The 245,548-nt window shown below is 39.1% G+C and overlaps 8 protein-coding genes and 3 non-coding genes across 14 annotated transcripts; 7 read left to right on the top strand and 4 right to left on the bottom strand.

Moving 5' to 3' along the window:
* Positions 1–10,374: 10,374 nt before the first annotated feature.
* Sall2 (spalt like transcription factor 2) lies at positions 10,375–26,356 on the top strand. 4 transcript variants are annotated; one of them, XM_047542443.1, is made up of 3 exons: positions 21,164–21,421; positions 21,779–24,597; positions 25,282–26,356. In XM_047542443.1, exons 1-3 carry the CDS (start codon positions 21,328–21,330, stop codon positions 25,294–25,296), a joined length of 2,928 nt encoding a protein of 975 aa, XP_047398399.1. In that variant the 5' UTR covers positions 21,164–21,327; the 3' UTR covers positions 25,297–26,356. The 4 variants fall into 4 exon arrangements, with proteins under 4 accessions (XP_047398397.1, XP_047398399.1, XP_047398398.1 ...); XM_047542441.1 differs by lacking the exon at positions 21,164–21,421 and adding an exon at positions 10,375–10,643 and having other exon boundaries at positions 21,779–26,356; XM_047542442.1 differs by having other exon boundaries at positions 21,165–21,394; positions 21,779–26,356.
* An 8,250-nt stretch (positions 26,357–34,606) lies between these two features.
* Positions 34,607–48,662, top strand: Mettl3 (methyltransferase 3, N6-adenosine-methyltransferase complex catalytic subunit). The gene is made up of 11 exons (XM_047541391.1): positions 34,607–34,835; positions 43,117–43,334; positions 43,421–43,825; positions 44,749–44,924; positions 45,625–45,841; positions 46,043–46,230; positions 46,880–46,918; positions 47,101–47,209; positions 47,315–47,380; positions 47,541–47,653; positions 48,431–48,662. Exons 1-11 carry the CDS (start codon positions 34,736–34,738, stop codon positions 48,540–48,542), a joined length of 1,743 nt encoding a protein of 580 aa, XP_047397347.1. The 5' UTR covers positions 34,607–34,735; the 3' UTR covers positions 48,543–48,662.
* On the bottom strand, positions 48,344–66,845 carry Tox4 (TOX high mobility group box family member 4). Its single transcript, XM_047541390.1, has 9 exons — positions 66,756–66,845; positions 66,480–66,548; positions 59,814–60,056; positions 58,322–58,582; positions 57,746–57,976; positions 53,666–53,746; positions 52,594–53,337; positions 51,175–51,338; positions 48,344–49,968 (listed from the first exon to the last, which is right to left on the bottom strand). The coding sequence occupies exons 1-9, from the start codon at positions 66,759–66,761 to the stop codon at positions 49,908–49,910; spliced, it is 1,860 nt and encodes a 619-aa protein (XP_047397346.1). The 5' UTR covers positions 66,762–66,845; the 3' UTR covers positions 48,344–49,907.
* Positions 66,846–67,044: 199 nt separating this feature from the next.
* Positions 67,045–84,724, top strand: Rab2b (RAB2B, member RAS oncogene family). Its single transcript, XM_047541394.1, has 8 exons — positions 67,045–67,206; positions 67,442–67,513; positions 71,088–71,155; positions 75,931–76,013; positions 76,331–76,423; positions 81,044–81,155; positions 81,729–81,797; positions 83,078–84,724. Exons 1-8 carry the CDS (start codon positions 67,161–67,163, stop codon positions 83,183–83,185), a joined length of 651 nt encoding a protein of 216 aa, XP_047397350.1. The 5' UTR covers positions 67,045–67,160; the 3' UTR covers positions 83,186–84,724.
* LOC124973805 (60S ribosomal protein L36a-like) lies at positions 77,777–78,202 on the bottom strand. The gene is made up of 2 exons (XM_047537537.1): positions 78,198–78,202; positions 77,777–78,110 (listed from the first exon to the last, which is right to left on the bottom strand). Exons 1-2 carry the CDS (start codon positions 78,200–78,202, stop codon positions 77,777–77,779), a joined length of 339 nt encoding a protein of 112 aa, XP_047393493.1.
* On the bottom strand, positions 80,020–80,092 carry Trnap-cgg (transfer RNA proline (anticodon CGG)). Its single transcript has one exon. It is a non-coding gene; the product is annotated as a tRNA-Pro (tRNA).
* A 15,769-nt stretch (positions 84,725–100,493) lies between the features above and the next one.
* Chd8 (chromodomain helicase DNA binding protein 8) lies at positions 100,494–150,770 on the top strand. Its single transcript, XM_047539446.1, is given in 39 exon segments — positions 100,494–100,551; positions 106,167–107,224; positions 108,337–108,708; positions 109,751–110,081; positions 110,084–110,135; positions 111,676–111,790; positions 120,902–121,084; positions 121,167–121,235; positions 121,601–121,656; positions 122,170–122,287; positions 123,247–123,330; positions 126,155–126,292; positions 128,033–128,154; positions 128,527–128,770; positions 129,926–130,102; positions 131,181–131,324; positions 131,511–131,766; positions 133,697–133,907; positions 134,256–134,451; positions 134,935–135,102; positions 135,335–135,514; positions 135,666–135,776; positions 136,266–136,462; positions 136,723–136,922; positions 137,027–137,183; positions 137,420–137,509; positions 137,782–137,885; positions 139,379–139,508; positions 141,075–141,150; positions 141,932–141,986; positions 142,201–142,408; positions 142,804–143,012; positions 143,098–143,817; positions 144,039–144,190; positions 144,477–144,779; positions 145,826–145,939; positions 146,133–146,312; positions 146,884–147,000; positions 149,793–150,770. Coding segments are annotated over 38 exon segments (7,749 nt in total). The 5' UTR covers positions 100,494–100,551; positions 106,167–106,381; the 3' UTR covers positions 150,360–150,770.
* Positions 139,954–140,062, top strand: LOC124978513 (small nucleolar RNA U6-53/MBII-28). The gene has a single exon (XR_007107493.1). It is a non-coding gene; the product is annotated as a small nucleolar RNA U6-53/MBII-28 (small nucleolar RNA).
* On the top strand, positions 145,510–145,618 carry LOC124978514 (small nucleolar RNA U6-53/MBII-28). Its single transcript, XR_007107494.1, has one exon. It is a non-coding gene; the product is annotated as a small nucleolar RNA U6-53/MBII-28 (small nucleolar RNA).
* Positions 150,771–151,869: 1,099 nt separating the features above from the next.
* On the top strand, positions 151,870–185,354 carry Supt16h (SPT16 homolog, facilitates chromatin remodeling subunit). Its single transcript, XM_047541389.1, has 26 exons — positions 151,870–152,030; positions 163,998–164,090; positions 164,363–164,533; positions 165,406–165,558; positions 166,256–166,402; positions 166,861–167,012; positions 167,682–167,854; positions 169,257–169,347; positions 170,177–170,250; positions 170,384–170,496; positions 172,014–172,079; positions 172,201–172,296; positions 172,378–172,493; positions 172,590–172,743; positions 173,206–173,333; positions 174,039–174,174; positions 174,279–174,405; positions 174,815–174,933; positions 175,832–175,957; positions 176,249–176,361; positions 176,685–176,760; positions 177,425–177,594; positions 181,946–182,075; positions 182,709–182,838; positions 183,314–183,391; positions 184,045–185,354. Exons 1-26 carry the CDS (start codon positions 151,965–151,967, stop codon positions 184,188–184,190), a joined length of 3,144 nt encoding a protein of 1,047 aa, XP_047397345.1. The 5' UTR covers positions 151,870–151,964; the 3' UTR covers positions 184,191–185,354.
* A 240-nt stretch (positions 185,355–185,594) lies between these two features.
* On the bottom strand, positions 185,595–243,040 carry Rpgrip1 (RPGR interacting protein 1). Its single transcript, XM_053743353.1, is given in 37 exon segments — positions 185,595–185,734; positions 188,618–188,748; positions 191,310–191,394; positions 192,655–192,847; positions 201,517–201,617; positions 210,657–210,701; positions 210,704–210,794; positions 211,149–211,324; positions 211,327–211,351; positions 212,061–212,245; positions 213,497–213,551; positions 213,553–213,729; positions 213,731–213,757; positions 213,759–213,825; positions 214,240–214,300; positions 214,303–214,407; positions 214,570–214,746; positions 214,749–214,908; positions 214,911–215,002; positions 215,005–215,016; positions 217,216–217,273; positions 217,275–217,348; positions 217,351–217,366; positions 217,827–217,967; positions 218,591–218,760; positions 219,664–219,733; positions 219,735–219,810; positions 223,478–223,551; positions 224,020–224,166; positions 225,708–225,731; positions 230,048–230,153; positions 232,772–232,903; positions 233,391–233,490; positions 234,745–234,866; positions 234,921–235,079; positions 239,452–239,584; positions 242,968–243,040. Coding segments are annotated over 37 exon segments (3,753 nt in total). The 3' UTR covers positions 185,595–185,621.
* Between the last annotated feature and the right edge of the window lie 2,508 nt (positions 243,041–245,548).

The raw sequence follows: 245,548 nt of genomic DNA, 5'->3' as shown, positions 1-245,548 counted from the left end.
TATAGCTCAGTTGATAGAGTGCTTGCCTTGCAAGCACAAGGCCCTGGGTTCGATCCCCAGCACCACAGAAAAAATAAATAAATAAAAATAAAATAAAATAAAATAAAATTAGGGACTGGGGATATAGCTCAGTTGATAGAGTGCTTGCCTTGCAAGCACGAAGGCCCTGGGTTCAATCCCCAGCACCACAAAAGTAAGTAAGTAAATAAATAAATAAAATTAAAAACGTGGACTGGAAGTGTTCAGTGGTAGAGTGCTTGCCTGGTATGCAGGAGGCCTTGGGTTCAATCCCCAGCACAAAAAAAAAAAAAAAAAAAAAAAAATCTTTAATATCAAATGTTTTAAAAAGGGGGCTGGGTATGTAGCTTTGAGAGGAAGGAAGAAAGGAAGAAGGGAAGAAAGGAAGGGAAGGGAGGGGGGGAGGGAGGGGAGAAACAATGCAAAGAATGCAGGAAGTCTTGCTTTTGCATTTAATCAATGAACCCAGAGCATGTCTCTCTTTTCTCTTGTATCTCTCTAATACAAGCATGAATGTGAATCTATATTAAGAAATGCATATTTTTTTATTTTACCTGTCTCCTAAATGCAGATCACCTACATTATCTGATATTTAGGCAAAGAAATGACAATCTATTCCAATACCAGAGCAAAATTTGTCACTGTGTATTACTTCCTTAGAGATTTTGACCTTGACTCTAGGTGAGTTTGGTCCTAAGAGACACACTAAACACTGACTCCCAGGGAACAGGCACAATGATGCACATGGCTGTGGTCTCAGCTACTTGGGAGGAGGATGAGGCAGGAGGATTAACTTGAGCCCAAGAATTTGGTACCAGCCTAGGTTATGTTGCAAGACCTCCTTGGAAAGAAAGGGGGAGAAAAAAGGGAAGGAGGGCAGGCAGGAAGAAAACAAGGAAGGCAGAAAGAAAAGAAGGGATAGGCAGAGAAGGGAAGGAGGAAACAGTTCAGGTTGACTATGTGAAGAAGAGCAGCTTAGAAATGGTGAATGTGGAAGGATGCAGACATTTGGAGGTAGAGATGGGTGCAGATGATGATAAAATAGCGTCTTTAGTTTTTTTATTTAATTTTTTATGTTCTTTTTACATAACAGTAGAATGTTTTTGACGTATCATACATACATGGAGTATAACTTCCAATTTTTGTGTTTGTACATGATGTGGAGTTATACTAATCATATGTATGGACATAGGAAAGTTATTCCGATTCATTCTACTGTTTTTCCTATTCCCATCCCCCCCTTTCCCCAACTACCCGCTGTCGGATCAGGTGAACCTCCATCCCCACCCTCCCCACCCACCCTCCCCACCCCCATTCCCGCCCCTGCCTATTGTGAGTCTGAGAGAACACTGGCCTTTGGTTTTTTCGGATTGGCTTAGAATAGCTTCTTTTGAATAACAGACTTATTTCTCCTACGTCCCTGCCACCCCTTTATCCTTCCTTTTCATTCAGACTGCCATCCAAATTTTTAGAAATGTATGGGCACACACACACTGTAACATTTATCCCCTGCCAAAAAGATGGGAGCAATCATTGAACCAGATAAGGAAAAGAAATGACTAAACTTTACAGACACAATTCAGTCACTAAGTTCCTCCCTACTGTGCCTAATTTCTGTTCCAAATCCTCTGATCCCCCTCTTCCTTACCTGTGTCTACTCCCAATGACCCAGCAACCCCACACACAATTGCTATCCAGTTACTCCTTCCTATCTACTTCCAATAGAACTTTCTGCCACCAGAATTTCACTGCCTCCAGAATTTCTGTCACCTGCTGCCTTCCTGGATTGCCTGTTGGGATTCCCTAAAAACTTATCACATTCCTGTTTACAGGGAGGGCACAACTTGTTTTTCACATGATGATACAGGGAAGTACCAAATGCCTATGGAGAGATATGTATATAATTCTTTTTTGATATGTGTAATTTGGAAAGGGCTAGTGGTCATGAAAAACACACACTGAGAAAATATCGGCTTTCATTTATTGAATGCTTATTATTTGCCCTAGATCCAGCACTTGATTTCATTTAATTATTTTTTTTCGGTGCCAGAAATTTAACCCAGGACCTTGCACATACAAAGCACATGCTGTACTCCTAGCCCTTTTTCTTCACTTGATATTAGCCAAAAAGCTGAGAAGTGATCCAACCCCTTTTCTGATTTTTTTTTTTTTTTTTTTTTTTTGTACCCAGGAACCCAGGGGCACCTAACTACTAAATTATATCCCCCAACACTTTTGGTATTTTATTTTGTGAAAAGGTGTCTCTCCCTATGTTGCTTAGGGTCTTGCTAAATTAATGAGGCTGGCTTTGAACTTGTGTTCCACCTGCCTCAGCCTCCAGAGTTGCTGGGATAACAGCTGTGTGCCACCACACCTGGCTTCTTTTTTTTAGGGGAGTACCAGGGATGGATTCAGCGGCATGTGACCACTGAGCCACATCCCCAGCCCTATTTTGTTTTTTATTTAGAGACAGGATCTCACTGAGTTGCTTAGCACCTCGATTTTGCTGAGGCTGGCTTTGAACTCTCCAGCCTCCCACCTTGGCCTCCAAAGCCTCCGGGATTATAGGTGTGCACCATCTCACCTTTTTTTTTTTTTTTTTTTTTTCTTTCTTTTTTTGTATTGAGGATTTAACCCAGGGGCATTTTACCACTGAGCTACATCCCAGCCCTTTTTTATTTTTATTTTATTTTGAGACTGGGTTTTGCTGAGACAGGCCTTGAACTTGTGATCCTCCTATTTAGGCCTACTGAGTTGCTGGAATTACAGGTGTGCACCACAGCACCAAAGGGAAAAGCATTTTTAAATTTTGTATTATTATTATTATTATCATTATTATTGGTACTAGGAATTCAACCCAGAGGTGATTTACCAGGTAGCCATACTGAGTTGCTGGAATTACAGGTGTGCACCACAGCACCAAAGGGAAAAGCATTTTTAAATTTTGTATTATTATTATTATTATCATTATTATTGGTACTAGGAATTCAACCCAGAGGTGATTTACCAGGTAGCCACATTCCCAATCCCTTTGGGTTTTTTGTTTGTTTGTTTGTTTGTTTTGTGGTGCTGGGGATCAAACCCAGGGCTTTGTGCTTGCAAGGCAAGCACTCTACCGACTGAGCTATATCCCCAACCCCCAATCCCTTTCATTTTGAGGCAAGGTCTTGCTAAGTTGCTTAGGACCTTGCTCAATTGCTGAGGCTGGTCTTGAATTTGTGATCCTACTGCCTCAGCTTCTAAATCTCTGGGATTACAAGTGTGTGCCACTGTGCCCAGTCTAATTCTTAAAACAAACATAAATGTTTCAGTTTCTTATAAAAGGGGTATTAAAATAATGTTTATTTTATAAGATCATGCCAATATAAAAATAACAAAGATATACTACCAAACTATTGAATCCAATCAATTACAAAATAAATGCATAGAACTTGAGGTATAGCTCAGGGAAAGAGTACTTGCCCAGCATATGTGAGTCCCTGGGTTCCATTCCCAGCACTACTACAACAACAATTTAATTTTAAAACCACATAACAATCAATGGGACAAAATCATTTTATATCCTTTTGTGTGTGCACTAGGTACTTAGTACACAGGCAGTGCTCAAAAACATTTGTTTAACTAGTGCTATGAATAAATAAACTCTACCACAGATATATTAAAAGAATTTGCGCTTAAAATATAATTAGGAACTAATTAGACTTAGTCAAGAATATTCTCGGGGTCTGAGGTATACCTCATGGAATAACCTGTGCCCAGCATGCACTAAGGCCCAGGTGCAGGGTGGTTCTCAGTACTTAAATTACTCACCAAGGGACCCCATTCTGGGAATAATCTCTAAAATGGGGAAGAGAATATTATCTAAAGGAAATAGTTTAAGGTATGAAGTTAACAGAATGGAAATATCTGGCAAGATCACAGTATGCCACACAAGTAAAAAGGTTAATAAATTCTAAAGAGGATTGAGAAATTAAGATCTAGCTTTTAAAATTTCACTTATGCCTGGCTTCCTATTCATCCCTGCCCTGTGTCTTTTCCAGTTCCATGGTATAGTGGGAAAAACAATTCCCTGAGATAAAGATATGGTTCCAGAGAGCCTTTTAAAAACTCAACCTCTCAGGGTCTTAGTTTCCTTATCTGAAAAGCGAGATTTGGAGATGATCCCTAAGGCCTCTTTCAGCTGCAAGGTCCTGGGTGCCCACCTGTTCTTCTTGTTTTTCCGGAAGTCTGCTTCTTTTAAATTACCAGTTATTCATATTTTCTAACATTCTTCAATCTGTATACACCAGTCCCTCCAAAGACTTGTTTCTGCCACTTATCTCTCAAATTGCTCTGATTTATTTTCTTTTCTGATGGCTTTGTTTATTTATTTTGCTTTTCTCATTGTCCTCTCCTTTCTTCCTACAGTTTCTACCTGGTCCCTAACCTCTGATTATTTTCTTTATAATGGCCAACCTTAGGATTCCCAGAACTTTGACAAATTGTCCTCATAATTTCTCCCTTGAAACACACACACACACACACACACACACACACACACACACATATGCACGCACTCCTCCCTACCCCCACCCTAGCCGTCTCTCTTGGCCTCTAGGCTCTTAGCCCTTCCCCCACAACCTCCCCTTCCTGTTCCACTACCTTGTCCTCTTTACTAACTGCTGTTTTCCCTTGTATTTAACATGAGCAATGAGAAATGAAGGAAAGCAAAAAGAATAAGTTCTTTCCTTCCTCTTATGAATGTTTAAATTTCTGCCATCCTTAACAGAAGGAACTCTGAAAAGAAACACCAGAGGAGATTCATCTGAATGACCCTCCTTGATCTTTACTCCCTCCCTCTTCCCCTAAAACACCATGGCAACTGCCACCTGAAAGAGGCTAGGCGGAAATCATCTAATAAGAGCAGGGATTGTTTGCCAAGGCTTTCTTATTTAGTAAAGTTTTGCAAAGGGCACTTTCCCTAACTCTTTATTGCCTTACTCCCCTAATGCCGGCAAGACAAAAAAAAGCATGTGACAGTATATGTTATAGGAACCACAATTTGCTATTTGTAGGTCTTCAGATTCTCTTTGGAATTTGAAAGTTTAAGTCATCCTCCAGACCAGAAAGGGAAACCCATTAAAAAAAAAAAAAAAAAAAAAAGGCAGAAATTGGCAGGATGGCAATAAAGTGCCACAATGTATGAAAAAATAGACTGTCCAATCAATCATTGTTCAGGCAAATTTCAAACTTGCCTCTTACCAACTGCCACCTTGAACAAGAAAGCTACTTTGCCTAAGTCTCAGCTTTTTCATTTGTAAATTGGGGTGTTCTGCATGTGTAATATGTGGATTATATAGTACTTATTTTGCAAAGATTTTTTAGTTTTATTTGTTTGTTTGCCTCTCTCATGTTAGGCAAGGGCCCTACCACTGAGCTATAACCCTAGCCCACAAAGTTATTTTAAGAATAAAATGAGGAGCTGGGGAGATAGCTCAATTGGTAGAGTGCTTGCCTTGCAAGCACAAGGCCTTGGGTTCGATCCCCAGCACCGCAAAATAAATAAATAAATAAAATAAATGAGACCAGTATTCAAAGGGCCTGGTGCACAAAATGCACCATAACTAAGATTATTGTTACCAATAGAAATGCTACCTGGGGGGGCTGGGGAGATAGCTCAGTCGGTAGAGTGCTTGCCTTGCAAGCACAAGGCCCTAGGTTCGATCCCAAGCACAAAAAAAAAAAAAAGAAAAGAAAAAAAAGAAATGCTACCTGGGTTTCCAGGTTCCTAATTCAGTTCTCTTGCAATTAAACCAAGTCATAGGATCATAGGATTTTAACTCTTTGAAAGGTAGAGGAAATGGCTCCATAATGCCTGCACTTCTATAAACAAACAGAAAAAGAAGAATGTAAGAGCAGAGTTCAGTCCTGAGAAAAGAGGCATTGGCTGAGCGGATGTCACATGCCTTTAATTCCAGCTACTCAGGACGTTGAGGCAGGAAGATCACAAGCTGGGCAATTTAGAAAGAACTTCTCCAAGATAAAAATTTCAGAAAGCTAGGTATGTAGCTCAGAGGTAGGGTACCAGAAACTCTACGTTCAGTCCCCAATCTCTCTCTCTCTCTCTCTCTCTCTCTCACATACACACACATACACACACATACAGAAAGAAAGAGAAAGGAGGCATCACATCAAATGAAATGCCAAGATGTTTCCTAGAATCCCTCATGACCATATTTTTAGGATGAAACACAATATGAGTTTAGAAACAGTTTTAAATAACTAAAAGTGCATTAAAAACATCAATAAATATTTTGGCCAACAGTAGTACATATATTTGTTATTTATTCAGCCAACAGGTAGGGCTGGGTTTACGTGTACCTGATTCCTTTGCAACAACACTGCAGTCCCCTGAGAACCATAAAGCCCATGGTTTAGAAACCCCCAGTCAAGCTCAATTGTCTCAAATTTGTTTCTGCAAAAGAATCATATAAGAGATTGTTTAGGGGCTGGGGTTGTGGTTCAGTGGTAGAGAGCTTGCCTAGCAAGTTTGAGGCACTGGGTTTGATCCTCAACACCACACAATAAATAAAGGTATTATGTCCATCTACATCTAAAAAATATTTAAAAAAACAAAAAAATACTGTTTAAAAGTTTTAGGCCATAGCCAAGTTAGCCAGGTACAGCGGCACAAGCCTATGTGTAATCCCAGCTCCTCAGGAGGTTGAGGCGGTAGGATCACAAGTTCAAGATCAACTTGGACAAGTTGAGGAGAGTAAAATAAAAATGAAAAGAGCTGAGAATATAGTTCTGTGGTAGGAAGCCCCTGGGTTCAATTCTCAGTACCACAAAAATAAATAAATATAATAAAAATCTTAGGTCTTAGGCGGGTGCAGTGGCAATGCCTGTAATCCCAGTGATTTGGGAGGCTGCTGCAGGAGGATCCTGAGTTCAAAGCCAGCCTCAGCAATTTAATGAGGCACTTAGCAACTCAGTGAGACCCTGTCTCTAAAAAAATACAAAAAAGGGCTGAGGATGTGGTCCAGTAGATAAATGTCCTTGGGTTCAATCCCCCATACCAAAAAAAAAAATAGGTCTTACTTCCAAAGATTCTGATTCAGTAGATCTGGGGTGGAGCCAGGACTGTAAGTTCTTTATAAATTCTTCATGTGATTATAGTATTTAGGAATCACTAGTTTGGAGGAGAGTATAGAGCTCTGTGAAATAGCATTCCTGACTATCTCCTCATTTTTCTCTACCTGGAATCTCATTTCAGTTACCTCCTATCCCTCACAGTTTCTGACTGATAGTCAAACAAAATTATCCACTTGGCTGAGTCTGGTGGTGTACACCTGTAATCTCAGAGGCTCTGGAGGCTGAGGCAGGAGGATCTCAAGTTCAAAGACAGCCTCAGCAACTCAGCAAGACCCCCATCTCTAAATAAAATATAAAAAAGGACTGGGGATGTGGCTCTAATTGAGTACCCCTGGGTTCAATCCCCAGTACCTCAAAAAAAAAAAAAAAAAAAAAATCCACTTGCTTGAAAAAGCAACATCTTTGCTTCTAAAGGGTTTTATTTTGACGTCAAAATGCCTTAACATCCATCTCAATTAACCCAGAAACAACCTATACACACAAATGGTTTGAGGGTTGGATCCATGATCTAAACGCTTCAACGGGACAGTAGACTATTCCTGAAGAGAAAGAAATTATTAGACCAAAGTCCAATAGGGCAACTAAAACAGTAAATACTGATAAAATTAGAAATATCGTAAAAAAGAACCACATAGCCAGAAGAAAGAGTTTATCTTCACCACCAGCTCTCTTCCCATAAAGAATATTTCCCCCAGAGCCTCTCAGGCTGCCACATGAGAAGGATAGCCATTTTTCCTATCCTTTATTATCTCCAATGCCCTTGAGTGCCTCTTCAGTTTATTTATTTATTTATTTATTTTTTAATTAAGCCTTTAGTTTACAAGGTCAAAAGACCAGGAACATTTTCCCAAAATCAGATCACAACTTAAAGAAAGAAATTTGTTATTCTAATATGTTATTCTAATATTTTCTTCTGGAATTGAGTATCTCCCTCTTTCATTTCTCTCTCCTTTTTTCATTCTCTTGCTCTTTTTCTTCCTCCCTTCTTCTCTGCTTCTCCCTCCCTCTCTCTCCTTCCCCTCCCCTCTCCACTTCACCACACACAGAAAACCCCTTTTCAAAGGGGCTTTTTTCCAACTCAGTGAAGTAAAGTCTTTGCCCCTTTGTGGGGAAGGCTCATTAACATTCCCACAGCAGCATCTCTTCAAGGATTCTACTTTTGTAACTCTGTGGGGAGGTCAAGAGGCCACAGAGGAGAGGTAAAAGGGAAAAATGGTAAACGGGGGAGGGCGGAAGAAAGAAGAGAAGGGGAAAGAGTCCTTCCTTTCACAATAAGGCCAGCAAGAAGGAGAGAGGAAAAAAATAGGAAAAGATGAAGACAGCCAAGATTCAGGAATGAGACAAACACAGAACCCCCAAGTCTGTCCCTTTGGAGAATTCATAGACTCCTGAGAAAAGCAGAAAATTATGTTCCTTCTCTCCCTTCTTTCCTCACAAAGAAAATCAATGATGGAAACAGTGGGATGAGAGGGTGACAGGACACATCTATTTCATTGAAGAATTAGAGGTTTTCTTGGCCTCAGTGTCCCCATTTCTCCTACACTAGTCTAGTAGTAATGGCACCTGTGGAGCACAAGAAAGTAAGCCTAATGAATTAGACAATGTCAGCAAAAGAGTTCCAAGGATGGAGGGTGAGGGAGCCATCTAGGGTTCTAACACCAAAAGTCTGGAAAAATAATGGAAATTCTGTGAACTCCACAGACCAGAGTACTTCCCAAATATCTTCAAAAGTGGGTACCTGCCTCCACTGTTAGCAGCATCCCTCTTATCTTCCTCTCCCTTTCTTAGTATTTGCCAAACTAGTCTTCCGAAGAGGAAGGAATGCAGGAAACTTGAATTTGTACCCTAGGCTATGAGCAGCTTTGCTTTGCTTTGCTTTTCACTGAGGATTCAGTCATCAGAGAGTATATCACTAAACTTAAAAGGGGGAAATAATCCCCACTTTTCCAACTGATGGTGTTTCAGATGGTCTCTCACCTCAGCCGGAAGAGCAAAAAATACAAAAGGGTGAAAGAAGGAGACTCAGGCATTACAGCTGAAAGAGAGGGCATGTTTGGCATAGTCTCTGCCTAGTATTACTCAAATTTAGATAGGAACAGCATAATCAGAACAATAAAATTACCCTTAGTGTGCAGGCTGAGCTGAAGTTACCTGACTGTTTGCCAAATGTATTATAGAGATGGAGGATATCTTAAAGATCCAATTTCCTATCAACAAGAAAATCCTTCACACAGAATCACTGACAAATTATTTTCAGCCTCCGTGTGAACATATTACAGAGAGCTCACAAACCCACCAAAGAGTCCACCATGCTGTTAGAAAATTCCTTTAATGTTGATCCAAAAGTGTCTCTGTGTAGTTTTACTGTGGAGCACCAAGGAACTCATCTGCCACATTCTTGGTGGCATCACTTTGACTATGAGGACTGGACTGGATTGGGGCACAGAAAGACATTGTTCCTTTGCTATTTTAAGTGAAACTTCTTAAGATCAACCACCTTTTTTTTTTTCATGCTAGCAGTCTGGTGTCATATTGTATCTTTACCAATACAGAGAATGCACCTGGGTTCCTGGTCTATCTCTGTGTTCTCTGGTCTCTCTTACCTTATAGCTGTACAACCGAGGATAGGTTACCTGACATCGCTGAACCTTTTCACTTATCTATAAAGGGGATTCCCACAAATAGGAACAGCCGAACCTGCTGTGCTACTCAGAATTGTAATATTCAAACTACATGACATAAATGAAAATATCATGTAAATTATCAAAAGCTATATATACACTGGTATTAATACCCGTCTATCTTTACTCATTCTTTCTGCCAACCTTTCCTATCCCATTTTCTCCTGGAAGCAGCTGACTTCTTGGCCTTGTAAGCAGAATATACCAGACAGTTCTTAGTTCAGTTTATACCCCCAGAAGCAGTCACATTATCCAACAGAGGGGTACAAAATTATGAGAGAATCAAAAAGCATCGAGAAGATCTTAGAGAAGAGTTAGAAAAACAAGTGAGGGGCAGTCTCTAAACATACAGCACAGGGAGAGGCCAGAACCCTCGCAGGGAGGAGAGGGTTAAATCCTTTCCTCTGCAGTACAAAAGAAAAGAGTGTGCGGAAAGATTAGGATTTTTGCTTTTACAATGGGAGCTGCAGAAGCGTAGGGAAGAAGCAGAGGGAAAAAAGGGGGCGTCTCCCCTTTAAAGACTTGCAGAGATTGAGAGAGAAAGAGAGAGAGAGTCGGGAACCGGGAATCAGAGAGAGTCAGTCTGTCTCTGGGAAGGGGGAACATCTCTGCTTCACACTGATTTGCACTGGGGGAGAGGCATCCGTTGGCTTCAGACCCGGGGAGGAGATCGGACCAGGTCACCCCGGTTGAGACTAAGTGCGTTGCCCCTCCCTCTCCCACCTCTCTACCCGGGAATGTCTCGGCGAAAGCAGCGGAAACCCCAACAGTTAATCTCGGACTGCGAAGGTCCCAGTGCGTCTGAGAACGGTGGGTGCCGGGGAGCGGTGGGGGGCCCCCGAGTCCCACCCTGCGTGGGTCAGGCCAGGGCAAAGGGAGGGCACCTGGGCCATGGGCGAAACTGGGGCAGGGAGGACTCGGTCGTTGGGGGTGTGAAAGAGTTGAGATACAGGGAGTAAGGAGCTGACCTAGGCTGGGGAAAAGCCCCCCTTGGCTTTTCTCGGGATTCATTCTGTTTGTGTTTGCCTTGTTTTTCTCTGGATGAAATGGAGTTTTCAAACTGGCTCTGTCTCCCCACCCAAGAGTTCTCTCCCCAGGTCCCCCTTTGCTCACTGGTCTTTGTGCCGTTGCTAAGTAACGTCCTCAGACCTGAAGACCCGTCTCTTAGGGGTGGGATTTCCCCCCCTCTTTTTTTCTGAGAGTTGGGTTGCAAGGGAATGAATTGGATAAACGTGAAGGTTCCCCTGAGGGACAAGAGAAAAAAGTTTCTCATTGTTGGGCTGAGCCGAGAGCAGATCAGTGCTCCCAGAGGGAGAGAGCTAATGTCGGTCAGAATGCAGCCTGGTTTGGGGCGTGTTATCCGTGTCATCTGGAGGGGAAGCTGGAGAACAGGTTTGCATGAGATTTGTGTTAGAAGGGTGGTCAATCTTAAAAACAAACCAAAAAACACCCAAGTTACAAACCTGCTAATATATGCGATCATTTTACAAGGACATCACTGTATGTTTTTTGAGCAACAGAATTCCTGGAGGGGCAAAATTGTATGTATTCTTATAACATTCCAGAAAGTGAGAAGCAGATAATAGAGTGAGGAAGGTTTCAAGGACTGACATTTTTTTAAAGCCTGAGAGACAGTGAAAGGCTTCATCAGAAGGAAAACTTAGGTTCCAGATGCTCAGGGCAGGTATGCTCACTCAAGTAAATCAGGATTTTCCAAACTGGTTTGATTGTGAATAGATCTGATCAAGGGTCACTTTTGCAAATGTGCAGGTAATTCTTAGGATCAGGCAAGTTTTGGACATATTTGTCAGGCTACATGTGTGCACATTGTGAAAGTCTAAAAGTCCTGGCTCAGGGATCAACTATTTACTTAGCAAATAGTTGATAAACTCAATAAAGTATAGGATTAGGCACAAAGGTGCTGAAACCAGGTTTTCGGGATTGTTTTTTTGCCCAATCCTGACTCCACCACTGGTTAGCTGATTTGCTTTACCTCTCTATACCTCAGGTTCCCTCCCCATCTGTAAAGATGAGTATCCTAGCTAGCTACCTCATTAGATTGTGAGAATTAAAATGATTTAGTATGTGTAAAGTTTTTTGGGGAAAATACCCAGCATAAATAAGTGCTTAATACATGTAGTAAAGTACCTAACATAATTAAGCACTTAATGTTTGTGAGTATTGTTGTTATCACTTTGAGTGCAGTGATACTTTTGACTGAAACATGACCAAGAACTTATTGGCAAACTTCAGCGTTTCTTTGAGACATGTGACATGAAAAGCTCTAAGATAGTGTATTTGTAGTGATTAAAACTAATCACGTATTAAACTTGCTTTTCCACCCCTTGTGGAAAAGAAAAAAAAATGACTTCAGGTCAAATCAGTGCTCCAAGTACAATGAAACAACCTTGACAGACATGTTAAGTTCGGGGTAGGACACATCTTCCCAAGTCATTGCTTTGCTGGAATCCCACTGTGCCCATATTTAGAGGTTCTATGGTGGTGGCATCCTTTCCTCCTGGGACACATTAGCCCTCCTTAATACTGCTATAGGCCGGATGTTTCCTCCTCGTGCTCTACAGGAGACTTCCCCTAGAGCCTCAGAGCTGCCTCACAGTCCTGCTCCCCTGCTGGTTCAATTGTAGAACTATGCTGAACACCCACCCCCAACCCCTAAGAGGCATCCTCTCTCCTTCCTCCCATCTGCTCACCCATTCCCCATACCACAGCTGAGGAAGAGTCTCCTGTGAGCGAGTCAAAAGGTATCTTGAGCAACTGTCTTGAATGGGTTCTCAAGCCCCTTGAAATATATCCCCACTTGGGGCTATGGACACCCTGGGGCATGAGGATGCTGTTAGAGTGCCATTCCCATAGGAAGAATAAAGGCTTGAACCCAATGGAAGCAACAAATTTCATTTAAAATTTTGCCTTTGAGCTCTGAAAGGCAAAAAAACACTAGTAACTTCTGTTAAGTTTAGCCTTGATAACTTCTAAGGGTTTTCTCATCTGAGTTCCTCTGAGAGCAAAAGATCCTACCTAGGTAACTTTCATGACCTGGCAATCTGATGTGGCTCACTAAAATTCCTTCTTGCTCACATAAGCTTATAATACATAAATTCCTCTTTCCCTCATTTTTATAGACAGGATCTACAAAGAATCCTTGACAATTATGTGCTTTTCTGACCCAAAGCATGACCCAAAATTAGAAAGGAAGGGACTGGGAGCAAAGCTCAGTGGTACAGCACTTGCCTAGCATGCAGGAGTCCTGGACTTAATTCCCAGCACCCCCCCCAAAAAAAAAAAAATTGGTGGGGGAAGGATCTTAAGCACTTATTTTAGGACTTAATCCAGGGCACACTATATCCTTTGGCATACATGTTAAATTATGGTCATCATCATGAGCATCAGCTGACACTTATTTAGTAACCTTGAGAGGGTCACTAATGTTCTCTGGAGTCTTTTTTCCTCCTTTTCTTTCTTATTTTTTGGGGGTGGAGTGGGGTACTAGGAATTTAACTCAGGGACATACTACTGAACTATAAATATCCCCAGCCTTTTAAAATTTTAATGTGATACAGGGTCTCACTAAGTTGCTGAGAGTCTCACTAAATTACTGAGGCTGGCCTCGACCTCCCCCGCCACCTGATCCCCTGCTGTGCCATACTGGGGATTGAATTGAACTCAGGCACATGCCAGGCAAAAACACTCTATGGCCTTGAACTTTCCATCCTCCTGTCTCAGCCTCAGTTTTAGAGATGTGCCACCCCACTGGCTTTTTACCCACTTTTAAGCAAAGTTTACCACATATGACAAGCAAATGCTGAGCTTTTGTTGCATATTTTTAAAGACTCATGTTTGCAGTGACCTACAACAGCACCAAGAAACAGTCTGAAAAACCTGTTTTTCAACCTTATGTTTGCTCAGCTTCCTGACCAGAACACCAAAACTTAATAGTTATTGCATTTAAGTGATGAGCAGGAAATAGTCAATTTACTAAAAACTCTGGAGAGGGGGGAAAAACAACCTCTCCTACAGAGTCTAGAAATCTGAATTAGAGAACATAAGGGATGTAACTGGGGAAACTGCAAACTAGTACATCTGGGAAATAAAGAAAGCTATCAGAAACCCAGATATTTAGTGAGAAGGAGAAACCAGGACAACAGCCAAAGAGACCTAGAGGGAGAGAAAGGAATACTTGAGATGGAAGTTGGCAGACAGCAAGAACAGCAAAAGGGGAAAGAAGGCAAAAATAGAGTTTTGAGGTCTCTGTTCTCTTTATCTTTACATCTAGAAGTAGAGTTTCATCTCTCAGGCTTTGAGCCCCTCCCTTGGGATGTTCAGCTGCAGGTACACACACACACACACACACACACACACACGCCCCACAGTAGGGATCAGAAAGAAAATATTTCTCAGTAGACTGAAAGCAACTCAGGCCAGCAGGGTGAGGCACTTAGGAGGCTGAGGCAGGAGGAGTTCAAAGCCAGCCTCAGCAATTTAGCAAGGGCCTAAGTAACTTAGTGAGACCCTCTCTCTAAATATATAATATAAATGTATTTTATATAATTTTATAAAAATATAAAAAGGGCTGAGGAATGTAGCTCAGTGTTTAAGCACCCCTGGGTTCAATCCTTGATACCAAAAAGGTGAAAAAAAAAAAAAGCAACTCAGGCCTGGAAAGAGTACTAAATAAGGAAGAAGAAAAACCTGGTTTTCAATCCAGTCTGTACTCAGGCTGTGTGATCTTGGGCAAGTCTTCTTTCCCCAGAAAAATGTTTTCTAGTAACATTTATGGCTAATATTTATGGAGCTTTCAGGCACTATGCTAGGCCATTTTTGCTTTTTTTTTTTTGTGGTGCTGGGGATTTGAACCCAGGGCCTTGTGCTTGTGGGGCAAGCACCCTACCAACTGAGCTACATCCCCAGCCCCTGCATTTCTTTTCCTTTATTTCTTCCCAACTCTTCTACCAATATACTTTTTTTTTTTTTTTTCCAGTACTGGGCATTGATCCCAGGGCTTATGCTTGCTAGCTAGAAAAGTGCTCTACCACTGAGCTACATCCCTAACCCAACCCCCCAGTTAAAAAAAAAAAAAAAGTTTTATTGTTTTTAAATATACATAAAGTTTACCATTTTAACCATTAACCATTTTTTTTTTTTTTTTTTTTTTTTTTTTTGGTACCAGGGATTGAACCCAGGGGCACTTAACTGAGCCACATCCCCTGCCTTGGCCTTGTTCCTTTTTAAAATTTTGAGATAGGGTCTTGTTGAGTTGCGTAGGGCCTCACTAAGTTGCTGAGGCTGGCTTTAAACTTGTGATCCTCCTGACTCAGCCTCCCAAGTCACTGGGATCATAGGCACATGACTCTGTGCATAGCCATTTTAACCATTTCTAAGTATATAATTCAGGGACATTAAGTATATTCTCCATGTTATGTAACCATTACCATCTATTTCCAGAATTTTTTTTTTTTTTTTTTTTTTTTTTTGCGGTGCTGGGGATCGAACTCAGGGTCTTGTGCTTGCAAGGCAAGCACTCTACCAACTGAGCTATCTCCTCAGCCCTATTTCCAGAATTTTTCATCATCAAATAGAAACTCTGGGGCTGGGGATGTAGCTCAGTTGGTAGAGTGCTTGCCTCGAATGCACAAGGCCCTGGGTCAATCCCCAGCACCGCAAAAAAAAAAAAAAAAAAAAAAAAAAAATAGAAACTCTGTACTCAATAAACAACAGATCACTATTCTCCCCTCCTGCAATTCCTGGTAGCCTCTATTCTATTTTTCTGTCTCTACGAATTTACTAATTCTAGGTACCTTATATAAATGGAATCACATACTATTTGTCCACACACTGGTTTATTTCATTTAGCATAATGTTTTCAAAGTTCATCCACCTTACAGCATGTATCATAATTTCATTTCTTTTTATAGCACCCCACCTCCAGATTTAAAGAGGAGTAATCCAAACCTTAGAGAGATTAGGACATTTTCCCAATACCACAAAGATGAGAAAGGTTTAAAGCTGGAACTTTTTTGTGTGTGTGGTGCTGGGGATTTAAATCAGGGTCTTGTGCACATGAGGCAAGCACTCTACCAACTGAGCTATATCCCCAGCCCTTAAAGTTGGAACTTTAACTGAGCTCCGAATCATTGTGCTCAATGAAAGGTTCAGATCCCTTCCAGCTCCAAAAATGGTATGAATTCTCTATGTTGATTTGATTTCAGAAAAATGTCCAGTGAGACCCTTTTTAACACTTAAACTACTATATTTCTAATCTGGAAACTAGTATATTTTCCTCACTTAACTCAAATCATTGTGCTGCTTTGTCTACTGTGTTGCACAAGCCGCAGGTGCATTAGGAGGTTTGGGTGCACTAATTTGGTTTGGCAAAGGTCTATGTGTATACATTTAGGGAAGAGAAGTGAGGAAGAGAAGATGGGACATTCCCTCTAAGATGTAATTTTGGCAACAGTTGCAAAAATCAGTGTATAATTATGGAAGCTACCAATTAGCATTGGTTCAATGTTCAACACAAGTAAGCTTAGGCAGGTGCTTACATAGTATGCTTTGTTTCTTTTGTGGCTGAATGATGCTCCAACTCTGTAGAATAAAACTTTTCATTTACAATTAGAAATATGGCTTAGCTGAGCATGGAGGAGCTCACCTGTAACCCTAGGGGCTCGGGAAGCTGAGGCAGGAGGATGGCAAGTTCAAAGCCCCTAAGCAATATAGTGAGACCCTGTCTCAAAATTAAAAGCAAAACAAAACAAAAAAATGGCTGGAGATGGAGATGTGGCTAAGTGGTTAGGTTCCTCTGTGTTCAATTCCTGATACCAAAAATAAAATAAATAAATAAACGAAAAGGCCTGGGGATGTAGCTCAGTGGCAAAGTGTCCTTGGTTGAATCCCCAGTACCAAAAGAAAAGAAAAGAAATGAAAAGAAAAGAAAAAAGACTCAATTGTCAACTAAAGTTTTAAAAGAAAAAAGAAAAGAAATATCAAAGATGCACATACCCTGGGAACAGCAATACAGTAGTGTAGCTTAAAATCACTGTCAGATGTAAATTATATCAAATTCTATTGTTTTCAAATAGAATTAAAATTTTATCAGATACAGATTTTTTTTCACCAGGAAAGGACACAAAAAAGCTTACATATGATTGTGGGCAGAGTAGAAAGGGAACCTGAGGGGAAAATTTAGCACAGGCAGCTCCTTTTGCCTCTGTTCCAATTTTGACCAGGTTTAGTTTGTGAGGAACAAGGTGGAAGGTTTGATGGGAAGGACAGTCCTCTAATATTGTAGTTCTCATCCTTGGCTGTACATTATTTTGCTTGTTTGCTTCCATCTTTGTTTTTGTTTCTTTGCTGGGGATTGAACCCAGGGCCTTCCTCATGCTAAGCAAGCACTGTACCACTGAGCTATACACCTCCAGCCCCTTACTTGTACACTGGAATCCTGAGGAGCTTTCCAAAAATACTAATGCCTGGATCCTACCCTTAGGAATTCTGACTTAATTTGGTCTAGGGCAAGGCCTGAACATCAAAATTCTTAAAAGCTCAGGGTAATACTAATGGGCTGCAAAAGTGTGAGAACCACTGTTCACTTATGCTACACTGCCACCCACAACCCACCTATTTTCATCTTTGTTCTCCCTAACCATTCTCTTCCAAGCCTAAAGCAGCAGTGTGATGGGGCACCAAGGTTAGAGGGGGAAGCCACCTGGTTTCCTTTTTCCTTTGTCATTTCTGCTCTTTGTAAATTTAAACAAGCATGTCTAGGTCTTAATTCTATATCTTCCCTAGACTCTGCAGGTGACCTCACTTTATCTGCTATCTTGGGACACCATAACCAGTTTAGTTTGTTCCTGTGTTTGTGACTTTATTCATGTCTGCATAAGAATCCTGCCCCCCTTTTCAGGATCTACAGTGAGTGTAAAGTGCTGAGAAGTGGAGGGTTCCTCTTACAGGTGGCTGTTGATCCGTCACCTTTCACCAGGGGCTAAATTTACCTTAAAGAAGAGTGCAGATCAAATTACGCATCAGAAAGCACGTTTCATTAAAGAGTAAAAAAGGGGACAGTGTTTCCCAGGAGAAGATGAAAAGAAAAGGATTTCTTTTCTTGTCAGAAGACTTGACAAAACAGCAACTGGATATCAAATGTCTGATGCTAATTAACAAATGCTCAGTAGAAAGTCTCCATCTGATTCTCCCTTACTTAGGCCAGAGAGCAAATGACAGGTAGGAGCCACACAGGGCCCTTTCTCTAGCCACACAATGTGTTGTGCTTGAGAAAGCACTGGACAGGAGTCAAAATTATGAATGCTTGCTTCAGTGAATTACTGTGTGAACTTAGAAAAGTCACTTAACCTCTCGGACGGAGCTTCAATTTCCTCATCTGTAAAAATAAACCACATTGTATTAAACTGTGACTTGCTGTAATTAAAACAGACCCCTTCTTCCTCATTTGGAAGGGCAGTAGAAAGCCCATCTGTTTCAGAGCTGTGATTCAAAATGCTAAGATCCTTAAGGTTACCTGAAGTTTCAAAACATATTGTAAGATGGTTTCAATTTGTTAAGATAGGCAAAATTTATGTTGAAAATACAGTGGCTATTTTAATTAGGTTGTATCAGCTCTCCCCCCTAATGACTCCTTATCCTTGACATATGCCAATATTAACCAATATCTTAACTCAGAAATTTATAAGATTGGGGGTGTGAATGTAGTTCAGTAGTCGAGTGTTTGCCAAGCATGCATGAGGTCCTGGGTTCAATCTCCAGTACAGAGAAAAAAATTAATTAGCAATATGAAAAAAATCTCATTTTAGTATATGTGTGTTTTAGGTTAATTTGATTATTTTACTATTGACAATGTCAGTTCTCTATTTGATAATATTTGGACTCTCCAAACTCAATAATGCCCATATAAGGGCTGGGGTGTAACTCAGCCATTCCTAGAGTGCTTCCTAGCATTCTCAAGGTACTGGGTTCAATCCCCAGACCACCAAAAAAAAAAAAAAAAAAAAAAATTGTCAAAAGTTTTTCGGACTAGGGATATAGGGATATAGTTCAGTGGTAGAGTGCTTGGTGCAAGGCCTTGGTTCATTCAGCACCAGGAAAGAAAAAAAAAAAAGATAGTGAGTGAAGCTGCTACACTATTATCACTTTATGAAAAGGGAAATGGTGAATAGTTTAGGGAAAAGAAGTCAAGTAGAGAAAGAAGAATGGGAGAGGGGAAGGAGGACAGGAGGGGAAAGAGAGTATCTTGAACTGAAATGGATTTCCATGAATGTAAGAGTTTGTCAGGATGAACTACTATGTATAACTATAAAACTCTAATAAAAATAGATAAGGGAAATGGTGGCATAGCATGGTGACAGATCACCAGGCCTCAGTTTACCAGCCAGGCAAGAACTGGGATTAAGAATAAGGTGATGCCAGGCGTGGTGGCGCCCGCCTGTAATCCCAGCCAGTAATCCCAGCCACTCAGGAGGCTGACGCAGGGTTCAAAGTCAGCCTCAGCAACAGAGAGGTGCTAAACAACTCAGTAAGACCCTGTCTCTAAATAAAATACAAAACAACAACAATAAAAAAGGCTGCCTGTAGCTCCTATTGCATTTTCTCCATTTTCTCCATTGTGGCTCAGTGGTTGAGTGTCCCTGAGTTCCCCAGCACCCCCCAAAAAAATAAAAAGGTGAGTTTACTGATGCGCCAGCAAACCACAAAACCAAGGGCCTGTGGTTACTTCGTGTGTGTGTAACTGGTGATTGACCCCATGGGCGCTCTACTACCACTGAGCTACATTTATTTTTTGAGAGACTGGATCTTGCTGAATTGCTGAGACTGGCCTGGAATTTGTAATCATCCTGCCTGAGCACCTCCACCCCCGCTGGGATTACAAGAAGTAGCTGGGATTATGTCATTACTTCTCAATGTAAAACAGAGGCCGGATGTGGTGACTCAAGCCTGTAATTCCAGCTGCTCTGGAGGCTGAGGCAGGAGGACCTCAAGTTCTAAACCAGTCTCAGCAATTTAGCGAGTTCCTATGCAAATCAGCAGGACCCTGTCTCTAAATAAAAAAAAGGGCTGGGGATGTGGCTCCATGATTAAGCACCCCTAGTTCAATCCCCAGTACCAAAAGCAAGAAAAAAAAAAAAAAAATCAAATGAAAATTTGTGTTTTTAGGAATTGGAAAACCCTTTCGGATTCATTTTAAGGCAGAAAGGGAATGGGAATGCAGACTACCTGGCCCAAGATGCATCTTATTTAGCCCTACCTATATTCTCTCCCTAAATGGGAAGCAACCTCTGAGCAGGTGTCAGTCAGTCTAGGCATTCTAACCAGGTTAGGGGTAAATGGGGTTTGGACGCTGAGAGGCTGCCTGTAGCTCCTATTGCATTTTCTCCATTGTTTCAGAAGTTCCCCTCCCCCCAGGTTAGAGCTGGGTGGGCCTCGGTAGGCCTCTGCAGGCATCCTCCCAAACCCATTGTCGATTACAAGGACAGTGTGCAAGTGTTGAAAGAGGATAACAGGGGAGTAAGAGGGTAGAGATGAAGGTACTAAATAGAAAACTGGATTCTTAAATAAGCATGAATTCTATACATTAGGTGTTGGCCCGGTGGTCTGTGCAGTAGTTTGCATTCAGCTATTATTCTGGGGGAGAAGGGGCGGGGAGAAAAGGGGCTTCGTGTTCCGCAGATAGGAGACCTGAAATGACTTCCTTGGAAATTCTACCTTGCAGCCTCTCATCCTGAGAAACTTATTTTGTGGAGAGAGATGGGGGTAGTGTGGGAATGGAAGTGAAGAAGACCGGACAAAACTTGGGAGTACGTGGGTGGAGGGGTTGCTGGTGAGGGAGGACGTTTGGGGCTCCTCCTCCCCCTTTGGTCCTCAGATCCTTAAGATGAGACCACCCCCTCTCTGGAAGCCACGTTTTCCAGGCTCAGCGGATCCTTTATCCAAAGAAAAATAAGAGAAGCCTATCGCCTTGCTCTGTTGAGCAGGGCTACAGTTTCCCACTGTGCCCCTTAAGCTTAGGCGGGTGGGGGGGCAGGTCTGGGCAAAGACATCTGGGAACAGGGGGAGCTGGCAGAGGGCAAGGAAAGGTGGATCCCCACCGTGCCTCACAGCACCTGTCACTGAGCCTCGAGAAACCCTCGGAGGCTCAGGGCTCCCGCCCCCACAACCCCTTTAGCGCTGTGGCTCTTGCCTCCAGCTCTTGCTTCCCTCTCCAGAGCTCCTCCCCACAAACTCTCCTCCCCCATCTCCCCTCTCCCAGCTTTCTCGCTCCAGCTCCTCCCCTCCTCCGCGCCTCCTCGCTCCCCTCCCCCTCCGCCGCTGCGCCGCTGCTCCCTGCCCCCGCCGCCGCCGATCTCCATCTCCGCAGTCTGGGCCGCTGGGTGCAGAACCTGCCGCAGCCCCGGCGGCCACGGTCGCTTCCCCAATCGTGATATCCATTGTCTCCTACCCCATCGGGCCCTCCGCTTCCCCCGCAACCATGGCGCACGAAGCCGGGAGGAGCTCTCGTCTCGGGGGCCCTTGCGGGGAGCCCGCGGAGCTCGGAGGTGCGGTAGGGCCAGGCTCCTGCAGAGGTGAGGAGGGAGGGGACTTGAGGGGGTAAGGACTTGTGATGGGCGGGATAAAATGCATAATTTTGTGCATAGGCTGCAGTCCTCACATCCATTCCCACTCCCCTGGCCCAAAGAAGGGGGGGGCGGTGAGGTGATGGGAGAGGGAGTGGATTGTGCATGACCCCCCCACACACACACACTTCCCCTTACTGGGGTGAATCTCTTCACGAGGTTCAAGACTGAGCTCTAGCCTTTTGCATGGCTTAAGGGTGAGCTCATCTTCCCCAACTAGCGGTTACTGGGTTCGTTGTTAATTAGAGCCTCTGTATAGCCAACCCAACGCACCACCCACACGCTCTCTCCTTGTCTTCTTCCCAGGTGATGCTAGCGAGGAGGACCACCCCCAAGTCTGTGCCAAATGCTGCGCACAATTCACAGACCCAGCTGAATTCCTCACCCACCAGAATGCATGTTCTACTGAACCTCCTGTAATGGTGATAATTGGGGGCCAAGAGAACCCCAACAACTCTAATGCCTCCTCTGAACCCCGGCCTGAAGGTCACAGCAGTCCCCAAGTCATGGACACAGAGAACAGCAACCCTCCAGAATCCGGGTCCTCTGGACCAAATGATCCCACCTGGGGCCCAGAGCGGAGAGGAGAGGAGTCTTCAGGGCATTTCCTGGTCGCTGCCACAGGTACAGCGGCTGGGGGAGGTGGGGGCCTGATCTTGGCCAGTCCCAAGCTGGGAGCAACCCCATTACCTCCAGAGTCCACTCCTGCACCACCCCCTCCACCTCCTCCCCCTCCACCCCCAGGTGTAGGCAGCGGCCACTTGAACATTCCTCTGATCTTGGAAGAACTGCGTGTGCTGCAGCAGAGGCAAATCCATCAGATGCAGATGACTGAGCAAATCTGCCGGCAGGTGCTGCTGCTTGGCTCCTTAGGCCAGTCAGTAGGTGCCCCTGCCAGTCCCTCAGAGCTACCTGGGACAGGGACTGCCTCTTCCACCAAACCCCTACTACCCCTCTTCAGCCCCATCAAGCCTGTTCAAACTGGCAAGACACTGGCACCTTCCTCCTCTTCCTCCTCCTCCTCAGGGGCAGAAACACCCAAGCAGGCTTTCTTCCACCTTTACCACCCACTGGGGGCACAACATCCCTTCTCTGCTGGAGGGGTTGGGCGAAACCACAAGCCTACCCCTGCCCCCTCCCCTGCCCTTCCAGGCAGCACAGATCAGCTGATTGCCTCACCTCATCTGGCATTCCCAGGCACCACAGGACTACTGGCAGCACAGTGTCTTGGGGCAGCCCGGGGCCTTGAGGCCACTGCCTCCCCAGGGCTCTTGAAGCCAAAGAATGGAAGTGGTGAGCTGAGCTATGGGGAAGTGATGGGTCCCTTGGAGAAACCAGGCGGAAGACACAAATGCCGCTTCTGCGCCAAAGTATTTGGCAGTGACAGTGCCCTGCAGATCCACCTCCGCTCCCACACTGGTGAGAGGCCCTATAAGTGCAATGTCTGTGGCAACCGATTTACCACCCGTGGGAACCTTAAGGTGCATTTCCACCGGCATCGTGAGAAGTATCCACATGTGCAGATGAACCCACATCCAGTGCCAGAGCACCTCGATTATGTCATCACCAGCAGCGGCCTGCCCTATGGTATGTCTGTACCACCAGAGAAGGCTGAGGAGGAGGCAGCCGCACCAGGTGGAGGTATGGAACGCAAGCCTCTGGTGGCCTCCACCACAGCACTCAGTGCCACAGAGAGCCTCACACTGCTCTCCACCGGGGCAGGGACAGCCACAGCTCCCGGGCTCCCTGCTTTCAATAAGTTTGTGCTCATGAAGGCAGTGGAACCCAAGAGTAAAGTTGATGAAAACACTCCCCCAGGGAGTGAGGGCTCAGCCATCAGTGGAGTGTCAGAAAGTGGCACAGCAACCCGCATGCAGCTAAGTAAGCTGGTAACTTCACTACCAAGCTGGGCACTACTTACCAACCATTTCAAATCCACTGGCAGCTTCCCCTTCCCCTATGTGCTAGAGCCCCTGGGGGCCTCACCCTCTGAGACATCAAAACTGCAGCAGCTGGTAGAAAAGATTGACCGACAAGGAGCTGTGGCAGTAGCCTCTACTCCATCAGCAGCCCCTACCACCTCTACCCCTGCGCCTTCATCCTCATCCTCTTCTGGACCTAACCAGTGTGTCATCTGTCTCCGGGTGCTGAGTTGTCCCCGGGCTCTACGCCTGCATTATGGCCAACATGGAGGTGAGCGGCCCTTTAAATGCAAAGTGTGTGGCAGAGCCTTCTCCACCCGGGGAAATCTGCGTGCACATTTCGTGGGCCATAAGGCCAGTCCGGCTGCCAGGGCCCAGAACTCCTGCCCCATCTGCCAGAAGAAGTTCACTAATGCTGTCACTCTGCAGCAGCATGTTCGAATGCACCTGGGGGGCCAGATCCCCAATGGTGGTGCCACACTCCCAGAGGGTGGAGGAGCTGCCCAGGAAAATGGCTCTGAGCAATCTGCAGTCTCTGCGGTGGGAAGCTTCCCCCAGCAGCAGTCCCAGCAGCCATCACTGGAAGAAGAAATGTCTGAGGAAGAGGATGAGGATGATGAAGAAGAGGAAGATGTGACTGATGAAGATTCTTTAGCAGGAAGAGGCTCAGAGAGTGGAGGTGAGAAGGCAATATCAGTTCGAGGTGACTCAGAAGAGGCATCTGGGGCAGAGGAGGAGGTGGGGTCAATGGCAGCAGCAGCCACAGCTGGGAAGGAAATAGACAGTAATGAGAAAGCAAATCAACAGTCTTCTCTGCCTCCACCTCCGCCTCCACCTGATTGCCTGGATCAACCCCAGCCCATGGAGCAGGGCAGCAGTGATATTTCAGGAGGCATGGAAGAGGGGGGTAAACTGGAGAGGAGCTCAAGCCCAGTAACAGCACTCACTTCAGAAAGGGAAGGCACCGGCACCCCCTTGGTGGAGGAGCTGAGCTTGCAAGAAGTCGTGAGAAAGGAGCCAGGAGAGAGCAGTGGCAGAAAGACCTGTGACGTGTGTGGCCAGACCTTTCCAACCCAGGCAGCTCTGGAGGAGCATCAGAAGACACACCCCAAGGAGGGGCCGCTCTTCACTTGCATTTTCTGCAGGCAGGGCTTCCTTGAGCGAGCTACCCTCAAGAAGCATATGCTGCTGGCTCACCACCAGGTACAGCCCTTTGCCCCCCATGGCCCTCAGAATATTGCTGCTCTTTCCTTGGTCCCTGGCTGTTCACCTTCCATCACTTCTCCAGGGCTCTCCCCATTCCCTCGAAAGGATGACCCCACAATCCCATGAGCCTGTTTTCTATACCTGCTTCCCTTTGACCTAGGGAGCAGAAACTGAGAGCTCCATAGAAGGACCTCCAAGATTTATGAACCCTTATTTTGTCTTTTTTCTCTGAGTTCCTACATCAGTGTCTCTAGTGGCTTTTTTTCTAGTCCCTGAGCTTGGAAATTATTGTGCTTACCAGGGGATGGTTCCCTAAAGAATTTTTCTCCCCTCTTCATTCTTTTACCTGAGGAAAATAGGTTATCTATGGCTTTCACATTCTCAAGGGGAGCTCTCCTTTTCCCTCTTCCCTTTTCCTTTGGCAGGTGCACCTAAGCATAATGTTTGGAATTACAGCCCAGCCCAAAGGGGCTCATAACTGTCTCTGGAGGGCTCATTGCCACTCCTCACTGGTGACCAGGTTGCTCTGCAGGATTTCTTGTCCCAGGACCTTCTGCCTAGCTGTTGTGTTGGGGGGGTGTTGGGTTCCATACCTTCTGCAACCAGTGCATAGCTTTCCAGTCATGTGGCCTGCCCACAAAGCCCTGGAGTTCCAGCTCCACACCTCTATTACCACTTTAGGCCTGGCACCACTAGTGCTGTTTGGTTCAGGAACTGTGGTGGAGAAGGTGGCCCCAACAATGGAATCCAGAGAAGCCAAGAAGACAGCCTCCTTTCCTTAGGCAGTGCGTGCCTAAGAAGCCCATCAGAAAAAAAAGAAGCAACAAACTGCATGTTCCTTCTCCTTCCTCCTGCTTGAGAAGGTTTTGTCAATGAAGATGTTCCAGTAATTGGTGGTTTGACCCTAGGAGGTAGGGAGAGATGAAGGGCATAGTATATTCTTCCCAGTAAAGCCCTTGAGAGGCACATTAAGGCAAAGGTGTTGTCGGGTTAGTATAATGGCACATCCCCAGCTTCTCAATCATCATGGATTCTTAAAGTTGGGAAACAAGCAGATTTCTTGCCAAGTGACTCTTATGGGGTACTTTGGGAAACACAAAGTTAGTTTGTATCTTAATGAGCATTATTGGTAAGGGTGATTGTGAAGTAGTGGAGAGTTGAGGAATGTTGCTGAAGTATAGGGCTTGCTGGGAATTTAGGTGATTAAGAAAGGGATGTGATATGAAGGAGGGAACCTTGAATTCTTGTGAATGTGAACATTTTCATGAATGTTCTTTTTGGGCTACTAGTGATATAGTTTGCAGCAGTGCACCAGGGATCAGGGATCATGGGGGATTTCCTAGCACTAGTGTGCTTCTAGTTTTAGATAAGTCCCTCCTTTATTACCTGGCCCCTTGTATTTTCCTCATTCTCCCCTCTCAAAACCCATTTCCTTCCCAGTTTGCCTGATCATGGACCAGGGCTTATGTCTTTGCCACTGTCTGGTTCTTAGAGCCCCAGACTTTGGGAGACAAGCTCCAGGTGATTCCTTCCTGCCTCTGTCTTGTAATGAGATGTAGTGCTTACTCTTAACATAGGATTTTTGGGAACAGGAGTTCTAAGGAGGAGAGAGTGAGGGCTCTGCTGTTAAGTGATAGCTTCTCCTCTGAAGTAGTGGGCTCCAATGCTTCCTAACATAGTGAAAGCAGACAGGGGAGATGCTAGTGTCTTCCCCTCCATCATTAAAGTGTTTTGACCAAATATTTGTGTGTTTCTCCTTATTTCATGACTAGCCAGCTGGGGTGTGATATGGGCAATCCCTAGTATGGAGATTCCCTTCCCACCTACATCTCCTGCCAAAACTGAACATATGGTGTTGAAATATTTACTCAGCCTTGTCCTAAAACAACCTCCCATCAATGTAATTTCCCCGTGGAAAATTATTTTTCCTGTGGAGTTCATGTCCTCTAAAGGTAGAAATTTGCCCACTGTGTCCAGTTGTTGAGTAGGGTTTCTAGGTCCAGCAGGCTTTTATTTATTTATTTATTTTTATTTTTTATTTTATTTTTTTGTGGTGTTGGGCATTGAACCCAGGGCCTTGTGCGTGCTAAGCAAGCACTCAACCAACTGAGCTATATCCCCAGTCCCAGGCTTTTATATTTTAATTTGTTTTATTTCGTTTGGAGGTTGGAAGGCATTCCCAAACTCCAGGCCAGCATGTCTGTATCATTTACTCTGTAGAACCAAGATGACTTAATTTTTATGATCTTTGAGATCTGATGTAACCAGAAAGGGGACAATAATTAAACTCTAATAACATACCAATTAAAAGAGAATTAATTTTTTTTTTGTTTTTTGGTATATGAACACAATGCCTTTGTTTTGTTTATTTTTAATGCGGTATTGAAGATGGAACCCAAGTGCCAGGCAAGCACTCTACCACTGAGCCACAACCCCAGCCCCTAAAAAAGAATTCTTAACATTAGGCATTCAGAGGATGGGATGTTAGAGGAAGAGTGCTCGCCCAGCCTGCACAAAGGCCTGGGGGAGGGGTTTACAGCTGAGTAGAACAGTATGCTTAAAGCCCTGGGTTCAATCCATAATACAAAAAAAAAAAAAAAGTAGAGGTGGGATGAAATGAACTTTCTTTTTTTCTTTAGTGAAGTTCAGATTTGTCTTTAAGACCTTACTTTCCTAAAGAATTGCATTTCCTGGGCTGAAGGTGTAGCTCAGTGGTAGAGAACATGCTTATCGTGTTGAAACTCTAGATTCAATCCCCAGGACGCCCCTCCCCCCGAAATTAAGTTTCCTGAATTCTCCAGAATTTATTTTCCTTAGTTAAGTGATCACTGAATCTTGGTGCTGAAGAAATTAATAAAATGATTTGCCCAAAGTCATTTGGTCAACTGGTGGGAAAACTGGATTAAGAGCCCAGGTGGGCAGAATGAAATCTTGGTGCTACCTCCAGTGATCAGCGATAGTGCTTGCTTCCTGCTACATCAAGGATCCTTACATGGGGCTGGCTGAAAGATGGAAAGAGGTGAGTAAACCTTTTCTTCAATTCAAGGTAAAGAACTGATATTTGATTCTAGTTGCCCCCACGAGAGCAAAACGGGTCCCTTTTAACACACACCATGAATAGGGACACATGGGGATCTTGGAAAATATATTGAGGAAGAAACTGCTCCTTTTCTCTTTAATTCCTGGCAAAACTTTTTTCTTTCAGCTTGTGAAAGGAGGTAGGTTACCAATCCTTCCATTTTTTTTCCCCCACCCCCACTGGACATAGATAATGCTATTTAACTAATTAAACCAGACTCGTCCCCTCTTTAGGTGCCAGTTCCCATTATGGTAACAGCTGTCAGTGAGCTTCCATTGATGGATACTTCCTTGGGCAGCACTGCAGCTCCAACCCTGCCTCCCTGCTCCCTTTCTACTTTATTTTCATTTCTGTCTGCTATTCATTCTTTTCCCTCTCATATCCTGCTCTTTCTTCTCTCATTAATTTACCTGACAGTTTTTCTTTCTCCCCTACCCCTTCACCTCTAATTTATTCCTCTTAGAGCCTTTAGTTTTTATCTAAGGCCCTGTCCCCACCCCCAGACTTACCATTTCTCCCTGTCAGTTACTTTTCACCAGATCATCTTTTTGGAAGCTGAATTAACTCTTAAGTTGCTGGAATGAGTATGTAAATAAACATAGTTTGTAAACATTTACTTTACCTGAAATAACAGGACTTATAAAAAGCAAGTGTTAGCTTCATTTATTTGTTTTTATTAGTGCTATATGTTTTACATAATTGGGTTCATTTTGACCTATTTATAAATGCATATAGCATAATTTGCCCTATTTCAGCTCCCAGTATGCCCCCGTCCATCCCCTTCTCCCTTCCCCTGATCACCTTCCTTTACTCTATTGGTCTTCCTTCTAGTTTTTAAATTAGTGCTTTATAGTTAGGCATAAAAATGGAATTCATTGTGATATATTCATACATACATATCATAATTCTGTAGTTCCTTTCCTTTCCCAAGAGATAGCTTCTTTTCTCACTAATTCATTTATTTTTGAGTATTTACCCTATTTCATAGACCAAGTATCTGTTAGGTACAAAGGTACAAACACTTCTGCCCTTAGGGTTCTGTGTGGGAGGAGAGAGAATATAAGCAGATATTTTAATATGGTGGTAATAAGCACTATGACAGATATGAACAATGTTCTGTGAGATCCCAGCAAGGAAAATAATTAATTTATAATCCAATGTTGGAGAAGGGGGAGGGGATGTACAATTTTCTTGAATTTGGCTTTCATAATAACCACTCCAAAAGTAACTGACTTCATTCATACAACCACCTGTGGACTGATGTATTAACCACTTCAGGCCCTACATAAGATCCACTAACTCTTCTTTGGCAGACACAGATACTTCTTTCAAGATGCCCCTTCAAGAAAACTGACTAGCTACAATTTTGGTCATACCATTTTTCAAAATGCCCATTAGGACTAGTTAACTTGTTTACTGCCACTCCCACCGGAACCCCACCTCTGTACTGGGGATTGAACCCAGGAGTTACATACCTGTAATTCCAGTGGATCGGGGGCTGGGACAGGAGCTTGGTGAATTCAAAGCCAACCTCAGCAGCTTAATGAGACCCTAAGCAACTCGGTGAGACCCTGTCTGTTACTGCGTTCAACACTGGTACCACAAAAAAAAATAAATAAAAATAAAAATTGAGCAAGGTTCAAGAAACAAAGAGTTTAGCATTTCCATGGGATATCCCCACTCTGAGAAATCTGTTCTGGAACTCCCCACTGGATATTGAGTTCTTAGAGATCTCATTTCCCAATTCCACTTTATCCTGCCTTTCATTTTATAGGGGTTGCTCTCCAATAAAACTTGGATCTCTAACTCATGTCTCAACATTTTCTGCTCAGAATTTATCTGAATTTATCTGTCACCCCTGAAAAAGACCCAGATTATTTTCTTTTTGGTACTGGGTATTGAACCCAAGGGCACTTTACCACTAAGCTCATCCTGACTCCTTTTTATTTTTAAATTTTGAGATCGTCTTGCTAAATTGCTGAAGCTGGTCTTGAATTTGAGATCCTCCGGAGTTTCTGGGATTACAGGCATTTACCATTCCACCTGACTTATCAGATTCTATTGGTGCATTTTTGTCTTGCTTAAACTCCTGCACCTGGCATTCTGATTACCATCCTTGGAATTTAGTCAAACAACAAACAGTATCTTCTGATCCCCAATCAGATTTCACTAGTTTTATTCTCAGACCCCACTTTGACTTCCCTTTACATTTCCTTTTCTAGCCTTTATTTAGTAACTGTAGATTAGCTGAGTGCAGTGGTGCAGGCCTATAATACCAACTACTCAGGAGACTGAGGTGGGAGAATCACAATCTGGCAAGACCAACTTGTTCAATACCTGAGCGAGACCCTGTCTCAAAATCAAATAATAGGCTGGAATTGTGGCTCAGTGGTAGAGCCATGTATGAGGCACTGGGTTCGATCCTCAGCACTACATAAAATGAGTGAATAAAATAAAGGTATTTTGTTCATCTACAGTTTAAAAAAATAATGAAAAGTTCTGGGGATGTAACCCAGTAGTTAAGTGCCCTTGGGTTTAATCCCCAGTATGGAGGGGTATGAACAGATTGACTAATCCAAATGGGCATTTTGTTTTAGTCATAAAGTTAAAAAATGGATATGTCCAAGATTTAAGAAAAAAAAATATTGTGCCAGAGAACCAAATAAGGTGTGCATTATTTGGTCTGTGAGTGTTCCAATAATTCATTGCTATGCGACAAACCAATCCAGAATCCAGTGCCTTAAATAATGTATTTACTTATGATTCAATGGACCGCCTGGGTAGGCCCAGCTAGAATGGCTGGTTATGCTCCATGTGATGAGGAATGAACTTTGATTCTTTGAGGCAGCTTTGATTTGGGTTGGAGGATCTGTGACCTCACTCCCAGCTCCTCAGTTGGAGGGCTATCACGTTGCAATCTCTCTCCTTAGTCTTTTTATATGAGTGTGGTAAGGTGGATTAAACCCAAGGGCATTCTATCTCTGAGTTACATCCTTAGTCCTCTATTTCTTATTTTGAGACTAGGTCTTGTTAAGTGTGCCCATATTGACGGCAATCTTGCAATCTTCTTGCCTCCTTCCGAGCATCTGGGATTATGCCCGGTTTCCTTGTAGTCTTTTAACATCTAGGGTCTACCCTCTTTTCAAGTGGTCCATCAGGGTAACTTAACTCCCATGAAGACTCAACTCCAAAAAAGGCAAAAACAAGCCACAAAACCTCTGTGGACCCAGGTTTGGGGAGTATCACTTCTGCCACATTGTGTCTAGTCAGAAGGCCAACTCAGATTCAAGAATAAGGGAAGTAAGCTTCTCAACAAGAAGTGGCAAAATCATACCGCATGAAAGAATGAAGAATAGAAGGCATTACTGTGGCCAAATCTAAACCAAGTTTCCACAGCACACAGGAGAAATAGTTAAAAAATGTAATGTATGCAGCACTTTATCTGCTCACAATTAGGCTTACACTCTTTTGAGTAGAGGTCTGTTTCCCTCCTTCACCACACTGTTTAGGGTTGTAAGTGTTGACTGACCAACTATGGGCAGACAGTGGTTTTCTTTTGAGCAGCAAACTTGTCACAATGAGTCCAGGAAAAAATCCTTTAAGCAGACAGAACATGCTAAGTGACCCTCTTGTGCTTCTAAAAATTGTCCAAAGTTGATGTGAAAGCAAAGATTTTGGGGAGCTGCTCTTGATTTGGTTGACTTTCAAGAGTTCCTACCTACACTATTTTCTTAAAACTATGATTATTTTTTAGTTGTAGATGGACACAATACCTTTATTTATTTTTATGTGGTGCTGAGGATCGAACCTAGGGCCTCACCTGTGCTAGGGGAGGGCTCTACCACTGAGCCACAAACCCAGACCTGTGCTACCTTTTGGTTATCTTTATATGTGAGGGGTGACAGACCAGACCTTATATATCTCAAATTCTATGAGTCTGATACTCTGCCACTAGAGAACCTTTAATTTCCTAGACAACAATGTATAATGTTTAAGGGTCAACCTTGAAATTCTGTCTTTAAGATGAAATCACCGCCCCCCCCAATTTTTTTTTTTTTTTTTTTTTTTTTTTTTTTGTAATGCTGGGATGGAACCACTGAGCTGCATTCCCAGCCCTTTCTTATTTTTTTGTTTTGAGACAGGGTCTCACAAAATTGCCAAGTTTGGCCTTGAACTTGTGATCCTCCTCCCTCAGGCTCCTAAGTAGCTAGGTTAAGAGGCAACCCTCTTCATCTTCTATAAGGCTATATTCAGTACTCTGATTCTCCATCAAGATTATTTGATCTTACTAGTACATACTTTTTATATATTTCATTTCTTTGTGTTAAGGATCTTGAAAGAACAGTAATCTGTGGGTTGGGGATGTGGCTCAGTAGTAATGCACCTGCTTAGCATGCATGATATCCTGGGTTCAATCCCTAGCACCACACCACACACACACAAAATGATCTTATCAAGTGAAGAACCAAGTTTGTGAACAAGTAATTCTAACAGTGCTGTAATACAACAATAATGGAATGCTCTCACCTCAGTGATAATACATATGCTTAAACAAAGGGTCACTCAGGATATAGCCCAAATGAAAGGACAAAAGTGAAGAGTTACCTGTCAACTTTTCCTGAGGATAACTGTTAGATCCATGTTATTAAAGGGGGGGAAAAAAACTCTTAGGTAGAACTGTTGGAGTAATCTTCCATGACCTCTTCTTAGCTAACTCAATAGTTTTTCAACAAAGGAAGACAGTGCATTGCTTTCAGTTAAGTGTAATCCTGATGATTAAATGTCCAGAGGAGTCCATGTGAGCCCATATTCACTTCTGTGTCCTCTAAAATTCTCAAAGTTGCACATCTCAAAAGATAGTGTAAATTTCCTACTAAGTTCAGAATATGAGATGAAAATGAACATTTTGATCACTACTAAGTCTCCACAGTACTTAGCATGTAGTGGTTAGTCACTGAATAAATACTTGCTGAATAAATTGATGAAACTGTCACATTCCAGGATACATGTATCTTACTTCTAAATAGCACCCCCTTCATATTCATCCTTCCTTTCATTACTTCTGAAAACAGCCTTGAGTTAAAGTCCTTATCATCAGTCAAAATAGACTACTAACTTTTCCTCCTGCCTCCAAATTCTTCTTTCCCACCTCAATCTATCAAGAACACCAGCTTAATCTTAAAACATTCCCATTCGCAAACACTAAATGTTCACTGTTGTCTTCTGAATAAATTCAGGATTTTTATTTTTATGCAGAATAAATTTACTCAGGTAAGATGTGCCTTCTGCAATCTGGTATCAGATCTGGAAAGCTAAATTTTCTCCTAATATTCTCAAGTACAAATATTAATGTCTCAACTAATCTGGATTGGCAGAACACATTCCATGCTTTCCTTATTCTAGACCTTTGCTTTCATCATGTCCTTGACCTGTAATTCCCTCCTGTAGCTTCACCTACTGAAGCCCTAGCTGTCATTTTAAGCCTGAGTCTTTCCAGAGACTTCCTGGATAATCTGGACTTGGAGTCCTCCTGTTTTGCAATCATATATATAATTTTTATTCTTTTAAAATTAATTAAGCCAGGCGTGGTGTCACACATCTACAATACCAGAGGCTCAGGAGGCTGTGGCAGGAGGATCGCAAGCTCAAGGCCAGCCTCAGCAATTTAGACCCTAAGCAACTTGGTGAGATCCTGTTTCAATAAAAAGTTAAAAGGGCTGGTAAAGTACTCCTGGGTTCAATCACCAGTCCCCAAAATAAATAAGTAAATAAATATTTTTTGTGTGGTATTGGGGGATTGCACCCAGAGGCTGTCTACTGTACTGAGCTATATCCCCAGCTCTTTTTAATTAATTTATTTGATACTGAGGATGTACCCAGGGGTGCTCTACCACTGAGCTATATCTTAAAGGTCTTTATTTTTTATTCAAGACAGGTTGTCTCTAAGTTGCTAATGCTGGGCTTGAATTTGAGATCCTCCTGCCTCAGCCTAAGGAGTTGCTGGGATTACAGGTGTGGGTCACTGCACCCAGTTTACATTTACTTTTAAAAGTCTATACTGTTGTTGCTTCATGCTGTAAAGACGGTTCTTTACTAATAAGTTGGGTCCTAGTCCTTAACCAGACTAGAAACTCTTTGAAAACAGAAACTATGACTGTTCTTTTTCTTCTGATGGTGTTTGGCATTATGTAGACATTAAATCAGTGATTTTCACTGTTTCCATTCAAAATATCCAATTAAAACACACATACAACTTCTGCAAAGTTTATTACAAAGAAATGCACATACCATAATGTTTGACTCACAACTGAATACGCTCACGCAAGTAGCTCCCATAAGATACAATGCAACCAGAACCTCAGAAGCCCTCCTAATACACCCCTAATGAAGACCCCATTTTAATCATTTACATCCAATAATTATGTGTAAAAAAGTAAGAATGTGTTTCTAGACCTTTTATGTCTCCTTCATCAGCCGCCCCCACGACTTCCTACCATATGCACACATCCTCACCTGCCACCTCTGATTGGGAACCACTACCATAAGGGTGTTTTTTTGTGTGTGTTTTTGATGGGGGGGAGTAAGTGAATGTATGGAAATATAAAACTACAACACCTCCCGTGATGTTAGTACTAAACTGTCAAAGGAGCTAGTAGTGATCGTTTTAAAAAGACGTACTATAGGTGCAGCACTAGCAGTGTTACCTTAGCATATTCACCACCTAATATTCAACATGGCCGCATGCGCGTCTATAAGCAACATGGCCGCTCTGCCAGGCACCAACATGGCAGCCACAGCCTCATGGCGCCCGGAAACACGAGAGAGCCCTTACGAGGAATTTATCTCCTATTCTGCCAACACCTAAAGTGGATCTCATTACAACTTCCCCAACTGACCGCGAAACCGGAAGTGGCCTTTCGTCTTGCGCATCTCTAGGGATCTGTTTCCGGTTAGTCTTAGGGTGTCCGCGTGAGAATTGAATGTAAGCTCGAGCAAGGGCTGGGAGGTGCTAGTCCGCCGCGCCTGATTCGAGTGAGTCCGGGGTGCGAGAGCAGGATGTCGGACACGTGGAGTTCTATCCAGGCCCACAAGAAGCAGTTGGACTCGCTTCGGGAGAGGCTGCAGCGGAGGCGGAAGCAGGACTCGGGGCACTTGGGTGAGGCGCGGGGCAGTCGGGGGCCAGTTTGACCTGGGAGGAAGGGAGAGATCCGGGAGAAGCAGCTCCGGAGTCAGCGTTCTTCCCCAGCAGCCGTCTCTCTGATGCCTCGTACGTTGGCACCCTCTTCCACCCCTCAACCACACAGACCGTCATCCTCCTGCAGGCAGTTAGCAATTTCTCTACACACGGGCCTTGCTTCTCCAGCTAACTCCGAAACTACGCGGGAGCCCCTCCCCCGTCCAACTTCCCACTCCTCTTCGGTCTTTGAGAACATTGCCTGTGCGAGGTCTCTCAGCCTGTTCCGCGAAGCAGCAAGTCCCCCTTTTTGTTGCTGCTATGGTGCTTTGTTTTTCCGTCGGTTATAGTGACTGCATGAAAGCGGTCATTTCTTTTTGACTGTAAGCACAGTGAGCAGGACTGCTCAACTTTTATCCACCGTGTCCTGTTAAGTGGCCCGCACACAGTTGTCTCACTAGGTGTTGCTAAGTGAGTAGGGAAACTGGCATTTACACACCGAGCAAGAATCTGAAAACATTTAGTTTTTGGTTTTCAAAATTTATCCTCTCTTGCTTATGCTAGTCATAAAACTTGAACTCGAAGATTATCAGGTTCAACCCTAACTTCTCTCCCTCCCCAGCGCAGACCCTAAATTACTTAAGGCAAATCAATTGCAGAGTTCTGTAAGGACAGTGAATTCATACCACATTGTGGCAACTTGTTATATTTTTTAATCAGTATTATCAACTCCATCTTTAAATCTTGCTTTGGTCATATTAGTTTCATGTGCTTATATTCTCTCTAGAATCAGAAGATGTACTGGCAGGATTTTCACACCATGATTTAATTAATATTGCTTACCTGTAGTATTCATGAGTCTAGTTAGATAAAAATAGGATGTTGCCCTAAAGGAGTTTAAAATTTAGTTGAGAATCAAGGATAGATACTTATAAAAAGTCAGAAGCAGACATGTAATCCCAGCAAATTGGGAGGCAGAAGTAGGAGAATCAAAAATTTAGGGGCTGGGGAGATAGCTCAGTTGGTAGAGTGCTTGTCTTGTAAGCACAAGGCCCTGAGTTCGATCCCCAGCACCCAAAAAAAAAAAAAAAAAAAAAAAAAATTTAAGGCCTGCATGGACAATTTAGGGAGACCCTGACCCAAAAAATTAAAAGGGCTGGAGATGTAGCTTAGTAGTAGAGTACTCCTGGGTTCTGTCCCCAGTACTGAAAACGTAAGAAGCACAATATCATGTAAGATTCAAATGAATGAGTCCCACAATCAATATAGTGAATAAAGAACAAAAACCAGTGTAGTCAGTGAAGCCATTATAGCGGAGTTGGCACTTCATTTTGGTCTTGGGCTATGTAGGACTTAACAGGACACTATAGTAAAGGAAGAAGTGCAAGATACAGGATCAGGGAATAAGTAGTAGTCAAGCCCTAGAGTAGTTACTGAATTACCATGTTGATGTATAAACCTCAACTCCTCTGACTTGTAAATCCAGTTTACTCTGTGTTTTGTTTTTTTCTTGGTTTTCCCTTTTCTCTCTCTCTCTCTCTCTCTCTCTCTCTCTTTTTTTTTTTTTTTTTTTTTGTGGTACTGGGGATTGTACTCAGGAGCATTCAAACTCTGAACTATACGAGCCCTTTTTATTTATATTTTGAGATAGGGTGTTGCTAAGTTGCCTAAGCTGGCCTCATAACTGGCCGTTCTTCTGCCTCAGCCTCCGGAGTAGCTGGGATTACAAGTGTTCACCACTGCTCAGGCTCCCCACTTTCTTTTATCCATATCATAGTTTTAGGTAGAATATTATTACACCTTAATACACCTTTATCATTGACAATTCAGTTGCTTTTTTAAAAAATAATTTAAAAAATATTTTTCATTATAGATAGACACAATAACTTTATTTTATTTGTTATGTGGTGCTGAGGATCGAACCACTGCCTCATGAGTGCGAGGCAAGCTCTTCACTGCTGAGCCCCAGCCCCAGCCCAGCAATTCAGTTGCTTTTTAATTAATCAATTATAGACTCCAGTTACTATACTTCAGTTTCATCAACTTTATCAAAAACAGCATTCAAGAAGGATAGACGTATTTCTGTTATATGTGTGTTCTTTAAAAACCTTGCTTTATGCAAAAGCATGCTTGAGAAAAAATAGCAGGTTTTGACTGAGGATGTAGTTCATTGGTATATAGTACTTGGCTAGCAATGGCTAGTCTTTGCTAGTCTCTTGGCTCGCAAATGCTAGTCACCATAAATTAAAAAACGAACAAAGGTCTTACAGAAGAAACAGATTTAGAAATGACTTACTTAAAACCTATGTAACTTTGGTGCATCAGCTCTCACAATAACGTTTCTACTCAAAATACTAGCATAGTTAATTCTCCACTGGTATAGCTTCCTACAAGGAAAGTCATACCTCCTTGGTATCCTGTGCATCCTGTGCTCTTACTTCTTGTTCTCATAACCCAAGTCTTTTTTTGTTTATAATTAACCAAGAGAAATGTCTTTGCACATTCTTCATCTGCTGTTGCATCTTCACAGGTAGTGTATTGCAAAGTGTAGCAGTTCTTAAAGCCACTGTATCAGTTTTTTTCCCCCCTGCTGTACTGGGGACTGAACTCAGTAGTGTTCTACTACTGAGCTACACCCCCAGCCCTTTTTTTTTGTTTGTTATTTTTGGATACCAGGGATTGAATTCAGGGGCACGCATCCACTGAGCCACGTCCCCAACCCTGTTTTGTATTTTATTTAGAGACAGGGTCTCATTGAGTTGCTTAGTGCCTTGCCATTGCTGAGGCTGGCTTTGAACTCCTGCCTCAGCATCCCGAGCCGCTGGGATTTACAGGCATGCACCACCATGACAGCCCTTTTTATTTTTTGAGACAGGGTCTTGCTGAGTTGCTTAGGGCCTCACTGAGTTGCTGAGGCTGGCCTCAAACTTGTGATCATTTTGTCTCAACCTCCCAAGCCACTGGTGTTACAGGTGTGTGCCACCATGTCTGGCCCTGCCCTGTTTTAAACTTTGAGATAGGCCTTGAACTTGTGATACTCTTGCCTGAGCTTCCCAAGTAAATGGGATTGTAGGCATGTACCACTATACCCAGCTAATATTTTCTGTGAGAAAATTTTCCCCATGATGAGAAAAATCATGTGTGAGCCAACAGGGTTTCCATTAATCTGACATTCACTTACTAGTTGCATGTGAACTCACTTGCATTGAAGAAAATACTTGGTATGGAAACAGATTGTATTTAGGTGATATATTAAAGAAGTCAGAGAAATGCCTGTTTTGTAAAGGGTCATTGTGCCTGCCAAAGATCTTCAAGTATTCATCAGGTATGCAGCAGTGGAAAGTAGGCTATCTAGGTGAGTTGCTTTATTAGCAGAAAAGAAGGGCTAATATTTCATTCTTGTTATAACTAGAAACTCAACAATTACCATATTACATTTGGTCACTGTCTATTACTAACTTTTCAATTTAGGCATTTCTGTAAGAGGTAATATAGCCTTGTTTTGTCACCTCTCCATATTTTCCACATAGAGAACCCATCACTATTTTAGTCCCCTGAGCCTCTTTTGCAGCATAGAAGAATGTGACAGCCTTGGGTAAGTACATTTCTTCTATGGATATTTACTAACTTTAGTATGAAATAATTTTTTTTCATTCAGCAGTAGTAGTTGGGAAAAGGTACCTGAGAATTCTGGTTGTCATTTCAACAAAGTGACCTACAATGTTAATTTTTTTTTTTTTTTTTTTTTTGTGGTGCTGGGTATTGAACCCAGGGCCTTGTGCATGAGAGGCAAGCACTCTGCCAACTGAGCTATATCCCGAGCCCCGATGTTAATTTTTTTTATAAACTATTAAATCAGTGTGCAATATCAGTATATTTGTGTATAGGTCTGTCTCTTTCATTTGTTTGTGACAAGTCATCCTCTGTGGTTTCTTTTTTGGTTATAATTGTTCTTCACCACACCTTTTTATGCTTTTCTATTTCTAAATTCATACTCTTTTTTTTTTTTTTTTTTTGCAGTACTGGGGATCGAACTCAGGGCCTTGTGCTTTCGAGGCAAGCTGAGCTATCTCCCCAGCCCTAAATTCATACTCTTTAGATGATTTTCTTTTTTTTTTTTTTGCAATGCTGGGGATCAATCCCAGGTCTTGAGCATGCCAGATAAATGCTCTACCACAGAGCTATATCCCCAGACCTAGATGGATGATTCTAATTGCTCTTAGTTATTTTTAATTCTTTTATTTTTCTTTTGTATTAATCACACTTTGGTATTTACCAAACTTGATGAAATATATGCAAACCTATAGAGTTTATTACTAGAGCCTTTGTGCTTTCATCCAGTGCTAAACTGTTTAATCATTTTGACAAGACTATTCTCCCTTGAATGTAAATACTCTTTTTCAGAGGTAAACATATCTTGACTTGTATATTCACCTAGTAATATGATTAAGATTTCAAAAGTATTTTTTAGGTTGAAATTAAACACATATTATTTCCTGACCCAGAACTTTGACCATTATTTTTGGTTCTGCTTGGCATTTGTATTAGTATGTTTTTGTAACTATAAATAAATATTGGAGACAGACTACTTTTTTTTATTTTTTTTTTTTTGGGGTGTTGGGGATTGAACCCAGGGCCTTGTGCTTGCGAGGCAAGCACTCTACCAACTGAGCTATCTCCCCAGCCCTGGAGACAGACTACTTTTTATTTCCAGAAGCCCAGAGTGCTGGGGATTCGAACCTGGGCCTCCAGCATGAGAGGCTGGCCCTCTACGAAATGTGCTATATGGCCTGCTCAGACTACTTTTTAAAGAAAAAAGATGAGACTGGGCATGGTGGCACATGCCTGTAATTGACATATTCTCAGATTTGAAAACTTGGAACTAATGGGTTAAGATACAGATGCACAGGCGGGGATGTAGCTCAGAGGCAAAGGGTTTGCCTTACATTTGCAAAGCTCTGGGTTCGATTCCTAGTTCCAAAACAAACCCGAAAAATAAAATGCAGATACACAGATATTCCTGCTGTGGTGTGATACAGCCAATGGGAATCCTCTCTATAACCCGTGCTTTGCTGTTTGATTTTCCAGTCTCCAAAATCATGAGCAATAAACCTCTTTCCCTCCATCCCTCTCTCCCTCCCTCCCTTCCTACTTTCCTCCAAAACTGTGAGCTAAATAATTTTTCCATTTTTCTTCAGTACTAGAGATTGAACACAGGCATTCTGCCGCTGAGCTACATGCTCCTAGGCCTTTTAATTTTTTGAGAGTGTCTAAGTTGCTCAGGTTGGCCTCAAAAGTAGCAATCCTCCTGCCTCAGCCTCCCAAGTCACCTGGATTAAAGGCATGTGCTACCATGCTTGGCTATCATTTCTTACTTTTTGGAGGAGGGGTTACTAGGAATTGAACCCAGATGTGCTTTACCACCTATCTATATCTTGAGGTCTTTTTATTATTTTATTCTTCCTTTTCTTCCCCCATTTTGTAGTCACCTTCTTCCCAAACCCTCTGAGTTATCCTGGTGCTTCAGCCTCACATAATTCCCTAAAACTTGGGACCTTTCAGGCCCTATCTACCAGTCCTCTATTATCTGCCTCCCACCACCCAGTGGGTGAGCCACTGGCAGGATTCAAGGGCCTATATATGGCTCTCTGTAGAGTGCTGTAGGCTGCTCCTCGTCTTCCCAGAAATCGCCTAATTGCAACTGAACCTCTCAGGCACCTTTGGTCCCCATGCTGTCAAAACCACAGTGGATCTAATTTGGAGCAAGTGATCAGATCTATTAAAACCATTTGATGGCACTTACCCACTCCCACGGCCTTTGCTTGCTTCCTTGGGGCAGTCTCCATACTAGCAGTGATGCATTTGTCCTTGGGATTTCTGATGTCTGCTCCCGGTTTTGCTATCCTGTAGTCCCTGGCTCTCAGGCCCAACAAACAGTGACTCAGCGAAAGAAAGTGGGCATAATCCCAGCAATTTGGGAGGCTGAGGCAGGAGAATTACAAGTTTGAGGTCAGCCTCAGCAACTTAATGAGGCCCTTAGTGAGACGCTATCTCAAAAATTAAAAAGGGCTGGGGATATGGCTCAGTGGCAAAGTTCAATCCCCCTACTGAAAAAGGAAAAAAGAAACTGGGGTCTGGGAGCCAGGGTCACTTAGAACAGTGAAGAATGAGTCAGCCGTAGGCTGCTGCCCTGGCTGTCAGAAGCCAGCATGTCCTGCTATTCTTTATTTTTTATTTTGAGACAGATTCTCACTAAATTGCTGGGGGTGTCCAGCTACTAGCTACCATTTCTTTATAATGAACACTTTAAAATCCTTTTTTTTTTTTTTTTTTTTTTTTTCTAGCTTTTATAAACCATATTTTGTTCATTCAACTGTGGATGTTTTGGCTATGGTAAACAATGCTACTTTGAACCAGGGCATATGAAGAAATATTCACAATATTCAGAATATTTCTTCACATGCCCTGGTTCAAAGTTTCTGCTTTAATTTTCAAGTTCCTGCTTTAATTTTGTGTAGATATCCAGAAGAAGTAGAATTGCTGAATCCATTGGTAATTCCATTTTTAATATTTTGAGGAATCACTATGCTGTTTTCCATAGCAACTATACCATTTTATATTCCCACTAATAGTGCACAAGAGCCAGGTGTTGTGGTGCATATTATCTGTAATCCCAGTGACTTGGGAGGCTGAGGCAGGAGGATTGCAAGTTTGAGGCCAGCCTGGGCAACTTAGCTAGACCATGTCTCAAAATAAAAAAATTTTTAAATAGGACTAGGATGTACCTCAGTGGTAAAGTACCCCTGGGTTCAATCTCTGGCACCAAATAAAGAATGAAAGAAAAAAAGTATATTTGTACACACATACACACACACGTAAAATCTCGAGAGAAGAAATCTAAAGCCCAGGCACAGCTGTGCACACCTATAATCCCTTGACTCAGGGGATCAAGGCTGGAGGATCATGAGTTCAAGAGCCTCGTACCACCAAAAAAAAAAAAAAAAAAGAGGGGGGCAAGCTCAGAGTTTGATGCTAATATAACTATTTTACTATACTTCTACCATAGGAGTATTTTAATTCAAATTTATTAGACTTGTAGGATTTCTGAATTACAAGAGACTAATAATCACCAGTATAATTCTGTCCAGTACAGGAATTTTGTTTATACTCTGTTAAGTATGCTAAATAGTAATTGTCACTTACATTTCTTACATATATTTTTAGCTTAGGTCAGTTACTCTGAAACTCTTTTCTCATCCAGACCTTCAAAGCGCTTCTGTGACCCTTCCTCTTTGACAAAACAAACAAGGAATTTAGTTCTGTTTGCAAAAGTTCCAGTCAGCAGAACATAAAGGAATCATAAGCAAGGTGAAGAAAGTTCTATCAATTACTTGACAGTTGGCAGCTGATACTGAATTGTGATGTCTTGTTTTTGAAATAGGGTACAACTTTTCTTTTAACCTTATTTTTTATAAAATGTAACTGTTCTAGAAAAGTGTTTTGTTGTAGTTCAGCTCCAATTTTTGGAACCTGTGAGTTAAATTTTACCAAATTCAGTTAAATCCATAAAAAAATTTAAAAATTAAGAATCCCTACCTGAAAAAAATAATCTGATAGCAGTTTATATTGCTGAAAGTATTTCTGACTTTTAAAATTTAGGTTATGGAGCTGGGTATGGTGGCACATGCCTCTAATCCCAGTGACTCAGGAGGTTGAGGTAAGAGGATCACAAGTTCAAGGTCAACTTGGACAATTTAGAAGACCCTAAGCAATTTAGTAAGACCTGTCTCAGAAAAGAAAAAAAAAAATTAGATTGTGGAACTTGGCACAGTAGAGCATACCTGTAATCCCAATGACTCAGGAGGCTGTCAGGAAGATTGCAAGTTCAAGTTTAGCCTGGGAAAGCTGGTGAGACCCTTTCTCAAAATAAAAAATACAAAGGACTAGGAATGTAGCTCAGTGCCCTCCAGCACTCAATTATTAGTAACTCCAGTTATTTCCCTAGAAGAATAGCAAGGGCAAAGAATTAGGAAAACAGTTCTTATTCAACAGAGAAAGTGTAGGGGATTCCCAGAAAAATCCAGTATTATTTTGACAAAGTAGTGAATGATTGAATATGAAAGGTAATCTAGTACTAAGACTGGTCTGAGAATTTTCTTCATGAAAGATGTGTATGCTGGGAATGGTAGAGAATTTGACTCCTGAAGAATGCATAGACTGGCAATGATAATTCTTTTTCATTTTTACTTTTCTTCACACTTAGATCTACGGAATCCAGAGGCAGCATTATCCCCAACCTTCCGTAGTGATAGTCCAGTGCCTACTGCACCCACCGCTGGTGGCCCTAAGCCAAGCACAACTTCAGCAGTTCCTGAATTAGCTACAGACCCTGAGTTGGAGAAGAAGTTGCTTCATCACCTCTCTGATCTGACCTTAACATTGCCCACTGATGCTGTATCCATTCGTCTTGCTATCTCCACGGTAATGACTTGATTCAACTGGAATATACCACTTATTTTCTGTTCATGGTCAGTGTGTTATTGCCCTCTTTTCCATTCCTTATCTAGCCAGATGCCCCTGCCACTCAAGATGGGGTGGAAAGCCTCCTACAAAAGTTTGCAGCTCAGGAGTTAATCGAGGTAAAGCGTGGGCTCCTACAAGATGATGCACATCCCACTCTTGTAACCTATGCTGACCATTCCAAGCTCTCTGCCATGATGGTTGCAGTGGCAGAAAAGAAAGGTCCTGGGGAGGTAGCTGGGACTATTGCAGGACAGAAGCGGCGTGCAGAACAGGACTCAACTACAGTAGCTGCCTTTGCCAGCTCTTTAGCCTCTGGCCTGACTTCTTCAGCATCAGAACCAGCCAAGGAGTCAGCCAAGAAATCAAGGAAACATGCTGCCTCAGATGTTGATCTGGAAATAGAAAGCCTTTTGAACCAACAGTCTACTAAGGAACAACAGAGCAAAAAGGTAGGAGTCTTGTCAAAGTGCTTTCACAGTATGTTCTGAATTATAGCTTTGAGTGAGCAGAATTTACTCCTACAGAAAGTTTCGTTCTTAGAATTGAGGGTTTAGAGTAGTGGTTTTCAACTAAGGATGATTTTACTCCATCCTCACCCCTACCAAAGATAATTGACAATGTTTGGAGACATTGTAGTAATCACAACATGAGATTGTGCTACTGGCTTCTGGTAGTTTGAGGCCAGTGATATTGCTAAACATGCCGCAGTGCGTAGTAGGACAACTCTCTACAACAAAGAACTGCTTGGCACAAAATGTCAGTAATGCCAATGTTAAACCCTGATTTAGAAAATCTATCATTGAATCTGAATCATCAGTTCAAGAGACAAGGAATCCAAATATATGAATATTGGATGATATTCATTTGTCCAGCAATTATGGAAATTGATTAAACAATGCAAATTAGCAGTGTAGCAATTTTGAGTTCACATCTGTTTACTACATCTAGTTGTATGAGTTTGAACAGGTTAGCTTCTCTTGAACCTTAATCCTCTTATCTGTAACATGAGGATAACCACAGTGTCCTCCTTTATAGCACTGTTGAATAGATTGAATAAACAGTACGGTATTTAGCACTTCACTCAGTACCCAATAAGTAGAAGTGTTTTTTTGAGAAGTTTTTGTTTCCTTGAGGAAGCAAGTTTAGCTTAATGCCTTGCAGTAGGAATCAGGCTTTTTGTAGTTTCATTCTATCCTAAATGCAGGTTTGAGGAAGGAATGAACCCATGACAGATCTCTTATTCCAGAGTTCAACTTTTCCCAGATAATTAGCTCATTCATCCTTTATATGACATCAGTGTCAAATAGAATTTATGGATGTGTTTTAAGAGCTGATTTGACCTCTTTTAAGACTAAGGCTGCTTCTGTCATAGGTCAGTCAGGAGATCCTAGAACTATTAAATACTACAACAGCAAAGGAACAATCCATTGTTGAAAAGTTTCGTTCACGAGGTCGGGCCCAAGTACAAGAATTTTGTGACTATGGGACCAAGGAAGAGTGCATGAAAGCCAGTGATGCTGATCGACCTTGTCGCAAGCTGCATTTCAGGTCTCTTGGGAGGGAATGAGGTGGGATGGGTTTCCTACAAGGAGTCATTCCTTTTTAGCATATTCCTTGTCTTTGGGTTTGTCAGTAATCCTATCATGGTTTAAGTTCAGATTCTGAAGTTATTACTTTCAGAAGTGGCATGGTGTGGAAATACAGACTGTACTCCCAAATAGATGGGAGATTCTTTCAGTGCTCCTTTTTAGCAAGACATCTGTCTCTGAGCCACAGAATTAGTTTCTGAAAGGAGAATGGTCATAGGAGAAACAGGAAACTAGGTTCTTAAGCAAGTGTTTTATTCTGCTCTATAACAAGCCACATCCTTCCTGGACTGTATTCCTTCATGTAGAAGGAAAAGGAAGAAAAGGAAGCCATGTTTTTGCTCAGAGAGGAATTATAATTATTCTTTAGTATGAATTGTGGATTTTTTTCTTTTTTCTTTTTTTTTGCGGTGCTGGAGATTGAACCCAGGGCCTTGTGCTTGCAAGGCAAGCACTCCACCAACTGAGCTATATCTCCAGCCCTGAATTGTGGATTTCTATGTCACCTGCCTCTCCTCTATTGGAGGAATCTCTAATAATAGAGAAAATTAGGGAAGGGTTTAAAAAAAAAAAAAGGAAGATTTGGTACAATTTGGAACTTCAACTGTGGTTCTACTTCTGGAGTACCATTCTTGATTATTTCCCCTTTTTTATTTCCCCAGACGAATTATCAATAAACACACTGATGAATCTTTAGGTGATTGCTCTTTCCTTAACACATGTTTCCACATGGATACCTGTAAATATGTTCACTATGAAATTGATGCTTGTGTGGATCCAGAGGGTCCTGGCAGCAAGGACCATACACCAAGCCAGGAGCTTGCTCTTACACAGAGTGTTGGAGGTGACTCCAGTGCAGATCGACTCTTTCCACCTCAGGTATTTGCATGCTTCTAACTCATTTCAACTTAATGGACTTATGTCTGAGTAAGTCATACATGTAGGAAAGAGGGCATAATTCATCAACTTGTTGATTGGGGATGAAGTGGGATAGATATAAGGGAGTAAAAGATCAAATGGAAAAGGGACAGGGCCTTGAATATAAAGAAATGGAAGATGACCAAATGCCACTTCATGCAGTGGATCTGTTGTGATATCCGTTACCTGGACGTGAGCATCTTGGGCAAGTTTGCAGTTGTGATGGCTGACCCACCCTGGGATATTCACATGGAGCTGCCCTATGGGACCCTGACAGATGATGAGATGCGCAGGCTCAACATACCAGTACTGCAGGATGATGGCTTTCTTTTCCTCTGGGTCACAGGCAGGTAATACAGCTCAAAGATATGTAGTTATGGGCAGATGTAGTATGGCGAGTACTGGGTAGGTGATAAAATCTTGTGATTTTCCTAACCCTGCTATTAAATATGACTAATTTTAATGACTTGTTTATAACAAACGATACACTTTGAATCATATTTAACTTTGCATTTGTACCTTGAGAAAGGTAATGTCAATGAGAAGTTTTACTTTTTCATTCTTACATCCACACCCTGTTGCCCAGATGGTGTCTTGCACGTAGTGGTTCACTGAACATCTATTGGGGAAAAGTTTTTTGTTTTTTTTTTCCTCCCTCAGAACAGGTTGTTTTACCTGTGTAAAGGTGTTGCATTCCCAGCCCTTTTATTTATTATCCAAGACAGGATCTTGCTAAGTTGTGGTCCTTCTGCCTCAGCCTTGCAAGTTGCTGACATAGGCATGCCCCACCATGCCCAGCGGGGGAAAAACATTTCTGTTTTTTTTTCTTTTTTGGGTGCTGGGGATCGAACCCAGAGCCTTGTGCTTACAAGGCAAGCACTCTACCGACTGAGCTATCTCCCCAGCCCCAGAAAAACATTTCTAATGTTAACGCATCAGGTATTTTGAAGGGAGAGAAAAATCAGGGCATACAAGTGATTAACCATTATTTCTTTTTAGGGCTATGGAGTTGGGCAGAGAATGTCTTAACCTCTGGGGGTAAGTAGCAATTGTGTTGCCTTTTTGTTTTTTTGAGAGAAATTAATACTTAATTGCTATGTTGTGAGATACTGTGTTCCCTTCTTCCCAGAATATTGCTTTGATTTCTTGCCTCTGTAGATGATACTGTCCCCAAAACTATGAAAGTCTGGTTAAAGCTCTAGTTCTTTTATGCCCTACAGTTATGAACGGGTAGATGAAATTATCTGGGTGAAGACAAATCAACTGCAGCGCATCATTCGAACTGGTCGTACAGGCCACTGGTTGAACCATGGGAAGGAACACTGCTTGGTAAGCAGCAGTAGGGCCCTATTTAATAAGAGAAATTGATATTTTTTTTTTAATAGAGAAAAATTTCAAAGATGTGATTTCATAAGGTAATCCTGTTTTGAGCAGGTTGGTGTCAAAGGAAATCCTCAAGGCTTCAACCAGGGTCTGGATTGTGATGTGATTGTAGCTGAGGTATGTGCTTCCTGAGGTATCCACATCTTTCACATTTACATTATTCACGTCAGGTGTACTCTCATCCTAAAGTTTTTCTCTTTGGGATCATAAACAAATGGGGCTAGAATTGCAATCTTGGGTAACTTAAGAAGTAGCTATTGGTGTCTTTACTTTTTAGGTTCGTTCCACTAGTCATAAACCAGATGAAATTTATGGCATGATTGAGAGACTGTCCCCTGGCACTCGCAAGATTGAGTTATTTGGACGACCACACAATGTGCAACCCAACTGGTAAGGTGACTGGAGAAGCTAGTCCCCAAGGGCATACTGTTTATAAAGAAGGACAGAAGTTAATTTGAGCTTCATTTCATATTCTGCTAGCCTGTAAATGGGCTTTAAAGGATTTAAGTGGCTTAAGCTTGTATTTAAGCTGTTGTATGGGATTCTACAATACTAACTGGAAACCCAACAGGTTCTAGGGCCCAAAGCACTATTCTCAAGGGTCTCCACTTATGTGCTGTATTAAACCTGCCCCCTGGTGGTTACTAAGTATCTATTCACTCTGTCAACAGTATTAATATCTTCTACCCCTTTAAAAAACATGCTGTTCGCATTTTATTTACCTAAAGGAATACTCTGGCAATAGCAACTTTGTGAAGCAGGCTTGACTAGGCATCAGTTAGTAACTTTTTTTTGGTACCCGCGCTGAGCTACATCCCTGGCCCTACTTTGTATTTTATTTAGAGACAGGGTCTCACTGAGTTGTCAGCACTTCACTTTTTGCTGAGGCTGGCTTTGATCCTCCTGCCACAGTCCCCTGAACCAGGATTATGTGTGTGTGCCACAGCGCCTGGCTAGTAACCCTTTGATAATACACATCCAGCCTGTTTTAATATCAGCATCTGTGCTAATACCTAACCATACTACCATATGCTATTCTGATGTTATGGTCTTTTAAAATAAACTGACATGAAAATTAGATGGGATGAAAGGCAGTCTTAATAAAACATCTGCATCTTTTAACAATAAAGCCCTTTAATTCCAGGATTTTTCTTTGACATGTTTCAGGATCACCCTTGGAAACCAGCTGGATGGGATCCACCTACTAGACCCAGATGTGGTTGCACGGTTCAAACAAAGGTATCCAGATGGTATTATCTCTAAACCTAAGAATTTATAGAAGCATTTGCTTACAGAGTTAAGCACCCAGAGCCATGACTTTGCAGGCTACACCTGAAGAATGGTATTTGTACAATAGCTTTTCCCCTTATTTAAATAAAGGTTTGTATTGTAATTAGGATTTTTGAGGTGAAATTGTGGCTTCGTCACTTAACAGTGTGTGTTCTTGTACAACTCATCTCAAGTATAATTTCTTCTAAGTAAAATAGGAATGTTATCTATTTCATTAGGTGATTGTAAGGGTTCAAACTGAATGCATGGAAAGCATGGACATGTTGATCATTACAAAACAAGGTCTGTATAGGATCAAAGTGATTAGTAATTATAGTACTAACCATGACCATGGTTGAATAAGAAGGGAGTTCTCTAGGAAAGCACTTTTCAAGGTAATAAATTTGAGTTTACTTAAGACCATTCCCACTAGGACTATTAATGCTCTAAACTTTTGTTTATTCTGTTATAACTGCGTAGTTTTGCTCATCTATTATTCTGCAGGTTATTTCCAAGAAAAATCAAGTAAGCTCATCTTAGGTTAAATAAGTGTCCAGAGTTTACAGAGAATTGGCCTATAGTATTTAAGTGAAAACACTGCTGCTGTTCTAACATTTAAAAGATATTTCATCCAATAATAGAACTTTTAAAAAAGACTTCGGTGAAGCTTCTTACAATAATTTAAGGGTATAGAGTTCTCCCTATTATATTCAAACTTATGAGTCAGAAGGCTGTTGACTGCAGAAAAGTTATTTGTAAAGAGAAATAAACTCCTGGGTGATGCCATTTTCCCTACAGCCCAGTGTGCCTACTGTGATGAAAACCTTTGTTGTCAAAGCAGTGTAATGATATAGTATTAATGCCGTCTCTTACTCATCTCCCCTTTTTTGGGGGGTGCTGAGGACTGAACCTCTCTACCACTGAGCTATTCCCCTAATCCCTCAATCTTTTAAAAACGGATGTACACAGTGGTGTTTTCTCCTAGCATCAAGACTGAGTAACTCTCCCATCATTTTAATTATATTTTAGGCAAGTCCTATGACAATTACATCAAATTTCCTCTAAGGACCCATACCACCACCCCTACCATCCCTATGATTTGCTTATCCATACTCCTTTTGCCCTTTGCTCTGCTATTATCCTGATATTTCTGCTTATAGTTAAAAGAAAGAAACAATTCCAGATTACAGCAAACTCAGTGGCCCTGCTCCATAACTTGGTCTCTGCTAAAGGAAGAAAAGGGGAAAAAAGCATGAAGGACCATCAAAGCTTGAGATCAGGCACTACCAGAAGCCCAGCTTGTGTTTCAAAAAGAGACTCTTGGAGTTGTTCCCAGCAGATAGATCTTCACTGGCTTGGAGAAGAACAGGAAAGACTATTTCACAAACACCACAGTGTTTGAATTTCTGGAGGCTACCCAGGCTAAGAACACATCCCTAAAAGAGAAAAAGATACCACAAACTTAGAATTACAGTTTAGATAGGTTCATTTTAACATTTTTTTTGGGTGCTGGGGATCGAACCCAGGGCCTTGTGCTTGCAAGGCAAGCACTCTACCGACTGAGCTATCTCCCCAGCCCCCCATTTTAACATTCTTAAACAGGTTCCCAGGTAATTTCCTGCAGCATTGAGGTGAGATAGTACACTTTTTAAAGTCAGGTAGAAGCAATGCTAATCTACTGTAGAGAACTTGAGATACAAATGCTTTGTTTTGTGGCTACAGGTAATTGGGATAGACAAAATCTTCACAACTTCTTATTCCCCACACTGAGCACCTTGTTGTGCTACTTTCCACTTACCATTCCTAATTTTCAATTCCCTAAGTGGGTGATTTGCAATAAGGATTGTGGATATTAATTCACAATTACTAACAGCTTAATGTCTCATCTTTCTTCATTTTATTTATTTTTAAGCCCCTCCCCCACTAGTACTGATAATTGAATCCAGGGGTGCTTAACCACTGGGCCACATCCCCAGCCCTTTTTATTTTTTATTTTGAGACAGTCTTGCTAAGGTGCTGATGCTGGCTCTAACCTGTGATCCTCCTGCCTTAGCCTCTTGAGTTGCTAGGATTATAGGCATGTGCCACTGTGCACCCAGCTGCATCCTCTTATTTTGCAGGAAGGTACTAGGGACTGAACTCAGGGGCACTTTACTGAGTCACATCCCCAGCCCGGTTTTGTATTTTATTTAGAGACAGGGCCTCACTGAGTTGCTTAGCACCTTGCTTTTGCTAAGGCTGGCTTACTTTGAACTTGAAATCCTCTTGCCTCATTCTCCCAAGCTGCTGAGATTATAGGTGTGCGCCACCGCACCTGGCTGCATCATCTATTTTTAATGAGCATACGTACATGAATGTGATAATTACAAGGTGCAAATTGCTAATTATGTTTTCTTGGGCTGTGTGGGAAATGGCAAATTTTTTGGGGTGCTGGGGATTGAATCTAGGGCCTCTTACATGGTAGGTAAATACTTTACAACTGAGCAACATCATCAGCCCTAAATTTTAAACTCTTCTAAAGCAAGGACACTTTTTTAGTAGCCTCTCATCAGATACAGCAACCTACTGTCTTATTAGGTAGGATAATACTGATAATATGCTCAATATTACCATGTTTCCCACCACAGGAACTGTAAACTCACCTGCAGTGTTTCACCACACACTCATTGCTGCAGTATTCATTGTCCCAGTCCTTACTCACAACGGGAGGGTTCTCACAACCAGACCTTACACAGCGAGGTTGGGGTGAGAGTGTCACAGGAGATCCACTCACCAACTCAACATCCATCTGAGAAGGAGATTCAACCTATGACCAGAATATAGCAACAAGATGAATCAGATTCCTACTTGCCTACCAGCTAGTTAGTCAAATTATCCCTAGGATCCAATGGGATCCAATGGGAAACATATGTTCTTCACATAGGGGTAAAGTTCCAGAAAAAGGTGAGTTTGTGGTCTCCCCATTTATAGCCCAGCTTTAGAACTTTGCAAAGAATCACATGAAGATTCTCCTTAATATGGGAAGGCTGGGCATATGCTAGTGCTCTTTAATTTTACTCTTAACTCATCACTGAATTTGTTTTACACTTGGATAATATTCCTCTGAAAGTATAAAAGTGAATATGTGAGTACAGGTTCAGTCAGCCTCAACTCAATGGGGAGGACTAAGAGAAGACAAAATATAGTGCTATTAGAAAAAGGGAATTTGGAGATCCAGAGTTTCTTGTTGGCAGGATGTGACTTAAAAAAAAAAAAAAAAAAGATTGTTTAATTGTAGAACCAGAGCAGAGTCTCAAACCAGACCTTCCCCCCAACCCCTAACTTTTTTTTATACCCAGGGCCTCAAGCTGGGCTATATCTCAGTGGTACAGCACTTGCCTTGCTGGGTTCAATCCTCAGCACCACATAAAAAAATAAATGGAGATATTGTGTCCATCCACAACTGGGAAAAAAAATATTAAAACAAAACACCCAGGGCCTCACATGTTAGGCAAGTGCTCTACTATCAAACTACATCTCCAGCCCTTTTAGAGACTTTATGGAACCCAGGGCCTTGCTCTTGCAAGGCAAGCACTCTACCACAGAGTTATATCTTCAGCCTACTCCCCCCGCCCCCACATATTTAAAACATTAAGCTAAGCAGTTAAGACCTAGTAGAAATGTAAGGATTTATAACTCCAAAATTTAGGATCCTTGGGGGGAGACACCTCTGAAAAATAACTATAGGTTAAACTTTTTTCTTTCTAATGGAATCACAGTGTTATCTTTGCTTAAATTATGGCGTGATCTAGAACAGAAAGACTTAATGTTTTTTACCAAAAAGAAGATTTTGGGGTGGGATAACTCACTGCTACAGGGAACTGACATCTGTCTGCAGGATGTTTCTTCCTCTTTTTTTGTTTTACATTTTATTTTATTGATCCTTCTTATACATGACTAATTCTGCAGAATGTTTCATACTACAGGTTGTCAGGAATTAAATGCTAGCAGCAGTGCCCACTTTTGTAAATGCTCTTACACATTTCCACTAGTCTAGAGTAAACGATCAGAAACAGGCTTACCTCAGGAACTACATCTGTAATCATCTCACAGATGGTCTCAGGGGAGGTTGCCTCTACTGTATGGGCCTCAGGACTGCTGTTTATAGGCCGCTCAGGACTGCTTTCCACAGCTGGTGGGACTAAGGTAGTCTGCATTTTCAGAGTGGGTGGAGGCACAATCTTGCTTTGCAGAGGAGGTGGCTGCTGTTGTAAATTGATTCGAACTTTCTGAGGTGGAGGCTGTTGCATGGCCTGAAGTGGAGGAGGTTGCTGCAGAATGGTAACTTGCTGCTGAGTTGGGGGCTGAGGCATCTGTTGTAATGGAGGGGGCTGTAGACGGGGTGGAGGCAGTTGCATAGAAGCAGCAGCTGCTGCTGCTGCCTGCAACACTGACCGAGTGACAATCTGGGCTTGTTGGCTGGGTTGGATAGTAGCTGTACTAGTTTGACCTAATTGAAGCCCCCGGGAGGTCACCACTGTGGCTGGGATTACAGTAACCATCCCTCCTTGAGACATGGTAATAGAAGAGGGCAACATCTGTTTGGTAATAATCAACTTGGTGATATTGGGCTGACCCCCAGCCCCAGAAGATGCCTGGTTTGCCACATAGGATGAAAGAGTGGAGTTAACAACAATGCAAGGCGACAGGGCAGGGGTCTCTGTTGAAGCTGGTGCTGGAGATGATGGGTCAACAGTAGCCACAGGAGGTGGTGAAGGAGTCTGTGATGGTGGCACTGGATCCAATTCTACTGTTTCTACAGTGGCCTAAAAGAAGACCAAAACAGAAAAAGAGAAAAGTCATTGAGAGATATATATGTTTTACTGCAGGACACATCCATTCTAATAACCTTTCGAGAAAAGATACATTTTTTTTTTTTAAAGGAGCTGCTGTCAGTACTGCATTTGCTAATTTAAGTGCTAGAAATAACAAACTCAAAAACTATCAAGGTTTCTAGATATGAAATAATAGGAAAGCTATTAAATATTTTTGAAGCTCTTAGTATTGGCATTTACTTATAATCACTAACAGCTAAAAACAAATGAACAAACAAAACTTTCTGGTTTAAATATCCATCTATCTTAACTCTCTTACCTGACACTCTTGGTTGTCTTTATAAGCAGCCAGAGCCTTCAGATACTCTTTCTTGGCAGCTTCAGTTTTCCTCTTGTATACCTGCAAAAGAGAAATTGTTTATAAAATTCCCATCCTCTTAGAAATGACTGATGATTCGAAATTATTCATCAGTGAATGAATGACAGTTCATTTGTCTGATCACAACTCCTTTCAGTGAAAACACTTCTGAGAACTACGGAGACAGCCTCCATGATAAGACTCACTCCATTGAGCATGCCTCTGAAAGTCAAGCATCAACAAGAGTCTTGCCACAATAACCTCTCAAGTGAACATTAATGCATGCTCACTTCTGTAACAACAAAAAACTCACCCTGGGGCTGGGATTGTAGTTCAGTGGTAGAGTGCTTGCCTAGCATGTGTGAGGCACTGGGTTCGATTCTCAGCACCACATATAAACAAATAAAGTAAAGGTCCATTGACAACTAAAAAAAAATATATTAAAAAAAAAAAAAAAAAAAAAACTCACCCTGGCCCCCAAACTCTAAGATCAGTAGTACTTTACTTAGCCTGAGTCTGTCCCTAACCTTTCAGAATGTGGTAAATTGCTTGGCAAGATGGCCATAAGAATTCCTCCCAATCAGCATTGCCTTTCTCAAAAGCTAGCTAAAGCATAGCTGGGCATAGTGGTGCATGACTGTAATGCTAGTGATTCCAGAGGCTGAGGCAGGAGGATTCCAAGTTCAAAGCTAGCCTTGGCAACTTAGTGAGCCCTTAGGCTGTTTCGAAGTAAAACAAAAAAAGCTGGGGACGTGGCTCAGTAGTTGAGTGCTCCTGGGTTCAATCCCTGGTACCAAAACAAAAAACCAAAACAATGACAACAAAAAAACCCCCAAAACTAAAGCATGTTTCCCCTTCCTTTAAATCTGGACTAGCTCTGTGACTGATCATTACAATGTCTCTGAAGTGACACTGAGATTTAAGAGACTCTGAGGCACCTGTTTTCCCATTCTTGGAATGTTAACTCTTTAGTCTGCTGTACTGTAAATAAGCTAGGCTAGCCTACTGGGAGAAAGGCCACAGGAAAGAGAACCAACATCCTAGCCAATAGGTAGCACTAACTATGTCAGTTATGGGACAAAGTCATCCTGGGCAGCCATACCAGCTTCCCCCCTGCCATTCCTGGTACTGGGGTTTGAACTCAGCCTCATGCAGGCTAAATTAGCATTCAACTGTTAAGCTACATCCCCAGTCCTCAACTATCATTTGATTACAATCAGTGATGAGCCAGGCACAGTGGCACATGCCTGTAATCCCAGTTACTTGGAGGCTGCGCAGGAGGACAAGTTGGGCAACTCAGTGAGACACTCTCAAAATAAAAAGAACTGAGAATGTAGCTAAGTTGTAAAGTACCCTGGGTTCAATCTCCAATACTGGGGAGGGGAAGAAACCACAGCATTGAGCTCAGGCAATAATAGCAGAAAAACGGATCAATCCAAAGAACCATAAGAAATAAATGGCTGCTGTCTTAAGCCATTAAATTTGTGGTGATTCGTTGAGCAGCAACAGACAACTAATAGAAATTATCTGCAATAAATTTAGCTTTTTGTTTCAAATATTAAGTAGAAAGACTTGCTTTGATATAAGACCTATGAGTCTAGGGACAACTAAAATTATAATCATCTTTATAGTATAAATTTTCTTTTTGAAGAGATGGGGGTCTTACCAAAAAAAAAAAACACCTAAATTCAAGGAATCCTGTACAGGTGCACACCACTGCACCAGGCTGCTGCTGCTTCATTTTCTGTTTTTTTTTTGTTTGTTTGTTTTTTAATCCAGATTAAATTTAGGGAGATTAACTACAGTTTTCAAGTTTATACTAGGCCAATGAGAAAACCCTAAGTGAGATTCTATATACAAACTTTTAGATTCAGGATCAGCATGCAACTTTTTAAGAAATAACATAATTTCAAAAACTGGAAAAAAAGAAATAAAGGCTTAGAAATGTTAAATACCTAAATATCACTGTTAAGAGATATGAGGAATTATGAGAAATTATTAATAGAAAGCACATATGATTTTGAGTTAAAAGAATCTAGATTGTGTCTCAACTGTACCACTTAATAGCTTTATGAGTCTCCACTCAGTAAAAAAGGGGAGGGGGAAATGGGTGTGATGGTGTGCATGCCTATAATTCCAGCAACTCGGGGAAGTGAAGGCAGGAGGATCACAAGTTCAAAGCCAGCCTCAGCAACTTAGTGACCCCTGAACAAAATTTTAAAAGGGCTGGGAATGTTACAGGGTGGATAAGTACCCCTGGGTTCAATCCCCACTACTGGGGGGTGGGGGGGTGAGGTCGGGAGTGGAGTGGGGGGAGGAATGGTAGTTATTTTACAGTTATAGAAAGATAGCTGCCCCCCCGGCCCCATTTTGAGTGAAACCAGGGGCTCTTTACCACTAAGCTGTATCCCTAGTCCTTTTAAAAATTTTTTTATTTTAAGCCAGGTGCAGTGGTATACACCTGTGATCCTAGTGACTCAGGAGGCTGAGGCAGGAGGATTGCAAGTTTGGGGCCAAACTCAGCAACTCAGTGAGGCCCTATATAATTTAGGGAGTCCCTGTCTCAAAAAAATAAATAAAAAGGGTTGGGGATATAGCTCAGTGATAAAGAGCCCCTGGGCTCAATCCCCACTATCCCCCCAACTAAAAAATCAATTCTGTTTTGAGACAGGGTGTTGCTAAGTTGCTAAGGTTAGCCTCGAACTTGCAATTCTCCTGCCTTAAGTAGCTGGGATCACACCTATGTGCCACCATGCCCAGTCTAGATAAAATATTTTTTCTCTATGTGCGTACTATAAAGTTTATTGGTGTGAGCATTCAGACACTTCAAGGTGGGAAAGATGATATGCAGATTCCACTATGAAATGCAAAAGATAATTGTGTGGCATGGACAGTACATCCGGTGCAGATCAGCAGTAGTATGATTTCAAAGGCTGGATGAAAGTTCTTCATCAGGGAAACTCAGATAATAATTTAAAGCTTCACAAAGCAAGATTATGTTCCAATTTAAAACACTAAGAAAGGGCCAGGGGGACAGCTCAGTCAGTAGAGTGCTTGCTTTGCAAGCATAAGGCCCTGGGTTCAATCCGTGGCACTGCAAAAATATAAATAAATAAAAACAATAAGAAGAATGAATCAGACACAATGGTCCTATATTCATATATGAATACATGACCAGTGTACCTGCACATCATGCTCAACCACAAGAATGGGATCCTAATTAGAATAAGTTATACTCCATGTATGTACAGTGTCAAAATACACTATACTGTCATGTATATCTAAAAAGAACAACGAAAAAACACTAAGAAACAGTACCATTGATGAAAAAGGAAACCAACTTCTAAGTATATTGAAAGGGTGAAGAGAAATTGAAAGGAAATTTGCATTTTTGAGGTACAAATGAGTGATCTATAGAGGGGCATTATATGACAAACCCTGTAGATAAAAAATAAAGACCAAATCAGTGGTCACATAACTTGAAATTTACATGTAATAAAGGCAAAACAATAGGTGCAAGTTATGGCCTTTCAAATATTTATATCATAGACATTTAGATGGAATATTTTTATATTACTTGTTACTGATAATTTTAAAATGGGTTTTAGGGGTTAGGGATGTATCTCAGTGGTAGAGTATGGCTTAACAAGTACAAATTCCTGGGTTTCATCCCCAGCACCACAAAGTACATACATAAATCATTTAGATACAATGGGGTTTTCTGGATTCAGTGTACAGCTATAACTTCTCATAAGATGATATGTGAATGCCATTAACAAAGAGCTGACAGATAAAGACATATAAGAAAGATGAAAATGCCACAGTGGCACATTTCTATAATCCCAGTGACTCAGAAGGCTGAGAGAAGTATTGCAAGTTCTAGGCCAGCCTCAGCAACTTAGTAAGACTTTTTCTCCCCTTAACACACACACCCACCACACCAAAAAAAAAAAGGAAAAAAGAAAAAAGTTGGAAGAAAACCTTTGTTTTATCTTAACTTAAAACCTTCTGGAACATTCACTATATTTCTTTTTTTCTCACCTGTTTTTGCTCCTCTCCAAGACTGTCCCACATGGAAGCCACAATTTTTGAAACCTCTCCAAAGGTGGCATTAGGATTCTGTCCCTTGATGGCAGCCTGTGTATCACGAAAGAATAAAGCATATGCTGAAACTGGTTTCTGAGGTTCATTAGGATCTTTCTTTTTTCTCTTCTTTGGGGCCTTCTGCTTTTTCCCTGCTTCCACTACCACTGTCTTCTGACTGGGAAGTTGCTGTAGGAGAGAAAAGAGAAAATTGTTAAGATGGAAGAAATCAAATACTATTGTCTGAGAACTGTAAGAAAAGGATTTTTATGTGAGGGAAACTAGCTACTGTATGCAATTTATGCTAAAAGTAGAAGCAATATGTTTAAAAGTCATGAGTAAAATATATGAGAACTAATAAAAATAGGGATTGAGAGAAGCATTATAAACTGGAAATTAAGAGGTGGGACCCAATAACCCAGAAGAGAACAGAGATGGCAGACTAGGAGCAAAGAATACTGATTAGGATCTTTATGCCATGAGTTTTGTCCTAGAATATCATGTCAAAATTAATTTTGGCAGGGAATGCCTCACCCTCCGGAAATCCTCAACACCATCCTCATGAAGTGAACTAGTAGGTGAAGGGGTGGTTGAAAGACGATCCTCAGGTGACTGGGCAGGTGGCAAGATGGTGCCCCCCCCCAAGCTCAAACCAAGTTGAGAACTCAGTTCTGACTGATCAATGGTGGTCAACTGGCTATGCCCCATCAAGCCAGAGGTCATGTCTGTCATTGGTACATCAATTGTAACAGGTGGGTTGGCACTATACTGAGTTCCTATAGAATGGTCCAAGTCCTGAGAGAAGCAAAAGGACTAATTAAATATTAAATATAAAAAACACCACTTCCCCTCTGAATGCAGGACAGTTTATACCCTGCTTACCCAGACTGTATCATCATTTAAACTCTACAAAACATCAAATAATCTGTCTACCTAAAAAAAAAATTAACCATTTAAAAATGTACAGAGATTAGCAAATCCATTCAATGCATTCAAAGGCCTATTCTAAAATAACTAAAAATAATCAGAGAAGTCTTAATCTTGAACAAGTTACCTTAAAGAACAAGTATTTATTCTGTAATCTGTGGGTAGTGACGACACATAGGATCAAGAAAACTTTTTTTTAAATTTATTTTTTGGTACTCGGTATTGAACTTAGCGGTATTGTACCACTAGTTACATCCCCAGCCTTTTTTTTTTTTTTTTTTTTTTTAGTTTGAGACAAGGTCTTCCTTGTTTACTTGGGTCTCACTAAATTGCTGAGGCCAGCCTTGAACTTGTGATCCTCCTTCCTCAGCGTCCCAAGTCACTGGGATTACAGGCATGTACCACCATGTCCAGCTAAAATAATGGCATTTAAAGTTGCAAAGCACAGGCAATTAGAGTACATAAGGCCAATATTAAGAGCTGTTTGGAACTGGGTGTGGTGGCACATGCCAGTAATCCCAGTGGCTCAGAAGGCTGAGGCAGGAGGATTGCAGGTTCAAAGCCAGCCTCAGCAACAGCAATGGTGAGGTGCTAAGCAACTCAGTGAGACCCTGTCTCTAAAAAAAAATTCAAAATAGGGCTGGGGTTGTGGCTCAGTGGTTGAGTACCCCTAAGTTCAGTCCCCAGTACCAAAAAAAAAAAGGGCTGTGTAGATGGACTGTTGAAATGTGCTGGAAACCCAACACTTATAATACATACTAATCCACAATTAACATTACATTAAGTTCAGATCATTTTTTACTAAATCTGTCAATGTGCCAACAACCATACATTTTAATAATAAAGGCCAACATAACATATCATTTTCATTTAAAGGTTGATATCAGACATTTTATAATCTAAAATCATTTTTCAAGTAAAATTGACCCAGATAGTAAATCTCTTTTATTCAGGTGATATGAAGTCTTTGTTGTTGAGCCTTTAGCGACAAGAGTAAAACCAAGTAATACCCAACTATAGCAGAGAATAGAGTAACTTTTGTCTTCCTTAACATCATGCCCATGAGCTTGAGTGAGCCTGATGATGTTTTGCCCCTTACCATGGTCAAGCCCCCACTCAGGAGCCCCCCGCCCTGCTCCATCAAGCCATGGGTCATGCCCACAGGCATGTCCAATGTCTGGACCCCATACTGGGCTGAAAAACTGCCATCCTGTGAGGAGGAAGGGTCTGCCAGGTCATCAAAGTGGCCAACCACATCTGAGACAGCCAGCGAGGGATCAGAATCCAAGGAGATAGGTGGGATTTCAAATTCCTCATCACCCAGACTTGGTGTATGGAATGTCTGTAGGGGGGAAAAAGGGAAAAAGAATTAGAAGGAAGAGGAAAAATTGCATATTGCTATCCGAAGAACATGGTAAGGTTCTGGAGATTTTCAGTATACCTCTTTTTAGCTGTCATCATATTTTCATTATCTATGTTTACACATACCTTTCTTCTTTCTCATGCCTTTGATCATATGACACATATGAGCCATGAGCCTGCCAACATCAATCACAGTTTACTCTTTTTTTTTTTTTTTTTTTTGTGGTGTTGGGGATTTAACCCAGGGCCTTGTGCATGGTAGGCAAGTGCTCTACCATTGAGCTACATCCACAGCCCACAATTTCCAATTCTTTTATCTATTATTGACCTTTACCATCTTGGTTGTTCTGAATTATTTTCTATTGTTCTCATGAATAATTCTGTTTTTTTTGGGGGGGGTATTGGGGAATGAACCCAGGGGCACTTAACCACTGAGTCACTTCCCTAGGTCTTTTAAAAATATTTATTAGAGGCAGGATCTTGCTGAATTGCTTAGTTGCCTCAGCTAAGTTGCTAAGGCTGGGTTTGAACTCGTGATCTTCCTGTCTCAGGTTCCCAAATCACTAGGATTACAGGTGCGCACCACCACGCCTGGCTCCAGTGAATAATTCTTTCAGCCCCATTAGTTAGGAACCAGCCTTTATATATAACCTGTTTAACTGTGATGCTTGAAATCTTTCTAAAGATTTAATTAATTAGTTATTTCACAATTATTTCACTTAATTGTCAAACCACAGAAATTGTTGACCTACCAATTATACTTTGTTGTTTTAGGTTCTTTTGATGCAAATCTTGATATTATCATGGGAAACTTATTTTGCATGTAAAATCTACCTCTCCTCCATTTTAGAAATTATAATTTCTTTTCAGCACTGGGGACTGAACCCAGGGCCTTGCACATGCTAGGCAAGTACTCTACCATGGAGTTACATCCTCAGCTAGAAATTATAATGTTAAAAAAAAATAATGTTCCCATTTGTACAGGATTTTGGGGAAAACCCAACGATGCTAAGATATGGATGAATAATATTAAGAAGAAAAAGCTTGCTACAGCCAAAAGGCAAACTGGTTCTTTTAGCAGTTCTAGAACACATTTCTAGTCTTGGTCTGATCAAAACTTTCTGAAGGGGTGGGGGGGAACTTCCACTGGCTAAAGACCCAATCCCTTCCTCTTGGACCAAATGGATCAATAATTTACCCTTTTTATTCTGAATAGGGCCACCCCACACAGAACTAACAGCAATGTCTTACTTAAGATATACTGCCTGATTCTTTTTTGGCATTAAAAAATAGAAGGATATGTAGCAAGAGATTATTATAAGTAATAACAAAAGACTGGTGTCAGAAAGACCTTATAAGGTTGAAAAAAATGGGATTTAGTGCATAAAAGCTCATCACATTGCCCGACACATACTTACATACTTAACACTAACCACTGTTTTTTTTTTTTGTTGTTTGTTTTTGTAGTTGTAGATGGACAGCATGACTTGATTTTATTTGCTCATCTTTTTATGTGGTGCTAAGGATTGAACCCAGTGCCTCACACATACCAGGCAAGCACTGTACCACTGGGCCCCAGCCCCAGCCCACCATTTTAATGATAATATCCTAATAGTTAATTTGCCACCTGCCCCAATCAATTAACATAGGTAACTAGAGGAGACTGGGGATATAGCTCAGTTGTTAAGAGTGCTTGCCTTGCATGCACAAGGCCCTGGGTTCAATCCTCAGCACTGCAAAAAAAAAAAAAAAAAAAAAAAGGTAACTAGAATTTTAGAAACTTGCTTGGCAAGTGCTATCCCGCTGAGCTATATCCTCAGTCCAAACAATGAATTCTTTAAGGAATTCCATTCTTTCTAGAAACAGAAAGGGTCTCACTATTATCATTTTTGTTTAATATTGCTAGGAAGAATACTTCCAGTTAGTAGAAATTAGTAAGGAAAAAGTATGCCTGTAAAATATCCAATTTCTCTAAGTCATATTGGCAAAAAGAATAAAAAGTTTTCTAGAAGACAAAAAAAATGGTTTCAGGCTTTGTTTCTACATTTTCTCATTATTTTACTTTGTCCGATAAACATTTGGTATTTGTGTGGGATACAATGAGACTAGCATACAGCATTTAGGGGCAAGCATGTTGTTATTTGGTACGGGGGAATGAAGCCAGGGGTGCTTTACCCCTGAACTACATCCCCAGTCCTTTTTATTTTGAGACAGGGTCTCACTAAGTTGCTAAGGCTGTCCTTGAACTAGTGATCCTCCTGCCTCAGCTGGGATTACAGGTATGTGCCACTGCTCCAGATTAAGCAGGCAGTTCTTCATGGAAAAAACGAAACATTTCCAAAGGAACTGAGTTTTTCCTCAGTACACAATTCATAATTCCTGTTATTGTGGGAAAGTTCTTAAAGATTTTTTTTCTGAAATTTCAGTTTAGATTCACGTGAGCATTTTTCAGGAAGAAGCAAAGATTTTTTTTATCCTATTCTCACGAACAAATAAAAAAACTTAAGAGGGACAGGAAAAAGAATCAAGGGAAATTTTTACTGTATAAGATTAATAAATGAATCATTTTCAGTTTTGTTGAGACACAGACTTCTCTGGTAAAGCAAAAGATGCCTATCCTTTTCTGCTTACCACAGCAAATAAAAAGGCATCTCGGGGCTGGGAATATAGCTCAGTTGGTAGAGTGCCTGCCTCACATGCACAAGGCCCTGAGTTCAATCCCCAGCAACATAAACATAAACATACACACACACACACACACACACACACACAAGAATCTCTGCCAAGATATGAATCAATGATACTATTTGCTAATGAAAACTCCAGAAGGATCAAGATTCATATTCAAAACAAGGAACTAGTGTTCTATAAGTGACTACTAGTACTCATAAACTGTCAAGCCTGACTTCTTGGATTACACCAGACATGGAAAAATTGCATTGCATCAGATCAACAAGACATTCTTTCCAAGCACCATCCCTTGGCATATGGAAACAGCCTTGTTATATGTATCCCTGGCTTTTATAGTGGCTTTTTATTGTTTTTGTTTTCTTCCATTAATTATAATAGTAAGATAATTGCAAATATCAAGAACACAGAAAGGTAACTACATTACACAAAACAAAGGTTTATTAATCTTTTACTGTAACATCTGTAAAATTAGGGGTAGAATCCATGATTTATTTCAATGAATCTATTCAATGAATGAATAATAGATTCACTGGGAATAATAAACCAAGTTAGAACTGTAGCAAATATTTAAGTGAAGATAAACTGCTTGGACAATATAGGAGAAAACAGGAAAGAGATACAGCTACCTTCTCATTCAGCTTTCCTTTCATCTGTTAAATTCCTGGATCCTTCTGGAGAGGGATCAGTTTTGGAATTACAGATTATAAGGAAGATTATAAAGTTGAAAAGTACCATTTCCCTCCCTTTTCTCATTATGCCATACCAAAACACATAATCCATCATTTCCTCCTTTTTAAATTTAAAAAAAATTTTATTTTTAGGGGCTGGGATTGTGGCTCAATGGTAGAGCACTTGCCCAAGCATGTATGAGGCACTTGGTTTGAAACTCAACATCATGTAAAAATAAATAAATAAATACATAAGATAAAGGTATGTGTCCATCTACAACTAAAAAAAAATTCATTTTTGTTTTAGGGCTAGGGATTGAACCCTGCCACAGTGAAGACTCCCAAATGCAAAGCACAAGCTCTGCCATTGAGTTTCACCTTCATCTATGCATTACTTCTTTTTTTTTTTTTTTTGGGGGGGGTGCGGGGGATCGAACCCAGGGCCTTGTGCTTACAAAGCAAGCACTCTACCGACTGAGCTATCTCCCCAGCCCCTATGCATTACTTCTTTTTAAATTTTTTTTTAGTTGTAGATGGATACAATACCTTTATTTTATTTATTTATTTTTATGTAGTTCTGAGGATGAAACCCAGTGCCTTACTCATGGTAAGCAAGCACTCTATCACTGAGCTATAACCCCAGCCCTGACATTACTTCTTTAAATAGCTTTTTTGTATATATTCATTTTAGAGAAATTTTAATCTAAATGCTATTTATTCGGCACCACACTGGTAATCCTGGGTCATTAAAAGAATTGTTCTGCCAGGCCTGGTGGCACACAAGTGTAATTCCAGTGACTCAGGAGGTTGATGCAGAAAGGACTTCAAGTTCAAGGGCAGCCTCAACAATTTGGGGAGACCCTTAACAATTTGGCAAGATCCTATCTCAAAAATCTTAACAAAAGGGGAGGGGCTTGTACATGTAGCTCAGTAGTAAAGCGCCCCTCAGTTGAATCCCCAGCACAACCCCCTAAAAAAAAAAATTCTTTTAAAATTTGATACAGCCCAGTGTGGTAGTACATGCCTGTAATCCCAGAGATTTGGGAGCTGAGACAAGAGGATTTCAAGTTTGAGGCCAGCCTCAGCAACTCAGCAAGGCCCTGTCTCAAAATAATAAATAAATAAAAAGGACTGGGATGTAGTTTAGAAGTAAAGAGCCACTGGGTTGGGTCTCCACCCCTTCAAAACGTGTGCGCGCGCGCACACACACACACACACACACACACACACACACCCCAAAACCAAAAATCCTGATACAATAGTGAAAATGTCACCAATTCAGCCTGAAATAATTGTTTTAACATTATAAATTCTTCTTCTTCTTCTTCTCTTTTTTCCCCTCTTTTTGGTACCAGAAATTGAACCCAGGGGTACTCAACCACTAAGCCACACCCCAGAACCACCCCCACCACTTTAATTTTGAGACAGGGGTCTTACTAAGTTGTTGAGGCTGGCTTTGAACTCCGCTGGGATTATAGGCATATACCACTGCACCCTACAACATTATAAATTATTTTCTTAATTAAGGAGAGTATCTTCATGAATCTTTCTGCCCCCTCTGCCTTACTGGAATTGAATCCAGGGGTGCTCGACCACTGAAGTACACTCCCAGTCTTTTTTACGTCTTATTTTGGTAGGGTCTCACTAAGTTGCCCTGGCTGGTCTCAGTCCTCCTGCCTCAGTCTCCAGAGTTGCTGGGATTACAGGCATGTGCCATAATGGCTAGCGTCTTTATAACTTATTTCCTCCAAAGTGCTCACAGCACAAATCATATAAGAGTCAACCTAATTAAACAAAGACTAAATTTCCTTCAGATTAGAAAACTTTCCTATATTAAGCATTCTGTAACAATTGGTATACCTTCTTTGCTAACACCTGCTCTTTTAAAATTATTACTTATTTCATTGAGATGTAACTACTGTAGGATACATAAGTTAATGTATAGCTCATTGAATTTCTACATATATAGACAGTCAAACATACCTGTTATACAAAGATGCAGAACATTTCTGTCACTCTAAAAGGTATCTTTATAACCATTCCTCTCCACAACAGGTAGCACTATTTTTGCATTTAGTTTTGCCTAGTCTTTCTTGATTCTCATAAATTTAAATCTCATAGTGGCTAATCTACTTCTCCTTTCTTTCACTCAAATATACATACATATATATCTATATACAATATATGTATAATAAGTGACACATATTATAGTATGACAATATTTCAAACAAATCTTTTCCAGAAACACTTAAGAGCCTTACCATAGCCCTTACTTCTACTTCACAACATCAGAAGAAACTATTTATTACAGCCATTTGACAGCTAGGGAAACTGTGACATGAAGGTAAAGTAATCTGCCCAAAGTTTTCACTGGCAAACACATGTTCTGCTAAACTCCTTTTATGTCCTCTGGCAGCTATTTTCCTTTCCTGTTGTCTTTTAGCAAGACAAGCTGGCACCATGTAAGTAAAAGAACTACTTTTATAATAGAAAATTGAGAGGAAGAAATTACTCCTTCAACAGAGTTTAAGAATGAACACATGTTCAAAGTTAGTCCGTGTTAGGTAAACTCCTCCCCTTACCCCAATTTCTTTGTTTTGTTTTGTTTTTGTGGTGCTGGGGATTTGAACCCAGGGCCTTGTGCTTGTGAGGCAAGCACTCTACCAACTGAGCTATATCCCCAGCCCATTACCCCAATTTCTTTAGCTACTGAAAAAAAAAATTTCCCCCCGTCATCCCTCAAGATTACTGCAGTTATTTCTTCCTAATTTCACTAAGTCTTCTAACTCAGAATTACTCTCCTCCTCAAATAGATTATCTCTTTTCAACATCCTGGTTTGCTGATGCCAGCAGTTTCCCAGGACTTCCGCAGGTCTTCCTTCCCTCTTAGAGTCCTCATAGGCTCTAGAAGCAGCTACCACTTTTCTCCAAGCACCAATCACAGTCCCCAGTCCCTGGCCTTCGCGCTCTCCTCCCCACCACCCTATCCCACCACTGCCTCAGAGTCCCCCCACCCTCCTTAAGTGTCAGCAGCTCTTGCTCACCTCGGCCCCTGACAGGAAAGGGTGCGAGGGCCCTGTGATCGTCAGGTAATTGTCATTTCCTCCGGGAAACTGGAAACCAAAAGAGATCCGCGGGGATAAGTTAGGGGGAGCAGGAAGTTAGCTTGAAGCGACGGATTCTGACTCCGACATTTTGACAACACTCTCCAAACCCCGCTTTCCGCTACCGTCAGCCGCCTCTCCGCCCGGCTTCCCGCCTCTGCTTCAACCCAGTCGACCATGCTCTCTTGCCAGCCTTCTTAGCACCCGGATTCCTACCTCCATCTTCACACAACCGCTACCACCGTCTCAAATTCCCTCATCGCTCCCACCGCCCCCACTAGACTCGGAATGCGTCACTTCCTCAAGGACGTGCGTCGCACTCCGCTGATTGGAAGGAGACTGCAGCGAGTCAGGCGCCAATCGTGCGGAAAGGCTAGCTATCGCCCCCTAGAGCTTGGTGGGATAATAGCATGTAGAAAGGGCTAGAGGAGTCCCTAGAGGCGGTGTCGGGTATTCCGGATCGAGTAAGGATTTCTGGGGAGAGCCATAGAGACGTGGTCCGGGCTAGAGGGGCCGGGGAGGGGAAAAAAATAAGGAGATTGGTAGATTGAGTGGCTAGAGAAGTCGGAGGTAAGTGGCTGTAGAAATCGGGCGTACCCGGAATACTGCGGAATCGGGACCATGACTTATGCTTATCTCTTCAAGTACATCATCATCGGGGACACAGGTAACCCGCGGGTGGACCGCCTTCAAGGCCTGGGCGAGGATCCGAAGCTCCCAAATCGGGTGCGGGGGCGGGGCTCACTTAGTGGGCTGGGCGTTTCGAGACCGGCGGGCGGGGGGCGGGGCGGGCGACCGGGGGCGGGGCTCCGGCCTCCCCTTCCTCAGCCCCATATGCCCAGAGTTTAGCGGCTGTAAAGTTCTCCAGCCGCGTGCTTGCTGGAATGTACATCTTCTTTCAGGTGTGGGGAAGTCATGTCTCCTCCTGCAGTTTACAGACAAGCGGTTCCAGCCTGTCCACGACCTCACAATAGGTATGTGTATCTACTTGTTCCAGAACAGATAAGCCAGACTAGCTAAACTGCTCAAATAGGTTAGCAGCCTTAAATGTTCAAAGTAAAAAGTTAATATCACTACTTTAAACTAGTCCGAAATTATGTTAAATGAAGAGTAACTAATTAAACGCTGATAAATGGGGAGTAAGTTAAAAGGTAATTTTTGAACATGAATGTGATTTAAGGACTAGTCGCTGTAGGATTTTTTCCTTCAAATGCAGTTTGTATGTTTATGGAAAATCCCGTGAAAACATAACTGCCTTATCAGAAACTCAAACGCAGTAAATTAATAACCTCAGATGTTTTTCGAAGAAAACACAGATGTACGGACCTTTGTATGCTGGAGAGTGTAAAGCAAATTAAAGAATCGTCTCAGCCTTAGAATGAAAAGGCAGCTGAAACTGATAGCGTTCCTCTTTTTAAAAAATTTTGATAGCGTTTTGAAAACATACAGTGTTAACATCTTCCACACAGTTGGGATGAGGCATGACTTGGAGGTGCTTTAATCTCTGGTAAGGCCAGCCCAAATAAACATATGTAGAACTAGCCTTCTTGCCATGCAAATGAAAATTTAAATAAAATCCCAAGATCCCCATTCTTAATCTGTTTCTACTTCCAAGTCCTATCTGTGTGGAAACCTAAAGCTACCACTCGTCTTCACGGATTTATTCAGAGCCACATGATTGGTGAGGTTAAAATGGATTTGGAGGATAGCATCAATCAGAAAATATTTTGTTAAACCAGTATTAAGTGAATACACACACTATGATAGGGACTAAAAACAAGTGCTTAACTAGGAAACATGCCTTCCTGTCAATTATTTGTAGCCTTCCAGTGAAGGAGGTAGGACTGGGGGCAGATAATAACAAAAAAAAATTTGCAAAATTTCTATTTCAAACGAAAGGAGAGGCTTCCATTTGTCTCAGGAAAGGCTGAAAATGACCAATGAGCAGGAGTTAGCTAGGCAGAGGGGTTGTAGAGATGAGAGGGAAATGACTAGGGCAAGAGGGAATAACATTTGCAAAGATCATGCAGACCTTTTTTTTTTTGAAAAACAGTAATTTAATATGGCTGGATCTTGAAGTTTCAAATGGAGAGTGGCAAGAAATACAATTAGAGCCAGGTGTGGTGACACACCCTTGTTATCCCAGCCTCAGGGAGGCTAAGGCAGAAGAATTGCAAGCTCAAGGTCAGTCTCAGGATTTAGCAGGGCCCTGAGCAATCTAGTTAGGCCCTGTCTCAAAATAAAAGGGGATGTGATTCAGTGGTTAAGGGCCCTTGGGTTTAAACTCTTGTATTTAAAAAAAATTTTTTTAGCCAGGCACAGTGGCATACGCCCGTAATCCCATCGGCTCGGGAGGATGAGGCAGGAGGATTGAGTTCAAAGCCAGCCTCAGCAAAAGCAAGGTGCTAAGTAACTCAGTGAGACCCTGTCTCTAAATAAAATACAAAATAGGGCTGGGGATGTGACTCAGTGGTCAGGTGCCCCTGAGTTCAATCCCCAGCACACCCCCCGCCCAAAAAAAAAAAAAAAAAAAAAAAAAACAATTTAGAGAAAATTAGGTACCAAGTTTTCAAGTAAAGAAATGAAGTGGTCAATGAACTTTTACCCCAAAGTCCAACACAACCTGTGTTTCTTTCTGAGTTTGGTTCTCTCTACCATGATTTACAGGACAGATGGATAGAAAATATATATGCAAGATGTCTCTGAGTGTACAACTAGAGGAACTTGCATGAAAAGAGACAAAAGATTTACTTTTTATTTCTTACCCATTGAAATTCCGTTTCTGTTGTCCAGAAAGAACTGGTGAGTTTTTTTCCAGTGGCCCCAGCGGTGCTGGGGATTGAACCCAGGGCCTTGTGCTTGCGAGGGGAGCATTCTACCAACTGAGCTATCTCCCAGCCCAGCATGTGATTCTTGATAAAGCTGTTGGGGTAGTAAAAAAACAATTCTTATATCTTTCCTGCTAAATGCAGCATCTTAAAATTGAGATATTTCAGATATATTGTGCATGTTTGCATAGGGCCACTGAATAGGTGTATATCAACCCTTGGGCAAGCTAGACTAGTCATCAGTCCTACTTTAAAATTAGAATATGGTGGCAGGGTGGGGTAAGAGAAGAATGGAGGAACTTTGGATTGTGTAGAGGGAAATGGGGCAGGAGGGGATGAGGAAAGGAAAGATAGTGGACTGAGACAGACATTATTACCCTACATACATGTATGATTATAGGAATGGTGTGAATCTACATTGTGCACAACCATAGAAATGAAAAGTTGTATCCCATTTGTGTACAAGGAATCAAAATGCAGTAAAAATAAAACAAAATAAAAAAATAAAACAAAATAAAATTAGAATCTCATGTGTGAAGTACTGTGTGAAATAGAAAATAGGACAAATTATCTGACTTGTAAATTCTTTTTATTTTTGTTTTTTGTTATTGTGGATTTAACCCAGGAGTGTTTAATCATTGAACTACCCCCTCAGACTTCTTGATTTTTTTATTCTGAGACATGGTCTCACCGAGTTGCCTAGGCTGGTCTCATATTTGTGATTCTCTTGCCCCAGCCTCCTGAGTCACTGATTACAGGTGTGCGCTTGCACACTCAGCTTTAATTCATTGGTTTTAATATCAGTGACCATCTTTTTTAAATTTTGACCTGATGGTACCTGAAGAATTTTGACCTGAAGAAGAATGCCAGGTAAACCAGAAACTTCCTCAGATTTCCAGTTTCCATGCTCCCATAGGGGTGCTATTTTCCAGTGAACTCCGGGAATTATTGGTGATAGGAAATTTATCATTCTTGAGTATCTACTTTTTAGGTTGACTCTATTCTTAAATAAAGCTGTAGAATTTCAAAAAGAACTGTTTCATACGGAGACTGGAGAATATTCTGAAGGTCAGGAAATTATTTTTAGAATTTTACAAGTTTTCGAAGAAATTACAAAACAGTACCTCATCAAATTTAAGTGCTGGGCTGGGGATACAGCTCAGTTGGTAGAGTGCTTGCCTCACAAGCACAAGTTCCTGGGTTCAATCCCCAGCACTGCCAAAAAAAAAAAAAAAAATTAAGTGTTAACTAATATTGCTAAGAATTTATTCACCTTTTTGCAGGGCATAGTGGTGCATGTCTGTAATCCCAGCAGCTCAGGAGGCTGAGGCAGGAGGATTGCAAGTTCAAAGCCATTCTCAGCATCTTAGTGAGACCCTGTCTTAAAATTAAAAAAACAAAAAGAGGCTGGAGGTGTAAGCTCAGTGGTTGAATACAACTGGGTTCAATCCTGGTACAAAAAAGAAAAAGAATTTATTCACCCTTTTAATTTGATCTATTAGTTTTATTCCCATATCTGCCTTTTGGTTACATATCACCTAGAGTATAATTTAATTCTAAAAAAGAAACAAATTAACATAAAATTAATTGCAGCAAATAAGCAGCAGTAATGGGCTTAGTGGCATTGAGTACAAAGGATAAGTTATAACACATTGAGGAAATGTATCAACATATCTTTTCTTCACAAGAATCACATTCTTTCTCTTGGTCTTCTCTGAAGGTGTGGAGTTTGGGGCCCGCATGGTCAACATTGATGGAAAACAAATCAAACTGCAAATCTGGGATACGGTAAGAGAGGACAAAATAATTTAATCCCCGACCAAGATCCAAATATAACAATAGAAGGTGACGCAGGGGAAAGGGATAATGAGGGGTGTATCTATTGGTAGTGATGAAATCGGGGAAGAGAGAAATCAGTGAGATGGGAAAGCTTTCCTTTTCATCTTTTACAGTTACAAATACTGGCCTCTGCCCTCAGGACTGGGCATTTAACCCAGGGGCCACTAAGCTACATTGCCAGCCCTTTATATTCTTTATTTTTAGACAGGGTCTTTCTACGTCACCCAGACTGACCTCAGCCTCCTGAGTCACTGGGATTACAGGTGTGTACCACCGTGCCCAGATCTGATTAGATTTTTCATCTCAACATGTTGAGTTGCCCTAATTATAGAAACATAGAATCACTTTACATCTTTAACAGTGATTAACTCCAGCCAGATACTTCTGTAACTTCCAAACTTGCTTTATTTAAATGGCCAGTTTTTGGTTTTAGCCCTTTTTTCCTCCATTAAAACCTAAGAAATACTACTCTGTATCTGCTGTCTTTTTATATATATAACTGCATAAACGGCTGCTATGTATTTATTCCCTTCTTTCATTGTTGGGGTCCAGTGGTTCTTTGTCACTATCCTAATTAAGCAATGCAACCCTGATTTTGAGTATCCCAAAAAGGGAGATTTGGCACAATATAAATTCTGAGGAAATAGCAAAGAATAAAGCCTGAGGGCATCAAGATTGATATCAGTTAGATTCTACCTCTTTAACTTAAACCTCTACCATTTTCAAAAATGGATGTTTTGTTGCTAGGATAAAAACCCAGTAGGTGTGAGTTAGTGGTATGTCATAGCCATGTACTGGTTGCTGACTTTTTCTTTTTCTCCTTAAGTGCTTATATGAAATATGATTGAATCATGAAGTAAAGTTGAGCGCCACTGCTGTGTAGGCAGGGTCCTTAAGAACTACTGGCCATCCAAATGGGCCTAGTTCATTTCTGTTCCCTTTTAAAAATTGTTCTGAGAGTAACATTTGCTGAATCATAAAAAGCAGGTTTCATAAACTGTAGCTATTTGTTTTGAATAAGAGGTTCATATTTATGATGTAGTGGCTGTCTTGTCTACCATTTTCTGAGTAAGACTAATCATTTCCTCTTTGTCATCCCTGATTTCCTGGCCATTGCTTACCATCCTTGACTTCCTACTTTCCTGATCCATCCCTCACTTACTTTAAGCCTATCCTATATGAAAACATTTTATGTAGCTGGGTACACCTGTAATCTCAGCAACTTTGGAGGCTCAGGCAGGAGGATCACAAATTTGAGGCCAGCCTCAGCAATTTAGTGAGACCCAATCTCAAAATAAGAAATAAAAGGACTGGGTATGTAGCTTAGTGATTAAAAAAAACACCCTGGGTTCAATCCCTAGTATCAAAAAAAAAAAAAAAAAAAAAAAAAGAGAGAGAAAAAGAAATGTTTAGGGATTAAAATACAATGGGTATTTTATTTTATGTTTTGGTGCTACAGATTGAACCCAGGACCTTATGTCCCAGTACTCTTTCTACCACTGAGCTTTACCTTTAGCCCCATGGTGTATATTTTATTTTTCAAAATAAAAATTTTTATTTTGAGGCAGGATCTCACTAAGTTGCTGAGTCTGGCCTTAAACTTGAGATCCTCCTGTGTCAGCCTCTCAAATTTCTGGGATTATAGGTGTGTGCCACCATATCCTGCTCATGATGCATATTTTAAACATATCAGGTTATCCAGAGTTTTTGTTGTCACCATTCTGGTATTAATAAAAATTTAGAGAAGCATACTGGTTTTTTTTTTGTTTTTTTTTTTTTAATTTTGCGCGCGCGCGCGCGCGCGTGTGTGTGTGATTGTCAAATACACAGGCTAATGAAGAGGCATTGTACTGTAGCTCATATAAACGATTGACTAATCCCAAATTAATTTGTATTTTACGTTGGGATGCATTTTGATTCATAGAAATAGAGTGTATCCAACTTTCTAAAAGTTGATACGTAAAACTTTATGCCTTAAAAGTATAGTAGGAAGTGGGAACAATGACACATCTGTATTCCCAGCAATTTGGGAGGCTGAGGCTGGAGGATCACAAGTTTGATGCCAGTCTTTGCAACTTAGTGAGATCCTGACTCAAAAGGGTTAGGGATATGGCTTATTGGTAAAGTGCCCCAGGGTTCAATCTCTAGTACTGTCACTGCCCCCTGCAAAAAAAAAAAAAAAAATTGTAATAGAATGCTCCCATCTGGGAGAAATAGAAAGCTATGCATTCTCTTTATCAGAACTCCCTCTTAGTTATTTGCTACTTTAGATTTCTTAATGGGGATGGACAAGGATACCTGAAATTGATGTAGACCAGCCTAAGTGGAATCACTTACTCATTCTCGATTACTGGGTCACAAGCTGGTTCATGAACTGGACAGAGATGAAGAAGTAAGTAGAGTGATAAAATTTTAAAAGGTTTTTTTATGACCCACCGGAAGTATTTTCAGCTGTGAAGTGAAATGCTACCATGTGATTCAACCATCATGAGGGCTTCCCTCACTTTGCCTTTTAGTTCCTAGTAGGCCTTGGGGGCAGTGGAAGAGGACTTTGGATAGTAGCAGAAGAGGAGAAAAAGTAAGAGCTAAAAGCAAAACAGGACCCAAATAATGTAAGATATGAAATTATTAGGGAATAAATACATAACTTTATGTGAGCTCTTGGAGGCAAAAGTATTGTTTAAATCTTAAAAGTATTGTATTACCATAGGAGAACTTTAGAATTTATTTATTTATTTATTTATTTATTGGATTTTGATATTCTAGTAATTGTAAAATTCACTAAATGTTTTTATGATTCTTATGTAGAGAGATTTCTTGCATTTTTGGAAATGTAGCCTTAGGGTTAATGCTTGGTTTCTTTCCCCACATTCAAACACTGATTGAGATTATATGATATAATGGTTAAAAGAAAAAAACTTTCGTGCTAGAAAGTATTAAGATCTTAAGTTTAAATTATAGCTCTAGCACTGCTTTATGATTTTTGGTCAGTTGGATTTTATTTTTCCTATTTTTAAAAGGGGAATTATAATAGTAATATCTGTTTCAGGACTGTTAAAAGAATTGAGATAATATATGTAATTGTAGCTTATGGTTCCTGACACATAGTGTATGTCAAAAAATAATTTTTTTTTTTTTTTTTTTAAAAACAATGCTGGGGATTGAACCCAGGGCCTTGTGCTTATGAGGCGAGCACTCTACCAACTGAACTATCTCCCCAGCCCCCCCCAAAATAATTTAAAATATTATAACATAAGTATCATCATACTAATATTATACAATGAGAGGACCTTTTTTTTTTTGTCTTCATAGTTTTCCTGTCTGTAAAACATGAACAGTAGTGTTACTTCCCAACCTTTGTGTAAGGATATGAAGATAAATTATCTCCAAAATGTGAAAACTAGCCAGGTGGGGTGGTGCTTGCGTATAACACCAGCTGCTTGAGAAGCTGAGGCAGAAGGATCACAAATTCAAGGCCAGTGTCTGCAACTTAGTGAGACTCTATCTCAAAATGAAAAATAAAAGTGCTGTAGTTCAATGATAGAGTGCCCATGGCACAAACCCCAATACTGCACACACACACACACACACAAACACACACACACACACACACACAAAACAAAAAACCTTTCTTAATAGAATCAATTCAATGCACAGGGTGTTCATATTATTATTTGAAAGACACTTATGCACTGGGCACCATGGTACATGCCTATAATCCCAGTGACTCTATAGGTTGAGGCTGGAAGATCACCAAAAGTTTTTTGATGCCAAAAAGCAAGACCCTGCCTGAAAATAAAAATAAAAAAGGGGATGGGGCTCAGTAGTACAACTCCCTGGAGGACAAATATAGAGAGACAGAGATAAGACATAATTTTGCTTCCCATCCAAAAAAAAAAAAAAAAAATATGAAAAGAAAGCAAAATTATGCAGCATGTGGGGGAATTAATTGCTTGGTTATAAATAAAACTTAATATTTTGGCCCAATTAGAAATGTGAACCAGCTGGATTTTTGTTTGTTTGTTTGTTTTTTGTTTTTTAAAGGAAAACACTATCCTAGCTCCTGGGCATCTTTTCCTGTTCCTTATTCCTATTTTCCATGTCAGGATTTTCAGCAAGGCACATCTAAGTCCTGCTATTATCCATGGATCACTAAAGATCATCTAGCAAATGCTTGATTTAATTGTTTTATATTTAATTTTCTACATTGATCCATTGGAATGAAACTTCCATTTGACAGGGCATTGGCATTCTAAGATAATTTTTCTCATTATAGATAGAAGCAGAAAAATTAATATGTATTCATCATTTTTGGGTTTGAAATATAGCATACCCTGAGTTTCCAGTTCCCTTTTCAGTTGTTCTCTTTTGGGGGCTTTTGAGAAGTGTGTGCAAAGGACTTTGATATCATGCTGATTCTGGGGTGCTACTGGCATTTAGTGACTAGGGCTAGGGATGTTAAACATCAAGCAGTTTGGTAGACAGTCTCATAAGAAGAGTAATCCAGCCACCCAAAATAGCCATTGCATTCTCATTGCAGAATATTAACTCCCTACCTGATTTTTCTCTGGGCAGGCATGTTTCCTTTTCCTAATTCTCTTAATCTAATAGAAATTCTTTCTTAGGTCCTTTGTTTTTGACTGACATGTGATTAAGTCAGTTCTCTGGAATTAACCTAGTTTTATTGGGATTTTTTTGTTGTTGTTGCCATGTTGATGGGAAAGGCTGGGCAAGAATCCTTCCGTTCTATCACCCGTTCCTACTACAGGGGAGCAGCTGGAGCACTGCTGGTGTATGACATTACAAGGTGAGCCAGATTTGGTGTGTGGGAGGGAAACTCTTAAGTTCTTCAAAGCTTTTCTATCAACTTGTTCCACTAAGGACAACCTCTTTAATATTTTTCTATACACAATATAGCTTTCTCCCTTTTCCTATGTACTTGAAGTTGGTTTGGGCTTGGAATTCATTCATTTGATTTTACAGTGCTGGGGATCAAACCTAGGGCCTTGCACATGCAGAGAACTCACTCTGCTGCTGAGCTACATCCCTAGCCCTGCTTTGGTCTTTTGAAATAGGCTTCTGACCCACATCCTGAACTTTTTTTTTTAACTTTTTCTGTTGTAGGCGTGAAACCTTCAACCACCTGACCTCATGGTTAGAGGATGCCCGCCAGCACTCTAGCTCCAATATGGTTATCATGCTGATTGGGAATAAAAGGTAAAATTTTATCTTTATGAATAATAGCTACCAAGAGTCATCTAGGTACTCTGTGGGCATTGAATTTCTTGGTCTCCAGGCTTTCTCAGTTTACGGTGCTCTTAATGTCTCAGTAAAAATGGATGAACAATTGAATAAATAAATGTGGTAAAATAAATAGAACTTAAAATTTGCCACTTTTTTTTTCTTTTTTCTTTTCCCCCTCCAATACTGGGGATTGAACACAGGGGCATTCTACCACTGAGCTACCCATCAGCCCTTTTTATTTTGAGATAGGGTCTTGCTTAGTTGCCAAGGCTGGCCTCGAACTTGTGATCCTGCCTCCACCTCCAGAGTCGCTGGGATTACAGGCATGTCCATTTAACCATTTTTAAGTGTACAGTTCTGTGGCATTATGCATATACAGTGTTATGCGTCCATCACCACCATCCATCTCCAGAACTTTTCATCTTCTCAAATTCTGTAACCATTCAATACTCATGCCTATCTCCCCACCTGTGCTTACTCAGTCTGTGAAAACTGTTCTGCTTTCTTTATCTATGAATTTAACTAATGTAGGTTTCTCATATAAGTGGAATCATGAAACATTTATGCTTTTGTGACTAGCTTATTTTACTTTGCATACTATCTTTTTTTTTTTTTTTTTTTTTTTTTTTTTTTTTTTTTTTGGGTGCTGGGGATCGAACCCAGGGCCTTGTGCTTGCAAGGCAAGCACTCTACCGACTGAGCTATCTCCCCAGCCCCTGCATACTATCTTTGAGGTTTATCCACATTGTAGCATGTATCAGAATTTTCCTTTTTAAGGATGTGTAATTAATTGTATGCATATGCCACATTTTGTTTATCCATCTATCTGTAGACAATGCCACCTTTTGGCTATTGTGAATAATGCTGTCAACATGGGTACAGGGATCTGTACTGGTCCCTGCTTTCAGTTCTTTTGGATATGCACCCAAAAGCAGATTTGCTGGATCATATGATAATTCTGTTTAATCTTTTTGAAGAATCACCATACTGTTTTACATAGCAACTGTACTATTTTATATTTTACCAGCAATACACAGGGATTCCAATTTTTCCACATCTTTGCAAAACTTATTATTTTCAGTAAAACATTTTATCCGAAGGTCAAAAGAACTAAATAGTTGATAGTTAGATCTAAACAATATAAATATAATTTTTTTTTTTTTTTTTTTTTTTTTTTTTTTTTGCAGTACTGGGGGTCGAACTCAGGGCCTTATGCTTGCGAGGCAAGCACTCTACCAGCTGAGCTATCTCCCCAGCCCAAATATAATTTTTTTTAAGTGAAGATAACCTGAACATTTTATTATCTTCATAACCAAACAATGAAATTTAGAACTGGCTCAGTTGGCCCTTTTTCTTCTTATCTCCTCCTAGTTCAAAATGCTTGCATCTCTTAATAGCTAGCATTCTCTTAGATCTGCAGTTAGGCTCAACACAGTCAAGCCTCAGCACAATTTTCTTTGTAGTTTTAGTCTTTTTCCTGAAAATTGGCTTAGTCTGCCCACCACAGTCACTGTTTCCATTGCCACGCCACTTTCCCTGTGCATACAGAAAATCCTTGCCCTTCTTGTACTGTGTCATTTTATGGAGTTGGCGTTTGCCATACTTCTTACAGAATGTCTGGTGGGTCTTAGGAACATTGACTATATTTGCAGGAGTGTTACTGGCAAAGAATTTAAGTATAAGTATTTTTTTATGAAAAGTAAATTAAAAGAAAAATATTTTATTTCATTCTTAAATAGTTACTTACTGCATCTCTGTCAGGCACAGCAGAGCATCTCAAAACTTGGAGTCAATTTTGGACACTGCTACTTTGATTTCTTGTTGAGTTTTTGGTATTGCTTTTTATCACAGCAACTGCCAAAAACTTAGTTTCACAAAGATTTTGAATCTGTTGTGATCGGATGTTGACACGGAACTGTCTTAATTTTGTAATTTATATGGTGTTCTAACATTGAATGTTGATGTATTTTCCTCAAAAATAAAAAGCAAGAAGATTGCAAGATTGGGACCACCCTCAGCAACTGAGCGGGACCTTGTCTCAGAATAAAAATAGAGTTTCAGATGTGGCATGGTGGTAGAGTGTTCTTAGGTTCAATCCCTAATCTCACCAAATATGTATATATGTGTGTGTGTTTGTGTGTGTGTATACACACTTTATATATGTGTGTATATATTATATATGTGCTTATATAAATAATTTCATAGTATCCTTTTGAGTTTGTAGTGGTGTGCATTTGATAATTGCAGACACAAGATAATTACATTAATTTTTTAGTTCTATTGATTTCTTGAAAAAACCTACATGTTAGACTCCACTAGATTCTGAGTTTGCCAGGTGAAAAGTAGTCATTCCCCTCTTCTCATGAACCTTATAGTCAAGTGGAGACATAAAATGATTTGTATCATCTTAAATATGAAATGATTTATACAAGTGATTATAAATGCAGTGAAGGAAAAAGGGTGCTATGCCAAAGAGTAATAAGATACCTATTTTTGATTAGGAGGGAAATTTAGCTGGAAATGGAAGGATAGGCAAGAGTTTGCTAAGCAAAGGTTAAAAATAGGTATCACATAGAGGTAGCTTCTTGTATGAAAGTCTTGAACTGGGAAGAAGAAACTTGGCAAATTTATGGTATTGAAAGAAACCCAGTATTGTTGGATATAATCAAAGGGAATGTTGCAAGATGAGGTTGGAAAAGAAGGAAGGAACCAAATCTCACAGCACCACATAGTCCTAAGTGACAAGTTTGGATTTTATTCTAAACACAGTGAAAATATTTGAAATTTGTTTTGTGATGGTGGGGATCTTATCGAGGGTCTCATACATCATGCATGCCTTTTTTTACTAAACCTCATTTGTAGCTCTGCATTAAAGAGTTTTAAGCAGAAAAAAATGGCTATCTTAAACAGATTTTATTTATTTATTTATTTATTTTGCAGTACTGTGGATAGTACCCAAAGGCACTTTACCACAGAGCTACATTCCCAGATTTTTTTTTGTTGTTGTTTTTAATTTTGAGGCAGGGTTTTACTGGCTCAAACTTGTGAGTCTCCAGCCTCAACCTCCCAGTTTGTTGGAACTATAGGAATGCACCACAACTGGCTGCTTCATCAGATTTTTAAAATCACTCTGGAGGGAAGCAAAAGTTGAAATAGGATAGTCATCCAGGCCAAAGAGTATAGGGACTTAGAATAGTGTAGTGACCTGGAAGGAGAAAAGGATGATTTTAAGGTACATTCTAGAAGAGCTTACTTGGGGATAAGTTAGATATTTGGAGTTAGGGAGGAAAAGGGGTCATATTAGTACCTTGGTTTTTGTTCTGTGCCATTTACTAAGTAAGTTCTGGAAGCCTGGGGTAGTCACAGGTTGGAAGTTCAATTTTTGATGTGTCCCTTTTATATCATTGTGGAAATGAATACATAAATGGACAAACAAATCTGGAGCTTAGAGGAGTGTCTGGGTACAGCTGCAAATTTGGGAGTATTGGCATTTAGATAATTCCTCCTTGGTTTTCACATAGCACATGTATAATAAATAGAAACTTTGTAGATTTCTTATTCTTTTTTTTGGGGGGTGCTGGGGATTGAACCCAGGGCCTTGTGCTTCCGAGGCAGGCACTCTACCAACTGAGCTATACCCCCAGCCCTGTAGATTTCTTATTCTTTAATGAACTTAGTACTTGATTTTTTTTTTTTCATGATTGAAAAATTGGAAACCTTCCCAGTGAAAATTTCCAACTTGAAAAATAAAAACAAATAATCTGACCTTACTATTTTTTTGTTAGACTTTTATTCTTTCATAATCTTTCCACACCACTTCATTTCTTTTCTTAGCACTTGCTCTTTTTCTTCCTTATCACCTAATTTTAACCACATCATTTAATTTCCTGGGGCCAAGCCATTTTTATACACACTAGAAATAAGACTAGTGAGAGTTAATGCAACTGTGTTCCCATCATTCCTTGCTCTCCCTCTTGAGGATTAATTCTAGTAAAAACGAAGGCACTTAGTGCTACAGAATGAGAAATCCTAACTTTCCTACTCTCTAGTAACTAGAGTTTCCCTTTCATCATATCTACTTTGTTCTTCTGGATCTCATTTGAAAAAGAAGAATTTGGTGGAGCTTTGAATGATTTATCAGGCTTGCCTTTATAAGCCTTTTCTTTGTAATAGAGTAAGGTATTATGCAGTGACTGCCTTGAATCTGAAGATTTTTTTTTTTTTTTTTTTTTTTGGTGGCACTTGGGATTGAACAAGGGGCACTTTTCCACTGAACTCTCTCCACAGCCCTTTTTCTTTTTGTATTTTGAGACAGGGTCTCATTAAGTTGCCAAGACTGGTCTCATATCTGTGATCCTTTCGCCTAATCCTGCCAAGTAGCTGGAGTTACAGGCGAGTGCCACTGCTTCCAGTTGAAGTATGTTTCTAAGAGGCTACAGAAATTAGTAATCCTATACAAGAGAACATAATATAGGACCTACATACTTTATGGATTAACTGGCAGTTGAAACTGTTATGGGATTCTCTTAGATCTAGAGTTTCCTCTTTCACTTGGATCTTTTTTTAGTTTCCTCTCCAATTAATCTTTTGCAGTGACCTAGAGTCCCGCAGGGATGTGAAGAGAGAGGAAGGAGAGGCCTTTGCTCGGGAGCATGGACTTATATTCATGGAAACTTCAGCCAAAACAGCCTGCAATGTTGAAGAGGTACTATTTTGGAAGAAGTGGTGAAAGCTCTCCAGAGATTTGCATCACCATCTTTGTCCTTTTATTCAGAGTTCTCTTTATAAGATCAAAGAAGGGACATCTTGTAGTCATAATGACTCAATGTCTCATTTTAAGGGTACTGTCCCATTTTCTTTTACCCTGATTCCTAAGGTTGTACTTTTGTTTAGGTAACATTAATTGGTTAGTGTGGATTGGATACCACTCTTTAGTTGGGGTGGGAGTTACCTAATCGGTTCCACTGTAGTCGTTCCTAAGCTTGGTGTTTGACTATACCTTCAGTAACTAATTGAAAAGAGACCATGTTTATCTGAAGAGGGTACCAAGCTCAGAATCCTAGGAACAGCTTTGATTAGTACCAGAATACATAAAATCCCCTTTTACTTTTTGAAACTACTCTCATTGGCTCTTAACAGGGGACTCTTCTATATTTTTACTCCCTTCTGATGGTTCCTACTTCACCTTAGAAATGCAAATAAGAATGATATTTGTATTCTCTTTCCCTTATTTCTCTACCTAAACTTAAGACTGATAAATGATTTATGTCTCTTTCAGGCCTTCATTAACACAGCCAAAGAAATATATAGGAAGATCCAGCAGGGTTTATTTGATGTCCACAATGAGGTGAGAAAGGGTGTGGGTGAGATGTTGACAGTGATTTATTTTTGTTCAGAAAAGGAGTAGAAGATCCCTACAATGTAAACATTCCTTGCCTGATACATGAATTATAACTCTGCCATTTTAAGCTTTTTTTCTAATGTAGGCACATGGAAACCTGTCATCATTTCTGTTTTTTCTCAAGTCTGAGACCTCGAATGCTTGAAGAAATTGTTAGGTGGTATCTAAAAGATTTACACAGTATGGAAGTTTTTCTTCTTAATCTCTATTTTAATATTTTAGGGCTTGAGAGATTTAATACTTTAAAAAAAATTTTTTTTATTCTTTTAATTTAGGTTTAATACTTAATTGCTCAAGAGAGCCATTTCTTTTTTCTTTTTTCTTTCTTTTTTTTTTCCCCGGTACTGGGGATTTAACCCCAGGTCACGTTTCCAGTGAAGTATATTCCCAGACCTTTTATTTCTGTTTTGTTTGTTTGTTCTATTGTCTTTCCCCAGACCTTTTTAATATTATTATTATTGTTAAAGTTTGAGACAGGGTTTTAAGTTGGTGAGGGACTTACTAAGTTATTAAGGCAGACCTTGAACTTGAAATCCTCCTGCTTCAGCCTCCCAATTCAGTGGGATTACAGGCATGTGCCACGGAGCCCAGTTTAGGAGGGTCATTTCTATAAAGCAAATTGAGACAAAATAAAAAAGAATCATATACTACTTCTATATATCTGCCTCCTCTATTCTTACCTAGCTAATTGCATCTTAATTTCGCACATAACTGTGGAACAAGTTAACAGTGCACCTTAAAAGTGAGAATAGAGGGGTGGGGTTGTGGCTCAGTGGTAGAGCACTTTGTCTACCATGTGTGAGGCACTGGGTTTGATCCTCAGCACCACATATAAATTAATAAAATAAAGGTCCATTGACAACTAAAAAATACTTTAAAAAAAGAAATGGGAACAGAGGGTGGTTTGAGTGTAGTGGTGTTTACAACTAATTGATCACAACCAGTTATAGATTTCTTTGTTCCTTCTCTACTCCCACTGCTTCACTTGACTAGCCTTTTAAAAAAACCACTTTTAGGCAGCTAAGATTCTTATGCTCCAGCTAGTCATCTTGTCCTTAACCATCAGAGATTATTGTATCACAGTGGTTTAGCTATGGCACGTTGTTACCTGCCAAGGTCATCCCTGTTTTTAGATATAATTAATGATATCTCCTTTCTCTCCTTCCTTTTTCTCATTCACTTTAGCACCGAGGTGGGAACTTGTGCCTTTTTTTTTTCTTTTACAGGCAAATGGCATCAAGATTGGGCCCCAACAGTCAATTTCAACATCACTGGGACCCAGCGCTTCCCAGCAGAACTGTCGTGACATAGGGTCGGACTCTGGCTGCTGCTGAACATCTGACCTGAACTCTTTGGGTTTTTTTTCCTTTTCTTCCTGGAACAGCTTCAGATCAATAGGCTTAAAGCAAGAGGTCTTACTTGCTTTGGCTGAGAGCAGCCTCTTTTCAAGGTGTGATATTTTGCTTTTCCACTTAAAGAACAGGGGAGAATTTGGCCCTTACTGACCTGTCCTTCTTTAGGGACATGAACATTCCCTATAGATTGGGGCTCTTTTCATCCTTGTTGTAATGTGTAAAATGTTAGGATCAAAGTTGATTGTCATTGTAGTTCAAAAATAAAACCATTTTATAAGCATATATAATATGCTTCCCACCAAGAATTAGTAGCAAGGGCCAAATATATTCTGCTTGAACACTTGAGATGACCAGGATCTAGCTGGCTTTAGGATATTAGATCTGCTACATAGGAATTTCATTGTTTTTTAACTTCTTTGCTTGGGGGGTTCACTTGCCACTTTGAACAAGTCCTTGCAGAAGGCAGTTCCTTGTACTTCTCAAAGGAAGCTGAGTGCTTCTCTACTATTCCATTGCTGGTTTCTGTCTCTTACCAAACTTGAGAGAAGTGGATTTGGTCCTGGACCCGTGGCCACTTATCCTTACCTAAAGAAAACATTCATTCTCTATTCATTTTGTTTATGGACCAGATCTAACATTGCAGGGTCTTTCACTGAATGGACCTCTACTGTTTCATCACACTCACTTCTTAACTAGATGTATTTGGACTCTATAATCAAGCTTATTTGCTTACTGAACATGGTATATTTATTCCTATTTCTGTACCTTTGCACATGCCCTACTTTCTACTAACACTATACTTTAAACAAGTCCAACATTTTTTCCTTTAGGAAGCCTTCAGTGACTCTCCTAGGGACTTCTTAGCAATTATTGACATAGTACCCCTTAGCCTTCTTATGTTGGATATTCATATGTATATTTATATGTATGTATGTTATTTTGTAAATATATTTTATAGTAGTTTTATGTGTAGAATTTGTCTCCTCATGTAGGTTGTAAGCTCTGTAGAGCAGGATCCATGTCACTCCTTTACTTTTATAAACCACTTCCCTCACCACTTCTTCACAGGTGCCTAGTGCTACTCATGATGTGATTGTAGAATTTGACTGACATACTTAAAAACTTAAGGCTTATTTTAGACTTTAGAGGAAACAAAAGGCCTTAGAGTCATCTCTCTGTAATTCCTACTCTCTTCCATCTATTTACCCTGGGTTATATATTCTTTTCCTTTCCTGACTTTCTCTGGCTCATAGCCTCCATTCTGTGCAGCATTCAGTGAGGCTGCTTGCTACCAAGCATTCAGATAACTGGTTGCTTCTCCAGCCCTTCTCCTTTTCAGATCATATAATACTATCCTAGTGATATTTGCCTTTGCTTTTGCTCATCATATTTCCTTCTGGTTCAGTTGCTTTTTTCCTTGATATCTCACCTTCTTCCACAGCACTGAGGTCTCATGAATTTTTATAATTTTTTGTTGTTAATGAATTGTTTCATTATTAAATATATGCATGTATCCAAGCTGCTCATATTCCATGTGTCATTTCTGATTATATCTTAAGCAGAAGTAGATACTCTTCCTCCTAGAGTATGGTATCAAAAATATGGAAGAAGCCTCCTTCTTGAGATTTGTTTTATACTGGATTCTGCCCCTAGTGGTTAGTAGTAGTAATCAATGCTGTATCAGAGGAAGTTGGAAGAAGTTTCTGGATTCCCCCCGCCCCCAGTACTGAGGATTGAATCCAGTGGCTCTCCACTGAGCTCTCTACTGAGCTCTAGCCCCCATCCTTTCTAATTTTTGAGAGAGTCTCACTAAGTCACCCAGGCTGGTCTCAGATTTGTGATTTTCTCCTGCCTCATCCTCTCAAGTAGCTGGGATTATAGTTGTGTCCCACCATGCCCAGCTTGTTTTGTTTTTTCAAATTTTACGAATAGAGAGTACTCTGGATGTAGTTCAGTGGCAGAGTGCTTACCAAAAAGTAATTGAGGTTATTGAATTTGAATTTGAAGTTAGCCTGCCTGCTCCCTGAACCCAGGGACAGAACTAAATTAACATTGTAGCTTTAGCAACTGGGAAGCATTAAAGCCTTGGTCAAAGATAGCATTCTGCCTAAGACTTTCTGCTTATCCAGAATCATGGATACCATTTTGATAACTGGCAGCATATTTTTAAATCCTAACTAACTACATTCAGTTCTGTTATTCAATTTATAAACTTCTGTATTTGGGTATTTCACCAAATGTAAGGAAAAGGGAAACAAAAGTATCTGCACATTTTTGATCTGTTCATGTTCTGAATCAGTTGGTCCTGAAGAATTGTAGAAAATGGATATTCCACCTCCGTGTGCAGAATTTGATTAGATAATCTGGGTGTTGACTGGTTTTCCAGGATCACTGGAAAGCAAATCTGTAGTAAAAGATCAGTGTAGATTTCAGAAGTTTTTGAATCAGAAACTTTTTTCACCTTTCTGTAATGCTATCCTTTGATGGCAGGTCTCTTCTACACCAAATAATAACCAGAAGGATATCAGACTCATTCTGGAAACCATTGGTAATTAAGATCCTATCTGTATATGTATTTACAGATAAACACATTTTTTTGATAAATCCTAATACCTCAAATCCTCAAATTTGATAAAATGGTAGTAGACAGGAGGTTTTTGTTTTGTTTTGTTTTGTTTTGGTGCTGGGGATGGAATCCAAGGGTGCTCTGCTACTGCGCTCCATCATCAACCCTTTTTTTATTATTTGAGTCAGGGTCTTGCTAAGTTGCCTGAGCTGACCTGAAACTTGGAGTCTCCCTGCCTCAGCCTCCATAGTTGCTAGGATTAGAGGCCTATGCCTCAGTGACTGCCCTCAGATGACTTCTCAACATGTATGAACGGTGCAACTATGTTACTACTTGAGAAATCCCTCTAATCTGGAAGGAATCCCTTCAAAACATCCTGTAGCAAAGTGTAAATAGCAATAGAGAATAAGGTTGGGAAATACATAACATCTTTCTCATTGAGTGCAATTTCACCTACAATGAAATTATTCCTTTTTTCAACATTTATACAGGTATTTAAGAGACTATGTTGGGTTAGGGCTGTGGCTCAGTGGTAGGGCACTTGATGCCTAGCATGTGAGAGGCTCTGGGTTCCATTCTCAGCACTGCATATAAATAAAGATCCATCAACAACTGAAAAAATATGAAAAAAAAATTTTAAAAAGTGGCAGTGTTTCTAAGGCTGTCTCCTAATGGACCTTCCTCCTTACATAGAAGTCTCACAAGTTCATGGTTTGCACCAAATGTATTCATGAATAGTTTTGATCTATTGACCAATTTTAAGTCTCTTTTAAATCAAACTATTCCTTGAAAATTAGTATTTCTGAGTACTGTTTTCAGAGTCAGAACATGGAAAACTTGTAAGTAAAGCCAACATCGAGGGGCGCCCCTGTAATACCAGCAACTCTGGAGGCTGAGGCCAGAGGATCTCAAATATGAGACCAGCCTCAGTAATTTAGCGAGACCCTATCTTGACACCTATCTTAAAAATAAAAAGGTTAAATCCCCAGTGCCAAAAAAAAAGGTGAAGTATAAAAATTGGAAGTTATCCGTGTTAGTGATGTGCTGATATCTTCAAGAATGAGGTGATTATAAAGAATTGCCCTAAGAAGTGGTAACGCCGGCTCTAATTTCAAGAACTGATTTTTGTTTTTCTGATTTGGTAGACCTCATCGATCCTGTAGTTAGGTGAGAGGGTGGTGGTAGTTGCTTTTAATCACATTCAGTATTGCAAAGTTCCTCTCTATGACTGAGGACAGCCTCTCTGTAGGAGGGTATGTTGGGGCTGGACAGACAGTCGGACAGAAAGCCGAAAATTCTCCAGGCACCCCCTCCCCTCCCCGCCCGCCTGGCGCCGGCCCGATCCAAGATGGCTTCCCTGAAACAGGTAACTAAATGTGTAAGTTTAGAGCGCCCCCAACGGAGAGGGTCAAAAAGATGCCGAGGAGCCCGTTCACCTGCGAACTGAGCCGTGAGGGCCGAGCTGCCGCCAGATTTTATTTTCAATCAGGCATATCTGTGGTTGCCTACGTACCCTCCTCAGCCTTTTAGGACCTCCCACCTCAAGAGACTTCCTGGATGGCGTTCACACAACCCCACTGGAAGAGGCCAGGCTTCGGCCCCGCCATTGGTGGGAGGGAGCGAAGGTAGGCGGACCCCAGGGAGAATGGACTACTAGCAAGCTAGATTGAGGCGAGGGCTGGCCATGCTCCGCCGGAAGGCGCCTTGTTCTCCGAGACGGTGAGTTGAAACGCTGACTGGAAGGAAGCACCAGGACTTTTCAGGTAGGCTTCCCGCTCACGCCTGCTCTTCAGTGCTGGCCAAGAGTCTTTCCAAAAGCTCTGGCTTTCAGAATGGCTTCAGTAACTCATCGTGCCTCCCCTCTCTCGCGGCCCCTGCCCGTCCCCCAGTTGTGAGGGATCAGGTGCTGGATGATGGTCCGGACTGAACCATTCTCCTTTGTGAGAGGCCGGGGGAGAGGGCGGCTGCCGGGCCGCGGGGTCCGAGCGGGGCCACGCTTCGAGGGGGCTGCTTGGGCCACCATGGAGTTTTTAGTGCTTGTCATTGCAATACTGGGCGTGGTGTAGATTTGAGGCAGCGCCTTGTTGTTCTTCCCCCATCAGAGTAGAAAAAACTCCCCGGCTCCGCTTGGTTACTTCATACTTTGGACTCAAGTGGGAGATTAAGGCTTTTACCTACCTACCTACCTACCTACCTTCCTTCCTTCTTCTCTCTTTTATTTAATAATAAAAGTGGATAGGAAAGCATAGGGAGCGTATGCAGATTGTTGTTCACTTTTAGGTGTAATTTCCGTGTGTCTTCTGGCAATGAAGAGTAGGCTGTTGGAGAGTATGTAGAGATGGTGGGAAAGGAGAGCTCAAGTCTTGCATCTCCTTTGACAGGTCTGCAGAGCTCACTGGATTTCTGTTGCATTATGTAAACTCTTCACTGGCACGGGACCTCTCCCCCTACCTCATAGCGAACGCAATCTCTTTATTTACCTGTCTCTAGTGTCGCAGGGAATTTCTCTGCCATTGCAGCAGCTGTGCAAATGCAGCCGCCTCCTTTTAAGAGGCAGTTGTGAAGTAATTAAGGTCTTCATAGAAGAGGTATGTAGTGGATTAGTCGCTTTTTGATGAACGTGCAAAGTGAGCTAGAAGTCAAAAATTTACAACTCTATGGCGTTCTCTCTTGAAGAATGGACACTGGAAAGTCTCAGAAACCATGGGAACTGCATTATCAATGTCTGCTGCATCCCACCATCACAGCATCCACAGATCACGTATCTCTGTTTTCTGAGTTTATCAACTCAGTCAAGGATTCCCTTTTTGCGTTGAGGTCCCAACTGGTATGGAGCATATTCGGTACTAGAAAGTGAGTTTGGATTTGAATAACGTCTTAAGTAATGTCTTTCTTTTGTATAGTCACCCCAGTAGGTTCCTGAACAAGTTGTAGTCAACTTCATGGTGCCAAATGCAGGAAACTATTTTGGAATTGTTTCAACACCTAAAAAAAAGAGTGATAAGAAAAACAACATTTTCTGTTTAAGAAGATCTTCTGTTGCAAGAGTAGCATTCCAGTGGGTCTGCAAGGCAAGGCAAAGGACATTGGCCAAAGAGAGAGTAGACATCTGCCTTGAAGAGACAGGCTGTGGGGGGAACTGGAGTGTAGCTAGTGGTAGAGCATGTGTTTAGCATGTGTGAATCCCTGGAGTCAATCCTAGAACCCCCAACCACTCCGCCAAATGAGGCAGGCTCAGGAGGTTTGAAATGGAAATAGCAAGGAGTGATGGATTGGGATAAGTGATTTCATGGAGGTACTTGTATAGGTACTTGCACAGGTCATACCTTCTTTTTGCTTGATCTGTCTTGTGAATCTGGCCTGTTATTTTGTCTGTTATCAAATTAACAAATTTCCTTTTTTGTGGGGGAGAGGGTGCTGGGGTTCAAATCCAGGGCCCAGTGCTTTCTAGGCAAGTGCTCTACCACCAAGCTGCATCCCCAGCCCAACAAAATTCATTTAGATATGGATAGAAAATGTGTCCATTGAGGTGGTTGTGAATCACTAGAAAACACAGACCTGGTATTTCCCAGGAACACCTTTGCTCTATCACCCCTGGATGATGAGGTAGAGGAATCTTGTAATTGTAGGACTCACTATTCCAGAAGTTTGATTATAACCAGAAAAAAATGATATTTTATATGGATGGTGTTTCTGATAGGTAGCAGAACATAATGAAGGCAGTGTTTAAAATAAACCATTGAATACCTCTGAATGGGTGGTTTTTTTTTTAATGCAATACTACCATTTAATATTAATTTGTAGATGCTAAAACTATGCTTGCTTACTGAAAGAATGAAATTGAATGTTCTCATCTATGAAGGGACTGTAACATTAAGATGAGGCTAAATGCTTTAGTAATATTGTTTGTCAATAGTCCTGGAAGAGTTAAGCTGTCTTCTGAGGTTACATTGAACCTAATATTTGGGAGAAAAACAGAAGATAGACATTTCTCTCAATCCTAAAAGTCACTGTGTCCTTTTGTACTTGCATTTAAGCAAGTTCCTTATCTGCAGGTCTTTTTGTGATCTGTTCTTGCACTATTGTGACCACCCTGGTATTTACTATTTTACTTATAGCATTTGATTCATTGATAGATTATCATGTTTCCTGGCACTCAATTTGAAATTTTTGTATTTCCTCTTTAACAAATTTTTTATTCTTTTTGCATCACAAAGTTGATGATCATTATCATCTTGAAAGGAATGTAGAGACTCCAATTTTCAAGATGTATTTCCTTTGGTTCCTACTCCCTAACTGTTGTATTTATATGCAACAACAGTTTCCTATTACCTAAAAGTTTATTTAACCACGTACTGCATTCTAAACTTTGTGCTGGATAACCTTTTCCCCTTTAATCTCTCAGTTTTGTTTTATATGTGTTTTATTTAATATGTGTTTTGTTTTATATGTCACAATTTAGCTCTTTTGTGTGTGTGTGTTTTCTAATTCTATTTCATACTGCCTTTAAATTTTTCTTTGTAGTTGTGTGGTGAACCAAGTTCACCTTTTTGTAGTTATTGAAGTTTAAACTTTTTATTTCCCCCCTTTGGTACTGGGAATTGAACACAGGGGCATTTTACCACTGATCTACATCACTAGTTCTTTTTATTTTTATGTATGTATGTATGTATTTTTTGTACTGGGGATTGAACCTAGGGTGCTTTACCACTGAGCTACATCTCCAGTCATTTTTTAGTTTTTGAGACAAAGTCTTTCTAAGTTGCTGAGGTTCTTGCCAGGTTGTCCAGGCTGTCCTGAAGCTTGGGATTCTCCTGCCTCAGCCACCTCAATGGCTAAGTGATGTTTAAAAATTTAGGCTACGAAGTTACTGACATTTAAAATTTAAGCTACAAAGTATGTTAATCTCTGAAGTTTCTCATTAAGCTGTTGTATAGGTAACATTTGTTTTTGTTTGTTTGCCTTTTCATTATCCATTATTTTCTGTCCTTCACTAGGGTTTTTGGGTTCATAATGTCACATATGAAGCAAAATGGTCAACTTTATATCTTGCAACTTGGCAAGATTTCGACAGGAAACTTTTTTTTTTTTTTTAGTTGTAGATGGACACAATACCTTTGTTTTTTTAATTATTTTTATGTGGTGCTGAGGATTGAACCTAGTACCTCATATGTGCTAGGCAAGCGCTCTACCACTGAGCCACAACTCCATTCTATAGGAAACCTTTTAAAATGAAACAATTTCTATCTATTAACTGTTATTATAATAATAAAAAATCCAGTAGGCATAGATAGAAATTAGCCTGGCCTAGATAATTGCTTTACATTTGTCTTCAGCAGGAATGGGTCCAGGAGTATAGTCAAGCCATGTAAATGTGTAAGGAGCCTAGACAAAGTTCTAGTTTCTTCAAGTCCGGATTATCAGTGTACTGTTCTCATTAATTTGAAGAGTTCCCAGAAAAATTATTTATTGATGTTCATAATTGCTAATCAAGGATTGACTTTGTTGTTGAAAGACTCATTATTTGCCCTACAACACCAGAGAAATTTACAGTGTCACTTCATTTTATGTTATTTTCAGATTTTATTTCATTAAGAAAAGATAATTAAATGGCATGCTACTGAAATTGTTAGGTAATAGTATTCAGAACTGTGCTTCTTTTCTCCTTGTATATTGGCACCTTAAATGTGATAGTGCTAACCCTTTTTTTGATAAGTCCCAGTATTCTAGTAATTAGTAATTCCATAATAACACCTTTTTCTTTTGAGAGTCTATAACTTCAAAGACTATATCAGTAACTTTCTGAGAAGGGTTATATATTCGCTGAATGCTTTTTTCCTTCTTTTTCTTTCCTTCTTTCTTTCTTTGTGTGTGTGTGTGTATGTGTGTGTGTGTGTACTCTCTCATTCTGGGGTTTGAGCCCAGAAGATGCTTAGCACATGCTCTAGCACTGAGCTATACCCACAGCCCCTTAACTGAATTCTTTATTTTATTTGACAGGAAAGTTATTAATGAGTTGTTAAGTCTTTAGGGTTTCTCCAGTTGCTTTTTGTGCTCATTATTTGGAATTTTCTGCTTTCTTTATTTCTACATCTTTTGAGGATGCAGTGCAGACATCTTTAGGGCTTATTCCTTTGAGGCATCAGTATTCAGAAGTGTATTGTCCCATTAGTGATATGAGAAGTTCTTTTGGTTGGTTGTAGAAGTTTCTTTACTTTGGTTGCCTATTTAGAACTCAAATCAACAGAGATTTTTTCATGTGGAACATGATTTTATCAGGTATACATTTACCTAGGTAAACTGAATGTAAGATTTTTCATGAAAACTGAACTCAGTGTTTTATTCTTAAATGCTTCTCCTCAGAATTCAAGTTATTTATTTTATTTGTTTATTTTTCTAAATTTTACCCCTTCCTGGGGGGAGGTGGGGCACATCCGCCATCTCTTCCTTTATTTGCATATGAATTCTCTTATAAAATGCAGTGCTTTGCCTGCTCTTCAGTTATATCTCCAATTAAGTCCTGTTTCTCTCTTTCTTTCTTTTTTTTTTTTTTTTTTTTTTTTTTGTAATGAGGTCTCATATATGAGAACACTTCCTTTCATTTCTTTCCTGAAAATCATGAGAGTCCAAAGCTAAGGTAGTAAACTTTAGGTAGGCCTGAGAACTACCTAGGGATAGCCTGAAGTTGGAGAAATCTGTTACTACAAGAAGATCCACACTGTTCCTCCCTTTATTAGGGACTGAACCCAGGAGCCCTTTAACACTGAGCTACACCCTCAGCATTTTTTTTATTTATTTATTTATTTTTTTTTGAGATAGGGTATCATTAAATTGCTTAGGGCCTTGCCAAGTTGCTGAGGCTGGCCTTGAACTAGCAATCCTCCTGCCTCAACCTCCCAGGTGGCTGGGATTGCAGGCAATGTGCCATTGTGCTCAGCCTCACAAGCAGGTTTTATGAAGTAAATGGAGTACTTATGAAATAGTGGCATATTCCTACAAACATGAAAATGATTAGTTGAATTACCTGGGAAGTTGCCTTAGATATCAGTGCTGGTTGAAGTCTATTCCATGGTTAGGAGGTTAAAGGGTTGTACTGCTTTCTCAGCATGGTAGTACTAGAGTCCTTTCATCATGCCCAGCAGTCCTGCTATTCTAATTGTGAAACTTCCATATATATTTCAGTATCCCACCTGATTCTGCTTAGTACATCAGCTGTGTTGAGTCTACAAGTAATAATTTTGCTTTGAGATAAGCCTTTATTGGTGCTGTTTTAAAATACTGGATGAGGGCTAATAATACATTTCTTTATTTGCCTACTATGTGCCAAGCATTATGTATTCATATCTTTTAATCTTTAGGATTACTCTGAAATAAATGGGATGTTACAGAAGAGAAAAAAAATAAGACTTAGGTAGATAACAACCAAGAGTAGGACTCTGGTCTGTCTGACTTCAAAACCCTATTTGTTATCCAGTCTCCCCCCATTTAAAAGTTCAGTGCTGACTCCTGTAGGATAACTGTCTTTGACCACAGTATGAGACAGGTAGGCATTTAGTAACTTGTTAAAGCTGTACCTTTAACAGTTGTAGAACACTGAGCATATGAAATTTCCTTTTACTTTTGTATCTCTCTCTCTTTTTAGTATTGGGGATTGAACCCAGGGGTGCTTTACCACTGAGTCATGTCCCCCTTTTTATTTTTTTATTTTGACACAGGGCCTCACTAACTTGCTGAGACTGGCTTTGAACTTGGGATCCTCCTACCTCAGCCTTCCCAGCCACCAGCATTACAGACATGTTCAGCCAGATTGTCTTAAATTGACCTAAGAGCAGTCATCCTTAAATATTAGGCTCTTATTTTCTGTCTTCACACTTAGGCTAAAACACTAGGGTTTTATTGGGGAGAAAAAATCTACAATGAGGTTGACTTAAAAAATGATCCATGCCATATTTTTGAGTCATAAATGTATAGTGTCATCCATTTACTTCTTGCCATAGCTGTAAACTGGTTACCACTAAGGCATTATGATCCTAAACCTACAGAGGATAACTAAAATTTCATTATTTTCAACAGTGGTTATTACACTTACAGAAAAGTTGTATGTTGGGGGGGCTACTGGGGATCAAACCCATGTTTTCATGCATGCTGAGCAAGCACTCTACCACTGATCTACATTCCCAGCTCCCTAAAAAAGCCTTTGATGTGTATTGTGTATAGCTCCTTTTGCTATATGTAAAAGCTGTGTCTGCTTTGGGTACTAAAACATGATGATGAGCTTATGTTATGGTGTCTCTTCTAAATGTTTCTGATGGGAAAGTTGTGTCACTGACCTTTTTTTTGTCACTGCTGTGAGTGAATCCATTGCCTTTGCTCAGAAACCTCCACATTACCCTTCTGTAGTTTGACGCCTACATAACTTTCGCTGGAAGTTCATTGCATTCCTTCAGCAAAAGTACATTGAATATCTATTACCACCTGAACAAGTAACACACAGTCCTTGCCCTTGAGGAACTTGCATTCTAATAGGGCAGGGAAGGACATCAAATAACTAATGATATACTCAGTTATTCAATCTCTACTACAAAGGGGAAGTATTGAATATTAAGAGGAATTTATAATAGGAGCGTATAACAACATATTGGAAGTTAAGAATGTGGTTTCTGGGGCTGGGGTTGTGGCTCAGTGCTTGAGTACTTGCCTAGCATGTGTGAGGCACTGGGTTTGATTCTCAGCACCTCATATAAATAAGTGAATAAAGTAAAGGTTAAAAAAATATTTCTGAAGCTGCACTGTCTAAATTTGAATCTGTCACCACTTTTCACTCATTATAGGATATTGGGCAACTTACATACCTCTGTACCTCATTCAGTTCCTCATCTGAGAAATAAAGGTAGTTATTTCAGACTTGTTAAGAACGTCTGGGCCAGGCATGGTGGTGCACACCTATAATCCCAGCAACTCAGAAGACTGAGGCAGGAGGATTGCAAGTTGAAGGCCAGCCTCAGCAATGTAGTGAGGTCCTAAGTAACTTAGTGAGACTGTCTCAAAATGAAAAAGAGCTGGGGGTGTGACTCAGTGGTTAAGTGCTCTAGGCTTCAATCCTCAGAACCAAGAAAATAGAAAAGAAAAGCTAATTGAGCTGAAGGTGTAGTTCAGTGGTAGAGCCAACATATGTAAGGCCCTGGATTCAAATCTCCAGCACTGCAAAAAAAAAAAAAAAAAAAATGCAGAATGGAAAAGAAAAGAACCAGTTAGAAGGCAATACAATAGTCTAGGGATGTGAAGATGATAAATTAAGTCAGTAGATGAATTTGAGGGATATTTAGGGACTATCCAGGGGCACTTTACCTCTGAACTAAGTCCCTACTCCTATCTATCTATCTGTCTGTCTGTCTATCTGTCTATCTATCTATTTATTTATTTATTTATTTATTTATTTATTTAGTGTTTTGAGATAGGATCTCACCAATTTGCTGAGGCTGGCCTCTGATTTGCAATCCACCTCCTGCCTCAGCCTCCAGAGTTGCTGGGATTATAGCTATGCACCACCCTGCCCAGTTGTCATCACTCAAAGTTGGATACTGAATGAAGCCAGTTATTTGAACATTAACTTTGGACTTTAGAGAACCTAAAACATAGCTATTTCTGTGTGCCTTTTATTAGGCTGATTAGGCAGGGTGTGATGGTACAAGCCTGTAATCTCATCTACTTGGGAAACTGAGGCAGGAAGATTGCAAATTTGAGGTCAGCCTGGGCCATTTAGGGAGATTCTGTCTCAAAATAAAAATAAAAGGGACAGGGGATGAATCTTAGAGGTAGAGTGTTTCTGGGTTCAATTGTCAGTACTACAAAAAAAGCGGGAATGAATTGTGGGGTGGCAGGGCTAGGGATGTAGCTCTTAGCTTAGTGGTGGAGTGTTTCCTTAGCATGCATGAGGCCTTGGGTTCAGTCACCTGTTCCATAACCATAACAGCAAAATTAGGTTTACTAGAGAGGTAACAGAAGCTAGAGTGCATGTTCAAGCTTACAGATATTGGCCTGCCGAAATTAAATATTTTGGAAGCCATTAATCTGGATACTGATGTCCTCTAAGACTGATTAACATCTCTTGGGCAGATACAGATGTTGGTAAGAGCAGATTTTTTTCCCCCAATTGTCTATCCAGACACATTTGTTCAATATCTCCTAGGACATAATAGTTATGTTTCAAGTACTGTGTTAGGTGTTTTCTTTAATCCTTATAAATAGCCCTGTATCTTGATACTTTTATCTTCTTCATATGGAGAAATGAACTAGACTCAGAAAGACTAATTTACTAGGTAGGACCAAAATTTGAACCCAAGTCCCTCCATGTACAAATATAAGTAAAATACAAGAGGACTAAACAAAATGCTACAATAGCTTGTAGCTATTGTAGTTTACTTCTGACTTGACAGTGAAATGTAGACATCATAAATCCAGTGGACATTTTAATGCTTATATTATTCGACATTTTTGCTTCGTTTGCTATATCACTCTTCCCGCAGGAAATTTCTTCTCTCTTTGCTTCTGTGACACTGAACTCTCCTACTTCTCTAGTTCTTCCTTTTCTACCTGCTTCAGTTGGCATACCTTATTCTGTTCAGGCTGTTCCTTAACTATTCTCCAACAAAAATCACACATAATTAGGGCTTCAGCTAAGTGTTTTGTTTAACCTGCATGTTTATAGTATTTTAAAAATTAATCGTCTACATTTAAAATCTAGAAGATTTTTCATAAAACTTTTTTTTTTTTTTTTTGGCACTGGGGATTTAACCCAGGGGTGCTTAGCCACTGAGCCACATCCCCACCCCTTTTTTTTATAAGACAGAGTCTGTCTTAAAACAGACTTAAAGACCCTGTCTTAAAACAGGGTCTGTCTGAGTTGCTTAGGACCTTGCTAAATTGCTGAGACTGGTTTTGAACTCAATCTTCCTGCCTCAGCCTCCTGAGCTGCTGGGATTACAGGTGTGTGCTACGGTGCCAGCTTCATAAAACTCTTTGTTTCTATCATTTTTGAAAAATGTGAAGTTCTGTCAACCGTAGATGTGTATTTCATATGACAAAACTTGGAGATAAATAGCAACTACTTTGTTCGAAATGGACATGGGTTCTCCAGTACTTTAGATGCTACTATTTTCTATTGTCTCCCAATAATATTTGGGTAGTTTATCTTACACGTGGTGTGTTCTTCACATTCCCTAGATAATCTTCATGCTTATACCTACCACTTAGATGTTGACAGACATCTAAATCTATCACCAAGCCAGACTTTTAGACTTATACAACCAACCTTCTTTGAATGTCACCAGCGTGCTGTAAGAAACTCAAATTCAATATGACTGAACTCATCTATCCCTCTAAACTCTAGGTTCTATTGATTTTTATTCCCCTAAGTATATTTAGCCCCATGTCCTTTCCTTTCCATCATTTTCTTTTGAACCATATTGCTCTAATTCAGTTTTTATGCATCTCATTAGGATTCTTGGTTGCAAACAACTGAGATCATCTTTGAACTGACTTAAGCAGAAAGAGAATTTATTGGAAGATGATTGTATGGCTTAAAAAATTAATGGGAATGTTAGAGAACTTGGTTTAGAAAATGGGCAGAAATCGAGACCTGACCACAGAGATCAGGAATCAGGGTCACAACACTGAACAGTCTGTAGAGGATGCTGCAGTAGAACCCTATTGTATCCCATTGCCAGATACTATCTGACTAGTTGATCTGGGCCTTTTTTTTTTTTTTTTAAATGGTCTCACTAAGTTGCTTTCGACATTGCTAAATTATTGAGGCTGATATTCTTAAACTTGTGATATTCATGTCTCGCCTCCCAAGTCACTTGCATTACAGGTGTGCACCACCACATCCAGCTTGTTCTTGAGTCTTTGCATTATTGCTTCTAAGTCATAGTTCACTAGTAGGAGTGTCCATTTGAATCAGCCTAGGTCATGTTCATATTTCTGTGTCAGGAGGGGGAGGAAGGGACCTAACCGCTCCTCCCTGGCTTTATAGATAGATGAGATCTAGTTTCCCACTGAAGATTCCTCCCTATTCCCACAATATAGGAAGGGACCTTTTGGTCATTGAGCAGGGAGAAAAAATCAGCAAATATCCACAGTGCAACTCTTTCATGGTCTCTCAAAGCAGCCTCTTGATTCTGTATCCTCTAACACCCCTGCCCCCGCCCCAGCCAGTTACCTAACCAAAATGTAGTTCTGTTCATGTCATTCCATTTTTCTCAGGCGTCTTAATCTGCCTGTAAAAAAAATGCCTTAATGTCATATTCAGTGTCCTCTATTGTTTGACCCTTACCTATCCCTTCATCCTCATCTCCCTCCAGTTTCTTTGTGATTTACATTTTGACAAGACTGAACTACTGAAGGAAAAACAGTTTCTTCCCCTTGTCTATCATTGTCTTTCCTTTTACTGTCTCTGCTGCCTGAGTATCCCATTCTTATGGCCTACCTTACCTCCCCACCTTCCTTAGCTCTTCCTTAACTTTTAAGAAACTATTTCTTTTGTATCTTTTTCTCCTTAATTTCTTTTTCTCTGTGTTACTGTAATAACCCTGCTGATTTCATTATCACCTTGTATTATATCACCTCATATTATAATCGGTTATTATCAATTTGTCACTGTTATCAGAGTCCCAACCATTCTTTCCCCACATGTATACAAATACTCTGAATTGAGGGTAAGAAATGTATCTTATATTTATCTTTGGATCCCAATACTAGCAAATTAGTTGGTACATCAATGTTGATATACTCAATAAGTGTAGAGCTAATGAGTGAAGAGGCATTTGATGTAGATCTTAGAAAATAAGTAAGATCTTAGCAATGAAATGAATTAATGATGGTGTATAATTTGAAGGCAGCAGTATTAGGTAGACCCAGATGAAAAAAAAGTATGGCAATAATAAGTTGTCTTTTTTTTGACTAGCTCACAAATGTATATAGATAATAATAGTGGAAGTAAGTCTAAAAGGCAAGATGTGGTCTTAAAATTTATGTCTTAAGTAACAGAATCCTTTAAGAATTTAGCATGAGGTTGATTTGGTCATATTGTGTTTTAGGAAATTAATTTGGTAGCAGAATGGATTAGTAGGAAGAGAGATCATGCATAAAAAAAAGGAAGATGGTGGTAGAAATAGGAGTCAGATGTATGAATGCTGACTTTGCCACTTAGGTTTGTAGTCAAATCATTAAACACTTAGTGTGTCTCTCATTGCACCCCTTTTTTTCTTGTGGTATTAGAGATTGAACCCAAGGACACTACCACTGAACTGCACCCCCAGCCCTTTTTTTTTTATTTTGAAACAGTCTCATGCTAAGTTGCTTAGGCCTAGGTTGCTAAGACTGGTCTCACTCAGACTTGCAGTCCTTTTGCCTCAGTCCTCCTGGGTTGCTGGGATTACAGGTGTGCACCACTATGTGCACCCAGCTCAGTTTTCTCATCTGTATGTCAAGCCGGTTGACTTGTTACGATAACCAAAGTCTTTGCTAGCCACAAAATCTGTCTTTTAAATTTTGTAAGAATGTCAGTGGGACTTGGTAAATGATTGAATGGTAGATACAGAAGGAGGTTTCAGAGATACCTTCTGAGGTTTTGAGCCAGAATGAATGGGAAATAGTATTGCTACCCACAGAGTACTAATTGGATATTTCTAGCATACCTCGGGGTAAAACTAGACCCTTTAAAAATAAGAAATCTAAGACCAAATTGATCTTCCTAGTTTGTATTGTATTTGTCCTAGGTTATAGAAATTAGAATTTCAGTGTTGAGGATAGTTATTTTTCAGGGGAACTAGTGATCAGGAGGGAAGCAACTGCTTTTTTGTTTGTTTTTTTAAATAACAGTTTCCTTTGGGGGATTTAACCTTGCTTACCATCACGCTGGGGTTTTAGGGGAATTATTAAGAGTGGTATCAAGTGGCATTGCAAAGTGGGCACTCACCGATATGTCAAACAGGCTATTTCAAGAGACGTAAGGGTGGGAGACCTCTTTTGAGAGTAGGGAATGGATATGTGTTTTGGGGAGGTAGAGGGCCGGGATGTTTGTTAGAGGGCATCCAAGATAACTTTCTAGAAAGCACTGCTGCTGCTGAAGGGTTAAAATGTCAAGAATGCAAGCCAGCTCTATGGGTTGTGGTAGAGTGCTTTATCTTTTAAGAGTAAAAGGCTCCATATTCCAGCCACTGTATTGACTCCTACTGTGGAGGGAGGATTTGGCACCTTGCGCTGTGTAGTGGGATAAGGTATAGTCACTATAGGAAAGGTGTTGACAGGATTGCTGGAAGGCCAGGGTTCCAGAGGGAGGCGGAGCTGGCCTAGTGCGGAACCCTCCCTCCGGAGTTTTACACTCTTAGGAGTGCAGAATACTGTGTAGGTACATAGTAGGGAATTTAATCCCCAGGACTGATTTCCTACACCATAAAACTGTTCTTTGGGCCAGGCCCCCAACCTTTCCACTTTTTTTTTTTTTAATCAAGCTGCAGGCTTCGCCTGGGCCCTAGAAACCGGATAGGCCTCTCCGTGCGCTCTCAACCTAACATGCGGAGGAGGGGGAGGGGGAGTTCTTTCTAGTCCCACCCTTTGCGCTGTTTTGCGTCTCTGCGCCTGTGTTGAGTGGCAGGGGCCTTCAGCCAGTGAGAACACGGGGCGGGCAGGAGCATCAAGTTAGGTTGCGCAGGAGGAGGGGGAACTGGTGCTGGAGAGACAGCGAGAGGGGCGAACCGGCCCCCCACGGCCGCTGCAGGTAAAGCCATCTCTCTCTACCACTGGGTGAGGCACAGCTCATTTTCTCCCTCAGGGATTGTTGGGCCCCTCAGCCTGTACTTCCGTCCTAACGTTGCTTCTACCCAAGGCATCCACACCCCCACCCCCCCGCATCTTTTCGTCTTGGCCATCCCCACCCTGGAGGGCACCCCCCGCTAGCTTTCTCCCTCAAGTGCATGTACCTCATCTCCATTTTGGGGGTGCCAGTGGCCTGAAATCTCCCGCCTATGCTGCGGGCCTTACTGACACGAACCCTGGCAATATAAGCAGGTAATGTACCCGGGTCCCCCCCACCCCCACCCCCAGTCGCGTTTTCCTCTCCATCAACCTCTTAACTTCCTTACCTGACTCCTTCTTTTTCCCCATATAAGTGCATAATTTCTGTAGTTTCTCCTTTACCTCCTTTAAATACATGGTTTTAGCTTTCACAGTTGCCTATTTGGCTTTCCCTATTTATAAAGAAGAGCATACTTTACCAGCCATATTTGCCCCAAATGTCCATAACCCTCACTGAGGTGTAGTACCTTCTCCTTCAGTAATTGGAAAATGAAAACAGTAGACATACATTTGGTAGTAAGGATGGTGAAGGTAGAGAAAATGACCTAGAATCTTGGTCTTTTTGAGGCAATTTGAGTAGCTCCAAGTTAATAGTTCCATTTTTTTATGGTCTTGTGTCCTTCCATCCTGATACCTTCTTGACCCTAACTTGTTATTACATTTGCTTTGGGTATTTATTTGCCATTTCTGAATAAGATTTGAGACTTTGTGGGTCTCACAAATATCTCCATGGTATAGTTTTTAACTGCTTCCCCTCTAAAATTACATTGGCGATTTTTATTTTAACCCTCCTGATTATTTTACTTTCAAGAGATTTCTCATTTAAATTAAGCTGCTTCTACCCATCTTGTGATTCAATAACCTGTGTTTATGTCTATCTGCAGCTGATCCTCTTGAAAAGGATACAGTTTCCAACAACAAGATTTACACTTTGAAGTAAAATAGTTTATTCTTTTCTGAATCTTTGGGCAGCTAGAAGTTAAGTGGGCATGAGTGGTACTTTCTAAAAGTGCATTTTACAGAAAAAGGTCAGTATTGCTCAAAATGCCATTTGTTTGTTATTGTTTAAGAGGATGGGCAAAGAAATCTGTAAATGGAGAATGAATATCTGTGGTTCAGTTTGTATAATTTTATCTATTAGACAATGGAATAATCTCTGTTGCAGTGTTTCTCATCATCATAAACAGTGAACTATGATAAACTCCTTTTTGAGAAACCATGAAAACTTATCCAGTGATGTTCATAACCTTTCCAAGCCAGGCATGCTGCTTTCTCTGCTTCAACCTCTCTTAATCCCCATCTTAGGTTTTTACAGATTCTCACAGGTTCAGAAGATTTTGCCCAGTTTTACCAAATAAGAGTAACTTAAACAAGGAGGGTAAAGCTACAAATATAAAACTATAATATTGAACATACATTTTAAAACTACATTTACCTCTACCTGCCACCCCAACCCCCAGTTCCCATTAACTTTTCCAAAGGGATGTGTCCTCCATTCCATAGTTGAGGATCACTGCTATGTTGAAAAGGTATGGAAAAATTTAGAATAGAATTAAAGTAAAAATCCCCCAGACAAGTTGTTATAGAAATGGGACAGGATGAGACAAAATATAAACCAGTGATAAGAAGCTAGGCATGGTGGTGTACCCTTGTAATCCAAGGGACACAGGCAAGTTGGGATACTAAGGCAGGAGGATCAAAAGTTTAAAGCCAGCCTGGGCAACTAAGTGAGACCCTGTCTCAAACATAAAGGGTTGGTGATGTAGCTCAGTGGCAGTCCCCAGTATTTGGTGGGTGTGGGTGTGTGTAAGGCATTGAAACAAGAACCATATTAAATGTGCTAAAGCTGCAGAAGAACATCAGTTTATATTTACTTTGAGGGGAAAGAGTAGTTCCTCTTGAAGGAGCTGAGATGAAGGGCTATTTACGTAAAATATATATAATAAAATATATATATAAATGAATATTTTTCTAGCAGTAACTGATTTATTTGGGGAGTATAGATTTGTAGACTTCAATTTCAACCTTAACAGACCTGTTTGTTCCTTTTCTGTACTCTCATCCCCCAAGATTTCTTCATTTTGTCATGAATGTGGACATTAATTTAGAATTATGGAAAGTTACTTAAGTACAATTACTAAATTCTTACCTCCTTTTGGGTACATGCATGTTTCTGTTTTGGGCAATGGTAGGACAAAGCTGTCTTTTTTTTTTTTTTCTTTTTTTTTTTTCTTTTTTGGTACTAGGGGTTGAACCCAGGGATGCTGAGCCACATCCCCAGCACCTCCCCTTTAAAAAAAAAATTTTTTTTGTTTTATTCTGAGACAGAGTCTTGCTACATTGCTTAAGACCTTAATAAATTGCTGAGGCTGGCCTTGAACTTGTGATCGTCTAGCCTCAGCCTCCCGAGTCACTGGGATTACAGGTGTGCATCAGTGTGTCCTATGACTTTGTTCTTAATATGATAAAGTGTGGTAAGACTTCATCATCTGGGCAGTTGTTTTGCCTTGAAAACTGCTTAACATCTATTTATTTGTATTACCAGGATTTGAATCATGGAAAGAGAATTCATGACATAGATAATCTTGGTAGAATAGGCCAGACATGGATGCAGCCAAGATGACCCACAAGAAGTAAAAGAAGGAGGGGGTGAAGAAAGTTAAATTTTTTGGAGTCAAAGGTTTAATCTTGTAAAAATCAAGGACAGTTGAAAATGAGAACTGGAAAAGAAATAGAAGACTAGGATAAAAAAATGCATATGAATTAATTAGGTCAGTGGAAGTAAGTTGGGATTATGAAGTAGTGGTACTTGATATTATGACATTAAGTCACTGAAAATGTTTTGTTTTGTTTTTTAATTATTGGCCTAGATTGAACCAGTAGAAGCAGACGTTTGGCCCAAAAATTGGGCAAGGAGAGGTAAATGATAATGCATTGACCTTTAAAAACTTATGCTCCTCCCTCCCATGGGGGTAAGGAAATATTTCAGAAACTGAACTGTTAACCTTGTTTCTGCCATTAAAAAGTGAGATCTCTGCATGAGATTGAGCCATTATGGGGAAAAGGAAGAGCATGGATGAATAAATAACAAGGATTTGTGAAAGGGACAAAATACCCCATGGAAGAAAGCACAGATTATAAACTGTTATGATTTAAACTTACAGTTGGTGGAAACTTGTGCAGTAGATTTGAATGACATCTACCAGTACATTTTTAGTGTAACTTTTATCAATTTGAATAGGAGATGAAAGATAAGTGGCAGAGTAAGACATTATTTAGTAAAAAAAGTCAATGATGGTTTTAAGGAAACATATAAAATTATTGAATAGATTTTCATTAAATTAAGAAACATAACTTTTCCCATCACCATTTGAGTAATTTGGGGGCCAATATTAAAAGAGGCTGAAATAGCTCTGGAATAGGTTAACCAGCAGTGAGAAGTAATATGGATCTTGAAATGTGAAAAGCTTATAGTTACTGAATCTAGGAAGATCTTGTTAACATTAGTGGAGATACCTTTTATGCTTTGTAATTTGACTGATGTGTCAACAGCTGACATAGAACTACTGATGAGTCTGTTCTCTCTATGTCAAAGCTTCTGGAATATTGACTCACATTGTATTGTTTTATGAGGAGAACTGAGATGGTCTGGGGAAAGGAAAAAGTACAGCTTAGGAGTTGTGTGGAAAAGTCTTCAGTCAAGTCTGTCCTATCTCTTTACAAATTTCTTGTTTGTCTTCCAAAAGTTAGGAGAAGTAGTCTTATCAAGTAAAACTGTCCTGAATGTCAAACACTGACATCATAGACAAAGAACAGATACTCCTTTTTCATGTATTTGGTTACATGATGATATAATTTCTTGTATTTTGCCAGATGTGGTGGCTCACACCTATAATTCAAGCAACTCTGGAGACTGAGACCAAGTTCAAGACCAGCCAGGGCAACTTAGCAAGACCCTTTCTTAAAATAAAATAAAAGGGCTGGGGATGTAGTTCTGTGGTAGAGTGCTCCTGGATTCAATTTCTAGTACCATCCTCCATCCCCTACCCCACCCTACCCCCCAAAAAAAGAAAGAAAAGGGAAGGAAGAACTCCTTGTCTTTTGTAGTTTTCTTTGTTCCATTATTTTCATGAATTTAAAACCTTAGATACAGATTTTATAAACATAATTTCAGCCATTTATAGGACAGTTTCAAAACGAGATTTATTGTCTCATCTTAGAGCTAATAAGTACCATTTAGTTTCTGTGAGGACTGAATGGTTTATTCCAAATAATATTTACCTTGTCTCATTATTATTTCAGTTTCTCACAAGCTAAACCATGTTGGAGGGTTATACAGGGAATACATTGCACACATTCATAATCATCATTAATTTTTATGTATTTATGGCATGGTCCAGCAAATAACAGACAAGCATCTTGAGAAGCAGACAGGTTTTAATAATTTGCACGAAGAGATTATTTGGGTCTTTAGAGGATATGGACAAGACACTCAAATCATTTTAGTAAAATGTTAATATAAGTGCTTTTAATAAGGTGTAAACCCAGAAAACAAAATAATTTTTTAAAAATGTAAATAATAAAAAAAATGTAAATAATAGTATGGGCGTTTAAAGGAGGTGAAGGGATCAAATCATCACATATTTGGTTATTAAAGGGGCAGAGTTTCAGGGCTCACTTTATGGAGTAAAAGAGCTTTGAGGGTGGATAATGTTTCAGCTTTCAGAGATGTTTGGGGTAAGGATGAAGAGGTAAAGGACGTGTTCTACACAAACGCTACAGCATAATAGACAAAGTCATGCAGGTCGGAATCACGTTAAGGGAACTTCATAGACTAGTTGGACTGGAATGTAGAATATGTGTAGGAAATGGCAAGAGAAAAGTAGGAATATAAATTTGAATTAAAATGTTGAATCATTTGCAAAGGAAGTTTTTGGTCTTATGAGAAAGGTTTCTGGAGGTGACATCAGAACAAAATGCTATGTATATGTTAATTGATATGTTAACTAGGATAAAATTTGCAAAACTTCCTGGGTAAAATTGTACTACAAGCTTGGTAAAAGGTGACTGTTTTTGCCAATAGTAAAGTATCTAAATTCAAGAAAAATTTATAAAATATATCCAGAATTATTTATCTACCTTCGTGGGAATGCTAGTGGTATATATTTGAATTCTGCCAATTTAAGAACTGAAAACAAAGGTGAATGATTACTGAATTTCCTGATCTCTACCTAAGAAAGATAATTGTACAAGAAAGTAAGCAGATAGAGCTGAATACTCTTTGACAGATAGCAGCCTCAAAGCGTGTAGATGTAAAAGCCCCAAAAGGGGATGGTTTATTTCTTTTTTAGTTTTCATTTTGAAGCAGAAATGTGGATATTCTTTCTACTATATGTCTGTCTTCCTATTTCCTCATGTTCACCTCTTCTCATTATTATTTAATGCTATTCGATAGTAAGGATGGTACCTAAGGAGAAATTTTCTCTTGAGGTCATCAACTTTGCTTATTTTTCATTTGTATTTGTATTCCCACAACAGGAGTTCCATCATCTTCCTCAGAAGACCTAGCCATCTTGCTCCATGAAGGTCAGGACAATCTGACATGCACTTGTTTCTTGCCTCTTTACTTGAAGAGTAGTAGTCTCTTCCATTGTGTACGTTTTTTTCTTAATAGGGGAGGGGAGGGGAGAACCAATACCCCCCCTCCCCTTCCCTCCCTAGCCTGTGAGGAAATACCCTCCATCTTTCCCAAGATGGCAGACCCCATCATGGATCTGTTTGATGACCCAAATTTATTTGGCCTGGACTCTCTGACTGATGACAGCTTTAACCAGGTCACCCAAGACCCCATTGAAGAAGCCCTTGGACTGCCAAGCTCTTTGGACTCCTTGGATCAGATGAACCAGGATGGTGGAGGTGGTGATGTGGGGAGTTCATCATCAAGTGACCTGGTCCCCCCACCAGAGGAAACAGCCCCCACAGAACTTCCCAAAGAATCCACAGTTCCAGCTCCAGAATCCTTAACCTTGCATGATTATACCACTCAGCCTACCAGCCAGGAGCAGCCAGCCCAACCTGTCTTACAGACATCGACGCCAACATCTGGACTCTTGCAGGTCTCCAAGAGCCAGGAGATCCTGAGCCAAGGGAATCCTTTCATGGGTGTCTCTGCCACAGCTGTCTCCTCTAGTAGCGCTGGAGGACAACCACCTCAGTCAGCCCCTAAGATTGTTATCCTTAAGGCCCCACCAAGTTCCTCAGTCACTGGTGCCCATGTGGCACAAATTCAGGCCCAAGGTATCACCAGCACAGCTCAACCACTCGTGGCTGGCACAGCCAATGGTGGAAAAGTCACTTTTACCAAAGTGCTAACCGGCACGCCCCTTCGACCAGGTGTTTCCATTGTCTCTGGTAATACAGTGTTGGCCGCCAAGGTCCCTGGGAACCAGGCTGCTGTTCAGCGCATTGTCCAGCCCAGCAGACCAGTAAAACAACTGGTCCTCCAGCCAGTTAAGGGTTCAGCTCCTGCTGGAAACCCTGGGGCCACAGGGCCCCCACTGAAGCCTGCAGTTACACTGACCTCTACACCTACCCAGGTGACTTGAGTGAAAGGGGGAGGTGAATTTTGGTTTCATAGAGGGCCCAGCAACTGTGTGAGAGAGAGCACGCATGAGAGCTATCTCTGGGAAAGTCTGTTTAAATTCCATCTTTGCTTTTTATCAGCACTGACAGGCACATACATACTTATTTTGTAGGTGGAAGCAGTTAATGTTAACATATATTTTAAGGTCTTATATGTTTATCCTGTGCCTAGTTGGTGTTAATAAGACAGTCAGTCCCTGTCCTTAAAGATCTTGCAGTCTCTTTAAGGACAGCAGTATAATCTCTTTAAGGACAGCACTCCCTTACTGCTGGGAAAGACAGACTTGAAGCAAGAATTTACAATAACTTATGATACATTGTTTTATGAAAAATATAGGATGCTATGGAAACAAAGAAACATCTTTGAAAAATCGTTTATTTGCAAAACTTGTAAAAACTATATATATCTTTCTCCTATTCTTATTCCAAAGATTGTCTCCCTTCTATTTTATCCAGTGAAAAGGTTGCTTTTCACTATAAGAAAGCAGATGCTCTAGCTGGGCATGTAATCCCAGTAGTGTGGGAGGCTGAAGCAGGAGAATCATAAGTTTAAAACCAGCCTCAGCAGTTTAGTGAGGTCTTAAGAAGCAAGACCCTATCTCAAAATATAAAAAGGACTAGGGGTGTGACTCAGTGATTAAGCTCCCCTGGGTTCAATTCCTGGTACCAAACCAAAAAAAAAAAAAAACAAGAACAAAAGAAAGAAAGCAGATGCTCTGTTGCCTCTGAATAAAAAGCCAAAAGAATTGGGTGGATGGTAGTCATATAAATAGAACCTATAAGGGGCAGATTTCAGTTCAATATAAGGACTTTTGTTTTAACAGATTCCTAAAATGAAGTGACTGCCTTAGAAGATAGCCTCCCATCAGAAGTTTTTTTAAAATGGCTTGATATCCATTGGGCAGAAGTGTTATAGAAAAAATTCTATCAGGACAGATAGGAAGATGAACAAATGTCTTCTGCTCCTCATTTATGAATCTAGGATGAAGAAAACTGGTGAAAACATTTCAGGGTATACCATTCTTTAATTTTGTACCTCTCTTGCAATTTCCTTCCCTCACTTTAGGGTGAATCGAAACGCATCACCCTGGTCCTCCAGCAGCCACAGTCTGGAGGTCCCCAAGGACATCGGCATGTCGTACTAGGGAGTCTACCAGGCAAGATAGTGTTACAGGGCAATCAGCTGGCAGCCCTGACTCAAGCCAAGAACGCCCAGGGGCAACCTGCCAAAGTAGTCACTATCCAGCTGCAGGTACAGCAGCCACAGCAGAAAATCCAGATTGTACCACAACCTCCATCATCGCAGCCCCAGCCCCAGCAGCCATCCTCAACCCAGCCATTGACTCTTTCCTCTGTGCAGCAGGCTCAGATAATGGGACCAGGACAAAGCCCAGGACAGAGACTTTCAGTACCACTCAAGATGGTGCTACAGCCGCAGGTAAGAAAGTTACATAGCAAGGAAAAGAAAGAACACTTCTTTTAGTCCTTTGCTAGTACCCTCAGCAGTTGTTGATCAAAGATATTCTAGATTTATGGCTCTGAACTGAGATGCTGACTTTCATTTCTTTCACGCAGGGAAAGCATTTTAATATCATTTAAAGATTAGAGAGTTGAGTGCAAACCTGTAATCCCAGCAGCTCGGAAAGCTAGGGCAGGAGGACCACAAGTTTGAGGCTAGCCTTAAACATAATGAGGCCGTAAGCAATTTAGTGAGACCCTGTCTCAAAATAAAAAGGATTGGGACTATGTCTCAGTGGTTAAGCACCTCTTGAGTTAAATCCCAGTACCAAAAATAAATAAATAAGATTAGAGAGTGGATTTGAGATAAAAGATGATTTATTCAGAGTATTTATCTTTGAACTGTTTAATTTACAATCTTGTACTAATATTGTAAAATAAACTGAGCATAGTAGCACGCATATGTGATCCCAGCACTTGGGAGACTGAGGCAAGAGAATTGTAGGTTCATGGTCAGCCTTGGCAACCTAGTGAGACCCTATCTTAAGAAAGTATTGGGGTACAACACACCTAGGTTCTATCCCCACTATATGCCCAGATACACACACACAATGTGGAGTAAAAACAATTCGAAATTGCCTTTTGCTTGAAAGATAAAGAAATAGTCAAATGATTATCACTCCTCCCATACTCAAGGATGAAAAAGGTGGACCAAGAGTCTAATTTGAATTTTTTTTTACATTTAGATCAAAGACCAATATTGTTTATGTTGGTTGGAATTTTTCTAAAATAATGAATATGAGAGTATGGCAAAAGGATATTAAAGTTTAATTTGGCAGAATTCTTGCCTTTTCTTACTTCTTCACCATCAAAAAACACGTTTTTTTAGATATGTCTAGGTTCGTTGACTTACTCTAAGTCTCATTTTTACAGAAATAGAGAACTAGTTTCTGGCCTACCTGGTTTTATTTAAACCATTTAACTACAAACATGTTGAATATTTAGTGTCTTTATTCCTACAGGCTGGCTCTTCCCAAGGGGCCTCCTCTGGGCTCTCTGTAGTTAAAGTTCTAAGTGCCAGTGAAGTGGCAGCTCTGTCATCACCAGCAAGCTCTGCTCCTCATGCTGGGGGAAAGACAGGAATGGAGGAAAACCGCAGGCTGGAGCACCAGAAGAAGCAAGAGAAAGCAAATCGAATTGTAGCAGAGGCCATTGCTAGGGCCCGTGCCCGAGGTGAGCAGAACATACCTAGAGTCCTGAATGAGGATGAGTTGCCCAGTGTTCGGCCAGAAGAGGAAGGTGAGAAGAAACGCAGGAAGAAGAGCAGTGGAGAGAGATTGAAGGAGGAAAAGCCAAGAAGAGCAAAGCATCTGGTACCTCCAAAACTAAGGGCAAGAGTAAGCTAAAGTGAGTAACCCTGCTGTTTTGATGGCACTTTTGAGGCAGCATACTCATTTTTAAATGGTATTAAGAGGAACTTGTATTTAACAGCTACCTAGTTCAGGGTGATTGGAATATAATAAGACTTTTCTCACCTGTGTCTTCATGCTTATATGATTAAACAGAAATTTGCAAATTAGCATATTTTAAAAGGAAACACAAAAGCACAGGAAAAATAGATGGTCATTATCTTAGGGATTATATTTAAAAGTTGTGACTATATGTATTTACATATTCTTAATTTTATATCATTATAATTGAAAGAGATTTCTCACTACTCCTTAAACCATCTACTGGAGACATAGCTGTCCTTTTCTTGTATTTCATCTGTGAATTAGAAATACTGTCAACCTTGAGCAGTTGACAGTATTTGACAGAGCCATGGCTTGCAATAATTCTTATCACAATTGAATGTTCTGTTTCTCTTCCACATGTCCTTTCTCTCTCACTAACTTCTGCTACCTGAAATTCTTCAGGCTTTATCTGTGCAGGATTTTTCAGGTTTTTAAAAATTTTTTTTCTGGGATTTGACCCCATGGCCTCATATGTCCTAGGCAAGCTTTCTATTACTGAGCAGATTTTACAGCTTTTGTGTATTTTTTATTATTTTATTTTAAAAATTTTATTTATTTGTTCATTTATTGGTACTGGGGATTGATCCCAGGAGCGCTTAACCACTGAGACAAATCCCCAGCCTCTTTTTTTGTTTTTCATTTTGAGACAGAGTCTCACTAGTTGCTTAGGGCCTCACTAAGTTGCAGAGGCTGGCCTTGAACTTGCAGTCCTCCTGCCTCAGCCTTCCGGGTCTCTGGGATTACAGGTGTGCACCACCGTGCCTGACTGAATTTTTCAGCTTTTTGAATGCAAGTTTCATATCTAATTTGATGCATAACAGTTGTCAGAACAGGTATTACCCCCAGTACTTATTAAAAATAAGGAAAACTAATGTTCAAATAATGTCAGAACTGGAACTAAAACAAGGCTTCTTTTTTGTTGTTATTGTTGTGGGGAGTATCAGGGATTGAACTGAACCTAGGGGCACTGAGCCACTTCCCCATTCCCTTTTTTTTACTTTTTATTTTGGGACAGAGTCTCACTAAGTTGCTTAGGGCCTGGTTAAGTTGCTGGGGCCGACTTTGAACTTGCGATCCTCCTGCCTCAGCTTCCCTAGTCACTGGGATTACAGGCGTGCACCACCACACCCAGCAAGATCTTCTAATTCTTAGTCCAGTTTTCATTCTATTGTCTTATGCTACCTTCTATTATATATTTGTGAACAAATTGGTAGCAAGAATTTGTCAAATCTAGTATAAGGTCAGTCTGTTTACAAACCACAATATTTTCTTTTTTCAAATATTATACTCAATAGCTGTGTGTCCCATAGATTGAAGATCCAAACACTTATTCTGTCTGGAGCCTTAGTATGTGATGCTTTGGATTGATTTTGTCTTCTTACCCTAAATTTTTCTTGCCCACACTGAAAATGAGATTGTTTTTTCCTTTTTAGCACCATCACTCCTGTAGTGGGTAAGAAGAGAAAACGTAATACCTCATCTGATAATTCAGATGTGGAAGTCATGCCTGCACAATCACCCCGGGAAGATGAAGAAAGCAGCATTCAGGTAAAAAGATCCCTGAAGAACTTAGTATAGGTTAAACATCCCTGATTAAAAAATCTGAAATCCAAAATACTGCAAGTTCAAAATTTTGAGTGCCAACATGATACCAGAAGTAGAAAAAATAATTCCATACTTACCTCATAAAAATAATTGTATAAAATTAATTTCAGGCTAAGTGTATAAGGTATATATGAAATGTAAATTAATTTTATGTTTAGTCTTGGATTCTATCCCCTAGATATCTCATTTTATATATAAGTATTCTAACATCAAAAGATCTTTAGTATTCAAAACACTTCTTCTAGTCCTAAGCATTTTGGATAAGGAATATTCAATATTAGAAAAATCATGTTTAATTTTGGCTGACAAACCAGGACCAGAGAAGTAGACCTAATAGGTGGATGGACCTGGTTATTATCTTCTATATCTTTTCAGGCAGAAAGCACATTACTGTAAGAGCAATACTCATTTTTCCAAATTGCAGTGTTTTTTGTTTTTGTTTTCCAAATTGCAGTGTTTTAAAAACAGTAAATCATAGGAAATTATGATGCATGATTGTGGTGATGGCTGTGCCAGTACTTTACTTTCTCTTAGAACCGTCCAGCTGTCCCTTTTGCCTTACCTTTTCTATACTTCTGGGTTCTGACTGAATTTTGGTGTGCTGAGACCCAAAGTTTTTTTTCTGCCTTTTGAGTTTGAGCCAGACCAGAAGAACTTCATTCTTTTAATTCTCTGTCTGATTTGTTGCCTTATGGTACCATCTTGTCTCTAGTTTCTGACTGTAGAAAAAACCTGGTATTAAGATTCAAGGGATTAGCCAGGTGTAGCGACCCAAGCCTGTAATCCTAGCAATTTAGGAGGCTGAGGCAGGAGGATCGCAAGTTTGAGACGAGCGTCAGCAACTTAGCAAGGCCCTAAGCAACTTAGTGAGACCCTATGTCAAAATTAAAAATAAAAAGGGCTGGGGATGTGACTCAGTGGTAAAGTAACCATGGGTTAACCCCCAGTACCACCCCCACCCTCCCAAAAAACAAAAGATTCAGGAAACCCTATAGTATTTCAGAATAGTTCTGTGAGCCTTGCCAATTTACTTAACCTAGGTTGTTTGAATTCTTCATCAGTAAATGAAGTTTTGGACTAAATGAACCTTGAGTGCCTCTCGTACTATTAATACTTATAAATTCCTCCCATGCTTATGTTTTGTTGATGCTAGGGATTAAACCCAAGGTTTCGTGCATACTAGGTAGGCCCCTACCATTGAACTCTATCTCCAGCTTTCATTTCTTTCTTAATATACATTCAGTACAGTGACAATCTGATACTTGGCTTTTTATTTGGGAAATAAATACATGAGAATAACCAAGACGTTTTTGAAAAGGAAAATGAGGCACAAGACCCTCGTCATTATAGTACAATATGAAAGAATAATTACTAAGACTTCAGAATTGGAGAACAAATAACTGATTAATAAAATATAATAAAGCCTAGAAATAGACTCAGCTAACAATGGGAGTTTAGTATAGATGATTAAAATACCATTTTCAATCAGTGTAAAAAAAAGATTATGCAATAAATTATGTTAGGACAGCTAATTCCCCATTTGTGAGGATGAGTACTGGATTTTTTTTCTCTACTTATACAAAAATGTAATTAAAGGTCTAAATTGAAAAACTGAAATCAAACTTTCTATAAAATATAGATAATTTTTAAAATAATGATCAAGTGGAGTAGAACTTTGTAAGAAAGATATTAAAAATTAGAAGTCATGGCCAGATGTAGTTGTACATAACTATAATCCCAGTTACTCAAGAGACTGAGGCAGGAGGAAATCAAATTGGAACTAGCCTGAGCAATTTAGCAAGACCTTTTCTCAAAACAAAAAATAAAAAGGACCAGCAAATATAGCTCAGTGTAAAGTACCCCTGGGTCAATCCCCAGTATCAAAAAACAAGTATATAAATAAATAAATAAAATGAAAGCTTAGTATACTTGATGTACAAAAGTTATGTATGACACAATAAAAAAAATTCATGAACAGTATAATGGTTAAGAGAATAAACTCTAGAGCCAGATTTCTTGGTATTCAACTAAATCTACTATTTACTAGCATTGACATTTTCAGCAAATTACTCAACCTCTTGGTGCCTTGGTTTCCTCTCTAGTAAAATGCATTCCTCTACTAGTAGGGTGATGATGACAGTTAAAGGCAACCATTTAAAAAGTACGCAGAGCAGTGCTTAGCTCATGGTAAAAACATATTAAGAATAATGTACGTATTTATTAAATAACTGAAGTGTTAATGCATTTGCTAAATGAAAACAAACTAAAGGCAACTTTTTATACTACAAGGACTAAAATGATTTGTTAAATATAAAAAGCTGTAAACTAGTTTGCTAAAGGCCTCCATAACAAAATACCATGGACTAGGTTCTTTAAACTACAGACGTTTATATTCTCAGAGTTTTGAAGATTAGCAAGGGTCATCTTCAGGCTTGTTTCTCCTGAGACCTGTTTGAATTGCAGATGGCCACCTTCTTGCTGCGTCTTTGCATGGTCTTTCCTCAGTTGGCACACAGCTCTGTTGTCTTTCTGTTTCCCTTACTTCCTTTTGTTTTGGTACCTGGGAGTTGAACCCAGGGGTGCTTAACCACCACTGAGCCACATTCCTAACCCTTCTTACTTTTCATTTTGACACAGGACCTCAATGAAGTTGCTTAGGGCCTTAATGAATTGCTGAGGCTGGCATTGAACTCAGACTCCTGCCTGAGACTCTAGAGCCACTGCGATTATAGGTGTGTGCCACTGCCCTTGGCCCCTCTTTCCAGGAATACCAAGCCAGGTGTGAAGGCACATGCCTTTAGTCCTGTTTACTTGGGAGACTGAGGCAGGACACTTGAGCCCAGGAGTTCAGGGCCAGCCTGGGCAACATAACAAGACAAAAGAACACCAGTTATATTAGAATAGAGGCCCCCTCAGTGACCTCATTTTAACTTACTTTAAAGGCTTTGTCTTCAGATACAGTCCCATTCTGAGATACTGGGCTTAGGGTTTTAGCATATAAATTTGGGAAGCAAGAACGGCATAGTTCAGCTTGTGACCAGTGGTAATGCCAATATTGACAACTAAGTTTAAAAAAAGGCACTTTACATACAGTTGATGAAAATATTAATTGAGTCTTTTTAGCAAGTCGAATTTTCAATACATAGCAGAATTTAAAATGTTAATACACTTTGACTCAGTGATTCTATATGTAGGAAATTACCTTATGGAGATAGTCTCAAAAGTATTAAGTAATACACGTAGAGTAACAATATTTGCAAAAGCAAAAATGTCCAAAAAATTAAATGTCCATTTGTGGAAAGATTAAAAAAAAAATCTGTACAGTAGAATATTTCATGCTGTTTTAAAAAGTAGTGAAGTAGATTGGGTAAGCTAACGTGGAATATTAAATGAAAAATACAAGGTATATAATAGTATGTACAATAGTTATAGCTTTTAAAGTATGTGTGTGTATACATATGTACATGAACCAATTTTTTTTCTGGAAGTTGATAAGAATATTTATCTTTGAGTAGAGAAGTTAAAGTCTAAGCAGATCATGATTATTATAATTGGATTTTTTTTAATCCTTTGGAACTTTGAAAATTTTTTCAACTCTGAACATTTGGCATTTTACTTTTTAAATCTACAACAGAACAAAAATGTAAACACTACAAAAATCTTCCGTTCTAAATCCCAGCTTGTAGTCTCCCAGTTCTCCTCAGAGACAGCATGTTACCATTTTTTTGTATATCCTTCCAGAAATATTCTTTACTTCATGAGCATTCTACTTCCACTTAATACTAATATTTTATACCTATTCTTCCGTACAACTTTTTTTTTTAAACTCAAGGATACATTTGGTATTTTTTCTCTATCTAAAGAAAATGGATCTAGCCCACCTTTCCCCACCCTTCTTTTTCTTATGAAAATTTTCAAACATACACAAAAGTGGGGATTATTTAAAGTCCCATGTTCCCCTTCTTTCACTTCGTTACTTATCAACAGATGATCATTAATCCTTTCTCTCATTCCCAGTTCTGCCCTGCTTCTGGATTATTTTTAAGCAAATCCAAATAACTTTTTAAATTGTCTCTTAAGTTTAAAAAAAAATTTTTTTAAATACAACATGATAAATGTAATAAAAATCAAATAATGGGGCTAGGGATATAGCTCAGTTATTAAAGTGCTTGCCTCACAAGCACAAAGCCCTGGGTTCAGTCGCCAGCACTGAAAAAAAATTTAAAAATTAAAAATCAAACAATGCTGAAGTGTATAAGGTAAAAAGTAGATTGTCTATTTTAATTCTACTCTTCAGAATAATTATCTGTAGTTTATGTGTCCTACCAGTCTTTTTTTTTTTTAATGAGATAGAATGTATTAGTCAGTTTTCTATTGTTAATAGCCCAGTTTTAGCAAAATGAGATTTATTTTTGTTCATGGTTCTGGAGGGCCAAAGTGGAGGTGATGACATTTTTTGCTGGCAGTTTCTAGGCAATGCAGGGCATCATATAGCAAGGGGCAGCCAGCTCATGTGTCTCTCTCCCATCTGGTCTTTCCTTTTTTTTTTTCCCCCCTTCTTTTTTTTTTTTTTTTTTTTTTTTTGACAGTGCTGTGAATTGAACCCAGGACATCACACATGCTAGGTAAGCAGTCTATCACTGAGCTGCACCTCAGGTCTCTTTCCCTCTCTTATAAATCTACCAATATTCAATTGTGGGGGCTCCATCCTGATGACTTTATTGAATTCTAATCCCTCCTAATGACTGCACCTGTAAAACCATGGTTGGATTAAGGTTCATTTCTCTCTCTCTCTCTCTCTCTCTCTCTCTCTCTCTCTCTCTCTCTCTCTCTCTCTCTCTCTTTCCAGGGAGGGGGCGCTATACGGGGAATAGAACTCAGGGAGTAGACAATGGGAATGAACACTTGCTAGGCAAATGATCTTCTGTTGAGCCGTGTCCTTCACTGGTCCTGCCCCACCATTTTTTCTTTTTTTAGTGGAATGCTGGGGATGGAACTAAGGGCCTCATACATGCTAGGCAAATGTTTAACCACTGAGCTATGTCCCCAGCCCCAATTCTTTTTAAATTTTATTTTGAGACATTGTCTCACTAAGTTACCCAGATTGACTTTGAATTTGTAATCCTCCTGCCTCGGCCTCTTGATGAACTATGTCTTGCAAGTTTCCTCCTCCTTTATACCTCACAATGGGAATTAAATCTCAACATATGAATTCTTTGGGACACTCAAACCATAGCATACCTACAGTGAAATATACATAGATATTTATTTGTATAATTTGGTGAGTTATGACAAATGTATACATCTAAGTAAACACCCAAATCTTGATAAAGATTTCCAAAATGTTCCCTTTTATTATCTTCCAACTGGTCTATCCCTCTTTCCCCAGGCAACCCTTGTTTTGATTTTCTCCTTTTTATTTGAGGTACTTTCTTCCTTTCACCATTCTGATCTCTGTCACAAGAAGTTAACTTCACTTGTTCTTTAACTTTTCATGTAAATGAAATCATGCAGTCTATATTCCTAGGTGTCAATTCTTTCAGTGTTTTTTTGAGATTGATCCATGTTGAATTTATCAATACGTGTTCTTTTTTTCTTGAGCAATATTTAATATTATGAATTTAACATAATTTTATGTCCATTCTCCTGTTGATGGATATTTGGTTGTTTCAAATTAGGGTCTCTTATGAATCAAAAGTTGGAATAAATATTGTTAGTGTAAGTATTTTGTGGGCATAGGTTTTAATTTCACATTACTAGATTCCTAGGAATGAAATTAATAGACCAGAGTAAACATTGTAAGAATATGCCAGTTTTCTAAAGTGTTATTTTACACTTGCAGCAGTAATGAATTTCAGTTGTTAAACATCTTCACTGTTTTGTATTGTCAATTCCATTCTTTTTAGTAATCCTTTCTCTAGAAACCTATTTTTATCCTGTAACATAATTTGTTTAACCAGTAGTCTTTTTTATGGTCACTTAGGTTTTTTTATGGTGTTTTACAATTAGTGCTACAGAAATTTTTACACACGTGCAAATTTATCTGTAGGATGGTATCTTTGAAGTGAAATTGCTTTGTCAAAGAATATTTTCAGAGTTTCCTCCATTAGGGCCGGGGATATAGCTCAGTTGGTAGAGTACTTGCCTGGCAAGCACAAGGCCTGGGTTCAATCCCTAGCACTGCAAAAAAAAAAAAAGGAAAAAGAAAATTTTCCTCCATTGAGATTATGCCTGTTTGCATACCCATTAATGGTGTTTGAGTTCCTTTTTGTTATACAGTTTGTTTTTTGTTTCTTTGTGGAGCGGATGGAGCCCAGGGTCTCATACATGCTAAGGCAAGCTCTCTACCTACATCCACAGCCCTTGTTTCAAATGTTTTGATCAGAACATTCCAATTTTTGCCAGTCTATTAGGTGAAAAAAGAAAAACCTGTTTAGTATTTTAAGTATAAGCATTTTTTAATGTTTAAAAATGAATTTTTTTTTCTAGAAATTGTCTTTTCATGCTAGTTGCCCTTTTTGTGTTATTAACCTTTGTTATTCAAAAGAACTCTTCCTTTAGTAAATGTATCAGATGCTGTCTTTCCTTAGGTTATTGTTTGTCTTAATTTTGCTTACAATGGATTGTATTATGCGAGTAATGTTAAATTTCTTCATATTGTCAAGTTGATCAACATATTATAAGACCCTTCCTAACCCAGGATTATAAAAAAAAATTTTCCATATTTTCTTCTTAGAAATTTCATGTCTTTTGCACTTTTCTTTGATCCTTTTAGAATTTTCTTTCATTCTCTACGTGGATAGCTATCCATTTCCAATCCCAATTATAGAGGAATCTACCTCTTCACTTATTAGAAGTATTATTTTTATGATTTTTCTAAAGCCATATAAGTGTTCTTCTAGTCTATAGTTGAGGACTATTTCTTTGACCTTTTTATCTCTTAGAATATATCAAACTTTGTTACATAGTATAACTTTATATTGTTTTTTCTGGTAAGGTCCACTATACTTTTTCCTTTTATTCCTGGTTATTATTAGATGTTTATATGTGTTTGTATTTTAGAATCTGTTTATCTAATTAAAAATGTTCTCAATTTTTTTTTTTGTCCAATTCATGAAGTTAGAAAGAATTTACTTCTTTTTATTTAATTTTTTAATTCTTTTTAGTTATGCATGACAGTAGGATGTATCTTGACATGTTATGCATACATGGAATATAACTTCCCAATCTTGTGATTGTACATTATACGTTTTCATTTATGAACATAGGAAAGCAATGTCTGATTCATTCTATTGCCTTTCCTATTCCTGTCCCACCTCCCCGCCTTCTGGTCATTCCCCTTTGTCTAACCCAAAGTACTTCTGTTCTTCCTTCTCCCCTCCTTATTGTGTGTTAGCATCTGCATATCAGAGAGAACATTTGGCCTTTGGTTTTTTGGGCTTGGCTTATTTGAATTTACTCTTCTTGGAGCTGAGGATATAGCTTAGGTGTAGAGGTGCTTGCCTCACAAACACAAGGTCCTGGGTTTAATTCCCAGCACTGTGAAAAAAAGGAAGTTAAGCTGATCTGAATTTACTCTTCTTAAGACTTAAAAACAGGTATTTTACCATTTTTTCAGTTTATCTTTTATGTCCTAATACTGTTTTCAAGCTTATTTCACATAAATTTTATATATGCCTTATTAAATCTAATCATTTAGATAATTAATCTTTGTGTTTTCATAAATAGGATATTTTATTATATTCTCTAATCACCTTTATATAGAAATGCTTTTTTTTTTTTTTTTTTTTTTTTTTTTTTTTTTTTTTGTACTAGGGATTGAACCCAGGGACATTATTTAACCACCAAGCTACATCCCCAACTCTTTTTAACTTTGAGATAAGGCCTTGCTAAGTTGCTGGAGCTGGCTTTGAACTGCAGTCCTTCTTCCTGCCTCAGCCTCATGAGTGGCTGGGATTACAGGTGTGCACTACCACACCCAGCACTGACTATTGATTTTCTAAAGCTAATTTTTTTTGGCGGGGGGGTGGGGGGGTGTGCTGGGGATTGAACCAGGGCCTTGTGCTTATGCATTCTACCAACTGAACTATATCTCCAGTCCCTAAACCTGATTTTATATCAGGAAAATGTTTTCAATTTCAGTAGTTATATCATTTGATTCTTTTGGATTTTTCCAGGGCTATATCATGATTGAAATATAAATAGTTTTATCTCCCCTTCCTCCCTTATTTATTAACATGGGCTACAAATATTAAAAGTGTCTTACTGAAACACTGTAAAGAATAAAGTGACTTGGGAAGCCGAGGCAGGAGGATCCCAAGTTCAAGGCCTGCCTCTAATTTAGTGAGACTGTCAAAATGAAAAATGCTAGGGATGTAACTTGGTGGATTCACCTCTGTTTGGTCCCCAGTACCTCCCACCCAAAAAAAAAAGGGTAGCAGTAAAATGAATTAATAAGGAAAACATCTCTCTAAGAAATAATTTAAAAAGTAAACAGCTAAATAATACAAAAATTTTATTCTGTGAATCTTAAGGAGTATCACAAAAAAGAAAATATGGAAACACAATATTCTTGTACCTTTGCATTTAAGGGTTGTTTGTATTTTGAAGTATATTGCACCCTGTGGCTTAAAAGTCCTGTTTGATGCGGGCAGTGTGGCACATGCCTGTAGTCTCAGTGATTCATGAGACTGAGGGAGGAGGATTGTGTTTTTGAGACCAGCCTCAAAATAAAAAATAACAAAGGGGATGTGACTTAGTGATTAAATACCCTAGAGTTCAATTCCCAGTCCAAACAAATGTCCTGTTTGAATTTTCTAAAGCTTCTCATGTGTAGGGCATACGTTTCTCTCTGGGTTTTGGGCCTTTGATAAAGCAGTTCAGCAAATTGATAAAGAATATCATAGTGTGACAAATAAGTTGTTTTCTTTTGGTTTGATTTTTCATAGGAATTTTGTATTAAAAGCTAAGGAAATGAGCAAAGGCAAATGCTTTTTTGCCTTTTCTCTCTTTGAAGACCTAAGCAGTTATTTTAACTATTCTTTTTCTCTACAGAAGAGACGCTCAAACCGCCAAGTGAAACGAAAAAAATATACAGAAGACCTTGACATAAAGATCACAGATGATGAAGAAGAAGAAGAGGTGGATGTAACTGGTCCAATAAAACCTGAACCTATCCTCCCTGAACCTGTGCAAGAACCAGATGGCGAGACTTTGCCTTCGATGCAGTTTTTTGTGGTAAGCTGAAAATGTAAGCTATTTGAGGAAGTTTGTCCTCCTCTGTCAGTCATTCGTTGACTGTTTACATCTTTTACTGCAGGAGAATCCCAGTGAAGAAGATGCAGCCATTGTAGACAAAGTGCTTTCTATGCGAGTTGTAAAGAAGGAGGTAAGGCTTCTATCTTTAATGTCAGCCCATGTTGCTGCACTTGCAGGTTTTATTTAATGAGCATCTTTGGATGACGGAGTATATTGCTAGAGTCTAGTTATGAGAGATATGATGGGGGAATGTTGAATATAAGATAGGAACTGTCTTATTGTCTTTGCTGTCACTGATTCTTGTATAACGGGTACACACATTTTTTCCTAACTAGCAAACCTCTCTTTGGAGTATCAGAATAGTTCCTGAATCCCTGAGTCAATAATATATTTAGGGAACATTAGGATAAAAGTTTGCCATGTGTGGGTAATATTAAAGGTTCTTTCTTTGACAAACAAGGTATTAGTGATTATAATTTCTTTTTTTCTTCTCAGCTTCCCTCTGGACAATATACAGAAGCAGAAGAATTCTTTGTCAAGTACAAGAACTAGTATGTTATCTTTATAAAAATCTTATCAGTTCAAACTCCACAGGGTCCTGGAAAAAGGTCCCTTGTGTAGATTTTCATGGGTGGGAACATGTCTCTTTTTTGTAAAAGTATCTTAGCCCAAATTGCCATTTTTAATGGGGAAATGACTATTGAGTAAGAAATTTGGGAATTTAAATGATTGTGCTTATTTGCAGGAAGGTGAGGAAAGAGTAGTTTCTGATAAAATCCTTTATAATCCTCTCTACCTTAGCCTAATCCTAAGGCTTGCTCTGCAGAGTATGCCCCCTGGACCAACAGAATTAGCATGATTTTGGATGCTAATTTTTGCACACCCTAGACCAGATAGATGACTTATTTGCAAATTAAAGTTTTAGAAGCACTGCCTTAAGATACCCCGCCCCCCTTTAAGCATACATTTGTCAATTCCAGTGTTGGTTAATCCCCAAATCTCTAAGACTTAGACTGCACTTTTCCCTTTCTTGAGCCATGACTCACTATTTCTGTTTTCTTTAGCTCCTATCTACACTGTGAATGGGCTACTATCTCGCAACTAGAAAAGGATAAGAGGATCCATCAAAAACTAAAGCGCTTCAAAACCAAAATGGCTCAGATGAGACACTTCTTCCATGAGGTAATTAGGAATTGGTATTACCTCTCATTTCTTTCATAAAAGCACAAATTACTAGTGTTATCACTCTTGTCTAATCCATTAAATAATTTATAGTTGGTTTATATATATTGGTATAAAGTTTTAACTTTGATCACTTATTTTCCTTACTTAATCACCCCATGCTTTGTACTTTTAGGTTTAAAATGGTCTATTTATTTGTCCTAGGGTACAATATTATGAGATTGATTGACTTACTCAATACATGGAACGTGTTTTCAAAAGGGATGATAAAATAATCTCTGCTCTACTCTCCCTCTAATATCAATCTGTAGCTATTGATGGTCTCTTTAGATTTAAGAATCTGTATCATTTAGAGAAAGTTTGTTTTTCAACTTTCTGATTTCTATGGTATCAGAGAGCAATAAGCTTTTAATTTCCCAGAGCCAGGGTTACTACTGATTAAGCACTGGAATAAGAGAAGTAAAGAAGTGTGTCCTTTATATTTGAAAATTTGGAGGTTATTCATGGCTTTGACTTTTAATTGTATGATGTAAATGGAAGGAATAGTGGAATGGATAGACAAGCAAAGGAAATGAAGGAATGGAGATGGGCTGTGTTTAAAACTCTTGGGAACATTTAAGTATGAAGCAGAGCACAAAAGAGTTGAAGATGTGAAATAGTAGAGCACATTTGTATGAATGATTTGATAGAGAAAGATTCCTAAGAAGGAAGTAAGTCCAGAGCATATATGGAAAGAGTAGCCCTTGTTAGGTAAAAGAAATACTTTCTCTGATAGCAGGTGAGAAGATAGGTACAGATCCAGGTAAGGAAATACTTTGTAGGATTTGATATTGTGAAAAGAGGGAACTCCTATTGAATTACAGATTTTTAAAGTTGGATTGTCTGCTACAGGTGTAGGAAGTGGGTTTACTGTCCAGTGATTTCTTGGGTCTTATAGTTTCATTTCATAACTCATCTAGGATGAAGAACCTTTCAATCCAGACTATGTAGAAGTGGATAGGATATTGGATGAGTCTCACAGTATTGACAAGGATAATGGTGAGGTAAGTTGGGGCGTGGAGGAACATGAAGGCCTCTTATAGATGTCCGCTGGTGTGCTTGTCAATCCTTTATCTTTCAGATGTGGATGAAAATCCCTTAGACTGAAAAGGTATTTCTCAGATTTTCTGTGGGATCCTTAAAAAGATAATGGGAAGGTAAAGGAGTAGTCTTTCTAAAAGGAAAGAGTCTCACAGAGTCAGATATCTGGGAGATATAAGTGCTGAAGAGACATTCACTTTGGTCTCATTTCCCCTCAGATTTTATATGGAAGACTTGGGATGCTCAGTTGGAGATGGGGTCCCAAGGGATACTTTGCAAATTCCTAAGTTTAGGAATATAAAAATATTTACAGGGGCTCCTGGCTTTCTCCTAATCTTGTTTTTGAGAATTAACTTTTTCCTGAACTATTAAATGTTTTCATTAGTTGTTAAAACAGATCTGCTGCATTTGTATCAGTATTTTAAGACAGATTTTAGGATTCCACTCCCACAAGTTCAGATTAAGTGAATCAAGGGTGGAACTCCAATATATTTAAATTGCATCTCAGAGGGTTTCATGCGTAGTTTGATTGGAAAATCATTGCAATAATAGTGTCATAGATTGAGGAACATATCTTACATATGATTAAAAACTTGCTGATACAGATTCACGAATCACCTATTTTGTATTCCAAATAGAGTTATATGGATCTAAACCACCAATGAATTCAACATTCTTTTAAATTTACTAAAACACATATATTTAGGCTCCAAATCACCATTTTCTTAGGACTCTTCACTTGCTTTTTACTTCAAGCCATAGTTTAGCTTTGCAGGCCCATATTTTATAAGCAAAATTTTTACTTCCTGTTACAGGGACTACTAGAGAAAAAAAGAACCTTGTTATAATATTGATGCTGGGTGATGAGCAGAGCTGACTCTTAAGTAACTTGTATCCATTTATTATTCTAAAACACCCTCTGAGTCATATTCTTCCCTCCATAAAGTTTACCCTATTTTCTAAGATTTCAGGATCACTTAGTCATTATCTTAGAAGTCCAGGGCCTGTTACATTTTAGTGTCTTTAAATCCTAATAAGTATGCTTCAGGTAACATATATTATTATTTTGGGTTGGGGTGGGAGTTATTGTGTTTCATTTCTGGGAGGTGATTGGAGAATGGGCTAGTCAGTAGGTTAGCTACTCTTAAATTCTTCTCATTATTTTCAGGATCTCAGCCTTCCCAGCTCTGAAAGTCTTTCGCTCTCTACCAGCATACTTACCCTTCCAAAAGCCTTTGGTCTGGCCCCTTTGAAATGTGTTGCAACTGGCATGACAGATGAAAATGTTTTGATACCCTGATAATATAATTTATGCTCCCAATGTTGGAAAATAACATTCTGTGTATCCATTTTCCCTTTTTCTAAAGTGAGTTTAACTTGTCATCCATTTTACATTACCTAATAGTGGGAATAATAAGTATTACGTACTTAGGAACTTAAGTTATAATGCTATAAATATGTTATCTGTGCAAATGGCTTTACATAGAGAGTGACCCAAGTCATTACAGTAAAGAAAAAGGTGAAAGAGCAGCTGGATTAATTCTAGAGTATTCTTTCATCTGTGGCTATATGGAGGCATTTTCACACTTTTTTTCCCTCTGTATTGGGATTGAACCCAGGATCGCTCTACCACTTAGCTACACCCCCAGCCCTGTCTAGTTTTTATTTTGATACAGGATCTTGCTAAGTTGCTGAGGGTCTAGCTAAGTTGCTCAGGCTGACTTCTACCTTCAGCCTTCCAAGTTTGCCAGGATTACAAGCATGTGCCACCATGCCTAGCTATTGCTGGTTCTTTTAAGGAATTGGTAGAGATTCCTGTTGATTACACTAGGCCTAATCTGATCCTTCTTGCTTTATATAGGCCAAAAAATGGAAGAACTTTTAAAAGCAGTGATCATCTTAAATAGTGGAAATAAGAGCTATTTTGCTCTTAGCAATGGAACGCCAACGGAATAGTGCCATAGTTGGAGCTTCAGCATTTTCTCTTTCTCTTCACTCGTGTTACCTTTCTTCAATGATACCTGTTGTAGTTAACTCCTAACTTCCTGGGTTCATAGGTAAATTGCTTTATGACCGTAATGTGCTCTTGAAGTGCATTGGTACTCAGAGGTTTAGGGGTTCCAAAACTGTATGATATTATGCCTCCTACAGGTTTATCCTGTTCCTGATTCTAAAAGTAGCTATTTTATCAAATTCAATGCCATGGCCAGACGCGGTGACGCACGCCTGTAATCCCAGCAGCTCGGGAGGCTGAGGCAGGAGGATTGAGAGTTCAAAGCGAGCTTCAGCAAAATCGAGGCAGTAAGCAACTCGTGAGACTGTCTCTAAATAAAATGCAAAATAGGGCTGGGAATGTGGCTCAGTGATCAAGTGCTTCTGAGTTCAATCCCTGGTAAAAAAAAAAAAAAAAAAAAAAAATGGAGCGAGGAAAATAGTATAGAATTGAACCCTATCTTTTTAGTTTCAACACAGTATAGGAAAATAATAGTCCTTTTTACCCTCTTTTGGTTGGCTATAAACATAACATTTTAGTGCTTAGTGTTGTAGAAAATGTTCCTAGAAATTTGCTTTTATGAACAGATTTTGTAGAATTGCCTGGAAGAATGATCAAAGGCATGAATAGTACATCAGCAGGAAACCCTAGGGTTGATTTGTTTAGTCTGATATTTTTCAGCACCTTTTAGGTGTCAACACTTTGATCTAATTTTATAGTCAAATTCTTATCCTTTAACCACAACAGAAAATACAGAATCAGGTTTATTACAGTTTTGGCTTCTTCCCTCCTAGCCTGTAATTTACTACCTGGTGAAGTGGTGCTCTCTGCCCTATGAGGATAGTACATGGGAGTTAAAAGAAGACGTTGATGAAGGCAAGATTCGAGAATTTAAACGGATCCAGTCAAGGCATCCAGAACTCAAAAGGGTGGTAAGTACATTTGAAATTAGAAGGTAAATATATCTATAAAGGTCTATTATGTACAACAAGGATTTAATTTTTTCCTACAGAAGTTTTTGTTTTTTGAGTTTTCTATTATGGCACTAATAGTACCTACCCTTCACTCAATTAACAGTTACTAGTACATGGCCAGCCTTGGGTCATGCCTTTCCCTACACATTCATTTCCTGGTTTCCCTGGTTATTTTAAACCAAATTGCAGATTCCTTCAATTCATTTTAAATTATTTTAGTGTTTATTTCAAAAAGATAAATAATACCATTATTTCACCCCCAAATTAATCATTTCTTAATTTCAGTCAAATTATATACATTTCCCTGATTGTCTTAATTTTTGTTAAAGCCTTTGAATTGAATTGTAAGATCTGTATGTTGCACTGGGGATGTAGTTCAGTGGTAGAGCAATTGTCAAGCATTCATGAGACCCTAGCATTCCCCAACCCATGAGGAAAAAAAGAAAGTAAAGATCTATATTGCTATCACTTAATATATCTCAAGTTGCTTATAGTTCCCCCTTAGAACTTTTCTCCCTTCTTCACAAGTTTTTCTTGAAGAAACTAGGTGATTTGTTCAGTAGGGCTTTTCACAGTCTGAAGATTGCTGATTTTATTCCCCTTGGTATCTCTCAATATGTTCTCTGTCCCTAATAGTTCTCTCTCCTTTTTTTTTTTTTTTCCTGGTGCTGGGAATCTAACTTTCCCTGATATCTCACATGAATAGTTAGATTTAGAGCTGTATTCTCCAAAATGGCAGCCACTAGCCCCATTTTTTAACACTGTGGACAGTTCTGTTAGATATCAGTGTTCTAGAGGTTTGATCAGATAGAGAAGGGAGCCCACTGAATCTCCTTCATAGACAGTTGTGTTTACTTCTATCAGGTTGAATTTTGTGATGTTATCAGCCATTTATGGTCATTTCATAGAATCCACCCTTTAAGCATTTTTTAGTAATGATATTTTAATTCTCTATTTTATTCATTTATTTACCAGAATCTTCTATTAAAGAAGTTGGTTTCATCTACTGTTAGTTTCCTTGAGATAGAGATTGTATAGAAAAAACAAATACTTTATATTCTTTCCCTTTATTTCCCAATTTCTAAAATAATGAAGTAGTTCCCTAGCATCTTTCAAAAGTGACCAGTTGGGAACTGGGGCTGTAGCTTAGTAGTAGAATACTTGCCTCGCATATGTGAGGCACTAGGTTTGATCCTTAGCACCACATAAAAATAAATAAATAAAATAAATAAAGGCATTGTGTCCATTTACAACTATACAAATTTTTAAAAATTTTTTAAAAAAGTGTCCAGTGGGTCATGTGCAGTTGCACACACCTGTAATCCTAGCAGCTCAGGAGACTTAGTCAAGAGGATCTCTAGTTCAAAGCGAGTGCCAACAATTTAGTGAGGCACTTAGCAACTCAGCAAGACCTGTCTGTAATAAAATATAAAAAAGGGCAGGGGATGTGGCTCAGTTGTTAAGCACTCTGGGTTCAATCCCTAGTACCAAAAAAAAAGTAAACAGTGAGTTTTTTCTTTTTTCTTTCCATTTGTCTTCTTTTTTAACTAACATTAAGAATCCATGATTTTAAATATAGTCAGGTTTGAATCCAAGCAATAATGTTTTTGAGTTTACTTAAACTACTGGAGTTATATATTATGTTTTGCCTAATTTTGTTAGTGTCTCCATTCTATTTATTCAAATTTTCTATTTTAGAATCGTCCACAGGCAAATGCTTGGAAGAAATTGGAACTGTCACATGAATATAAAAACAGAAACCAGTTACGGGAATATCAGTTGGAAGGGGTCAATTGGCTGCTCTTTAATTGGTATAACAGGTAAAGGAAAGAGTGGATTCATAAAATACAGGTTTAGTCTGGGGATTTTTTTTTTTTTAAAATTCATTTTCCATTGAAACAGTTTCTTTCCAAAAAAAAAAGAAACAGTTGCTTCCTAGAAATGTTTTTCTAAAGAATGGTATTTTTTAACTGGGCATGGTAGCACATGCCTATAATCTCAATGACTCAGGAGGCTGAAGCAGGAGGATTGCAAGTTTGAAGCTAACCTCGGCAACTTAGTGAGCCTTGTTTCAGTACACCTGGGGGTGATAGAGGTGCCCTGGGTTCAATCCCCAATGCCATAAAAAATTACATAGACCCACACATACACAGTATTTTGACATGCTGCTTTCCCCCCTGGTAAATCTCCAGGCAAAACTGCATCCTGGCTGATGAAATGGGATTAGGCAAAACTATTCAGTCCATAGCCTTCTTGCAAGAGGTATATAATGTTGGCATCCATGGCCCATTCTTGGTCATTGCTCCATTATCAACAATTACTAACTGGGAGCGAGAATTCAATACATGGACTGAGATGAACACTATTGTATACCATGGCAGCCTGGCAAGCCGGCAGATGATTCAGCAATATGAAATGTACTGCAAAGATTCACGGGTGAGTTGTGTGTCTTGGGAATGCCAAGGTAGAGAGAGTCAGCCACCGTAGCTAGTGTTTTAGGGCTTTCATTCATTGAGGCTCTCTGTGATTTAAGGTATTTTTGTGCAGCAGTATGTAGGACATTGTTTTGACTGCCATTTCTGCCCAGTCGACATTTTGATTGAGTGAAAGTTCTGACTCTTTTATGAATTTATAAATTTTAAATAGAATTTTAGCTAGGATGATGGCACATGCCTTATAATCCCAGCAGTTTGGGAGGCTGAGGTGGGAGGATCACAAGTTTAAGACCAGCCTGAGCAACTTACTGAGTCCCTGATAAGCAACATTGCAAAACTTTATCTCAAAATAAAATATTGAAAGGGCAAAGGATGTAGCATGGTAGTAGAAGTATCCCTGGGTTCAATCCCCAACACAATTTTTTTTTTTTTTTTTACCAGCATTGCTGAGTTTAAAGTATTTTTCAGAGTGAAATTCATGTAGGCACTTAAATTCCTTGATCTCTATGATGATTAAATTAAACATTTTTTTTTCTTTCTTTTTTTAGTCTACCGAAATTTTCACCCAAATCAGTTCTTTTTCTATGTAAATTTGAAAACAAAAATTTGAGCCATCCATCTTTTCAATGTCAAATTTATTGTGCTACTAAGTTATCTTTTGTGACTTATTTCTACCAAACCAAATTTTCTCAAGTCACATTTTGTAACTCTCTATTTTTTTAGGACAATTTGATACTTCTACCAAATTTTAGACAGTAACCATTATTAACAGGTTCTATATTACCTATTTCCATTTTTATTTTTGTCCTATATATTTTAGTATTGCCTAATGTTTGTAGATTTCATTTTTAACCAACAAAGATCTAGGGCAAAGATACATGAGCTAGTCACTCTTGGATTTATTCTTTATTGAATAAAGAAAAATTTCCAGCTTTATTCAGTGAGATCTGTCATTTTCCCAAGAAACTGAATATGTTCAGGAATAAGTATATTTTACATTCAGTGATTTGGCACTGTTATCAGATATAATCAGTGATTTAAGTGGGAGGTGGTAAGGTTTGTATTTTGTTAAACCTGCCTGAATATAAAAAGTAATTCAGAGGAACTCCTTAGGTATGTTTTAGACCTTTTCTGACTTCATTACCTTCATGCTTAGGGGCGCCTCATCCCAGGTGCATACAAGTTTGATGCCCTGATCACTACTTTTGAGATGATTTTGTCAGACTGTCCTGAACTTCGTGAAATTGAATGGCGTTGTGTCATCATTGATGAGGCCCATCGGCTGAAGAACCGTAATTGCAAGCTGCTTGATAGCCTCAAGCACATGGATTTGGTGAGTTCTCTATACTGACTTGTGGGCACAAACTGGAATTAACTCTATCTGTGGAATGGCAATAATCCTAAATTGGCAAAGAATAAAAAAGAATCCGAATCTTGGATTAAATGGTGGGTATGGCCTTTGGAATTGGTAACCTGAAAGTCATGTAAAAGTTGTACATTTTAGAATTGGAAATGGTTTACAACCAGGAGGACTGGTAGGTAACTATACTAGTTACCTATTCCTACATAACAAAATGCTGTGAAACTTACTAACTTAAAACAGTCTATATTTTTCCTTATTCTCTAGCTCAGCTACTTAGGCTGGATTTAGCTAAGCTGTTCTTCTGATGGTATTACTTGCAGTCATTAATGCAATAGGCAATTAATACTCGTTGTTGAGTGGGGTATCTGGCCTTTCATTCTTCAGTAGACCAGATGGGGCTTCTTTACAAGTTAGTCTCAGGACAGTGTTCCAAAAGGACAAAAGCAGAAGCTGCAAGGCTTTTGAGGTAGGCTCTGAAACTCAGAAAGTATCACTTCTGCTGTGTTTTTCTGTTAAAGCCAGTCACAAGGCAAGCCTAGATTCAAGGGGTAGTTAGGAAGAACTGCAAAGGATTAATGGCCATACTTAATCTAGCATATAGGGGGGCAATTTAGAATGAATGGGAGGGTTGAACGTTGAGGCATTTGAAATTGGAAAACAGTCTGAGTTACTGTTTATTTGCTTATCATTTTAACCTTTATGTTGTTGTTTTATTATGTTAAATAGTGCCAGATAATTCCTTTTTTTTTTTTTTTTTTTTTTTTGGCAGTGCTGGGGATCGAACCCAGGGCCTTGTGCTTGCAAGGCAAGCACTCTACCGACTGAGCTATCTCCCCAGCCCTTAGATAATTTCTTAAATACTTTTGTGTTATCAAAAGAGGAAAGAAGTGAAAGAAAAATTAACACAGTAATTGGTCCATTGCCATTGTTTTATAGATAAAGAACTTAAGCTACAGATTATATAGGTGGAAAACACTGTAAGTCCCCTGTGGGGATTTTTTGGTTTTTGTTTTAATTTTTATTTTACCACTATTTTCTCCAATTCTAGGAACACAAAGTGCTGCTTACAGGAACACCATTGCAAAATACTGTGGAGGAACTGTTCAGCTTACTTCATTTCTTGGAACCTTCACAATTTCCTTCAGAATCAGAGTTCCTCAAGGACTTTGGGGATCTCAAGACAGAGGAGCAGGTAGGAAATCTGTCTGATGAAGAACCCAGGACCTAAAAAGTGTCTTTCTGAATTCTTTCCCACATCATTTATGACATTGTTCAAAATTGACTTTCCTTAGAGTGTGGAAAACATTTTATTTTTGCATGTTTCTACATGAGAATCTACTCATCTCATTCATTCTTTTCTTTTTGTAACGAACCACAGGTTCAAAAGCTACAGGCCATTCTTAAGCCAATGATGCTGAGAAGACTCAAAGAGGATGTAGAAAAAAACTTGGCTCCTAAACAGGAAACTATTATTGAAGTAGAGCTCACTAACATTCAGAAGAAATACTATCGGGCTATTCTGGAGAAGAATTTCTCCTTTCTTTCCAAAGGGGCAGGTCATACCAACATGCCTAATCTACTCAATACAATGATGGAGTTGCGCAAGTGCTGCAATCACCCCTATCTCATCAATGGTAAGGGAATTGCTGTTTCCTTTCTTGATGATATTCCTCAGGGGGAATGGATGCATTGACTGCATTAACTGATCCAGCCAAATTTAGGGGTTGGTACTGAGTGGTAGGGAAAGGTTCTCCTTTTATTATTAATTTATGTGTATGATTTTTTTTTTTTTTTTTTTTTTTTTTTTTTTTTTGTAATTTGTTTTGTTTTATTTTGTTGGTATTGGGGATTGAGCTCAGGGGTGCTTTGCCATGAGCTATGTCCCCAGTTCTTTTTATTTTGAGACAGGGTCTCACAAAGTTGTTCTTTAAGTTGCTGAGGTTGGCCTCAGACTTGCAATCCTCTTGCCTAAGTCTCCTGAGTCTCTGGGATTATAGAAGAGCCACTATACTCAGCAAGGGTTGACCTTTTAAAAATGGATTGTCATGTGGAACTTCTTTCTCTGTTTTTTTTCCATCCTCTTGGTCCTGGGTAATCTTCAAAATTTAAATAGTATTTATTGTTTAGAATTTAATGAATAATGTATTCACCATGATGGTATCACACAGAATAGTATTAGCCCTAACCCCTGTGCTCTACATATTCCTTCCTCCTTTTTTCCCCTCTTCCCCCCACCTTGGAAAAAAGTTTATTTTCGATACTTATATTTTGCAGTACTGGGATTCCAGAGTGCTCTTCCACTGAGCTACATCCCAATTGTTTTTATTTTGAGGCAGGATCTCATTAAGTTGCTGAGGCTTTTCTTGAACTTCTGTCCTCAAGCCTCATCCTCCTTGACCTCAGGCAACCACTAATCTTTCTGTGTCTATAGTTTTGTTTTTTTCAGAATGCCATATACAGTAGTTGAAATCATACAATATTATGCCTTTTTAGATTGACTTCTTTAATTAAGCAATGTGCATTTAAGGTTCTTCTGTGTCTTTTTTGCTTGAAAACTCTTCTTTCTTCCTTCCTTCCTCTTTTTTGACAGCATTGGGGATTGAACTCTGGGCCTTCCTCTTGCTGGGCAAGTGTCCTTCCACTAAGCTACATCCCCAACCTGGATAGGTCATTTCTTTTAATCACTGAACAATATTCCATTATATGAGTATACCACAATTTAACCTTTCATCTAATAAAGCACATGTTAGTTAGAAGAAAAAAAAATTCTTGAATAAGAACAGGTTGTTCTATTTTCTGAAGAAATGTCCTTACTAGTACCCATTTTTCTGTGGGTTTTTTGGGTGCCTGTTTGGTGGCAATAGTTGTTTGCATGTTCCCTCTTAGTCCTTGGGTATATTTTTTACCCAGTTTACTCAAATAAGGTCTGCCTTATTTGGAATGTTTTATATAACACAATGGAAGATGATTTAGGAATTTTTGGTGCTGAACTTCCATGTGTAACAAATATTGATCTCAAGTCAGATTATTATTATTTTTTTTAATTAAGTGTAACTTTATTTTAATTTAATTTTATATTTTCTTTTTTGGTACCAGGGTTTACATCCAGGGTCACCTAATGAATGAGCCATATCCCCAGCCCTTTTATATATTTTATTTAGGGTCTTGTTGAGTTGTTTAGGGTCTTGCTGAGTTGCTGAGGCTGGCTTCGAACTCACAATCCTGCCTTGGCCTCCCGAGTTGCTGGGATTACAGGCATTCATCTTTGTATCTGGCCAGATTATTTTTCTTTTTACTTTGCTTTCTTTTGTTTGTTTTTGAAATTTTTTAGTTGTTCATGGACCTTTATGTATTTATATGCAACTCTGAGAATTGAACCCAGTGCCTCACACATGCTAGCCAAGCCCTCTACCACTGAGCTGCAACCCCAACCCTTATTTTGCATTCTTATCCCAACTAAATAAACCATCAAATTAAATAAGCCTTAAGCCTTAATGTGTTTTCCTGAGTCTTGATATCAGGTTTGATCTTTTTTTTTTTTTTTCCCCCCCCATCTTTTGGCAGGTGCAGAAGAAAAAATCCTAACAGAATTTCGGGAAGCTTGCCATATTATACCTCATGACTTCCACCTGCAGGCCATGGTTCGTTCAGCTGGCAAATTAGTTCTTATTGACAAGTTACTTCCAAAGCTTAAAGCTGGTGGCCATAAAGTTCTGATCTTCTCCCAGATGGTACGCTGCCTAGATATTCTAGAGGATTATCTAATCCAGAGGAGGTGAGAAAAGAGTCATTCCACCTTTGTGGTTACTGTTTCTTCATAAAACTGCAAAGAGGGATGGGGGTATAGCTCAGTAGTAGAATGCTTATCCAACATGCATGAATCCCTGGGTTCCATCCCCAGCACTGCCCCCTCTCCCCTCCAAAAAAAGACTAAGCTTCAAGAATAAGAGAGCCTGACTTTAGAGTTAACCATTTGTAATATGAGAAATATTTAGAGCTTTCACTCTCAACTTACATGGTTTTAGGCCAGCTAGCAATATGGAAAGGTTGCTGTTGATTCTTGCTTGTTATTTGTTTTTTTCTGCTTAGCCACTTAATTTTTTTTTCCTGTGGCCTTTATAAGGTATTTATATGAACGTATAGATGGACGAGTTAGAGGCAACCTCCGACAAGCTGCTATTGACCGCTTTAGCAAGCCTGACTCAGACCGCTTTGTCTTCTTGCTGTGTACTCGGGCAGGTGGACTTGGTATTAATCTTACAGCTGCAGATACCTGTATCATCTTTGATTCAGATTGGAATCCCCAAAATGACCTACAGGTAAAGAAAGTTATTTTCTTAGGAACTAACTGTATAAGAGTTTTTCAGTAAGATCAGTGTCTCATAGACCTTTCAGAAATTATAGGTTTGTTTACTTAGTGGCAGTTAGGTCAGGGGTAAGCAAATTTCCTATAAAGGGAACTATAGTAAATCTAGACTTCATGGACTATATGGTCTCACTTGCAACTACTCACCTCTACCTCTGCATCAAAAATGCAGCCATAGACTGTTAAACAGATAGGACTCTTTTCTAATAAAACTTTATTTACAGAAGCAAATATTTTTGCTGACCCCTGGCTTTAATGATGAGACAGTAGTTTCATCTTGAAGTTGACAATTGGTTTGGGGTTGATCTTTATAAATATGCTTTGTAAATGTGCTTTATAAATGTGAACGAATTATGAGTTGATATTATGTGTCTTTTATACCTCCCCCCAATTTTATATTACCTTTTTGCTTTCCTTTCATTTTTTAAAAAACCAGGCCCAGGCACGATGTCATCGAATTGGGCAAAGCAAAGCTGTGAAGGTGTACCGTCTCATCACTCGTAATTCTTATGAAAGGGAGATGTTTGATAAGGCTAGCCTCAAGTTGGGATTGGATAAGGCTGTACTGCAGTCCATGAGTGGTCGGGATGGCAACATTACTGGAGTAAGTCATAGTCTGTAGCTAAATATGTAGTGAATCATAGCGATGGAGATAAAAGCTGTTTTGCATAGAAATTGACTCCCTTGTTGGCATTTTCAGTTTTTCACAAGTTTTTATTATAATTGATAAATAGTTGTATAAAATATTATTTTTTAATTACAACATAATAAAATATTATGGTGTGTTTATATAATATTCTCTTGGTAGACTTTCATCTTTCTCTTGGTTTTTGCAGATCCAGCAATTCTCCAAGAAGGAGATTGAAGATCTCTTAAGAAAAGGAGCATATGCAGCCATAATGGAGGAAGATGATGAGGGCTCCAAGTTTTGTGAAGAGGATATAGACCAGATCTTATTAAGACGAACGACAACCATCACCATTGAATCTGAAGGAAAAGGTTCTACCTTTGCCAAGGCATGTTTTTGTCTGTGTCAGATAGTAGAAAAGTGGAGATAGAGAAAGGAATTGTCAGAATTTAAATATGTTGTTTTAAATGCTGTTGCTGATTTCTCATTGCTCAAAAACACATTATATTTAATTTGACTCTGCCTTTGTTTCTCTCTAGGCAAGCTTTGTTGCTTCTGAAAATAGAACAGATATTTCTCTGGATGACCCCAACTTTTGGCAAAAGTGGGCCAAAAAAGCTGACTTAGATATGGATGTGCTCAATAGCAAGGTGAGCTTATTCTTCCTTTAGGGTGGAAGTGGTGCAGAAGACTCACAACTTTCAATCTTGGTAGTTGCTCTGTTTCTTCAATGCTAATCATTTTATGAATGGTATATTGTTTATACAAGGGCTGACTGGGGAGATAACTCAGTTGGTAGAGTGCTTACCTTGTAAGCACAAGGCCCTGGGTTCAATCCCCAGCACCCTCCCCCCGCCAAAAAAAGAAAATTGACCCTGTTATATACAAGGGCTGTTATGAAAACTTTCTACCTTGAAGAACTTCAAAAAATACTTATATCTACCACTTAATTCTGCTTCTTGAGTCCCTGCAGATTATTTAACATGTACAAAAAGTAAAACAAAATCTGACCATTCTCATTTGCTTTATCCAAAACTATTCAATCCATAATCATCTTAATTCTTTGATCATGAATGTATCATGGAGAGTGATCATGAGCATACCATAAAGAGTTATTTGTCCCTTTGTTTTCTGCATAGAATAACTTGGTGATTGACACACCTAGAGTACGGAAACAGACCCGCCACTTCAGCACTCTGAAAGATGATGACTTGGTAGAATTCTCTGATTTGGAAAGTGAGGATGATGAGCGACCACGCTCCCGTAGACATGACCGTCATCATGCCTATGGGCGCACTGACTGCTTTCGGGTAGAAAAACACCTTCTGGTATATGGGTAAGCACCCATCTTGTCATGAGATGTAGAACATTTACATCCTGATTTGGCACCCTGTTGCCTCTCAAATTGGAGGTATGGCCAAAGAGGAGATCATGTGAAAATTTTGTGTCTTGGAGGGATTCATTTTGTTTTATCCCTGTGCTTTTCAAGAATTTGTCTTCTATATTTTGAGAGTTGTGATTCTGGAAGTTGAGGGGAATATCATTGAATTAGAATTTTCCCAAAAATATTAAATGTTTTCTTTTCTGTTTTGTTAGTTGGGGTCGGTGGCGAGATATTTTATCTCATGGACGCTTTAAACGACGTATGACTGAACGAGATGTGGAGACAATATGTCGTGCCATCCTCGTGTACTGCCTTCTACACTACCGTGGGGATGAAAATATCAAAGGCTTCATTTGGGACTTGATTAGCCCTGCTGAAAATGGCAAGACAAAAGAATTGCAGAATCACTCAGGTAATTATCAACCCTTTACTTTTCATCTTTTTGTAGGTTATCTAGTCCTTTTCAACTCTAAGGGTTTTTCTCAATCCAAGTCTTAAATGTCTACCCTATCTCAGGTCTATCTATCCCTGTACCCCGTGGACGCAAGGGGAAAAAAGTAAAGTCACAAAGTACTTTTGATATACATAAGGCAGATTGGATCCGGAAGTACAACCCTGATACTCTGTTCCAGGATGAGAGTTATAAGAAGCACTTGAAACATCAGTGTAACAAGTAAGGATGAAATTTAGAAAGATATATCCCACCTTGGGATAGGGTTGTGACTCAGTGATAGAGTGCTTTCCTAGTATGCGTGAGGCACTGGGTCTGATTCTCAGCACCACGTATAAATACATGAGTAAAATAAAGGTCTATCAATATCTTAAAAAAAATATTTAAAAAAAAAGTTATTTCCCATCTCACACTTTGTGCACTGTTACTAAGCCACCTTTTTCCTCCCACCCTTCTAGGGTACTTTTGCGAGTACGAATGTTATACTACCTAAGACAGGAAGTTATTGGAGATCAGGCAGAGAAGGTGTTAGGGGGTGCCATTGCCAGGTAAAGTGCTTCTGTGGTTTTTTGTTTGTTTTTTATGCCCCGCCTTATTCTAGGCTTACTTACTCTCTCTGTACTGTCTTGGATATATCTGACTGTTCACATGTTAGATTTTTAATCCAATACTTTGAAACTAGTGCAAGGAAATAAGGCAGATGCGTGAGCATTTAAATTGATGGATAAAGGAATATGCCTGTAGTAATCTTTCCAAGGATTATCACTTTAATTTCCAACATTGATTTCTTTGCTGACTGTGCCCTCTTATATACCTTTAGTGAGATTGACATATGGTTCCCAGTAGTGGATCAGTTGGAAGTTCCAACAACATGGTGGGACAGTGAAGCTGACAAATCCCTACTTATTGGAGTCTTTAAGCATGGTAGGTACCATCTTTTAGTCTGTTTCCTTTTGACAGTTTATGTCCACAGCTGAATATTTAGCAGAATGCTAATAAATAATCAGATTTTCTCATTGACCTTGAACTCTTTTTTTTTTTTTCTACTTTTTTGGAATTGAGGAGCTTTAGGTATGCAAGGCAAGTGCTTTGCCACTGAGCTACACCCCAGCCATCTCATTGATCTTCAGTAAATTTATATTTGAGATGGAAACTTGTTCCTAAATATCCAGAGCAGAGCAGTTAATTCCTATGAATAGATGTTATTGAAGGAAGATCAGAAAGTAGGGAGCCTCCCATCTGTTCTTTAATCACTTTTACCAGAATATTACCCCACTGTATATTGTGGAGTCTAAGTAAAGGTTCTACAAGTCAGGAGATAATATATGCCCACTCTTGTTTAGTGATAAACAGAGTTATTTTGATGACTTCCCTGTGGATTGCTGAAAATATCACATTTATCTAAATGTCCCATTTGTCTAACTGTTCAACAGCAATGGTCTTTACATATGAGCAATACAAAAACACTACTTGGTAATTTTGCCTATTAACAAATCCTAGGCATTAAAAACACTAAGTGTGAACTGCCAACACTTTCGTGTATTGGAATATTTTTTCTTTTTTTTTTTTTAAAGTACTTTTCAGGGGCTGGGGATATAGCTCAGTTGGTAGAGTGCTTGCCTTGCAAGCACAAGGCCCTGGGTTCAATCCTCAGTACCCAAAAAAAAAAAAAAAAGTACTTTTCAAGGGAACTCTTGCCCCTCCAAAGCATGGTGCACAGGGAACTCTGAATCTTTTCCTCAGTTTCCCTTTTAATAAAATTTCTGCTCACTCTCTCAAAAAAAAAAGTACATTTTAAGCTCTTGCCTAACACACATTAAACCCTGGGTAATATCCCCAGCAATGCCAAAAAAGAAAAACAAATGCTCAAAATATCTATTTACTTTTATGAAATAACAGTAATGTCATTTAACCTACATATTTTTGAGAAGTTTAATGGAACAAGAAAAACTGAGCATTTATAGTCTTAGATTTACTGTGAGACAGAGTCCAAAAGTCCTAAAATGTGTTCATTCATTGGTTTAGTATACATCAAATATTCACTTAGTACTTCTTTACTTCCAGGCACAAATTTCTTCTTCTTCATATGAAAATGTGTTATCTTAATTATTTGACTTCAGTTTCTTCATCTATGCAATAAGTGTAATGCTAGAAAGATTACTAATAAATGGCTACGTACACCTATCACCATAATGTAAATTTCTCGATTAAATATTTGCAATCACTAGGTTAAACTCTTCATGACTCTCAATTGGTTTAAAAAAGTTTATGACCCAGCAGCTATCCAAGTTAATGTTAATTATATTCTGCATTATGAGCAAAGTAGTTCATGTATTCTAATTTTTCCAGTATTCAAAGTAAGCATAATGGCAAAACAAATCTCTAATTTTCTTCAATTTATATCCCTTTTCTTCTAGGCTATGAAAAATATAATACTATGAGGGCAGACCCAGCCTTATGCTTTCTGGAAAAGGCTGGTCGGCCAGATGACAAAGCCATTGCAGCAGAACATCGAGTGCTGGATAATTTCTCTGACATAGTTGAAGGGTAAGCATTGTTGTTTAATTCTTTTAAATTTTTGCATCCACTGTAGGAAGATCATTAGTTGCTTGTGCTAAAAGGTAACATAGTTCTAACTCTGACTAAACCCATTGGGATTCTTAGTGACGCTTATACACATATAAGACCAGGAGGTAGGACTGTATAAACTGGTACATTCTACACATTAACATAAGATACAACTAAGGGAGGAAAGCACTATCACTCCCAAATGGCTTACTTAATTTTCTGTTTAATTTGTTTAATAATACTTTTCTACACAGCTGCAGTAGCTTAGAAATAAAAGTAATGGCATTTAATCTGGTTCTCTTGAAAGGTAATAGCTAGGCAAACACGTGGCTTATGTGGTAGAGCCTCAGGCAGTTTTAGCCCTAGTTTGTCATCTGCCAGTAGTGCCTAACACATAAAAGTATTTATTCTGCTTGAATACATGTCCCAGTGATGAGTTGCCATGCTAATACTGAGCTACCAGGCAGGGCAGCCTTGCCCTGGTTTGGGTGCCAATGAGTTTAACAAAACTTCTCCATGAACACCTGAGGGACATGTGAAATTGTTAACTTAGTTAATAAATACCTGTCCATCTACATGACTGAGAGATTTCTCTTAGAGGAATATATAATTTCAGTTTGCATTGTGTAGGACCCTCAAAGGAAATTGGGTCATTTATTCACTGCAAATCATTTATTATGTCACCGTTCTGCTCAATAGAAGAAAATAGTGAAAACAAACAAAATATGGACTATTAAAATGAAGTAATAGGTGAATAGTTCTGGAGCAGAGAGAGAAGAATGAAAAGGGGCTATCAAAAGAAAGAGTTGTATGATTACACAAATGGTGCGACTCTACTTCATGTACAGCTAGAGAAACAACAGTTGTACCCCATTTGTGTACAATGAATCAAAATAAATAAATTAAAAAATAAAAAGTGTTCTGCTGGGTGTGGTGGCACATGCCTATAATCCCAAAAGCAAAAGCAAGGTGCTAAGCAAATCAGTGAGACCCTTTCTCTAAATAAAATGCAGAATAAAATAAAATGGGAATGTGACTGAGTAGTCAAGGACCCCCCTGACTTCAATCCTGGTACCCACCCCCCCAAAAAAAAATACTTCTCATAGAAGTATTTTAAACAAGGCCTGGTGTTGTATGCTTTTAGTCCTACCTATTCTAGAGGCTGATGCAGGATGATCATTTGAGCCCACAGTTTTGAGACTGATCTGGACAACATAGTAATAACTTGTCTTTAACCAATATATATATATATATATATATATATATATATATATATATATATATATATATATTTATATATATATATATTTATATATATATTTCAAATTCATGCAGTTATGAATGGCACTTTGTCATTTTTCTCATAAATGATCTGTTGGAGGCTGTACTTTTAGTTAATCTAAAGCTTAGCACCTGCCCAGTCATTCTTCATGTATCAAATTAAAAACTGTTCCATAGTGGATTATGTGTTTGACTAGGTCTTTATCCTAGGTTTTTCTTATTGCTTTGTTATTAACATTTTCTTTTGCCTCTTAATAATTTTAGGGTTGACTTTGATAAGGATTGTGAAGATCCTGAATATAAACCACTCCAGGGTCCCCCAAAGGACCAAGATGATGAGGTAAGGAATTTTAATTTTCTCTTTTGCTAAATAGTTGCCTTCTCACGTTCTCTAATCTTGCAGCTTTTTCATTAATTTATAATAGAAAATAGAAGATGAATATTACTTGATATTGTAAAGAATGAATAGAAAAAAACATTATAAAGTGCCAGTGGGGGAAGATCTGAGATAGCTTTGTGGAGGAGGTGGGCTCAAACTGCATGTTAAAGGATATTATTCTCATAAATTCCTAAATCTCATTATCTTCATACCATTAATAAAAACTGATCTTTCAAGTTTTACTTTCTTGTTCTTTTTTAGTTTGTTGCTTCTAAATTTTTGTGAGGGCTTCTTTCATTAGAAATTTTTCTTGAGGGAACCAGGTGTGGTGGCACACACCTGTAATCCCAGAGACTCAAGAGGCTGAGGCAGGAGGATTACAAGTTCATAGCCAACCTCAGTGACTTTAGCAAGGCTCTGAGCAACTTAACAAATTTTTTATTTCTCAAAATAAAAAATTACAAGGGCTGGGACGTTGCTCAGTGGTTAACCACCCTTGGGTTTAATCTCTGGTACCAAAGAAAAAGAAAATTTTTCTTGAGGCAATTTAGCTTAGTTATAGAGCCTTTGCCTAGCATATATGAGGTCCTGGGTTCAATCCCAAACAACACAAAAAAAGAAAAAAAAAGTTTTTTTGATCCCTTGGTACCTTAGAAGGATATCCATAAGAAAGTGATTTCAGAGTTCCAATTTTCCCTTTCTTTCTCCCACTCCATCCTGTGGGATGCATCTCCTTTTCTAGGGTGATCCCTTGATGATGATGGATGAGGAGATCTCAGTGATCGATGGAGATGAAGGTAAACTCCTAAGTAAACTAGTACAGTTTTGAGTGGGGTTGGAGATGGGGAATTATTGACTGAATTGTATCCTGTCCCGGGATTTCTAAGAACATTGCCTTTGAGTAGGTTAACATACAAACATTATCTCTAATATCTTTTCTATTCTTCCTACTCATTGTTCTGATTTTGGTTTTTTTTGTTTTTTGTTTTTTGTTTTGTTTTTTTACCACAGCCCAGGTGACTCAACAGCCAGGACATCTGTTTTGGCCGCCAGGCTCTGCCCTAACAGCTAGGCTTCGGCGCCTAGTAACAGCATATCAGCGCAGTTATAAGAGAGAACAAATGAAAATTGAGGCTGCAGAACGTGGGGACCGGCGACGGAGGCGTTGTGAAGCAGCCTTTAAGTTAAAAGAAATTGCACGGCGAGAGAAACAACAACGGTAAACCACAGCTGAAAATTTGAGCTGAGCTATAAGTTTGTCTTTGGAAGAATTTTTTTTTTTTTTTAAGTACAGAAGAATCATCTTTGCCTTGAATTGTTACATCTCTGGCTCTTAAGAGTCTTGCTTATGTGGAAAATTATAACCCTAGAAGGATCTCCTGTGTAGACATTCTCACTAAGTTAGTTGCCTACGTTGTTTTCCCCCTTCGTTTGGTATTTTCTACATGTTATGTAATACCTCCTCATTGCCTCTTCTGTATCTTCTTTTTTGTTTGGTTGGTATTTTTGTTAGCCTGTATATTTTCAGGTGTTGTAAACCATTCTAAGTACATTCTAATAACCAGTTTTCACTTCTTCTAAATCACTGTTGTCTTTATACTGTTCCCTTTATAGCTGGACAAGGCGTGAACAAACTGATTTCTATCGAGTAGTTTCTACTTTTGGTGTGGAATACGACCCTGATGCCATGCAGTTCCATTGGGATCGTTTCCGTACTTTTGCTCGACTGGACAAAAAAACAGATGAAAGCCTTACCAAGTATTTCCATGGTTTTGTGGCCATGTGCCGTCAGGTGTGCCGCCTTCCTCCAGCAGCTGGAGATGGTAAGATTAGAGAATCTAGGGTGGGTGGTAGTGGATGGCCACAGAACAACTCTGGTTCACTTCTCTTTCTACTCCTATCTTACAGAACCCCCAGACCCAAATCTGTTCATTGAGCCCATCACTGAGGAGAGGGCCTCTCGGACTCTGTACCGAATTGAGTTGCTTCGGCGCTTACGGGAACAAGTTTTATGCCATCCCCTTTTGGAAGATCGGCTAGCATTGTGTCAGCCTCCAGGTCCTGAACTGCCCAAATGGTGGGAGCCTATTCGTCATGATGGAGAGCTTCTACGAGGGGCAGCCCGCCATGGGGTGAGCCAAACAGACTGCAACATCATGCAGGACCCAGACTTCTCTTTTCTGGCTGCCCGTATGAATTATATGCAGAACCATCAGGCAGGAGCACCAACTGCATCCCTATCACGCTGCTCTACTCCACTGCTACACCAACAATATACCTCTCGCACTGCCTCACCATTGCCTCTGCGCCCAGATGCTCCTGTTGAAAAGTCACCAGAGGAGACAGCTGCCCAGGTCCCCAGTCTGGAGAGTCTGACTTTAAAACTAGAGCATGAGGTGGTGGCCAGGAGCCGACCAACCCCACCAGACTATGAGATGCGAGTAGCCCCCTCTGATACTTCCCCTCTGGTGTCCCGGAGTGTTCCACCAGTCAAACTGGAGGACGAGGATGATTCAGACTCTGAATTGGACTTGAGCAAGCTGTCACCATCATCCTCTTCTTCCTCATCCTCATCCAGCTCCAGCTCCAGCACTGATGAGAGTGAGGACGAGAAGGAAGAGAAGCTAAGTGAGTGCATGTGACAGGCTGTCGGAACTCTTCCCTATTTCCCCCTCTGCTCTTTTCTTTCTTTTCTAAATGCATCCTCTTGAGAGAGATTCAAATTTTGAGTTGATAAAATGTCCAAAGAGATCTGTTATTCATTGGGCCTTTATTCAAAGCTCACACAATACCATTCGCATTTAACATTATTCTACCATATTTGCTCACATGTTCTATGTGATCTCTAGCTGCTGACCGGTCCCACCCCAAACTCTATGATGAAGAGAGTCTCCTGTCCCTCACTATGTCCCAAGATGGATTCCCAAATGAAGATGGAGAACAAATGACCCCTGAGCTTCTGCTACTGCAGGAAAGGCAAAGAGCTTCTGAGTGGCCCAAGGTAACTTCAGCTTAATTTCTAGACATGCTAGAGACAGAAGTAAAATGTAACATTATATACAAGAACTGATGGTTCTGGATTTTGAGTAGTTGTTATTTTTACTACATTTAATGCTATGTGGTTTTTCATGAAACTCCTTAGTTGCTTTAGGGATCTGATATTATTACCTCCCTCCTTTCTGCCTTATGATTTTACCCATCATAGTAATGACGGCATTGTTGTATGTCAAAAATTGCATAGGGCTCAAACCCTTAAAATGGTGTTTATTTCTTTTTTCCCCACTCAGGATCGTGTCTTGATAAACAGAATTGACCTCGTCTGCCAGGCTATACTCTCAGGGAAATGGCCTTCTAGCCGCAGGACCCAAGAAATGATAACAGGAGGAATTTTGGGGCCAGGCAACCACTTACTAGACAGTCCCTCATTGACTCCAGGAGAATATGGTGACTCTCCTGTCCCCACACCACGAAGCAGTAGTGCAGCTTCCATGGCAGAGGAAGAAGCATCTGCAGTCACCACCGCAGCAGCTCAGTTCACCAAACTTCGTCGAGGCATGGATGAGAAGGAGTTTACAGTTCAGATCAAAGATGTAAGATCAGCATTTAGGTAGTGGGAATTGAAGAAGGAAGCTGTCATCCTTATTAACTAGTTTCACTAGTAGGATACTAAACATGTTTGGTTAACTAACTATAAAAAGGAAAGGAGAAAAAAATATTAGAGTTCTTAAAGATACATTCAGGGAAAGTCATTGAATAAGGGAAGGGATCTCCTGAGAACTAGATTAAAAGAATGTTTAGTTTGGTTTGTTTTTGCAGTACTGGGGATAGAACCCAGGACTTTTTGCATGTTAGGCAAGTGCTCTACCACTGAACCACATCCTCATCCCAAAAGAAATAGTTTTTAAGGAAACATGCAGCACTATGCTTTTAGGAGGCTAAGCTTGATTTTAAAAAAGATAAAATCCAGAAATCCAGTTTAAGGGAAGGTTTTGTTTTGTTTTAGTTATGGACAAACCTTTATTTATTCACATGCAGTGCTGAGAATTGAACCCAGTGCCTCACACGTTCTAGGCAAGCACTCTGCCACTGAGCCATAACTCCAACCCCTGAGGGAACCTTTTTAATTACCTGAGTATTGTGAGCCTCTCATTAAGAAAGAAATCATTCCTGCTGAAATTAAGCCAGTGTTATTTTGTTTTATATATGAAAATTTTTATTTTCCTGATTCCCTTTCCTTTTGAACCTTACTAGCCAATCATTAAGTACTGAAAGAAGAAAAAGTTTTATAAATTAGTATGTGACAGGATGGTGGGATTTTTGCCCCTGTGATGATGCATTGCTGTGCTTATACTGACATACCAGGTAGGAGGCTGTAAAACTGTATTGAGTGTTACAATGAATTCTGCTTCTCAGAAATTTATCTAGAGGCACTAATTAGGTCAAGAAATGAAATCTTTCTAAAGGAAAGATTTTATTACATATATGATTTCTACCCATTAGTCAGCTGGCCTTCCTTCCCTTTCACCATCACTGAACCAAAGGATGATGCTTAGCCCAAGTCATCTCCCCAAGCTTAATCTTTACCTTTAAAAATATGTGCCATATGATGTTTTGGCTCGGTGGGTTGTTTTCCTAGGAGGAAGGATTGAAGTTAACATTCCAGAAGCACAAATTGATGGCTAATGGAGTAATGGGAGATGGACATCCACTGTTTCATAAGAAGAAGGGAAACAGAAAGAAGCTAGTAGAGGTAAGTGATAGGAAAAAAATCTTTAACCTCATGATTAGACAAGGTCTTTTTATTATGTTAAGTAATTGGTGAAGGTAGTTGGGATTGAGGGACTAAATGATGATTGAGTTGTGACTACCATTGGCTCTGTTACCCCTCCCTCCCTGCCCCAAAGAAGAGTATGTGCTCATGGGGGTGGATTCTGGGTTTGCAGCTGGAGGTGGAATGCATGGAAGAACCTAATCACCTTGATGTGGACCTGGAGACCCGGATCCCTGTCATCAATAAGGTGGATGGTACTTTGCTGGTGGGTGAGGATGCCCCTCGCCGGGCTGAACTGGAGATGTGGTTACAGGGTCATCCAGAATTTGCTGTTGATCCCCGATTTCTAGCGGTGAGTGACAGTTCCATCTAGCCAGATTTTAAGACATTCTCTTGGTGTTTAAGCTTTATGTGAGAGAAAGCATGTGTCATATTTTTTCTGCATCTGCAAGGTAAGGATGATAATACCTAATCATGGGCATGTTAGCGCAGGCCTGTAATCCCAGTGACTTGGGAGGCTGAGGCAGGAGGATCACAAGTTCAAGGCCAGCTTCTACAACTTAGAGAGAACCTGTCTCAAAGTAGAAAGGACCAGGGATGTAGCTCTTTGGCAAAGTATTCGTGGGTTCAGTCGCCAGTACCAAAAATAATAACCAGTCTTTCTTCCTCATAGAATGGTTGTGGGGATCAAAATAAAATAGTGTTAAAGCACTTATTAAACTAAATGCTAGCCAGTTATTTACTATTAAACTACTACATAAACCACCTAATTTTGGAGGAGAGATCCACTTGATGGCAGTTTTCCACTAGGACTAGTCCTTTATTTATGCAAGAAGCATTTATTGCCAAATACATTAGTACCTTGCAATTATTCCAGAGGTGATTTCCATTCCTCTAGTGTAACTAATACTTTTCTATTACAGTATATGGAGGAGCGCAGAAAACAGAAATGGCAGAGGTGTAAAAAAAATAACAAGGCAGAATTGAACTGTTTGAATATGGAATCAGTACAAACAGCTAACTCTCGGAATGGAAAAAAGGTAAGACTAAAGCACTACCACTTTAGACTCACTCTAGTTGTCAAGGGCTTTTAATGATTATTATAACTGTTTATCTTTTCTTCAATGGATGTTTCTGAGTGAAATTACCTTTGATTTACCAGTAAAAAAATCTGGAATATATTTATTGGTCTTCTTGCAGTTCTGTGTATCTTCAGCTCTAATTGAGTATAAGTACTAAACATTTAACTTTAGTATTTTAAACATATGAAAATATAAGAATTAGTAAGATGTTAGAACCTTCAGGGCTTATTCTGCTCTTCTCAAAAACTAAGATTTTTGGCAAATCCTTTGACCTTTGAATTTCTACATCCTCAAAAGTTGTGGGGGGGGGGTGTCTTTTTCTTTGTGCAGTGCTAGGGATTGAACCCAAGGCCTCACACATGCTAGGCAAGTGCTCTACCATTGACCTACATCCCAAGCTAATTTTTAAAATTCTTTTATAATCCTATATATTTTAGATGTGATTTGTGGGACCTACTTAGGAAAATAGTCATGGGGTTTCCCAATATGAAGTTGAGAATTACCAACAATAATGTCAGTAATAGAAAATTAATTTTGGTTAGTAGGTTATACCATATTTCCAAATGTACTTACCCTTGTATCTTCATTGTAGAACATTTGGTAGATTAAGTACTTATTTTTCCTTCTTTCCATCAAAAGATAACTGCAAAAGTTTCTCTGGTTATATTTTTTTAAACATATATAAATTATGGTAGCACGTTGGGCATGGTAGTACACACAAGTAGTCCCAGCAACTTGGGATGGTAAGGCAAGAAGATAACAGGTTCAAGGCCAGCCTCTGCGTCTTATTTTTGGGGTGGGGTATGAGAGATTGAACCCAGGGGCTCTTTACCACTGAGCTACACCCCCTTTTTTCTTTTTTTTTAACTTGCTTAGGGCTTCACTAAGTTGCTGAGGCTGGCCTTGAATTTGCAATCCTCTTATCTCAGCGCCCCAAGCTGCTAGGGTTACAAGTATATGCCACCACACCTGGCCAGCCTCAGTATCTTTTATATAGTCTTTATAAACACACACACATGTGCAATAAGGACCTTTACCCCAATATAATCTATTCTTGCCTCAAATACATTTTTCCCCAATCTCTATGGTCATAGAAAATCATAATATGACTTGGACATTTTTATAGAGACAAGGTTTCACATCAGGCATGGTGGTGCATGCCTATAATCCTAGCAACTCAGGAGGCTGAGGTAAGCCAGCCTGTGCAATTTAGCAAAACCCTGTCTCAAAATAAAAAGGACTGGGAATACATAGAGCTAAGTGGTAGAGTGCCCTAGGTTAAAACCCCAGTCCTGCAAAAAGAGAGAGAGAGAGAGAGAAATAAGACAGATTGAGACCAATGTAGGGGCTGGCTATGTTGCCCAGGCTGGCTCCAGACTTCTAGGCTTGGTGATCCTGTTGCCTCAGCCTCCCCAGTAACTGGGAGTGTAGCTATCTGCCACCTTGGCCAGCACAACTTTTTTTTTTTTTTTTCCTTTTGGTATAAGGGATTGAACCCAGGGGCACTGAACCACTGAGCCACATTCCTAGCCCGCCCCCTTTTTTATTTTTTTATTTTTTTTTTTTTGCGGTGCTGGGGATTGAACCCAGGGCCTGGTGCATGTGAGGCAGGCACTCTACCAACTGAGCTATATCTCCAGCCCCCTAGCCCTTTTTTGTATTTTGAGATAGGGTCTCGATGAGTTGCTTAGGGCCTCACTAAATTACTAAAACTGGCTTCGAATTTGCAATCTTCCTGCCTAAGCCTCCCAAGCCACTGGGATTATTACAGGCATGCACCTGACAAAAAATTCTTAATGTAGAATTAATAGTGAATGTAGTACTATACTCTGGAACCTGCAGGATTTTAGACATTATTACAATTATATTTTTAAAGCGGTTCTCTTTTTTTGGAGTCAAAAATATATGTTCCCATGTCAAATGTTAGGCTTAGATTGGAAATAAAGCCTAGAGACATATTTACCAATATCAAGAGTTTAAGCTAGTATACCAAGTATTATGCTTAGGCCTATTGCAAAACAGAAGCAGTAAAAGTAATAACTTCCAGTCTCAACATAATCAAAGTTTATAGTCAGAACATCTAGAAGAAACCATTTACAATTCAGATAAGTAAAGGTTTTTCTTTTTTAATATGTATTTTTAGTTGTTGATGAATCTTTGTTTTATTCATTTATGTTTATGTAGTGCTAAGAATCGAATCCAGTGCTTCACCCATGCCAGGCAAGCTATCTACCACTGAGCCTCAACCCCAGCCCCAAGGTTTTTTGTAATATGAAAAATTATTTTAATTTGGTGAGGAGATACCCACAATTCTTTTGGTGTTCTCAACATCCAGCAGTCTTAACATGATCCTGCTCCGATGTGGAAATAGATAAGGTTATAAATATCAGCATAGTTATGCCACACTTCACATGATGAGATCATATGAACACCCTGCTTTCAGTAAACATTTAATTTTTTTCTATACACGTAAGGAATCATTCACTATCTTACCCAGATCCCTTAGCAAAGGTAAGCATTTGTGAAATGGTGGGATGGAATGTAGGTACAGTGCAGTCAGGGAAAAAGAAAAAATTCCTGGTTCACATGATTAAATTATCCATTTTCAGCATCAGACTGCATCAACCAGCTAAGTCTGCCATTTCCTTTTCCCTACTGCCATCAGTCAAGCCTAGTCTGACTTCCTATTTTGCCTTTCCTAATCCTTGCCCCGTTCTTTCTTTTTACTATCTTCTGTTCCCTCTTCCCAGGGTCACCACACTGAAACAGTGTTCAACCGGGTTTTGCCAGGGCCTATCGCACCAGAGAACAGCAAGAAGCGGGCCCGTAGGACACGACCAGACCTTTCTAAGATGATGGCCCTGATGCAGGGTGGAGGCACTGGTTCCCTATCTCTGCATAATACCTTCCAACACAGCAGTAGTGGCCTACAGTCTGTGTCATCTCTGGGTCACAGCAGTGCCACTTCTGCATCTTTGCCTTTTATGCCATTTGTGATGGGTGGTGCAGCATCATCCCCTCATGTAGACTCCAGCACCATACTTCATCACCACCACCACCACCACCCCCACCCCCACCAACACCACCATCACCATCCAGGCTTGAGAGCCACTGGCTATCCCTCTTCACCAGCGACAACCACCTCTGGTACTGCCTTGAGGTTGCCACCACTGCAACCTGAGGATGACGAAGATGATGAGGATGAAGATGATGATGATTTATCTCAGGGCTATGATAGCTCAGAAAGGGACTTTTCACTCATTGATGATCCTATGATGCCAGCCAACTCAGACTCCAGCGAAGATGCTGACGACTGAAGTCCCAGCATTGTCCCCATGGCTTGGGTGGCTGCTGTACTTTCATTTACTCTGGCCCTTGGACTCTGGAAAAGTGGGAGGGGCAGGGGAGATGTGGGGAAACCCAGGACTCCAGGAGGTGAAAAGGAAAAAGAAAACTTGTACCTGATTGCTCCCAGTTTTGAGAGGATTGGGTGGGCAGGGGAACTCCTTAAATACGTGACCACTTCCTCATTTCTGGGGAAGGAAAGGAGACTAGAGCAGCTGGTGCGCTCACCCCTCCCTAAGACACCTCCATTAACCACAGACTATGTAGCGCTGGCCCTAGCCTCTGGCAGAGCCTGTTCCTGACCGAACTGTGGATATACAGCTGGAGGGTCAGGAACTGTTACCTTCCATCCCCTTGGCATTAATAAATTTAAGTTAATCCTTTTTCACTCTTCCTCGTTCTATATTTGCTCAAATCCAGTGTAAGTATTAATTTTAACACGGTGGATAATTTTCAACACCTAAAATTCAATGTTGTTTGTACTGTCACCTTGGATAGAGCAGACAAGTTACAGGCACTCATCTAAAGGGTATACATAAATATGAAGTGTCTAGTTAGCTAAAGGCAAGGGAATGATCTGAGATAAATAGGCAGAATGTTCCAAACTTCAAACTTAGAAAATCAAGAACGAATTTCATTAAACACGTATATTTTGTTTCTAATTAACTGAAATAATGGGGCTTTTTGGAAAGCCATAGAATGGTTATCACTTCATGAAGTGCAGCAAGGAGAATGGCTGAAAGAAAAGATGCTGTCACAACTTTGGCCCAAGGACGGGGTTTGGAATAGGAACTTAAGGTTTTTGGCGGCAAGCCAGTTCATCTCAGCTCAAACTGAACACTAAGCGTTTTATTTTCCTTTATACTACCAAGTCTCTCTCCTTAGCATAAGTCCTAGTTTGTCGCGAGGGTGGGCTCCACCTCCCTGGCCTGAGCTCTACGTCCGCTCGGAGCACTGGACCTAGCACCAAGGATTCAGTCCTGGAGCAGTAGAGACTTCGCTTCCCCACCATTTCTAGGAGGAGCTCACAGCCAGTTCCACTGTAGTCCTCCCTTTCCTATCCCACGCCAGATTCCGCTCTTTCCGCTTCCCTTTCTTTCCCGGTGGGTGGGGCCCTTACATCAGCGCGCGGCAGCTCCGGTAGGGCAGGGCCTGCCCTTCAGGCCTCCCATCTTCGCTTTACCCAGCAGCTATAGCCTTGGCAAAAACTGAGCTCCTGGAAACCGCGGCCAGGCGGAGAGTAAGGGTGGGGGCAAAGCGTCACGTGACAATTAGACTCGCTTGTGGCGGTGGTGAAGTTGACAAGAAACCCCGCGAAAATCGATTCTTTTTCTTAGCTGCACATTTTGTTCATTTCCTCCACTTTTCCCTTTTTCTATGCCCACCCTCTCCACGGAGACAGAATTTAAAAAAACAAAACACCTAAACTCTATGGGGACCCGGAAGCGGAAAGGGCATCTTTGAGGTTGATACTTCCGGGTCACTGAGAGAGTGCGGGATTCCGGGGCCGAAAGCGGGTGGCTGAGCTGGGACCTCGCGTGATTCTCGGATTCCGAGGAGAAGCGGTGTCCTGGGCGATGGCTGTGACTTTAGACAAAGACGCTTATTATCGGCGAGTTAAGAGACTGTACAGCAATTGGCGGGTAAGGAAGATCCCGTAATTTTCCCCAGGGAGCCCCCCTCAGCCATCCCATAATAACCCTGTTCCTCGGCGCCCTTTTTTCTCTTTCGGTAAGAAATTCCCGGGTTTAGTGTCGCGCCCTTTTCGTTGCTTTCGCATCACTCACCGCAGGGGGCAACCAGTGCCACTGGTAATAGGGAATCCCCCGTAATTGCCCTGTGATCACCATCTTCCCCGCGTGCCAGCCCGGGTCATGCATAACAGCCACCTCTCGCCGTCTCTTCCCGCCCTAGCAGAGGCAACATCTTTCCTTCCCACTCAAATCACGCATTGCTCCCCCTCCTGCGGTGTTCACACACCCCCACGCACTCTCTGCCCGTCCAGAACCACAATATTCCACGCCAGGTCCCGCCAGAATTACAACCATCTTTGTAAAGAAGTGATGGAGGGGCAAGGAGAATGTGGGTCGAGCCCTTTGCTTTTATCGTTTGCGGGCCTTTGCTGGAGTTAAAAGAAATAATGCTCACACGCAACTGCTTCGTGTTTTAGGCCCTGCTGAGGGTAACAACAGACCAAACGCCGAAAACCCTTAGGCATTAGTAATACAAAACCAAAACAAAACAAAAAAACAATGTGATGCCTAAAACCTTATTAGTTTCCCGTGCTGTAGGTATCCGGGGCACGTGTTCAGAAAAACCGTGGCAGTTCCTAGTCTTTTATTGGGCAGTTTTGCTGCTTTTAAAACGTACATAGTTAAAACGATAGTAATTTATTAACTGAACAAACGTTTGATTGCATGCTGTGGTGCAGCCTGAGCTGTATAACCTGTCTGGTCTCAAACCCTGCTGTAAAGACTTTTTTAGAAACCTGAAAATGTTCTGACAAAAATTAACTGTGATTTCAACGTTGCAAATTATCCTTCAAATTGATTCTCTGCTGAAGGAAAGCTATAAAAATTGGTTATTTTCCTGCCATTCATAAAAAACATATTTGTGCATGTTTTATCTTTTGAGGCTAAATGCATTAGATAATTGAAGATAAAATGGATTCTCTGTTGCATTTTATTAAAAGCAAAAATAAGAACTCCATGCTCTATGAATGCAGATCCTAAATTTTGTTTTGAATATTTTCCCTGCCTGGTACTGGTCACTGAACCTAGGTGGACCTTACCACTGAGCTACACCCCCAGCTCTTTTTATTTTTGAGACACAGGGTCTTACTAAGTTGCTAGGACCTGCCTCCAACTTGTGATCCTCTGCCTCAGCCTCCCAAGTTACTGGGATTATAGGCCTGTGTCATCACAGCTCTTTTGAAAATTCTTTTAATTTCTACCAAGTGACTTTACAGCCTCTCTATTTCATATTTATATTTGAGCATGACATATGTGAGGGAAAACTTTTTTCACATATTTTCCAATGATAAACATATCCTTATGTGTTGGTAATAATAAGAATCCCTCTCTTCCATCCATAAACCCTGAAATTAAACACCTTTGATGTTGTTTCTAGTCCCAGTGATTCAGATTTTATCAAGTTGTTTCACTTTAAAGTTAATGTAAACAAAAGACTATTATTTTTTTATTACAGTTTTCATAACTTATAGCCCATTAAAAAAAAAAAAAAAAGGTATCACACTTTATCTGAGTAGAAAGTTCTAAAACATTAAGCCTTGTGTTTCAAATACAGTCATCCCTAGGTATTGGTGTCTTGGGGGATTGGTTCCAGGCCCCTGCCCTCCATAAGTATACCAGATCTTCAGGTGCTCAAGTTTTCTATATGAAATGGTTAAGTATTTGCATATAACCTGTGCATATCCTACACTTTAAATCATCTCTAAATTATAATACCTATAGTTTAAATGCTCTATAAATGGTTGTCTCACTGTTAGGGAATATTGCTAAGGAAAAAAGAGTTTGCATGTCCAAAATACATGTATCTGTCATCTTTTCCCCCACCTGCAAAATATTTTTAATCCATGGTAGATTGATTTCACAGATAAGACGCTCATACGTGGAGGGTTGGATATAGTGTCATGTTAGAGTCTGTCGTGTCATTCAGTTAGAAATCAAACAACAGGGAACTGGGGGTATAGTTCAGTGGTAGAGTGTGCTTGCCTACTGGCAGAGACCCTGGGTTAGATCACCACTCCCAAAAGAAAATTAAACAGGAGCCCTCCATTGTGACTAGAATTTGCTAATATTTTGATTCTTCTCGGACATTTGAGTCTGGTCCATTCTCAGCAGCAGTCTGATTCTGCTTTAAAAAAAAATCCCAGTGGAGCCAGGCAGAGTGGCGTACTCCTGTATCGCCAGCTAATTGGTAAGCTAAGACAGGAGGATCTCAAGTTTGAGGCCAACTGAGCAACTTAGCGAGACCCTGTTTCAAAATAAAAAGGGCTAGGACGGGACACGGTGGTGCTCGCCTGTAATCCCAGTGGCTCGGTAAGCTGAGGCAGGAGGATTGCGAGTTCACAGCCAACCTCAGCAACTTAGCAAGGCCCTAAGCAACTCATTGAGACCCTGTCTCTAAATAAAATATTTTTTTAAAGGGGTGGGGAGGTGGTTCAGTGCCCCTGGGTTCAATCCCTGGTACCAAAAAAATAAAAAGGGCTGGGGATGTAGCCTACTTGTAGAGGACCCCTAGGTTCAGTCCCCAGTACCATCATAAAAAAATCCCAGATGGTTGTGGTGAATTATGAAAGTGGGCTGTGGATTTCTCTGCTCTGTCCTTTTCTTTCTGGGTCCTTAATCAGGGATGTTCAACCTGTTCATGATTATGACTATTTTAAATCATGTAATATGTTTTTGTACTGTTCAGTGGGTTGGGGGGAACAAAAGAGGTTAATCATTCTGGGGTTCCAACTGCTTTGAGGGCGTGAGTGTTAATGTTCAGATATATCTTAATTATTTGAGATCTACTGACTAGGACATCCTGCTGTGAAGGATCCTTGACTACACTCCTCTGCTTTTATTTATTTATTTATCTATTTATTTATTTATTTTTTGTGGAGGTGAGGGGGTACCAGGGATTAAACTCAGGGGCACTCCACCACTGTGCCACATCCCCAGCCCTATTTTTGTATTTTATTTAGAGACAGGGTCTCGCTAAGTTGCTTAGCACCTCACTTTTGCTTGGGCTGGCTTTGAACTGGGGATCCTCCTGCCTCAACCTCAAGAGTGGCTGTGATTACAGGCATATACCACCTCACCTGGCTTCCATCTGCCTTTTATCTTAAAGGAGTCAACAAAGTGTTAGAATAACAGCTGTTGGCAAAAGAAATACTGATTCAATGCATTCACTCATGCAGTTCTTTGCCAGCTGACAGAATTGTAGGGTGAATGACTGCAACCCCAGAAAGGATGTTTGCACCAGTGAAGAAAACTAATAAACTAATAAAAAACTAATAAACTTATTTATTTATTTATTTGGGGTACTGGGAATTGAACTCAGGAGTGCTTAAGCAATGAACCACATCCTCATCCAGTTTTTATCTTAAGACAGGTTCTCGCTGAGTTGCTTAGGCCCTTGCCAAGTTGCTGAGGCTGGCCTTGAACTTGCAGTCCTTCTGCCTCAACCTCTCAAGCTACTGGGATTATAGGTGTGCTCCTCATCATTGACTTGAGACCTTCTTGTTGACTGCTGCTTTCTGGCTCTTTTGATTTATATGATGACTTGGTTTCTTGTTCTGGGTTGTTATGTAAGACCAGGCAGCTGTACTCTGTGGCTTAGGAAGGTTTGTTTGTTTGTTTGTTTGTTTGTTTGTTTAGTTATCAATAGACATTTATTGTTTATATGTGGTACTGAGAATCAAACCCAGTGCCTCACACATCCTAGGCAAGCACTCTACCACTGAACCACAACCCCAGTCCTGGAAGGTTTTTTGAAATATAAACTATTCTCATATTACTTTCAGCAAAGCAGTGGATTACTCTCCTCCATCTTAGTTTTATTTTGTTTTTCAACGTGGGGGTCTAATTATGTTACCCGGGCCCAGGCTGTCCTCAAAGCCCCTGGGCTCAAGCAATCCACCTGACTCAGTCTTCTGAGCATCTGGGGCTATAGGTGTGCACCACTGTACCCAGCTTCATCTCAGCTATTTATGGTTCTTATGTTTTTGGAGCAAGATAGAGAAACATTTAAATAATGCTATGGTCTTTGAATGAAAAAGAGAGTTAGATGGAAGTAAATGCCCAGATAGGTTAATTTTTGTTGTTGTGGCTTACTCAACTTTAATAGTCTAGTTGTCTACATTTTATATTATTCTTGTGACTGTTATTAACTGTAGTGCCTGACATATAGTGATCACTCAGTAAATGGTAGTGACTGATTCCTAAGTTTTCATTTATCTGTTTGTTGGTTTAAAAAGAGATTCCTGTCCAGGCTTTACTTATAGAGACCGTATGTCCTGCCTTTCCCAGAACTGTTCATCTGTTGTCTCTATGTAATTATTATTGGCATACCCTTTCACAATTTTCCCAGTTTGAATGATAAATTGTTTGGATAGATAGCTAGGGTAATGTTTGTATGGCAGTGTCCACTTGGTTCAAAGGAAGATACCTGTTCCTCTACTGCAGTATTTCCTTTACTTTTAATATTCAGATTCCATCTTTACAATTTTAGAATCCTTACCAACTGTTATAATATTTTCTTAAACTCTCACTTGAAAAATTGTTTTTCACTTAGTACATGCACATAGAATTTTTAAAAATATAGTTCTAAGAAAACTTTAAAACAAGTCAGAGGCAACCACTGAGTTTTTCTGTTTCTTTCATATTTCTAAATAATATCTGTAGGGCTGGAGATATAGCTCAGTTGGTAGAGTGTTTGCCTCTCAAGCACAAGGCCCTGGCCCCAGCACTGCAAAAGAAAAAGAAAAAAAAAAGAAAAAGCTAAATAATATCTGTATAATGCTATTTCTTGATTTCTGAATTGTGGATATTAACTCTAGGGTAAATTAGGATTCAACTTAATTTTTTTATACTATCACTCATCTAAGTCTCTACCTCCTGATACTTTTAAAACTTTTTTGTAACACATTGTTATGAAAAAGTTTCCAACAGGAAAACTGAATTTTATAGTGAACCCATATACCCACCACCTAGGTGATACAATTAACATTTTATTGTACTTGCTTTGTCATATATCCATTCTTTTTCAGTTTTGAATGGACATTAATTTATTTATATGTGGTGCTGAGAATTGAACCCAGGGCCTCACACATGCTAGCAAGTTCTGTACCACTGAGCCACAACCCCAACCCCTGTATCCTCCTTAATTTTTCTTCCTCAATTTTAGTAAAATCAGTTGTCCATATTTATATTATTGTTTGCATGTAAATACTTTCACCGTTGGGTGAAGTAATGGATTAATGAATACCTTTCCTTTTTTCTACAGGGTGTTTGATTTGGTTTGGTTTGGTTTGGTTTTTTCCTTTCCCATGTTGGGGATGAAACCCAGGTTCTTACCTTCAATAAGCAATCCCCTTTTCCACATATTAATTTTTCTTGGATTAAAGATTGCCTCCGTTTTTCTCCTTTAAAAAACAAGCAAACAAACAAAAAAACTCCTTACCCTTAATTTTTTTAAAGTCCTTCTATTGTCTTGCTTTCTCTGTGTGGATTACTCTCCAGGCCTTTTGAACCTTAGGCCTTTCTATTGTTGGATCCCCTGTGTCTTAGAACCCCAGATTGGGTTTTATCTTTGTTTTATTAAAGCATTTCCTCTAAGATCTTTTTAAGAAAGAATGCATAGAGTTGGGGATGTGGCTCGGTGCTAGAGTGCTTGCCTAGCATGCTCAAAGCCCTGGATTTAATCCCTAGTACTGCAAAAAATAAAGGATGAATAGAATACAAATTTCTTGAACCTTTTTGTGTCTTCAAAAATAAAAAGTGTTATTATGGGGCTGGGGAGATAGCTCAGTTGGTAGAGTGCTCGCCTCACGAGCACAAGGCCCTGGGTTCGATCCCCAGCACCACAAAAAAAAAAAAAAAAAAAGTGTTATTATGCAGTATGAGCTTTTAATCACAGCAATAAAATACTTGAGATTAACAACTCATAAAGAGAAAAAGTTTTTTTTTTAATTTCTTTTTTTATTCTTATTGGTTCTTACTGTTATTCTTACTGGTTCTTACTGTTATTCTTATTGTTCTTACTGTTATACATGACAGTAGAATGCATTTTTACACATCGTACACAATGGAGCATAACTTCTCATTCCTCTGACTATACATGATGCAGAGTCACACCAGTAGTGTAATCATACATGCATATAGGGTAATAATGTCTGTCTCATTCTACCATCCTTCCCATCCCCACTGCCTCACTCCTCCCCTCACTCCTCTCTGCACAATCCAAAGTTCATTCTTCCCTCTCCCGCCCCCCACCACTGTGGATCAGCATCCACTTATCAAAGAAAACATTCAGCCTTTGATTTTTTGGGATTGGTTTATTTCACTTAGCATGATATTCTTTAGTTCCATCCATTTACCTGCAAGTGCCATAATTTCATTCTTTTTTTTAAGACCAAGTAATATTCCATTGTGTATATATACCACATTTTCTTTATCCATTCATCTGTTGAAGGGATTCTAGGTTGGTTCCATAGTTTAGCTCTTGTGAATTGAGCTGCTATAAACATTGATGTGACCGCATCACTGTAGTATGCTGATTTTGATTTTATGTCCTTTGGGTATAAACCAAGGAGTGGGATAACTGGGTCAAATGGTGGTTCCATTCCAAGTTTTCTGAGAAATCTCTATACTGCTCTCCATAGTGGTTGCACCAATCCGCAGTCCCACCAGCAATGTATGAGTGTAGAAAAGGTTTATTTTTTGGTTCACAGTTTCACAGGTCCCAGTCAATGGGCAGTTGACCCCTTTGCCTTTGGTCCTGTGATGAGGCAATATATATCATGGCAGGAGTGCATGGCAGAAGAGGCTGCTCATCTTGTGGTACCCAAGAAGCAAAAAGAGTGGGGAAGGGGCTGGGTTCCGATAATTCTCTTCAAGAACATGTTCCCAATGACATGACTTCCTTACACTATACCCTACTTCCTAATATTCCCACCACTTCACAGTAATTCCACAGGCTGGAGTTCAAACCTACAATATATGGGCTTTTGGGGAACATTCAAGATTTAAACTATAGCCTCCATCATTTTTGTTTAAAAATATATAACTCAATAAATATAAAATTCTGGGTTTAAAATAATCTCAGAATTTTGCTGAGTGTGGGAGCACACACCTGCAGTCCCAATGGCTTGGGAGGTTGAGGCAGGAGTATTGCGAGTTCAAAGCCAACCTCAGCAACTTAGTGGAGTTCTGAGCAACTAACAGAGACCCAATTCCAAAATAAAAAGGGATGAGGATGTGGCTCAATGATTTAGCACCCCTGGGTTTAGTCCCCCGTACCAAATAATAATATCAGAATTTTGAAGCCACAGTTTGTCACTTCCAAGCTTTCAGTATGTTGAGATGGCCGATGTGATTTTATACCATACTTCATTTGTGTGTGTGTGTGAAATTTCACAGTGTGTGTCTTGGCATGTCTTTTTTTTGTTCTTGTTTTGTTTTTTTAACTTGAGAACTGCAAGACTTTTGCAATCTAAACTCACGTCCTTCAGTGGTAGAATCTTGTAATCCTTGTTCATTTTCTCCCCTCCATTTACAAAAAAAGTAATTACAAAATACTGAAAGCTATAGTATATCCATGATATGAGAACTGAGGATAAAAACTAGAAATTAAAAATAACAAATGAAATTTAAAAATTCAATAAAAGATGAGAAAATAAACAGTTCCTGATAGAAGACAAAGTAACAAAATAAAATATAAGACTAAACCCCAGGGACTGGGATTGTGGCTCAATGGTAGGACGCTTGCCTAGCATGTGTGAAGCACTGGGTTCGCTTCTTGGCACTGCATACAAATAAAGTTTCATCAACAACTATCAAAATATTTTTTTTTAAAAAGATAAACCACAGATTTAACCCAAGAGGTCTAAAATTACTGAATAGGAATTTCTAGGGGTTGGGGGTCATTGAAGGGCCTGGTGTGGTGGTGCATGCCTATATTCCCAGTCATTTGAGAGGCTGATGCAGGAGGATCACAAATTCAAGGCCAACCTCAGTAACTTAGCAAAACCCTAAGCAACTTAGTGTGACCTTTTGTCAAAATAAAAAATAAAAAGGGCTGGAGTTGTTAAGTGCCCTGCATTCAAACCCTGGTACCTAAAAAGAAAAGAGAGCGTGAGAAAGAAGTGCACTTCTACAATGTAATGTTAATGAAGAATCTTCCCCAAGTAAACATGTTTCCTTTAGGTTTGTTTTCTTTCTCTCCTATGTATTGGACAGCTAGAAAATCAAAATGAGGCTTAGCTACCTGTGTGTGTGTGTGTGTGTGTGTGTGTGTGTGTGTGTGTGTACATACGTACGTATGTACGTATGAACGTACCAGGAATTGAACCCAGGGACTCTGAACAATTGAGCCACATTCCCGGCTCTTTTTTTAAATATTTTATTTAGAGACAGGGTTTCACTGAGTTGTTTAGAGCCTTGCTAAGTTGCTAAGGCTGGCTTTAAACTTGAGATCCTCCTGTTTCAGCCTCCCTAGCTGCTGGGATTACAGGTGTGTGCTGCCACACCCCACTAATAGTGCTTATTGGTACTTAGGATATTATAACTCCAACTCTCCTTAGTCAGTTTACCACTCTCCATTCTCTTTTCATCTTCCAAAAAGAAAAAAAAAAAAAAAAAAACTATTGAGGTCTTTAAACCTAAATACATTTTAAAATTATACTTTATATCACTACAAATGGAAAATTGTGTCACTTGTCAAAAAGTAGCTATTAAAAAATAAAGGCAATGTAAGCACAACTGTTATTAAATCATAAATCATAGCAGATATTAAGGACTAGCACCAAGCAGATATATTCTTTAGATTAAAAGGACGTAACTTTTGCTGTGATTGAATATTTGAAGCCACATTTGGGTACCACCTAAAATCATTTTTTAATTGTACACTTTTTGAAAGCCTGTTGTACTCTTTGTGTTCTATCCTGATTGTGTATTAGTGGTGTAATATTAGTTACAGTAGTATGATATACAGTAAATTTTTGTAAGTAGCCATTTTAGTCTTTAATAATAATGACAGGGCTGGTGTTGTGGCTCAGTGGTAGAGTGCTTGCTTAGCATGCATGAGGTCCTGGATTCGAACTCAGCACTACATAAAAATAAAATAAAGGTATTATGTCCACCTACAACTAAACAAAAATAGTTTAAAATAATAATAATAATGGCAAATACATAGTAGTTTGTTCCTTTGCAGTAATTGCCATTCTGAGCACTTTATACAAAAATTTTTTGTTTAATATTTTTAGCTATAGATGAACACAGTATCTTTATTCATTTTTTTATGTGATGCTGAGAATCAAACCCAGTGCCTCACACATGCTAAGCGAGTGCTCTACCACTGAGCCACAACCCCAGCCCAGTACAGATTTACTCGTATATTTCTCACAGCAATGCATGAAGATCAAGGAAACTAGAGTGCAGAAAGGTTAAGTGACAGTAGGTACTAGAGTCAAAAATTAAAACCCAGGAGATGGCTTCAGAATAAGCCCTTACCCAGGCATACTATTTACCTAAATACAAAAGACAAATCAACAACTTGACACTTATTGCTTATATTCATTGAACTAAAAATTTTCAGTAAATTTAATAAGTCATCAGTATTTAATGTCCTACCTGAAAAGATAATCAAGTGACCTAACTCTCTTTATAATTACAAATCAGAAACCTTCCAAAGAAATCCAGTTTTATCTTTAGAATTCTAATAAAAAGTATTCTCCTTTGTTAGCTGAAAAAAATGCAGATGGTAGAAAAAGAATAATTTTACCTGCTTTTGTTTATATTAATATGTATATTTCAGTTAGATTATATTTTCAGAACTTTTTTTTTTTTTTTTTTTTTTTTTTTTTTTTTTTTTTGCCAGTAATTCTCCTAGCCATCAGGGAAAATCAAAACTATAATGAAATACTATCTTACCCCAGTTAGGCAAAAACAATAACAAATGCTGACCATAGGGTCTAATGGTGAAAGTTGTTCCCATTCTAAAGGTAAAGAACATTTCTGAGTGGAAATGAACAGTGGACTACATATAGTTCATTTCTTTTGTTGTAAAATTTAATTTGTAGAGAACAGAACCATCAGTTTATTATTATCGGTAACCAGAAGACTTAAAATATGGAAGAATCTTACATAGGTGATTTTGGTTTTGGTTTTTGGTTTTATTTTGTTTTTTGCTTCATTGGGGAAACAAGAATTATGTCTTTTGGTATTATAGAGCTTTTCAAGAGTAGCAAATGGGAGGAGGATTTATGTGTCTCAATTTCAAAACCTATTACAAAGCTGTGGTAATCAAGAGTGTGGCACTGGCATACAGATACACATGTAGCTCGATTAAATAGAATTGAAAATCTGGAAATAAACCTTCATGTTTATGGTAATTTGATTTTTGACAGGAGTGTTGCAACAGTTTGGTGAAGAAAAAGGTATTTTCTGACAATTCATATTGGAACAACTATTTCCATGGGAAAAAAATGAAGTTGAACTGTTCCTCATAACATACACAAAAATAAATTCAGGGGCTAGGATTATAGTTCAGTGTTATGAATAACATCTTAATGAAAGAATTAAAGCTGGTCTCTAGAACTCCTGTAGGAGTATAAGTAAATCCTTATGGCTTTTGGATTTGAGAAAACACTAAAGGCACAAGAAAACAGAAAAATTGAATTTTTTCAAAATTAGAAACGTTTGTGCTTCAGATTGTTCCTTCAAGAAAATGAGTAGACAGCCTACAAAATAAGAAATAATACTTGAAAATAATATGTTAGAGGATTTTTATCTAGAATATATAAGAACTTGCAACTCAGTAAAAAAACAGTTACAGATTGAACAAATGATCTGAATGGGCATTTCTCCAAAGAGATATACAAATTATCAACCATCATATCAACCGTCTCTTGAAATGGTACTGATTTCTACCCATTGGGTGGCTGTAATAAAAAAAGATAACAAGTGTTGGCTCATGGAAAAATTGGAATCTCATATATTCTTGTTAGGAAACAAAATGGAGCTGTCACTGGAAAATAATTGGTAGTTCTTCAAAAAATTTAGACATAAGACCCAGCATTTCCTCTCCTACTATAGTATAGTATAGTATAGTATAGTATAGTATAGTATAAAAAAGCTTTTACACAAGGTGGGAAGAACAAAAGTACAAGGCTAGCCTCAACAATTTAGCTCAGTTAGTAGAGTGCCCCTGGATTTAGTCCTTAATGCTAGGACAGGGCAGGGAGAAAGGTGCACAGATGTTCATGGCAGAATTGTTCAGAATGACCCAAAATTGGAAACAGCCCAAATTTCTAGCATCTGGTGATTGGATAAATCAGATGTATATCCTCATAATGAAATTAGGTTCTAAAAAGAAGTGAACTATTTGTATATGCTACAACACAGAAGAACCTTGAAAACATATTAAGTGAAAGAAGCCAGACACAAAGGCACATATTATTCAATTCCATTTACATGAAATGTCCAAAATAGACAAATCCATAGAGACAAAGTAGGTTAGTGGTTGCCTAAGTCTGGAGAGGAAGCAGAAGAAGATAAAGAATGATTGCTAATGACACAATGTTACTTTTGGGGAAGATGAAAATTTCTAAAATTAGATTATAGTGATGATTATATAATTGAATATATTAAACATTATATACTTTAAATGGGTGAATTTTATTATATGTGATTTCTATCAAGGTGTTTAACAAGTAGAATGTAAGTAAGAGCTATGAGGTTATTAAGCAGGCATGTACCTGAAATTTGGAATTTCTTTTAGGAAAAAAATTATACCTGAAATAGATACTCAATCTGTATTATTTGCAAGGTTTGAAAAGATAGTAACAAAGTAACTTTTTTTTTTTTTTTTTTTTTTTTAAGAAAGGAGAAGATGAGTATGCCAACGTTGATGCCATTGTTGTATCAGTGGGTGTTGATGAAGAAATTGTTTATGCCAAATCAACTGCCTTACAGGTGAGAGGTTTATAGCACTTTTCAGCTCTCATTGTCACTGAATCATCTACTGCACTGTTCAATATTTTAGCCACATTAAAAATTAAATTCCTGGGTTAGGGTGTGTAGCTCAGTGGTAAAACATGCTTAGCATTCAAGAGGCACTAGGTTCAATCCCCAGCACCAAAAAAGAGTAAAAGTAAAAACTGTCCAAATGATTTGATGGTTTTTAGTATAGAATATTTCAAGCATATATCTTTAAGTACTGTTGTTACTATTATCTTCTCCAATAGACTTGGCTCTTTGGTTATGAACTTACTGATACAATCATGGTCTTCTGTGAGGACAAAATCATCTTTATGGCCAGCAAGAAAAAAGTGGAATTCTTGAAACAGATTGCCAACACTAAGGGCAACGAGAATGCAAATGGAGCCCCTGCCATAACACTGCTAATACGAGAAAAGGTCAGAACTAATAAATAATGTGTCATAAATGTGTAAAAGTTTTTAGAAGTGATGAACGGAAATGCCTTGTAGGAATCCAAAAGAATTCAAGGGGAAAGTTATACCTGGCTATGGTAATTTTGAAGTTTTGTCATATCTTCATTGTTGGTTAGGAAGAAAAGAGTTTAGTAACCCATAAGTTCTGCAGTAAAACAAATGGACTGTGGAATTCTGGTGAACATTAACTTTATTGTTCTCCAGTACACTGTTTCCATTTGTGTACCTTAAGAAAGCAAATATCCTTAAATATCCTTAAGGTAACTTAGATAAACCTCCTTTCCAGTTTTTATCAAATGTGATTTTTTTGTTGTTGTTTTTGTTGTTGTCACACTACTCACCTAACATAAGAATTTTCCTTCAGACTTTTGTCTATGTGTTTAAGTATGTAAAAATACCCAAAGAAATTTTGTGTTAACCTTTGGTGTGTTATAATCTGCCCTTAAAAAGTAGGTGGAGGGGGCTGGGGATATAGCTCAGTTGACAGAGTGTTTGCCTCGCAAGCACAAGACCCTGGGTTCAAATCCCCAGCACCACAAAAAAAAAAAAAAAAAAAAAAGTAGGTGGAGGGGCTGGGGTTGTAGCTCAGTGGTAGAATGCTTGCCTAGCATGTGTGATGGACTAGATTTGATTCTCAGCGCCACATATAAATTAATAAAATGAAGGAACATTGACAACTAAAAAAGTATTAAAAAAAAAAAAGAAGTAGGTGGAGATCAGGGGAGAATTTATTCCTTCCATGGTTTAGAATATTTCTTTCTGCTTATTACTAGTTATAACATAAATGTCTAATTCTGAAACTAACAAGCCCTTTTTCTTCCCTGTGGCACTGATAGAATGAAAGTAATAAGAGCAGCTTTGATAAAATGATTGAAGCCATTAAAGAAAGCAAAAATGGCAAGAAAATTGGTGTGTTCAGCAAAGACAAATTCCCTGGAGAGTTCATGAAGAGCTGGAATGACTGCCTCAACAAAGAGGGCTTTGACAAAGTAAGACTAATACTGGGAAGCAACAAATTCAAAGTTGAGAAGACAGAAGAATATTGGACTTCCGTACAAGATAGAGCAGGACATTTGTTTTGGGAAAACTGTATATTCATTTGCATTTCTGTCTTTCATCCCCTTTGACTGAACAGTATATTAATTACACCTTTCAGTCAGAAAATGGGGTATTCAAGAGGTTGTCCAGCCACTTCTGTGTTGGAAACTGAGAAAAATCTTCTGACCAAGAAACAGATTTATGTTCTTTTTTCCCCTCCCTTCCTGCTTATTTTCCTTCTTCAGACTTGACAAAAACCTGTAGAGAGGTGAATTTACATTTTAAGAGGTACATTAACCTAATGCCTCTTAGAACACACAATGACCTGGCACAGAGCTATTTTAAATGTTTAATCCATTCAAGAAGAGAGACTATTTGAACTTTCTGCAAACTTTTGAAGGAGATTGCTAAGTAGCCAAGCATGGTGGTGCACACCTATAATCCCAGCGACTCAGAAAGCTGAGGCAAGAGAATTGCAAGTTTGAGGCCAGCCTCAGCCTCAAGATTGCTAAGTAGCAAGACCCTAAGCTACTAAAAACTAAAAAATAGCTAAGTAACCAAGTAGAGTAACTGAAAATGTTCAAAATAGGAGAAATACATTTCTTCAGCAATTCTGTATTTGCATGTTTACTATCACTTTGACTATAGATTGATATCAGCGCAGTTGTGGCATATACCATTGCGGTAAAGGAGGATGGGGAGCTCAACCTAATGAAGAAAGCAGCCAGCATTACTTCTGAAGTCTTCAACAAATTCTTCAAAGAAAGAGTCATGGAAATAGTTGATGCAGATGAGGTAAATAAAGAGAGGAAGAGCTTTATAGTGTTTTAAGGAAATAGTACTATTTCTCTACTCTGCAAGTTTTTGGATGCATATTCAGCTGCCTTTGAAATTAAGACCTTAACACTGGGCTGGGAAGATAGCTCAGTCAGTAGAGTGTAAGCAAAAGCCCTGGGTTTGATCCCCAGCACGGGGGGGGGGGGGCTTAACACTAAGTTGGTAATAATTTTGCCATCTGTCTTTCAAGATAATTAAACCTGCATTATGGTTTAATAAGGTTACCCATTATTTTATATACATATCCTCAGAGCAGCTGTGAATTCCACATATTGTTCTATGTATACCAATATATTGTCTGATGTGTAAACCATAAATTGTATCAGGATATATGATGTCTTGAAACGATAGCGTCCTAGCACTCCACATCACTATTTACCACACTGTAATTACTTTATTTCTGGGTACCCTTACAGAAAGTTCGACATAGCAAACTGGCCGAGTCTGTGGAAAAGGCTATTGAAGAGAAAAAATACCTAGCTGGGGCAGACCCTTCCACTGTGGAAATGTGTTACCCTCCTATCATTCAGAGTGGTGGCAACTATAATCTCAAATTCAGTGTGGTGAGGTAAATATGAGAACTTTCTAATGTAACAACAAACAGAGCATTTTGACTTTTAGCCTACTTTTACTTTGACACATTTAAAAAATTCAGAGAAGTAGGAGATTGAATAACCAATAGTCTCCTTCTGTACGTTTATTTTATTTCACATAATTCTTAAGCACTTTTCTAAATTATTTAAAATGCAGAATATGCTGAAAATTTTTAAATGGTATTAGTTATACCATAAAGTAATTCCTCTCCTTATTTTAAGAACACTTTAAAGAAAGTGTTTCTCCACCTTTAGATGGTGGTACATGCCTGTGAAAATAAAAAAAGGTGTTCCTCTGGCGAGTCTGAAGAGACTGTAACCCACAATTCATAGGGGTCTTGTAGATAAATGACTCCTCATAACCATATTGTTATTAAATCAAAGTGGATACAATTCAGTATATCCTTTTCATCTTTGAATACAGTACTCACCTTCTCCTTGAATTTTTATAATAAAAATTTTCTTGCTAATTTTTACTCTATTGCCTTTAAGTGTGATTATTAAAAACAAGGAAACAAAAAAGTTTTAAGTATATTGAACTACAACTTTGAGGTATAGAAAGTAATGACTTTTAGAATTTTGTGCGGGTGATACAGGACTTTGCTGCTTTTGGTAATTAAATGCTTTTTTTCTTTGGTCTCTAGTGATAAGAATCATATGCATTTTGGGGCCATCACTTGTGCCATGGGTATTCGCTTCAAGTCCTACTGCTCCAACCTTGTTCGCACTTTGATGGTTGACCCTTCTCAGGAAGTTCAAGAAAATTACAACTTTTTGCTCCAACTTCAAGAGGAGCTGCTAAAGGAATTAAGACATGGTGAGTTGCCATAGGAAAGATGATTTAAAATTACATGGCAAAAAAGCCACTAGTAGCCCTGTGTAGTGGTGCCTGCCTATAATCCCAGCTACTCTATAGGCTGAGGTGAGAGAACTGCAAATTCAAGGCCAACCTGTGCAACCTAGCAAGAAGCTATCTTAAAATTTTAAAAGCTCAATGGTAGAGTGCTTGCCTACCATGCATAAGCGTCTGGGTTCATTCTCCAGTACCACCTGTAAAAAGACATAAAACCCCTGAGGCTCTCACACTAAAAATACAGTAAGATTTTACTGACCTTGACCTTGAATTATCTGAGTATTTAACTCTTGGATTACTTCTTCAGATGTGAGTGATTATTGTGGCTTACACTGATGCTGACAGAAATCTGATTTGCTAGACCTCTATCCAAATCTTCATAACACACTTTGGCCTGTTACTCTTTAATTTAAAAAAGTCTGAAAACTAGCTGTCTCTGCTGATAGAATGTATAATGTTAATCCTACATTGAATGAATACCAAGGATACAAAGAACAGAATAACTAACAACACTGCTAAGCAAGTTACTTCCACAGAAGAAAGCAAAATTAATTGACTTCCCTTTTTCCTTGGTTTCTGCACTTCCAGTTGGTTAAATGTAGCTTCATGCTTACCCACTTTAAACCATTTTGTAAGCCTACCATTCCTCCATGATCTCTCTAAATTGGTCTTAATCCTGTTTAATCATAGTCATAAATACTTTAATGAGAATAAAGATCCTTTGAGGCCACCATGTTTGGTATACTCTGGCTTGATATATCTATTCAAAGACTGGAGTTCTTCTAATACTAACTTGCACAATTAGCAATAAATGAAATGGGCCCACTGTCATGGTCTGTTCTTCAAAATGTGTAGTAAGTTTTTAATGTAAGACTTTGGCAGCTCTCAAATATGTCCCTGAGACAACTGATGTTCCAGTCTCCTTGGATAGATGATTCTCAAATAGTCTAATAAAGAATGACTGGGTGTACTTTCTGTAAGAATGCAAATTTATACTTGGAACAGTGGCTCACACCTGTAATCCCAGTGACTCAGAAGACTGACACAGGAAGATTGCAAATCTGAGGCCAGACTCAGCAATTTAGTGAGGTCCTATGCAACTTATTAATACCCTGTTTCAAAATTAAAAAATAGTGACTGGGAATGTAGCTTAGCGGTTAAGCACCCTGCGTTCAATATCAAGTATCAAAAAAAACCAAACAAACAAAAAACCCAATTTCTAGTCCTAGTCATCCCTGACACTGTGCATTCCTTAGTTCACACTTTGAGAAACATTGCTTTTTAGGGGACTTAATAGGTGAAAAAATGTTTGGGGGTTTTTCCCTCTGAAAGATACTTTAATGTCTTCCTTTTGTCTTGTTATTAGGTGTAAAGATTTGTGATGTGTATAATGCTGTCATGGACGTGGTTAAAAAGCAGAAGCCAGAGCTGCTGAACAAAATCACCAAAAATTTAGGGTATGCCATAATGTGTATTGTCTCTTTGAGCAAGTTTTCATGACCCAGCAGTAGTCAGTCTCTAGTCTAAGATGAGTTTGTCAATTTCATCAATATTTATAGACAATACTTAACTGTATGCCAAGCACACGGTAATGTCCGAGAAATAAGAAAAATTTAAGTTCTCCTCCCAGGTGTAGGTATTTTTGTAGACAATTGTAGTGTTCTAGCCAATATTCCAGTATTAAATTAACTCCCATTTACATATTGAATATTCTGAAATGCCCTAATGTTTTATTTATTTACTTTGATTTTTACTTAATGTAGCGTTTGCAAGTGTATTTGACCAATGAACATTTAAACCTAATAATGTATTAAAGAGCAAAGGATACTTTGGGAAACAGCTCTGGGTAATCATTAGATGAAAACTAGTCTCGGGTGTATGGTGTCTTTCTGGACTTGTCTGGTGATACCAAGTCTTAAGAATCTGTGATTATCAGTGTTCCACTAAAAACTACACCTCTTAATTGACTATTTAGGTAAAGTACCCCATAAGAGTCTCTGCTAAACTGTATATAGGAAAACTATTTCATCATAAATTAAAACTTAAACCTTATAAGCTAAAGAAAGCTTTATATGATAAATACTACATGAGATACTTAAAGATTATTTTCAACATGGAATTATTTAAAGTCTAAAGACTATCTTGGAATCTTCTCCCTTCACTTACTAATCAGCCGAAATAAACTTACCTGCATTATTTTGAAAATTGAAATCAGTATATTATAATTGATTCATGTTACAAGTCTTTTAGCCTATTGCTGATGTATTTCTCTTTGTTTCTTTTCAGATTTGGTATGGGAATTGAATTCCGTGAAGGCTCTCTAGTAATCAATAGTAAAAATCAGTACAAACTAAAAAAAGGTAAGTTTTATATCTTGCAATAGGAAAGTACATTTTTGAGTAATTCTTTTACCTTCATCTCCCTTTCTGTATAAATCTTAACTTCTGTTCATCCTTTCACAGCCACAGACTAATCTCTCTTTTGCTGTTTTAGGGATGGTTTTCAGCATCAATTTGGGATTCTCAGACCTGACTAACAAGGAGGGGAAAAAACCAGAAGAGAAAACCTATGCCCTGTTCATTGGTGACACAGTACTTGTGGATGAGGTTTGTATTGCCTTTTAAGCTTCTGGTTTATGAACTCACTTTTGAAGCATATTTTGGACCCTGTGGGTATTTTCTTGTTAAATGCTAGTTAAGGGGAGAGGTCCCTGAAATAACCTGACACAGTACAACTAGGAATAGGATTTTAGCCCACGAATAGGGAATGAATGATAATATCAGGAATTCAGTCTAATAATGCAACTTTTGTTTTTTTTTTAAATGACAATTCATCAAGCTACAGTTCACATGCCAATTTATGTACTTTCTCTTCTTTTTGGTACTGGGAATTGAACCCTAGGGCATTTACTGCTGAACTATATCCCCAGCCTTTCCATCCTTCCTTCCTTCCTCCCTTCCTCCCTTTCTCCCTCCCTTCTTCCCTCCCTCCCTCCCTTACTTCTTCTCCTTTCCTTCCTTCCTCCATTTATTTATTATTTAATTTTGAGTTAGGGTTTTGCTAAGTCCCTGAGACTGGCTTCAAATTTGTGATCTTCTTATCCTGGCCTCTCAAGTCAGTGGGATTATAGGCCTGTTCCCCTATACCTAGCAAGATATATTTTCTTGAAATTTCATGATTTTTTAGTATATTTGTAGCTATGCAGCCATCACCACAATCTAATTTTAGAAACTTTTATCACCTCAGAAAGAAACCTTGAACCCACTTGAAGTCCCTCATTCCTGTATCTCCCACACCTAGGCAACAACTTAATTGCTTTCTGTCTCTAAAGATTTGCTTATTTTGGACATTTCATATGAATTCATTCAATACAGTATGTGACTGTTGTGACTGACTTCTTTTACTTAGGAGGAATTAATTTTTAATTTTTTAAATTAATTAAATTAATTAAATTAATTTTTAATAATAATAGTAAATATTTCATTGTTCTTATTAGAGAAGCAAAGCACTTTTATGTATTAACTCATGGAATCTTCACAATTACTCTGTGAAATAGACATTCTTATTATCCCCCTATACATATAAATGGAAGGCACTGAGAAGTTTAAACTTCCTTGTGTCCCAGAGATAGAAAGTAACTGAGCCAAGCTTAAAATGAACCCTGTATTCTTAATCATTGCCCCAATATTGCTTCCCAAATTGTAGGGATTTTGTTTTTGTTTTTGTTTTTGTTTTTATTTTCGTTTATTTTTTGGTTTTGGTTTTGGTTTTTGTTGTTTGGTTTTGGTACCAGGGATTGAACCCAGGGGTGCTTCACCACTGAGCTACATCCCCAGTCCTTTTTTATTGTTTATTTTGTGACCAGGTATTGCTAAATTGCTGAGGTCAGCTTTCAACTTGCAATCTTCCTGCCTCAGCCTCCCAAATCACTGGGATTATAGGCATGTGTGACCATGCGCAGCTCCTAATTATAGTTTCTCATGAAAGATTAGGAGGATAAAAGCTATATTTATTCATTGTCAAGGATTTTAGAATCCAGAAATTTCAAAAGTATTGCCCAGCTGTATACTATTAGAAAGTGCTTCATTTAAATTAGCAGTCTAATTTATCCTTTTTATTCTAGGATGGCCCAGCCACTGTTCTTACTTCTGTGAAGAAGAAAGTAAAGAACGTGGGCATTTTTCTAAAGGTAGGAAGAATATAAATGAGTGACTTTCAGTACAATGAGGAAGCTAAAAAGGTTTGGCTAACAAAAAACTAATAAACTTGTGTTTTTTTTTTATTATTATTATTACAACTTTTTCCCACAGAATGAAGATGAGGAAGAGGAAGAGGAGGAGAAAGATGAGGCAGAGGACCTTTTGGGTAGAGGTTCTCGGGCAGCACTGCTTACAGAAAGAACACGAGTAAGTTTACTGTTTAACGCTGATCTCATACATTATCAGTTGAGTCACAGGTTCTGATAACTTGGATTCTCCCTCCACTAGAATGAGATGACTGCAGAAGAGAAGCGAAGAGCACACCAAAAAGAATTAGCAGCTCAACTCAATGAAGAAGCCAAGAGACGATTGACTGAACAAAAGGGAGAGCAGCAGATTCAGAAGTAAGAGTTTTCATTGAGCAGTGAGATCGTCTTGGAGTTATGTGTGAATGCAGAAATTTCTCAGGTTTTTTTATTGTTGTTTTAATCCCACTCCAGAGCTCGCAAATCTAATGTATCTTATAAGAACCCATCTCTGATGCCTAAGGAAGCGCATATTCGGGAAATGAAGATTTATATTGATAAGAAATATGAGACTGTAATAATGCCAGTGTTTGGCATTGCAACACCTTTTCACATTGCCACAATCAAGGTATTAAAATAACAGTTTTGCTCACCATAAGTAATCTGTATCATATCTTGCACTCTACTCCTTTATACTCAACACCTCTGGTTTACTAACTTTTCTTTCTCATCCTGATTTCCTGCTATCATTTTCCTTCCCTTTCAGTTGTCACTTTATAGAAAACTAAACTAATCTTGAAATATAATTTGCCTATCTTTGGTTGATTTATTTTTATTTATTTCGGCATTATTTAGCATGTAGTATGGCACAGAATACTTGGAGAATTCAGTAAATCTTTTGGGAAACAAACATTCAATCATATAAAAAATAACAAATAACCTCAGTATTTTTCAGATTTAGATTTTCAAGTTAAACTCTTAAAAACATTCAGCTAGTAACAACTAACAATTTTAGTGTTTTTGTAACATTAATCTACCTAAGAAACCTAGTGGTGGTTGTTGTTTATAATACATTTATTTCTTTGAACAGAATATAAGTATGTCTGTGGAAGGAGATTATACTTACTTGCGGATCAACTTCTATTGCCCAGGCAGTGCCCTGGGTAGGAATGAAGGCAACATCTTTCCTAACCCTGAAGCCACTTTTGTCAAGGAAATGTGAGTCCCTTAGGAAAGTACCATTCCCAAATCCCTGCTGGCTGGAGTGGTAATCTCAAAAACATCTCATTCTCTGTGCAGCATCCTCCCCTATATAACGAATATTGAAGTCGTTTAGTGGCATTTTAGGATTACCTTGCTGACTGTACTATTTTGAGGATAGACGCTAATCTAGAATCTTCATGAGAATATTTTACACTTGCTACATATATTTTGTAATAGATTCCTTAAATAAAATGTGCATCACAATTGGATTCTATTTCTTCATGGTTTGGAATAGGATAATTGGGGGAAATATGCCAGATTTGAAAATAAGTATGCTCTTCCACACCCTGATGGATTTAGCTCTTTATAATATTCTACATTTAAAGAGAAGAAAGGAATGACAGATTTTTATTTGGTTGGTTAGTGGTTGGTTTTTTTTAAAAAACTTTTCTAAGCATTATCATGTTTTTCACTTAAAAGACATTAAGTGAGGTGTGGTAGCACACACCTATAATTCCAGTTACTTGAAAGGCTAAGGAAGAAGGATCACAAGTTGAAGGCCAGCCTGCACAATTTAACAAGACCCTGATTCCAAAATAAACTCACACATATTCATGTACACATATGTATTAATCCAGTTATAAAATACAGTGGTAGTAATGAGTGCCAGTTACCTGACCTGACAGATAAACTTCTGTAATTGTTTCCCCTTTTCTACAGTACGTACCGTGCTTCAAATATGAAGGCACCTGGAGAACAGACAGTACCAGCCTTGAACCTTCAGAATGCTTTCCGAATTATAAAAGAAGTACAGAAACGATACAAGACTCGAGAAGCAGAAGAGAAAGAAAAGGAGGTAAGCCTGAACACAGACTAACGCACCTTTGTTCTAAAGGACACATGTATTTTAGGGGACATGTAAAGGTACACAGGATTCACATTAAGTTTCTTACTACTTAGGGCATTGTAAAACAAGACTCACTTGTGATCAATCTAAACCGGAGTAATCCCAAACTGAAAGATCTATATATTCGCCCAAACATTGCCCAAAAGAGGATGCAAGGCTCACTGGAGGCCCATGTCAATGGTATGTACAAATAATCTTTTGTTGGTCTGGGCTTTGTCTTCAGGGACACCTTTATGGGAATAATAAATCAGATAATACAGTATGACGAGGAAATGTTGGGAGGAGTCTACTTACATTGTTTCATTGCAATATGACTGGAAGGAATGGAAAACTATGGTTGTTGGTGCTTCCTCTGATGTTCTTATAATCAGAAAACACGCCTTTTTTTTTTTTTTAAGTTGTAGATGAACACAATACCATTATTTTATTTATTCATTTTTATGTGGTGCTGAGAATAGAACCCAGTGCCTCACACATGCTAGGCAAGCACTCTGCCACTGAGCCACAATCCCAGCCACACACACACAAAACCTTTTGATCTAACCTAATTATCTTGTTTGACACTCAGCTTCTTCATTATTTTCCCTAGGCTTCCGATTCACATCTGTTCGAGGAGACAAAGTGGATATTCTATATAACAATATTAAACATGCTTTGTTCCAGCCCTGTGATGGAGAAATGATTATTGTCTTGCACTTTCACCTCAAGGTATACACCTTTTACTTAGCTATGATCATGAGTTCTTAGGTAATATATTTAATTTTTCTCACTTCTTTCCTATAAAATAATGATTTTAAAAAATTATATAACACAAAATCATTAAGAGATTTGGAAAATATGTTTATAAAGTTCACAGTGCCTAGCATCTAGAAGGCACCAAATATTTTGTCCCTTTTGTGTGATACATAATCACCACCAAAACATAATGTCTAGCCAGGTACACTGGTACACATCTTTAATCCAAACAATTTGGGAGGCTAGGGGGGAGGGTTGCAAGTTCAATGCCAACCTCAGCAATTTAGCCAGCCCTGTCTCAAAAAGGAAAATTTTAAAGGGGTACTGGGAATGTTGCTCAAATGCATCCAAAATAGGCATTTGAGGTCTTCCTCCAAATTCCTGTTTCTGAAATAAAGGTTTTTGCTTTACACAAAATTTGTTATCAACATATTCTCCAAAGTCTATTGTAATAAAGGGGAGTAGTTTTTAAAATATGTACTTTTACATTCCAAAATTCCATTATTTATGACTGGGATTAAGTTTTTGTTTTTGTTTAGTGGTACTGGAGATTGAACTCAGGAGCACTCTACCACTGAGCTACATCCCCAGCCCTTTTATTTTGAAACAGGGTCTCACTAGGTTGCCAAGGTCAACCTCACACTTGCAGTCCTCCTGCCTTAGCCTCCTGGATAGTTGAGATTACAGACGTGTACTACCACACCCAACTGGTTTAGTTAATTTTACATGCATGCTGTGAAAGCCTAAGTTTTGATTATTGAAATGTCCATCCTAGGTATTTTTACATTTTATTTCTCATATATTGCTTCTGTATGTTAGGTGGCCTAAGTCTTCTGATTCCTTTCTTGTTCTTTCTGCTTTATGCCATCAGAATGCCATCATGTTTGGGAAGAAGCGGCACACAGATGTGCAGTTCTACACAGAAGTGGGAGAGATCACCACAGACTTAGGAAAACATCAGCATATGCATGACCGAGATGACCTCTATGCTGAACAGGTCTGTGAAATTTGGTGTTGAATTTGTAGAGTAGCAGCAGGAAAATCTGAGTACAGGAATTGTTGTATTTTATAAACAGCTCTTGAGAATAACTCAAATTATCTGCTCAGATAGTAGGTATAGTGCAATGGTTTGGGAATTAGGCTGTAGATTCACCCTGATAATTGATGATTTTTAATAAGGTAAATTTTAGAAGCATAGTTATGAGAATTAAAGACTAAAAATCACTTCATTTTTTGAGGAGAGGTACTCAAAAAATGATGGCTGTTGTTAATATTTTTTCTTCTACAGATGGAGCGAGAAATGAGGCACAAACTGAAAACAGCCTTTAAAAATTTCATTGAGAAAGTAGAGGCTCTAACAAAGGAGGAACTGGAATTTGAAGTGCCTTTTAGGGACTTGGGGTAACATATTTCATCTTTTTTGTTGTTGTTATTCTGCAGTTTTTCCAGTCTTTATCTTTTAAGAAAATGAATTACTTTTAAAATAATAGTTGAATGTAAACAACACATCTGTTTTTCCTATGACTGATTACATTTGAGTCATGTAGTCCCCCCTTAAAATTTTAAAGGATTTGCATGAATGGCTAAGGCTCAGAGGTTTCCTCTGGAGATAAGTCTCCAGTAAGTATGTAGGAACCTTGTTTGTCATGGCAGAGGGAAGTTTGTTGTATCAGCAGTAGTTTTACATATGCTAAACTCACTTTAAGAGTTTCTTTTCTTTTCAGATTTAATGGAGCTCCCTATAGGAGTACCTGCCTCCTTCAGCCCACTAGTAGTGCTCTAGTAAATGCTACAGAATGGGTATGTCTTGCCTTCTTTTATTTTAGTTATTTAATTTTATTTTCTTTTTTTGTGGTAATGGACATTGAACCCAAGGCCTCATACACATACTCTTCCTACTACTGAGTACACTCCCAAGCCCTCTTGACTTTGTTTAGTAAGAAAATAGAGAAAAGAAAGCAGGACAATGAGCTGCCTGTGGTGGTGTATGCCTGTAATGCCAGTGTCTGGGAAGGCTGAGACAGGAGGATCACGAATTCAAAGCCAGTCTGAGCAGCGGCAAGGCGCAAAGCTAAGACAGTGAGACTCTGTCTCTAAATAAAATACAAAATAGGGCTGGGGATGTGGCTTAGTGTCGAGTGCCCCTGAGTTCAATACCCAGTACCAAAAAAAAAAGCAAGCAGGAGGATGGGTATTCTGATTCTAATTATTCTAATTGAAGTCTCTTTAAATCACTTTTTAAAAATAATTTCCTAGCATAATTTCCTTGAATTTTTTCTTCTTGAGGTTTTTATCTTGGAGATGGGTATACTAGGACTTCTTGTTACCGCATACTTCTTTACCCTTTCAAAATACCAAAAAATAGCTTAGTTTTCCTGTGCAGTGATTTAGATCCTGGAAGTATTTAAAAATACTAGAGCTTTGGGGGAAGTATTTATATAATGACCTAGTTCTTATCTGACAGCCACCTTTTGTGGTGACATTGGATGAAGTGGAGCTGATCCATTTTGAGAGGGTCCAGTTTCACCTGAAGAACTTTGATATGGTAATTGTCTACAAGGACTACAGTAAGAAAGTGACAATGATCAATGCCATTCCTGTAGCCTCTCTTGATCCCATCAAGGAATGGTTGAAGTAAGTAAATGTGCCAGTCATCTCCCATTTTCCCCATGTTACAGAATTTAAGTGTTGTATGCTTTATATAAACGTGTGATGGTATTCACCTATAGACCCAGCTACTCTGGAGGCTGAGGCAGGAAGATTACTTTAGCCCATGAGTTTGGGGCCAGCCTAGACAATCTGTTAAGATTGTACCTCTTTAGGGGGAAAAAAAAATTTTAAATCCACTGATGTACTTTAGGTAAGACCACCTTTGAATTGAGTTACAAAGATTTAAAAATTTGGGATCTTTAAGTATGACAGATCCCAAGGAAGCTATTCACTTTTTCCCAAATGCTCAGTAGTAGTTTAGGAATACTTACGTGAAGAAAATAAAAATCAAATTTTTTTTCTATTTGGTATATACATAAATAAAAAGATCTGTGTGCATGTGTAATAATTGTTCATCCGAGGGATTCCATAATTTTTACTAGTTTTTTTTTAATGAAAAATTAAATAGACCTTATTAATTTTATTACATCTGTACATTGAAAGGGACACTCATACACTCAGCAATTTCTTGCGGAAGTACGAGAATCCCAATAATTTAGGTGGTGGTCACTCCCTACGCATGATGTTTTGGGTAGCTATTAAAGAGTTTGCTCTTCTCCACCTCCCCATTTTCTAGGAGGTAGAAAGGGTCTATAAATATCAATCTCCTTTTTAAGAAATGGGTAATCTCTCTGCTTCCTGACTGTCATGAACTTGGTAGATTTTCTGTGCTACTTTTGTCCGCCATTATGCTCTGCCTCGCCTCAGACCTAAAGCAAAAACAAGTTTTTTCTCCTCTTTAAAAAGGGGGGGGGGGGGAGAGATAAAGAAAGAAATGGGTTCATAGCTTAGAAATAAACTGAGAGAAATAGAAATATATGGTTTCTGTAAGGATTTTCCATGCTGATAGTCTATGGAGGAGCACAAGTATTATATATAAATGCATATGAACTTTTAGCAGGCTTTATTGAGAAATTCACCAGTGTATCATGAGTTTTAGTAAATATGTCTACCATCATCGTTAGGATAGATACCATGCCTCTCTGAAGTCAGTCCTTTCCCTCAACCGCATCACTGATTTCTATCACATTTTTTGCCTTTTCTAGAATTTCACATAAATGGAATCACAGTATGTTACCTTTTGTATGCTGCATTCTTTCCTTAGCATTCAAAATTATCCAAGTTGTGTCCATTAGTTGGCTTTCGTTTTTTATTATGGAGTAGTATTCCATTTATGTGTATTCCATATTTAACCCATTTCATAGTTAATAGACATTGTTTTTATTTAGGGGCTATTATGAATTGCTGCTATAAATATTACATACAGATTTAAGTATATATGATCTCATTTCCTTTGGGTAAATGACCTTAGAATAGGATTTTTGGGTCATAAGGTTAAATGTATATTTGAGAAATTACTGAATCATTCCACTGTGTCTAGAAAACCAGCAGTGTGAGAGTTGTCACAGTCAAAACACAGGTGCACTAAAAATATTGTATAGAATTACTTTCAGGCTTTGTGTTGTATATGAAACCAGTCAATTTTCTGTTTAAACTCTGTCCCATTCCCAGGATACCTCTTTTTTTTAATATATTTTTTTAGTTATAGATGGGCACAATATCTTATTTTATTTATTTATTTTTATGTTGAGGATCAAAGCCAGCGCCTCACACTTGCTAGGCAAGCTCTCTACCACTGAGCCACAATCCCAACCCAGGATACCTCATTTATATGCAAATATCCCAGTATCTGAAAAAATCTGAGACACTACTGGTTCCATGCATTTCAGATAAGGAATATTCAAACTGTATTTCTTATTTTGAAATCTACTTAGTGTGATAATACTATAACTTCTAACTGTATTTTGGTTAGTGTTTGCATGGCATATCTTTTTTTCTCTTTTTTTCACTTCAGACATTCCTCATTCATTTATTATGCTGGGCATTGGACCCAGGGCCTCATGCATGCTAGGCAAACTCTCCTATCACTAAGTTATGCCCCACACCCTCACCTTCTTTTATATTTAAAGCGGATTGCATGGAGACAGCATATATTTGGGTCTTGGTTTGTTTTTTGTTTTTTGTAATCCATTCTGGTACTGTCCACCTTTTAATTGGATTGCTGAAAACATCATTTGCATTTATTGTATTATCAGTGTGGTTGGGTTTGAATCCATCATCTTGCCACTTACTTTCTGTATTTCCCATCTATTCTTTTCTATTTTTCCACTTTTCATGCCTTTTTTGACTATTTTTATGATTCTCTTGTATCTTCACACTTGGTTTTCTAGCTATACCCTTTTATTTTTGTAATGATTGCTATAAGGTTTGCATATACATCTTTTAACTTACTGTAGTCTGTTTACATATCCTATTAGAAGGTTCTTCTGCCTTCATTTTCTTCTTTTTTTCATACATTTTACTTCTAACATTATGCAGCCTGCAATTTACCACATTACTGTAACTTCAAAACAGTTATATTTTAATTTACAAATAAGGGCTTTTTTTTTTTTTTTTTTTTTTTTTTTTTGTGCGGTACTGGGCATCGAAGTCAGGGCCTTGTGCTTGCGAGGCAAGCACTCTACCAGCTGAGCTATCTCCCCAGCCCAATAAGGGCATTTTGTATGTATGATTTACCATTCCTAGTGCTCTTGGTCCCATTTTTACTCCTTCTTCCTAATGAATTTATTTTAGCATTTGAGATGTAGGTTTTCTGGTGACAGTCTCATTTGAGAAGTCTTTATTTCACTTCCATTTTGGAAAGATGTTTCCACTGAATACAGAATTCTAAGTTAACAGTCTTAGAGTACTTAAAAAATATTGCTTGATTGTCTTCTGGCTTGAGTTTCATAGGAGACATCTACTGTTTTTTCCTTGTGTAGTTTGTCATTTTTTCCTCTGGCTGATTTAAGATTTTGCACTTGTCATTAGCTTTCACAATTTGGTTATTTGGTGCTTTGGTGTAGTTTTGTTTATTTTGCTTGGTGTTCCTTGATGTAGGTTCTTTAGTTTTTTTCACATTGGGCTATTATTCAGTTATTTCTCTCTATGTTCAAGTTTTTGCTCTTCTATCTTGAATATATAGGGAATGTTTACAATAGTGGGGTATTTTGTTTTGTTTGATTTTTGGCAGTACTGGGGATTGAATCCAGGGCCTCACGCTAACCTAGTACTTTACCACTGAGCTACATCCCCCACCCTATAATAGCCTATTTAATGTCCTTGTCTGCTACTTTCATTATCATCTCTATATACTGAATGTTTCTGTTGGTTGATTTTCCTGCTGCCCCTTTAAGTGCCTGATACTTGTGATCAGTTTCCAGATCTTGTGTCTCCACATTGTTGGGTGCCATATTTTGTTATATTATTTGACGTGTTTTAGATTTTATTCTAGGATATAGACAGGTTTATTGGATTCTCTTTGATTTTGGAGGCTTGTTCTCAGATATCATTGACAGAGGTTTGGAACAGCCGGTAGTCTAAAGCCAATTGACCTCTCACTACTGACATTATATTCTGTTTTTAAGATGTGCCCCATCTTCATATAGACCTTTCATTAAATAAATAAGACATAGGAAAGCAGTAAAAAGCTAGGACCAGTAAAGACTGTCACTATCTCTCAATTTGGTAGTGTGAATGATCAGAACTGAAAAACAAAAATCACAGAAGTGATTTTCAGTTAAGACCATTTACAGATAACAGTGGGACCAGCTGGGCATGGTGGCACATGCCTATAATCCCAGCAGCTCAGGAGGCTGAGACAGGAAGATCATGAGTTAGTTCAAGGCCAGCTGCAGTAACTTGGTGAGACCCTGTCTCAAAATTAAAAAATTTAAAAACGAGCTGGGGAGATAGCTCAGCTGGTAGAGTGCTTGTCTCACAAGCACAAGGCCCTGAGTTTGATCCCCAGTACCGCAAAAAAAAAAAAAAAAAAAAGGCTAGGGATGTGGTTCAATGATTAAGCGTGGGTTCAATCCCCGGTAGCAAAAAGAAAAAAGAATAGGACCAATGAGGGAAAAGGACAAATTGATGTGAACAGGAGGGGAAGACTAAAGGAAGAATAGGGTGCTTAAGGAAGAAAGTGGAAGAGAGCAGTGAGCTCAGATTTGGTTAAAATGCTGCTCTGTTCTGAAAGTTAGTGCTCTGGGAGATCAAACACCTATTTTAGCATGCTCTTGTAGCACAATGCAAAGAATATAAGCACTCATATTTAGGAAAAGATTATCTGCACTTCAAGGAAACTAATGGTCAAGATCACACTGGCGGGGGATGCACATTGGAAATTCTCAGAAAATGTAGAAAATTGATTTTGATTTTGTAATGTCATTTCTCTCAGTTCCTGTGACCTAAAGTACACAGAAGGAGTACAGTCCCTCAACTGGACTAAAATTATGAAGACCATTGTTGATGACCCAGAGGGCTTCTTTGAACAGGGTGGCTGGTCTTTCCTGGAACCTGAGGGTGAGGTGCGTGAGTGTGGGTTTTCTTTTCTGCATACAGTGTTGCCTGCTGTCATTTTGGCAGTTAGGAGAATGGCATACAGGGGGCACATAAAGAATCAGACCAGCTGGGAGAAGCTTTGAACACAACTTGGTATTATTGTTTTTCCTAATTAGTTTTACTAGTAAGTCATAGATTGGATGTTGGTGGCCACTCATATAAGATTTCTTTGAAATTATAAAAACCATTCCTCATGAGTTTCATAGTATTTTGGGGGGAAATCTTAAGGTCTTTCATAAAATTACTTGCTGAAAAGTGATCCTCACACCTTTGCAGAATGCATTATTACCAAGTTTCTGAATTAATTTCCCTAGGTACGGAAGAATGAAATGAATCTTTTAGAAATATGAATCAGCATGCCTGAGACCTTGGTTTTAGTCTCTAGCAGAAGAAAAAGAAGGAAGATAGATGAACTAGTTAAGGTTCTGGTAACTGCATTTTACCAGTAATTTTAGATAAGTGATTTTATATCTTGGTCACTCAGGTTTTTGTTTTTTAATGTAAAATGCTGGTGTACTTATTGGTTCAAATTACTTCCATTATAAGGTGAACGTTGTGGGGAGGAAGTGAATAGTACTATGTTCTTTCTAACTCAACAGGGGAGTGATGCCGAGGAAGGGGATTCAGAGTCTGAAATTGAAGATGAGACTTTTAATCCTTCAGAAGATGACTATGAAGAAGAAGAGGAGGACAGTGATGAAGATTATTCCTCAGAAGCAGAAGAATCAGGTTGGTCTTTTATAAGAAAAAAAAATTGTCATGGTTTCCTAATCTAATATTATTTCTAGAAACTTTTGTTTTTGTTTTGTTTTGTTGGTACCTGAGATTGAACACAGGACTGCTTAACCACTGAGCCACACCCCCAGCTTAACTTTGCTAAATTGCTGAGGCTGATTTTTTTTTGTTTTTTGTTTTCCCTGAAGCTGGGTTTTGAACTTGCAAATCCTCCTGCCTCAGCCTCCCAATTTGCTGGAATTGCAGGTGTGTGCCATCACACCAGGCTAGGAACTGCTTTTTTTTTTTTTTTTTTTTTTTTTTTTTGCGGTGCTGGGGATCGAACCCAGGGCCTTGTGCTTGCAAGGCAAGCACTTTACCAACTGAGCTATCTCCCCAGCCCTGGAACTGCTTTTTTTAAAGGGAAAATTCTGTAATTCCATTGTGTTTCTGTTTCTGTATGACTAATTTGTGATCATTGTTACTTCAGACTATTCCAAGGAGTCATTGGGCAGTGAAGAAGAGAGTGGGAAGGATTGGGATGAACTGGAAGAAGAAGCCCGCAAAGGTTAAAAAATAATTGTTGTTTTTGTTTGGTTATTTATTCACTTATTTATGTACAAATTTCTGACATGTTTCTGTAGTTTGAGATATTAGTTTTAGCATAATGAGAAGAAAAAAGAACATAATAAAACTTCGAGCCCTTGCTACAGTTTCATTGACTACAGGAAAAATAAGGTCTAGAATATATCCATCTTTTCCACCTGGATAAGACCCCACCTAAACAGATGCTTCTATCAGTGGCTCAACCTTCCAGTGTGCTCATAGCCATGATACCACATAGTCATGTAAGGCTCCAGGTTAGGAGGAATATCTTTGTAGTGCTAATCTAGTTACTCTGAAACCAAACCCCAAATACAAGTTAAAGATGAAGGGGAAACATCTGCTGTATAGGTATTTTGACAGTGGTACAAGGAGCTCCTTAACTACCTGTACCATGGTTCTTGACCAGCAGATATTTACCTAATCCTTAAATAAGTCTTCCTCTTACAAATAAATAAACCAAGACTCAGAAAGGTTAAGCAGTTGGCCCCAGGTCACATACTAATAAGTGATAGATTAAAGATTAAAACTCAGTTGAGATTAAAGTACATTCTCTATACTATCCCATGCTATCCAGTAAGTAACTAAAGCTAACCAATAATGCTTCCTTCTGTTCAGCGGACCGAGAAAGTCGTTATGAGGAAGAAGAAGAACAGAGTCGAAGTATGAGTCGGAAGAGGAAGGCATCTGTACACAGCTCAGGCCGTGGCTCTAACCGTGGTTCCAGACACAGCTCTGCACCCCCCAAGAAAAAGAGGAAGTAACATCTGAACTTTGGCCCTGAGCTCCATTCTTCCTCCAGCCAACTCCTAAAGATTTTACATGACATAGAAACTGTATTTTTCCTTTTGTTTTCTTTGAAGTTTTGCCATTTGTGTGTATGGGTTTAGGGGGCCATTTGTGTGGACCAATCTACTCGGGGAATTTCAGGCCCACCAGGACATGTGCCAATGGCCCCAATTCAGATGGCAAGGGAGGAGGTGTGCTTGAAGAAGGGCGGAGGCTTCAGCTGTTAATAAATACCGTTCATTCCTCTCTTCCTATCACCTTCTACCAGGACATCGATGGCTTCTGACATCTTACCTTCGGTGTCTCAAAGCTGTATTTCCAAGACAGTGGTACAAGGAGCTCCTTAACTACCTGTACCATGGTTCTTGACCAGCAGATTCAACCCTCCATCCTACCCCACTGCCATGACCTTCCTCACGTCTAAGTTCCATCTTTGCAATACTGAAGAAAAGGTTCTTGGAATTTGCTAACAAGTGTGATGCAGCTTGAGCTAGTGAGGCAATTTGGGCTGGTGGTTTCGTCAGTTTTCCTGGTTTCTGACCTCATGCAGGTTCTGAGGTATCTCTGCTGTCTTGGAAGACATAAGAAGCAGTGACACTCCCTGACTTGATTTTTCTCCTTAAAATTCACACATGGTACAATGATAAAAGGCAAAGTTACCACTCTCTTTTCTGATGTATTTAAGGAAGAATGGTGGTGCCTCACGTACTGCTTCAAGTGAAACCTAGAGAGAGGCTCAAAGGAGTCAACATTTAGATCTGGAAGGGCAAGCCACCCCTTGGGCCTAGAATACCCTGACAAGAAAAGAGAAGAGAAGAGAGGCCATTATCTACAGCACAGCCTCTCCTCACTGCTGCTCCTTATTTTTACTTGTCCTGCATTGTCCTGTATTTATCACAGTTTCTGTTGAAGAACAGCTTTTTAAGTATTGGGGGAGTTTATCTTGCCATCCTCCCCTCCTGGTTCTCTGCATCCACCTGTCCCACTGCACTTCCTTCTGTGTTCTGTGACTAAGAGAAGAAGGGGGGAGGGGTTTCAGATTCTATGTTTTGTTTTGTTTTGTTTTTTCCTTAGCAGTAGGACTTGATATTTTCAATTTTGGAAGAACTAAAGATAAATAAACTGTGGGTTTTTTGTTGTTTTGTTTTTATAAATTCACCTTTTGTGACCATTCCTTTGCAGTCCTGAAAGCAACCTACTTATCTGGTTAAGTGCTGATGCATTGGAAGGGAAATGCCTTTACCCCTCCAGTATCACAAAAATAAACCTTTATCACTAAACTTTTACCATTAGGCTGAGAGATAATAGATACCACAGTCAACTGAATTTATGGCATAGCAAGTTACTTTATAAGAGATTTTTACTATGGTTCCCTCAGATTTTAGAATGGAAAAGCATTTGTTCCTTCATGAAAACAAATCTTCAGTCATCTCCTTGTAAATACCATGGAGGGCAGCAGCTGCTTGAAGAGAAACCTTCAGCCTTCCTATTGGAATTGTCTGGTCTTCGGGGCTAACAACTGTTGAGAAAAAGCAAAAGTATTAGGCAGCAGCATCTTCAATTAAAAACACTCATACCTGGTATTTGTTTTCTTAGGTACTGGTGATACTAAGTCAGTGAAGTCACTACCCCAATTCATGAGGAGATTCTGGCTAACAGAAAGGAAAACAGGATCATTGCAGTACAATATGTAGGTGCTGTAATAAGTAAAAGCCCAAGGTGCTTTGGAGACAAGGGGCACCTATTCGAAAATGGAGAAAATGGAAGGGTTTCTGGAGACAATTCACGAGCCAAGTCTCTTAAGTAGAAGACATCTTAAGTATATGCCAAGACATGAGAACATGTTTGGAAAACTATAAGGAAGGGCAGGAATGAGCCTAAACAGATAAGTAGGACCAGTTCACAAAGGACTTTGTCTTCAAGAATTTGATTTCAACCAAAGGCATCAGAAAGTCTCCCTTTGGTTTCTAGGAAGGTGAACCCCATTATTCAAAGAATATATTCAAAAGGGCAAAAATAGGGCAAAGGAGAGTAGTTAAGAGGCTTTTAAAGTATAAGAGGATTTTAAGTATAGTTGCTTATGGGGTGTGGGGAATGATTCAAAACATAAGTAGAGCTGGGGTTGTAGCTCAGTAAAGAGTCTTGCCTCACATGTATAAGGAACTGGGTTTTATTCTCAGCACCACATATAAATAAATAAAATAAAAATCCATTGACAAACTTTTAAAAACGTAAGTAAAATTTTGTTAGTAAATATTGGGATAAGAAGAAAATCAATTTAAAATGGCCATTGTAATTTGAATAACTACAAGTTAGTTAGAAAGTTGTCATCATGAGTTCAAGGATCCCAGGAGACAAAATATAAGTAATGGCATCTGTTGCAAATCTAGATTATATTAAAAATCTGGTCTAGAAACCCAGATTTCAGATTATCTCTACACAGTAGTTCAAACCCTGTGCATGGATTCAACTACCTACTCCCAGAAAGAATATATGGAGAAAAACCAAGGACTAAACCAGAAGAATCTAAACATTTAAAGGAACAGTCCAGGGAAGAAGAACCTACAAAGGAAACAAGGGCCAACCAGCTAGAAAGTGATGATTAATGTCAAAAAAACAAACAAAAGCCAGGTGCAATGGTTCATACCTGTAAGGGCTGGGGATGTCGCTTAGTGGAGAGGTACCCTAGATTCAACCCCCAGTACCAAAAAAAAAAAAAAAAAAGTTTAAAAGCAAAAACCAATACTGGTGTAGCAAAATCAAGAAAGATGAGTGATAAAATCAATTGGAAACTGGATTTGGCAATTAGGAAAAACTGGTGAATGCATTCATAAAGTGCTTGGAATGGAAATAATGGAAGAGTACAGGAGATAAAAGGGATAAACTACTGTGACCTGATCATTTGGCAAATACTTCAAAGAAGTTAAATTTTGAAGTGACAAGGCCAGAAAGAATATTTTTAAAATCAAAGACCAACATGTTTAAAGCCTGAGGAGAAGAGAGGGCATTACTCTTTTAAGTTGGTTTTATTTGTTTTAATGATTAAAAACAAAATTTGAGAAGCACTCATTCATTGGCATGGGAATTTTGAGGTCACAAGAAAAGACTTATGGGAATTTTCCTTGGCACTGAAGTCAAGAAGAGCATGGTTATGTTCAGGGATGAAACAGGTAGAATTAAGTCAGTTGGAAGTGGCTAACAGATGGCCGTTGCCAAGTGCCAGGCACTGTCTAGGCAGCTTATAATCCATTGTTTACTTAAGTGTCCCTTTAATCTTCACAATAACCCTGTGAAATACATTCTACTGCTATTATTCCTGTTTTGAAGTTTAGAAAAGGAGTACAGAGAGGTTAAATGATCATAGTTAGAAAGATACTAAAGGAATACAATGAAGTCTTGTCTACCAGCTAAAGTATGAACTGTAATACTTGATCTGAGGAGTATGCCTAAATATATATATGTGCATGTATATTTATAGATATGTATATGTACATATATGTATATAATCATATATATAATCAGAACAATTTTATATCAATTCAGTAAACACTGTACACAAAATAACAGTAGAATGTGGGCAAGACAAAAAAGTGAATATCACTTGATGACCAGTGGATATAAGGAAAGAAGAGAATTGGAATCTATATGGGATATGTGACTGTACATGATAACACATTAACCAAGAAAGGAATTAGCTACCCTTACAAACCTCATCTGATTAAGAGAGGTCAGAAATTCTGAAGTCTGAATTTTATTGAAATTAATTTGTCTTTAAAAAGTATTCCCTAGTGGCACATATCTGTAATGCTAGTGACTCGGGAGGCTGAGGCAGGAGGATCATGAGTTCAAAGCCAGCCTCAGCAACTCAGTGAGGCCCTGTCTACAAAAAAAAAGGGGTGGGGAGGGAGGTGCAATGGCACACACCTATAATCCCAGCAGCTTGGGAGACAGGCAGAGAAGTTCAAAGCCAGCCTTAGCAAAAGTGAGCAAAGCAACACAATGAGACCCTGTCTTTAAATAAAATACAAAATAGGTCTGGGGATGTGACAGTGGTTACGAGCCCCTGGGTTCAAACCCCAGTACCCAAAAAAAGGTGGGGGGGATGCAGCTCAGTGGTAAAATACCTCTGGTTCCATCCCCAGTAACAAAATAATAAATTAATAAATAATATTCCCTACCTCAGACATTGTAGATTCAAAATAGATTCTAGCTGTAATGAGGTAATATAAGAACTAAAACAACTGAATACTTTTCATGCTGGATCCGGAAATGAAATACAGGTAGCTATGGGGAACTTCAAAGTGATAATGATATACTGGAGGTAAAACAAAAATTATTCAATACTACGATGTTTTCCTTAGAAAATTAGGAACCGAGAAGCACAAAAATTTTTATTACTTACTATCTAACTCTTGCTCTAGAATATCTCTTCCTGATTCAAGGATCTGCCACAGTCCAAGGTATGCATACCCTACTTCTTCACATTCTTTCTTTTCTTCATCCATGGGATCACTCACCACTGTAAACTTTAAACTAAAGGAGGAAAATATCCATTTATCTCAGTACTGCTGATCCCTTTATACTTTAAAAAGGAAATAAAGATAAAAATCATAAGTAATACAGTATATTCTCCCTCAAATCACCTTTCCTTTGCCTCCATTTTACAAGATGACAACAAAGTAAGAAATCAATGCAATTTTGATTAAGTAAAACTACTTATTTTACTACAGGCCCTTAGAAGAGGGAACAAAAATTTTTAAAAAATACAGTTGATCAAATCCCAAAACTATCAAGATAAAATTCCTGGTAAAATGGTTTACAATGTTGAGGGATTTGATGTGGGAAGTATGGATATTAGGAGAAGTTTTCTAAATAAAATTTGGATACCAAACCTGAGCAGAGTAAAGGAAACAGAAGGAATGCAGAATTGGAAAACAAGTATAAAAAAGTACATTCCTTAGATTTCAAGTCTTGAAAGATGATGCTGTAAAGCACATCTTTGTGCTTTGTAGTGCCCCAAAAGCAATGGAGAAGTCATTGACAACTAGTATTATCTTCACTAGCCTAGCAAATGGCATTGAATTCTAGAAACTAGTATAATAATCCCATTAATCTCCTTAGATAAAATTCACTATTTTAACCATTTTACAGTGTTCAGTATGTTTTAGTATAAGCATAATGTGCTACTATCAGCACTAATTCCAGAATGGTCATTACCCCCCAAAAGAAATTATCTTGATTAAGTAGTCACTCCCCATTCTTTCTCCCAGTTCCTGGAAACCACTGATTACTTTTTGTCTCTAGATTTGCTTGAGTTGCTTAGGACATTTCATATTCCTAGTAATTTTTAAAAAGCAAATCTTGTAGCTAATAGTGCTAAGGGAATAGGAGTAATACTAAAAATGCAAGTTCTTAAAGCACAGCTAAACAAAAATCACTCGAAAAGAAGGCATTACTAAAAAGGATACATCCTTAGTAGGGTAAGCAATATTCATTTGTGATTATCACAAATTCTGTATCACTCCTGAGATCTTCAACAGTGCAAAGGGATAATGCTAACTTCCCTACCACAGCTTTCCAGAAAAGAGATGGTAACTGGCATTACTATGAGCCAGGTGCTTTATGTAAACTATGTCATCTCAATTTTATTCTCACAAGAGCCTTGGAATTAGGTAATATTGCAAAGATCACAGAGCTCGCAAGTGAGAGAGGCTTCAAAACCAGACCTGTCAGATTACAAAGCCATTCTACTGTCAGTTATACAATACTGACAAAAAGAAAATCAAAGGCAAAATCAACCAAAATCTAAAATTGAGTAGAAAAGGATTAGCATTGTAACATAATAAAGGAAGAGAATTACAAGAATTCTGAAAAAAGAAAAAAGTAAAGTAAATACTTTTTTTGGTGGGGGGAGGAGGGGTACCAGGGATTGAACTCAGAGGCACTCGACCACTGAGCCACATCCCCAGCCCTATTTTGTATTTTATATAGAGACAAGGTCTCAATGAGTTGCTTAGCTCCTCGCTTTTGCTGATGCTGGCTTTGAACTCACGATCCTCCTGTCTCAGTTGCCAGAGCCACTGGGATTACAGACGTGCGCCACTGTGCCCAGCTAAAAAAATTTGAATTTCAGTCAAACAATTTTTCTTTTTAATATAAGTAAATCCAATACATTTAACCTGGAAACTCTAAAAGTCTCAGATGAAAGGAAAAATAAAGGTTATTGACTTTTCTAAAAATTTAAAGGAGATCTAGAATTTATTTAGTTACAACAAAATTGAAATATTCCTGTAAAAAAGACAAAAGTCTAAGTGTAAAATTAGTATTACCAAGGCACAATATTTGGCAAGCTAGCAACACTTCTCATGTATGAGAAATGAATTAACTTAGAATGTCAAAGCATGCTGTCCATTCCATGTCAATATACAAACAAATTGTGCCACAAAAAGGACTATTAAGGGCTAGTACAGGTGAGAAATAAACTAAACCTATCAGATTAAATAATTGATCAAGTACTCACAAACATCAGCTAGGCTCAAATAGATAAGAAATTCATTAATAGTAAATTAACTTGGCAGGACATGGTGGCACACTCCTGTAATCCCAGTGGCTAGGGAGGCTGAGGCAGGTGGATCAAAAGTTCAAAGCCAGTCTCAGCAACTTAGTGAGAACCTGTATCAAAAAAAAAAAAATAAAAAAGGGCTGGGGATGTGGTTCAGTGGTTAAGCACCCCTGGGTTCAATCCCTGGTACAGAGAAAAAAAAAAAAAAGTAAATTAACAGTAGTACATTCCTATAATTCCAGCAGTTTGGGAGATTGAAGCAGGAGAATCACAAATTCAAGGCCAGCCTGGTCAACTTAGTGAGACCCTGTCTCAAAATAAAGATAAAAATGGGCTAGAGGTATATAGCTCAGTGGTAGAGCATCCCTGGGTTAAATCCCCAGTAACCCCCCCACACACACACACAGACAAAAGAGTAAATTAAGTTGAAAGAAATTGTTAAAATATTCAGTATCAGCACAAAACCAAACTCAGACTCTTAAATTCCTGTTTGAATATCTCCTTGCTTTTAAAGTGGAAAGCTAATGCTTACTGTCTTTGCTCAGGATCCTGTGCATTCAGCATGGCAAAGAGAAATTGCCTTCGGCCTTGTTGTTCTAGTGGGTCCAGGTCTATCACTGTGTTAAAGGTAAGAAAAAAAGCAAAGAATCACATACTGTTGTTATTTGGGCATGAAGACTTTCATAAGTGATATATGTAAAACAGTGACATAAAGCAAAGGTTGGCAAACTAGATCTATGAGCTGGTTCTCTCTCTCTCTTTTTTTGTAAATGAAGTTTGATTTTTAACACAGCTCTGCCCATTTATGTGCATGTGGCTATTTTCTGTTCGTGTTTTGCGGGGGTGATTTTGGTTTTATTTGTTTTGGTGCTGGGGATGGACACCAGCATGTTAATCACATGTTCTTCCCTGAGGTACCCACCCCCCAGCCTTTGTTTGCTTTTGAAACACAATGGCAGTCAAGAGACAGAGACTTATCTGGCCAACAAAGCCTAAACTATTTACCATTTGGTCATTTAAGAAAAAGTTTGTTATAAAAGAAGCCTCATAATCTGAATTGAAAGTTGTTCTATAATATGCCAAAATAAATGTGCTCCCACCACTCCCCAAGCTAGAGAATCCTAGGAGACTGATTCTTAGGGGCATCTGGAGATTCAGGTTTTGTAGTAGGTTCAACTCAGGGCACTTATCTTCCTCCTTATTTTTATATGGGAGTGTTGCAACCTCAGCACACTTTCCAGTCTACCTTTTAGTTTAATATGGTCATGGGATTTAATTCAGACTGTTGTGTTGTATGAGACCTTTGTGAAGGTTGCTTAAAGGGTCAGCTGGGAGGCATTCTTCCTTTCTCCAGCAGTCATTAAGAACCTTGGAGTAACCACAAAGATGGAAGGTTGGTTAGGCTGTGAGATGACAGGAAGACAAAGGTCCAGGCCTCTAATAGTGTTACGCACCTCAGGTTTGCCAGCCCATATCAGAACTTTTGTTATACAAGTGAGAAATCAACTTCTATCTTTTACAATACTAGGTCAGGATATAATAAGAAAATTAATTTTTTAAAAGGAAGAGTATTTAGATACAGTGGCACATGTCTCTAATCACAGCTACTCAGGAGACTAAGGCAGGAGAATGCCAAATTTGAGGCCAGCCTCAGCAGATTAGTGAGACCTTGTCTCAAAATAAAAAAAGAAAAAGGGCTGGGATGTAGCTCAGTGGTAAAGCATCCCTGGGTTCAATCCCCAGTACTGCGAATCATCATCATCATCATAAAAGATAAAATGGCTAGATTCACCTCCATTAGAAATTCAGAGCGGTTCTGACCATCAATCTAAATGTTTGTCAACTTCCCCTACCCCTGACCACAAAGGATGCCTCACCCTTGCTAAAGTGGAAGTGGATTTCTTCTCCTTCCCTCGGTTTCCTCAGGGACACTGGAGTCTCTGTCTCAGACAAGGGTAGATCGTAGAATCTATACTCCACATACACCTGCTTTATGTTCTCATCAGACATCACTTCAGCCTCTGGGTAGAAGGTCAGTGAGACTATTTCAATGCACATCTTCTCTGAATCCTAATAAGGAAAATATGATTTATTTCCTATAGGTTACTGAGGCTCCAAGTGTTTATACTCCATCAAATGAACACATTACTACTTAGAAATCAATCACAGACATAGTCTAACATTTTACTCCCTGAGAACCAATTCATAGGTTAAAACTGTCACCAAGAGACACTTTGAATTGTTCACAGCTAACCGACGGGAAATTGGTAAGGAGAATTCAGCAGTTCTATCTTCCAGTCAAATTTCTCCAGATCATCCTTTCTGGGCCATCTCCACATACAGAAAGAATCAAGATGATTTCTGAAGAGAGAGATTTTTTCCAACTTCAATGAAAACCAATCCAACTGTCTGCTAAGAATAGGACATACAAGACCTGCCCACTGATCCTGGAGATGTAGTAGCTCCCTCAGTCACAACAAGAGCTTCCCAATGATTCTTTTGTCTACCTATGTGCATGCCACAGAGGAGGCCACCAGACTCCCTGACCCTCCCATAGTTACTCCAATACTTTCAACTCCAATTCAGGATTGCTGTCTTCTCTTTTGACTATCCCTCTGTTCATGCTGGCATAAGGGGTGCCAGGAGGACAGCGGGCAAATCTCCAGTTTCCAGAAGTAGACCAAGGTCAACATGAGTCCCTCTTTCCACAGTGTAGCAGGAAGCCATTGTCAACAGAGTGGTGTCCTGCCAACAATTGTTCCCTTTTATCTGTGAGCACCCTGTTTCTTTCCTCTAGGTTATCAGAACAATGCCCACCCTTCCCCAACTTAGCTTTTCTTCTCTTAGAAAGCAAGTGGAGCATCTGTGACTTCTAAGAAATTCAGCAAGCAGTACCTTCCGACCATTCTGTATCAGAGTCATCTAGGATACTTTTAAAAAATAAAGACATCTGGTGCTTTCCTCTCAATAACCCCCATATGATCCTCCCACAAGCCCCATCAAGCTAACCCCTAACTCAACACACGTTTTCCAAAACATGGGTTTTGGCATTTTCATGAATTAGCTTAATGAGTTTCACTAGTAATTTTTTAAATGAAAGTAAAATATAGGATATGATGGGATAGGAAAGGATAGGATAGGATAGGATAGGATAGAATAGAATAGAATAGAATAGAATAGAATAGAATAGAATAGAATAGAATAATGACAATGCATGGCAAATGGTAAGGATAAGGCTTGTTTCTTGAAAATTTTATTTATATATGAGTTTACTGGACAAATGGAGAAATACATTTTTCATAGTGAGAGACATAAGAAAAGTACAAAGGTCACTATTAAGTCAGACTGCTTAAGGTGTCTCCTAGGAATGTACATTTAACTTTTAAATATTTAGGTGTAATTTACATAATATAAAATGAAAAGAACTTAAATGTATAGGGTCTTTTGTTGTTGTTGTTGTATATTTTGATACTGGGGATTGAACCCAGGGGTGCTTAACCACTGAGCCACATCCCCAGCCCTATTTTGTTATTTTATATAGAGACAAAAGTTTCTTTTTTTCCTTTTTTGCAGTGCTGGGGATTGAAGCCAGGGTCTTGTGCTTACAAGGCAGGCACTCTACCAACTGAGCTATATCCCCAGCCCCCTAGAGACAGAGTTTCACTGAGTTGCTAAATGCCTTGCTAAATTGCTGAGACTGTCTTTCAACTCATGATTCTCTGGCCTTAGGCTGCTGGGATTACAGGCCTGCACCACTATGCCAGGTTTAAATGTAGTTCTGACAAATGTATGCAATTGTGTAATCAACACCTGACTCAAGATATAGAAAATTACTGTCATCCCAGAAAGCTCTCTTATGATTCTTTTCAATTATTTTATTTTTAGTAACTTACCATTTATTCAGTACTCACTTAGTATGAGGGAATGATACCAAAAGCATGAATGAATATTTTATAACAAAACCTTGACCCCTTTTTTAAAAACTCAGTGTTTATCATATGTCTTACATTATGCTAGATTTTTTTTTTTTTCAGTGTAGGATCATATTCATTGGAACTTTATCTGTGGAAATTCTTGAAGGCCTGGCTGTAAGTAATTTCTTCAACAGAGGATTTGCCTTTTGTTTCTGCCAGGTAACTGAGGTACATCTTATGTGGGACACTTTAATTCCCAGCTTGAGGCTTTCAGACACTGGTTATGTAAATTTGGTGGAAAACCCCATTCGAAGGCTTCCTCCTGGTTATAAATTCTCAAAGGAGTTTGTTTGTTTTTTTATACCAGGAATTGAACTCAGGGGCACTCGATCACTGAGCCACATCCCCAGCCCTATTTTGCATTTTATTTAGAGACAGGGTCTCATTGAGTTGCTTATGGCCTTGCTAAATTGCTAAGGCTGGCTTTGAACTCATGATCCTCCTGCCTTAGCTTCCCAAGTCACTGGGATGACAGATGTGCCCAAAGGCACCTGGTTCTTTCTTTTTTCCTTTCTTTCCTTTTTTCTCCATACTGGGTATATAACTCAGGATCTCATGCATAGTGGGCAAATGTTTTACTATTGAGCTACATCACCAACTCATCAAAGGAGATATTTTTCTTTGTTTACCTATAGCCAGAGTCAAAACTGGTAAGTTTCTTTGTGTCACTTTATATGGGGCAGGTTTATTATAATTTCCCCACACATAAAATTATGTTGAAGTTGTGAACTCTATGCTGTAGTCTCAATAAATGTTAAGCTGAATTTCTTAAGGTGTAACTGAGGAATAGGTATCTTATAAATGAATAGCTTTTGATCAAGTAAATTTTGGAAAATCAAAACAAATTTTTCAAGTTTCTTTAAAAGCACTGATAACCATTCCAATGCTAACATGCATGGGGATGATTTTAGACAGTGATACAGAGGTCATTTTTTCTAGATTTGAAATTTTCAAATTACTTTTGGTACCTTCCCTGATAAACACTATCAGTCCATTAAAACTGAGAATACTGTCATGCCTGGGGGCACACACTTGTAATCCCAGAGGCCTAGGAAACTGAGGTACAAGGCCAGCCTCAGCAACTTGGCAAGGCCCTAAACAATTTGATGAAACCCTGTCTCAAAATAAAATATAAAAAAGGGCTGAGGATATAGCTTAGTGGTAAAGCTCCCCTGGGTTCAATCCCCAGTACCAAAACAAACAAATAACAACCAAAAAACCAGTAATTCCACCTCTAGAAATCTACCTTACAAAAATACTTGCAAAGTATGCAAAGATACTTTTTGTTCATTGCAGTTTTATTTATACACACACACACACACACACACACACACACACACACACACATTTTTTAGTTGTTGATGAAACTTTATTTATTTATATGTGGTGCTGAGAATCGAACTCTGTGTCTTACACGTTAGGCAAGTGCTCTATCACTGAGCCACAACCTCAGCCCCCGTCTTATTTTTACTATCAAGAGAGTGAACACAACCTAATAGTAAATGGTTGAACAAATTTATTCTATAGAGTAGTATGCACTCATTAAAAGGAACTATGTACATCTCTATATATTGACACTGAAATAGGTGTAAGACAGATTGAAGGTGATTAAAAGGAGGCAATATATAGTATGATTACACAAACATATATACATACACGCACATTATGCAAGTTAAGTGTAGATGCGTGTTCATTAAATGGGTATAAACCAGACTATTAATAAGGACAATCCCTAAGAAGCAATAGTTGGGAGTGGGGGATCTGATCAAGTAAATTGGGTAACAAAACTTTGTCCTTTATACATCTCTATATTTTAATTTTAATAAGACAGTCACATTACTTTTAATGTTGAAATTATATTTATAAATAAATGTATTATATATATATATATTTTTATGTTAAATGTCAATTTGGTAGTGATGAGTAGTTAAGGGTCATGATGACAGCAACTATTTCAAGAGTAGAAGATGACAGCAACTATTTCAAGAGTAGAAGGGACAATCTATAGTCCCAAAGAGAAAAGATAAGAGTATAATGAGTCAAAAAACAAAACAACAAACAAAAATCACAAGCAGGAGAAAGGACTTGGGATAAGACTTTCACGTTAACCTCTCTAGTCTCTCATTTCTATCTCTTTGCCTTTGACAAGGGATCATCATTTCCTTTTGAATGTCTATTGCCTATCTTCTGTGGCCTTGCCTCTTTCTGTCCTTCTCCCTTCTTTCTGCCCACCCCTTGTTCTCCTCAGTTGACCTCCCTTGCTCTGCTCACCCCTTGACCACGGGGTGTCCCAAGATTCTGCCTTTGACCTCATCTCTCTCCCCAGGCTTTTCTGAGCAATTTTATCTACTGCCAGGCTAGCCCACACTAGGCTGATATTGCCCAGATCCCTCCATCTCAGCTACATCCCCTGAGCTCCAGACCTACAGATCCACGTCCATGAAAACATCCTGCCTAGATGTCTCGTGGTTACCTCAGGCCCCACATAATTGCTTTCATGAAACATCTCCTTCTATACCTGTCAGCAAGATACCACTGCCAAACTTCTTACTGACATCACCGTCCATACAGGCCAACAAGCCTGGAAATTGGTTGTCAATGTAGATAACCTCCATCTCCCTTACTTGGCCCTACTCTGTACCTACCTACAATTATTAAATCCTGTTAAATCATTTATTTGGAACCAGGTGCAGTGGCATGTGCCTGCATCCCAGATACACAGGATGTTGAGGCAGAAAGATTCCAAGTTCTAGGCCAGTCTCAGCAATTTACCAAGACCCTGCTCAAAATAAAAAAATAAAAAGGTTTGGAGCTGTAACTCAGTGGTAAAGTGTCCCTGGGTTCAATCCCCAATATCAAAACAACAACAAAATTCTTATGTGTGGGCTTTTCATGATCCCCGCTATCTCAACATGCTGTGTCATTTTTAGTCTGTCTGCTCTTAAATTCATTCCTCCCCTCCCCCTCTTCTTTATATATCTGGGGCTGACTCCTGCACATTACATTTTCCAGGTTACTTGGCCAATAGGTTAGGTTAACCAGAGGAAGTGTCAGGAGACTGATGGGCAGGAGTAAGGAAAAACTAGGAAATTCCCCCACCTTAGGTAACAGCTACACTTTCCCCCATGCATCTGCTTCTTCTATCTGAAAGCCCTTCCTTCCTCAAGCCCTGCCATGTCAGGGAATCCTTGCCACGCCATTGGATCCTATTAGATGGTTCCTGCTCCTAGGTTGTGTTATGTCTCCTATTGGGAAAAAAAGGGGGTTAAACTAAATAAAGTTTACATAGTACCTCCCACTAACTTTTTTTTTTTTTTTTTTTTTTTTGCTACTGCTTACAAAAATCTACAATTATTTCAAAATAAAAAAGTTCTTTAAAGTGTGGTGGTGAATGCCTATAATCCCAACAACTCAGGAGGTTGAGCAGGAGGATCCCAAGTTCGAGGCCAGTCAGCCTTAGCAACTTAGTGAGGCCCTAAGCAACTTAACAAGACCCTGTCTCAAAATAAAACTAAAAAGGAGAAAGGGCTGGGGATGTGGCTCAGTGATTAAGCACTGGATTCAATCCCTGATTCAAAAACAAACAAAAAAATCCTCATAAAAAATTCCCAACTCAAATTCATGGTTTCCTCTTCAGGAAGTCTTTCTCCTGATGCTAGGAGTCAATCTCCTGCTCTGAGGGAACCACAGGAAGCATTTCCCTCCTCTCTTTACAGCTCCTAATAAGAAGGGAGCCCATTATACCCATTTGCTTTAAGACCTCAGATTGCCTAGTGATTAAGCACCCCTGGGTTCAATCCCAAGTACCAAAAATACATAAATAAATTAGTTAATTAATTTTAAAATAGGGCTGGGATGTACTCAGTGGTAAAGCACCCCAGGGTTCAATCTCCAATATGAAAAGAAAAATCAGATAAATCCAAACACAAGTAAAAAAAAAAAAAAAAAAGACCTCAAATTTCTGTCTCTTTAACAGTAGCATATATTGAGAAAATCTAATTTATTCTCTTCGTCTCTTAATTGCAGGTGTGAAGAATGTCCTAAGCCCTTGTATATGCTGACTAGTTAACTATAACTACTCTGCTCCCTGGCAAAATTAGCTAGCACAGCAGAAATAGTAAGCTAAAGGGTATTATCTTTCTGTCACCAACCCTCTGTAACCAATTGTGTTCTGTCAGCAAGTTCAAATGAGTTAGTATATATACAGAGGTATATATATAAATTATATATATTTTGTGTGTGTGCGTGATGTGCTGGGGATTGAACCTAGGGCTCGAAACCCTAGGCAAGTCTCAAGTACTTTACCACTGAGCTCGATGCCCAGTCCAATCATATACTTTTTTTTGCTGGGATTACAGGCATGCATAACCACACCCAGGCACCTGAGATTTCTTAAAGGGAGGTAAGTACAAAGGGCCTTTAGAACACTTGTGCTGATAAACAGAACTACCTGGGGATAGACAGCCAAAGTGCACAAAGTTTTGTAGTTGGTGGTTAAGCAACCTGGGTTCAGGTCCCAGTACCAAAAAAAAAAAAAAGAAGAAGAAAAAAGAAAAAAAAAGTTCAGTAAAGAAATTTAACCAATTTGTCATATTGTATTTTTAAGTCTAGTGACTAATTCTTTCTCCCCATTTCAATATCCTTTATTTTCCTGAAATTCCTCAACACAAATTCTGACTTCCAAACAAGTGTATGAAAGCAACAACTCCCCTTTTCTGAATTCTTACATACCTTAAATTTTTTTGGGGTGCTGGGGATCGCTATCTCCCCAGCCCCAATTTTTTTTTAATTTATTTTTTTACTGTAAACAAATGGGATACATGTTGTTTCTCTGTTTGTACATGGCGTAAAGGCATACCATTTGTGTAATCATAAATTTACATAGGGTAATGTTGTTTGATTCATTTTGTTATTTTTTTCCCTTCCCCCCACCTCTCCCACCCCTCTTTTCCCTCTATACAGTCCTTCCTTCCTTCATTCTTACCACCCTCCTTAACCCTAACCCTAAACCTAACCTTAACCCTAACGCTAACCCCTCCCACCCCCCATCATATCTTAACTTTTAATCAACATAATTCATTCACTTGATTCTATTCTAGGTCATCCTACCTTTTTTTTTTTTTTTTTTTTTGGTACCAGGGATTGAACCCAGAGGTGCTCAACCACTGAGCCACATCTCCAGCTCTTTTTATTTTGAGACAGGGTCTCACTAAGTTGCTTAGGGCCTCCCTAAGTTGCTTAGGTTGGCTTTGAACTTACAATCCTCCCGCTTCAGCCTCCTGAGCAGCTGGGACTAAAAGTGTGCATCACCACACCTGTCTCCACTACATCCTTAAAGTTTCTAACAAGGTTCATAATCTCAATTAGATCTTTTTTTTTGCTTTTTTTTTTTTTGCGGTACTGGGGATCGAACCCAGGCCTTGTGCTTGCGAGCCAAGCACTCTACCAGCTGAGCTATCTCCCCAGCCCTTCTATTAGATCTTTTTTTTTTTTTTTTCTATTAGATCTTAATTTTTCATTCAACAAATATTTATCAACCACCTGCAAAGGTGCCAGATAGCAGTGAGTGGCTCAAAAAAGATTGTTTTCTACATCATTTGTAATCCTATACGATTCTAATACAATGATTTTTTAATATGCTTGTTACTATTTATTAATATAAATGTATGTCCTACATACATGTATGTGATTGACTTCCAATTTATAACTTTTTGGTTTTAGATGGTGTGAAAATAATATATATTCAGTAGAAACTGTACTTTGAATTTTGAATGTTGATCTTTTCCCAGACTAGTGACACACACTTTGATACGCTCTCCTGACATTCAGCAGTGGCAGTGAGCTGCTGCTCCTAGTCAGCTGTGCAATCACAAGAGTACACAATCTACTCATATTTGGTAGGTTAGGGGCATTAAATGCATTTTTGACTTGTGATATTTTAAGTTTATAATGGGTTGGAGACATAGTCCCTTCATAAATTGAGGAGCATCTATAGTTCCAAAAAAGATTTGAGGCCGAAATGTTTAATATTTATAGTTAGAGTAAAAAAATAACAAAAATTGGGCTGGGGAGATAGCTCAGCTGGCAGAGTGCTTGCCTCGCAAGCATAAGGCCCCGAGTTCAATCCCCAGTACCGCAAAAAAAAATAATAATAATAATAACAAAAATTAGCTGATGTGGTGGCGTATGGCTGTAATCCCAGCTGCTCAGGAGGCTGAGGCAGGAGGATCACAAATTCAAAGCCAGCCTCAGCAACTTAGGTCCTAAGCAATTCAGTGAAACCCCATCTCTAAATAAAATATAAAAAAGGACTGGGGATGTGGCTCAGTGGTAAAGCACCACTGGGTTCAATTCACAGTACCAAAAAACAAAAATGGCAAAAATTGAATGATCTGTCTGAACTCTACCCCAAAGAATCCTTTCCTTTATACATCCCAAAGTAATGCTGCTCACCTTACAAGGATTTAAAGACAAGGGCATCGATGGAGCTGGGCATCAATCACAGTATAAAGTGAAGGGTATAAGAACAAGAAGTAGGCAAGGATACAAACAGGAGAGAGAACTGTTGAAGTGAGTCCTCATTCACACCAAACCAAACTGAATCAACAGACTTCCATTATTGTGTAATGAACATTTAACTAAATAACTTGCATTTCCCCTCAAGTTCATTTAAATTGAATTTGAAGTTCTAATATGTGGCTACTAAGCACACTGTCATTATTTACAGTCCTGTGTCATACACATTGATTATTCCAGTGTACTTACTGTCTTAGGGCATTTCTGAGATATGGGTGTCACTATGATGTCATCACTGTCTGTAGTTTGTGCTTCGCTGATTTCAGAAGCTTGTTCACAGGATTCTTGATCTGCTAGAGAACAGGCTGAAGTTACATAACTATTTCAAAGCACTCTGTCTAGCCCAAGGAAAGAGCCAGTACCCACATCTCTGATCCCTTATCTGACCACTAGACCTAAGAGTTTAGACTTTTACTTCATTAAGAATCAAATCCTATTTTTCAAACATTCACGTATTCAGAAGCTTGCCAACGCAAGGCTCACATCTGAAAAAAAAAAAGGAAAGAAGGAAGAACAAAAACAAGAGAGCAATGGAGGGAGGAAAGAGTAAGGAAGGCAGAAAGGAGTGCAGGAAGGAAGGAAATAAGGCAGGCAGGCACCCAGAAAAGCAGGAGGAGTGGGGGTCCTGTAGGGCCTGAAGAAAATTACCAAGTTGAGGAAAAGTAGTGGAAATCAAGTGTGACAACTATATTTTTCAAAGATGGCCTCAAAATGATATTTTCCTTCCTGCTCTTCTCACAGTTTTATCTCCATACACCTGTTGTGTGACGAGATCTGTGTCCTTCCCCTTCAACTGAGGGGAATCTTTGTGACTGCCTCAACCAAAGAGTATGATAGGAGTAATGCTGTGACCTCTAAGATGTGGCCCCTTACCCTCTCAGGGGTCTCACAGTTGGAAGCGGGCAAGCAAGCCATGTGGAAACTCAAGCAATTGAAAGGGCCTGTGTGGAGAGGAGCTGGGACCCCAAGACCCTAGCCACTGCTAAGCTCCCAAATGAAAATCAGGGTACTGTTGTTTTCAGTCACTAAGTTTTAGGGAGAACTGTTACATGATGGTAGGTAACTAGAAGAGAGAAAGGCTGTTTCGTGCCTAAAACTTCCACGTTCTGGGTTGTCTGCTCTACAGAAGTCTCACAAGGAAAAGGTCTGAGATGACATGGGGCAGCAAAAGCAAAGTCTGCTAAGGGGCACAAAGCTTTGGCTTTCAATTTCCATTCCTTTTCTTAGTGGCCTTTATCTAACAACTTTGCAGATCTTTGTCTAAAAGATTAAAAAAAACTCTTTTTCAACAACTACAGAATCTTGCCTCTGACATGCCTATCTGGACATGTGAAACCAGGTAGATTTTAGCTTCTTGTATCAATTAACTGAAGCTCTTATTTTCTGAAATTCATGGAGAAGACTGACATTAAAACAATAACAATTTGGCATCTACAGAAATGGTGTTCTAATTGGTTACAAGAAATAGCTGACTGTAAATAGTATATGATTTTTAATTACCTCCTATCCCATATCTCACATGTTAAATACAGAGAAAAAAAAAAAAAACACAGTGGTTTTAGGTCCGACGCAAATCAATACCTGAGTTCTTTTCTTATTCATACACTTTAATTCCTTTGTCTGTCTAATTGCTCTGGCTAGAGTTTCAGGACGATGTTGAATAGAAGTGATGATAGAGGGCATCCCTGTCTTGTTCTAGTTTTAGAGGGAATGCTTTCAGTTTTTCCTCCATGTTAGAATGATGTTGGTCTTGGGCTTAGCATAGATAGCTTTTACAGTGTTGAGGTATGGTCTACTGTCCCTAGTTTTCTAGTGTTTTGAACATGAAGGTGCTGTATTTTGTCCAAAATCCCTTTTTCTGAATCTATTGAGATGATCACATGATTCTTGTCTTAAGTCTATGATGTGAATGAATTACGTTTTTTGATTTCCGTATATTGAAACCAACCCTGCATCCCTGGAGAGAACCCCACTTGATCATGATGCCTATTCTTTTATCGTTTTAACATGTTTTTGTATTCAATTTGCCAGAATTTTATTGAGAATTTTTTGCATCTGTGTTCATGAGGGATATTGGTCTGAGATTTTCTTTCCTTGATGTGTCTTTGTCTGTTTTTGGTATCAGGGTGATATTAGCCTCATAGAATGAGTTTGGAAGGGTTCCCTCCTTTTCTATTTCATGTAATAATTTGAAGAGTATTGGTGTTAATTCTTCTTTGAAGGTCTTGTAGAACTCACTGAGATTCTGTCTGGTCCTGGGCTTTTCTTGGTTGGTAGGCTTTTGATGGAGTCTTCTATTTCATTGAAATTGATCTGCTTAAATTGTGTATGTCCTCTTGATTCAGTTTGGGTAGGTCATATGTCTCTAGAAATTTGCCATTGTCATCATGATTCTCTATTTTATTGGAGTATATTTTATTGGAGTAACTTTCAAAATAGTTTCTAATTTTATTCTGTATTTCAGTAGTGTCCATAGTGACTTTTTCCCTTTTTCATCACATATTTCATAATTTGAGTTTTCTCCTTCTTTTTCTTCATTAGCATGGCTGTGTTTATCCATTTTATTTATTTTTTCAAAGAACCAACTTTTTGTTTTGTCAGCTTTTTGAATTGTTTATTTTGCTTCGATTTCACTGACTTCGAATCTGATTTTAATTATGACCTGTCTTCTACTGCTTTTGGTGTTGATTTGCTTTTCTTTTTCTAGGGTTTTGAGATGTAACGTTAGGTCATTTATTTGTTGGCTTTCTATTCTTTTAATGAATGAGCTCAAGTGCAATGAACTTTTCTCTTAGCACTGCCTTCATAGTGTTCCAGAGATTTTCGTATGTTTTATTGATCTTTTCATTTGCCTCTAAGCATTTTTTTAATTTCATCCCCAATATCTTCTGCTATCCATTCATCATTCAACGGTGTATAATTTAGTCTCCAGGTGTTAGAGTAGCTTCTATTTTTTATTTTATCCTTGGTTTCATTCCATTATGATCTGATAGACTACAGGGTAGTATCTCCATTTTTTTGTATTTGCTAAAAGTTGCTTTGTGGCATAAGATATGGTCTATTTTAGAGAAGGATCCATGTGCTGCTGAGAAGTGTATTTCCTTGTGATGAATTAATCTATCTATGTCCATTAAGTTCAAATTATTGATTGTATTACTTAGTTCTATGGTTTCTTTATTTAGTTTTTGTTTAGAAGATACATCCAGTAGTGAGAGAGGTGTGTTAAAAAGTCAGGTGTGTTGTGGTCTATTTGGTTCTTGAAATTAAGAAGGATTTGTTTGATGTACATAGATGCTCCATTGTTTGGGGCATAAATATTTACAATTATTATGTCTTCTTGATGTATAATTCCCCTAAGCAGTATGAAATGTCCTTCTTTGTACCTTCTGACTAACTTTGGCTTGACGTTCACTTTATCTGACATGAGGATGGAAACCCCTGCTTGTTTGCATGGTCCATATGAGGGATGTTTTTTCTCATCCTTTCACTTTAGTCTGTGGATGTCTTTGCCTATGAGGTGCACCTCTTAGAGACAGCATATTGTTGGGTATTGTTCTTTAATCTGACAACCTATGTCTTTTTATTGATGAATTTAGGCCATCAGGGTTATTAATGAGATATTGAGATATTGGTTTATTTCTGGTTTTTAATTTGCCTTCATTTCTCCTGATTGACTATTCATTTAGTGTATTCATTTCTTCCTTTGCTGGTTTTCATTGTTTTTTGTTTTATTTTTTTCATTTCCTCCTCATGGAATATTTTGCTAAAAGTGTTCTGTAGTGCAGGCTTTCTAGTTTTGAATTCTTTTAACTTTTATTTATCAGGGAAGGTTTTTATTTCATCTTTAAATCTGAAGCTTAATGTTGCTGGATATAAAATTCTTGGTCGGTGGCTGGGGTTGTGGCTCAATGGTAGAGTACTTGCATAGCATGTGTGAGGTAATGGATTTGATTCTCTGCACAGCACATAAATAAATAAATAAAATAAAGGTCCATCAACAACTAAAAAATGATATATTTAAAGAATTTTTTTTAAAATTCTTGGTTGCCATCCATTTTCTTTCAGAGTTTGGCATATGTTGTTCAGCACCTCTTAGCTTTGAGGGTCTGGGTTGAGAAATCAGCTAACATCTGAATTGGTTTCCCCCTCTATGTAATCTGATACTTTTCTCTTAAGGCCTTTAACATCTATCCTTATTCTGTATGCTAGGTATTTTTACTGTAATGTGCCTTGGGTTGGGATTGTGGCTCAATGGTAGAGCGCTCATCTGGCAGGTGTGAGGCCCTGGGTTAGATGCTTAGAACCACACAAAAATAAAGGTATTATGTCCACCCACAACTAAAACAAAATATTTTGGAAAAAAATAATGTGCCTTGGTGTGGATCTGGTGTAAATTTTGAACATTTGGGGTTCTGGTAAGCCTCTTGTATTTGATTTTCCATTTCATTCTTCAGGTTTGAGAAATTTTCTGAAATTATTTCATTGAAAAGACTGTGCATTTATTTGATTTGCATCTCTGTGCTTTCCTCTATCCCAATAAATCTTAAATCTGGTCTTTTTTTTTTTTTGTGGTGCTGGGAATTGAACCCAGAAAATCTTAGTTTTAAGGCAGTGTACTTCATATTTTCCTTTTTTTTTTTTTTTTTTCAGTTCTGGGAATTGAACTCAGAAGCACTCTGCCACTAAGCTAAGCCCTCAGTCCTTTTTTATTTTACTTTGAGGCAGGGTGTGTTAGCCAGGGTTCTTTAGAGAAACAGAATCAACAGGAAGTATTATTATAAAAAGGGGATTTATTAGATTGGCCAGAAGCTGGATAGAGTTCACAATGGCCATCTGCAGGCTGGAGAGGTGGAAGAACCAGTAGCTGCTCAGTCCAAGAGGCGGAAGCCCCAGAACAAGAGGGATCAACACCTAGTCCAAGACCAAAGGCTTCTGGAAACTCCCTGGAGAATCACTGGCAGAGTCTGCTTTGGAAGAGTGAAAAAGCAAGAGTCTGATATCCTCAGGTGATTGAAGCAGTAATCAAGAACCCATTCAAGAGTCAAGCTTGCATCTGCTGCTGCTTCCTTGTTCTTCCTTTATTCCATCCAAGCCACTATACTATTGGACTGTGCTGCCCACACTTAGAGAGGGTTTCCACTTCTGTTTGCTATACCACATTCCAATCATTCCTAGACACGCCCTCATCAACACACCCAGAAGTCTCTTAATCATTGGCAGCTCTTAATCTAATCAAGTTGACAATTCAAATTAACTATTACACAGGGTATCACTAAATTACCCAGCCTGGTTTTGAACTTGCGATCCTCTTGCCTCTGAAATATAACAATCTAGTTGCTGTGAACTGGTACCTCTCTGTGAATTTGTATTTTCCTTAGGACTAATGATGTTGAGTATTTTCTTTTTTGGGGGGTACCAGGGATTGAAGTCAGGGGCACTCGAGCTCTGAGCCACATCCCCAGTCCTATTTTGTATTTTATTCAGAGACACGATTTCACTGAGTTACTTATTTCCTTGCTTTTGCTGAGGCTGGCTTTGAACTTGAAATCCTCCTGCCTCAGCCTCCAGAGCTGTGATATTACAGGTGTGTGCATGATATCTCTCTCATATGCTCATTAATCATTTGTATATTATCTTTGGTGAAATGTCTATTCAAATTGGGGTGTTTATTATTGAGTTGTAAGAGTTCTTTATGGATTATGGATACAAGTCCTTTGTCAGAAATGTGATTCACAAATATTTTTTCTTAGATCATATCATGTCTTTTCAATTTCTTAACAGTGTCCTTTGAACAGCATACATTTATTATTTTGCAGAAGTCCAATTTATCAATTATTATTTATCAATCATTATTTGGTCATATCCAAGAAATCTAAAGTCTAATCTAAGGTTAAGATTTTTCTATGTTTCCTTTTAGAAATTTTATAGTTTTGGTTCTGATATTTAGATCTTTGATCCACTTTGATCAATTTTTGTATATAGGGTGATGTAAGGGTCTAAATTCTTTTTTGTCTCCCTAATTGTTCTCACACCATTGTTGGAAAGATTGGTATTTCCCCACTGAGTTGCTTGGAACCTTTATGGAAAATCAATTGACTAATACAGTCATTCTAGACATAGGCTTATCAAGTTTGTTAATCTTTTTAAACAACTTTTGGATTCACTGATTTGCTCTATTCTTTTCCTGTTTGCTATTTCACTGATTTCTGCTCTGATCTTTTTTATTTCCTTTTTTAGGTTTGATTTGATTTTTTTTCTAGCTTCTTGAAGTGAAGCTTATATTATTGACTTTTACCTTTATTTTTTACTAATTTAAGCATTGAAAGCTATATAAGTTTCCTTAGAAGCACTGCTTTATCCTCACTCTTGTTTTCTAGCTACGCTGGTAACTCTTGACAAGTTAGCTAATCATCTCACTGATGTACCAAAGGCTGTCTTTTTCTCATTAAAGGTTACTTTTGATTTTATTTTCTAAATTTTTACTCTAATCATACCTAGATTTAATTTTACTTTTTCTTATTCTGCCTGAGCTTATTTCATTGATTCAATATATTTTATTTGTTCTGGAAAACTCTTTTGTGTATGTGTGGTGCTGGGGATTGAATCCAGAGCCTTGTACACATGAGGCAAGCTCTCTACCAACTGGCCTATACCCTCAGCCTGGGAAACTCTGAAGTTGTTATCACTCTACTTATACAATTTTCCTTTAATATGAAAGCTTTCCTTCATGATATATTTACATTTTTTAAAAATTTGTTAAGTTGGCAATAGGCCTTTATTTTTTTTATTTATATGTGGTGCTGAGAATCGACCCAGCGCCTCACACATGCTAGGCGAGCTCTCTACCACTGAGCCATAACCCCACCCCCGTATTTTCCTTCTTGTCTCTCCTTGCTTTATTCTGGATATTTTCACTAATTCTCATGTCAGTTGTGTTTAATCTACTTTTAACCTGTCTCTTTCCCTAAGTTTCTGTATTTATTAGTTCTATAATTTATATTAGTTCACATCTAAATTTGTTACATATTTTGAAAACATTTTTAATTAATTTAGAAAAAACAAATGGGTACACAAATTATTAAATGAAATTACATGATGAGCAAGATATTTGTACAGTTTCTAAATACCTTCTCATAGATTATGAAATAATTACAAAGGAAAAAAGGATAATTGGACAGATGCTTTTTTGGGGAAGGGGCACCAGCTTTTTTATTTTATTTTTTATTTTGAGACAGAGTCTCACTAAGTTGCTGAGGGCCTTGCTAAGTTGCTAAGGTTGGCTTTGAACATATGATCCTCCTGTCTCAGCCTCTTGAGCTGTAGATGCTTTCTTACCAAGTAATCAATGTTAGCATCACCATAATAGGACAAAGTGGCATCATATACCCTAACTGTGATGCAGTGAGAGGGATACAATATCACTTCTGTGGTAATCCTGTAAAAAAATCCATAATCTCAATCTAATTATGAAGAAGCATCAGGAAATCTAAATTGAGGAACACTCTACAGAACAACTCACTTGTATTTTCCAAAGATAACAATATTGGGGCTCTGTGGTAGAGCGCTTGCCTAGCACATGTGAGACCCTGGGTCAATCCTCAGCACCACATAAAAATAAATAAATAAACAAATAAATAAAGGTATTGTGTTCATCTACAGCCAAAAAAGAAAAAATTAAAAAAAAAACAATATTATGAAAGACAAAGAAAAGATGAAGAAATGTTCCAGATTAAAGTAAACTAAATAAAGGTGACTAAATTCAATGCATGATGCTGGATTTAATAAGGAAGAAACAAAACAAAAAAGCCTGATCTATGGAACTTCACTGGAACAACTAGAAAATTCTCAATGTGAACTGGACATATCTCTGTGGTAAGTTTTGCAAATTTGATAATTGTACTATAATAATTGCCTTTTTCTTAGGAAAATAATTATCGTAGTAAGAAGATAAAATATTTGCAAATTATTCTCAAGTGCTTCAGAAAAATGTTATGAAGTAAATAGTGGCAAAATGTTAACAAATGAGGAATTTGGGTGAAGGGTTATGTGATTTTTTTTTTTTTTTTTTTTTGGTCTGGAGGTGTGGCTCAGTGGTAGGAGTATTTGACTACCATGCATCAGGGACTGGGTTTGAGGAGGAGGCAGAGAATAAGATGTGGAAGAAAAGAGGTTGGGGAGAGGTAGAAGAAGAGAATAGAAAATATGTGATTTGGTGTGCATGTGTATGTATGTGCATTCATATAGCTCTTCGTAAGTTCGAAGTTATTTTAAACAAAATTATTTTTAAAACTTAAAATGCCAATTTTCATAGTCCCAATTTTGTCCTGAAAATTTCAAACTCAGTTCTTATCTTCATGAAGCTAATAAACAACAGTGTGCAGTGGTGTCAGATAACTCCAAATGTCACGAATCTGGTGGACATCAAGTCAACCCTTGCTCAAAACACAATTTTTGCATCTTAGGGCATAAGAGACTCAGAATAGTGCTGCCCTCAGGGTCCCAGACAAGAAAGTGCGAAATTCTATCCGGGCAGACAGTGCTTACCCTGGGCAGACATCAGATTTGAACTACATGCCTAATTCACTACCCCACAAATCCACCAAAAGCATGGTTCAACCTCTCCTCAGCCTCCTCCAGATGGCAATGTCCCAGGGCTGAAGCTGTTCCAACTCACTTCTCTGACCTTCGTCATCTCCCTGGCCTAGGTTAAGTAATTCTTCCCTCTTCTTATTGGCTCTTTTAATGCTTTTAAGAAACAAGAAGATGGGCTGTGGGGAGATAGCTCAGTCGGTAGAGTGCTTGCCTTATAAGCCCAAGGCCCTGGGTTTGATCCCCAGCACCCCCAAAAAAAAAAAAAGAAACAAGAAGATTTTTTTAAAAATATGCTTACTTTAGCTTTCTAATTGTCACCAATGGGAGACTTAAGTCAAAGTTTGCCATTAGGATGACCTGAAATATCTTATTTTTTCAATTTAACACTAAAGCCTGGCCATAATTTAAAAAAAAAATTTTGAATTAACCTCACAAATGAGCCAATCATATTCCTCCTAATTCTTTGTAACCACAATTCCCAAGACCTGAACAAATTAACATTATACAATAGTAGGTCACTAAGCTAGCTAGCCCATCTAGCTATACGTATAATCCTTTCATTGAGAATTCCAGCTTTGGTTAGCCTAACCCTCATACTTGTAACACAAGTAAAGTTTAGAGACTTACATACTAATTTCCCACTATAAGATTAACATGCCCAGATTAAAGCCAGTCAGTAATTAGCTTTATAAAATTAAATGATTATATAGAAAAGTTAGATTTTAGAAAGACAATACCATTGATAGGATGTGGGAATTCCTCTTCTTTCAGTGCTGATTGTATAATGTCATTTCCTCTTCATTGGTCTGAGTTTTAAGACCATCATCTTTGGAGATGTTAAGCCCTGAGAACTTCCACTCAGTATAGTTCACCTGCTTCAGAATAAGAACAATATTATGTAAGTGGTCATACCTTGTATTCTTTCTTTCTTTCTTCCTTAATACTAGCTCTTTCTCACACACAACACACACGCACACACATATACATATATATTATTAAGTTCTAAGTATAAATGTTAAGTACATAACATGGTGAATTAAATTATTTTGAAATGAAGCAAACAATTCAAGGATTTACTAAACTACTTGTCTTTGTGGAAACACAAGCTAGCCACAAATAGCTGATTATCGCTTATCATATGCATCTTCATCTGCTTCTATTTCTGAGAATAATACACGTGGGGGACACTACAACGCATATTTTAGTTCTCAGGGTTCTCAAGGTCATACTTGTAGTGTATTTCCATTTAAGATGTTACGACTAAGATACTCCATTCTGTTCTTTCCTTGGACACCTATTTTTTTGCCATGTTTTCTTCTTGAGTAGCTTGCAACCTGGTGTTCCTTTTCTTTTCTTTCTCCCATCTGAGGAAGTTTTCTCTTTGCTTGATACTGGTCGGCTTCAATGGAATCTCAGAAGCTACCATCTGGTCCTGAATAGAAGAATCAAAGACAAACTTAATGATGATGGTTTAACAATCTTGATATTCAAGAAGGGTATTTATGAACTAGTATTAGATTTCATTTCTCTTCTTCCTTCATAGAACTGAGGACACTCTCTCTCCTCCCCACAATAAATATAAGGTTTTGCTCCAACCGAGCTGGATGCAGTGATGCATGGCTGGAATCACAGCTGTTCAGAAGGCTGAGGGAGGAGCATCACGAGTTCAAAGCCAGCCTGAGCAACTTAGTGAGGCGTTAAGTAACTCAGAGAGACCCTGTCTCTAAATAAAATGTTAAAAAGGGCTGGAGGGCTGGGATCATGGCTCAGTGGTAGAGCGCTTGCCTTGCATGTGTGAGGCACTGGGTTCGATCCTCAGCACTACATAAAATTAATAATAAATAAAGTATTGTGTCCATCTATAACTTAAAAAAATCTTTTAAAAAGGGATGGATGGGGATGCGGCTCAAACCCCTGTCTCTAAATGAAATATAAAAAAAAGGGCTGGGGATGTGGCTTAGTGGTAAGTACCTCTGGGTTCAATCTCTGGTATTAAAAAAAAACAATGTCCAGATTAAATTTGCATTATGCATGACATTCACAAAAGAAAAAAATTTTAATGCCGATTTTAGTAGTGTGCCCTTCAAATCTGCTCCACAGAAATGGCAGAGATCTGCTACCTCCAGAGCTGGGAGAGCTACCTAGGGAGGAAAAGAAGCCTTTTCCTCTGCAGAAGAGATCCCTAAACTTTCCTTAGAGTCATTTTCCTCAGTCTCAGCTTCTAGTTTGAGGAAGCTCTCAGGCGGTACAAAGCAATTCTTCCAGTCCAGCTGTACTTGAATAGATCCATTGGGTTTCTCTGCAGGGTCAGTGAGGATAAAATCACCTGAGAGACACAGAAGCATTAATAATACTTAAACACATGAAATAGGAAATGAGCATTTATCAGCAACTTATCTATTCACATTTTTTTATTTCATCACATTTTGTTAGAAATTAATTAACACCCATCAAATAATCATGACAACAATGCACTGGGAAGTAAGAAAACAGCAGGGCAGTTAGGTTATCAAAGGGGAAGATAGGTATCTCAGGTTTCAGGAACAGAGCCATAAGAATGTAGAGAGAGAAAGAACAGCTTGCTTGTCATCAGTCATCAAGCCCATAAACAAGATCACATTGTCATAACTATTATCAAATGCTTACTGAATCATTCCAAGAAAGCAATCACCTACCCTCAGGTGGCCCCAAGAAACTTAAGCAAAATGGCTTTTTCCCAAATACCGGCTTCTGGTTTGTAACACTGAATAACAGAGGCCTCATATAACCTCTCCTCTCAGGTGAAGGAGGAGCTGGGGACAGAAGTGTCACATTTTATTTTATTTATTGAAGTGGTTGTGGTATTAGGAGGAGGGGGGGGCCTCACACACTTCCTGGAGCACACCAGATCTTGTTAAATACAGTTAGTATTGGCTGTACCTATCTACCCTTCCTAATGAGAGTCTCTTAGGACTGTAGCCAGAGTTGACCCCACAGCCCTAGGGATGGAAATAAAGTAAAGTAGTATGGAGCTCAGCTTCATATCCAAAAAAAATTTATTTATTTATTTATTTTTTATTTATTTATTTTTTGCGGTGCTGGGTATGGAACCCAGGGCCTTATGCTTGCAAGGCAAGCACTCTACCAACTGAGCCATATCCCCAGCCCAAAAATTTATCTTTATCATGGTCTGGCATGGAAGTCTAACTTAAATGTAATGTTAAAAGAAGAGAATCACAGAGGATTAGTAAGTTATAATCAGATCTAGTCATGCACTAAGAAAAGGCCTAAGTAAAGACGAGTACTCGGAAGCACTACAGACTTCAAAAAAGGGTTCCAAAGACAGAGGTATGGATTTCCGGTTGGGGGTCAAGCCCCCTGGGGAATCTTGTTTTGCTGGACAGGAGCGGAAGCCCATGTTTCCACATGAGCAGTGAGGCTCTAAGTCTTCTGCCCTGTGGTCTTGACAATATTCTAAAGTCTTCAGCAGGTTGTATGACAGCCTGTTCCAAGCAAGTGATGGAAAGAACAGTAGAATTCAGAACAAGGAGGCAACACTGGGGAGGGTGTAAAGATTGTAACAACCTTGAACTCCCACCTTTAATAGATTTGTTCTGTGCAAGAGACAGCAAGGGCACTTGGACTCTGCCAATGGTAGGAGCCAGGCTCTGAGTCTTCATCATCAAAAACATATATGGACAGGGCCTCCCGCCTCAGATATTCATCCAGGTCAGAGGTCACAAGTACTGGGAATCGAGCCTGGTCTCTAAAGTAGGGATCATTACTGGCTGGAATGATGGCAGTGTCATGGTCAGAAAAGGTGAAGAAGCGGGTACATGGCATAGGGACTGGGTTGAGTTTCCCAGCCTTCGACTCCGGAGACCACAGCACCTGGTGATTTCGATCCGCAGCTCATTCTGGATTTCCAGGCCTCTGATCTGAACGGAAAGATGTTGGTCTTGGGTTGAGGAAGAGGGCAGCCTGAGAGTGTCATATAGGTAAAGCCCAGCCCATGTGAGGAAAAGCTACAATCTGGAGAGCTGCTATCCTGACTGGGTCACAAACCTAAGGACCTTCATCGCATGCCCACTAGCTCTAGCAGTTATCCAAGGGAGATGCTAGTCCTCAGGCCCTATTTAGAGACTGACAGACAAGCTGTTTTGTGGTCACTAGATCCCAGGGTTTGATTCCATTCCAGACTCAAGTTTGACCAGGGAAAGGATCTGAACTAGTTTCAGTGTGGTCATTTTTTCTTCATTAACATTCAACAAATACTTTTGAGAGTGAAGACTGAGCTGTTCTCATGAGCTGTTTGGCTGAGGCTCCTTGGATATGCTTGGGCACATCTTTTTTCTCACCTCATCCTCCTGGGCCTTCCAGGCATCAAGCACATTGGCTGACAGTAGGCCTGGGCTTTCTTTTGTTTATTGCATGCCCATAGGTTGGATCTTAGTGGCAAGCGCAGCCTCATCCAGTACTTTAGCACCCCGAAGTCTTCTCCAGCAGCTCCTGGGTAGCAGAAAGTACGAAAGGTGTGGAGAATACAGATGGTGTGGTAAGGACTGGGAATAAAGGCAGAGAATGAAAATAGGAAACCACTGCAAGAGAAACTATGGGCTTTGGGAGATTCTGCATTGGTCTTAGGAGCTGCAGGAAGCTGACAGCACTTACCAGTAAGCATAGCTGAGCCATGGACTTTCTCCACAGTCTCCAGCACTTTGTCAAAGCAAATATGTCCCAGTCGCAAAGAGTATGGTGCTCATTGCCATAGCTTGATGTAGATCAACCAGGCTGAAGCCCCTTGAAGGTAGTGCAAGAAAAGGGAACCTATCTCCACCACATATTGGAGGTAAAGTCATAAAGGGGTTGTGACCCCACAGATAATGGGGTACAGTGGTTTCAAATCATAGAGGAATAAGTGCAGAAAGTGGTAGGCTGGATGTCTCCAGCCTGAGCCAGAGCAGCAGGTGTCAAGAAGGCCTGGTGGATGTGAAGTTCAAAAAGATTTTCCACTCCCAACGCAGCAGAGAAATGTCCACTTCATTCTCTCCATGGGCTGGCAGTCGTGTCCAGAACAATGACAACTGTCGAGTGCCATAAGCACATCTTTGAGTTGTTCTAGAGGGGAAAGAAAACTGCCTATCCATTAAATGGTAGGGAGCTCTTCCTTAGGGTACAAAAGGATACAGAGAAGGAGAATAAAAAACATGGTGGAAGTCCTTGTTGAGATTATTTCAAGAAACCACATGACTGAAAAGGAAAAGTAACAGAATGACAACCAGGAGCATGAATTCTGATGACAAATAGTCAAAACCTTCTTCAGAGAGAAAATACAGAACGAGTGGCTGGAAAATAAATGTAACTCAGGAAGCACATTTCATCATATAGAGGACATTGTTCTGGTTTTACAGCAAAGTCAAATGAATTAATCAGTAATTACAAAAGAGAAGTACTAGAACACAAAATGTGAATATTTCCAAAGTTCAGCGTGTTGGCCAGCTGAAAATAGCAAGTTACAGACAGATGTCTATTACACCACATGGGCCCTGCCAAGAAATGTTTCACTTTTTCAGCCAGATCAGTTGCAAGACTTTTTATTCTGTCAGAATAGGTTTAATCACAACCTGCAGTGATGCACACTTGTAATCTCAGTGGCTTGGGAAGCTGAAGCAAGAGGATTGGAATTCGAGGCCAGCCTCAACAACTTAGTGAAACCTTAAGCAACTTAGTGAGACCCGGTCTCAAAAAAAAAAAGTGCTAGGGGTGGAGCTCAGTGGTAAAAGTCCCTCTTAGTTAATCCCCAGAACCCCCCCAACCCCCAAAAAGAAGTTGGTTTAATCTCAGAGAGGGGAAAAATCATTTCAACTCAAAGGGTAATGGAGTAAAAAGTGGGAGAGGTGACTTACCGGAAGGAGGTTGAAAATGTTGGTAGTGGGATGAAAGATAGGTAGAGAGCACCAATCTGGGCATTACTTCTCATGCCCACCAATCAGAAACTTTGACAAATAGTCTAATTCAAATTGAGAGTATTCAAGTCATCACAACATGTTAATGGTGAGTGTCCTATTTTAAGAGTTAAATCAATAGAATAAACTGTTCTGGATATGTCAGAATATGCTCATGTTAAAACAAATGCAATACAGATATTATTAACCAATTGGTTAATGCTTTCTTAATTTATAAGGTTAATTGATTAGATATAATATATCTGAAACTATGCATTACCTGACACAAGATTAAAGGACTTAGCATATAAAGATTCAATAAGATACTACTAAGAAATGGTCAAAGGCCAGGAACTGGAATTTTCAAAAGACCAATAACTAGTAAACTATGAAAAGCTCTTTAGTCTTAGTGGTAATCAGAGAACTGTAAATTAAGCAAATGAATCTTCATAAGTGTTACGTAAGGGTATTTATCCTGCTTGGTCCTGAGAGAAAAATCTGAATTGGAAAGACTTGAGAATTTCAATCCAAGGGGGTTATTTTCTTTGTTATAACAGTGATCTTTTATCAGACTCACCCTAGCGTAGATAATTCATGCCCCAGAATGACTCATCTCCCTTTATTCTAATTCCATGCTCACTAAGAAATATGCTTATTACTGATTCTCTTGCAGAAAGAGGGATGGCCTGATCAGTGTTTCCAGATATTCTAATGGCAGCAATGGAACCACCAATATTGTGGATTTTTTTAATCTCAGTCTGTGGTGAATTTAGTGAGTCAAGTCTCTCATTACTGAGTATGACAATAAAGCCTAGGTTTCTTGCCATATAAGGCCAAGAACAGACACTGTCCAGCAGTGACCATACTAAAATAGGAAGTAGTACAATATGAATGCATTAAATGACAGCTATTCTGTGACTGTTGACATCCTTAATTGCAACACAGATTTTAGAGGAAAAAATCAGAAAGGAGTGACGGTAGATGAGTGATCAAAGTCTATTACCTGACAAAAATAGCTTTGCAGGCTTTGGTTGAATAGAGAATGGAGAGAGAGGGACACAGAGAGACAGAAAGATTGATTTACCACCCTGAGGGCTAACAGCGATGCTCTCATTCTTGAAATATAATCAACCCCCTAGAAACAAATGCTGAACCTGGTTGAAACTCCAGAGAAATCAGAGACACACACTGACATGATGGGGGAAAGAAGCTGTTAGCCACATGTTAAAGTCGTACAGATGATAGAAGAGCAGGAGGGTTAAGTCACAGGCTAAGGACACAAGAGGCAGCCTTGCACAGAGGTACACAGAGGAACACATAGGTGTTAGCTGGGAGAGGCAGCTCAAGACGAGAATGAAGTACGAGGACTTGCCAGATGTTGGAAGGCCATGGCTTCTTAAAATACCTTCCAGCTGCCTGATACGGTTGTTTCTTGAGGTCTATGAGCTGACTCAGCCCTCTCCAGCTTTCTTTGTGATCTCTACTTTCGTTGTCAGCTTTTGTATCATTGCTTCCAGTTCCTCCTAAAACAAAATAATGTTTGAACTTTTCCATCTCAGTGCCTAGAACCAAACAGCCCAGATAGAAAGGTGGCACTTTCTGGGTAAAGAAGACTGCTATCTCCCTAACACGGAAGAGTGAACCACTAGAAAAAGGTGTGGCTTCCTCCCAGATCCCTCAAGGACTACTTAGGCCTTGGTGTCATAGGGTAGTATTTCTCTAGGACTGGAAATAATTGAACCAGAAACTTCACACTTGCCAATTTTATTAGCTAGCCCCATTCACTGGCTTCTAGTGCCAAGGTGCCATGGGCAAGTGTGAGTTATTAAGTTCTTCCGAGGACAGCATATTCTGTGTTTGCATGGGACAGCATATCACCTGGTGTCAGCCCTGGAAACTTGGGTCTTGCTTCCTTACCAGTCTTGGGGGTGGTTCCCATGTGCCCAATTATCTATCCCTTCCTGCACCATTTTTTTCTTGCACCTGATAACACCTGTTGATTTTGCGCTGCAGAAGGAGCATGTCTCTGGTCTTTTCTAGTTCCAGTGTGGTCTCTGCATGTAATACTTGCAATTCGCTTAGCATCTGGGACAGTTTCTTTTCTTGAATTTCTGGTTCCCCATGCTACAGAGAAAAAGCATTGGTGAAAAGGAGTATAAATGTGACAAGTAGAGAAACAACTGTTTTCCACAAGAAGCAGATGCCAGCAACAAAATTTACTCCAATAGTAAAAGAGGACTTGTGCTACTTCACAAGTGCACCTCCTGTCAAGTCCCCATGGTCTGCAGAAGCAGCAGCACAGGAAGTTATACAGCCTCTAAGGGCTGTTTGCTTCTCAGCAGATCATTTCAAGTCCTCATCTGAAAAAGACTACATTTTATGAGCTGTGATACATGGAAAAAAGCAAGTAGAGCTCACTAGGCTCTCTCTACTTCTCATATCCTTCCAAATATGTGTCTTCAATCAGGACAGAATATTCAGTTGATTTTAACAGCTGCATCTTTCCTAGGGATATTTGCAGAGATTCCTCTAGAGAGTGAATTTTTTCCTTTAAAGAGGCTCTTACTGGGCTGGGGATATAGCTCAGTTGGTAGAGTGCTTGCCTTGCAAACACAAGACCCTGGGTTCAAATCCCCAGCACCACCAAAAAAAAAAAAAAAAAAAAAAAAAAAAAAAAAAAAAGAGGCTCTTACCTCTATCTGAGCTGTCTCTAGCTCTATCTCAGCTGTCTCTAGCTCTATCTCAGCTGTCTCTAGCTCTATCTGAGCTGTCTCTAGAATAAGATCTGGGTGGGTGGCAGGTTCAGATTGCCTGTCAGGAGACTGGGGTGCTGTGGCTGTCTGTTGGAGGATCTCTACTTCCTGTTCCTGCTTCTGAAGGATGTCGATAACTTCAATCTTCAAATCCTTGTTTTCAGCTGGAGAAAAAATAATTCAGAAGTTATTAGTAACCATAATCAGTTGGATCAGGTGTGAATGAACTTTTCCCACTAATGGTTTTGTACTTTTGGGTTGGGGGAGGTATTGGGGACTAAACCCAGGGGTGCTTTATCCCTCATATACATCCCCAGTCCTTTTTCTTTTCTCCTTTTTTTTTGAACAGGGTCTTGCTAAGTTGCTTAGGGCCACACTAAATTGCTGAGGCTGGCTTTGAACATGTGATCCCCCTGCCTCAACATCCTCAGTCACTGAAATTATAGGCATGTGCCACCACACCCACCCCTCTGCCTCTTTATTATTAATTTGTATTTCTTCTCCTTCACTCTCCTATTTGAGTACACTAGAATCTGAGGACATATAAATGGTTAAGAGTACTTGGTACAGAATGGGAAGAAGAAGCAAGATGAAGATCTTTTAGGCAGTGTTTTAAAATCTTCCAAATAACTATCTCCTGTGATACAAGAGTTAAGACAGCAGGTGAAATGTTAGCAGTAATCAAAAATAGTAATTTGTTTCTCAATCTCAAATATTAGGTACTTAAAAAAAGAATTCTCCTACTCACCCTTAAATGATTGATGAGACTGACAAAAGACAGAAATTCATTTTAATAACTTTAAATCAATAAAGTGAATGTTTAAAACAACAAATTAAAATTTGGCATCCTCCCAAATATAAAACACTACATAGGAAAAAGTACACACATGAGGTAGGTAGGTGTCATGCTTTCTTGATAGTAAGTCTGACCTAACATTCAGTGTTTTTATTCTTATCATCCATGACCCACAAAAGAACAGGATCAAGTGGAAATGAAGTCCCAAGTTCCCTTCTACCAAACCAATGTAGCAGGTGTCACACTTACAGCTCCCCCAGGCCTGACTTACCTTTCTCTCTGGACAGCTGATCTAAGACCTTTGTCTTCTCCTCCAGCTCAGCATCCAGCTGATCCTGCAAACTGAGATACCTGCTGCCTCAGCTGTTCCCCCATGAGCTCATTGCTCCAGTGAGGCTGACTACTGCTGTCCAGCATGCTGAAAATGGGAAGGGAGTTGTCAGATGGATATTCCAAGGTGTGTGGTATGATGTCTTCACTACACAGTTTCGACATCTCCTGGGTCTAGTTCATCATTCATTTCTCTGCATGTTTTTTCTGCCCCTGCTTTATGTGTAACTGTCATTCACCAACTGCTTTGGAACTTTTGGGTCCCACTGAGGAGTTGCTTGGCATCACTTCTGTTTAGGTCTCAAGTATCTCACTGAACAACCACCCCAAATCATGCACATTGCCCAGCATGATGCCTTTCTTTAGACTGGGCACTGAGTATCAAGATATGCTCAGGACTGCTGGATTAGGAATGAGAAAATCATCCTCTAGACCCTTGCCAATGGCTAGTTAATAGAATACTTGCCTTTGAACTAGATGCAAGTTGCTACACTGAAGGGCAGGAACCAAACTTTCCAACAACTGAACCCTCCATTCCATAGTGTCTAGCTCTTAGGCAGAACTGTTTTGAGTATAAAACACACATGGCCAGTTCTTTATTATTTACACAAAGGAAATAAAATTGATAGAAATTATTTCTGCTTTTGTCTTTTTTCTATTGATCAGTTTAACAAATGTCATCTGAAAATAATTTGCTCAGGATATTAAGGTTTCTTGGCACTTCCTGACCCACATGGTGAACCAAGAAGATATTTTTCTGAGTGATGAAGGAAAGAGGCCAATAGGGTCTGCCACAGAGGGTCTTCAGAGTGGATAACCCCCACACTGCCTCACTTTGCTGAGTTGAACATCAGTTGTCCCCAGGACACTCCCATAAGACCTCTCCATGCTATTTCACGAATCTGCCCCTTGCTGTCTTTAACTAGGTCAGAAGGTATTTTTGCTTTTTAAATCTTCTAGGTAGGTTAATTACAAATTAATATATGAATATATGTTCATTGTGAGAAATTAAAGTAATATAGAAGTATATAGAATTAAAGCAAAGGTACTCCTTTGCTTTACTATAATATTTCCGTCTCATTAGATGTTTGTAGATCCATACACATATATAAATTAGGTCAAAGTTAACATCCCTTCACATTGTGCTTTTTCTTTGAACAATATATCTTCTTTTTTTGTGGTACTGGAGATTGAACTTATGGGTACTTTACTCCAGAGCTACATCCCCAGCCTTTTCTTTTCTTTTTTTATATTGAGACTAAGATGATGAGCTTGGCCTTGAACTTATGATCCTCCTACCTCAGACTGAGGTCATTGGGATTACAAGTGTGCACCACCATGCTGGGCTTATCTACCTCATTTTTATTGTATTTTGTTTATTTACATTTACTGGGATTGAAACCAGGAGCACTCTACCTGAGCTACATCCCCAGTTCTTTTTATTTTTTATTTTAAGACAAAGTCTCACCAAGTTGCTTAGGGTCTTGCTAAGTTGCTGAGACTGGCCTCAAACTTTTGATCTCCCTGCCTCAATCTCCGAATTACTAGGATATGAGCATGCACCAACACTCTTGGCTAGTTGTTCATTTTGAACAACATCATAGCACTTCGTTGTGGGAATGCAACATGATTTATTTTCCCTATCAATGGAAATTTGGGTGGTTTTCAGGCTTCTTTACCACAACTAACTATGCAGTAATTAAAATTCTTATTAAATAGATATTTTTGGACATACATAATAGGACTGCATTAGTTTTGATTCCAAAAAATGAAATTGTTAGTACAAGATATGCATATTTAGCATTTTTATTTTTAAATTTTTTTAGTAGTAGACAGACACAATACATTTATTTTTTTATTTATTTATGTGATGCTGAGGATCAAACCCAGTGCCTCATGCATGCGAGGCAAGTGCTCTAGCACTAAGCCACAACCTCAGCCCTTAACATTTTAACATATAGCATCAGCATCATAATTCCTGACTTCAAATTATACTACAGAACTATAGTAACCAAAAACTGCCTGGTACTGGCATGCAGACCATAGAATAGAAGACACAGAGACAAATTCACTCAGATACAGTCCTCCAATCCTTGTCAAAGGTGCCAGAAACACACATTGGAGAAAAGATAGCCTTTTTAACAAACAGTGCTGGGAAATGGGTTACTCCTGTGTCAAAGAATGAAACAAGACCCTTATCTCTCAACCTGCACAAAAACCACTTCAAAATGAATCAAAGACATATGAATCAGACCAGAAACTATGCAACTCCTAGAAGAAAACGTAGGGTCAACACTTGAGCATATAGGCACAGGCATTAATTTTCTCAATAGGACTCCTGAAATCAGGAAATACTGTTCAGAGTTAATAAAAGAGAAGGCATCAAATTAGAAAGTTTCTGCACAGTAAAGAAAACAATTGGAAATGTGAACAGAGCACCTATAGAATGGAAGAAAATCTTTGCTAGCTACTCTTCTGACAGAGGTGATTAATATCTCAAATATATGCAGAACTCAAAAACTTAACACCAAAAAATCAAATAACCCAATTAATAATGGGCAAATGAATCTGACACTTCTCAAAAGAAGAAATACAAATGGCCAAAAAGTACATGAAAAAATATTCAACATCATTGGCAATTAGGGAAATGCAAATCAAAACTACACTGAATTTCATCTCACATCACAATGGCAGTCATCAAGAATACAAATAAAAAATACTAGAGAGGACATGGAGAAAAGGGAAGACTACACTGTTGGTGAGATTGTAAATTAGTACAAGCACTAAGGAAATTAGTATAAAGCTTACTCAAAAGATGAGGAAACTACCACATGATCCAGCTATACCACTCTTTGGTGTTTATCCTAAAAATTAATGTCATCATATTGCATTGATACAGGCATACCCATGTTTATAGCAGCACAATTCACAATAGCCAAACTATGGAACCAGCATAGGTGTCCATCAAAAGATGAATGGATAAGAAAATGTGGTATATATACACAATGGAATTTTATTCAGCTGTAAAGAAAAATGAAATTATGTCATTTGCAGGAAAATAGATGGAACTAGAGATCATGATGTTAAATAAAATAAGCCAAATCAAGAGGGTCAAGGGTCATATGTTTTCTCTCATATATGAAAGCTAGAGAGGAAAAAGAAAAAGAAAGGTAAGGGGTTCAGGTAGATCAGTAGAGGAAAGGTACCAGAACTGAGGGACAGGGAGGAAGTAGGGAAGTACTAGGGAGTGACATTAACCAATTATATTGTTATATTGTGTGCATGTACAAATATGTAATGACAATCCCATAATTATGTACATCTATATGCACCATAAGAAATGTGAAAGAGAAAAAAATAGGGTATAATTCTCTTCCAGAAAAACTGTCTCCAGGTGCGATGGCACATACCTATAATCCCAGCAGCTGGGAGACTGAGGCAGGAGGATCACAAGTTCAAAGCCAGTGTCAGCAATTTAGAAAGGCCCTGAGCAACTCAGTGAATCCCTGTCTCAAAATAAAAACTAAAAAGAACTGGGGATGTGGCTCAGTTGTTAAGTTCCCTTGGGTTCAACCCCAGTACCAAAAATAAAAAAGACTATCAGTTTATATTCAATTTATCTTCTCACTAACAATATTGAGTACCAGTTTCCCAATATATTATCAATGTTAGGTATTGTATTTACAATTTGGAAGGCATTTATGTGACTTTCTTTTACAGCAAACAATGCCCTCAGATCCAAACTTGGTACTCACTTTTCTAAGAGTTTGTCATAATTGTCATTCAGCAATTCCCGTTCTTTCTCCAAATCTTCAACTCTCTCCTGAAACTAAGAATGATAGTAAGAGACATTGAGATAAAACTTTAAAGTCCATTGCTCTGCACAGGTTTTCTCTTTCCCATTGCAGTATGAGGCTTGGATGATAGCTTTTCTATGTTCCTCTCCCTTGCCTGTTGAGGAGCCATTTGACTAGAAAAATTAAAACCAATTGATGGTGGGCTAGAAACTTTTATTGGAATTGATGAGAATTCTCTGAAATTTTCATGTCTGGGTTCCTACTGTTAGGGAAGCAGCAAAATATTATGAAAACACAAGAACTCTGGAGAGCAGACCCAAGCATAAATCCTAGCTTTTCTTCTAATGATGAAATAATCTTAAATCAATGATTTAACCACTTAGAGCCTTGTTTTCATTTGAAAAAATGAAACACCACAGTGTTGCAAAGATGCACATTTCAACATCTCTGAAATTGGAATGTAGTGCATTGGATGGCAATTTCCCACAATTATTATTTACCTCCTTCAGAGTTGTCTGCAAGATAGACACATCTTCCATTTGGCTCTTCAAGCTCACAGCTTTCTTGCTTTCCTCCTTCAGTTCTTCTCTGAGCTCGTTCACTTGGCTGAGTAGGGCATCATGGGCTGCACTCAGGATTCCCTGATTCTGGGGCCAAAGGAAAATTACTCTGGGAATGATCATATCACTCAGCAGGAGTGATCACCAGATACCAGTAACACTGGAATTCCCAGGTGGATGTCCCAAAGAATGACCTCAATGAGTTGCATATTACCTTTGCACTGTAAGTTGACCTTGTTTCTCACCTTAGCATTTCTCTGAAAGTATAGTTTCCCCTTTAAGGAGGATTTTCCTTTCTAAGCAACTATAATTTGTCATTGGAGCCTGAATTCCCCCAAGGTCCAAAGTAATCACTGGTTCTAAATTAGGTGGTCATTTCCAAAACTGTTTTAACTTTCTAAAGTATTTGATTAGATTTTTTTTTCCCAGTGCTGGATATTGAACCCAGGGTGGCCTCATGCTTCTGAGGTAAGCACTCTACCAACTGAGCTATACCCCCAGCCCACTTTATTAGTTTTTATAATGATCTATTTCTTCCTTTGCACCTAAGAAAGTGACATGTTAGCTTTAGAAGTTGTGTGCATTTTCTGGTGGACTCCTCTTGGTGAGGCACAGCTCTATCTGGTCATGCTTAAAACTCTGCCTTCATGATTCTTAGTCAGGGACATTCCCCCAGCTTTTTTGGCACCCCACTCACGGAGGTAAACAGGCTGCATATCTAATAATATCTGCAACATCTTTGTTATATCTCAGTACCTCACGCATGCTAAAAGAATACTCTTGGGAATTTTGTTTGTTTGTTTGGTACCAAGGATTGAACCCAGAGGCACTGAACCACTGACCTACATCCCCAACTCTTTTATTTATTTATTTTATTTTATTTTGAGAGAGGGCCTTGGTAAGTTGCTGAGGCTGTTTTTGAACTTGTGATCCTCCTGCCTCAGCCTCCCAAGTTGCTGGGATTACACGTGTGCGCCAGCTCTCTTGGGAATTTTTGAGCAAATGTTATAATTCTCTGTAGCAATAGGTTGAAAAATACCATTCAAAATATTTCTCAACTCAGGTCTCATATTTCAATTTTAATGAAAACAGTGCAATAAATATCAGTGCATAAAAACTAGTACTAGCAACATTTGTCTTAATAGAAACTATATGACCATAATAACTTCAAATTAATTGACTAAATTCTGGTGTTATGTTACCTGGGTTTGAGTACTCTAATTACTAAGAATCAGATTCAAAGAATCTTTATTTATTTAATTTTTTTTAGATTTTATTTTTGCAGCTCTGGGGATTTGAACCTAGGGTCTCATGCTTTTGAGACAAGCACTCTACCAACTGAGTTACATCTCCAACCCTTCAAAGAATCTTTTTTAGGGTTGGGGAGATAGCTCAGTCGGTAAAGTGCTTGCCTTACAAGCACAAGGCCCTGGGTTCAATCCCCAGCACCACACACACAAAAAAAGAATCTTTATTAAGTACCTTCTGGGCGCTGGGGTTTTAACTCAGTGGTAGAACATTCACCTCGCATGTGAGAGGAACTGGGTTTGATTCTCAGCACCACAAATAAATAAATAAAATAAAAATCCACTGACAACTAAAAAAAATATTATTTTAAAAAAAAGTACCTTCTGGAGCAAGGTTTCATATGCCTGGAAGAAAGAAAGAAATTTTATTTTACTGATTTATTAATTTCACAAGTTTGATATTTTTCTCTATAGTTCAAATGTTTAATATTTATCTTAAAAGATATTCTAAAAAGTTCCATAAGAGAAGTCCATTTGTGTACCAACTTACTAATTGTTGCTGTTTTTCCCCTGCCCTACCTTGCCAAGTAGTCTGTGAATATAATCAATTATCCAATTTCTTTTTAAAAAAAGGAAGGGGCCAGGCATGGTGATCATGCCTGTAATCCCAACTATTCAGAAGGTTAAGTCAGGAGAATCACAAATTCAAGGCTAGAATGGACCACTAGCAAGAATCTGTCTGAAAATAAAATTTTAAAAAAGGGCTGGGATGTAGGTTAATGGTTGAGCAGCATGTGTGGGTTCCTGGATTCAATCCCTAGTACCGCAAAAAGAACTATTTTTTCAAATTTTTTCACATTTGCATTATCTTTGGTGTATTATCCAACAAAAAGTTTAATCTTAAACTGGAGTTATTGTTACTCAGCATGCTTCAGAAAGGTCTCTTTTCAGTATTAGAACGAGGGGAAAAGAAACAATCAATCACAGGGGCTGGGGTTGTGGCTCAGTGGTACAGTGCTTGCCTAGCATGTGTGAGGCACTGGGTTTGATTCTCAGTACCACATATAAATGAATAAAATAAAGGTCTATGAACATCTAAAATATTTTTTAAATTACTTGCAGTGAATCATAGCAATCTTTTTTAAAAATATTTTTTAGATGTTGAGGGACCTTTATTTTATTCTTTTATTTATATGTGGTGCTGAGAATTGAACCAAATGCCTGATACATGCTAGGCAAGTGCTCTACCACTAAGCCACAACCCCAGCCCCTAAAAAATATTTTAAAAAACAATTATCATAACAACAGTTATGGTTAGTTGAGCAGTTACTATGTGTTATACATTAATATGTTTCATTATCTGCATTATAATTGTTTCACATATATCATCTCATTTAATCTTTGCAACAAACATGAGAGGTAGGCATTTTTTTTTTGTTAGGGTAACTGGCATAAATATCCATGAGAGCCACAGCTCTGAGTTCGAGCAAAGGTTTATTGACAGAGAGAGTTTGCCAGGCTGCCCCTCTGCAAGGTGCAGTGGCCTGTAGGAAAAAACTATATTTTTGTACAATGGAGTAGTTAAAAAATAACTGGTCTGGCCCTGTGACTGTTACTTGACGTCTTTGCTGTGGTTTTGGTAGTTAGGGACGCTTTCGGGATGGGCCTAGCGGAAAGGTCATGCCTAGGTGGGCAGGTGCTGATTTTCAAAATGGAGTTACTTTGGCCTAAAGACCTAACATTTTTGTTTGTTTTGCTTGTAGGTGGACACAATGCCCTTATTTTATATTTACATCCTGCTGAGGATTGAATCTAGGAACTCGCACATGCCAGGCGAGCACTCTACCACTTAGTCACAACTTCAGCCCCAACAGGTAGGTATTATTATCTAAACTTCAAATACGAGAAAACCAAAGCTCAGCAAGCTGAGAATCACACAGCGACCAAGAGGCAGAGGTGGGACTTTAACTCAGCCTGTTGGATGTTCACTTCTAAAGGATTAAGAGAATGCATATTTATTTTAGCATGTATTCAAATGCAAAACTACAAAGGTGAATTGCTAAGGAAAATAAATTCTAAAACAGCATTTTAAAAAACTGTGGGTGATTAATCACTATTAGTATTTCCCACCAACAAAGGTAAGGAGATTTAATTTAGAACGGCTCTTTTTCCTGTTTTGTGGCCCTGGGGACCTAATGCAAGGCCTCACACCTGGTAGGCAAGTACTCTACCATTAATACACCTCCGGCCTCTCTTTTTCTTTTTCCCCATCATTGCAATGGAGGAATATTAATGGATTTTTTAAAAAGTCCAATTCTATAAAAATATCCACTTACTAATACAATTTTAGATTATCTTCTTTCCCTTATTTTTACATCCTTTAAATACTACCAAAATTAACCAGACTAAAAAAATAAAAGGATAGACACAGTACAAAATATAGACCTTGTAAAGATCCTGTAGCCCACCAGAGGTGATAACACAGCCCTGTAATCCCAGTTTCTTGGGAGGCTGAGGAAGGAGGATCTTAAAATAGAGAGCAGTCTAGGCAAATTAGTAAGTTCCCATCTCAAAATAAAATAAATAAAATGGGTTAGATGTGTGACTCAGTGGTAGAGGGCCTCTTGTTTCAATCTCCATAACCAGAAAACAAAAAGAATCCTGTAGTCCTTATCAGAACAGACCTACCTAGAGCAGTACTAACAAGGCAGATCTAGTTAAGGAGGACACCATCACCTGGTCACCTGTATCCAAGAGGTATCCAAGAGCTGCCTTTCATTTCTCCTTTTCCTTCACTTCTTTTTGGTGTTGAAGTTCATTCTTTACTTCCTGGACGTTTTGCAATAAGATTCCTTTCTCTGCAGTTCTCTTTCTCATTCCACTGCTGGGACCCTCATCCTGTCTCCTTGGGACCCTGCAGTGATCTTTTATCTGATATCTTTGCCTCAGGTTTGTATCAGACAATCTATTATTCATTCAATCTTTCTTTGTAATCTTTGAGACATTTAAGATTTTGGAAAGGTATAAAGTCTTTATTTTTGGGGTGGGGTACCAAGGATTGAACTCAGGAGCACTCAACCACTGAGCCACATCCCCAGCCCTATTTTGTATTTTATTTAGAGACAGGGTTTCACTGGGTTGCTTAGTGCCTCGCTTTTGCTGAGGCTGGCTTTGAACTCAGGGTTCCCCTGCCTCCGTCTCCAGAGCTGCTGGGATTACAGGCGTGCGCCCCTGTGCCCAGCGGTATAAAGTCTTTAATAACAGTCATCTATATTCCTGCTGCTCATAATTCATACTTAGTAGTGCTTTATAACAGCATTGTAAAGGTGTTCTTTACTAAAATGTATTTCAAAATATTTCAGACCTTTTTAAGAAGGCTAAGGGATCTTTTGGGGAGAAAAAAAAGTTGCTGATATTACTGAGTTGCTTAAAACCCTACTCCAGCTCCCCACCATTGATAGGATAAAGTCTAAATTCCTTTAAAAAGGAAAAAAAGTCTAAATTGATAGGATAAAGTCTAGACTCCTTGACCTGGTGCCTGATGTTTCTACCCTTGTACCTTGGCCTATATTCCTACCCTGCAAAGCCCTTTCTTCTCTTGCACACTTGTTACCAAGCTACTTATTTTTCAGTATTTCAGCATTTAGCTCACAAATCTATTTGAGTCCTTTTTGATCCTGCATCCCATCCTCTGGTGGGTCTGACTAATCTACTTTACATCCCCTCTCATACCCTGAATACAGATAGTTGTGCTTATTTATACGCTGTTCTTCTCTTCTGTGAGAAAGATCCTTGAAGGTAGGAGCTGTACTACTCATCGTTGTAATCTTTGTATCCCAATGCTTTGTGTGGTCCTAGTACTCGATACATACTTGTTCAATAAAAGAATGCTGCTGAACTATTCTTTAGATTCTTGATGTCCTATTTTTGTCATTTAGATATTAGGTCTTATGTGTGGTTATGAGAAAAGAGTTTTGGTGCCAGCCTGACTCAAATCCTGCTCTGCCTCTTACTGTTTTTACAACCTAAGTAAGTTGCTTATTTTCTTTGAGGTGCAGTTCCCTTGTCTGCTGAATGTACTTACCTGGGGCATTGTTGTCAGCATTAAATGAGATCATGACTATAAGTATCTAGGACAGAGTTTGTCCAGCACATAATCCAGCACACAGTGCTCAGGAAAAGAAGATTTCTTTCCCTTCCCTGTGACCACTTTTTATTTCTCCCCCAGTACTGGGAACTGAACACAGGGGTGCTATATCGTGACCTACATCCCTAGCCCTTTTTACTTCTTATTTTGAGACAGGGGCTTTCTAAATTGCTGAGATGGGCCTTGAACTAGCAATCCTGCTGCTTCAGCCTAGAGATGTGCACCACCACACCCTGCCCATGATTGCTCTTGACTTCCCAATTTAACACATTCTGATGTGATTCTTGCCTGGGACCTTAACCCTGACATATATTAACTGCACTTAATTACACCTTAGCAGGTAAGGTCTGAGTTTTCTTCCTAACAGAAATAATGGCCAATACTGGGAAAAGAATGGGCTGTGTGTGAGTCACAAAGGATGGATTTGAATATCACCTTTAAATTGTGTGACCTTAAGCAAACTTAGTCTCACTGAATTGTGGTCTCCCATATATAAATTGGAGAAAATAATACAGATTTCTGAACTAATTGCTATTTTCCCCCCAAGAAAGCACAGCAGATGATAGGAACTCACCTCTTGAACTTCAGTTAATTGCGCTTTTGTCACTGCCAGTGAAGTGTTCCTTTCATGTAAGAGCTTCTTGAGTCGAATCAGCTCCACATTCTCCTTAATGGAAGCGCTACAGAAAGATGAGGTGCTAAAATATTCTATAAATAGAAGTAAGCACCTTTACTCCTTGGGAGTAAACCAAGAACTTCATTCTCGCATGTCTTGACTTCCATACTCCTCTACAACACACCAGAAACAGGAAGTAGAGTCTGGTAAATAATCTCTTTTCTTCTGTTTTCTCTCATGGCACTTGAGATTTGATAGACTACTAACCTTAACCTCTTGTGTTTTGAAAAAACATTGTAACTAAGTTTTTTTGTTTGCTTTTTTTTTTTTTTTTAAACTGGGGATTGAACCCCGGGGTACTTTACTTTATTACTAAGCTACATCCCGGCCCTTTTTATTTATTTATTGGTACCAGGAATTGAACCCAGGGGCGCTTAACCACTGAGCCACATCTATCAGTGACCTATATCCCTAGCCTTTTTACTTCTTATTTTGAGACAGGGGCTTTCTAAATTACTGAGACGGGCCTTGAACTAGCAATCCTACCACTTTAGCCTTCAGAGTCACTGGGATTAGAGGTGTCTACCACCACACCCTGCCCATGATTGCTCTTGACTTCCCAATTTAACACTTTCTGGTGTGATCTTGCCTGGTACCTTAACCCTGACATATAACTCCACTTAATGTGTGCCCTTTTTATGTTTTATTTTGAGACAGGGTCTTGCTAAATTGCTGAGGGCCTCACTAAATTTAGGGCCTCACTAAATTGCTGAGGCTGGCTTTGAACTCACAATCCTTCTACCTCAGCCTCACGAGTCTCTGGGATTATAGGCATGTGCCACTGTGCCTGGCTATTTATTTATTTTTAAATTTTGAGGCAGGGTCTCACTAAGTTGTTTAGGCCTTGCTAAGTTACTAAGGCTGGCCTCAAAATTGCAATCCTCCTGCCCCAGTTTCCCAAGCTGCTAGGATTACAGGTGTGTGCCGTGCCACTGCAACCAGCTGTAACTATGTTTTTTGAGGGGGTGGGAAGTTGGTACCAGGGATTGAACCCAGTGGTGCTCTACCACTGAGTTACATCCCCAGCCCTTTTTATATTTTATTTTGAGATAGGGTCTTGCTAAGCTGCTTAGGGCCTGGCCTCACTAAATTGCTAAGGCTGGCTTTGAACTCATGATGCTCTTGCCTCAGCCTCTATAACTATGTTTTTTAAATGATGGTGCTCCAAGTTTCTTATAAATCTAGCAAAGTCTAAGTCTAAGACTTGTTTTCTTAGAGAAACCAGGAGGACATGAATGTAGACAAAAGGAGGATGATTATTTCTGAACCTAGGAGCTCCTGTTTTCATTATCATTTGAAAGATATTGAGAAGGATTTGGGCTCCCTACTCTCCTGCTCATTAGAGTCACCTGGGGAGATCTTTAAAATTATACTGCCTGAACCCCACCCCTAAGTAATTACAAGATAATCTTTGAGGTGAGGCCAAGTGTTTGTGGTTTTAAAAGATCTCCATGTTGAAAACTTGTCCACACAATAATGTGCACATAATGTTGTAGCAGCTTTTTGCTTTTTTCTCATTCTCCTTCTCTCTTTATTCCTCTTTCTTTCTTCTTTTGCAGTACTAGGGATCAAACCCAGGGCCTTTCACATAGCTAGGCAAGCATTCTACCACTGAGATACATCCCCAGCACTTCGTGTTTTTTATTTTGAGACAGGATCTTACAAAGTTGCCCAGGTTGGCCTTGAACTTGTGATCCTCCTGTGTCAGTCTCTTGAGTTGCTGAAATCAGATGTGTGCACTACCTCACCTGGCAGCAGAGCAGTTTTAATAATGCCCAAACTTAGAAGCAACCATAATAGCCTTTGGTATCTAAATGGATAAATAAACTTTAGTATATCCAGATAACAGAATGCCATTTGGCATTAAAAAGTAATGAGCTATTAAGCCACAAGAAGACCTGGAGGGATCTTAAATGCATATTACCAAGTGAAAGAAATCAACCTGCAAGGCTATATGGTTGCAACTATATGACATTCTGGAAAAAAGAGACAAAATGATGGAAACAGTAAAAGATCAATGGTTGTCAGGGGTTTGGGAAAGGAGACATGAATAGGCAGAGCACAGAGGATTTTTAGGGTAATGAATAAAGTCTATACAATACTACAATGGTGGATATATATCTTTATACATCTGTTCAAACTCATAGAACGTGCAACACCAAGAATGAGCCCTAATGTAAGCGTACTGTAACGAAAGTCTCAGCCTGGCATGGGATGCGGATACTGGGGAGGCTGTACATGTATGAACACATATATGAGGGAAAATCTGTATATTCTGCTCAATTTTGCTGTAAAACAGAAAAACAAAACAAAAAATGTCTCCAGGCACAGTTAGGACAGCTAAATAAAACCTACTTTTAAAAAAAGTTTTATAGGAACAGTGAGAGTCCCTATCTGGTGATGAAATGGATGTCTTTCTATGAAGTGAAGCAGCAAATCTATTCTTCATAAGAATCCCCTTAAAGTTAATTCATTTCTTCTGCAGGGACTCCAGGTTTACTTCTTAGGTTGCATTTAATCCTGACCATTCTCTTTTTCTCTGAGATGGAAGAAAGGTGCAAATAAGAATCTCTTGCTTTTCCAGTTCATTATGGTTTGAGGCATGAAAAGTTACACTCTTACCGCAGCTCTGCAGCCTTCTGAGCACACTCCAATGAACTTCTCTGTTCAAAATTTTCATCTTGGGACCATATTTTCTCAGGAGATGTGGGTGGTTCTTCCACTTGCATAGTATTGTTGGCCACAATGTGTGCACTGTTAGGCAGACATAGATCAGTGAGTTTAGCCATAATTATGACTTTGTTGAAATTACACTGTTAGAATTGGGAACATTAACGATGAAAGGGAGAAAGGGAAATTACTGTTATAGGAGCTTAGAATTAGGCAATCATACTTATGAGACGTTATAAGATTTGGTAAACTTGGTACTTATAGAGAATAATCTTACAAAATATTGCCTTCAAATGCCAAATGGATACATAAATGAATTACAACATAAGGGATAAAAATGTAAAGGAGGAGGGGAATACCGTCAGTTGAGGAAAGGACCTTTATTTTCCTTTCCTCAGAGGACAGTGAGATGCTTGTTTTCCATTTTTAAACACTGAAATTGGAATTTAACCTAGGATTGACTTTCATCTTCTCTATGCTGGAAATCACCAACATTCGTTTGTTCTCTAAATGATGTATTTCCAATTAAAGCTGCAGGGGTAACAATGTGAAATAAATGAAAAGAACTCACAGTTCGCTGGGCTCACTGGTTATTTCATCTCTGTTTTTTTCATTTGTCACCTGCTCCTTGAATGTGGGAGGGGCTGTATAGCTCAGCCTGTCTCTTGACCCTGAAAGTGTAAGCAGAAGATGAAAACTGGGCAATAGTACCCTCCAAAACACCAGATGCTCAAACCGGAACACCAATTGCTGGACACAGGGAGCTCTGAGACTTGAGGGAAGTCCTTTTGTGACAATTGGCCACAAAGGAGAAGGTCTTCTTACTTTTGCACTGAACCACAACTACAGGTTTTTTAAGTCAGCAGGACTTCAGACTCAAGTGAGTGAGTGTAAATGGGAAAAAGAAGGAAAGGTACAAGTTTTCCAAGGCAGGCCCTGTGTGCCTACTCCCATTTTTATCTCATTTTTATCTCTAATGCCTGGCACATGATATGGGTACCCAATAAAGCAAACTGTTACATGTAACTGAAATTTAGACTCATTTTATTTTTCTACTTTCAACTATTTTTATAAAAGTTTAGTTATTTAGATTAGGGGCCATGAAAGCTTAGGATCATACTAAACAAAGGAGCACTTACTAATAAGAGGACTTAAATTAATGCTGTGTGTACATTTCCTTGCCCTAGAGGCTCTTATCCTTGATTTTGGCCCACGGAGGTGGGGTGTCTTCTCTGTGGATTCAGCACTGGGTTCAGAGAAAGGCCACAGACTCAGCCACTTGGAATACAGGAAAAGGAGTAACTGCAACCAGCATGGGTCATTTGCAGCCTGACTTCTAGTTCTAGACAGAGGTGATGGATTTGATCTTTGAAGCAATGGAAATTGTATGCAAAGTTTATCTATATGTATTGTGTATTTTTCTTGGAAGAAGGGACTTAGATTTGATCATGGTTTCAAAGGTGTCCACTTCCCAAAAGGTTAAGAACCTGGGGTTTAGAGGCATAACTGTTCTGGAAATCCTGGCTCTTCAGTCACATAGCCTGATGTGGGAGGACCCCTGGTAAAATTACTCCCCTCACACCTGAGTAGGACCAAAATGTTTTATCTGCATCTATTTTCTAGTCTGCTGCAGACCGACTAGTGAAGTTCCCATTTCCTGTTGTGTGAGTCTCCTTTCAGCAGTACTCCAAAGCGAGAAAGGGAGAGAAGTGATGCAGATGGAAACCAGGGCCTCACTCACGCTATCCAAGCGCTCTTACCACTGAACCACATCCCCAGCCCTGCACTGAGAATTTTGAAGCCGACATCCAAACAAAGGAACAACATGGGGTAATGGGAGGAATAAAGACGGGAGGGAAACGTGGCTGGCACATAACTCCTTCCCAGTGTTTTATTCCTGTTGGAGACATGAACCTAAGCCTCACCCTTCTGAGATTTCTCCGGCACCCTTCCACCTGCGGTGTGGAGTCGTCTGCGTCCCACGTGGCTGCGAGCCTGGGCACCACCCGGAGCAGACAGACTGACGCGCTGAAACTGCGCTTGCAACCTCTGCGTGAGAGGGCGCTGGTGCACGGGGGAGCGCTGGCGCGGGGTTTGGCGCTGGTGCATGGCGGGGCGCTGATTCACGGCTGGGCCCTGATGCGTGGGGAAGCGCTGCCGCCACTCCGCTTTCCGCCGCCGCCTTGCGGGCTCTGAGAACTGCGCCACCGGCCGCCGGTCTCGACCTGCATCGGTCAATCGGAGTAAGGTCGTCCTCAGCCTATGGCAGAACAGAATACGTGGTTTCTTCCTTTATAACGGCTGTTTCTGCAGCTTATTTGGTGACACATAATTATGAATTGATCTATGATATTGATTGATCTACTGTGGTCAATTATTTACACTTAAAAATTAATTTTCTATCCTCAATTACACTGTACCTCGAGGGCAGGGGACATCATGGTGTCCATCTTTGTCCGATCCATTGTAATGATCACACATTCATCTTAGAAAAAATATTGGAGCACTTCCCCAACGTATTTCTTTCTATATTTATTTTACAGTGTTGTATAGCTGGGCATGATGGCGCTGCCTGAATTGCAGACTCAGGAGACTGAGGCAGGAGGATCACAAATTCCAGACCAGACAGGGCAACCTGATGAGACCCTGTCTGAAAACAAAAACTAAAAAGGGCTGGTGATATGACTTGGTGGTTAAGCACTCTGGGTTCAATCCCCAGTACCCCCCATTACATATGTACATATATATGTGTGTTTATATATATATAATCTGTGTATATAATTTATATATACATTATAATTACACATATATAATTTGCATTTGTATGTATATATATACACACACAAATAAAGAGAGAGATACACAATCCTGTACTGAATTATAGTCATTAAAAAACAAATAAAAATAGCAGCTTTTAAAAAGTGATAAATATAAGTAGTAGTTTTGTTTTGTTTTGTTTTGGGTACTGGGGATTAAACCCAGGGGCACTCTATCACTGAGCTACAGCCCCAGCCCTTTTTATTTTTGAGATGGGGCTCCACTCACTAAGTTATCCAGGCCAGCCTAAAACTTGTGATCCTTCTGCCTTACCCTCCCAAGTAGCTGGGATTATAATCATGCGCCACAAGATCTGGCCATAATTTTAAAATTTATTTCTATCATCCATTTGTCTATACCTTCCTTTATACAGGTGTGTCCCAAATTAAGGATTAATCTTTTATAGTTCCTGGTATATACCCACCTTTACCTCACTATTATGGATAGTTACTGTTTGTTATCTTGACCTAAAATCATGAATTTTACCATTATCATCATATTCTGTGGTCTCACTGAGCTATGGACTGAACTGTATCCCCACCCCCAAATTCATGTTGAATCCCTAAACTTCAACTTGACTGAGGAGATAGGGTTGTTACAAGGTTATTAAGGCTAATTGAGGTCATAAGCGCGGGGCACCAATCTGATAGAACTGTGACCTTACTAGAGGAGAGTCCTATCCCAGCCCCCAGCAATCCCACCCCTGCTGTATCATGTGATGACACAGCAAAAAAGAAGCAGTCTGCAAGGTAGGAAGATAGCCTTCACCAAAATTTGGCCATGCAGGCACCCTAATCTAGTTTCTAGAACTGAGAAAATAAATTTCTAATGTTTAAGCTACCTAGTTTTTTTTTTTTTTTTTTTTTTTTTTGCAGTGCTGGGGTTTGAACCCAGGGCCTCGTGCTTACGAAGCAAGCACTCTACCAACTGAGCTATATCCCCAGCCCTAAGCTACCTAGTTTATGATATTTTGTTATGGAAGTCTGAGCCAACCAAGACACACTGCCTGCCTATTCTGACATTTACAGATGTGGTCTTGGGCATGAAAACTTAAACTTTCTATGCTCAAGCTTCCTAATCCATAAATAAAGATTGGAATAATACCCGATATGCTAGATGGTTGTGAAGATTAAGTAAGTTCATATACATAAAGTGCTTAGAACAATGATTTTGCATTGTAACACTATAGGTGTTAGCTATTATTATTACATATCCTTATATCCAGATAAAGAAATCAAGGCATGCTGTGCACAGTTGTGCACACCAGTGATCCCAGTGACTCAGGAGGTTGAGGCAGGGAGGATCACAGGTTTGAATCTAGCCTCAGCAATTTAGTGAGGCTGCAAGCAACCTAGATAGCAACCCTATCTCAAAATAAAAAGTAAAAAGTGCTGGGGGGCTGGGGATGTGGCTGGGCTGGGGTTGTGGCTCAGTGGTAGAGCACTTGCCTAGGATGTGTGAGGCACTGGATTCAACATATAAATAAATGAATAAAATAAAAGTTCATCAACATCTAAAAAATATTTTTTTAAAGTGCTAGGTTTCATACATAAATATAAAAGACTTAAATTTTTCTACTGTAAAAAAAAAAGTGCTAGGAATGTTGCTTAGTGGTTAAGCACCCTTGGGTTCAAACCCAGTAACAAAAAAAAAAAAAAAAAAGAATGGGGGTAACTTTTGTTCCCCCCTAACCTCAGGGGTATGTCCCAAGACACTCAGTGGATGCTTGAAACCATGAACAATATGAAATTCTATACATGTTTTCCTCTCTACATACACACCTGTGATAAAGTTTAATTTTCAGTGAGATTAAGAACAAAATAACGGTCACAATATGATGTAATAAAAGTTATTTAAAACTTAAAAAAAAAAAGAATGGGGTAACTTGATCTTGGACAGGAACCTCTAGAACTGTGAGCCAAGATAAAACTTTTCTCCTTAAAGCTAACTGCCTTAGGTATATCATTATAGTGACAGAAAGGTGACTAATACATGGCCCATGCAACCTTCTGACTTCACCAGATTCTCAAGTTCTCCACAATATTAAAGAAGCATCAGCTTTGAAGAGTGTTGGTCTACAGTTGCAACCTCCAAACTTGTAGATTCTAAATGATGCTCTGAATCACTCCTTGGGATTACAATGAGAAAGTTAAAAAAAAATTGGCCTTGGCATCGGTGAACTAGTCTGACACAACTGGTCCTCAGTACTCTTTGAAGCTGTCTGGTGCTCAGAGCTAGGCCATATTGTTCTCCTGTTGGACACCTCAGAGTACACCAACATCACACAAGGTCACTCAGAGACCATGAAAGAGTGAGACCAAGTAAGTCAACGTATAATTTTTTTTTTTTTTTTTTTGCGGTACTGGGGATCGAACTCAGGGCCTTGTGCTTACAAGGTAAGCACTCTACCAGCTGAGCTATCTCCCCAGCCCAACGTATAATTTTAAGCACACACAAAAACAAAATACCAAGCATTCTTCTCTCCAGGCCAATATGAGTTAGTGCAACTTCTTTGACAATCATAACTTCAACCTTGCTCTATCTACCATCCCTGTGAGATTTGTTGATATACCCAAACAGATTTGTCTCTGCTGTTTCATTTATGTATTCATTTCTTTCTTCCTTCCTTCCTCCTTCCCTTCCCTTCCCTTCCCTTCCCAGTGGTACTGGGGATTGGACCCAGGGACAGTCTTCTACTGAGCCATATCGCCATCCCTTTTTATTTCTTATTTTGATACATGGTCTTACTAAATTGCCCAGTCAGGCCTTAAATCCTTGTGCCTCAGCTGTCCATATCTTTCGGATTACAGTTTTGCATCGCTATGTCCACTATCTCAGCTGCTTTCGGATAGCATAAAATCTGAAGTATTTAGAGAAGGATCCTATTTCTTTGAATCAATCAACCAAAGCCCAAATATTGTAATAGGTTCTAATATATTTACTGTGATACCCTTAGTTCTCTACGGTGTACATTTCCTCTATTCTTTATGTAATTGTAATGAATAATAAGCCCAGCTTGGTCTACTGCAGTTGTGTTCATGGGTGTCTGAAAAGCTGGATGCAGTCGCACAGGCCTGTAATCCCAGTTACTCAGCTTGGGAGGCTGAGGCAGGAAGATCGCAAGTTGTAGGCCACCCTCAGCAAATTGGCCAGACACTGTTGCCAAATTTAAAAACAAAATGAAAAGAACTAGGGAATGTGGCTTTAGTGGTAAGCACCTCTGGGTTCAATCCCCAGTACCAAAAATGAAAACCAAAGTCTTAGAGGTAGACCTCTGGAACTCCCATTTTTCCATCCATTTATCCATCTGTTTCTCTCCGCATCCCCATCTTAGATTCCTTTCCAGGTTTCACCCCAGAGATCCACCTTGGAAAGACAATAACCTAAGGTCACTGTATATGGCATATTTTTGAGTAAAGAACTTTCAACTCTGCTACTCATTAGGGGTGTTATCAAGGAAGTTATTTGACCTTTTTTGTGTCCCCTTTTCTCATAATACCTCCTTCATACCATGAAATGAGTTAATAGTATTTACAATTTTAAATCCATCAATATAAGTTCATAAAACACTTATACGTGCCTGCACACAGTAAAGAATCAATACGATTTATTTAATTTTTTTGTGGGACTGGGGATTGAATTCAGGGTCATTCTACCACTGAGCTGTATTCCCAGCCTATTTTCATTTTTTTATTTTTTGAGACAGGGTCTTGCTAGTTGCAGAGGCCAGCCTCAAATTTACAATCCTCCTTCCTCAACCTTTCCCAAGTTGCTAGGATTATAAGTGCATGCCACTATGCCAGGGCTGTAGGTACCTTTTGATCTCATCCTTTTGCTTCCAAAAGAGCTCCTTCAACAAGATGTGATCTTCATGAAGTCGAAAGAGACTATCTTCTAGTTCCTGTCGACTCATCTTGCTCGAGGGTAGTTGAGTTTTTATATTCTTACCTAAAGTTCCAAAAGAAGGTAATTGGAAGCATTTTTATATGTAATTTTTTTAACCCATCAGGTCTCTCATCACATCTTTTTTTTTGGGGAGGGTGGGTATCAGGAATTGAACTCAGGGGCAATTGACCACTGAGCCACATACTCAGCCCAAATTTTGTGTTTTATTTAGAGACAGGCTTTCGCTGAGTTGTTTAGGGCCTTCCTAAGTTGCTGAGGCAGACTTTGACTCGAGATCCTCCTGCCTAAGCCTCCAGAGCTGCTGGGATTACAGACATGTGCCCCAGCGCCCGGCTGTCATCATATTCTTATACAAAGAGCATGAATCTAACTTGAGTCAGAAAAGTATGTGCCATGACCACTAATGGACCTCTAGGAGGATTCCCCCTATCATTCCAGCATTAGCCAAGATGACCTCCTCTCTGCACACTACATTCTTTTCATAAAAATATCAAGTAGGGATTTTTTCTACTTAATCTTTCTTTTAATCTATTTTTCCTCCTTAGTAGACAATTTGAACCTACACAAGGACTGTGCCCATGACCATTTTCAAAACCCCAATAAGAAAAAGCGTAGCTGGGGATATAGCTCAGTTGGTAGAGTGCTTGCCTCACAAGCATAAGGCCCTGGGTTCAATCCCCAGCACTGCCAAAAAAAAAAAAAAAAAAAAGCAAAAAAACCTCTCCTGATTACCAAGAGTCATCTCATTTCCTTTAGAGGTTTGGAGACCCTCTCCCCAAGCTGCCTCTTTGGGATACAGCCTCTACTTGTTCTGGGCAAAAGAATTTAGAATTCTTCTGGGAGAAGAATTTTCTCCCTGGGCAGCATGAGTGTTCACTGGCCTGTGTCAGCTCTGATCTCACTTTGACAGAGAATCACCTTAAAACCTCAGAACTCATATTCAAATCATTGACACCATTACAGATTAACATTTTGTTTTGTTTTGTTTTGTTTTGTTTTTCAGTATTAGAGATTGAACCTAGGGGCACTGAGTCTATCCCCAGACCTTATTATTTTTTATTTTGAGACAGGTTGCTTAGGGCCTTGCTAAGTTGCTGAGACTATGAGCTTGCAATTCTGCTGCTTCAGCCTTCTGAACCTCTGGTATTATAGGCCTGCACCACCATGCCTGGCTCACATAAAAGTTTGGGTTAAGAAGATTAAATATCATTAATTAATGAAAAAGAACAAAAATAAAAAATAAAAATAAATAAGAGGATTAAATATCAGTGTCTTTGCTGTCATGTGAAACAGTAGACATATATTTATCAATTTTCTTTTTAAAAAAAATTTTTTTAGTTGTAGATGGATACTATGCCTTTATTTATTTATTTTTATGTGGTGCTGAGGATCAAACCCAGTGCCTCACGCATGCTAGGCAAGTGCTCTACCACTGAGCCACAACCCCAGTCCCTCAATTTTCAATAAAATAACTTTTTCCAAAGAGGACTGAAATAAATGACAAGTAAAGCTGGCTGCTCACTAAATTTTTCTCAAGGTAAAATTGTCAGGCAAATGAAAGATCTTGGCATCTGCCTGTTTCCACTGCTTAGGAATTCTACTAAGTGGTGTATTATAATTATACATAATGGTGGAAAGTGCTATTACATATTCATACTTGCACATAATATAACAATATAATTTGGCCAATACTGTTCCCCAGTATTTCACCTTTCCTTTCTCTCCTCCCTCCTTCAGCCCTGTACAGAGTTTCTTTTCAGGGTGATGAATGTTCTAAAATTAGATAGCGATAGTGAATGCACAACTCTGAATATACTAAAAATTATTGAATTGCATACTTTAAAGAGTGAATTTTGTTATAATTTTTTTTCTTTTTTGGGGGGGACAGGTACTGGAGATTGAACTCAGGCATTACATGCCTGACCCTTTTTATTTTTTATTTTGAGACAGAGTCTTGCTAAGTTGCCCAGGCTGGCATCAAATTTTCAATCATCCATCTCAGCCTCCTGAGTCAAAGAGATTACAGGTGTGTGCCACCACACCAAGCTCAGTATGTAAATTATCCTTAAAAACTGTTTATATAGGGATTGGAGTTGTGGCTCAGTGGTAGAGCACTTGCCTAGCATGTGTGAGGCACTAGGTTTGATTCTGGGCACTGCATAAAAGAATAAAAGTAAAGGTCTATCAACATCTAAAAAAGATATTTAAAAAAAAAACTGTTTACATAGCTGGGTGCAAGCATACGTATAACCTAACTTTAAAAATAGAACATTGGGGCTGGAGTTATAGCTCAGTGGTAGAGCATTTGCCTAGCATGTATGAGGCAATGGGTTTGATTCTCAGTACCACATATAAATAAATAAAATAAAGGCCCATTGACAAATAAAATAAATAAATAAATAAAAATAGAACATTACTAGTATGTATACTAAGAACATTCTATAAATCCCTTACTCTTTCTATTCCTGCCTTCCCGCAAAAGCTGTTGTAATACCTCTCTTATATTGCTTTATAATTTTATAAAGATACTTAAATTTCTCTTAAAATTCTTTTTATAAATTTATCATATGTACATATGTATATATAGATATATTCCTAAGCAATACATAATTCAGTCTTTCCTCCTTTTCATAATTACACATACTAAACCATTCTTTATTTACTCTTCTGTGATATATTCTTTTGCTCAACATTGGTTTTGAAATTTATCCAAGTTTTTAAAAGTAGCTGAGTCATTCATATTCACTTTTTTTTGTTGTTGTTGTTTTTTGTGATGGGGGGATTGAACCCAGGGCCTTGTGCTTGCGAGGCAAGCAATCTACCAACTGAGCTATATCCCCAGCCCTCATGTCCACTTTTTTTAAAAAATATTTTTTAGTTATAGATGAACATAATATCTTTATTTTATTTGTTTATTTTTATGTGGTGCTGAGGATCAAACCCAGTGCCTCACAAGTGTGAAGCAAGTAGTCTATCACTGAGCTACAACTCCAGCCCTACAAAAATATCTTAAGGCGAGGCAAAACCCTTTCATCTTAACTACTACTGTTTAGTGGGACAGGTGAACTAATCATATGCATGGATGTGTAAAACACACAGGTTTGTTCTTGGCTTTTACTATGTTGTCTTTGATGTTGATAATTAGCTTTATCTCCTAAGCCTGCATATAGAAATTTTATTGTAAGACTTTTCTTGCCTAGCATGTATGAGGCCCTGGGTTCAATACATTTTAGTACCACACACACACACACACACACACACACACACACACAAAGAAAGGAAGGAAGGAAGGGAGGGAGGGAAGGAGGAAGAAGAAAAAAAGATGAAAAACTATTTTAAGAACTGGTATTGAAAAGATTGAAGAGAAGAACTGAAAGCAAAGCAGTTGTTTTAATTCTCAAAAACATCTGTCCCCAGGCATTTACCTTTTGACAGAGGTATTGAGTCCATGTCTCTGACTAGCAGGTCTCCTGATGTATGTTTCACCAGATGTGACATAGTCTCAGCTCTCAAGTTGTAAGAGATTCCAGAAGACACAAAACAGAGGAAAAGTTTAGCCAATTAGAGGAAACTTTAGGGTGACTTCTGCAGTCTGTACTTAAATTGTAGCAGGAATTTCTCAGTACTTTCATGATGGTATATGACACATCATAGTCATATTTGTCTGATGTGGACAACTCTAAGAATAAGACCATGTATTGAATGTTAATGACATTATTTATTCAAAATCAAAGTCAATATTTTCTGGTTATAGAATTAATGCATATTATGTTAGATCAATTTTTTTTCTTTTTCTTTTTTCTTTTTTCTTTTTTTTTTTTTTTGTGGTGCTGGGGATTGAACCCAGGGCCTTGTGCATTGGAGGCAAGCACTCTATCAACTGAGCTATATCCCCAGGCCTGGATCAATTTTTAAGTGAATGCGTAGCCTGGAAACCATTGATCACACTTTCTCCTGGAAATGGGCCTTTAACCCTATTCTCCACACAATTTACAAGAACTGACTCCCAGGAATCAGTTTAAACTCTAAAATCCAATTCCCACCACTGTGATAGGATCAGGGACAGACAACAGACCCAAGCTGGGAAATCAGATTCTCTCTCCAGAAGACTGGAAAGAAGACTGAGAAAGTTAAATTAGCCTCTGTGAATGGCTAGAACCATTAAGTCAACTTGGGAGTACTAGGATGGCCTTATTCTACTCTGTACTCTGAATAATCAGGAAATCCATCTGTAAATTTGCCTCAAATCTTAGTCAACACTCTTTTTCCTGGGTGATAGCACCCAGTCTCTTAGCTTTAACTACTACATACAAATATGTTGTTGCTTCCAAAATTTATGTATCCAGCCTTGACCTTCAAATTTGTACATCTTCTTATTTTTTAAATACTTCCACATGCGTGGTTACTAGATATCACAAACACACCTGACCTAAACAGGAATTTTGATTTCTCCCTCCAATATGATCTTTTCTCAGTCTTTCCCTATCTCCATAAATGGCACTAGTATCCTAGCATTCCTAAAACCTTGATTCCTTCCTTTCTCTCATCCCTTAGTATACCCTCTAGGTTCTTCCTTAAAACAAACAAAAAACCATAGATCTCTCTGTAACCCCCACTATAATTTGAGCCACCCATGTCTTTCCTCAACTACCATCATGTTTTCCTAATGCTCTCCCCATTTTTATCTGACTCTTCTCCATCAAGTCTCCCTGAAATATCCAGAATGATTTTTATAAAATAATCCAGTTTGTAGCATTTTCTGTTTAAAAAGTCCTCAGTGGCTTTTTTTTACATTTAGAATAAAAGCTAAACATTTTACTGGGGTCCTACTCCACTTGATCCCTTTCTTTTTTCTTTAGTCACACCTTCTGCCTCCCCTGGTCTAGCTCACAGAATCCTCACTACTGGTCTCCTCTCTGCTCCCCTAACCATTAAGTGCCTTGTTCCCAAGTCCTTTGTACTGTGCTGGAATGCTGTTTCCCTTGCTCTTCTTGTGGCCAGCTCCTTGTCATCCTTCAGTTTCTCAGCATCTTTCCATCTGTCAAGAGACCTTTCTCCAACCTTGACAACTCAAGTTAACACTTTCCCAGTTACACTTTGTCATATCACTGTGTTTATTCTCTTGTAACATTCACAATCCTCAGAAACCAATTTAATTTATGTGTACTTGTTTATTGTCTGTCTCCCTCACTAAAATATAAGGACTGTGAAAACAGATAATTGGTACCTCTCTGTACCCAGTACCTGAACAGTTCTTAGAACATAGAAGGCAACCAATAAATATATGTTAATTCATTGAAAAGATGAATAAATGAACAATTCAAGAAAGAGGATGACAACAAAGGGCTGATACGAGTCAAAAAATCCTGGAAAGCCTGTAATTCCAGATATTCCAGAGGCTGAGGCAAGAGAATTGCAGTTGGAGGCCAGCCTAGACAACTTAATGAGACCCTGTCTCAAATAAAGACAAAAAGTACTGAAGATATAGCTTATTGCTTACCTAGCATGTGTAAAGGCCTGGGTTCATTCCCCAGTACGGTCAGTGGTGGGGGAGAGGGGAGTCCTGAAAGTTTTCTGTTTTCTTTCTCTCTTTCATCAGTGCATTATATAATTTCTGTTCTTGTTTCTAATCTTTTCCAAGGTCTAACTCTGTTTCTACCCTTAGGTTCTATGGGAGAGTTCTGTGTCCTATCCAACAAAATCCCTTTTTGTCAAAGCTAGGTGGCCTTCTCAACTGAAGAAGCTTGTTTACAAGCTTATCTTTTATTTTGTTTGTTTTTTTTTTTTGGTAGTGCTGGTGATTGAACTCAGGACCTTGTATTTTCTAGACAACTGCTCTACCACTGAGCTATGACCACAGTCCTACAAGGTTATTTTGAATAAACAGGGAAATATAAAGAAGTTTAAAAGCATGATAGAGCTGGGTGTGGTGGCACACGCCTGTAATCCCAACAGCTTGGGAGTCTGAGGCAGGAAAATCCTGAGTTCAAAGCCATCCTCAACAAA

This window comes from Sciurus carolinensis, chromosome 2 (genome assembly GCF_902686445.1).
Source record: "Sciurus carolinensis chromosome 2, mSciCar1.2, whole genome shotgun sequence".
Taxonomy (NCBI): Eukaryota; Metazoa; Chordata; class Mammalia; order Rodentia; family Sciuridae; genus Sciurus; species Sciurus carolinensis.
Note: the sequence above shows the minus strand (reverse complement) of the source record. Positions and strands in the feature narration are given on the sequence as shown.

Bases quoted from the DNA above. Each gene is read 5' to 3' on its own strand.
- Sall2 (XM_047542440.1), top strand. From the start codon at position 21,328: ATGGCGCACGAAGCCGGGAGGAGCTCTCGTCTCGGGGGCCCTTGCGGG. The intron at 21,422-21,778 runs GTGAGGAGGGAG...TCTTCTTCCCAG, and splicing joins AGGGCCAGGCTCCTGCAGAG to GTGATGCTAGCGAGGAGGAC.
- Mettl3 (XM_047541391.1), top strand. From the start codon at position 34,736: ATGTCGGACACGTGGAGTTCTATCCAGGCCCACAAGAAGCAGTTGGAC. The intron at 43,826-44,748 runs GTAGGAGTCTTG...CTTCTGTCATAG, and splicing joins AGGAACAACAGAGCAAAAAG to GTCAGTCAGGAGATCCTAGA. The intron at 47,654-48,430 runs GTAAGGTGACTG...GACATGTTTCAG, and splicing joins CACAATGTGCAACCCAACTG to GATCACCCTTGGAAACCAGC.
- Tox4 (XM_047541390.1), bottom strand. The intron at 58,583-59,813 runs GTAAGGGGCAAA...TGCTTCTCTCAG, and splicing joins TGAGTGGGGGCTTGACCATG to GACTTGGACCATTCTATAGG. The intron at 51,339-52,593 runs GTAAGCCTGTTT...TTCTGGTCATAG, and splicing joins TTACAGATGTAGTTCCTGAG to GTTGAATCTCCTTCTCAGAT.
- Rab2b (XM_047541394.1), top strand. From the start codon at position 67,161: ATGACTTATGCTTATCTCTTCAAGTACATCATCATCGGGGACACAG. The intron at 76,014-76,330 runs GTGAGCCAGATT...TTTCTGTTGTAG, and splicing joins CTGGTGTATGACATTACAAG to GCGTGAAACCTTCAACCACC. The intron at 81,156-81,728 runs GTACTATTTTGG...TGTCTCTTTCAG, and splicing joins CAGCCTGCAATGTTGAAGAG to GCCTTCATTAACACAGCCAA.
- Supt16h (XM_047541389.1), top strand. From the start codon at position 151,965: ATGGCTGTGACTTTAGACAAAGACGCTTATTATCGGCGAGTTAAGAGA. The intron at 172,494-172,589 runs GTAAGAGTTTTC...ATCCCACTCCAG, and splicing joins GGAGAGCAGCAGATTCAGAA to AGCTCGCAAATCTAATGTAT. The intron at 177,595-181,945 runs GTAAGTAAATGT...CATTTCTCTCAG, and splicing joins CCCATCAAGGAATGGTTGAA to TTCCTGTGACCTAAAGTACA.